Source organism: Pleurodeles waltl, chromosome 2_1, assembly GCF_031143425.1.
Source record: "Pleurodeles waltl isolate 20211129_DDA chromosome 2_1, aPleWal1.hap1.20221129, whole genome shotgun sequence".
Taxonomy (NCBI): Eukaryota; Metazoa; Chordata; class Amphibia; order Caudata; family Salamandridae; genus Pleurodeles; species Pleurodeles waltl.
The window spans coordinates 677305248-677593605 of NC_090438.1; positions in this window are offsets into that span (position 1 = coordinate 677305248).

A 288358-nucleotide genomic window follows, 5' to 3' on the forward strand; every position below is an offset into this window, starting at 1 on the left:
CTGCCAAGCCCACTGTCAGTTGGAAAGGACCGGTTGCCAGGAAATCGAGAGGGGGATTCCAGTGGGGTGATGGATAGCTGATATCAGGTCAGCATCCAATTGTGCACACAGCTCTGTGATTGTGGCCCTGTCCAGTCGATAGGTGAGTATAATGTGCCTCTCTTCCAGTGTAGCCAAGTCCACAAGAGGTCTGTACACAGGGGTTTGTCTCCTCCTCCTATTCATCTGCAGTTGTAGGTATCTAAGGGACACAAGGGTGAGTAGGACGTCATAATTTGAACAATGGAACTACCACCTCATTGTGCATACATCATTAATGTGATGGGACAGTGAGAATGGCAATGTATGTGCAATTTTCGGCAATTACACAGATATGGAAGATCTGTATGTAGTCCACCATCATGAAATGGCGACTGCCTGTCCTGTGTCTAGGGACAAGTTGAAGTGAGGTAACTCTGCCGACATTGGGCATCGTGGCGGAAGGCGGTCTTGCACCACCGTGCAATTCCTCATTGGCTAATATGGGGCTATATGGAGTACAATGGCCAATGGGGATCAGCGGTGGCGGTGACGGTGTACACCGCAGCAGATGTGACTGCCATTTTCAGTCTATAACCTCACTTGATTCCTGACTTTCCACAGGAGAACACCCACACTGTGTGTGCTGCAGTGACCTGTGTCTGGAACCTACCATGGCTGGTGCGACCGGGGAAAGGGCCTCTGCCTCCACTTTTGAGGAGTTGGAGCACTTGGCGGATGGGGTCCTACCCCAGCATGGACAGCTGTATGGACCTCCAGACCAACAGGTGAGTACACCTTGGGCACAATGCATGTGGGAAGGATGCATGGAGATGTGTGTGCAGACATTGTGTCATTTGGAGGGTTCTGTTGGTAGTGTACATGGTAGGCGCCGGGTAATGTGTGTGCCAATGGAGTTGGAAACGGTATTTGTGGGCCATATGTGTGACAGGCTGGATTGTATGTGTAATGGTATCCTCCTGTATGTATTACCTTTGCAGGACACCGCCCATCAAAAGAAGGTATTGTGGCATGCCATCGCCAAAGACATGCGGACCCTGGGGGTCCACAGCAGGCGGAACACCCACTGCAGTAAACGGTGGGAGGACCTGATGTGCTGGGCATGGAAGACCACTAAGGCCCAGCTGGGGATGGACTCCCAAAGAGGAAGGGGTGCCTGTTGGAACCTGACCTCCCTGATGGCCCGCATACTGGTGGTGGCCTACCCAGAGCTGGAAGGGCACTTGAGGGCATCACAGCAGCCTCAAGGGGTGAGTACAATAATTGGTAGGTGGCATGGGATCCGTGTTGTGGGTGTGAGTTAGTGGGTGCCCCTTAATACCAGGTCATAGTTTTCAGCGTGATCCAGCTCAAGGGTAATGTGTGTCTAGCAAATTCAGGTAACCTAGCTCGGTTGTATTCCATGTCAGTCAGGGCTTTGTCAGTCCCAGGAGAGGTGCAGTTAGAGGTGGTTGGCCCTCATCTTGCAGCGGCATTTAGCCAATTGAATGCCAGTGCAATGCATAGTGCTCCTTCCTGATCCCTGTGTGTGACTGTGCTGTGTATGCCAACTGTGCTGTTGGTGCTGTAATTTACCCAGTGCTCCCTTTCTCTCCCTCCCCCCCTTTCTCCTTCTGTCATCCTGTTCATGTGTGCATTAGCATCATCTGGCGGGGGAGCAGGGGCACCAGGACAGAGGAAGCTGCATCCTACTGGACCCTGGACGCAGAGTCCACTGACGCAGAGGGAACCAGTAGGACAGAGGGTGAGGGGAGCACCACAGCGGAGACAGGAAGTGCAACACAAGCTCTGATTCCTCCTCTGATGGAAGCTCCCTGGTGGTGGTGGACACCTCTGTGACCACCCCAGCTGCAGGTATAGCTGCCACCCCCCATACCAGCACCACCCTCCCAGTAGCTCCTCACGGAGTTGCCTGTGCCCATTCACCCAAGAGTGTGGGCATCTCCTTCGCCCCAGGCACCTCAGGTTCTGCCCCAGTGAGCCCTGCTGCCCTGAGTGAGGAGGCTATTTACCTCCTGAGATCGATCTTTGTTGGACAGTCAACCATTGTAAATGACATCCAGGGGCTGGCATCCCTGATGCAGTAATGCAATGCATTCCTGGAGGGCATCCACAGTGGATAGGCGGCCCAACAGAGATCGATTCAGGCTCTGGCCTCCTCTCTGATGGCAGCCATTGTCCCTGTTTCAACCGCCCCCCCTCCAACTACCACTTCCCAGTCTCCTCAACCCCAACCCATCCCATGCACACATACAGATGAGCATGCACACAAGACAACACACAAGAGTGGCACAGTCAAACACAGGCACCACACTTCAGTCCACAAGCACTCACACAAACAACAGACAGTAGCAAACACATCCACATCCCCTGCCTCCACTGTCTCCACCTCCTTTTCCTCCTCCACCTCCCTCAAAGTCACGTCCACGCTGACACCTGCATGCACTGCTTCAACAGCCACCACCAGTATCACCACACCAAGCAGCAGACACACCTCCCTAGCAGACACCGCCACAACATCCATCCACGCGTCCCCTGTGTCCTCTCCTACCCTGTCTACCCCCTTAAAGGACACATACGCAGGCACTCAGACACTCAACAGTCATACACCTCACATCAGCACACTGCCCATGGACCTGCACCCAAGTCCAGCAGACGTACTCCTCCAACAACCACTCTCTCAACCTCCACTCCCATTCCTCCTCCCTCATCCCGCCCCACCGTCCTTAAGAAGCTTTTCCTTGCCCAACTTGACCTCCTTCCTCACCAGGTCCTGCCCGTTAGAGCAGGGTCCCAACAGCCCAGCCCAGCACCTCAGCCAAACAGTCCACGGGGACAGTGGAGGCACCTCCTAGTCGTGGAGGCAAGATAGTGGAGGATCCCACTCCACCAGCCAGGAGGGGTAAGGTTCCCACTGAACCACCAATGCAAGAAAAGGTTCCCACTCAACCAACAATGCAAGAAAAGGTTCCCACTCAACCAACCAATGCAAGAAAATGTTCCCGCTCAACCACCAATGCAAGAAAAGATTCCCACTCAACCACCAATGCAAGAAAAGGTTCCCACTCAACCACCAATGACAGAAGAGGTTTGCACTCAACCACCAATGACCAGAAAAAAAGCCTTCACCTCCAGCTGGGACACAGCAGCCCTCACCTCCAGCAGAGGTTGCCCAGGAGACACCTCTCACAGCAGAGACAATGCAGCCCTCACCTCCAGAAGAAGCTGCCCAGGAGGTACCTTCCCCAGCTGAGACACAGCAGCCTTCACCTCAAGCAGAGGGCACGTTGGCACGTAGGCCACTCTCCAGGGACTTTTGTACAAGGAGCCCCCTCCAGAATCAGTGGGCAAGTTCCCCACCTCAGAGACTGTGACCTTTCACTCCCCAGCATTGGGAATTGGGCATGGAGCCCCCTCCAGGATCAGCGGGCAAGTTCTCCACCTCAGAGACTGTGACCTTGCACTCCCCAGCATTGGGAGTTGCGCATGGAGCACCCTTCAGGATCAGTGGGCAAGTTCCCCACCTCAGAGACTGTGACCTTGCACTCCCCAGCATTGGGAATTGGGCATGGAGCCCCCACCAGAACCAGTGGGCACGTTCCCCACCTCAGAGACTGTGACCTTACACTCCCCAGCATTATGAATTGGGCATGGATCCCCCTCCAGGCTCAGTGGGCAAGTTCCCCACTTCAGCTGAGGTGCCCCCCACCCCTGTTCCCCCTGAGGTGCCTGTCCACTTCAGTGATGTTGCCCCTGCACAGTTTTGTGCTTAGTTAGTCAAGATCAAGTTGGGGTTTGGACTGTGCCCTGTGGCCATGTGGGCCTTATGGACTTTATACTGGGCATTGACCCTTTCTGGACAATTGTTTATGTATCTCTGTTCTAAACTTGGTTCATATGGTGGCTTTTGTCTTTCAATTACAATTTCAGTACTGCCGACCTGTAGTCCTTATATTATTATGCCATGTGTCCTGTGCCATTGATTTACGTCTGCAGCTGGTTGTGTGTATGGTGTGTGTATGAATGCATGTGTCGTGCGTGTCACTCTCCTTTTCCTCCCTCCCTCCCTTGTGTGCTAGGCGGCTGTACTCCCGTCATTGTCTTCGTCGACGTTGGTGTTCCTGGTGGAGCATGGTGTAGAAGAGCTCCGGGAAGACTTGAAGTTCCGGTTCCATGGCGGCATGGATCTTCTCTGTGTCTCTGATGGTGAGTCTTTGGTCTTCTGTTATGTGTTTCTGCCAGGGTTTTGATGGCGTTGGTACCATCCCGGAAATCGTAGCGGATTGCAATGTCATGATATGGTTGGGGGGACTTTGTCTTCCACCTGGCTGTTGATGGCTACCGCCGGGGTGTGTGGTGTTAATGCCCTGCCGGATAGTGTGGTACATTTGCTGTCTATGGGAGTTATCACCACCATGGTCTTAATTTGGCGGTAATTACCACCAGCCTGTTGGCGGTATTACCACCACTTTAACAGTCACCGCCAATATCATAATGACCACCTTACCTTAAGGTACATTCTCTGCCAAATGATTCAGGAAAGCACTGGTGTCAACTTTTCAAGATGCTTTTGTTCTTGATGCTACAAGTAAATCATTTATGTATTGTACCAAAATTGAACTTCAGAGCAAACTCAATGTTTACAGATTCTCTTTCAAAATTTGATTAAAAATTGAGGGACTGTCAGTGTACCCTTGTGGGACATGACACCATGCTAACACTTTCTCTCGAAACACGAAGGAGAACATATACTGACTGTCTTTGTAAAATGGAATCAAGAAGAAAGGATGGCAGAAATCAATCACAAAAAACTGCTCAGCTGCACATGGAATTTGATAGAGTATGGTGGCTGGATTCGGTACCACAGGACAACATGGAATTACGATATTATTCACCTTCCTCATGCCTTGGACAATTCTAAATTTTCCATTTGGTTTTCATACTCCCATAATTAGTGAGGTGCATGGACTTCCAATTATTTCCCTCAAAGTGTCCTTTTCTAACATATCATTTATCAAGGTGGTGTTCTTGGGAAAACTGCATCTGGTTTTACATTTATTCTGACTGGCTCAACCCCTTTGATTAGTATGATATCCTTTCCTGTGATATCCCATAATTCTGCAGTCACTTTCTCAATTGTCTGCAAATAGCTCTTTTAGATCCCTACTGTCTCTCAATGAACAATTTTTAAATCTATGTCCTCATCAAGAGTCATCAGGAGTCTGAAATACTACTCCTTGTGGTGTACAGTAACTGGTGCAATTTAACATGCACAATAAATCTCTCCCTAGCAGGTTGACAGGACTTTACTCACAAACTTCAAATTAAGGACTCTCTTCAAAAATCCTATTTTACAGGTACCTCTTTTGAAATCAGATTAATAATGTGCCTATTTGTGACTCCCACAGCTTGGATCTCTTTTACCAAGAGACAGGTCAGGTACTTCTGCTGTTCTCACAGTGGAACGGGTAGTTCCTGTATCAACCAGAAATTACACTTGGTGGATATTTACCTCACCTTCTACAAATGATCCACTCTGGTCTACCTCTAAGACTGCACCAAGCGTGCAATCTATCTCCCTTCTCAGGCACTGTCATTGGACTTGCTTGGGTCTAGCATCTCAATGTTATCAAACATGGAAAATGGCTGGACTGCATTTTGATTTTGAACCTGCATCACATTTCGATTAATTTTAGGTAACTGGTTCTGATTTAATCTTGTATTGTTTATATTTGGCTGTGCCATAGGTGCTTGTGGCATGGGTACCACTTGAGTTTGATTCTGCATCCGCACTTGTATTTGTCTCATGGGAGCAATTGGAACTTGCATTTGATTTACTCCCTGCATCTGATTATTGATAGGTCTAGTTGGTTTGAGCCTAGTCTCACACTTCCAATGCCCTACTCTGTTGCACAGGTGAAAAGAAGCCATTTTCTTTAGTGTCGCAACATCAACACCTATACTCAGATTAATCAGAGCACCTCTTCTTCTTCCATGAGACACCTGCATTCCTCCCTGCACACCTTGCATTCCTGTTTGTAAACCACCTGCTTGCATTCAAATCACACCTTGAACTGCACCACGATTTCCAACAAATGGTTGATTCTGAAAACTTGGTGCCAATACTTATGACCTCATTATGACATTGGCGGCAAATGCCGCCTACCGCCACAGCAACGGCCGCCAACATACCATTGCAGTGGCTACCAGCCACCAACCGCATTATGACCGTAGTCAGAATTCTGCCAGGAGGCTGGCGTAATTCCGTTGACGGTCATGGAGGCAGACTGCGGTAAGGTGGCGCTGCTGCCAGCTGCAGCGCCATGCCAGCAAAACACCGCCTACTGTATCACATTCCATGATACAGCCTGGCGGTGTTTTGCTGGTGGACGCTGCTGCTGGCAGCAGCACCGCGCTCCGTCTCCTGCTGGAGGACCCCCTGAAAGCAGATAAGTTGGGTACTCCAACAGGAGGGGGGTGGGAGGTATTGTGTGAGTGTGTGGGGGTGTGTGTGACTGTTTTTGTATGCGTGCATGGGGGAATGCGTTAGTGTATGACTGAATGTGAGTGTTCATGTCTGTTGTGTGTTGTGAATGCGTGTGTGCGACAATGTATGTTCGTATGTTTTGCAGTGTGTGGGTATGTATGTGTGCAAGTGTGGGTGAATGTGGGTATGCATGTGTGTATGAGTGTGTATATGTGCGCGTATGGGTGGGTGGAGGAGGACTCTGGGGTGGGGAAGGAATTCCCTGGCACTGATAGTGCCTACCGCCATGGTTTTCGTGGCAGTAAAAAAGCCACGAAAACCATGGCGGTAGGCGGGGTCATAATCCCCAAGGTGGGATTGTGACGGCCGCCGGGCTGGAGACTGAAGTCTCCAGCCCAGCGGCTGTTAACACTCTGGCAGACAGAGCGGTACATTGGCAGTTTGGCTTGAGCCAAACCGCCAATGTCATAATTTGGGAAAAGGTACCCCCAGCCTGTTGGCAGTACCTGTCCCCAAATTACCGCTGTCCACCTGGGTCATAATGACCCCCTTAGTCTGTGCCAACATAACATTTTCCTTATTTCATCTCCTGCTCATCACTGCAATGCTGTGAATACTTCAAAATCTCATCCAAAGATTTTGCCTGACAACAAATCACATTCTGTTGCATGTTCTGGCAAATCCCAGGTTTCCACAAGTCACTCAGAACCACAATATCAAAGGATGTATTTAAGTCAACCCATAACAACTTTGAAATCTTAACGAACCTCGCAACTTGAGTATGCCACTGAATTGGACTTTCTCTTAACTTGGGAAAATGATTTGTAAATAATGCAAGGTCTCCTCTATTCCAAGGGACATGTACATACTCTTAACCTGGTATCTCCATTAAAGGATATGCTGCAGTTGACTCTTTCTTTTCTGCATGTAATGTATGTTTTCTTTCTTCCTTAGCCTCTTTAACCGGTTTCTTTTTCTTTTCATGTTTTTGTTACCATTCATTTTAAATTTGTCAAATCCACTCCTTTTGCATACGTGTGTATTAATTCAATGAGATGAATTTGTATTCCTGAGGAACTGAAGAACACATTTTTTCAATTGATTCACCATCTAATTGCACCCACAAACTTCCCTGTAATGGTACTCTTTTAGAAATATCAACATGATATTTATTTGCCAGTTTAGTTAATCTGTCAGGATCAGTTCCAGCTTTTCTTGTAATCACTTTGCACAAATAAATCAATTATTTTTCTTGATATTGATTTATATGATCAATATTCAAATATCCTGTAATAATTTCTTCTAATTCGACTTTCAATTTGGGCACATTTAAAGGTCTCTCCCTTTTAGGAGCTGGGCTGATTCATGAACTTGAACTAGTACTCAGTCTTTCTGCATCCTGAGCATTCACACAATTTCTAGCAGCTTTTTCAAACGAGGAAGGAAATAACCCACCTTCCAAATTACGTTCACCTGGTATAGTTTTTGTTGTAACCACAAATTGCCTTCCCTCTCCTAGTGCTTGAATGATCTGTTGTGGTGTCCCTACCGCAATTTGTGAATTCTGTGATTTTGGTATAAACACACTAATTGGTGTACCCTGAGTTGGTTGCTGAACCACTGTAGCTGGAGTATGAATAATCTGTGCAGGTACTAATTGTAGTGTCATCATATCAGTAACCTGAGCTGGAGTTGTACCCACAGTAACTGGAGCATATATTTGAGTTACCATCTGAGCTGTACTCATTGGTTCCTAAGCCCTTGAAACTGCTTGCTGAGTTACAGGCTGTGTAATAGGCTGTGCAACACTTGGCTGAGCTACAACTGGCTGTGGTACAATCGGCTGAGTCAATGCAGGTTGTATATTTGCAGGCTGTACTGCTGGCATCGGACTAGTTATTTGCGAAACACCTGGATCTGTTGGGGCTGTAGCCATAGTCACAATATTTAATAATTGAGCCTCATCATACAACAGGAGAACCACATATGGTGGCAGAAGTGTAGCTAGGAGTTCCTCTAAAATGTCATCACCCAAATCAGAATCTGAACACAAATTTGTTTCAGTTTTCATCAGTTATTCCCTTGAATCTTTTTTTTCCTTACAGGCTTTTCAAAATCTTTAGTTTTATTTCCTCTCTTCTTTTGTAAGTACGGTATATAATTTACTACTTTCCACTATATGCTTCCTTCATACCTGCGCTCGTTCATCCTAAACTGCATCTGCATAATTTCTCATTGCTCTCCTACTTCATTAAAAAAAAAATCCCTGTCCTTACTTTTTGCCATCTTCTCCCATGCACTAAGGCCCGTATTTATACTCCGTTTGCGCCGAATTAGCGTCGTTTTTTTCGACGCAAATTCGGCGCAAAACTAACGCCATATTTATACTTTGGCGTTAGACGCTTCTAGCGCCAAAGTATGGGCAAATAGCGTCATTTTTTTGCGTGAACGCCTTCCTTGCGTTAATGAGATGCAAGGAAGGCGTTCCCGTCTAAAAAAATGACGGCGACGCAAATGCGTCGTATTTATACTCCCGGGCAAAAATCACGCCCGGGAGTGGTCGGGTCAAAAAACCCCGCATTTGCGCCACTTTTTAACGCCTGGGTCAGGGTAGGCGTTAAGGGGCCTGTGGGCTCAAAATGAGCCCACAGGTGCCCTCCCATGCCCCCAGGGACCCCCCCTGCCACCCTTGCCCACCCCAGGAGGACACCCAAGGATGGAGGGACCCATCCCAGGGACATTCAGGTAAGTTCAGGTAAGTATAATTTTTAATTTTTTTTAATTTTTTTTGGTGGCATAGGGGGGCCTTATTTGTGCCCCCCTACATGCCACTATGCCCAATGACCATGCCCAGGGGACATAGGTCCCCTGGGCATGGCCATTGGGCAAGGGGGCATGACTCCTGTCTTTACTAAGACAGGAGTCATTTAAATGGCGTCTGGGCGTCGAAAAAAATGGCGCAAATCGGGTTGAGGCGATTTTTTTGCCTCAACCTGACTTGCCCCATTTTAAGACGCCCTAACGCCATTTTCCCCCTACGCCGGCGCTGCCTGGTCTACGTGGTTTTTTTCCACGCACACCAGGCAGCGCCGTTCTGCTAGCGCCGGCTAACGCCATTCCATAAATACGGCGCCCGCATGGCGCTTCAGAATGGCGTTAGACGGCGCTAAATTTTTTGACGCTAAACTGCGTTAGCGCAGTTTAGCGTCAAAAAGTATAAATATGGGCCTAAATGTGTAGGTCTAGGAGGGGACTTCATTTCATTTAATACTTTTCATAGTCTGCCAATAAATTCTAAATTAAGTGTTGCTCATATGTAACCCTTCTTCAATCATCATTTGATATGCTGATATATCCTCAGGAGGTGATTCTTCACCTTCCCTAACTGGAACCATTACCTCACCTCTTATAAGACTAATCAAATCGGTATTACAGGGTTTCAAATGTTTTGAAATGTTTCTGTAAATGTCAGACCACAGAACTCCTGTTATCAAATCACAATGCAGTTAGTAATTCAATCAATCAATGACTTTGCAACTCTTGCCAAGGTTCAACCAATCACAGCACAGCTTCACACTTACTGAACAATACCAGCGCAGCAAAATATGATGCAACAACTCACTCCTTGTAGCAGTTCACCCACTTTACAATTTTTCCCCTTTAAATGAATGAGAGACAAATCTAATGAATAAGCAACATAAAAAACATAAATCTTTCTCAACTTCTTCTAAATAAAAATTATAATACAAATCAACAATCAGAATAGGTTTCACACCTCCTGATTCTCAATCAAAAATAATTTCTGACTCACAATGATGAGTTCTCGACCAGTGGGATGTGTCACCTTTGTGCATCAGGTTTCACATGCACTAATCAAAATTAATACAGTCACAACAGCTAATTACGTCCCTATCTATGTGCAAATCGACAATGTCTCACGACATACACTTCTCCTAGCAGAGAATACTTTATGTTTCCCTACATAGCTTTATCTTTGTTCCAGGATCTTAGACTACTTCTTGGTCCGATAACATCTTTATCTCTTCGACAAAGCACATAAAACATAAATCATAGTAATTGCGAATAAAAACATCATATGAACATTTTCAATACAAATCACAAATCAGAATATGCATAATTTTGACGTATTAACCCTATTGATACTCAGACCTGTACATTCTACCAATTCTTCAACTGCAATCGACAACAGCTTCAGAAACAGCATATCATCAGTCCTCGCAGTCAGTTTCTGGACACCAAATCTAAAATTGGCCATCTTTTTATCATTGCAGCTTGTTTCCCTAACCATGCTAACCGTACCTCTAATACCAACTTTTTGGGAGAGCGGGGAATCTAAAATTATAAAAATAAAAACTCTGCACTAGGGCCCCAGGAGGGGGATATTGGGAATGGGCATTAGGTGCAAGCTGCAATTCTCATGAAGAATACATTTAATATGATTTCAGGAGTCAATAATTAAAGTTTTAGTTATAGTTTTGAAGTTTTATTTTATCACACATTAAGTTTCTCTTTATTAGGCAACTAGAGTTTACAGAACATTGCATTAAGCTCGTCTGCAATCTATCCCTATTCTAATATTCTAAATCAGTTAAAGTTAAAGGAAAGCATTTTAGCCAATGAATAATAGAAAAAGCACATTTAAAAGGCAGTCCAGTTTGCAAAGATATCAGTGTTCATAACGGGTACTGTAACAGACTTCTGATAGAGAATAGTCTAGGAAGAAAGACAATCTGTCTGTGTCAAAACCTCAGAGAGTCAGAGTCTGAGAGTGAGTCTCAAAGTCCTACAAAAGTTTGAGAGAGGTTTGTTCTTTCCCGCGGACAGTTTTTACAATGAAACCTGAATAATAGATTTGAGCAAATTAGTTTCATCCAAGATATTAGACAGCCAAACAGGAGCCGTGGTTTCTTGAGAATGGAACAGTTTCTGTCGAGATACTAGTTTTAACAAAGAGTAGTATAAAGGTGCAATACATTTTATTTCATTCCACATTAATCTGCAAACATTGGAATATTTTCCCAAGTGCTTCACTCTCTGAAAAACAAGAGACTTGTATATGTTTTATGCTTATTCTCATTCTCTCATTTCCACTCTCACACAACTTCACACCATAAGCCTATTCATAAAGAAGTAAGTTTCAGATTAGTTTAGCAAGTTTTGAAATTCCAATGCAGGTTAGACAGATAGAAAGAATAAAAATATAACTTTTTTTTCTTATAAGAGGAAGTTAACTTCATGCATAGGCCATTTAAAGGTTACAGTAGAAACATTTCTGTTGAATTAAAACATGCTGGAATTCTTCAACATTAGCAAGTCAAGCAAAAGGCAAGTCATGCAAAGTTTAGAAAGAAAAGTGCATGTTTAAATATGTCTTTTGGTTAGGCCTAGTTTTCAGTCTATTGTGTTATTTAATTAGTGGTTTTTCTTTTCTACTAAAATCTCTGGCACTATCAATACCTCTCCATGGGACTGGATTGGCCATTTGTGACACAAGGAAAACTCTTGGTTGGCTGTTGTGGGCTACTTTCAGAGGTGAATAAAAATGGCGAGTCTCAAATATCCAGCCTGATAAACAGTCCACAGGGAATACACACATTTTTCTTGTAAACATTTATACAATTTGACGACACGATTCCTCCTGGACAAGGCTGTGTGGGTATGTGGTGATTTCTGTGGGTGTGTGGCTTTAGGATGGGTGTATGACAATGACTATGCAGCTTTGTGATGGCGAGTGTGTGGGTGCATAACAGTGAGCTTGTGTTCATCTGATGGGTGATATGTTAGTGTTTAATGGTTGCTATATTGGTTTATAATGGTGGGTCTGTTACCATATGGTGCTGCATGTTTGGGTGTATTCAATGGGAGGGGGGGTCATATTATGGTGGGTATACTGGCAAATGTTTTAGGTGCTTTGGACTTATGATGGTGGATTCCTGGAATATAATGTCACACATAAAGGCTTAAAATGATGAGTGTGTGATGCTGGGTCTATGGCCATTTGAATTCGGATTGGTTGACATATTATTGGGTGTGTGTTTTTACATGATGACTGTTGTGTGGATTTATGATAAAGTGTGTGTGCTGTAGGAAATGACCATTTTTGTGTGGTCTATCCCAGATATTTACCCTATCTGTTTTTTGCTGGCTGTAGAACTCTGTGCACTTTCTATCACTATCATTCAAAGAAAAATTCTCCTTCACATTCCAAAATCCTTTCAAGTCCTCTCCATATGCGCTCTTTGCATCTATCCAGAATCTACTAAAGCTACAACCCTTTGTAGAGTCAGATCAAAATTCAGCTCTTTTAACCACTCATCTGCAAGTATAGCACCACATATTGCTTCACACACTTTCATTTCCTCACTGTAAAATTCACCATCAAAACATCATCAAGATCACGTAAGTCACCCTTACCGCACAATCTAGAAAAACAATCAGGCAATGTATTTTTCACACCAGGAACATAGGTCAGATTAAATTTAATTTCTTGAAGAGCTACAATTCACTTATAGATTCTACATTGGATAGATTCAATGCATTTGCTCATAAATATCTCCTTCAGAAGTTTGTGGTCCTTCTTAATTTCAAAAACATTTCCCCACAAAAAGTTCTTTAACTTATAAACAGACCAATGCAGAGCCAATGTCTCATTTTCAATGACTTAACAATTCATATTTGCACCCTTCAAACTTCTAGAAATGAATAAAAATACCTCTGACTCTCAATCACCTGCATAAAAACGGCTCCCAAGCCCTTATGAGCTGGGCTGGCACTTGTAAATAAAATGGCTCTTGACGAGGTTCAAAACAGCATAAACAAGGAGCATTTTTTAACTCAGATTTCAAATTATTGTACTCATCTTCACACTTATAGTCCAAATAAACTTTTTCCCTTTCTTCGGCAAAGCTCTCATATTTGTACTCTTCTTAGCAAAATTAGAAATAAATTTGCTATAGTACTCTTCCTTGTTAAAAGGTCATGGCATGTAACGTACAGCATACAATTGTCGGGTAGGCTCTCATTATTCTAATGAGACTACTGGATTTTGACTGGCAGAATCGCCTGCGGTGTGGGAGACTGAGTCTGACACACTACAGCTGACACCTGTAATTCCAATCTGGGTTCTGCTCTGGCTAACTAGCAGTGCCTCATCTCTACCCCGGGGCAGGGATGATTGGCCAGCTGAGCGCATGACATAACTGTTTTCTCAGGGAAGCCGTGGTCACTCAGATCTCATCCGTTTCTCTCAGTTACATTAGTCTCACATACACAATGACAGACAGAGGCAGTATGTATTTTAATAATGCTTTAATAAAGCGACTGCATCTTAGATAGCAAAGCGTGGACTGCAATAACCAGGACGATACAGCATGACAAGATTAAAATTGTGACAAGGAGGGTGAACCATAAAAATAATGCTATCATATTGTCACTAGAATCAACAGACTAATTCCTACCTAGGCTATGATAAAGCACAGCGTGTTAAGCTCTAATTCTGCCCTTCAGGTTCCCCTGGGAAGAAATCAACCCCCATACCTGTGCAAATTCCTGAAGTCTGCAAAACAGCTGTAGCGAAGCATTCAGCAATCAGCATACAGTTGTGGGTCTCTGGCTGGAATCTCCCTCTAACGTGTAAGGGACAGGGAAGTGTTTTTATAATAAAACAGCTGATGTTTTGAAAAAATGTCCCTACATAAGGATGTGTATTTTCTATGAATGTCAGAGACTAAACTTATCCCACGTTCACTGGCAACCTATATTACTGCAGCCTTGGAAGAAGCACAGAGTGAGCAAGAATGTCTTGTTTGAGAACAGAGTGCTGGCCTAGGCAAAAACAGTCAGATAGAGAGAAAATAAAACAAGACCGTAAAAGTGGCTACTGTAACAATAATAAAGCAAAGCTGAATAAAATATAGCTAGTTTAAAGTGCACAGCGGCAGGCCTAGTATGTTAAAATAACGTGCATGAAGCTATAACTAAAATGGCTACACAACACTCTAACTCCTCCTTAGACCATATGAAGAGCTATAATAGCTTCAATATTCAATATGCATTATTTTCATTTTGTATTTTCATAACATAAGGGTGAAACCATCAAACCTTTAAGGACTTCATGTAATCACACATCATGCTCTTCCACATTGCTAACAAAAAAACAGCGCATTGTACTGGTAGATTTATTATTCCGGGAACACCCTTTAAGACACTTTCAATTGCCCTCTGCCAAAAAAGAAACCTAAAGGGCATTCTGGCATATTTAAAGGTGCCAAACAGAGAGCTAAAAGATGTAAAATCTTGTGTTTAGGGGTGTAATCTAATCTGATCATATGCAGGTGTTAAAACTAGAGAAGAAAAATATTTCTCATTACCCAAAGAACTCAGCATTTCTGTTATATGTGGTAAGAGATAATGATGTACAGCTACATATTTGATTACCTCCCTAACGTCAATGCACAACCTCACCACACTGTTTGCCTTTCATGCCATTACTACTGGTGACAACAATTCAGCTTCTCCAATTTCTTCAAATATTCCATTTCTCTTCAGTTTATTTAAGTCTTGGGTTATGTCAATTTTTACCTACAACTGAACATTTCTCACTTTACTCACTTTCGATACTGAACCAGGCCTGATCTCAATGAAATAAAATTAATTTTTCAAACAACCTAACGCCTCCTTAGAACCAGTTGGGAAAGCTTTTTCATAAATAGTGTTTATAAGAGAAAACTGGACGATGTTCACTCTTTTCTTCAGTCTCACCAATGGACATTCATTCAACTCAAGGTAAACTATCAAATCCCTCAGATGGTACCAGCTTATAAGGGAATCTTTTTTCATTGCAAAAATATATCTTCCGAGCAGCAAACCTCCTGTGAAATTCCATATTACCATTGAAGTAACACAGTAAGTTAATGGTTTGACCTACATAGTCTTTGGTCTTACCTCAGGTTTGAAAATGTTTGACTTTGCCTTTTAAGTTAGAGCCATTGAAATTATTTGGTGTCAATATAATCTTGGCTCTTGAGTCAAATTACATTTTAACAGGGGCACCGTCAATGCGCACTTCATCAAAAGGACCCTATTTATCATTTAGCGGTACTTGCAAGACAATGTAATTGCAATCTTCCTCAGAAGCACAATTTACCTCCCTCACTTTCCCATTGTCAATTTTAAATTTACAATTACAAGTAAAATTGCTCTTTTTCCACATTTTTGCAAACAGCTCATCAAAATAGACAATCTTTATGATTAGCTATGTGATTGATACTATTACAACAAAAGCACCTGACCTGAGATTTTTTAGAATCTTTAGCTTCTTCTTTCTTAAATGTCATCATGTTTGCAATACAAATCCTGTCACCATCACCTGTGTTGTGCAAAACATTCTCCTTTTTGATAGTTTCAACACATCATGAAATGTTCAAGAGTTTTAACAATGGTTAAGACTTCTTTTAACAATTAATTATCTTTAAGCCACAATGACCCCCTAGCTTTTTCAATCACACAGCCCAACATGAATTGATCCTGAAAACGCTCTTCAAATGAAGAACCAAAATTCTAGAAATGAATAAAAATACCTCTGACTCTCAATCACCTGCATAAAAACGGCTCCCAAGCCCTTATGAGCTGGGCTGGCACTTGTAAATAAAATGGCTCTTGACGAGGTTCAAAACAGCATAAACAAGGAGCATTTTTTAACTCAGATTTCAAATTATTGTACTCATCTTCACACTTATAGTCCAAATAAACTTTTTCCCTTTCTTCGGCAAAGCTCTCATATTTGTACTCTTCTTAGCAAAATTAGAAATAAATTTGCTATAGTACTCTTCCTTGTTAAAAGGTCATGGCATGTAACGTACAGCATACAATTGTCGGGTAGGCTCTCATTATTCTAATGAGACTACTGGATTTTGACTGGCAGAATCGCCTGCGGTGTGGGAGACTGAGTCTGACACACTACAGCTGACACCTGTAATTCCAATCTGGGTTCTGCTCTGGCTAACTAGCAGTGCCTCATCTCTACCCCGGGGCAGGGATGATTGGCCAGCTGAGCGCATGACATAACTGTTTTCTCAGGGAAGCCGTGGTCACTCAGATCTCATCCGTTTCTCTCAGTTACATTAGTCTCACATACACAATGACAGACAGAGGCAGTATGTATTTTAATAATGCTTTAATAAAGCGACTGCATCTTAGATAGCAAAGCGTGGACTGCAATAACCAGGACGATACAGCATGACAAGATTAAAATTGTGACAAGGAGGGTGAACCATAAAAATAATGCTATCATATTGTCACTAGAATCAACAGACTAATTCCTACCTAGGCTATGATAAAGCACAGCGTGTTAAGCTCTAATTCTGCCCTTCAGGTTCACCTGGGAAGAAATCAACCCCCATACCTGAGCAAATTCCTGAAGTCTGCAAAACAGCTGTAGCGAAGCATTCAGCAATCAGCATACAGTTGTGGGTCTCTGGCTGGAATCTCCCTCTAACGTGTAAGGGACAGGGAAGTGTTTTTATAATAAAACAGCTGATGTTCTGAGAAAATGTCCCTACATAAGGATGTGTATTTTCTATGAATGTCAGAGACTAAACTTATCCCACGTTCACTGGCAACCTATATTACTGCAGCCTTGGAAGAAGCACCGAGTGAGCAAGAATGTCTTGTTTGAGAACAGAGTGCTGGCCTAGGCAAAAACAGTCAGATAGAGAGAAAATAAAACAAGACCGTAAAAGTGGCTACTGTAACAATAATAAAGCAAAGCTGAATAAAATATAGCTAGTTTAAAGTGCACAGCGGCAGGCCTAGTATGTTAAAATAACGTGCATGAAGCTATAACTAAAATGGCTACACAACACTCTAACTCCTCCTTAGACCATATGAAGAGCTATAATAGCTTCAATATTCAATATGCATTATTTTCATTTTGTATTTTCATAACATAACAGGTACCTATATAATTTAAAGCCCTGATGAAGTCATTGGGAAAATCCCGGATGAAACACGTGTTGGCTATCAATTTGGATGCGGCTGCTAAAATTTAAATAATAAGCTATATCATCCTTTGAAGAATATGATTGAACCTTGATTTGAGAAAATCTGGACTGGCTAGCAATTTGGATGCGGCTGCTAAAGTTTAAATAATAAGCTATATCATCTTTTGAAGAATATGATTGAACTTTGATTAGAGAAATCTGGACTTGGACTTTGCATCATAGCAATCTTGGAACAACAGATCAATTAATTCTACTATTTGGATTTGGACAGTGATACTGTAATTGGGGATTATGTTGGAAATAATCCTATTAATTTTCAGAAATATATGACAAAACATTACCTATGTATACTGACTTATGAGTACTATTATTTTTCATGTTATAATGAGTGCCTCTTGTACTTTATATTTGCAATAGTGCTTTTAGCATCTATCAAGACCTTTTGGGTGTGGTCTTTCAAGAGTACACCATTTCGAGATTCAACACTCTTCGTTGATATTCACCTCGCTACCCAGAGCGCCTAGTTTTCTCCCAGTACAATACACCCACACGTAGTTAGAGTATTTCCCATATATAACCATATCATAAATAGTACATAGGAAAAGGAACTACACTGGTATTCAAAACAGTATCCGAATCCACCCAATGACACAGGCATTAGCCTATGGTCCCGCCAACATCTAAATCGGGCACACGGATCGCCTAGTAGACGTCAGGTTTTCCATCAGAAAATCAACAGCAGAACCGTTATTGCCAATATCTAAGGGCCTGATTTAGATTTTGGTGATATTACTGCCAATCCGTCCTGGCGGTAGACTTGAAAACACTGTCAAGTTGACAGTGTTCTGCCACAGTTAGATGTATTGCAGTTGCGCTGAAGACCACCATGATGGAGTGCCCTACCTAGCCGACAGGCTGGCGGGGTCCCGCTGACCCTACTTAGATGTTACAGTTCTGAACGTAGTATACTGGTGGCAGATTACTGATAGAGGGAGACCATCTAGGGAGCCATTGGGCATTGTACAATGTAGTTGCATAGAAGCGAGAACACACACACACACTGTACCTTAGCCATATGTGTCAACGTACACAACACATCCCACAACACAAAACCCCGGACACACAACGGACATCAGACCCACATGCATATTGTACAAATATAGACACAACCACATCACCCACTTCAGCTCCCTCCACCTCGACCAGCCATTTCAATCACACACACACACATACATGTACTGACTCACATACAAAACTAGACTCACAACATCATTAGTACAGACTCACTTATAATGTGTACACATAGACATGGGGACAAGTGTGATGCCATTATTACTGTGATGCCAGCATCCATTTGAAAATAAATACTGACACCACATAACGAATTGTGTATGTGTGTGATGTGTGTCTTGTACCTGTGTGTCTCCATCAATCATTGACACAAATTTTCTCCCGACATATGCACATCAGAGGTATTTAAAAAAAATACCTATGACATGTATATTCCTGCAGACTTCCTGAGCTCATGTGCAGTGCCCACACAATGTACAGAATACATGCAGCAACCCTACCTTCAAGCCCGGGGTTGTGTGTCCTCTGTGGTCCAGTGGGAGCAATGGTTGCAGGTGATGTCCATTCAGGTCCAGTTGAAAATAGAAGTGGAAAAATGGAAAAAGGTAGGTTTTATGCCCCTTCCCCCTCCAATCAGCCAACTCAGGTGTGGAGGTTGGACAGCCACAATTGGCTTGGCGGTAAGACACATCCAAATCTGCCCAACTGTAAAGGTGGCTAGAGTCCCACTGTCAGCCCCTATTCGCAATGCCGCTGTCAAGGTGACTGAAGATTCTTGGTGGAGTGAACAGGACTCGGGAGCTCTTTCACCTATGGTCCCACCAAGATCTAAATCGGGTGGGTGCACCACCTAGTAGGTGGATGGATTTTCTGTTGACCACCAAGATCTAAATCAGGCCCTAAGTCAGGCCCTAAGTGTTCCACCAAATAAAGATTGCTGCCACAAAAAGGAGACAAGACAAGGTGATTCCCAGTAATACTCCCTAAGCAAAGATAGCCGGCAGTCAAAGAAAGTGGGAAAATGATTTACATAAATATCACCCAAACGAAAGTGGTGAGAGGAGCGCCAAGTGGAGTATATGACATTTATGACTTGATGAAGTGTCACGCTTGTGTCATAATGATGTGTGATGACTGGTGTTTGCATCCTTGGGGTGCCTGGCCGAACAGCACACGAAGGGCAGTGCAAAGGTGCTTTCACAGTGGGAGGAACTGCTCGAGAGGGGCACAGTAACAGCCCCAGGTGCCTCAAAACAGTAAGCAAATATTTTTTTTTCCCTTAGAAAATAAAAAAACTCAAAACATTTCTGCACCAACAAACTCCACAAACAGTGACCTTGTACAAAAGGACAAGGGTTCTTGCTTTGTAGGACGCTCCGACTGCCATAAATAAAGAAATTACACCAATCAAAAAATATAGAAGGTCAGTAATATCAGGATTAAAGCTGTACCTTTCGAGGTTTGATGATTATGAGTTCTTCCGTTCATCACAAATGATACTACACAGACTTTATTATTGATGAACCATGTAACGGCCTCAGTCAGAAATATATTCAACTTCTTCACAGTCAAATCACAACATTCTAAGGATGAACAGAGCAGAACATTGCTACCTTCATGGCTACTGAAGATAAGGTACTTTTAGAAAGTTACCCTTTCCTTTGAGTAAGACCTCTGGAGGCTAATTTGCTATAGCCTCCAGATTTTGCCCTCTGGGTACTTAACCCTGAATAAAGTGAGAAAACTGCACCTAGATTTGAGACAAAGGCTAGAATGCAGGAAGGTATTTCTGTTTGTCTGGCAGGATGACCATTTGGGCAGAGACCAGAAACTTAATTATCTTCAAAGGGACATCCCCTGTCACAGGCAGATGTCAGATGACACCTGCTTAGGTCCCTTCTTTCCTCCTCTAGTCAGCCAGGTTACAATCGCTGTAGGAAGGAGCTGCCTCTGAACTTGTTTGAAGTGATAGCAGCTAATGGGTTGCTTATTTCCCTGGTCATACCACTGGGGTGGGCACACAAACCCTGCACTATGAGTAAAGTGTTTCTTCATCTTGAATTTAGTCAGAGAGCGGTACTTTGGGAGTAATTGCAGTAAGGCGCACAGGAAATGCTGCAAAAGTGGGTAGGTTTTACCACTGAAAACTTTCACCCTATTGATTAGGGAGGGGCCAAGAGTCACAACACCCACAAGCTGGTGACAGACATAAATATGGCATCTCTAGTACCTCTTCAGAGCATTACTACCTAAGGGGTTGCATGCAAGGTGACCCCTCCATTTCATTTTCCTCTGTCTTGCTGGGTAGGAAGTTAGCCTATCAGGGATACGGAAGTGACCTTTGCCCACGGGAAGTGGTCACATAGTTGGTGTACCCACCCTAAGGTATATGACTCATTGGTCACTACTAGGTACTTCCCTAAATGCCCACTAAATGCAGTATTTAGTGGGCAACCCCAGACCTGCAGATCAGATTTCAAGGCCACAAAAAGGCCTGCATCAAAGAAGATCCAAGGCTCAAGAACTGCGTCCCTGCTGCACAAAGAAAAGGCACCAAACCCTACTTGCTGCACCCAGGACTCGACAATCGCCACAGAGGGGTTGGATGGACATCAGATACACTCTACAAAACCCCAGAAGACCTCCACCCTTCTGAAACTCACCAAAGATCTTTCTTCAAATTGAAGGCATAACTCCCTGCAAGAAAGACCAAAAGACCAGTGAAGTCCAGCTCACTGAGAGACTGCTGACCAAGGAACCTAGTGCCACAGCCAGACCAAATTTCCCCCAACAGACTCAGCGAACAAATCCTGAAAGTGTGCCACGATTGGTGGCACTGCAACCCCCAGTGGCTGAACTGTGCAATAACCTGGAGTACTGGTCGCTCAACATTGGAAACCAAGAAGAAAAGTCCACTCCGGACTCCAGAAGGATCAGGAGCAAGCTTCAGTCATGGGTCTTTAGGACGCATAAGAAACACCCCCCCTGTGTGGCCCTGCTGACCTGCAATCTCCCCTCAAAATGTCCTGCCTCCTGCTTTCAAGGGCGCCTTTGCTCAGAGCTCCTGGCTCATCTATCTGCTCTGCACCCAGCCTCCCTGGGCCTTGCACTGGAGAACCGCTGTGCTCTAATGGTCCCTCACCCCTTGCAACCTCTATGCTCCAAGGGGACCCACCGGACTCACCTTGAAGTACACCTATGCATTGTTTTTCCAAGTGGTCCCCCACAGTGGTCCTGCACCAGCTCCAAGAGCTTTTCGGAGCTCTTCTTGCCTAAACCGGGAACCGCCCAAACTCCTCCAGCTGGGCCACAGGACTTTTTGATAACCTTAACCTAAAAACAAAAGGAAACACTGGTAAATGCAATGTCTGATTTTATATGCATTTTTAAAGTTTTCTACCATTGATTCATATGGTGCATAATTATGCACAAAAATACTATTTTTGCTAAATTTTGAAAAACCATTACTTAAAAAGTGCTTACCTGATTTTGATGATGCTGGTTTAAAAAAATATATAAAAATATTAAGTATTTTTGCAAATGGGTCTCAAGTTATTTCTTTGAGTGTGTGTCTTCACTTATTGATATTGTAAGTCCAACAAATGTGTTGCACTTCTCCAGGATTCACCTAACTGCTCGACCAAGCTACCATAAAAATTAGAGCAGTAGAACATCTAGCTTTTACCTGCATAAACCAATGTGTGGTTGCCCAGAGTCTCTGCAAAGTGTGCCTGGTTTTGCAGACTACATAGAGAGCCAGCCTCCTGGAGAGAGGTTATAGAGGAAATTAAACTCTGGAATATAACCAGCATGCAGAGGTCAGAATTACATTCTTGCAGTAGTAGTTTTCTGCACCACACCTCTCTTGCAATGGCTTTTTTGCACTGCATGAGTGAAATGGTTGTGCAGAAGGGGAGATCAAGGACAGAGGTAGATAAGTCACATGTTGAGCATTGGGTGATGAAAGGGCTTTTTCTAACCAGTCCCAGAGTCCAATGGGAACCTCAATCATTAGTATTTTATTTAAATTTAATAAGAGGAGTGAAGGCCCTGCAGTCCACTGAGCCAAAGAGGCAAAGACTTTGAGGTAAGTACTATTAATAAGGAACTGCACATAAATAACTTGTGATTTTAAGCATTACTGCATTTGTATAGGAGTCAATAATGAGAGTTTGATTAGGTTTTTAAAGTTTCATTTCAATCTTTTAGTAATCTTTTAGTAATTGAGCTCTTTAATGGCAGATCATTAACATTTCAATACAATTACAGAACAAAGCATAAAGCGCCTTCCATTAAGTTTATCGTTAATCTAAGCAAAAATAAATTGGGGAAAAGCATCAATAGAACCCATAAAGAGCTCTAGTTTTGCGAGGTGAAAGCTTAAAGTATGTAACAGAACTTCCCATAAAGAGAGGTTCAAGAAACTCTGACAGTGTCTCAAAACAGTATGAATTCAAAAGTAAAATCAAACGTATCTCCCAGAATAAATCTGAGATGCATCAGCAAAGAGCCCGAATCAGAAAATATGTAAGTCGAAGGGCTCTCCAGGAAGTCTGCGAAACATACTCTCAAGCAGGATTAGAAAGAAGAACTCTCTTCACTAGTCTGGGAACATGCATTTGTACAACAACACATATCAGTAAAATGTAACAATTTGTAGCATGTTGTGATGATAGCTTGTTGTCTGGACCAATAGAAAAATGATGTCAACAGGAAGAGGACAGTCTAACAAAGAACATCGTAAACATCAACTACATTTGACTACAACTTGTAAAACGATTATCAATTTGGTTTGTTTTCTCAGTGCTTCTTTCTATAAGACAAAACAAGTCAAGGTAAGTACAGCAGACTACTCTGTGAGATCACTCCTGTTCTCATACGCTTCTACAGACAAAACCTATTTATAAAAAAATGATTTGAGAAGATTAAACTCACATTTAAATACATTATTATATCTTATGTAGGTCAAATGGGTAAGAAAGTAAAAGCTTAACGCATCCTCTGTTCATTCTGTTGTTTCAAAAAAGCATTTGCATCATAAAAAGATATACCCTTATGACATGACACAGGTCAGAGCAAAACAAAGAAGAGAGGAAATAAAGAGAAAAATGCATTTGCAGTGTTTTTAAGCTAAATATACGTTTTTATGAAATCTCAATGTGCAAAGCCTCACTTTACGGAACATTTAGTTGAAGCCTACACAACATATTATAAGTGTTAATTATTAGGCCTAGGTGGAGCTAGTTCAGCAGCGGTGCGCTGAATCCGCAAAGTCAGAAACAAATCAGTTGTGCTACGCAGAGTTCCACTAGTGGGTGGAGTTTCTTGCCACACCCATTCACGTGACATTTAACATCACTGGCAACGCGAAGTACGTCCTCGCGTTGGAACTCTTACACGAACAGCACCAAGCGGTTCACATGGGCGCGGCCATCTTAGGTTTTTTGCATGTTATTGTGCTGGGGTCTACTTTGCTATCCCTCTATATCTCTCCCAGCCCTCTGTGTTAAGATCTATTTTCTCCTAATTTCTTTTTATTATAATACCCTTTTTTTTCTCTTTTCATATTTTAACTTTTCTTATAATTTTTTGATTTTTTTTTTCAACTTTTTTACTTATTCATTTTTTTTTTTTTAACATCTTTTTATTTATATTTATTTAACATTACACACAGGGATAGGCAAAATAATAAGAAGAAAAACAAGCTCCGTTCACAATATGAGTACCTTTAAAGTTACACACTTATGTTTTGCACCAATGTTGTAGTCTCGCCCTCTGGTCTGCTATCTTATCCTTATGGCTTTTTTGGTGCGTACTGCTAGTATTCTTGGAGATAGTTTAGAGTAAAAAGAAGAAGATAGGAGCTGGAAAAAAGACATTAAGTACGATAGTGAGAGTAAGAAAATACAAGGAAGGGGGCGGGTACGAGGAGCCTAGTGGCTCAGCTCCGGTGGTATCAGCGGTGTCCTGTTGATTGCTTTCGGTTGATGGGTGTGTGGGGTATGTTTCGTGATTTGTGCAGGTTATGCACTGCTTACTGTTTTTGTTATTATTTACTTATTCAGTGTTTTTGTGCTCAGGGGGGCGCTTATCGTCTTTGCTTTCAAGTGTTGTGACAAAGGAGTTCCAGGTTACTGCGCCCTTTACTTTGACCCCTCTGTCCTGCAGCGACTGCAGTGTGTATGCCTCTGCTTTTGCCCAGCGCAATAGCTCCGTTCACCATAGTAATATCCCTGGTGCATTGGGGGCCTTCCAGTGCATAGCTACTAGTCGTCTGTACAAGACTAAAGCTAGATCTATGCATTTGTGTATTTACTTTCTGCCTTTAGGTCTTTCTCTTATTCCCAGCAAGCATAGTTCAGGGCTGGGAGATAATGGGGTATCTAGCAATTCGGTTATTTGAGATATTATGTTGCTCCAAGCATTCAAGATCGGGGGACATTCCCAGGTCACATGGAAGAAGGCGGCTTCAGAGGTTCCGCATCTGGGACATTTCTGAGATGATTGAGGGAACATACGTGCGAGTCGGTGTGGTGATAGATATGTCTGATGTAAATAGTTGAACTGTGTGTATCGAAGCCTGGGGTTGCGTGATACAGTGTGTGTCAATGTTACAGCCTGATTCCACTCGTGTTGTGAGAGAGTGTTAGCAAGTGTCTGGTCCCATCTGTTTTTAGCTTGTTCTTGGCCTTGTGTGAATTATGTGGTCAAGATTCTATATGTTCCCGAGATATTCGTTGGGTTTTGCGGGCTATTTAGTAGTTCGTGTAGGATTAGGGCCACGGTGGGCTCTTTGTTACCGCAGTTCCATGTAGCCCGTATTAATTGTCACACCGCACCATACGTGATGAAGTCACCGCGCCCCAGGTTGTGGGCGACAGCCAGTGCTTCGTAATTTATTATTTGGCTGTCGCTGAATAGGTCGCCCACTGTTTGTATGCCTTTCTCCGGACAAGCTGATAAGTCTAGTTTTGCAGTTATCCCTTCGACTTTGGGTATGTCTAGCAGTGGAATCTTGGGGGAGTATTGTGGTGTCTTGTCGCCGCCCAGCACAAAACGGTGCCATACCCGCCGTGCGTTGTGAAGTAGTATATTTTGCGTGTGCCGTGATTCGTCTCTGTCCATTAGGTGACATATTATATTAGTGTGTCCCAGTTCGCTGTGTATAATTTGTGCTTCTGTGTTGGCAGGATCGCGTATCCATTTAAGCACCCACTGTAGTTGGGCGGATGCATAGTATAGTTCGAGTCGCGGCACCCCCAACCCTCCCTGTGCGAGTGGGTGGTGTATTTTGGTTAGGGCCACTCTGCGGCGACCATTGCCCCAAATTAGATCTGTCAATATGCTGGACAGGGTTTTAAAGAAGGAAGCTGGCAGTGTCAGTGGTAGCGTGGAAACAAAATATAGTAGGCGTGGCAGAGCAACCATCTTTGCTATAGCCACTCTACCCAATGGGGAGAGTGGGAGCGAGCACCAAAAGGGTAGGGAGCCACGGAGGGCTCTGATCGCGCATCCTAGGTTGCCCTTCTTGAGATCCTGGGGGTCATAATAGATGTTTATACCCAGGTACTTAAAAGTGGTGTAACACCATTTCATCTCACTCGGAGAGTGGTCCATGCGGCATGAGTCTGGGATCGCACGTATTGGGAATAAACAGGATTTTGACCAATTCACCTTTAGGCCGGATATGGTGCCAAATTGATCTAGCAATTCAAGCATACCAGGAAGGGAGGTTGCATAGTTACGTACGAATATTAATGCATCATCCGCGTACAGGAAGACTATACGATACTGGGGACCGTCTTGAATGCCCCACTCGGGCGCGCATGCCCGCAGTCGGCGGCCAGGGGCTCAATGGCGAGAGCGAACAACAGTGGAGATAATGGGCAACCCTGTCTAGTGCCCCTTTCTATTCTAAACTTCTCCGATATGGTTTCACCTGTTTTGACTCTAGCTGTCGGTTCAGAGTATAAGGTCCTGATCCACCTGACGTATGTCTTGCCAAAACCCATTAGATCGAGTGCTTCTAGTAGGAAAGGCCAACCCAGCGTGTCGAACGCCTTTTCAATGTCCAGTGACACCGCCACTCGTCCGTTTTCATTCTCTGGGGTATTTGCCATTAAGCATATTAGGTTCTGTATATTGACAAATGTATTACGGCCGGGTATGAATCCCAACTGGTCGTGGTGCACCAGGTCTGGCAGTAGTGGGAGCAGGCGGTTTGCTAGTATTTTGCCAAGCAGTTTGCAATCTGAGTTTAATAGTGACAATGGCCGGTATGAGCGGACATCCATTGGGTCGCGACCTGGTTTAGGCAGCACCACTATTATCGCCTCGCGTTTTGATTCAGATAGCTGGCCTCGTTCTAAGGCCTCGCCCAACATTTCAAAGTATGGCGCTAGTGTTTGCGTCTGAAAGGTGTCATAATATTCTATGGGTAGACCGTCACTGCCCGGTTCCTTACCGTGTGTCAACTGTCGTAGCGCCTGTTGCACTTCCGCGATGTCTATTGGTCTGTCCAGTTCCTCGGCCTGTATTGGTGTGAGTTGAGTTATTTGTATCCCACTAAGGAACTTGCGCAGCTGTTCTTGTGAGGGAGGGAGGTTCGCTCTATACAATGTACTGTAATACTCTTTGAAAGCGTCGTTTATTTCAGCTTGAGTGTTTATGATTGCCCCCGTGCTTAGGCGTATGGTGCCGATGGGGGCATTGTGTCGCTCGCTCTTCAGGAGCCACACCAGAAGTCTGCCCGGCCTGTCGCCCTCTGAGTGCATACGGGCCATGTGGTATCTGTAGTCATATTGCCTCAGACGGTAGTCTGCATCATTCCACAGTGTTCGCATTGCTGTTAGGCCCGCATTATCTATTGTGCCCTCTGCAAATTTACATTCTGCGGATCTCACGTTTTGCTCGTGTACTCGGATTTCGTTTGTCAGTGTTTGTCGTACCCCCTTGGACATTGTCATGCATATGCCCCTCACTACCACCTTGTGTGCGTCCCATTCGTTTGCTCTGGATTTCGTGGTTCCGCTATTAAGTGCGAAGTATGTGGTAATTTGAGTGGCTATTTCCTTTCTGAAGGGGGGGTCCTGTAATGGTCGTGGTTGCAGGCGCCACGTCGGGATACGTGTACGCGGTCTGCTCCACTTAATATGTGCTATGAGAGGGCTGTGATCTGAGATCACTCTTGCGGAGTATTCTGCGTTGATGAATTTGTGTATCAATTCTTGTGAGCTAAGTACTAAGTCTATGCAGGTGTGTAGGAGGTGCACAGGTGAGTAGTAGGAGTATTCCCTGTCCAGTGGGTGGAGGTGTCTCCACACGTCTATTAGACGGCACTCCGACATCCCGGATTGCAAAGTTTGTGAGTTTTTCCTTACTGGGGCAGCCACTAGCGGGGGGTGTGATCTGTCCATGTCTACTTGTGGAACGCAGTTCATGTCCCCGCCCCAAATGTTAGGTAGATTTAAGGTGTTTGATAAATGAGATACAGTGGTTTGCAGGAATTCGCCCTGTTTAACGTTAGGGGTGTATAGCCCCGTAATTACCAGTGGCTCGCCATCTAGCAAGCCTACCAGCTGGATATATCTACCTTCCTTATCTGTTACATTATGTTTTGTAGTGTAGGGGACCCCAGGAGCTATCCAGATCAAAACCCCCCTCGCGTAAGATGATGTACCTGCTGCATATATCTGTCCCGCCCAGCTCTTTTCTACTGCTTTGGCGTCTGCTAGTGTGATGTGTGTTTCCTGTAATATTGCGATGTGTATGTGATGGCGTTTTAAATGTGCTCGTACCTTGTTACGTTTGGCTGCGCCAGTCATGCCTTTTACATTCCATGTTATTATGTTGTATGTTGTGTCCTTGTGTGCCATTTTACGCAATGTTATCTTTCGCCCGAAGGGCCCGCTTTAGAGACAGGGTTATCTCCGCGCAACGCACGGCGCAGATCCGGCGCAGCGCATTAGTCCCCCACTCAATTACCAACCCGCGTGTGTAGGATATTGATAGCCCCGGGAGATTGGTGTAAGCACCTGCGAAGAAGGGATGAAGAAAGGAAAGCAGCATAGAGCAATAAAAAGGATATACTGGGCAAGGCCCAACTTTGAACGCTATGGCACAACCGGTGCCTAAATCGTGTCCGATGAGGTACTGTTCCATTCAGGTACTGTACAGGTAATGGGGGGCGTGAGCTGGTAGAGGCCGAGCTCTCGTCCATGGCCCATATCAGTATAGTTTGTGTCCAGCACTGGCCTGTGGGTTTCCGTATAGTTTGGTGTTGGTATTTCCGCGTCAGCGTGCGACCGCACCGGGCCAGCACTTCACCAGCGTAGTATTAAATCACTCTTTCCCACGTTCGGTGTCCTCTGTCGAATTAGGGCAGATGTTGCTGGATTCCGCTACTTTGGAGGCCCTGTTGAGAGATTCTCATATTTCGTCAGCCGCGCGTGGGGTGAGGCTCGGTCCTCCAGCCAGCGGGGAGAGGGAGGGGCTGGTACCGCTGTTTTGCGAGCTGCTGTCATTGAAATCTGCTTCATTGTTGGTGCACAGCTTAGTGTGCTAATCTCTATTAAGGCTTGCGCCTGATCGTCTGCCATTTGTGTTTTGGTTGGTCACGCCAAAGTGTTTTTCTTTTTTTTCCCACTGCGGGGGTACGGTGTTATCCAGTCTTCCTTCAGCCTATCCTCTTTAGTTGGGTCTACTAAGCCTTTCGCATGTGCCCATGTCCAGGCGTCCTCCGGTGTTGGGAATATGAGTGTTCTTTCATCTGAAATTATCCGGAGGCGAGCTTGGAACATGAGTGAGTAAATGATTTTATTCTCTCGCAAGACTTGCTTGATTTTAAAGAACAATGCCCTCTTGTTTTGGACTTCCGCCGTATAGTCCGGGTAGGCAGTGATGATACAATTCTCCATGCTGGCCGTGCCGGAGGTTCTGAAGTGCTGTAAGACTAGGTCCCTATCTCTACAGTTTAGAAATCTCGCTATCAGTGGACGGGGCGGAGCTCCCGGAGGAGGAGGTCTGCCTGGGATTCTGTGTGCTATTTCTATGATTGGTACTTTTGTAGGGTCTTGTATTTTCATTGTGTCTTTAAGCCAGTTCTCCAGGAGTTCTTCAGCCTTGGGTGATTCTGCTCTTTCTGGGATACCCAGGAATCTGATATTATTGCGTCTAAAACGGCCCTCAGCATCCTCGGTTCTCCGCTGCAGCTGTGTGATTTCCGTTTCCAGCTGTTGTATTTTGTTTTTCATAATGTTTACCTCTGGCTGGACGTTTTCTAATGCTGTTTCTGTGAAGGCGACCCTATCTGTTAGTTTGCGGTGATCCGCACGAAGTATAGTGATTTCCGAGATTGCAGAATCAATTTTACTCTTGAGGGAAGTCTTAGTGTCCATGACTGCTTGCAGGAGTTTTTCAAATTGTAACGAGTGCGTGCGCAATGTCTCATTCACTTGTGATATTGTTGTCATTTGTAAGTCTGGTGGAGTACCGCGGTCCAAGCTGGGCCCCAGTTTGGGCTGTTTTGGTTTGACCATTATTTCCAGCTATAGTGTGCTATTGGATCATCCGCGGCTTCTGTGTGCTAACAGTTCTGTCCGGAGCCGCGGCGCGCTCCAGTGGGGTGCTATTATCTTCCTTTATGTTGTTTTTATGTGGTGGGCTATGTTTGAATGCGGCCGAGGCATCCTAGTTGGCTTTGATGGTGCCCGATCGAAGACTCACTAGTTGTGGTCAGACGGGGCCGGCAGGACTGTTGGTTTTATGCAAGGCGCTGTTCTGGGTCGACCTCTCCAGCCCACGGAGTAGTCGCGTTAGTGTCTAGACCAGCTGTTTGCGTAGGGCCCTTCACGGTTCAGCTGCCGGGAGGGGTTAGCATTGCTTATTGTGCCCTCCTGTACCGGCTCTGGCCCCACATGGCATTATGTTCAGTATCGAGCGCCCCCGGACGTGGGCCCTCAACGGCGCCGCGCCAATCGCCGGCCCCACTCTCACCTCGGGTCCAGCACCAGACGTCCACAGCCCTGGGCAAGCTGCGATCGCCCAGCGGAGGACGCCCTGCGGCCCGCAGGGCTTCTTTTGTTCCTCGTACTTCCGGCCGCTGCTTCGAAGTCTGCAACAGCTCGTCTCGGTTTTTGGTGGGCCGAGAGCGGAGCTCCTCGTTCAAGCGTCCGCTCCGGCCGCCATCTTGGCCACGCCCTTCCACTTATTCATTTTCTTGCTTTCCTTTTTTTCCCCTTCCTTTTTCCTTTTAATTCCTTATCTCTTCTGCCCTCTCATGTCCCCAGCATCATGACACAGCAGGGGAGTGGCAGCGCCAGGCCCCCAACCACAACTGTCATTCCCCTTTCTTGCGGGCAGCGGTGACGTCAAGGGATGCAGTCCTGTGCCATTTTTTCCAAAGTGGAAGTGGCTGCCTTGGTGTTCTATATGCAGCACCACCTCCCTTCCACCTTGGCAGCAGGTGGCAGGCCCAGGGCTGGGTACAGCCTCAGGAGCACCAGCAACACTCATAGAGGGTACACCAGGCTGTGCGCTTCAGCTCTAGGGTCCGGCGCACCCAGCAACAGCTGACGCACAGATGGGCTGACATCATAGATTGGGAGACAGACCTGCTAGGTGTCAAGGTTACAGGGCTCGGTGACTAATAATTAATTATTAGTTGTGTTCCATGCTAATAGTTTCTTCCCAAATAGCAAGCATGCCGCTCACATGCAGGTAAGTTAACTTTATTTTACAAACATATTATTATGTGATCGTCATCTAGACAGGTGCTCAGCGCTACCTAATTGTACTTGTTTTTGGTGTTTACTTGGGCTGATTAAGAAATAATGCAGAAATTCCTCTAGTGCCCTTTCTTAAGATATTCATTGTTAATATATTAATATTAGTGAGTTTGCATGTTCTCTCACTTCTCTGTGCCATTATTTTTTGTAGTTCATACAGTGCGAACTGCCAAGCAATTTCCCAGTGATATGTAGTAGTTTTTCCTGCATCCAATCTATGCATTGAGAGATTGAGAATGAGATGAGAACTGTAGAAATCATTCATTCCAATTCATTAGTAATTCCAAAATGTAGTTTGGAATAGGGTTAGGAAATTTGAAATAGGGTGAGCCATGATACTAGTATTATTATTATACAAGTACCTCTGATGTGAAAATGTTACTGGGTTTGTCTTTTCCTTTAAAAAAAATAATATTCTTGGAGAGATTATTCATTAACAGTACCACTAATCTATTCAAAAAAAATTCTTACGTCATCCAGCATCCAGGGGCAGGAACAGGGCTGGTGGGACAAGGCGGGCGAGGCAGCTGAAGGTGGCCCCTCCACAAGTGTCAGAGCAGATGGCTCTGCTGGCCCCAGTAAGTCCTCCTGGTTTTGTTAATATTAATATTTATTTCTATAACTTTTACTGCTCCACACTTAGAATTGTTTTCTACCTTTTTACTGTGCCTGTCTCCTAATTTTTTTAAACTCCACTTCGACTTATCTGTTTCATAAACTCTTCTCATCCTATTTACCTATTTCCTATATTTCAAGTTTCATTACTTTAAACTGTCTGGCTATCCTAGTCGGTCTATAGCATCCTTTCTTCTGCTTTGTCAGTGAGCTTTCCCTCTCCCCTTATGTATCTTATCTTGTGGAGTGGTGGTAAGACTCAGAGAACACATGTACTGAAGATTGCATGCCTATGTAAGGTATTCTACACATGTTTTGTGAGAAGGCTTTCTTTTTCTTGTACCAGGCTCCAGCTCAATCATTAAAAAAAAAGTTATTTTTGAACATGGTCATGTAATTGTTTGTACCTTCCAATGTTGTGTATACATTATTGGTATACATGTAGTTGATGCCCGTGCATCATGGCTGGAAGTATGAGGAGGATGGCCCCATTCTATTAGCCAACCAAGACCGTATGTCCTTCATTGACCAATTACTGCACCCTTTTATTTTTCTTGAAAAGCTCAGATTCATCAATAGGTGGTTCTTCCCCTCCATTACCAATCTTATTTTTACTTGACTATCTGGCTTTTAAAAAATTGCCATCCAACAAAATGCCCACCTGATATTTTGATAGAAGAGAATCTCTTACCGAACTGTAGTGATGTATTTGGGTTGTATTTTGCTATTACAAAAAAAAAAGTAGGGGGAGACATATGTGGCACCTAAATTGTGTAATGTTTGTTTCAAGCTGCACCAACTACCAGTGTCAGGGCGAGCAGTGACAGCACCAGTGCAGATGTGGGAGCAGATGAGGGGGGAGTCTCTTCAGTGGTAGTGGCGGTGGTAAGTCCTATTGCTTGCTTATTGACAATTAGCAATACAGTATAGTCACTACAAGGGTGTACTAGTGTTGTTGACTCACTCATCTACACCCTGCTTTTGCAGATGCAGCTAGAGTTAAGTAAGTATTGCCCTCTTCCATCTGTAACTCAGCAGACTGAAGTTTATAAATGAACTTGAACAATTATGTGTTTTGGAAAATTGAAAGAAGGATGGAAGGAAAATGGATGGGTGAAATATAATATGAGTGAAAGGTTGTGTCTGAGGATGAAAGGGTGCATAATAATAATCACATAGGTGGGTGATAAGGAAAATAATACGATGCATGGGTTAGTGAAGGATGGATGAAAGGGTATACGGGTGAAGGATGCGAGCCCAGGTAGGTGAACAGACTCCTCGGTGGGTTAGATCTCTTGGATGGGTGAATGGGTGAAATTATGCATGGGTGGTTATTGGGTAAATGGATGTTGGTGAAAGGTTAGAGCCATGTTTGGAATGTGGATGGTTTTAAATGGTGAAGGTCTGGATGAGAAAATGTAAATATTAACTTAAATGGTGTGTATCAAAGCCAAGGGTGAAGAATAAGAGTATAGGAGAACACATTTGCAATTATGAATAGATAAATGCTTGGAACGAAGAACCAAGGGAGCTCTTCTGGATAGGGGTGTTCTTCTCACCTACTTGACTTGCTTGGAATGGTTTTTATCAAAGGTTTGATGCAAAGGTTTGGATAGTATTTCAGAATATTCTCTTGACTCACAGTATTTTACAAGCAAGGCAGGTAATATGTATCCCAGCATCCATTTACCATTGCCTCCCTTCCTTGCTATGGCCTTTCACCCGTGCCACTCATGATAACCTAACAGCTGCATGGTTCAATTCGGCAGAATCTGCACTGCAATGGTGGCTGTGCAATGTGCTTCTGTGAGCTTAAGTTAATGTGTCAAACAATTTTCAATGCATGGCAATGAAAAAACAAGGTGTATTTCCCTTTCCTCCCAGTGCCCACTATGTCAGTCACTTACTTGTACTTCACTCCTTTAATCTTTCTTAAATTCTGTGCCAGACACTCCAATCTTTGCTTGCACTACATTTCTCAAGCCAAGGATAAAATTAATTCATTATGGCTTCCATAATTTATTTACTTCTCTTCTAAGTTTTCCCTTCATTTGCCAACTACAGTGAGTTGACAGTACTAGTCAAACCTTAGGCACATGATGATGAGGAATTGATTGATCTGTAGAGTGTGTACCCTACCTACCCATCCTAATCCCCTCTACGGCACCCCGCAGTTGAGTATGTTAAAAGGATTCCTTTCCTTACTGCAAAGCAAATGTTTTATTTTGGAAAACAGTAGTTAATACAAAGTTTGTAGGAGGAGGGACCTGAGGACAGTGAGTAAAGTGGTCTGTAACTAAGTGCCATGATTTTCCTGAATGGGATAGTCTGTGATGATGTGACTGCGCCAAATACTATCTATATCCCATTCCCTAATCCTTTCCCTCTACTGCAGTGCATTGCTTTTTCCCACCGACTACTCATGTCAGACAGGATGTCTGCATGATTGATTATATTATACTATGTGGCGTGTTTCATTCTTAGTATTCAATGGCCTTGTAGTCCAGGTACAAAGAAGAACAGGGTTACTGGAATAAAATAATTTTCAAGTACAGCTGCCCCAGCTACAGACAGTAACGAATACAACTAGGGGACCAGCTGAGCTAGCAATGCCACCATTAATTTAGCATAACAGGAGAGAGAGTAATACTTGTACTCCATAGTGTATATTGTAGATGTGACAGTTATCACCTTAAAATTGAATGTCTTGAGGTGACCACCAAATGTACTACTACTGTGCTACTACACCACATTATTTTAAACACGTGTTTTGCTCAGCACATTGTTTACAATATCGCTTTTTTCTTTCTTGATATAGCTATTCCTGCTGGTCCACCATCACGGCAGGAAATAGCAGCCCAGCTGTTGCAAGGAACCTGTAGGCCATATAGGCCGCGTACCAGTGGCTGGTAATCCTTTAAGAAGAAGAGGATGAGGAGGCAGCAGTTGCTGCCACTACTCAGGGTCCCAGTCAGGCCCCAGCACCTCCGGCCCAGCAACACCTCCGCTGCAGTGCCAAGGCAGCCATCCACCATCATATCATCCCTGCTGCCCCCCCCCCTCAGAGACCGTGTTCCAAAGCCACATCCTTCTGAGGCTGGTTCAGTTAGAGGCCCATCAGGCACGTGTGGAGGGGCTCCTCAGAAGAATCTTGGCCCACCTTTAGAGCCTTCCACTGCCCCTTTTTTAACCTTTTATTTTGGTGGTTGGAACTTGTTGTGGGTTGGAGAGGGTGGGAATAGGTATATGCAGGACTTTTATTTGTTTTGTTATTCTTCAAGTCAACATACACAAATGGACATTTTTTGTTTGGAACATTGGTTGGAGAAAGGGACATTTGTTTGGGGATAAGGGGGTGGGTATTTATTCTTTTTGTTAGGGAAGGGGTAAAATAAATAGTTCTTTACAGTTCTTTACGCCTAAAATCTTTTTTCTGGTGTTTTACTTCACACTGCTGCCTTTACGCAGCTTGTTTCCAAAATTTGCTGATAGTGTATTTCTTTTAGCGCAGTATGTTTTACAAATCTGGTGATAGTGTATAACAATTATTTAAGCAGTTAGGTAACCTTGTCCTAATACTCTTTTAGTCTCTGCAGTGCATTCTGCAAAATGTTACCCATTGGAGTGGGGAGGAGAGATTTGCCATTGCCACATATATTGCCTAAGCTAAAAGTACAACAGTGCTCCATAATTCTCTTCCCTGAATGGATGAATCGAGGGATGCATGGTTTCTCAAGATACCATGGTGGTGAAGTTGTAGCATGCCAGACCACTAATACTGAAGGCATCAGAATTGAGGTCCCATTCCACCTAGGTGAACTCAAATGAAGATCCTGCACACTGAGTTGAGGTTGCTTCTACCACATCCGCCCCACCAAGCGTGTGATTCTTCAGTGGTTTAAATTATTAAGTAAAACTTCAATCAATCACACAGCCTTAGGGAAGAGGGTTATGGAGTTGATGAATGGATGGGAAAGGGATTTGGGGAAAGGTGTGGCAAAAAGACAAACACTGCACAAACACAATATTCATCTGGGAAATGATCAGCAGCCTGTTGGGGGAGGAATAAAAAAACATGAATATGTATGGCACAGATAACTTTACATTCTGTCAGCTCCAGTGAGACCCAAGTTGTATATATCTAAAAATGGTTGGTCACCTAAGTTTGCAAAATAGTACATATAATTAGTCTTGGGGTGAAGTTAACACACACAGTTCTAAAAAAATGAATATTGAAAGAAAAATTATACTAGTCTGTACTGCCTAATTGGGTGGTGCATCTGCAATCTTCTTGGATTGCCCCAACAGTCTTCTTGGTGCAGGAGGAGAGAAGGCCTGAGCATTGTAAAATAGAAATGATTATCATGAGTTTGTAGAATCAAGAAGGATGGGCTGGAAGGTAAGCTTTATGAGGAGTAGTGTACCAAGAAGAATCAGAGGTGTCAGAGCAAGAGCAAAGACCTTTGCGATCATTCACCAACATTCACAGACAAGTGTCAGCTTGTATCGGGATGATCAAACTCACAACTGTCATGTTCATTATAACATTTAGCCTAGAGCACATGCATAATGTGACTCCATCATCAATCACATGTCTGTCTCCTTCAGTTTCCTACAACAGGCCCCCACCCAACCACAAAGTTTCAAGTTTGAGCCAGCCAGCAGACACACACAGCAGCATTGCATTTTGCAAATCAAGTAATTGCCGCACCTCTCACCACCAGTCCACATATTAGAGTAGGCATCTTAGTCTCATCCTCACAACATCCATATTGATTTCCATGAAGTTGATAACTTTCTTCTACGGGCAGTTGTTTAAGTTGTCAAAACACGCTCTGATTCCTTCCATCATCCTCCACACTCTGAGAAAAGATTATTAGGTCCAACTCCAAAATGAGCTGAACCCATACAGTCACAGTGTCTCAATCCAAATGAGAACTGTAACTGTTTAATAACAAAAGAAACATTGAGTAGTTTTTTTTTTACTAGAATTTTATTTGTTAGCTAAATGGACTGGTCGGGTCTTCTTTGATAAATGTGAACCAGTAACCAAAGCACCTGAAAACAAAGCAGTGTGAAAACACCGGCAAACAAATTTTGCTAAGTGTCAAGGGGGAAGGGAAAAACAATCACCTTCTGGAAACAAAATATCAGCAGTTATTATTTTTATGCCACCAACATTGTAAATCGATGATGACAGAAACACAAGCCAGTGTAATATATTTAAATAGTATAAACACCCACTCTCACTATCTGACACCACTAGACATGAGTCACATGAACCATCTCAATTCTCAACATTTAAACAAGTATCCCTCATATCAATCATTGGTGCATATAGCATTACTTACCTGTTCCAATCAAGCATAGTGGTACATTGCTGATCCACTTCAATTCAGGAAATGAAACACACATTGGCCAGTAAGATGTAAATTAAATATCTGGGACAGTCCTGCTAGTGGACAAAAAGGAAGGATAGGCATAGAATAGAGGCAGGCATTGTCTCTAGAATCTCCTTGAAGTGATTTTGGGGGTTTTGGGGGCTACTTCAATGCACACTGGTCCAACTCCAATTCGGCCATATATGTGCCTGAAACAGTTGAGGTTCATTTACACAGAAACAAACAAATAAAATAATAAGGTTTCCCCCGCTAGCTATTTTTTTTCTCAAAGAAGTTAATCAATAGTAGAAAGTAGAAAGTTCTATGGTATCCCAGGTCTAGTCAGGGAAGTACAGTTCATCCTCAAACTCAGGTGGTTCGCACAGGCATTGGTCAGCTAACACTCTACCGTGGCCTGAGCCCGACCAATCATCACCCTCATCCACCTCCTATTATACTCCAGGTATGCTGTCATTTGGTCGTATAAAGTGCTAATTCATTTTGATCATGGTCAATCTCTTGACGCTTGGGGATGAGAGACTGGTCCTTCTCCCTGTGACAACTGCACCAGCTGCACTGAACACAGGCTCAGTAGACACACTGACTACAGAGCAAGTCAGATACTTTATTGCCAGTCTGCTGAGCACTGGCCATTGGCACCTCTTCCCATACCAATACACCAATGGGTTTTGATCCAGATAGACCTCTGTTGGGTCATCCAGGTAGGCCTGGATCATCCTGTCAATAGTCATTTGTGTTCCACTTTGCTTGTGCTCTTTTGCCTTTGCCTCTGCAGTGGACTTTAACCGTATCTTCAGAAAACAATCAAATACAGATTTTGTGGCTGCTGCTCCTGTTCCTGTTGTTGTTGCTGGTGTTAATTGTGGCTGCTTTGAGCCAACAGCACTATCTGCAGGCTCTAGGGAAGTTGTAGGCTGCTTCTCCAGAAATTCTGCCCGTGAGTGGGCCTCTAATTTCCAGTCATTCTTTTCCTAGGTTTCTGCCTTGCTAAGCAATGCATATCTTGTAGGTTGAAACATCCCCATCAGAAAAATTAATGAAAGTGGGCAGTAATTGTTTGTACTGTGAGTCCAGAATTATGGAACAGATGTAATGTTTGGATGACACAATGGCCCTCATTCCGACCCTGGCGGTTTCAAACCGCCAGGGTGGAGGGCAGAGGAAGCACCGCCAACAGGCTGGCGGTGCTTCCCGGGCCATTCTGACCGCGGCGGTAAAGCTGCGGTCAGAAAAGGGGAACCGGCGGTTTCCCGCCGGTTTTCCCCTGGCCCAGGGAATCCTCCATGGCGGCGCTGCTTGCAGCGCCGCCATGGGGATTCCGACCCCCTTCCCGCCAGCCTCTTCCTGGCGGTTTACACCGCCAGGAAGAGGCTGGCGGGAACGGGTGTCGTGGGGCCCCTGGGGGCCCCTGCACTGCCCATGCCACTGGCACTGGCATGGGCAGTGCAGGGGCCCCCTAACAGGGCCCCACAAAGATTTTCACTGTCTGCTTAGCACACAGAGAAAATCGCGACGGGTGCCACTGCACCCGTCGCACCCCTGCAAATCCGCCGGCTTCATTCGGAGCCGGCTTCCTCTTTGCAGGGGCTTTCCCGTTGGGCCGGCGGGCGATCTTTTGGAGATCGCCCGCCGGCCCAGCGGGAAAGTTGGAATGCCCCCGCGGTCATTTGACCGCGGTGCGGTCTTTGGGCGTTTTCCGCCCGGCGGGCGGCGCCCGCCGCCCGCCGGGGTCGGAATGACCCCCAATGTCTCTTTGCAGCCATGTATTAACTGATAAGCGAAGGCTTAAGCTCTCCGCCAACTCCGCCAGCTCCTGCACATCTGTTTTTTCATCCACACCTGAATAGGTTTCAGACACCTCCGTTAGCTGTTTCTGCAGCAGAGGCACCAATGTTATAGCTTGGGCCATGGTACAGTCCTGCTTGCTGACTTCCTGAGTGAAAATTTCAAAAGGAGCAGTAACTCAGTCAGGCATTTGACCAGGCCACATTGGTCCATTTCAATGATCATGCCTTTCACAGTTGCATCCCCTCTTTGCCTGACATATTCATTGATCGGTCTTTACTGCTCAAACAGACGTTGTAACATGTAATAAGTAAAATTTCAACGTGTTGGCACCTCTTGTATGAGGGCTTTAACTGGCATTCTATTATCACGCAGGATAATCCTCAACAGTTTACACGCTTTAAAAGAATGGCTAAAATGAGTGCAGATTCTTCTGCAAGTGGACAGTAAGTTGCTGACTCTGGGTTCTTTTTTGAGGAAGTCCTGTACAATGATGTTTATGCAGTGCGCCAAACACAGGACCCTGAAATAGCCACCATCTGACATGGTCTTAACTATATTTCTGCCATTGTCCATGGCTACACATCCAATGTTAAACCCTCTGGGGCGCAGCCATTCAAAGACCTTGTTGTTAAAGTCATCCACGATGTTTGCAGCTGTACGGAATTTCTCCATGGTGAACATAGCTACTGTTGCATGCTTCCAAGCACCATTAAAAATGTTAGTGGTGTCAACACCTGCAGAAATCATTTCTCTAACTCCCACAAAAGAGATCCAGTGTGCAATGATACACATGTAATCAGTGGCTTGGCAACTAGTCCACATATCTGTCATCAGGTGGATTGTGTGGACAGCAAAGCTTGTCTAACCAACTGCAGCACATTGCGATATAGCGCTGGAACATCAACTCTGGTGAAATAGGTGCACTTGGGAGCCTTCCTTTTCGGGCAGATAGCCACCACAAATTCTAGAAAACCCACTCCTTCCTCAAAAGAAAAAGGGAGGAAGTCCCATGTTAATATTTTAGCCAGCTTCCTCTTGTACAAACGTGCCGCTGGGTGGTTGCATTCGTACTGCCCTTCCTGCCTAAATATGGCAGTAACAGTAGCCTGTCTTTTTCTTTGCTGGCGCCACTGATGCAGGCAACTTAGAAGGTGGTGGTAATCTCAACTTGCGTCTCAGGGGGGCAGCCACTGTATGTTCCTGCCTTGGTGTTTCGACCTGACTGTGAGTCTTTCTGTGCCATTGCAATGTTGCTGATGTGGGTGACAATACTACTGCACTGCTGGGGACAGGGCTGATTTGTGTAACAAAAATGTCAACCTCTTCTTCATCTTCACCTTCCACCATCATCGGATCAAATTCCCTGCTTTCAACACCTTCACTAACACCAATTGCAGGCTTTTGGCTGCAAAGCTGCACTTCCCAGCGGGTTGCGTGGTGTTTTCTTAAATGAGTTGTTTGGCCTGGTTCCATAGATTGTACCAAGCTTACCCCGACTAACACTTGCTCGGCAAATAGAGCACATGGCAATGTTTGGCTCCTTTTCACTAATGTTAAAGAAGTCCCAAACTGGGGAGGTCAACTTTCTAACTCTAGGGCCACTGCCAATGTCTGAAGAAGTGGCAGTAGGTGGATGTTATTTTGATGAGGTTTGCCTCTCTGCAGTGCCTTCTTCTAATGAAGTGGCTTGGATGTAGGTCGCATCTGGATCCTTGTAAAAATGGAAGCTGGTGGAATTGGCAGTGGTGGGATCTGTGCCACATCCCTCTGAGCAGGTTGAGAAGATAGGGTAATGTTTGACTCCACAGGGGCTGGGCTAACATCTATGATGACTGACTTGTACTCAGACTTGTTATCCTCCTCTTCTTCATCCATAACTCTAATGCATTCAGGAACATTCCTTTTCACTCTGTGCCTCTCCTGATGTGTTTCAGACTGAGGTTGCATCCAAGTGGAGTCTTGATTATCAGAAGAGGGGCTTGAAGAAGACGATGGCGGAGATCTGGAAGACAGTGGACCTTGTGAAAGAGGGGCTTCTTCGGCTTCCTCTACATGAAGCTCAACATCCTGATGCTCTCCTACTTTGGGAGGAATTGCTATTGCTGGTTGTGGCTGTTGTTGTACACTGGCCTGAGTTTTGGCAATGATTGGGTACTACATTGAAAAAGAGATTAGTCCAATTCAATGTCACTGCTCTTCGGCGTTCATGTGGTTAGAGAGGCTGTTAGACATGGGCTTGGGCCTAGTTTGTAATGGGGCCGCTGATGTGGGAGTGCTGCTCCCAACTTGCTCCACAGAGGCTGGTGCGGCAGGCACACGGTTTTGCCCAAAAAAGGTCTTTGGCGTCATACCAGTGGTGGGGAGCTCCTTCTTATCACGGGCCGCTTTCTTTGTAGCAGCTTTCTTTGTGGCCATCCTGCATATGTCAGTTGGCAGGAGCGCTTAGCTTCAAAAGCTGAAGATATATCTGTGTGGTAATGCATCACGTCGTGCACAGGCCTTCTGTCTGGCAGTGCTGTGGGTGATGTCTCTTTCTTTTTGTGCACCTAAAAGCAAACATGCAAGAAGGATCAGTGAAAAGTGGCATTGTTGCAGTTGCATTAGTAGTAGAAACAATATAATTTAATGGTTACTTAACTAAACTTATGAATAATTATGAAATACGGTGTATCCAGTGTATCCATTCGTAAAACCACATCAACATTAACTTTCATTATCATGTACTGTCATGAAGGATAAGAAAGACCAACAAATACAACATACAGAATGTAACTGTTAGCTTTATCTGTCTGCATCAAGTTGGCATGTGGAACTCAGGGAGGTACTGGTGCCAAATGGAATAATGATCCTTGAATAATGTAATGTATTGCAACTGTATGCCAATGGCAGACATGGGGCGAATGGGGAAAACATTTTTTTTTTAAATTCATTCATTTTTAAAAAATTCTAAAACCAAGAAAAATAATAAAAAATATTTAAATAATATTAATATTATTATACTGTTATTATAAAAACTAAAAAAAAAATAAAGTTTGCGAAACAACTTAGAAAAAATATATCTATTTAAAAAAAAAAGATTTCAATTGCTGATGTACTAGGGGAAGGGGACTACTATGAAAAACCACAGGGATTTGAGAGGCAAGGAGTGGTAAAGGTTGAAAAATGAAGAAAAAAAAAATACAATTTGTTTTTTAAAACTGCTCATACAATACATTCAGTGATAAGCATTGAGCGTCTCACACGCTAAAATGATAGTAAGCATGCGCCAATGGGGAAAAACAGGAAAAAAACTCTGCTATGTTGTGGAGTGTATCAGTAACTCTGCGTGCTCTGTGGAATGCGGAAATGCCCAATTCCACAAACTCCATGAGCAGAGTGGAGTTTTTCGCCCAGGCCTATTAATTATGTCAATATTTAATTAGTGATAACACCTCCGTAGTGATGTATTCACATATAAGTGACTAGAGATTCTACTCTGGTCTCAGGCGGAAGCGATCGTGGATGTACAGTGCTGGGAGGCCTTTGGGTAGCTATGCGCTCTAAAAAATTTCATAACATAACATAATATGTATACGGTATCGACCTTGCTGTGGAACTCTTGTGTGAAGAGTAGAAGAAGGGGTTAATATGCTTCCCAAACGACTGGTGTCAGAAGTGGATAGTTGAATGGAGGCTTTCTGAGAAGAGCAACTAGAACCAAGAACTGGGGCTGTGGACCTAGGTGTGCATACACATGCCTACAATCATGCAGCAGGTGCAAAAGGCCCAGGAGTATGATGCATCCTTTATACAGATGACTTGCACTACCTAGCTGGCGGCATGTGGGCCCATTTTCCTTCCTTTCAATAAGGCCCATTATACCTTTGCTATGCCACTAGGTGGCAGGAGCTTTTCAGGAGTTAAGAATTATGAACTTAATTTTAGCCCATCTGGGAGTAGTGCTTAATAAGGTAAAAGGTGAATATTGGTGAACAAAACACCTTTCATGGCTGTAACGGAGTGTAGTAACTGACTACATAGCAAAAGACATGGTAGAAGGCAAACGTTCTATATGCTACACATGCATTGTCAAGGCAATAGCTTTAGTGAGGAGCTGAGGGATGAGGACAAAGATGGGGAAAACCCTCATACAGTCAGTCTGCACACTTGTGCCATTGCACCAGGCAGCTTTTCCTTTTTGGGAATACAATTTAAGGAGAAATACTTTCTAGATAAGGCCGGTCCGAAAGGCTATTCAGTGGTCCCTATGGTAACAACATTAAACAAAAGAAAGTTCTTTCTTGAAAAAGTAATAATTACACTAAGGAATGTTTTAATCATAAATGATAAGAAACAAAACTAAAACACTAGTAGGGATCAGTGATATGAAGAGGGTGCTCAGTGGTAAAACGTTTTTTGATACAAGTGTACAAATTACAGACTACAATGTCTCATCATATGTACACCCAGCCCGTATATTAAAAATTAGCAAAGGTTGAATGGGTATTGTATTATTTGTTGACATCATGTTGATCCAGTGCTAATATTGGATCATCTTCAGGAATGTAGACGATATTGGGCCAAGATATTAACCCATTTTCCCCCTCAGGTGCCAGGCCTTTTTTTGCCCATTTGGGGCACTTTGCACTTAGGACCTCATAACATTTTGTCCGCATGAGCTGCTATACCAAATTTGCATCCTTTTTTCCCAACATCCTAGGGATTCTAGAGGTTCCCCTGGAGGAGACCAAGAAATTAGCCAAATACAGAGAAAATGTTGTTTTTGTGTTTTTTTAAATGGGAAACAATGGCTGCAGAAGAAGGCTTGTGTTTTTTTCCCCTAAAAATGGCATCAACACAAGGTTTATGGTGCTAGAATTACCATCTTCTCAGCTTTTAGGAACAGGCAGAATTGAATCAGTAAACCAAATTGTTCAACACAATTTTGGCCTTTTACTGGGATATACCCCATTTTTACTATTTTTTGTGCTTTTAGCCTCCTTCCAGTTAGTGACACAAATGCGTGTAAAACCAATGCTGGATCCCGGACAGCTAAACATTTCTGAAAAGTAGTCAAAATACTGAATTCAGCAAGGGGTCATTTGTATAGATCCTACAAGGTTTTCCAATGGAAAATAACAGCTGAAATAAAACAAATATTCAAATTGGGGTGAAAAAACAGCCATTTCTCTCCACATTTAACTCTGTAACTTTTTCCTGCAATATCAGATTTTCAAAAGCATAATACTGTTACGTCTGCTGGACTGTTTTGATAGCAGGGATATATAGGGCTTGTAGGTTCATCAAGACCCCTAGGAACCCAGAGCTAATAAAGGAGCAGCACCTTGCAATGGATTTTCATTGTGTAATGGGTACACAGCAATTCATTTGCTGAAATATAAAGAGCGAAAAACAGGTATCAAGGAACACTTTGTATTTCCAAAATGAGCACAAGATAAGGTGTTGAGAAGCAGTGGTTATTTGCACATCTCTTAATTCCGGGGTCCCCCATACTAGCATGTGAATTACAGGGCATTTCTCAAATAGACGTCTTTTTTACACACTCTCTTACATTTGGAAGGAAAAAATGTAGAGAAAGACAAGGGGCAATAACACTTGTTCTTCTATTCTGTATTCCCTCAAGTCTCCTGATAAAAATGGTATCCCACTTGTGTTGGTAGGCGTAATGCCCGCAACAGGAAACGCAACATGGACACATCACATTTTTACATTGAAATCTGACTGGTTTTTTAGAAAGTGCCTAGCTGTGGATTTTGGCCTCTAGCTCAGCCGGCACCTAGGAAAACCTAGCAAACCTGGACATTTCTGAAAACTAGACACCTAGGGAAACCCAGGATGGGGAAACTTGTGGTGCTGTCACCAAGTTCTGTTACCCAGAATCCTTAGCAAACCTCAAAATTTGGCAAAAAAACACTTTTTCCTCACATTTCGGTTCTGCAAAGTTCTGGATTCTAAGGATAGCCCCAAACTTCCTTCTACCCAGCGTTACCCCAGGTCTCCCGATAAAAATGGTACCTCACTTGTGTGGGTAGGCCTATGATGCGCGACAGGAAATGCCCCCAAACACTATGTGGACACATCAAAATGATCAAATACAAAACTACCTCTTTTTGCAGGGGGCACTTGTTTTTTTTGTCTTGGGCTCAGCAGCCATCTAGAGAAACCTACCAAACCGAGACATTTTTGAAAACTAGACACCGGAGGGAGGCCATGGAGGTGTGATTTGTGTGGATCCTCCACTGTTTTCTTGCCCAGAATCCTCAGCAAACCTCAAATTTAGCTAAAAATCATATTTTTCCCACATTTCTGTGTGGGATCACCGCACTGACAAAAATTTCCTACCACCCTCAGTCAAGAGCCAAAAACATGTTGAAAAGGAGGGGGAACCAAAGCGGGTCCAAAAGGGCAGTTTGGGAAAAAATATTTTTAGGCTGACAAGTGGGGCAGACTTTTTATCGGTGTAGATGCAACAATGCTGGGTGGTAGGAATTTTGTGGATTCCTGCAGATTCCAGAATGTTCCATCACAAAAATGTGGGACAAATGTGTGATTTCAAGCAAAGTTGGAGGTTTGCAGGGCATTGTGGGTAGGAAATTGGTGCACACCACCCTGGACTCACCCAGATGTTTCATTTTCAGATGTGTCTAGGTCTGGTAGAAGTTTCTACATGGCACTGTCCCAAATTCCAAGAGTGCAGCCCACACCATTCCAGGTGGGACGATTTTGAGAATTAGACAAGCTCTCATGGCCCAAATGTAAAATCAAACCACAAAATAATCAAATGTCCTCTTGCTTACCATGGGATAAGGTGTTTTAGTGTGCGGGAGAAGAGCTGAAAGGCCGTTACCCCTTCAGTTGGTGTGGGTGCATAACCATGCCCATACTGGTTGGTAGCCACCACTCCACAATGTTTTTTTTAATTCCCTGGCATCTAATAGGCTTCCTGCCCCCCACCTGGGGAGTGGATGGGGGTAATTGCCCCATCTGTCCACCGGTGGGCAGAACAAATTTGTGCCCATTTATTTGGGGTGGCGGAATGGACCCTCTTTTAAAAAAAAAAAAATCTTACCTGGACTCTGGTGGGCTTTTGCCCTCTTTGAGGGCAGATGGGCCTTACAAAAACTGTCCAATCTTCCCCCAAGGGGGGCAGAAATGGCCAACAGTAATGTGCCCCTATGAACAGCGACCCTTGCTGAAGGGGCTGCGCTCCCAAACAAAACACACACACCAATCCCTGGTGCCTAAGTGGTTTCTGCCCCCGATCTGATAGAAATAGGCCGATCTGCCCCCAAGGGGGGCAGAAATGTTGTAAAACAAATTTGCCCCTCAGGGGACCGACCCTTGCCTAAAAGGTCACTCCCATTGAGTGAAATTGGCACAAAAAAAGTCCCTGGTTTCCAGTGGTTTTTGCCCGTCTTGGGGGCAGATTGGCCTAATAAAAATAGGCCGATCTGCCCCCAAGGGGGGCAGAAATGGCCTAAATACAATTTTCCCCTCAGGGGAGTGACTCTTGCCTAAGGGGTTGCTCCCCACATGTATAAAAGTTTTAAAATAATTATCCCTGGTGACCACTGGGTTCTGCCCCCCATAGGGGCAGATCGGCCTAATTAAAATAGGCTGATCTGCCTCCAGGTGGGGAAGGAAAGGCCTTAAAAAATGCCCCCCAGGGGAGTGACCCTTGCTCAAGTGGTCGCTCCCCTTCATTGTTTATATTTCAAAACAGAACTCCCTGGTGTCTAGTGGGCATTTCTGCAGCACGCTTGCTTCATGATCGGACTGCAGAAATGCTCAAAGAGACATTAAAGGAAAGGAAAGGCCTTTCCTTTCTTTTGATGCCTCTGCCTGCCCTCTGCCCCTGATCGGAAGAGAAAGCATTTCTGTCCTGTTCCACTTTGGAAGCGGAGCTCCCTTCCATCCCTGCCCCTGGGAGGGGGTGGGAGGCCCTTGGGGGAGCGCCTGCAGAACGTAATGCTCTCGGCACCCGAGTGGTGCTGCCGAGGACATGACCGTTACGTCCGTGACACCCAAAGGGTTCAAAATGACAAAAAGCGAACACGCATAAGTATAAAGAAGAACTGACATCACATCAAAAAGGAAATGACTAGCTAGATAATGGCCAAATTAAACAATTACTACAATAGTTGTATAGTAAATTATAACCAGATATTAGTAGGATGTAGGCTAGTCCTTGGAGTGACACAAAAGATACCAATTCATCCGAATTTCCTACCCATTAAGATACATTCTCAATTGCCATCAGACAGACTGACAGCATTGAGAAGGCTGCTGCAGGAGGCGATCAGCAGGAAGAAATACAAACTGAGAAATTTCCAACAAATACTAGGTCACTTGAAATTTGTTTAAAAATCAGTGGGACGATGAATAGCCTTTTACAAATACATGGTTCTGCCCGTGAGCTTGGGGCAACCAGAGCTCACCATAAGAGAAGGATTCATGAGAACAGAAGGCATGGCATGTTGATGTGGCCGAGCTTTCTTGTCCAATATAGCCAAGGGACAATGTGGGTGAACATAGAACACACTTTGGCTGTCAAAATCTTTTTTGACCCATCTGGAGTTCGGGGCTTAGGCCTTTTCAGGATGGGATCATGGTATAATGAGATTTGACTGGAGGATTGGAAGGGACACAACCTTAACACTGACTTCCTGGAGTTTTTACGGTTTTATTGGCAGGGAAATTATGGATAGGTAACTGACTAATGGGACAATAACTTTCTTGATTGAAAATTAGGAAATGGAGGGTGGTGAATAAAACTATTGGTGAGTGACTGGTGGCTGAGACTGTTGAAAAAACTAGCTCTTAGATGTTTGCGATTGTGCCTGCTGCTCATACCTAGATACAAAGTGGGCATTGTCAAAATGCCAGCAGTTGCATTATCCCGTTTTCAGTGATCGAGGTTCTGCAGATTGACACCAGAGGTAACTCGTTACGGGGCAAGAGTACCCAAGAAATGATGGAGTTAGGGAGATCAGGGCACTGGCTTTACTGGAAAGTTCACTAGCTCTCTTGACAAGGATATAATATACACAAGACTGGATGGAATTTATTTGTATTGAAGTGAAAAGGAGTGGTAGAGACTGGTAAAATGTAAGTGACAGAAGGGAAAATTGAATCAATTTTTTATTGCCACTCATGAGGAAGGCGTTGTCACTTAGTGAGCTTATAAGGAAAATCCTGCTGATGATATGAGAAAAATGGTAGGAAATTTGTAAAGAGGGTGTTGGAAGGATGGAATAGAGAGAAAGGGAGGGCAGAGGACAGTAGGACTCCCATTAAAGTGACAATGCTGGAGGGTCTTATGTTCCAGGAGAGAGCTGCAGACACTTCTGCCCGAAATACTGCGAAGTTTAGAACCATATTTTCCATTATATTTTCAGACTGGTGAAGGTAGCGGGGACAAGGAATTACTAGGGACTTCGGGTATAGATGGCATAGACCAGAAGAGATGTGATGAAGCCAGTCACTGCCCATATTATGGCAGATGAGTCAGTGCAGACCATGGATGGACACGATTTTAATTCACTTAAGGGAGAACAATCTGGTGCAGCTTATATGTCTTGAAACATTGAAGATGATGAAAAAGGACCTGGTAAAAGTCCAGGAGAGATGGAATAGGACGGATGCCTACGAGGCTATGGAAGGGAGCCAGAGAGCTGGCTGCCATCCTTATGGCACAGAAAAAGCTACACTGGGAAGAGGCATGTTATTGCAAGGTGCGCAACACTGGGATTGTTTCCATTGCCTCAGGGAGGCCTGGTTTCCTTCAAAAGGACAGGGTACGACTGTCACTGTTGGGTGTTAGCATGCATCTAATGAAGTTGATAGAACTGCTGAAGGAATGGTGTGGGAGGAAAGGAAGACATTATGGAGGAAGTGGAAGAATGCCTGAAGGGAGGGGTTTTCTGGTGGTGGAAAGACAGAGCTCATGGTAAGACAAGGGAGAGATAAGAAGGTTAGAGGAAGAGGAAGACTGACAATGTCACACTGAAAAGACATGATTGAAGTTGGAGGAGGAAGCACCCTGGGTGGCAGAAAAGGAAGATGGACAGAGTCAGTGTTAAATAGGAGAAATAGGAGTTATTAGGATAGATTTTAAAGAGGGGCATTAAAAAAGAGGGATCTGTGGAGCCATTAGGTGTGTGGGAATAGGTGTAAGAGATAGATGTTAGAAATAATGTTATTTATTTAGAGTGTGCAATGAAGCCGAAGGCTGGCGAAAATGTGAGATTTTCTTGCTTCTAATAAATGGGCCTTTTCCACATAAAACTATGTCAGGAGAGGACCTCTCCAAATGGCAGAGTTTCAAACCAAAATAGTCAGGTCATTTGTGTCTTGATTAGAGTTTGAAGAATTTCTTATGACGTGACATTAGCAAAGAAGAAAACGTGTAATTTTACAGCCAGTAAAGGACAGCTTATATTGGTCACCCATTCCCTGAATTACTACCTCTCCTTTGTTGGCGAAATGATGCATACACTCACTGTAACATTATTAGAGTATTGCTCTTTATGGATCAATCGAACAAGATGTAATCTCTGACGAAGCAAGCAAGAGATTGTAAAAATTGTCATTGCTAAAACTCAGGAGATGCAAGGTACTTGTGAAAACATTTTATAGGAACATACCAGTGATTACGGTACAATACGACATGATAAAACACACAACAATCAAATGATTCTATACATCAGAAGAAGCAAAACAAAATATTGTGTAAATGCGCATTTCACCTAAGCCATTAGCACAGGTTTTACATACAATAATCGACAAGCACAGGAGAGATATTGTATACAGGGAGGAAACCTTAACCAATAACATTTATGCTAGTAAATGGAAACATGACATTCGTGTGATAGCTCACGCGGTTCCAGGGCATGCACATTTCCGTCAGGCACAGAGGCAAGAGCCAGACCAGATGCAATATTTAAGCTTGCCAGATTTTATAACATCAGCAGTAAACATACCAAACTAGGGGGGTGCACAGTTTAATTAATTTGTGTTTGTGTAATTTCACGGAATTAGGGCAAAAATACGCGAAATTACGTGTACATATGCAAAATGCAAGTCTGTCATTGTTCACTATATTTTGGTGCGGAATACATAGTCGTGTCAATTTTGGCAAAGTCAATAGGTCTCGCTTACAACATGAGCTCTATTGGCTTTCTCAATGCTTTTAGCCATTTTCTACAGCAGCCCGGCCACTGCGCAGCATGGCTGAAAGCAAAAAAAAGTGCTATGACGTCACTAGCATACCAATCTACAACTGCCTAGAAATACTGACAAAGTAAACAAGCATTTGCAATGCAATAGGTCTCACATTTGCTTGAGTTAGAGCTATTGGCATTGTAAATTCAGAACTGGGCTTCTCTAGCCGCATGAACTGGTCAACCTTGCCTCATAATGTTGTCTTTTCCTGCCATATAATTCCAGTGGCTATGCATATAACTAAAGCACTTCCATTTACCTTCTTCCTCTATCTGCAGCAAAAAAAAAAAAATGTTGCCATTTAGCATCCTAATTTAAATATTGAAATCTATATTTAAGCAATAGATGCACACAAAAAATGGACAATGTGAAAAAAAGTAAATCACAGTCAAGAAGATAAAAAACAGATTTAGACCCAGCAGTATTGTATAAAGAAGTAGGTGGTTTACTATAAATATATGCACACAAATGCGCATGTCTAAAATATATACACTCAAATCATATTAATTCATATACACACACAGGTGAATATGTGGTCACAGAAACTCCACCGACAATGAAGGTTCAAACAGATGTACAACCACACTTCCTCTAAATTCATTAGTTGCTCATATAAAAATATACTTAATCCATTTACGCAGAAAATACAGTGTTACAACGCCCACCAGAATTAACCCCTGAAAATGGGCTTCTACAGTAATAAGAGAGAAAAGATTAGCTGACATGTGAAACAGTGAAGACAGTGAGGTAACACAAGGCAATCTGAGCAGAATTACTGAAAATAAACAAACACAACTTAGCTTGCTCTCTGTGGAGATGTCGGGTGGGGCCCCGGAGAGACCACAGATGCCAGACTCTGCAAGTTTCACATAATTGCTTTTAGGTGTAGCTACATTCTATGAGAGGGCGCTGTGCAGTGATAAAACAGCATTTAAAAATCAAAGCCTAGGAGCTACCTTTTATTAAAGATTTAATGGTGAAGCAATTGTTCTAGGAGCTAGAAGAGGGCAGAACTGGAATAAGCCCAAAACAAATGTCAGCGACATGGGAGGAGGTGTGAGGAATGGAATGCTGCAAAAAACACAGGCAGCTACCAGCCTAAAACACCAACAGTGAAAAGGCAGCAACAAAGAAGTGCCAAAGTAGTCTGTCACAGCAATAGATAAATAAACCAAAGCGGAATAATACAGTAGTTAGTCACTGCTCTGAAATAGAAAAAGGTGGGAGAAAAAGGCAGAACTGAACACTAGCGAGCAAGAATTTTCAAAGGAAACTGCAACCAACAACTTACTTCTCGCTATGGCATTTCTGATTCGGCGTGCATCGTTGCAGATGCATTGATACGAAGATTGGCCCACATCCGGTTCACACCACACCAACTATACTTACTCTGTTATTCAATCTTTGATGACAAACATGGAAACTACACATACACAAGCCCTGAAGTAGTCCTGTGTTGAGGACGAAACACGTTGGCTGCTGTTTTTATGAATTTGTTCCAATGAGAAGTTGAATAAAAAGAAGAAATTTGAATGAACAAAAGTGGCACTATATGATTTCTGGACTCTTATGATATATTGGAACTAGTGGTGCACTATCAAAATATTTTAGAACTGAACACTAGCGAGCAAGAATTTTCAAAGGACACTGCAACCAACAAATTAAATCATTTTAAGCCATAAGAATTATACAAAAAGTATACACAAGGTTGACCGCTTACGCTCGACCTAAAAATAAAAATGTAGCTATGTCGCGGGCAGGACTGGCCGTGTCATATAACTTTTTATTCTGGGGGGACAGTAACATGAAAGGAGGGGATATGGGTACCAGTGCTGGCCATGGCAGAGTTCTTTTTTGGTTGTTAATTATGGGCTGGGGGCTAAAAGGATGAAGGGGTGGAGGGAGAGGAAGGCAACAAGATGGACACCTAGTTGAGCAGATGGAGAGCAAAAAAACAGACAGCGGATTGGGTCACAGGAAGTGTGAGGGACAGCAACAACACACAATGGGGGTTATTCCAACTTTGGAGGAGGTGGTAATCTGTCCCAAATGTGACGGATTTACCACCAGCCGTATTACGAGTTCCATAGGATATAATGGACTCGTAATACGGCTGGTGGTATATCCGTCACTTTACCGTCACTTTTGGGACGGATTACCACTTCCTCCAAAGTTGGAATAACCCCCAATGTGTGTTAGGGCAACCAATAAAATGGAGAAGTGGGCAGGGACAATCATGAACACATACAGTGGAAGGGGTAACAAATAACAGACAGCAGGTGGGCGGGGGTGGGCAAGCAACAACAAGGAAAGCAGGTGGGGTAAGATATAACAAAGAGAGCGGTGGGGAGAGCAATGTACAGTGAGACAGGCAAATAACAACAAGAACTGCAGGGGCAGGTAAAACAGAGGGTGAAGCAACATGGATGGAGTAGCATGGGGATCCAAAGTAACACAAATGATGAGTACACAAGGGAAACTGTTGGAAAAGAGATGCACGCTAGCTGAGTGTTTGGATAAAGAAAAAAGCAGAGTCCGATTAAGGGAGCAGTGGAAGGACACAAGTTCTTGCGACATGCTCATTGGCATTGACAGGTTAGAAGGAAGGAGACAACTCACTATTTCTGGAGAAATGGAGAAGAGATTATAGGAGAGTAGAAGAAAGGTGAAAATGGCAGGAGGCTAGAATAAACGAGGAGGAGAGAAGTTAAAAGAAAGGAGGAGAGCGGTCTGAAAAGGAGTAGACAGGGCAGAAGGCATTAGGAGAGAATGCAGGAATGTGGGGAATGAAGAAGTCAAGAAGAGCAGGACCGAAGGCTAAAAAAAGGGGAAAGTGGATTGAAGGCTGGATGAGCGAAGGTGACATGGACTGAGGCTAATAGCAAATGTGAGAGCCAGCGGATTTTCCAACGCTTGGAATGCACAATGAGAAGACACAGTTATGAAGCATATATAAAGTAAGGAGACTGTCCTGGAGATATAAAGAAGGGAGGGTCATGAGCTTGTAGAAAGAAGGAGAGAACAAGGTGTGCAAGAAATGCCTGGGGGCTGTGGAAGATGTTGGGGGAGTTTTGTAAGTAATCCAGTGACTGGTGGTTACCTTTTTGTCTGTGGTTACAAATGGACACCATGTTAGTCAGCGGCGTTACTGACTTTCCTCACTGGCACCCCCATGCTGTGGAGGCATGGTGGAGGAGGAGGAGCCTCTGCCTGCACCCCTGATGGTGCAGTCACCCATGCAGACACAAGGCCGGCTGATGCAGCATATCTGATTGAGCTTGCCATGGCAAGTAGTGGCAAGTCAGGGATTGTTTTTTAGGAAAACACCCTTTCAGCTCCTATCTATTGACAAGACATGGAGGCGACCAAGACTTCGAATGCTTTTGAGTTTTTGCCTGCTGTTTTCCGATGAAAATAGAAAATAGATGGTGCGTTCAGAGTAAAAATCACATAATTAAAAACGTACACATTTCAAAGACCTTTGACAGATCAACATGAATTCCCAGCTCTTCACGGGCCTAACAATGAAGGGTTAGTAACTGATACACTAGTGTTGTGACTGAAAGTTAAATACAACACTACACCTTCACCCACTGTCCCGCTTACTCAATCCAGAGACCTGTAATCACTGTTATGCTCTGTGCTAACCTCCCATGACAAGTACCTGTGCACCTTTTATATGCAGAGGGGGAATTAACCAAGACAGTCCATGCCCTACACTAGACACCTCTCTCAGGTACGGGCGGCACACCTCGCTCTTCTTGGTGCCCCTTTTCTGGCCTCTCACACACACTCCAGGCTTTCAGATGTCTCGCTCTAATCATGTCACAGTCGCGTGCACCAATATGCATTATGAGCCTGGCCAGTAGCACGGTAAAATGTTTTGTCTTGTAGCTTCCTCTAATGGAAAATACTGAAAGATGATAGGCTTTGGCACATATAATAGTCTTTATTGTGATAAGTGCCCCTCACAACACAAGACCATACATTTACAGATCATCAAGCACAGATTTACTGTTTAAAACAAATATGAGAAATGTGGCACATGTTAAGTATGACTGTTTATATTTCGTAAACGGTGTTTTAAATTAATATTATTATCAATATTGGGAACATAATAAAACTAACTGTAGCAATTTTCTCTGCGTATCGGCAGCACATAAGGAAATCAATGTAAACATACTTGTGGTCACGATTGTCTTTGCGCTGCGGTGGCAGGGGCAGAAATAGGTGTCCCCAGAACACAGCCTCTAACATTTGACCAGGGTCTTTGAATGCACAGCACATGTAACAAGAGAAGTACATGATTTACAGCCCTGTTTACAGAAACGGACTGGAGCAACTGAAAACTTACAGCACTCTGGTCAAATGCTCTTAGTATAGGAAAAAAGTACAACCTACGCAGATGCTACAGTGACACAAGTGGAAGGGTAGAAGTATTAGGGCGATGCTCCAGGGGATTGTCCATCTGACGAAAGGGAGAGACAAAGAGGAAGGATTGACCACTAGCAAGCAAGGATTGTTTAAGGACACTGAAAAAAGAAAATGTAAATGCAGAGAGCCCACAAATAAATATATACTAAAGTATATACACAAGATCTCAAATGCTCAACCTAAATTGGACCTTGAACAACAACTGCTCGTGTTTTGTTGTTTCTGCGTGTTCACAGTAAATTTTACTGTGGATGGAGCATAATCACACAAATTAGCATTATAGCATAATTCCAGGAATTTCACATAATAATTGTAATACAAAATTATCAAAATTACATGAATTATGTTGCCAGAATTTAAATTTCACCTAAGCTTAATCATAACCACTCAGTGACATCACAGAAATGTGTCCACAAAAGACAAAGCCAATAGGTCTGGGTTTAATCTATAAATGCATGTAGCCTTACTACATTAGAACGACACACAGAAGGGAGCTGTAGGAATGGACAAAGATGGCTATAGTTGTATAGCAGTCCCTCATGCAGTTCAATGCAAGTACTCAAATGAAGGTTGAAGGATACAAGTGGAGGTTGAAGGATATACCCAAACAGCCAATAGTGTTAAGTGCTAAATCAGTACTCTACTGGGCTCAGCTAAGGTGATTGATAGTGTTTCAGGCCAATAGCTGAAATATGCTGGTCAAAGAAAGTCAACAGTTAAAATGGGTGGAGACAAAGGCCACTATATAACCCAGATTTACAAATGATTTACATCCGATTTGCATTACTTTTCTAATGGAGACCCAAAACAAAGTGTTGATGTGGGATTTTCAGTCCAACACATCTCACAGGATTGTAACCCAAAGCATTGCAGAGTTGTGCAATGAGTTGCCTGGGTTACTGTTCATCAAGAGGCATTCCATGGGTGGTGCATGGGTATCCAACGCACAACCCATGAGTTTTGACGTAGTGCTATGCACAAATAATTGTAGGCAAGAATTAGCGCCTTTTCAAAGCAAGGGTAACAAATATTTTCATTTCTCCTTGATTTTCCCACTTGCAAAGTGGAAAAGCTTTAAAGCATTGTTTTATTATTTGTAAGGAACCCCTGGCACTACAATAAGTATGCTTCAGATAACACAGACACCTACACTATGGTGTAAGGGTGTATGCAATGGCGCAGGGCTGTCTAAATTGTGCCAGCGCAGGCAGAGAGCAGAACAGCACAACAATAAAGTAGATATGGTGCTGTTCTCCTTCATTCTGTTCATGCAATGTAGCGCAGTAACTTTACTTTCTGCCCTGTGTTGCATGACTTTCCTGTTATTCTGGGCCAAAGAACATTGCTAGCAATAGGCCTGTTTGCCAGCTGTGGAGTAAAAACCAAACATTAATAGGTTTAAAGGCTCTCTGAACTCAAAGTGGTTATCAAAGTTTGCAAAACACTGGTTGCAGTGTCAGGTACTATTGGCTGCACTCTAGCATAATGCATAGTGTTGGTCTTTTGCCACAGATATTTTCCTTCTGTGTATCTAGTGTTTTGCTTCAGGGAAGCAATTGATATAGAAAGAACCTGGTGTTTCTTTCTTCTTTTTTTTACAAATTCCTTTGATTCCCCTGTGCTCTGCCTGTAGAACATGCCTTTATGGGCAAAGTATTTGGAAACTTGAAACGCTCGGGGTGTATTTGTTTCTATGTCCAGCTGTGAAGATCACATCATATTCAACAGATTGGTTTATAAACTTTTACAGTCTCCATCCCTTGCTGGAGGGTGGGGGGGGTGTAATAAAGCAATTATTGCGTGTTCGCAGCTGAATTCTGATTCCCGTGCTTTTTGCACGGGGATCCGAGTCTTGAGTTGTGTGAAAATTATCACACCTTTGCAGTTTTTCCCTGATAAATTCTTACAGGTCAAACGTGCCAAAATGCATTTGGGGGAGGGGAAACAAAAGGAGAATCATGTGGGTTCTGGTGTGTTAAACCCGATTCTGCATATCATGCCTCATTTTCCCACTTGAAACTAGGAATAGGAGGTATTTACTGCATATGGTGCACACCTCACCCTGGGGTGATGGTATTTACCGCATATGGTAAATACCCTGCTCTAGTCCAACAAACTCCTAATGAGGGCCGACCTTAAATAGTAACGATGATACCCTTCCAAGGATTAATAAAACACCTGCAACGCCTAAGCCTATATTCAGAGGTGAATCCTGTGCCATAGGGTTAAACAGGATTAAAAGTACTTGCTCATCCTTACTGAGAAAGCGCTGCTTGATGTATTTTGTCATATAGGGGCTACTGACATAAAATACACCAGGCAATTAAAACAAGCCCCAGTGAAGGCAATATCGTTCCTTTATCTCGTGCTGTGATATATGTGCCCTCAAATAAGCTGCTGGCCCAAGTTCTGAAAAATTCTAGGAAAGGCTTTGATTTGCTCCTCATTATTTTTTGAAGCTATCTGCACCAGCTATCTTAGTCAAATTGTATCTGCTTCAGAAAGAGGCTCTCACTTCAAAGAGCACACCACCTCCTGAACCAGTAATTACAGAAATTGCTGCTCATCTGAGGCCTGTAAAAGATGCACCTGCTCGATAGCCCCGATACACCGCCCTCCACAAAACAAACACAACTGCGTCTCTGAACTCGGATAAATGAGCAGTTTTCAAACAGATTTTCTACTTTGATATTCTTAAAAAGTAGCTAAGCGTGGCTTTGATCCTCACAGCCCCTGCTAATGTGGGCAGAAGGGGTGGACACCTTTGCACACCTGTGTCAATGCCACTGGTACAAGTGAACTTCCTATGTCTTTCAGATTCACAAGGATGTGTTTGAGCGTGTGACCCGTTCCTTGTAACTTTCACGAAAGCAAACTTGTGGATTTATCAAGGTTGAATTCACTGAGCTCATCAATAAAGAAAATAATATTTCTGGTGTGCTCCTTTGGCCAGTAAAATTTTTTGCTCGCCGCCAATTTTTGAAAGTCTACTTTGCCCAGCACCTGGTTTAAAGTACTTTCAGACAATCAGCTAAATTACTGAGCAAAGATCTTGTAATTCGGCAAATTGTTCGGATTTTGCAAAGAGGTCAAGCTGCATGGCTTAGGCACAGATTCATGGGCTTTGTGGCACAGAGTCCTGCATCACAAGGGAAAGGTCAGGAATGTGCCGTATTTACCCACTAGGGAACATTCTTGTCCCTTCCTGTTATGCTGGAGCTCTTTTGGCTGCTTAGCACCAACGCAGACACCCTTGCACCATGGTGCAAGGGTGCTGCATTGCATGCCGGATTGCTTTACTGTAGAAAGAGTCACCTTTCCCACATAAACAATTCTGAGAGGCATTCTGCAGCTCACACAGAAAGAGGAAAAGACGAAGAGAAATAAAGATATTTCTCTTCATTACTCCTCACCTGGGAAGGCGTAACATTTTGGTGCTTTCCCAGGGTTCCCAGGGTTGGTACGTCAGGGAATGTGTCAAAAACCATGGAAGTTGTGTGGGAACACCCAAGCAACACCCATGGAACAACACCGTAGTGTAGAGTAAGCAACTCAGCGATTTGTGCTGCCTTGCCTTACTCCATATTTTTGTAGAAATTCAAAGCCACGCAAAGCGGATTTTCGTGGCCTTAAAAAGATGCCCTAGTGGTTTGCGTCACATATGTACCACGTTGCGTAGTGCAAGCAGGGTGCACACTCCTCATGAATATGCCCCTCAGTATTTAGAACTAATGTGGTGCAAGACAAAATATAATACTATAGAATACAGAAAAATATGAAATCGCAGAAAGCATTGTTTACAATAATTCAAAAGCACAAACCGTTATTGCCAGAGCTGAAAGTTTTAATTCAATTTTACCTTAAAAAAATAGTTTATAAGGCAAAAAATCCACATAATTCTGGACAACTATTTTCTTTAGATAGCCACAATGTGTCATAATCCCTTATTATTAAAATAAAATTCTCTTCAACCATCTTAAAACAGAATTAATATACAGAGACTTTGTGCTTCATCGAAGTGAGGATAGAGCACTAGCACCTATTTAAGCGAGTCCTTAGCATCAATATTTAACTGACATGGGCAGTTATTTTCATTAGGATCACCCATCCTTTCTGTTTTTTTCTGAAGCATTGGCTTCATACTAAATTAAGCTAAAAGGTGAATCATATGATGTAGGTGAAGGAGAACCATTTCAAACAAGCAATGGAAATGCCAATAGATTAGGCTTTAAAGGAATGCTGTATGGTAATGTGAAGCATTACAAATGAATATCTAGGGTACAGGTATTTATTTGTGTGGAAGCAAGGAAATGTAGAATATTATGGATGTAGGTTAAAAGGTCGGGCAGTTGCACTGTCATGCCAGATCTAAAGATCCATGTAGGATAAAGACTGCCCTCCTCCTATCTGTGCTGCTGCTACATAAAAACAACATAAATGATCTAGTTCAGTGGTTCCCAACTAGTGGTCCGGGGACCACTGGGGGTCCATGAAGCCTCCTCCGGGGGTCCGTGACTGCTTAGAAAATTGAATAATTCTAACTGATTAGGTACCTATCTTTCAATAATGACTCATGGGGGGGTCCCCGGATTCCAATAATGATCCAGTGGGGGTCCTCAGGTTCCAAGTGCTGATAAAGTGGGGGTCCACGGAGGTCAAAAGATTGGGAACCACTGACCCAGTTTTCTAAGACACTTTAATAGCATTCCAGTGTTGTGTGTGCCCCTGCAAGTTCAAGCTTAGGTAGCAGGATAAATAGGTAAAAGGATCACAGCTGCCAGAGGGCAAGCACTTTTTTGTGAAAGCGCACAACATTTGTCCAAACAAAACATGTACTCCTAGCTCCGAACATGTAGTTGGAGCCAAAGCCCCTCTCTAGGGATGATCATGTAATTGTCTGGCGACAGCTGTGATCTCACAATTGAATGCAACCTTAAACAGTGTTTTTGCTGAAATAAGGGGCATTTTAATTGCTCATATACTTCAGATTGACTAAGAGCCTATTTACAATTGGGTGGTGATACAAAATTCTCCTGATTTATTAGCAAGGTGGTAAATAAAGAGAATCCACATGGGCATTTTGGTAAGATGATGGTTGCTATTGATAGTTCCTCTGATTTATGGAGAGAATAAGAGAGAGCGACTGAGACAGCGCTCCTTTGAAGCTATAACAATATTTTACGGATACTTCAAAGGAGGTGAGAACCCATTTGCTAATAGCAGTGGGTCCCCAGGAGACCACTCCTACCTTTTTGTGTGGTCCAATAAACTTTTTCTAGCAGTTGCCAGTGGGCCATAGAACCAATACCTAATTTTTTTTAAATAGCTTTACAAACGTTACTCTTTTTTGTAAACACATCCCATTTTCCTTCAAGGAAAATGGTTTGCATTTGAAAAAATGATTGCTTCGATTTAAGAGCAATTACAGACATGGTGGTCTGTTGACCCCATCAGTCCATCATTTCTGTGAAGCCAGTGAATCATAGTGGATCTTATTTTTTAACCTATCTCTCTAATATTCATGAAGCAGGTCAATTTGCCACGCACTGCATTCAGTATTTAGTGAATCGACCTATTAGTACATAGTTCAGTTTGCAAAGTACTGTTGGAGTTCCTAAAACTCAGTGCCCAAAATTGTGACCTCTTTTAGTGAATCCAGAGTATGCACATCTGGCCCTTAGTCATTAATCAGAAAGCAGCTATTGTACTAGTCCCAGAAATGGAATTAAATCAAGATTTCTACTCAGTAATCTGTCTGGTCATAAAAGTTTCAGGATGGTTCAGGACTGTGATAGATTTAAAGTCACTAAACCAGTACACCCACAATCAGTTCCAGGTTCTTCCATTTAGGCTGAATTGGGCTCCTTGTATTTAAAAAACTGGTGGTTCCGTGAATGGCATCTCTTCATCCTCTACATCTGGACAAATGTATACTTCATGCCCCTTTCAAGAGGCTTTGAAACATTTGATTTGCTTGATTACTCATGGGCTTCTGCTCAACTCCACAATGATTCTGTTACAAGATTAACTTTTATTACAGCTCGTTTCAGGATAGACCTGCAAAAAGTCCGTCTTTCAGAGGACAGAACAATGAGACTATAGAGTCTGTTGGCAGAAGCTCTTGGAAAAAGAAGAGGCACCAGCAAGAACGTGCTTTAAGGTGGGGCAGGGGTGCATATGGTATCATGTATTTTCACAGTACCAATTGGCACACTTGTATTAGTACTCATTAGTGAACCACCTTCATACCCATTGGAAACCAGTATCTCAGGACTTTGAGGCCTTATTTCTAGAGATACAGGAGCACAGAAACTCTATTATGTGGTCGAATTACTGTCTCTTAGTAAAAGATCTCTCTCTTCAGTCAGAATTTCCAAATGTAATAACAAATGCCATATCTTTTTGTTAGGCAGTTACATTGAAAGTTTTGTTGACTCAGACTTGTTAAAATATTTTGGAGAGTTAGAGGGTCCAAGAGGTGCACACTAATGGCAGTGTTAAGAGCTATGACTTGTTTCCTCCACAGATTCAATCATCATGTTCTCATTATGTGAGACGACATGTGATTGTGTTTTTCATAAATCACCAAGGGAGAATCAGGTGGTCATTCTGAGTTTGGCGGTCACTGAACCGCCACGCCGGCGGCGGGCTTGTGACCACCGACAGGGTGGTGGTGCAGACCACCATATAAAGAGCAAGGCAGTGAACCCAACGCAACACAGACAACCCACCGCCAGCACCACCACCACCGACAGGCAGTATCCGGCGGCAGAAGCCAACTTCTTGCAGGTGGAAACCAATATCCCACCCTCTGTATTCCGAGTAACCACTCCGCCAGGATATCCTGTGCGGCATTGCCGCCATGAAAAACCTGGCAAAAACAATAAGTATAAAAGGAAACACCCACCTCCAGGCACAGAGATGCTTCTGCGGCTGCCATGGCAAACAAACTGCTAATCTTCCCAGTGTTGTATCTCGGCATACACCTTCAGGACTACCGACAACGATGAAGACCACAACCGTAAGTATACCTAGCACAGAGGACAGGAAATGACAGTGATACACTCCCACACAGAACACACAGACCTCACACAGACAGCGAAGGCCACACACAGGCACACACAATATACGTCTATGCCAAGTACCCAATACATGCACAAAGCCAAGCAGATATGTGCCAAACATACAGCACAACGCACACCAACACCACCAACACACCCCGTAACCACACAATGACAACTAGACCAGAAACACCTCAACGCTGGCAAAGACAAGCACATTGTGCAACACCACATACACATACACCATGAACTCCATGTAGAATTGACACTCAATCAATAGCTGTGAACACACATCCAAACAATGATACAGGTGACACAACACCAACATACAAGGAAATCCACACATGCAGCACTATACACAGGGACGCACACAACACCCCATACAATCACACAAGCAAGCAGTCACACACATCACAACATCCCCATGGCCCAAACCACCTACCCAGTGCATGCAACAACACAGACACAATCCACACACAGATCTCACACCCCTATGTACACAGATGTCACACCACCATGTAGAAGGAAACCAGGACAAGCATCTCATCTTGCCAGCCACAGCAATGTGGCAGTTGTATTCAACAACAAAAGAAAGAAACTATATAGAAAATGTGCAATGGCAAGTCCAATGTCCACAACTGCAGGACACATTGTCCATCAAACATGGGCCCAACTTGACTCCTGACTGCAAATAGGCCTCCATGTCATAGGGGCAGCAATGGGACAGGCAGGCACCTCAGGGGTATGGGGGTGGTGGGGGAGGCTTGAATGTGGTAGGGGCACGTTTCGGTTTAGGGTTGGGAGGGGCGATTTTAGCACTGGGAGGGCTGGAATTCTTGCTGGGTGGAGGAGCAGGGGAAACACCAGAGGGGGCACACAAGGAATGAGAGGTGGAAGGGCCTGAGAGGGGAAGGGGACACACCGTTTATGGGGAACATGGGGTGGGAGAGAAGTAGGGAAGAGGTCAAGGACAGCAAGCAAAACTTTTGTAGGTACACGGGGTCACATGATTGAGGGTTGGGAGTGGAGGTAGAGGTAGTGCTTGTCTGACGTGCCTGTGTGCTGTACGTGGATGCTGGTGTGTGCAATGTCTGTATGTGTGTGGTGGCTGAATGTTGGGTGGGTGAGTGAGTACCTATGCATTTTTTGGGAGGAGGGGGACAGAGATGCAGGGAGTGGAAATGGGAGATGTGTGAGTGAATGTTGTGGTGATGTGTGCAAGTTAGGTGGATGTACTGCAGGTGGCAGAGATGATAGAAGTGTTGAGTGCAGATGTGGTTTGTGGCGTGTGTGTCTGTGAGTCTGCTGGTGTGGTGATTGAGGGTATGACATGAATGGTAGTAGGACCTGTGTGTGATGATTCAGTGCTGGCAGGGATGAGTAGAGATGTGACTGCAAGGCTGGAGGTGGTGGGGCAGTGTCTGTTGTTGTGTCTGCAGATGTGTGCTGTATGTGTGCATGCCTGTGTGAACATTTGTGATGCCTATGACTGTCTTTGTGCACCTTGTCTGTTGTAGTTGGTGTATGCTGGTCTTTAGTTGTGCTTTGGATGGGTGTAGGGAGAGGGGTTGTGGATTGGGAACAGGTGGCTGGACGGGGGACGGAAGATGAAGGGACACTGGCTGCCGTCAACGAGGAGGCCAGAGCCTGAAATGATCTCTGGAGGTCAGACAAGGCACCGTGAATGCCTTCCAGGAACACATTTGACTGCTGCATCTGGGATGCCAGTCCCTGGATGGCATTCATGTTCGTTGTCTGCCCCACAGAGATGGACCTCAGGAGGACAATAGCCTCCTCATTAAGGGCAGCAGGGCTGACTGGGGCAGAGGTGCCTGCAGAGAAGGATGCGCCCACCCTCCTGGGAGAGTGGGCACAGGCAACTGGGTGGGGTGCTACAGGGAGGGCAGTGCTGGTAAGGGGGGTGGCAAACAAGGATGGTGTTGGTGTGGTCCCAGAAAGATCACCACTGCCAGGGAGCCACCTTCGGAGGAGGAATCTGTATCAGATGTGTTGGTAGCTCCAGTCTCCCCCAAGGTGCTCCCCTCGCCCTCCATCCCACTGGTCCCCACTGGTCCCCTCGGCATCCTCTTTTGCCAGATGATGCTAATGCACACATAGACAGAGGAGGAGAGAGAAAAGGAGGGTGGGAGAAAGGGAGGAAATGATGAGAACCTACACATCCACTTCACATACAAACAATGCAGATAACAGTCCCTGCCTGCGAAACATTTGAGACCATTTATCAATCCTTTCCAAAGAAAGTCATGCAAGTGATGTCCAAACTCATCTCAACCCTGTAGCCTAAACATCTGAATGAAGACAACTACATGCCTATCAACTGCCAAATTGACTAATCCAAAAATCCAGCCCAGGAACATACCCAAACACATGTCATCCATTACAGGATGATACAAATCTTAGCATAGAGGGACTGAGGACACTAACTAACTGACAGAAATGTGTAGAGTACATGTGGTACAGCGGTCCATTGATGTAGGAATTGAAGCAATTTTAATCTTCACGTAACTTGCCTGTCATTACCCGTATGCAGTGCCAATATGACCACCTATGCACTACTAAAGTACACGCAGAGATGGAGGATGCAGCCTGTGACATGATAGAATACTTGAGACACCCATACCTACGGGTGAACATGTGTCACAGTACCACCACTTCTTAGCCTGCATGGCTCCACATAGTGACCGTCACACACTCCTACTTGATGGGTGTGACAACCAGGACTGTACATTTCCTAAATCACACCTGAGTATGTTATTTCCAAGTCCAAGGAGGATGACAGTGCACAACCATGCAGTAGTCACCTGACAGTCAACACTTACTCCCTTGTGGCTGTTGTGCTGCCTTCAAGTGCCCATCCAAGTCAGGGTACACCACTGCCAGTATGTGGGCTATTAGAGGGGTCAGGGTCCAACATGCACCCCTCCCACATTGGGAGGCTGTCCCCAGCTGGGCCTCTGCAGTCTTCCCGGCCCAGCGTCACAGGTCCTCCCATCGCTTCCTGCAGTGGGTACTCTGCTGGCAATGGATGCCCAGGGTCTGCACTTCCTTGGCAATGGCTCGCCATGACCCTTTCTTCTGGTGGGCTCTGACCTGTCTGGGAAACATTGAGAAAAGGGGGGACATGATGTAAATAATACCAATACAGCAGTAAGCTTTGGTGACACACAGCAAACACGGACCATGCACACTGCCAATATCCCACACATTTCATGTGCACGCCACACACCTGATCAGTCATGACATGTCAATGTGCACACATAAACATTGTCATACACCACCCTGCATGTCTGACAAAGGACGTTGTACTGACCTGTTTCCCTGGAGCACTGTACAACCGCTCATAAAGGGGTAGGACCTCTTCCACCAGTGTCTCTAGTTCCTCCGTTGAGAAGGTTGGGGCCCTTACCCCTGCAGTGCGTGCCATCATTGCTCCAAGAGACAGGATACAGCAGCACACAAAGTGGAGGTCTGTCTTGCCCGAATGCCAGGAGTTAAGTGAGCTGGCCCACATAAAATGGCAGTTACGACCGAAGCAGTCATAACCGTCACCCCCGCGGTGATCGTCATTGGTCCCAGTCTCCCATTGACATCAATGCTAACCAATGAGGAGTTGCACTGCAGTTCAGACTGCCCTCTGCCATGACGACTTCCGCCGGCTGATCGAAGTCACTTCCAGCTGTCCCATGCATGCCGGACACGTGGATGCCATATTAGTCTGTGACATTACTGTCCTGAATTCACACAGCGTAACTACCTGCTTGTCGTCACAAATGCATACCTTAGGTCACACATTGTGGATATTGACACATGTAGAGTGTGTCTGGTGACATTACCACACTTGTCACAACATTTGCCAGCATATATGATCAGTATAGTGGAACACATGGAAGGTGTACATGTACAAGTCCTGTATATGTCCATTCCCACAGAAATTATGTGCCATCGTCTGGTTAGAAATGGAGGGTGGAGTAATGTGTATTCCCACAACATGACAGGCAACTTGCATTACTAAAACCTCATGACTGTTGTGTGTCATACTTGGTAGCCTACATCATGGGAGGTTCACAGAGTGTTTGTTCTGTCCCTGCACAGATATCTCCACAATGGAGTGATTAGGAATGCACTAATTTACCGCCCACTCGTAGATCTTGAAACCATTGGATAGCACCACATCATCATGACCTATCGACTAAACTCTTTGTGCATCAAGAAACTGGTCACCCAGTTGAAGCCAGACCTCCTGCCGGGTTTGAAGAATCCCCATGCATTCCTTCAACAGTCCAGGTGTTGTCAGTCCTGCATTTGCTGGCGAGTGGCTCTTTTGAGGTCACAGTGGGACTAACTACAGAGTTTTCACAACCCCAGTTCTGTAAGGCGTTGCAGGATGTTCCTCGATGCCCTACTCAAGCATGTGCACAGGTACATTAGGTTTCCACTACCTCCAGAATTTCCCACTGTAAAAGCAGCCTTTTACAACATATCAAATGTGCCACATGTATTTGGGGCCATTGATGGGACTCAAATTGCCTTGGTACCTCTGAGGATCAATGAACAGGTCAAGAAACCGGAAGAATACATATTCGCTCAATGTACAAGTGGTGTGTATTGCAGACGAATACATTACACATGTGAATGCTAATTTCCCTGGATCAGTACGTGATTCCTACATACTGTGGAACAGAAGTGTCCCTGCAGTGTTGTCACAGCTACAGGGGTAAAGGGCCTGGCTCATAGGTATGTGTACTGCTCTCCATGGCAGACATTTTTACCCCTCATAACACAGTCAGCACTCCGCCTAGCATTGTTACCTATGGTCATGTTCCCTTTTCCACACAGGTGACTCTGGCCCCTGACAACTGTGAGACATCCAACTACATTAGGGGAGAACAGGTAAAATGAGGCACATGGCCGGACAAGGAGTGTGATTGAGCGGACCTTCGGTCTCTTGAAAGCTAGATTTCATTGTCTTCAGGTGTCTGGTGGTGTCCTAAAGTACAAACCAGGGAAAGTCTGCAAGATCATTGTTGCATGCTCCATGCTCCATAATCGGGCCCTCAGAAGGCACATCCCACTGTTGGAGGAGGGGGACATTAATGCTGGAGCAGTATTTGTGGTTGGTGGCTCTGAGGCTGAGGGGGAGGCTGATGAGGATGAGGCACATGACAACAGGACTGACATGATTTGTCACTACTTTTATTGATGTACATGTATGTATGCATTGCATATCGTCTGCACATGGGAGATGTATTGCTGAAGCCAATTTGTAGCCAGTATTTGCATGCATCGAGGTATGTGTGGGGACTAGAGACTTAAATGTTGGTTAACAACCTTGAAGGGTAGGTGACTTACCATGACAGGTAGTGGAAATGCAGGAATCCCCAAGGTGTCTCCTGCGTTGTCTGTCAGCATCCCCAGGGATTAGGGTTAAATCATATCTCTGTTCTTGGTTAAACTGTCATGTTTCTAAGTAAACATAATGTGCTGTGTTACACAATTGGGTTTATCAATGCTTATTTTACCAATGCTTGTTTGCTAATGTGAGCAGGTGTAGACATGTGCTTCTAATTGGGTGTGGTGTAGGCATGTGCTTCTAATTGGGTGTGGTGACTCATCCACATGTGGAAACTCAACTGATTTCCTGATTGGCTATAAATAGCAGAGTGAAACATGCCTCCCTGCTTTGCTTTGTTTTGCTTTCTGATCTCAGCATCTGATTTGGCAGTCCAGCCCCTGCTGTCATCCTCGTATTCAAGACTTTTGAGGCAATTCTTTTCTTCATTTCTGTACTAGCTGACACCAGGCATTCCTCCAGCACTCCAGAAAGGACTGCGGATAAGTGACTAGTGTTCTCCAGGGAGTTTGTTCTTTGAGCACTGCGCTTTCCTAGAACAGATGGTTTATTTCAGACCTCGTATTTTGGCAGAGTGCTTATCTTGAAGAGCCAAATACAGTTCTGAACATTCTACATTATTATTGTAGTTACTTGCCTAAATGCTTTAAAAAATCTGCTTGAGCTCAAGTACTACAAAAAGCGACAGTGCATTTTTAAAAGAGCATTTACCTGACTTTTCATTCACTAATGGATTTAAATTGTGCCATTCATGCCTGTGTTTCAGGTTTGAGGAATTGGCTTTTGAAGGGTTTTTCACACACACAGTGAAACCAAACCAAACTGTGCCACCCTAACTGTTTAAACCCAGAGTGGACATTTGTATTTCTTGGATTGTTTTTGTTCCTTTTAGTTTAACTCCATGCATGCAGGAAAGTTATATGTGATATAATTAATGCCCTTGTTTGTCTTTCTTGTGCATAATAAGTTCAACCATAGTTCTAATTGTAGTGTGCAACAGTAAATCTGTGTGAGGCCAGCCCTAGTGTCACAGTAATTATTGTTATGGTACTCAGTTTGGGTTTTTGGTAATGCAGTGTTAGTAATTGTGCCATCAGTTATTATTATCCAAGAAAAGTGCAGGAGCATCCCGGTGTTCTTCTACCACTCCTGTGCCCATATTAGAAAGAGAGATTCAGTTTCAAGGAAGTTGAGTGCACTAACTCTACTATCACTCTGTCAACAACGACTTGCCCCCCGAAGATACAGGGTGCCTGGCTGGACCGGCAAGACATGGCAGTGTTTTGTCTCTTTCTCTTCCACTCCCCCTTTCCTTTTGGGACACCTACCAGGATTTCTGTGTCCACCAGAAAGCGCAGAGGTGTTCCAGGAGGTCAGGGGCATACCATCGCCCCTGCAGACATCCTACTTTCCAGGTAAGTGGCCCCGTCTCGACATAAAGTCAAGCCACAACATACAAGGCTGCCTGGGAGATGGATTCCTCAATGAGTACTTTCAAAGGTTTAGCACAGGCTTTACCAGCTGACCAGGATGCTCCATCTTTATTAGATTTCACTAGTGCCCTAGCGAGATTACAGAAGGAAGTTCTTTCTTTAAAGCAAGAGAACCTAGAGTTGCACACTAAACTCCAGTGGTATAAACCACAAGACACCCTCTGGAGAGGAGTCAAACTGAAACAAAGATCTCCAGTACTACAGGCCCCTCGGTTTGACCCGTCTAATCATGTCCCTAGACCCCATTTGGGCCATAACGACTTCCACCATCACAACACCAACCCCAGTGCCGTTATCTCCTCCAGAAAGGTTTTTTGGAGATAGTGCCAAGTTCAACATTTTTCTTAACGAGTGCCAGCTACAGTTTTTGTGTCGGGCAGCTGCGTTCCCCAACAGTGCTGCAAAGGTAGCTTTTATTATCTCTTATTTGGAAGGCAATGCAGCTAATTCCTCTATTCCACTAGTGGAGCGCAATGACCCTATACTGTATGATTTCAACCGGTTCAAGGAAGCCTTGAGGAAACCGTTCACCAAACATCTCTTCGTGCAAGCCTGTGACAATGAATTGCTGAATTTGCCCCAGGGAAACAAGGATCTACTGACCTATATCACCTCTTTCAATCGGTTGGTGGCAGAGACTGAGTGGCCCGAGGAGAAGAGGACCTCCCTCTTCTATCGTGGCCTTCAGTACGACCTCAAGGATGTTCTAGCCTAAATTGTGGAACCTCCTACGGAGTGTTCCGAGTTCACTGACCTGGTGGTACGATTGGATCACTGCTTGAGTGAACGTAAGGGAAAACAATGCCGGGGTGACACACACTTAGTGGTGCTCAAAACTGAGAAAAAGGAGTCCACCATTCCCCCTCATGATACACCTGAGCCCATGCAAATTGGCAGTGTGCGGGACCCACTATCTAAGGAAAAGAAAGAACATAGGGAAAAATTTAAACTGTGTTTATACTGCGGTAAGGCAGGGCATTTTGCTCAGTAATGTCCTAACAAGCCTACTGCTCCAAAGAAAGCCATTGGAGCGGTAACAGGGCCTGAATTCTCTCTTCCTGTCCAGGTGGAAAACTAACTGGCTCGATAACTTCTGAGACCATTTTATCAAGCGATTCTTTCAATGTGGTCTCACATTTTCTGGCTAATACCACCAGTCCCGTACCTCGACATCTAACTGTTATTGTGACGTCAGTGTTGTCCCCTCAGGTTCGTAAGGTCATACCCATATTGCTTGACTCTGGGGCTACCGGAAACTTTTTAGACTTGTGTATGGCTAAAGCCCTAAATATTACGACTGTCAGAAAAGACGGCCCTGAACCAGTCAGAGCCATGGATGGCTCAAAGTTGTCCTCTGGGCTTATCGTTTATCAAACAACACCCTTGTCCATGCTTTGGGCAAACAACCATACAGAACAAATTCAGTTTGACCTCATAGATACCCCAGTATTTGGAGCCATTTTTGGGATACCCTGGCTTCAGTTACACATTCCCAAAATTGACTGGGCAGCAAGTACTGTGACATTAGACTCTAAACATTGCTGGCAGTCCTGTTACCAAGACAAACCATTACTAGTGAGACCCTTGCATTGTGGGTCTACACATAGTACGGCTATCAAGCCGGATAATGCACTGGCCATTCCTGCACTTTATAAAGAATTCCATTATGTCTTCAGTGAACAGAAGGCCACCCAGCTGCCGCCACATAGGTCATACGATTGTCGTATAGACTTGATTCCAGGGGCAACGCTACCATGTAGTACGGTGTATGCTCTTTCTGAGCCTCAGAATCGATACGTGCAAGACTATCTGGATGATCTATTGGCTAAGGGTTTCATTCGTCATTCAAAGTCACCAGTATTGTCGTCTTTGTTCTTTGTGCCCAAGAAGAATCCCAAGCAGCGCACCTGTATAGATTATCGCACAGTGAACAAAGTAACCATAAAAAATCTGTATCCACTTCCGTTGATCCCGGTACTTTTAGATCAGGTACGTCAGTCGACCATTTATACTAAACTAGACCTCAGGGGAGCCTACCACTTGATCCCAGTGATGAAGGGGGATGAGTGGAAGACGGCGTTCCAAACTAAATTCAGACTCTTTGATTACACAATGATGCCCTTCAGGTTGTGTAATGCTCCTGCAGTGTTTCAATTTTTCAGCAATGAAGTGCTGCAGGAGTTTCTGGATATCTGTGTAGTGGTATACATAGACAACATTTTAATCTATTCGTCTTCCACTGAGGAACATATAGGGCATGTAGGAGCGGTTTTACAACAGCTTTGTGAGCATCATCTCTTCTCCAAGCTGGAAAAATGTGTTTTTCATGCTACAACTGTAGAATTCCTGGGATATGTGATCTCTCCAGATGGAATTTCCATAGATAGGTCCAAGGTACACGCTATTCTGAATTGGGTAGCCCCAAGATCCATCAAGGAAGTACACCAGTTTTTGGGATTTGCAAATTTTTATCGGAGATTTATACCGCACTTTTCTACTGTGGTATCTCCCATAACTTGCCTCCTACGAAAGGGGGTTAAGTTCCTCTGGGATGCAGAAGCTGAGAAAGCCTTCCAACATCTTAAAAACACATTCACTGAAGCACCCATTCTCCATCATACCGACCCGGCTTAGCCATTTTTTGTGGAAGCAGACACTTCCCAAATGGCAGTGGGTGGTGTCTTGTCCCAACGAGATCCTGAGTCTGGGCATTTCCACCTAGTAGCTTAATTCTCAAAGAAATTGCTACCTGCAGAGAAAAATCACACAATAGTAGCGGGAACTTCTGGCCATCAAGCTCACCTTCCAGGAATGGCGTCACCACCTTCTAGGAGCTAGACACACCATAACTATTTACACAGATCACTGTAATTTACAGTTTTTTCAAGCGACCAAGGCCCTGACACCTCATCAATTACGCTGGCTTCTATTCTTTAACAAGTTTGACTATGGAATCACCTATAGGCCTGCTACTACACAACAAAAGGCAGACATGTTGTCTAGGATGGGTTTCTCCTCTGATGTTGCGCTAGAATAGGTCAGAACCATTATACCCCCAGAGAAAATCATGGTTGGGTGCAGTTCCCAAGAGTTTCTTGAGAAAATATGGGTAGCCCAACACAAGGTTCCCTGTTCAACTGATGTGTATGAAAAAGAGGGTTTACTATACCATGCTGATCAGTTGTACGTCCCTACCAAAGAATTACTGAATACAGTGTTACATTGGGGACATGATTCTGCCCTCGCAGGTCACCCGGGTGAGAAAAAGATGTTAGATCTCTGTCAAAGATGGTTTTGGTGGGCCACACTTGAGCAGGATGTCAGAAGCTATGTCCAGACTTGTTCCACCTGTGTTCGGGCTAAAGCCCCACATATTCCAGCCACAGGATTGTTACTTCCCATGCCAATTCCGGTGGTCCCATGGCATACCATAAGTATGGATTTTATTTCTGATCTCCCAGCTTCCAATGGACACACTGTCATATGGGTGGTTGTAGATTACCTAACTAAAATGGCTCATTTTGTTCCATTAAAATGCCTCCCTACGGCTTCCAAGCCTCTGATTTGTTTGTCCAACACATTGTATGGCTTCCTGGGTTGCCCACCACAATTGTTTCCAGTCGTGAACCCCAATTTATATCACGGTTTTGGTGTAGCTTCTGTTCCTCTGTCGGTATGGACATCCGCTTGTCCTCAGAATATCATCCACAAACGAATGGGCAGACGGAACGTGCCAACCAATCGCTGGAACAAATCCTGAAATGTTACATTGACACATGGTCTACTGAGTGGGATAAGGCTTTACCTCCTGTTGAATTTGTATATAACAACAGAGTCCACATGGCTACAGGAGTATCCTCATTTTACTGTTTGTTTGGCCTGCACCCAAGAATGCTACCTATAACTGAGTCCCAAACATCCACAAGTGTCCCATCAGTACAGAAACACCATAAAGAGTTACAGGAGATTCAAAAACAAGTACAACACCATTTAAAACTCTGCCAAGCTCAAGTAAAAAAACAAGCAGACAAAAGGAGACCTGCTCCCTCTTATCAGATAGGAGATCAGGTGCGGCTCTCATCAAAAAATGTCCACCCTGCAGGATCCAGAAAATGAAACCCCTAATCTCTAGGCCCCTTTCCTATTGCCAAAATCATCAATCCTGTGTTAGTAGAACTTACATTGCCAGATGATTTAAAGGTACATCCCGTATTTCATGTCTCGTTACTCTGTCCCTATTCCCCTGATACTCACGATACCCCACCACCTCCCCCGGTAAAAGTACACGGGCAATGGGAATTTGAAGTGGCCAAAATTCTTGACTCCAGGCGTGTCCATGATGTTCTACATTATTTATTGGCTTTGAAAGGCTATGGGCCTGAGGACAATTCCTGGGAACCCGAGTCCACAGTTCATGCTCCACGTCTTACTAAAAAATTCCATCTCCTGCACCCTTCCAAGCCCCGCCCTTTGAGAGGGTCCTTGGTGGGGAGGACTGTCAGGAATCCCCAAGGTGCCTCCTGCGTTATCTGTCAGCATCCCCAGGGATTAGGGTTAAATCATGTCTCTGTTCTTGGTTAAACCTTCATATTTCTAAGTAAACATAATGTGCTGTGTTACACAATTGGTTTTTATCAATGCTTGTTTTACCAGTGCTTGTTTGCTAATGTGAGCAGGTGTAGACATGTGCTTCTAATTGGGTGTGGTGTAGACATGTGCTTCTACTTGGGTGTGGTGACTCATCCACACGTGGAAACTCAACTGCTTTCCTGATTGGCTATAAATTGCAGAGTGAAGCATGCCTCCCTGCTTGACTTTGTTTTGCTTCCTGATCTCAGCATCTGATTTGGCAGTCAAGCCCCTGCTGTCATCCTCGTATTCAGGACTTTTGAGGCAATCCTTTTCTTCCTTCCTGTACTAGCTGACACCAGGCATTTTTCCAGCACTCCAGAAAAGACTGCAGATAAGTGACTAGTATTCTCCAGGGAGTTTGTTCTTTGAGCGCTGCGCTTTCCTAGAACAGCTGGTGTATTTCAGACCTCGTATTTTGGCAGAGTGCTTATCTTGAAGAGACAAATGCATTTCTGAACATTCTACATTATTATTGTAGGTACTTGCCTAAATGAACTTCAGGAAATCTGCTTGAGCTCAAGTGGCGTGCCCCGAGTCAGAACGCGGAAGCGACCGCGGTTCATCTCTTAGGCAACCCGAGGCCCTAGGTTTTACATCGGGCCTCGGCGAGCTCGGGATACAGCATGGCCTGGGAATTAGTTATGGCCCCATTTCCCCAATATGGCACATACCTGTTTTTTTGTTTGTATCTGTTCTTTTCTCTTCTGTTTTTTGTTCTTCTTTTATGGTCTGTCTCTCTTTTGGGTGGAGCCATGTTTTTGCTTCTTTTCCCCAGCATATCTTTCTCTTCCTGGCATGCATCGGGATCCCTATCTAACATGGTGACCTCATCTATATTTCCTATGGTAGTTTTTCCCAAACTAACATGGCGTCTTTTCCCTTCCTGCATGTCACTTCCTGTTTTGGGGTATATAAGGACTTTGACACTTGATCTCCTTACGCTGCAACACTTCCTTTTGGTGGTGATCACGCTCCGGTTTTTTTCCAGTCTTTTCTGCCTTTTTCTGGCCTTCAAGTTATATTTTTGTGTTTGAAAACTTACATTTGCCTGTGCCTTTGTTGTTCCTGGGAGTTCCAGCCTTTGAGGTTTTTTCCCTTCGGGTTTTTCCTCAGGGACTCCTCTTGGAGGGCACGGACTGCCTTGACGTTTCCTTGTCAGCAGCACCGTGGCTACCAGAAATGGTCACCCATATCTTGGCCAAGGCAGGACCTACAAGCGTCAAGACCATCCTGCAGACAAATCTGGTAAGCGACGAGTCAACCGTGACAGTTGTATGTGATATAATTAATGCCCTTGTTTGTATTTTTTGTGCATGATAAGTACAACCACAGTTCTAATTGTAGTGTGCAACAGTGAATCTGTGTGAAGCCAGCCCTAGTGTCGCAGTACTTATTGTTATGGTACTCAGTTTGGGTTTTTGGTAATGCAGTGTTAGTAATTGTGGCAACAGTTATTATTATCCAAGAAAAGTGCTGGAGCATCCCGGGTTCTTCTACCGCTCCCGTGCCCATATCAGAAAGAGAGATTCAGTTTCAAGGAAGTTGAGTGCACTAACTCTACTATTACTCTGTCAACAACGACCTGCCCCCCGAAGATACAGGGTGCCTGGCTGGACCGGCAAGACGTGGCAGTGTTTTGTCTCTTTCTCTTCCACTCCCCCTTTCCTTTTGGGACACCTGCTGGGGTTTCTGTGTCCACCAGGAAGCGCTGAGAGGTGTTCCAGAAGGTCGGGGCATACCATCACCCCTGTGGACATCCTGCTTTTCAGGAGAGTAGCCCCGTCTCGACAATAGCTGCTGGGACACTCATCCTGTGTTTGTGTGCAATTGCTATTGATGTATGACTGTTTATTACATTCCTTACAACATTGTACCTCATTCCATTTATTTTCCCCTCTTCAGGTGACATCTCTGTTTGCAATCTGCTTGATGAGTTGCCACTCGGCATGGTTGACAGTGGATGTTACAACAATATGGATGAACTTACACACCTGCTGGAGTATCTCACGACATCTGAAATGCTTACATTATTGTTGTGTAGACATGTATTCTTTTGTTGTTCTCTAACAAAATTGCCAATATAAACAATGAAGAGACATGCATCATGACTTCTCATAATTGGTGTTTATTAAGTGTTGACTATCACACTCCTGAACAGTGGGGTAATGCTCTAGGTGATGATCAGAGTGGGCGGTACAGCTCTTTGGTTCACAGGTCCTTTATCCATTTGCCTCAGAAAGATGTGACCTTGATATTGGACAGCCAACAGGGTTTAACAGTGACACACAAGGGTGACAGTTCAGAAGGGGGATCACTTCCTGGTGGGGGGATTAGTCTTGGCCTGAGGTCCTGCAGGATGTCTGGATGGCTTTTTTGTTGGGGGGTTTGTCAGCTGCAGGGGTAGGGGTGCAGATGCCTTGTGGGTCCTCCTGCTGGGCCTCCATTCCAGTAGCAGGTGCTGATGTTGAGGCAGTGATATTGACTGACTACTGGATGGGGCCTTCTGTTTGGTGGAGAATGTCAGCAGGATGTTATTGAGTTCCTTGTACTCCCCTAATTTAGAGGCCACGGTGGCATTGTGTGCCTCCCCCTGCTGCCTGGCCTCATGGTGATATTCCCATGCAGCCTTTGGTGTCCTGCAAGGTTGTGAGTATCTGGCACATCTTGTTGTGGGTTTGCAGGTAGGCTCCCAGGACTCTGGAGAGAGTCTCCTGGCCAGTCGTGTCCTCTACCTGCCTTGTCCCTGGGCCCACGATTGGCCTCCCACTGGCCCTTGCCCCCTGTGCCTGTGCCCCTGGCGCAGTGTGCCCACTCAGACTGACACCACGACCGTAATTGTCTTGGGTTTGCACCGTTGACTCCTGCCAATGTCCTGTGGGGCACACTAATGATTGAAGCGACCTTGTAACACAGGTATGGGAAGGTGGACTTTGCTGTGCACTGGCTGCCACAGGGGAGGTGGTTTGATTTGTGGGCAGGGTGAGGCTGGTGGTGGTGGACTGACCACTCGTGCCTGATGGGCCAGGTTTGTCATCCGAATCCAGACTTCCAGGGGAGCCCTTCCCTATTGGACCTGCTTCCAGGCCTGGGCTTTCTGTCACTGGGCTCCTCTGCTGTGTGTCAGTACTTGGGAGACCTGTGGAAAGAGAAGTATTGTGTGAGATGATGGTATTGTAGCAGTGGCACACATGGTTGTATGCCGTCATTAACTGTATTTGCAGGGCAGTAATGGCATTGACAGTTACCAGTCCAAGGCTTGTGTTACCATCAGTGGAAAGTTGCAATGGGCCTATTTTGGAGTACATTTAGGGCCATATTTATACTTTTTGACGCAAAATTGCGCTAACGCAGTTTTGCGTAAAAAGAAATTGCGCCGTCTAACGCCATTTGGATGTGCCATGCAGGCGTCAAATTTATACTTTGACGTACGGCGGCGCAACCAACAGGTGGGAGTCATTATTTCGTGACGCAGACAGCGTCGGTCTGTCGTAAAGGAAACCAACGTAAATGCGACGCACATCACTGTGGGTCGATTTACGACAGCGCAATCGTGAAAACGCCGTTTTTTTTCACGCTATTGCGTCACATTTTTGCGCGAAAACTGCCCTTTCAGGAGAGGAGACCCAAAATGGATCCTAGATGCCCCAACAGACCCCAGGAGGAGGAGAGCAGACCAGGAACCAGCCAGGAGGAAGCATACAGGAACCAGGACATTTAAAAAAAAAAAAGAAAGTGTCGCTTCAGTGCAGAGGAGCAGGAAATCCTGGTGAAAGAGGTGACGGAACACCAGCACCAACTTTTCATCACCTCTAAATTGCCACTCAGTAGGAGAGAGGCCATCTGGAAACAAATTGTGGACAAGATTAACAGTGTGGCTGAAGAACGCCGGACAGTCACCGAGTGTAAGAAACGCTAGCATGACTGCAAACGTAGGACCAAAGAGAAAATGGCCAGGAACAGGAAGGCAGCAATGCAGACTGGAGGGGGGAGTCCAGCACAACAGGAGGCCCTGGACCACATGGAGGAGATGGTCGCAGCCATCATCCCGGAGGAGATCGTCACAGGGATTCAAGGACTGGACAGCGCAGACTACCACGACACTACGCACATGCAGGGTAAGTCGCATGGGGAATCATAATACAATAATGGGGACTGTAAGCAGGGGGGGGATACCTACTACACAATGCATGTAAGTCAGCACACATATGAAGTGGCATGGGGAAAGGGGCACGGCAGGGGGGCATGCCCAATACTGACCGATGCTGGGTCACGACAAAATACAGCAACAACAACAGTCCCACTGGGACATCCTGTAATTACAACAAGAGAGCCAAGGGAAAGCAGTGACAGGTGGGAAGGACACTACCTCAAATCCACATACAGGCACTTGTATTGCAAAATCTATTCCCCATCAACTAGGTCCCTACCTGTAATGCAGTAGCAAATACAACAACTGTAACTTAACTGCAACCACAGTTGACAATAACACCTCTCATCTCTGTGCAGCTATAGTACCAAATGGCAGGAACCCCACCCTGGAACATACATACCTAAATTAGGGGGTGAGGATGACATCTGCAATTACTCCTAGAAATAAGACAAAGGTACCAGTACACTCAAATGCCGAATGTCCATAACTGACACATACATAAGCCTAAGTAAACAGCAATAGGAGCCACACAGCACTAACGATACACACATGCTGCATACGTGAGGGTCCCTCACGTGCCTGGCTAACAAGGCTACATCACTAATGTCATACTGCTCAGACAACAACATTGAGGAGGGGACACAGGCAACTGGTCACTGAAACACACCTGCAAAGTCGGACAAACAAATAGGACATTCATACGATAAACAGGCCAATCCAATTAAATACACATCACCCAACATCATCTCAAAACATCAAGAATGTTTACATCCATACCACATCCTAACATTGACATGCATAGGTAATGCCACGTGACATGTACAGATCATGCAATGTGAATAAAAAGTGTATGGGGCAGGGCCTGAGAGGCAAGTGTGCTGCCAGGGCAGTCACAACACCCACAGTCAGTCAAAGTGTAGTGTTGTAAGTGTAACGTATACTTTGCGCATTAGCTTCAGGCTTTAGGCCTTTGTGCATCTTACCCTGATTGTACTCATACTCATTTGCTCACATCTAAGTGCCTCAGAGCAATTTGCACTAAATGATTCTCATTGCCCTTCCTATCAGTTAATGTAGCAAATAGTCAGTCCTAGGGTGTTTTTAATTAGTCAAATCACACTGTTTTGCCTACTTCTGCACTGGAGTTTGCCAGAACATATTCACTCTGTGCCCCAGTCAAGGATACCGTCTGGTACGTTGCTGATAGATGTGGTAGGGGTTAAGGTTTGGCATTCCTGCGTAGGGAAACTTTGTCATCACCATGACATATGTCTTTTACATTCACTTCCTTGTCCCAAGACACGCATGGGGGAGTTTCCAAACAGAAAATCACAACTAGATGCTGCCTGCCTTGCTGCTGATGCACAACCAGATCCCAGCCCATTCCTCTGATATGAGGGATGATGTCTCCCCTGTGATTCTGACAGGCAACCTCCAAACTTAACATGCTGTGCTACACATAGAACATGCAGAGGGAGAGTAGAAACTGTTAGGCACCATGAAAGCTGTGTACTAATGTATTACTCTCCTGCGGACTATTTCAATTCTAACAGTGTGTATTGTTTGTGTAATTGGGGCTCACACCTAAATTCCTACAAGTCAGTTGTACAATGAAACTTCATATCAAACTAATACTGTCTTTGTCATTTGTGTATGGGAACATACCGGAAAAGATAGAAATGTGTAGGATCTGAGTGACCACCACTTCCCTGAGAAGTTCCAAAGATGTCATGCGCTCGGATGTGTAAACATTCCTTTGATGTGGGAGACCAGAGGCACTGCTAGTTAGTCTTAGCTAAATTGAATATCTGGGTGACAGAGTTATTTACAAGTGGGTCAAACTTAGTCCCCCACACCATTAGCTATCCTGCTGCCTAGAAAGCCAAGAATCACATGTTGGATAATGAGAGCCCACCCTACAAAATGTCCCTCCATAACAATAGTGAAACACCGAGTGAGGAGTAGGAGAAAAAAACGCCTATTCCTAAATAATTACAAAGCAACAGCTAGAGGCGATCAGGCAGACATGTCTGATAGCTCCATATCAAACATGTGACACACAGGTGGGCCATAGGCCTACAACAATGCCCTATGACGGACAGCAGATACCTAGACAAACACAGAGTACAATGTTAAGGCATCCAAAGGCTTGTATCTTACTGCAAAATTGTCACAACACAGACACACTAATTGTACCCTGTTTCATTGCAGAGGAACACGGATCTCCTGCTGATCTGCCTGTCCATGAGTTCCCTGATGACATGGATGACGAGACCATCAACCTCCCACAAGAGACCATTGACATGGTCCTTGAAAGCCTCCAAACCCCACCTTCAGTCACAAGGAGGAGCACAGAAGAAGCAGCCACCACAGTAGAACCACCCGCCACCCCAATTGTAAGACCTGCCAGCTCCAACACAGCTGAGGACTCTGACGACACTGGCACCTGCTTCGAAAGAACTGTCGTTGGGGTCCAGCGGGAGCTGGCAAAGGAGGTGCGGGTGGGGATGCAAAATATGGCAGCCAGCCTTGAGGGGGTGCGTTCGTGCATGTTGTCAACTGCTGATCAGGCAGCTGCAATGCAAGCCAGAACTTTGCTCTTGGAGGACATTTCAAAAACACTGAAGGAAATTGGCACAGCTGTCATCCAGTTGACACAACAACTCCAACTGCAAGCCACTCAACGTGTGCACGAATGCAACATAGAACCCCTCAGGGCCGACCTGGCTGCCTACCATCGGGATGTGGCTGCCATTCTGAAAAACCAGCAGGCCCTCCTTGCTGCAGTACTGCCCTTCCTTACTCAACAGGGATCAGCCCCCGGGATGTCTGCCTCCATGTCTTCTAACACTGAGGTGTGTGTTGCCCTTTCACAACCAACAACAACAAGGACACACCAGGCAACACACACATCAGAAGAAGAAGACATGGAACAGATAACATTCACACGCAAGAGTACCCGGAAGCCCTAGTCCCTGCACCATGCCCTACTCTGACCAAGGTCCTACGTTTTGACACATGCCAGTCTCACTACAACTAACCTCAATGACTGTTCGGCAATCCACTGTATGACTTGTCCACCTTGCCAGTGAATGTTTCTCTCCTACCATTTGGCATTTCATGTTCCTCTGCACTGTCTGTGACATCACCCCAGCATGTCAGGAGCATCATCCACACCCCTTCTGTAGGATCACCATGTAATAATGCACCAGAAAGGAGTCAGCAAACATGGTGAATGGACATTTTGCACTACACCACCTATAAATAAATATCACTTGCACACCTATTGTGTCTCTGTGTCATTTCAAAATTCAACTGTGCAGTAGATAACTCCAAAGTGGCTGTGTGGCAACCATGTCGATTCTCTATACTACTGTCCTGATTTCATGTATACTGAAACATCTGTGCAGTGGCCAGGATTGCATCATAGCTTTACTATACTGAGGAAAGTAACTGATGAAGGGACTAAGCACACACAATCATGCTGTGTTGGACAGAATGAGGCACCATCTATAGCCATTCTACACAACTAATGGTGGCTGAGAAATGTAGGCACCATGCAATACTAAAATTTGAAATTATGCTGTAGAATGAAAGGAATGATAAACAAATTACACAGCATCAATCACCCTTACGGCGTATACTTCCATGAAGGAAATTAATGCTGAATCAGTACACACATGATGTAGGTCAGCAATGACAGCAACAAGACAAGAGTGTGAACAAATCATAATCTATAAAGCTCTCCCTGAACTTCACAATGCTGTCCGACCTATCTATTTACCTACAATAACAAGTCTGGAAGCACTCTTTGTGAAGTAGGATACATACCAACCCCAAACCTTGATGATCAATGCACACTACCAATGGTGGCTCTCCAAAATGGTGAATACTTACCAAGTTAGCACACGGGTAGCTGGCATGTTAAACCTCATAAGCCTGGGGATAGCGAGCATGGAACACAAATGTCATACTTAAACTTTCTGCTACACTGATGTCAAGGCCATGAAAAGGTAGCACCTAACGCATCAGGTAAAGGGTTAACAAAATTTTTATTTAAAAGTAGTAATAAAAGAGGCAACTAAGGGAAAGGTAAACCTACACTAATCTAACCTGACTACTACTAACCCACAACTGTCCCTAACTAACCTAAGCTAAACTTACTCTACACATGTAACGAAACGATCTAAACATCAACCCCCCACCCACCATTAAGAGACAAGACACATGCAGGACAACACTTACTAACCTACACACATACTATACTATCCTAAACAAACATATATATATATATATATATATATATATATATATATATATATATATTTTTTTTTTTTTATTAAACAGGAATCCCAACATTGCCAACACACAAATATTAGATAGAAAGAATAAGGACCCCCCACCCTCTTAGCTAACACTAACTAAGCTAATTTCCTATACTTATCCTATAACTAACCCCCCAAACCCAACTAACAGTATGAAAAAGGAAAGAGGTGAGAGGGGAGGGGTAAAAGTTCAGGAGGGCAAAATGACTAAAGATTTGCCCTCCGAAGTGTGCGCTGGATGGAGCGCACCTTCTTCTTCACCTCAGCCATGTCCTCCGTCAGGTTGTCCACCTTGCGAATTAACCTGTCCAATTTTGTAGACAATGCCTGGAAGGCTGCAGGGTCAATAGGAGGGTCAGTGCTGGTCTGCGTGCCGGTGGAGGTGGATGTTGGTGCTGGAGTGGAGTGGCCACGGGACAGCCCTGCTCCCAACACACGGCTGGGTCCAGGTCTTGATAAAGATGCCTGGTCCGTCGCTGGGTCCCCTTGGGCAGACCTGGTGGTTGTAGTGGCGGTGGTTGTAGGTGGCACCGTTGGGGGAGCCTGTGGTGTGGCATACCACGCCCCGGAGGCCCGATCCGAATTATATCTGCGGGCCATCCTCCGATACCCACACTGCACCTGCAGGATGTGCCTGTACCTCATTGCACGGCGCTCAAAATTGTTGCGCTCTGCGGCACTCAGGTTTGCAGCTGTGAAGAGAAAAGGGAAATATTGAGCATTGAATTTACAGTGGGTTGAATACCACAATGGGTCATTTGTCCATTACTAGAAATGTATTGTTTGCAGCAATTGTTACAACATAGTTCACGGAAAGGCTCAGAGGAAGTACATGTGAATCATGCATACCTAAGGTCATATCACACATAGCATATCCATGTCTCTACATGATGGATGACATCACCCTAAACTACTCATCCAAATCATACCTAAGGCATTTGACATTATGGCACCAGCTCTTCCGCATACTGACTTCAGTACATATGTCATTCTATGTGATAACACTCACACTCCTCACTCAATGGCATTTGGAATTAGTTGTGTGCTAAGATTGAACCCCTGGCCCAGAATCATATGTCCACACTAGGGGTCAGATGTAGGAATTTAGAAAAATCAACTAGCAATTTGCAAAGCAGAACGGTGTCTCTGACACCGTCTGCGAGTCGCTATGGGGTCCCTAAAACCCACCTCATGAACATCAATGATGTGGGTTCCAAGTTGCCCCACCTTAGCAACATGGGCACTCACGGGGATGGAGGCCTGCTGGGACCAGCAGAACTCCATAGACGTGACTGCTTTTAAATTAAGCAAGTTATTTTTCCCCAAATGTATGGCCGTTTACCGGAAAGGAAAATGAGCTGCAATTAGTTTTAAATCACAACAATTCAACTTGGACATTTTCACGGTAATTATTGGTCCCTTAGACCACTGGCTGTTTTGCGCAGGATTATTTTAGTCCACTCACAAAGGTGAAGCTTTACAATGAGGACCCCCTCCAGTCAGCAAGTTGGTTACCATCCACTTCAAGTGGATGATAACAGCTACTCACTTTGCAACCACGTACTCGGTTGCAAATGGGATTGCCTACCACTGTGATTTGCAAGTAGGTCTGGTAAAACCCTTTAATATTTCAATTTTGAAAAGCATTTTGCTAATATGTACATGACCACCAAATACATTTTGGAATAGGAAACAGACGTTTGCAAATCCCACACATATATTTATGCCATTTGCAACGTGTAGACATTTTTCTCACTCTGGCCCAAGGTACTAACTCAAGTCACAAAAGGTGTTAAGGACGTGTAACATACTGGTTGCTACAGTCCTAGGTACCCTGTTTCACAGTAAGATCCCAGTCTTTGTGGGTGGTGTGGGAAGAACAACCAACAATCCCATGTTCAATGCACACCCAGGAGTGTACAGAAAGTTCAACAAGTATGTGCCTTCACACACAACACCTATGAAGGGCTAGCAACACGTTGTAGTCAGCCCAACCTTGTCACATCCCAGGTCCACACATGTCAAACTCGTATGACTTAGCCCAACATAACATACTATTAGTGAGGCATGTTTAACAACACACACAGAGGAGGTAGTACACCCATTCACATGATTCAACTGAACACCTAGGGCATTGCACTCAAGTCACACACACTTCGAGTTCACCTTGTGGAAGTACATGCCCCGTAAGATCCAACCTACAGTGTACACAGTCCATCCTCAACTAGGAAGAAGCATTTGTCATCAAAGCCATGTGCCTAAGCTATCTGGGAGACTGTCAGTCTGATATGCAGACTCAGTTGATGGCAAGTCCCTGACCAAGTCTAACATTGACCAGTGTATTAAAAATGAGTCATACCATTCCCAATTGCCGGCCTAATTGAATGGGCTACAGCCCCTCAATCTGAGAGATGACTACGTATTGCTTTGCAGAAACATAATTCAAATTTGATATCACACTAAAAGAACAAAGCCAATGGACGGCCAGCACATCAAATCATGAATTCTCTTTAACACACAGTAATCCATCATGCGTCATTACCAAACAATGTAAATAGCACTCAGGCGACACTCACTGTAGGTATCGGGGTCGTCAAAATGGGCCACCTCTCCCACGGTGTACGGGGCTGGTCCACCTGTAAAGCATGAAACAAAGATTATACTCAGACTGGGTGAACGGACAAATGATTTCTGTTACAATGACACTGTGTGAATATGACATGGTAATGATAGACTTTCACACATGCTCATCCTGCATGGATAACTTTGTATTCAACATTATCATTGGATGAGTCTCCTGCTCCAGTGTCACACCCTACTACACTCATGCAGTGGCCAGGACAGTCATGTGTCGTCCAAGTTAATTCTCCATTAGTATGCCCCAACATTAATGTTAACCATACATCTCAGCATGTGCATCCCAGAGAGACATTCCAAAACTGGTTCCATGAGGACTGCATGACCACTCACAATCAAACAGGCTATGTGGACAGGTTCAACACACAGCAACCAGACACACATGTGACATGTGTGTGAACAACATGACTAACTTCATGTGACGTGAAGGCAACACACATGTATAGCATCATCATGTGTTTCCAATTTTCTGTCTAGCTATGGCGTCTGCATATGTAGGTATGTTGTTTCTACATGACGTACTCACTGGCCATTATGACCAGTGGAGTACAAATAGAGCAGTTCACGTGTTGCTTTTCTGACCCAAATGCAACACTACATTACATGCAGCTACAGGCATCTGGTATGTGTTGCAAAAATGAGCCATCGGACTGGTAGCATAGGTCTTCATACACATTCTGCAACAAATACACATTAGGACACATATGTATACCTTGGTAGCGCAGCATTTGCAACATTTTGTGACGCAGAGAGGGGGCGACTTAGCAAAATACAAAAAGATGTTGGATTTTAATGCTGTTATTGCGTGTACATGTGTTGCAAAATATGGGGATTTATGTGTATAACCATGGGCCTAGGTTTCCCTAGCATTACACACAGTCAGCTACTTATTTTGCAGATTGGCTAACAATCATCACATGTTCACACACAGATTTCTATCATTCCCATTTAATAGATTTTTACTCACCAACATGGCCACCAATCCGGAGTCCCAGGTGGTCCAGCAGGTCCTGTTCCCTGGTGACCAGATCTGCCCAGCGGTGCTTGAGTTGGTGTACATTTCTCAGACTCCGTAGACCCGGACCAGGTGATGGCGCACCTTCTCCCACCGGATTTTCCTCGCCTCCGTGTGATACCCCTGTATCACATGGCCCCCAGCTTCCAGCATTAGTGGCAGGAAATGGCTTACTAGCCATAGGAACCCCCCCAATTTGTCTTCACCCATCCTGGACAGGCGAGGCCTACCTGACATATTGAGAGGACTAATGCTGGACAAAATAAATATGAAAGTAAAAGTGGGAAATGGGGAAAGGTAGAGGTGTGAAAGAAAAAGAAGAAGGAGAAAAATAGCCCAAATAACCCCCCAAACTATGCTACCCACAACAGACTCCCACTGACAATACAAACTATCACAGGTATAGACAAAATAACACGAAACAGACTGAGACAATGTTATACAACAATAATAGATTGACACTAAGACAAAATACAAGGCACACAGGACACAAAAGCAGTAAAACACAGGACAACACCTTTCACACAACCACACAGTCTAGATAAATCTGAGACTGCAAAGTGAAAGTGAAAGTTAACTCACAGTACAGATTTTGTATCACTTCCTGCAGAAAATGGCCGCCGTTTTTATTTTCCCGTTTTGCGTCATATTTTCACGCATACACAGTTGTGCGTCATTTCTTTTTGACGCATTACAGTGCACATGATGCGGAGTGAAAAAATATGATATGAATATTAATATTTTATAATGTACATGAGATGACCAACATATTGTCCATGTAGCGTCAATTTTACCACGCATACAGCATGGGCGTCATTTTTTTTACACGTACAGTAGTGCACATGATGCGGAGTGAAAAAATATGATATGAATATTAATATTTTATAATGTACGAGATGACCAACATATTGTCCATGTAGCGTCAATTTTACCACGCATACAGCATGGGCGTCATTTTTTTTACACGTACAGTAGTGCACATGATGCAGAGTCAAAAATATGATATGAATATTAATATTTTATAATGTACATGAGATGACCAACATATTGTCCATGTAGCGTACATTTTACCACGCATACAGCATGGGCGTCATTTTTTTTACACGTACAGTAGTGCACATGATGCAGAGTCAAAAATATGATATGAATATTAATATTTTATAATGTACATGAGATTACCAACATATTGTCCATGTAGCGTACATTTTACCACGCATACAGCATGGGCGTCATTTTTTTTACACGTACAGTAGTGCACATGATGCAGAGTCAAAAATATGATATGAATATTAATATTTTATAATGTACATGAGATGACCAACATATTGTCCATGTAGCGTACATTTTACCACGCATACAGCCTGGGCGTCATTTTTTTTACACGTACAGTAGTGCACATGATGCGGAGTGAAAAAATATGATATGAATATTAATATTTTATAATGTACGAGATGACCAACATATTGTCCATGTAGCGTCAATTTTACCACGCATACAGCATGGGCGTCATTTTTTTTACACGTACAGTAGTGCACATGATGCAGAGTCAAAAATATGATATGAATATTAATATTTTATAATGTACATGAGATGACCAACATATTGTCCATGTAGCGTACATTTTACCACGCATACAGCATGGGCGTCATTTTTTTTACACGTACAGTAGTGCACATGATCCAGAGTCAAAAATATGATATGAATATTAATATTTTATAATGTACATGAGATGACCAACATATTGTCCATGTAGCGTACATTTTACCACGCATACAGCATGGGCGTCATTTTTTTTACACGTACAGTAGTGCACATGATGCAGAGTCAAAAATATTGTGGATGAAAATTATACTTTGAAGGCAAAATATTAAGACACTTTTGGATACATTTGTATTTGACTCTGCATTGTGTGCACACATGTACGTGAACAAATTATGACGGCCATGCTGTATGCGTCGAATATGGAGCAAATTTTTCCTTATGTCTTCATGTTTTTAGCTTTGGAAAGGGGATTTGTCATGGTCAAACGGTGCGATGTGATACACATATGTGTTTGTATATGACACATGTCCGTTGTTTTATGTATAGAAGGCATTCACACTGTAATGTTTGGGATACGTTAACTAATGTATTGACCATATTTGACGACATATTTGGTGTAATTGCTGATGGCTATTTTGAAATGATGGATGGGATACCATTATGTATTCCGTCTCCAAAATGTGTCCACATTTATGATGGTGATGCTTTTATCTGTAGTCCTAACAGGGAGTGGGAGAGTCACTTTCAGTTTTTATGGGGCTGAGCATGTCCCATTATGATTTTGTGTTTCAGATTTGTGTTGGACTTGTGACATGGAGGCCACACATGTGCCTTATGCATGTGTGTGGTTCACAAGTACATGATTCTTGTATGTTTTGGGGGCGGTAGAGGTGGACTTAGGCCACCAGCACCCTAGGATTTGACCATCCAGAATAGCTACTGTATCCATGGAGTATATTTATTATATCATGGCAAACCTGCAGCAGCGGGCTAATGTAAGGCCATATGGTATGAATGACTGTTGACCATTCATTCATCTCATTAGCCCATTTGACGTTTGCAGTAATGATGAATTGGAGCAAACTTGCATACCATTTTACTATGACTATGTTTGCAAGACTCTCAGCGTTCCCGATGTGATAATGAGAAGAATATTTTGGTTGTCTGTGTCCCTTTCTGCATAAACTGGTTTAGTGTCATGTTACAATCTTCCTGCTAGGTTCAGACTGGGACACAACTGTGATGGTCTACTTTCAAATATTAGATTGATTGTATGACATATGTGTACATGTGTGTTGGAATGTGGATCCACTATCACCTGTCTGGGTGTATGTTGTCACTGTAACTTCAAGGTCTCCTCCTGAGTTAGTGGCAGCTGATGTTGTAGCTATTGTGTATTGCTCATATCACACACTTGAGAGTAGCCATTGATGACATGGTCACGTACACATGGATGGTCCCACCCAGTCTCTGAACACGTGTAATGTGACTTTCAAATGATCTCCAATTTTGGGCTGGATGAGAGACTGTTTCAGTTGTTTGGATCCGGCATGTGTAATTGTCACATTTGTACTCTTGTTGGGCTCTGTGTATGGTAATGTATCATGTCACATCCTACCCTCTGTGCATACAGTTGTGATGTTTATTTTTGGTGTGATGAATTTTAATGGCATTCTTGATCAATGAGACGACATTCATCTTCAGCTATTTCAAACTAAAGGTGGTCAGAAATGAATAGGCCAAAGCATGATGTGGTGTTTGTTATCTGTGTTTATTTACAAGTGTGGAATACAAGTGATTATAATAACTTAAGTAAAAAAATTGTTCACAAGCTGTTGGCGCCTACGCACTCCTGCTGCCGTGTTAGGCTGTTCCCCCTCCTGTTGCAGGCCAGCATCCTCCTCATCATCATCCTCAGGCATGTCTGGGTCCGGTTCAAGGGGGGAATGTTCCTTTTTACACAAATATTGTGAAATATGGCACAAGTGAGTATGATCTTGCAGACCATCTCTGGGGAGTATAGTAGGCTTCCGCCAGTGATGTCAAGGCAGCGGAACCTTAACTTTAGGATCCCAAAGGTCCGCTCCACAATGCTGCGTGTCCTCTTGTGGGCGTCATTGTATGCCCGCTCAGCAGCAGTATTTGGGTTCCCATATGGTGTCATTAGCCAAGGCTGGATGCCATACCCCTGATCAGCTGAAAGAGAAACACAGAATGGTATCAATTAGATGTAGGAGGCACTGTTGTACGTATCTTTGATGGAAGTAGTTGTGTTGTGTTGTCTGTGACTATTTTGTGTACTAATGTGACAACCTATGGTTGTTGGTGGAAACTTTGGCATTGTTTTTTTTCCTTGGCTGAGCAAGTGTTTGTTGGCTAACTGTTTGTCAGCAGGATGTATCGGTTTCTCAAGTACAGTGTGCCCTCCCTTGCATTGTGACTTGTGACACAGGTGTCCGTGTGTCCTCACTGGGGGTGTGATGATAGTTCCATGCAGAGTTGAAACATGAAAGGGTATTAGAAACGTTCAATTGAACATACCCAGGCCATCCCATCCCTTAAAAGTTATGCATTGTATTAGTGTACAGGTTATTGTGAGACTTCCAATTTGCAAGGTGACATTTAGGCAACTACAGTCATGAATGTCTTCACACTAAGCTGTGGAGTAAATTCCAATGTGTGAGAGGTTCAATGGTGACTTGTGAAACATGGCTAGTGATGTGAGTACCTCAGTGTGTTCCTGTCTAGGTGTTGCTATTGTGGTGTATGGGTTGTTTATCCTAGAGGGTTTCTGTGCAGTGAGTATATAAGTAGATTTTTGTCCTTACCAACAAGTAGTCCATTGCCATACCGTCCATCCTGGAAGTGTTGGTTGATGGTGCAGTGACGGAAGATGAATGCGTCATGTACACTCCCAGGATATTTAGCCACAATGTTGCTGATCAGTCCTTGGTGATCGACTATGGCCTGCACGTTGATGGAATGTGTGTGCTTCCTGTTGCGGTAGAGGTGTTCACTCGCAGCAGGTGGCACAAGGCGTACGTGTGTGCAGTCGATTGCACCAAGGACGTGTGGGAAGCCACTGATGGCGTAGAACCCCTGTTTAGTTTCCTGCTGCTTCTGCACTGTGTTAGGGAAGCAGATGTGGCGGGGTGTCAGTCCAATGATGGCATCCAGTACTTTAGGCAGGAATGCAGAGAAAGATGGTTGTGAGATTCCACCAACCAGGGCACCAGTTGTCTGAAAGGAGCCACTTGCCAGCATGTGAAGTACGGCAAGCAGCTTTGTTTCTGTTGGGATAGTGCGTGGAGTCACTAAAGTGGGGGCCAATTGCTGTTCAATATTTGTCGGCAGCTGCTGAATGGCCTGCCAGTTCAACCGGTACCTCTGGATGATGTCTCGTTCCCTGAGGCCAAGCAGGGTTGTTCTTGGGCGGAATATCCTCTCCTGCCTTCTGCGCTGTCTTTGGGGTCCCTGCTGTTGTTGTTGTGGCTGCTGTTGTTGCTGCAGGGCTCTGCGTCTACGTGCACGTTGAAGAAAAATCATCTCCATGTCTCCCTGTTGCTGCTCTGCTGCTCTGCTGCTCTGTTGTTTGTTCTGTGTGTTCTGATTAATTACAGGTGTGTTTGCCCCATTTTAACGCCTGCCCTGACCCAGGCGTTAAAATTTCACAATATTCGTGCTTTGCGCCATTTTTTTGCGCCGCCTGCCGCGCGGGAGTGATTTTTGCCCTGAAGCATAAATACCACGCACCGCTATGTGCGTCTGTTTTTGGACGGGAACGCCTACCCTGCATGTCATTAACGCAGGGCGGGGTGCCGCTTCCAAAAACTGGCGCACATAGCGCCATTTTCCTGGTGCGCCGGATTGGGCGTCAGGGTTTAAATATGGGGCAACGTTTGCGCTGAAAGTGCGTCAACATTTTTGACGCACATTCGGCGCAAACAGAATATAAATATGCCCCTCAATATTTGTCTTGCTACTGTCATTGCATGTACCGATGTGCATTCCTACTACTTATTGATAATGGGGAGTGACATGATTTAACGTGCAACTGTAGAGATGTGATCTGGACATAGCAGTCAGCCAAGGGTAGGGAGTGTTGCATTGTGGTAGTTGTGGTACATGCTGCTGTGAGAGGCACACATGCACTAGGTGGGGCTGTGAGAGAATGGTGTCAGTGGGGAGCTGTGGCATGCAAGGGCGGGTATAGGGTCCACAGTGGTTTGTGCATGTTAGGGTGGTGTGAGGGGGTGAGAGGATGGTGGGAGTACATGCTGTGCACGGGGACATGTTGGCCCGTGAGTACAGCAGACTTACCAGTGTCCAGTCCATTTTCTATTTCTGTCAGCCCTTCCAGGTGTTGTATGGCCAGGACCATCTCCTGCCACTGTAACATTTCTGGGAGAGGTGGTGGGGGTCCTCTACCAGTTCTCATGATGGCTACTTGATGCTTGGAAGCCATGGCCCGTACCTTCCTCCTAAGATCGTTCCACCTCTTCCTTATGTCCTCCCATGTGCGTGGATGGTTCCCCACTGCATTCACCCTGGTGACTATCCTCTGCCATAAGTCATTCTTCTGGGCTATGGATGTCTGCTGGACCTCTGCTCCAAACAGTCGCAGCTATACTTTGACAATTTCTTCCACCATTACCCTGAGCTCCTCTTTTGTGATTTTTCTTTTTTTTTTGTGGTGCCATGGTGTTTGTGTTGTGGGTGGGAGAGTATGGTGTGCAGGGATTCTGGGTGTGCTGTTTGTAGTTGTGAATTTGTGTGGTGCTATGTGCGTGTGCTCTGTGGTATTTGAGTGCAGTGGTGTGTTGTGTGATGCGTGCTCAGTATGATGGTGCCTGTGGTATCTAGGTGCAGTGCCTCCTTTCAGTGCGCTCTTCTCTTGCTCTGTCACAGTTTCTAGTTGCAATGGCTTCTGGGTATGTGTGGGGGTGTGTTTTGTAGTGCTATGGACAGGTTTGTGTATGTGTCTCAGGTGTTGGGTATTGGTGTTGTCCAATCTGGTGCAGTGTTAATGCGGTGGTGCCTTTTTTTTTCCCGTGGCGGTTTGGGCTGCCAATGGATTGCTGCCGTGTTGGGATCCGCGATGCTGAATTGTGACTTGTTATTTGGCGGGCAGTATATTCTCAGCGTGGCAGTGGCGGTGGGGCAGCCGCCTCCTTCACACCGTCGTTTGGTCTGACGGTGTGTTTTTTTCGGTCTATTTTTGGCGGTGTTATGTGGGTTACTCGTAATGCGCCAGTCTTCACTCGCCATCGTTGGCGGTGTTTCAGCAGCCGTTTGCATGGCGGTCTTTGGTAATGACCACCAAACTCTGAATGACTACCTCAGTTTCCATCTGCAATGGCACTAGCAACTCGGCTGGGAGAATGGGCAGAAGCTCATCTACTATTGTTGCAGCATTCTCATATGAAAGGGAAGGTGAATCTTCAGGCAGTCCCCTTAAGCGTGGGATTTCTATCCTCCCAGGCACTTTCTCTAAGTCCTCAGATCTTTCAGGATTTATGCTAGAGATTCAGAACTCTGGGGGTCATTACAACCCTGGCGGACTGTGTTAAAGCTGCGGTAATACCGCAAACAGGCCGGCGGACAAAAAAAGGGAATTATGACCGTGGCGGAAACCGCCAACAAAGACAGCCACTTTAACACTCTGCCCGCCACGGCGGTACAGCCAAGCAGCGCGGCGGTCACTGCCAACAGACAGGCGGAAGACAATGTACTGCCCACAGTATCACAACCCGCCAATTCGCCACCTTTTCCGGGGCGGATTCACCGTGGATAAAAACACGGCGGAAACAGCTTTTGCAATGGGAAAACGCTCACCTTAACACATCCCACGAGGAAGGAGGACACCATGGAGCCGGAATTACAAATCCTACCTGCCCTTGTAATCCTACTCATCTACGAACACCAGCGTCTGCGGCGGCGAAGACAACGGTGAGTACTGCAGCTATGACACAGGGGAGGGGGGAGGCAAAAGTCAGCGGGACACACACAAAACACCCCCACCCCCACCCTCGCACATTACAACACACACACCAAGGCATCTCCAAACATTACATTAACAACCCACAACCCCCCCGGAAGAATGCAAACACAAAAGGAAATCAGTCCAAACATTGTAATGTATCAAAATACATGTGTCAAATATATACAGATATATATAAACTCATTCAAAAGTATATACATTACGAGAAGTAGTGCAGATATGCACATCTCAGTGTCCGTGCACCACTGGTCCAAAAATGCATGGGCGAGGCCCATACAAGATACCTGTCCACAAACGGAGAGAACACTGCCGGGGCATCAGAGAGAAATACAACAGGCACCACAGGGGGAAGGGAAGGGGGGGCACCTCAGCCGGATTACAGCACCACGCCAAATCCACGACGGGGCTCCATGCCCATTGATGTATCCTGGTGAGTGCAAAGCCACAGTCTCTCAAGTCTCCACAGTGGGTGGGTTGCCCACTGTACCATCCTGGGGAGTGCAAAGCCACAGTCTCTCAAGTCTCTACAGTGGGTGGGCTGCCCACTGCCATATCCTGGGGAGTGCAAAGCCACAGTCTCTCAAGTCTCTACAGTGGGTGGGTTGCCCACTGCCATATCCTGGGGAGTGCAAAGCCACAGTCTCTCAAGTCTCTACAGTGGGTGGGTTGCCACTGCCATATCCTGGGGAGTGCAAAGCCACAGTCTCTCAAGTCTCTACAGTGGGTGGGTTGCTCACTGTACCATCCTGGGTAGTGCAAAGCCACAGTCTCTCAAGTCTCTACAGTGGGTGGGTTGCCCACTGCCATATCCTGGGGAGTGCAAAGCCACAGTCTCTCAAGTGGATAACAGTCTCCACTGGTTCTGGAGGGGGACTGGTGCCCAAAGTGCTTCATCCTGTGCAGGACAGACAGAGTGGATGCCTTTCTCCACTGGTTCTGGAGGGGGACTGGTGCCCAGAGTGCTTCATCCTGTGCAGGATAGACAGAGTGGATGCTTTTCTCCACTGGTTCTGGAGGGGAACTGGTGCCCAGAGTGCTTCATCCTGTGCAGGACAGACAGAGTGGATGCCTTTATCCACTGGTTCTGGAGGGGGACTGGTGCCCAGAGTGCTTCATCCTGTGCAGGACAGACAGAGTGGATGCCTTTATCCACTGGTTCTGTAGGGGGACTGGTGCCCAGAGTGCATCACTCTCCCCGTGATGGTCCCAGTTGCGTCACTGCCCCTGCCGCTCATGGGCTAGCGGTGCTCGCCATGGCGGTCTTTGCCCTGCTCAGCGGTGCTTTGCCATGGCGGTCTCTGACCTGTTCACGGGTGCTTTGCCCTGTTCAGCGGTCTTCACCATGGCGGTGATTCCCTTGTTCAGCAGTGCTTTGCCATGGTGGTCTCTGACCTGTTCAGCGGTGCTTTGCCCTGTTCAGTGGTCTTCACCATGGCGGTGATTCCCTTGTTCAGCGGTGCTTTGCCATGGCGGTCTCTGACCTGTTCAGCGGTGCTTTGCCCTGTTCAGCGGTCTTCACCATGGCGGTGATTCCCTTGTTCAGCGGTGCTTTGGCATGGCGGTCTCTGACCTGTGCATTGGTGTGTGGCATGACGGTCCCTCATTGCCCAGCGAGGCTGTGACAGCCGGGGCCCTCCTAGGCACTGACTCCGGCGGTGGTCTCCTGACCAGTGACGATACTTGTGCCCTCCTGGGCAATGACTCTGGCGGTGGTCTCCTGACCAGTGACGATACTTGTGCCCTCCTGGGCAATGACTCTGGCGGTGGTCTCCTGACCAGTGACGATACTTGGGCCCTCCTGGACAATGACTCCGGCGGTGGTCTCCTGACCAGTGATGACGGTGCTGGTGGTGGCATCCCGCCCGCCGGGAAGGATGCCGCCCTTCTCCGCCGTGCTGCTCACACCAGTCTGTGCAGACTTCTCCTGGCCCTTTCCGACCTTTGGAGGAGTCACAGCTGACTCTGCAATCCCCCTGGGACCCTTGTGAGTAGTTTTTCCTCCAGGAGTCTTCACCCGGTCCCGTCGGCCACTTTCCAACTTTAGATGCTTTACAGGGGGTGGACTGGCAGTGCCATGGCTCCATGTCACACTGCCTGCCCTGGTGGCCGGTGCTCCCACACACCTTGAACACGCACCACTGGTACTGGAGTCTTTTTGGCTGAGGCGCTACGACGGGACTGATGACTTGGAGGGGTGGGGGGGCAAAGAGGTCAACGTTGCTGAGGGACAGTTTCTGACGAACACTGGGATGGGTAGCTGGCGGGGGTCTGGGAGTGGAGGAAGAGGAGGTGGTTGTAGGAGGTGTCACTTTAGGTTTTTTGGGTGCAGGTGCAGGTACTGGAGGCTGTCGTGAGGTGGATGGATGTTGGGTGTGTGGGTGCCCGCGTTTGTGTACTTTGGGAGGGGGCGTCACAGACACAATGGGAGAGGACACAGGGGACGTGTAGATGGGAGTGGGGGTGGTGAGTGCAGGTGAGCGGGGTGTGGTGCTGGGTGTTCTGGTGCGAGTCCTAGTGCCCGTAGATGTAGTGCATGCAGGTGAGAGTGTAGACGATACTGGGAGGGAGGAGGGAGACCACGAGGAGGGGGACACAGTGGAGGCAGTGGATGTTGGTGTGTCTGCATGTGGGTGATGCTTGTGTGTGTGCCTGTGGGTTGTGTGGTGCCTATGTTTGCCTGAGCTACTTTTGGGTGTTGAGGTGTATGCATGATTGTCTGATGGTGTGCTTGGGACAGGCTGGGATACAGGGGATTGGGTCTGGGTGGAGGAAGTTGGAAGGGGGAGGCTAGAGACAGGGACAATGGCTGCCATCAGTGCTGAGGCCAGAGATTGCAGGGTTCAATGATGGGCAGCCTGACCAGAATGAATGCCCTCAAAAATGCATTAGTGTGTTGCAACTGCCTTTCTACACCCTGGATGGCATTCACAATGGTAGACTGCCCAACAGTGATTGACCTGAGTAGGTCAATGGCCTCCTCACTGAGGGCAGCAGGGGTGACTGGGGCAGGGCCTGAGGTGCCTGGGGCGAAGGTGATGCCCACCCTCCTGGGTGAGCGGGCACAGGGCGAACGCTGAGGGGCTGCTGGGAGGGCGGTGCTGGTAGGGGAGGTGGCGGCTGTATCTGTAGAAGTGGGGGGCACAGATGGTGCCGCCACCACAAGGGAGCTCCCATCGGCGGACGAGTCCGTGTTGCTGGTTGGTGATCCGCTGACCGACGTGTAGCTCCACTCGCCCTCCGTCCCACTGGTGCATTCTGAGTCCGTGGTGTGGCCATCCATGGCCATGTGGGATGCAGCTCCCTCGTGCCCCGGTGCCACTGTACCTCCGCCTGATGATGCTGATGCACAAAAGAACAGGGAGAGCAGAAAAAGGGGGAGGGGACGACAGAAGAAAGACAGGTTGAGTGCATGGCTTACCGCTACCGTTGGCGGACAATACAGACACAGCAGCCCCCTGCACTACGCCGTGCTCTTGGCCTCTACTGATGCAATTGCTGGGATCTGGCCTACATGGCTATGGTGGGCATCTGCACACATGGATGCCACAGGGGCACCTATACCTGTACTTGGCCCACTACTGAGGTGGGGTGGAGTGCCACATGCCCTGCATTATGGAGGGGCCTAGCCTACGTATTTCTGCCTGGCCTAGGTACACCCACAGCCATCCTCCCCCACCCAGACCCCTCAACTGCGCGCCAAATCCCCAGAATGAGAGTGTACTCACCCCCTTGTGTCTGCTGTGATGCCCTCAAGTGCCCATCCAACTCTGGGTAGGCCACCGCCAGGATCCGGAACATCAGGGGGGTCATGGGGCGACGGGCACCCCTCCCACGTTGGGAGGCCATCCCCAGCTGGGCCTCCGCCTTCTTCTTGCTCCAGCGGCGAATGTCCTCCCATCTTTTCCGGCAGTGGGTGCCCCGTCTCTGGTGGACCCCCAGGGTCCGGATGTCCTTGGCGATGGCACGCCAAATGTCCTTTTTATGGTGGGCGCTGACCTACATGACATGCACAAGGGAAGAAGAGAAGTCATTAGCAACTGTACCGCCCATGTGAGTGGCCCCCATCCCTACCCTTGCCATGTGGCACATGCATTCACAATCCTTCATGTTCACTGCACTCTGCCCCCTTCCCTCAAACAACCAGCCCTCTCCACCCAGGCATAGCCCATACAACGTGCTCCCTGTGTACTTACCTGTTGGTCTGGAGGACCGTAGAGTAGCGTGTACTGGGGGAGGACCCCGTCGACTAGCTTCTCCAACTCCTGAGCAGTGAAGGCAGGGGCCCTTTCCCCAGACGCAGCAACCATTGTCTCTTCCAGACCGAGGTCACAGCAGCACATGCAGTGTAGGTCCTCTCCTGTCGAAGATCAGGTATTGAGTGATTGAACAGATAGAAAATGGCGGTGATGTCCGCGGCGGTGACGTCCGCGGCGGTGCGTATCATCACCGCCGGCGCACTTCGTCATTGGCTCCTGGGACCCATAGGGTCCAATGTTAACCAATGCAGCATTGCGCCGCGGTCTACGACCGCCTACCGCGACGGGGTACCACGCCAGCGCAGTGACCTCACATTCCCATTGTCCCAGTTTAGAGGTCAGGCAGCCGCCATTTCAGGGGCCCACATTGCTTCATTTACTACTGTGTCACACATAGATAGGCCTACACTCAACACACATACAGGAAGTGTTTTGTGTCGTGTTCTGTGTATCTGTGGGTACATACCTGGGAATTTGTTGACTCTGTGGTCGCTGTTGTCCTTCCTAGGCACCGTCAGCTGGGACATTTAAGAAGATGGCGGAATCTTCCGGTGTACCGACGGCTGGTGGACCTGTTGACAATGGAGGAGCGACATTTAATCGTCACCTACAGGTTTGACCGTGCCACTATCCAGGAACTATGTACCCAGTTGGAGCCAGACCTGATGTCACCAATCCGCCATCCCACTGGAATCCCCCCTGACGTGCAGGTGCTGTCAGTGCTCCATTTCCTTGCAAGTGGGTCTTTTCAGACAACAGTGGCCATGGCATCAGGAATGTCCCAGCCTATGTTTTCCAATGTGTTGTCCAGAGTGTTGGCTGCCCTTCTGAAACACGTAAGGAGATACATTGTTTTCCCTGAGGTGGAGGATTTGGCTACAGTGAAAGGTGACTTCCATGCCCTGGGACAAATCCCTAACATCATAGGTGCCATTGATGGGACCCATGGGAGTGAACAGGTGTACAGGAACAGGAAGAGTTATCATTCGATGAATGTACAGATGGTATGTTTGGCAGACCAGTACATCTCGCATGTAAATGCTATGTTCCCTGGCTCAGTGCATGACGCCTACATCCTGCGGAATAGCAGCATCCCTTATATGATGGGTCAACTCCAGAGGCACCGGGTGTGGCTATTAGGGGACTCTGGTTACCCCAACCTGTCATGGCTATTGACCCCAGTGAGGAATCCCAGGACCAGGGCAGAGGAACGCTACAATGAGGCCCATGGGCGGACTAGGAGGGTGATCGAACGCACCTTCGGCCTCCTGAAGGCCAGGTTCAGGTGCCTCCATATGACAGTTGGTTCCCTACTCTACTCACCGAAGAAGGTGTGCCAGATCATCATCGCCTGCTCGATGCTTCACAATCTTTCTTTGCGACGCCAGGTGCCTTTTCTGCAGGAGGATGGTCCAGATGACGGTGTTGTGGCAGCTGTGGAGCCTGTGGACAGTGATGAGGAGGAAGCTGAGGAAGAAGACATCGACAACAGGGAGTCAGTCATACAGCAATATTTCCAGTGACACACAGGTGAGAACATATTCATTTTTACCATTTAATTAACTTTCACACGTCTACCTCTATCCTGTATGTCATTTAATAGCAGTATTTGGTCACTGAGTTGTACCTTTCTATTACGGTTTCACAGGTGTGGTTACCAACGTGTGTCATCTGCTTGCATCCTTCAAGGACTTGTGATGTGTGACATAGGTATGTTGGCTTTACAATTGGAAACGCATTATGACACGGTCATTGATAATACATATTTTCCAAATCACAGACCGACTCCAGATTTTTTTGTGGTTCAAGGGTGTTTATTGAAGTGCTCAAAAATGGAGTGGGGTTGTAATATGGTGATGGGGGACGGTGGAGGAATGTCCATGGCAGAGTCCAGTCCATTGGTCACACAGGTGCACTGCCCATATGGGCATAGGAAGTGGAGATGGGGCAGTTTAAGTATAAACAGGGTAACAAAGTGGGACAGTGGGAGGACAATCAGGGTGGTCTCATTTCCTGGCGGGGGTCTTGCCATCTTGCTCTGTCCTGTTCCTGGATCTCAGGGACCGCTTGCGTGGTGGTTGTCCGTCTGCAGGGGGTGGGGTGCTGGTGTGGTGGTCCTGTGGCGGGGCGTCCTGTCCACTAGCGCCGGCGGAGGTGGTGGGCAGTTCATCATCCATGCTAGTGTCATGGGCCCCTTGGAGTGCCACGGTGTCCCTCATGGTGTTCTGTATGTCCTTCAGCACCCCTACGATGGTGCCCAGGGCGGAGCTGATGATCCTGAGTTCCTCCCTGAACCCCAAATACTGTTCCTCCTGCAGGCGCTGGGTCTCCTGAAACTTGGCCAGGACCGTGGCCATCGTCTCCTGGGAGTGGTTGTATGCCCCCATGATGGAGGAGAGGGCCTTGTGGAGAGTGGGTTCCCTTGGCCTGTCCGCCCCCTGTCGCACAGCAGCCCTCCCAATTCCCCTGTGTTCCTGTGCCTCCGTCCCCTGGACCGTGTGCCCACTACCACTGCCCCCAGGTCCCTGATTTTCTTGGGGTGGTGGGTTATCCTGGGTTCCTTGTAGTGGTGGACACACCGCTGATTGACGTGTCCTGGGTACGGAGGTATGGGCCCGCTGAGTGGGTGCTGTGCTGGTGTTACCAGAGGGTGGAAGGTCAGTGTTGGGCTGTGCCTATGCAAGGGGAACCGATTGTCCTGAGGCCCACGATGGTCCGGGCTGGTCATCAGGATCCAGTAGGGCAGAGCTGCTATCGTCACTGTGGGCCTGTTCTGTGGGTGGAGTGGAGTTGTCTGGACCCTCCGGTGTGGTGGCATTCCTTGGTGGTCCTGCAGGGACATAAGATCATGATTATTGCATGTGTGTGTAATGGTGTGCAATGGGTGGGTGGGTGTGTACCCCAGTGCAAGCATTCCTGTGTGGGGGTTTGTGTAATGATGGTTAGGGGGTTGTTATGGGTATGTGCAGTTGGCATGCTTTGGTGAGGGGTGACCATGCTTAGTTGTGTCATGCAGGGCTTGGTGTTGGGATGGGTGGTTTGTGTTATTGGTACATTAGTGAGGAGTTGTAGTGATAGGGGAGGGGGTGAGGGTGGGGGTGTGTGATAGCATGCAGGTAGGGTGGGGGATATGATAGTTAAGATTTGACTTACCAGTGTCCATTCCTCCACCGACTCCTCCGAGGCCCTCTGGATGCATGATGGTCAAGACTTGCTCCTCCCTTGTTGTTAGTTGTGGGGGAGGAGGTGGGGGTCCGCCACCAGTCCGCTGAACCGCAATGTTGTGCCTGGAGACCACTGAATGCACCTTCCCCCGTAGGTCATTCCACCTCTTCCTGATGTCCTCCCTATTTCTTGGATGCTGTCACACTGCGTTGACCCTGTCGACTATTCTGCGCCATAGCTCCATCTTCCCGGCTATGGATGTGTGCTGCACCTGTGAGCCAAATAGCTGTGGCTCTACCCGTAGGATTTCCTCCACCATGACCCTGAGCTCCTACTCGGAACACCGGGGGTGTCTTTGGCGTGACATGGGGTGGTGTGGGTGATGTGTGGGGTGGTGTCAGTGTTGATGTGTGTGGTAATGTGTAGTGGTGTGTGGTGTATTGTGCGTGTAATGTTGTATGTGTGATGGTGTTGTGTGCCTCTGTGTGGTGGGGTTCTCAGTTGCTGTGCTCTCTGTCTCTCTGGCCTTCGGTCGTGAATTGTGGTCATAGGGGTTTGTGGGTGATGTGGGTGTGTGTTTTATATTGTGTTGGGTATGTGGGAGTGGTATGTGTATGTGTATCAGGTGTATGTATTTGGAATTGTCCAATGTGGCGGTGTTTTGGAGATGTGTGTGTATTTTGAGCGCAGCGGTGTGTACCGCCAATGGAATACCGCGGTTGAAAGACCGCCGCATGGATTCGTGGGTCGTGATAGCATGGGTGTGTTTCTGTTGGCGTGGAGGTGGAGGTTTTGTTTTCGCCAGTTTTCCACTGACCTTTGGTGTGGCGGACTTGTGTGGGTGTCTGAATTTCGGCAGAATTCGAGATGTGTGTCATAATAGCTGTGGCGGAATTCCGCGGCCGCGGCAGTGTATTGGTGGTCTTCTGCACGGCGGTAAGCGGCTTTTACCGCCGATGTTGTAATGACCCCCTCTGTTTCAAGATTTATTTGCTTCTCCTTACCACAGTAAATTCCCCAAATGCTCTCAAACATTCAGGTGGAAGGATCATGATGGATAGATGCACTGACAGTATACTGGCCTGTAGAGCTCCTTTATGCCTTCCCTCTCTTTCCACTATGTCTAGTGGTCTCCACTCATCTGGAAAGGAGCAATAGGGTGATAATAACTGTGGTACCTTTTCACTGAGTGGCTTCATTTGACAACATACAAAAATTCCAATGAGTCCACCTCCTCTATATCATCCAGAGGGGTTGCCCTTGTTAACATTATCCCTATCAGTCTGAAAGTTGAGAGGCTGGGACTATAGAGTAAAGGGTTGCCTCTTTGTGTAGCAAAAGCCATTAAAAATTCTCATAAGCCCTCAACTTTGAAATTGTATTTTAGACATTTTTTTTTCAAAGATGGTGCACGGAACATTCTGCTTTTCCTTTGTTCTGTGAACTTTCTTCTACCTTGCAGGTTTTTTTGGGACGGGTTTGTAAATAATTTAGCAATTTCAAGATTAAGGATTCAGTTGGTGGCAGTTAAAGCTTTTGGGGAAACAATTAGTATTAAAGGAGAGATCTTGGACACGTACCTGTACCATAGGTCTCAGTCCTGGTTTTAGAGGCATTACAGGCTCATCCTTTTGAACCATTGGAATCTGCTGCCCTAAAATTCTTAGCAATTAAATGTTCCTCCCTAGTGGCAAACACTTCTGTCGGTAGAGCAGGAGAGTTGTGGTGCACCTTTGTCGTCCACCTTTTTTCCATTCGGGATGAGGGCTCGATTTTATGCAAAGATCGTAGTCTGTTATAAAATCAAGACAGGAAAGTATAATATTTTTTCATCCCTCTTTCTTCTCCGGAAGAAGACCTATGCCATTCACAGGACGTATGAGCTATTTTTGTTTATTAATGCAGATCTACATATTTTCGTACTTCATAACTTTTGTTTGTGATGTTAGGAGGAGGAAATCAATGTAGTCATGTTCCTTTGTCCCCGATAAGCAGAGGGATCTACAATAGCCCAGACTGCTCTCTAACAAAATACCCCCTTGTGTTTCAAAATCAGAGGAGTGTCACAAGAAGTTTGATTGCTTCATGGGCTGAAGTGCAAGGAATGTTTATCAAATTAAATCATTAACATTTATAAAGCGCGCTACTCACCCGTGCGGGTCTCAAGGCGCTAGGGGAAAGGGGGGGTTACTGCTGCTCGAAAAGCCAGGTTTTTAGGAGTCTCCGGAATGCGGAGTGGTCCTGGGTGGTCCTGAGGCTGGTGGGGAGGGAGTTCCAGGTCTTGGCTGCCAGGAAGGAGAAAGACCTCCCACCCGCCGTGGAGCGGCGGATGCGAGGGACGGCAGCGAGCGCGAGGCCAGAGGAACGGAGGAGGCGGGTGGGGACGTAGAAGCTGAGGCGTCGGTTGAGGTATTCCGGTCCCTTGTTGTGGAGGGCTTTGTGTGCGTGGGTGAGAAGTCGAAAGGTGATCCTTTTGCTGACTGGGAGCCAATGCAGGTGTCTCAGGTGTGCGGAGATGTGGCTGTTGCGGTGTACGTCGAGGATGAGGCGGGCCGAGGCGTTTTGAATGCGTTGGAGGCGATTTTGGAGTTTGGCGGTGGTCCCAGCGTAGAGGGTGTTGCCGTAGTCCAGGCGGCTCGTGACGAGGGCGTGGGTCACGGTTTTTCTAGTGTCAGCGGGGATCCAGCGGAAGATCTTGCAGAGCATGCGGAGGGTGAGGAAGCAGGCGGAGGACACGGCGTTGACTTGCTTGGTCATGATGAGAAGGGGGTCCAAGATGAAGCCGAGGTTGCGGGCGTGGTCTGTGGGGGTCGGTGCGGTGCCGAGGGCCGTGGGCCACCAGGAGTCGTCCCAGGCGGACGGGTTGTTGCCGAGGATGAGGACTTCCGTTTTGTCAGGTTTGCAGATTGGCAGCGTGGTCTTCCAGGAACAGTAATGCATTGAATGTTCATGGCAATTACTAACACAGGGCTTTCTTCTGAGCCATTTGCAAAGCCATGCCCAGATTGCAGAAAGTGTTGTGATGCCATGGCAGATCGTGCACTTTGTCAATGTCAAAATACACAATGACAACTACTTGGTGAAAAGTCAAAGGTATCAATTTGATGTTCTCACTTAGGTGAAAATAATACACACTGTGACAAAGGGCAATAGGTTAAAAAAGACTACCTCTGGTGTTCTAGGTACGGTGTGAAACAGTTTAAAAAAAAGATGCGTAATCAATAAAGGAAATGAGTGGTGGAGTCTAAAGTTTAAATTATTTAAGGGTTTTAAAAACGTGGCCGAATTGCAACTAAATAGCAAGAGGGTAATGTGCCCCAGTGCAAATAAGAGAAGTGGGTGGCCCTTCCTTTTTTGATAGAAACAAATCCATAATTCGGGTGCAGTTTGTTCCTCTATCTCCTAGGCCCAGATGTGTCACTTCATCAGTTGCACTATTGATAGTTAAGCCCCTGCAGAAATACAATTTGCTACGTAAAATTAAATAAATGGGCTCCTTTGTTCGATGATGGACCATTTACTTTAATTGAGAAAATTATGGGAACCTTTAAACTCCGTTTTCTTCAAATAGTGACTGTTTACTTTGAGCTTTAGACCAACAACTGAGAAGGTTCAATCAGACCACGCTGGCTAAAGATTAACTGAATTTTGACCACATTGAATGATTAGAATTCTTGGTCTGGCCATATTCAATGTGCAGGGTATATATTGACTTATCGTAGATCACAGCAGAGGACAGGTTTTGAGAATAGCCAAACTGCTCTAGTGCACAGCTTTGACTCCTTCTCTAAAGGTTAGAAATGTCAACCTGATCTGTTAGCTCCCTTCGGCGCCTTTGTTCACCCTATCAGTGGGACTCATTGAAGTTAGCACTTGAGCTTGCTTTACCAAGAGCAAACATATCCCTACCTGGCTGGGCGTACTCAGCTCATTCCACGCTAAACATCAAAGTCCTACTAGTGCAGAATCATTTATATTTTCAGGGTTAGAAGCAGTTGCCGGATTTTAGTACGATCAACCCTACATGAACTTTCAGTATTTCTCTCTTAGAACAATTAACTAGAGGGAGCACGTGTGCATGCTTAGGTTTCAATTGAAGTAATTTCAGAAGTGGGAACTTAAAAAGTCGTTTGTGCCTTTGCCCTTCTTGACACTTACAAGGCAGGTATGTGAGACTTCTGATAACACAAAAATGTGCAAATAGATTTTGCCTCTTAAAACAAACCTCACATGACATGAGCTTAGACTAGTGACACCAAAGCTGAGATATCGTTATGAAGAGTTTCTCCCCGTTTAAGATTTAGTGGATGGACAATTTGTCCTTGAAGATGATAGGTGTAAAGTGTATGTGTGGTGTGCTTTTAAAAAAACCGTACCTCTATGTGTGTCCCATCGCTAAACCCAATAGGACGCCATTTCAATTTGTTCAAGATGAAAGAAGTATGACTGGGTGAGGCTGCCACGCTCCTAAGTTCATAAGAGCAGAACTGTATCCGATATCCTTTCATGTTCAGTTTACCTCGTTTGTACTTGTACAAATGAAAGCCTAACTTAGGAAGGTCATATATGTGGTTTGGTGAGCGACATCTTGCTCCGCCCTGAAATTGCACATGTTGAACACCCATAAAATAAGAATATACAAGTTTACGAACCCCTTTGAAATCTGAACAGAGATAGAAATCTCTTTGCACCACAAATATATTACTTTTAGCATTACAGGATTAAAAGGATATGCAATCCCTCACTATATCTTGCATGAAGCTGACCGATTTTATATTGATGTTACAATGGCACCACACCGAAGCTCAGAAGACCGAAACCAAAAGCTAGACAAGCCTGGGTGATCTTTGTTACTTCTTTTCCTCAGACTACACCTGTAAAAGGTAGTTTGTTACATAGAATTATTATGAAACCTGTGTATAAAACTCACAGCTAATTATTCTGTCTTCAGCTCATGCTCCTACTGCTAGGCAACTATTTCTCCGGAAAAAAAACACGAGTCTATGACAAAGGACCCACACCGCATGAGACTCTGGTACATTACACACAATTTGCCCAATAATCTGCTATGTTTAACACTTTGTTAATTACAACTCGCTGCCACTTTTACAGGAACACGGACTTACCTTTCTGTGCAGAAATTCTTTAGGACATTTGTTTAACTAGGGACCATTACAATCGACTAGAGCAAAGAATGATTATATCTTTCACCTTTATCTAAAGTATCTAAATACACAGTTAGGTCTGTTCTTCCTAGGCATCGATAAATAATTGTTTATTAGTTTAAGTAGTACTAGTTTAAGTAGTCGTTTAAGTCAAGATAGAAGTGTCATCTGCAAAGTAACAACACTTTTAGAATTTTATGCAGAGTTACGTTGTTCATTTCTCCCCCAGTGGCAAGCAATTATTGCAGGAGCCTGGGCCCAACCCTCCATTTTTCCAAACCATGATAAATGCCTGTGAGGCCGAAGAAAGATCAGCCTGATGAACACTCCTAATTTTTTATTTTTTTTATTTTTAGTCCTCGTATCACCACCGACTAGCACCAGATGTAAGTCAGAGACATACTTGTTCAGTGTTGGGCTCACATTCAGACAAATCCACTGGGCAATAACTGTAGCACTTCGATTCCTCACTCCCCCTTATTTCATCAATTTTTTTAGAGACCAGTATATTCTGTGGCGAGTGAAGAAGTGATTTGGGAGAGAATGACAATACCACGAGATTCACATGTGTGCAAAAGGCCGCTTTATTGGAACAGGTGCCCTTGACAACTACACCCCTAGGCCTTTGCCTTACAAAACTAAAACCTCACTAGACAATAAAATAACCTGACCCCTGCCCCTCCCCCTCCCCTACCCCGCCCTACACTCGTTCTGTCTTTCCCTTCTCCTCTCATTTCCTTAATTTTCCCCGTCCTACCATCTACTTTTGAACCTGTCCGCTAATGAGCAGTCCCCTGCCTGTCATGTCTAAGTAATGCTCCTTCCCCCTCTAATACCTGAATTGCCCTGCGAACTCCGTCCTCCACCCGAGCTTTTAATAGCTGCCCTGCAGCTGTCACCACCGCTGCACGCACCTGTCCAAAGCGACAACCTACTAAGAACAGACACACCTGCTCCAACAAATATGCCTAGGAATGGGAGGGATGGAGGGGAAAAAGACACCGGACAAACTACCACCCCTGGCCACCAGGTCACCTTTCGTAAAATGGTGACCGTGGCCACAAAATGTCCGGCTTTATTGGTGGACCACCCACCCAGATTGACAACGCCGGGGCCCAACCGCGTCGCAGGGCAAACCATCTCTCACAAAGATCCCGGGGGGGAACTCCTCGTTCCTCCTCCTCCCCCCAGGACCCCCATTGGGAGAGAATGATGATACCACAACTCGATTCACATGTGTGCAAAAGGCCGCTTTATTGGAACAGGTGCCCCTGACAACTACCCCCCTAAGCCTTTGCCTTACAAAACTAAAACCTCACTAGACAATAAAATCACCTGACCCCTTCCCCTCCCCTTCCCCTCCCCCGCCCTCCCCCCTACACTCGTTCTGTCTTTCCCTTCTCCTCTCGTTTCCTTAATTTTCCCCGTCCTACCCTCTACTTTTGAACCTGTCCGGTAATGAGCAGTCCCCTGCCTGTCATGTCTAAGTAATGCTCCTTCCCCCTCCAATACCTGAATTGCCCTGCCAACTCCGTCCTCCACCCGAGCTTTTAATAGCTGCCCTGCAGCTGTCACCGCCACCAGGAAAAGTCCCCGACTTTTCCTGCTCCCCTACTTAGGGCTCCTTTAATAGCGCTTTGACCTGCTCCCTCAGATGCAGCACATACAGCTCCATCCCCACAAATGAGAGATGAACCCCATCGTCCCAAAAAAACTCAGAATCCTCGAAACGTAAGTCTGCGTGCTCCAAAAAAGTCAAACCCCTCTCCGCGCAAAAGCCTTTCATTTCCTTGTTCAATTTTCTCCTGGCCCCTTCTATAGCCCCCGGCTTCCTAGCCCCTCTCCAAACCTGATGCGGAACAAAGGCCGTGAAAATCACGTGACATCCCCCCCACTGTTCTAATAAGACCTGTAATTCCTTCTTCATAACCTTCAAGAGGTTAAGCCCTGTGTTTACCACTAGATCATTTTCCCCTAAATGAATACACAATACATCAGGACAATGGCCCTTCCCTTTTATCGCCTGCAAGCGCGGCAAAAGCTCGCTCCATTTCATTCCCCCTTTCCCAAACCAGCGGACACGGTATCTCTCAGGGTCCAGGCCCAGTTTGCCCCCAAGAGCAGTTCTCCGAGCTTGGCGCAGAGCCCATTTGATAAAGGAGTGGCCGAACACCCATATGGACAGGTACTCCGCTTCAGGACCCAGGACCACACCTGAGAAAGAAAAAAGAAGTGAAGCCACTTACCCAACTACAAACTAATCCCCTCCAACTCAACACCTCTCACATACCTCCGAAAACAATCAGAGCGGCACCTCCCTAAAGCCTTTAACTCCTCCCGTCCCCAACCTTTATTTCCTGCTTCTGTCGCAAACCCTATTCGAAATGAATGCGTGCCAAATCGGGCGGCATCCAACCCGAGGCGAGACAAACCCTTGCGCAATACGCCTAAAAGCTGAGAGGCTGAAACCCGCGTCCCGTCGGCATGACAGAAAATCCGCCCGTCCACAAGCCCTGACTCCTTACGCAATTGCCCTTCCAATAACCCCGGACAAATGGACCTGGCGGAGTAGCGTCGACGAAAAACCGTTGTCCCCACACCCTTTTGATCCGTCTTCGACCTTCTGATACCCAAAATCACACCGTCCGCAACCGGCCAAACTTCACACCACTGAATTCCCGCGCGCCCTGGGAGTCCCAGCAACTCCGAAACATGAAAGTCCCCAAAAAATAACCAGGACATCAATGTCCGGAAAATTAGCGCTTCCCGTGCGTCGTTGCATATGTCCCCCAAAACCGGGAACAGTCGCTTTAACAGCGCCACCGATATTGGACGCCTGACTCGCCCAGTAGCCCCTAATTCTCTCGCCCACCCGTCTAGGATCCTGTGCCCCAACTCCCTCGCAGATGGCGGGTACCCCCACAAAAGTTTATCCATAAACCCCAGCGCCGCTAACTTACCCGCTATCATAACTCTTGTTTGACCTTTTTCGATCAAAACCATAATAAATTGAACTACGTCCTCCATGACCTCTTCCTGCCTCACCCGTCGCCGTGCCCCGGATCCTAGGAACTCCTCCCAGGCTCTTGCATATGCCTTCCTTGTAGACGGTGCCAAGGAATTCATAACCAGTCATAGCATCCTGCCGTGCCTACTCCCCACATTGAATCGGGCATGCAAATCCTGCGCAGGGCCACACCCGTGGCTAATCCCTGCAACCGCTCCCACTGAGAACGAGACAAAGCATCAGCAATGTCATTGTTAACGCCCGGCACGTGTCTCGCTCTAAAATATATGTCATTCCGCAAACATTGCAGCACAAAAACGTGCATCAATTGTAAAACCCACGCCTCCTGTGCTGTTTGCCGATTGACCATCTGCACCACCGCTAAGTTGTCCACGCGAAAAAGAACCCTCGAGTGCCGAAGCTCATTGCCCCACAAGCATACTGCCACAATCAGACGAAAAAGCTCCAGGAAAGCAATACTGCGACCCCCGTTTTTCCATTCACCCGGCCACTCCTCCGCACACCAACGCCTGTCCCAATAAAGCCAAAATCCCGATGACCCCGCCGCATCGGAGAAAAGCTGCACATCCCATTCACAGTCTCTCCACACTCTCAAAGGAATGCCGTTGAATGATTCCAAAAACTTGGCCCACATTCGCAGATCTTCGCGGACCCCCACCTGTAACCGGACGTGATGATGGGGAAGCGCCCGTCCCTATAACGCCAGCGCTAATCTTCTGCAAAACGTCCGTCCCGCACTCACCACCCGACAGGCAAAATTCAGATGCCCCAACAACACTTGGACATCCCGCACCGTAACCTTACGCATGCTCAACATTTCGTTGATTCTGTGCACCATGTCTCGTTTCTTGTCCGATGGCAACCTGGCCATGCCTGCCACCGTATACAGTTCAATCCCCAAAAATGACAGTGCCGTACATGGCCCCACTGTCTTGTCGGGAGCCAAGGGCACACCTAGGTCTCCCATGATTACCACAAATTGGTCCAACACCTCTGCACAAAGTGGGCTGGCCGCCGGTGCCGCAAAAAATAAATCATCCAAATAGTGTGTCACCCATTGGTGACCCGTTACGCTCACAAAAATCCACTGTAAAGCCGTGCTGAAACATTCCAAAAGTGCACAGGAGCTGGAGCACCCCCTGGGAAGCACCTTATCGACGTACAATTCTCCTTGAAATTGGATGCCCAACAGCTCAAAATCTGCCGGATGGACTGGAAGCAGCCGAAAGGCAGACTTAATGTCCGTTTTTGCCATCAACGCCCCTTGGCCCAGCTGTTCCACCATAGCAACCGCTACATCCACGGATAAATAAGACACCTTAGTGTATGCTTCTGGTATGAAATCATTGACCAACGCCCCCTCCGGCCACGACAGGTGATGTATCAGCCTGAACTGGCCGCTCTCTTTTTTGGGCACTACTCCGATAGGTAACACAATGAGGTTCGGCATCGGCCAATCTGAGAAAGGGCCAGCCATGCGACCCTCCGTCACCTCCTTTACCAATTTCAGCCGAACCATCCACTCCTTACCGCGTACCGAACGCCGATTCTCAGCCCACTGACGCTCCCGAGGCCCTTCGTACCCCAGCCGAAAACCGTTGCGAAACCCCCGTAAGAGCAAATCCGCGTACCCAGATCTGTTATATTGCACCAAATACGACTTGAGCCGATCCACGTTAACCGGAGTACGAGCCCTTTCCCGCAACCCCTTGCCGCTGTCGCTGACCATCCCTGCCCCCGTAGTTTGGGGTTTGCCCGCCGCTGCCGTACTGACCTTGGGCCCCACCCGAGCTAGCGGCACTCTGCTGTCCACTACAGCTCGTAACCGGATGACGTCCTGTGCACTTCGAGCACTCATCCCGGAACTTACAATATTCCCTAGTGCACAGCCCCTTGTTGTAATCCCAACACGCCCCTGAGCGACCGGACCCTGAAGTGTTGGATCTCCCTGGGCTAGAGCCCCCGGACCCCACCCTTGGGTGGGGCGCTCTTGAAAAGGCCAGTAAGTTATAGACAAGCCACTAGCCGTGAAAACTGTTTTCGCAAATTTGGCCGGGGCCATGGTGTGTTGCCACAGATCCGAATCAATCTCACCCCACTGAACCTCGGGGTCCGCGGCCATGCGCGCCCAGAACTCCTCGTCGAATTGCCTCCACGCGTAACCCCCGTAATTGAGGTGAGCCTTCCTGATAATGTCCATATACTTAAACAAGGCCACCGCCCTCTCAGGAAAGCGCTCACTGTACACACTTTCAAAAATCAAAAAGGCGGCCGTCCAATTTTCGATATTCACCGGCACCTTAGGCCTTTTTGAAAGCTCCCACTCCTCTTCCTTGGAGCCCTCCTTCGCCCGTACCTCCCAGTGCAACAATTTTAGCACATCCACATATTCCCCTTTCCAAGTTTTTTCCTTCGTGGAGTGCATCAAATGCGCTCCTAACAGCTCCGCCGTGCCCATGTAAGGCAACTTAACTCTTTTGGGGGCCGGCTCACCATCCTTCTCTTCCTTCGCTCCCTTCGCCGCTTGACCCGTTTGCTGATTCTCGCTACCTGCCGTTCCGTCACAACTTCCCTTCCCCTGTTCTGCATCCTTCCCCGACTCCCCTTTTGCCCCGGCCTCGGTGATCACGCCCATGTCTTGCTCGTACACACCCTTCACCAAGCGCACTGAATCCTCCCTCGCTTCCGACGCCACTGAAACCATAGAACACGATAACTCCTTACCTGGAGAGAGCAGCGGTGGCCGCTCCTGACCCGACTGCACCTCCACTCCAGCACGATCCTTCCTACGTCCGCTCTTCTCCACCTGCAACGACTTATGGACCGGGTTAACATCCCCCCGCCCCTTCCTGCATTCCCACCACTCCGCCTCACTCTCGCTATCCACCAGCTCACACTCTTTAAAACTCGTGTCCGACTCCACCCCCTGCTTCGCAACCGCATTCTCGGCACCACCCCTACCACATCCACCGCAAACCTCACAGCCTGCCGCCACCACTCTCTTCTGCCCTCGCATACATGACGGGCCCAGACGTTGTTCACCCCGGGCAGTGGAGTTGGGGGGCTCAAAACCCACTCCGCCACACCACCCCGAAGGAACTTCCGCGGCCTCCTGCTGTTCTCCTCGCCATCCTGCAGACATTATCCGGCCGGCCGCTCCAGGCCTCACTTTCACTTCCTCCCAGGGTGACCGAGCCGCGCCGAGCTCGCCTGGGTCCTCTTCATCGAAATCCAATGTGTCCTGCCAGATAAGGTCCGGTGTGCCATAAGGTGAAAAAGCCTCCACTACCCCCTGCTCCAAAAACCCACCCTCCCCTGGGGGGGTGGCCGCCTCCCCCCGCCTTGCAAGTATCCACTGTCTCCTTTTTACCCAGGCCCCCATACACCTTCCTGGGGCCCTCAGGGGTCCTACCCACTAAATATTCTTCGCCCCCCGACGACCCCGCCTCCTCTGGCTCCTGACCCCCTTCATCGTCACTGCTGCTCCATTGCAGCATAGTTGGCCATTTCTTTGAGATGGGAACCCTTGGGTCCCTGGGGCCCTTTTTCTCTCCACCCAAACCTTGCCCCCCATCCCCTTCGGCCTCCCTTGCTCTTGCCCCCCACATTGCCCCAGCCCCCGGAGTTACAGAGGTGGAAGGCCCCCCACTGCCCTCCCCAACTCCCCCCCACTCCCAGTTCCCTCCAACGCCATGTAAATACCAGCCTTCCTGCTCCCCTTCACCGTTCTTGCTTTCTGGGCAGGAGGGCGCGCCGCAGCCGGGGAAACTCTCCCGCCGCGCGCTGATCCCAGCGCGTTCCTCGTCACACCAGGGCGCCCGCCCCCAGGGAAGCCCCTGAGCCTCGGGCTCCTCAGTTCTGCCCCCCGGCCCGCCCAGAACCCTCCCAGGCCGCACCCTCAAGACTCGGGCCTCCCGCCCCCTTACCGCCCCTCCTTACCTGAACACACGCCGCTCCAGCACGCGGAGGCGAACACGCCATAACCGCAGCTTCGATGCCGGCTAAGGCCCTGCGTGCCAGGCGCGAGGGCCTCGTCCCTAAGCAAATCCATACAGCCGGCCTGCCGAAGCAGCGCCAAGGCCACCCTCACTCTCTCGTCCTGGGACATCCTGCGGCACTCCGAAGGCGGCGCCGTAAGGCTGGATCCAAAACGTAAGCAAGCGCCGCGCCCCCACGAAACCTACACCTCCAACACTATCGACCCCCTTAACGTATCCTACTCCTAAACTCCCCTCTTATGTATTTATACTTTTAGATATAAGTTCTTTCTCTTTTTTTTTTTTTTATAAGCGCCAAAACCTACAAAAAGACACAGGATAAACTACCACCCAAGGCCACCAGGTCACCTTTCGTAAAATGGTGACCGTGGCCACAAAATGTCCGGTTTTATTGCCAGACCACCCACCCAGATTGACAACGCTGGGGCCCAACCGCGTCGCGGGGCAAACCATCTCTCCCAAAGATCCCTGGGGGGGAACTCCTCGTTCCTCCTCCTCCCCCCCCGGGCCCCCATTCTCCTTAGTGCAGCAGGTTTAACCACCGAGTAAAGTGTAGACAGAGAAACTTGCCATATCTTTTTCAGATTCGCACCCAGCAAGTCTTCATCCCATACGTGATGTAAAGGGTTCATTTTCTTCTCTGCTGCCCCCAACAGGTGCTGGTACCAGCATGCCACTTCCTTCTTCGCTACACAAGGATCTTAGACTTCTATTTCCATCTGTCCAGACTCAATATCAGACCAACCCTGACTCTTAAGCCATGCATTCACTTGATACATTTTAAATCTGGAGAGAGACCATTCATCTTACTATTCCAGTAATTCCAAGACAATCTTGACCCATCATTTACCTGCTGGCCCCAATTCTTTATGCCACTCTGTCTCAAAGGTTTCATTAGACTATCAAGCAGACACTTTGCTGTCCCGGAGAGTCCCATTTAGAGGACAGTTAGCTGCAGTAGCCAACGCCTAAAAGTGATCTAACTTCATACCAAGTTTTGGCTGCTGTCTGCAGGCATTTCAGCCTAACCTTTTCAAAGACTTTAGGCATCCCAAACGTGTATCAGAAGCCCTCTTCTGGAAACCCTAATCACATGGCACTTAACATTACCACCACTGCGGACTCATCTCTGGGAAGAAGAAGCATTCTTTTATTTTTTAATTGGAAAGCCCAGCAGTAAAGTTGTAAATCTGGGAACCCCAGTCCTCCAGTCCCAAGTCTCCTTCTCAGTTTTTTCCAGTAGAGTCGAATTCCCCTACTCGCCCAAATAACAGAGGTTATTTTCCCTTGCATTTTCCAGAGTGCTTTCTTGTCAAATTCTAATGGAATGTTATCAAACAAAAGGTGGCTTTGCATAGGATTGATATCTTCACTAAATTCATCCGGCCATTTATAATGATGGGGAAATGCAAAATGCAAGACCTTCGTCTTTTGCTTCAAAAGAACTCCCAAGAGGTGTCATGTTTGAAGAAAAAATAAAAAGTTCTGTCTGAGAGGCTTGAGAGATTAGAAAACAATGCTAAGAGGAATAACATTAAAACTTTGTGGGTGGCGGGGGTGACATTAAAGCCTTTGTGAACAGTCTCTTGGAAAATGCCTTCCAGAAGGACGCTAACCCTGTCAACCTTAGCTTAGAGATTTAGCGGGTTTACATAGATCCCTTCAAATGGAATCCAGGGAGGAAAAAACTGCTGAAAATTCTGGTGAACTTTCTGGCCTATACTGTGAAGGAGAAGTCATTTCAAGCAACGGGTGGTTACCTTCGGAGTTAGGTCAGATATCTTTAGGGAGACAGAAGATAGGCAATGGAAATTAGGGAGTGGAATGGAGGAGCTGAGGAAGATGGGTGCCACTATACAACTGAGATTTCTTGCCATCCTGATGGTCTTGTGGCAGAATAAAATGCACAATTTCTCAGACCCAGAGGAGGTCGACAACTTCATCACAGAAGTCGAGAAAAGGGGTGAATCCAGATAAAGATGGAGTATGAGAAGTATGGGGGGAGGCAGGAGAAGAAGTATTGCAACATTAGCCAACACTTCCAAGGGGGAATGAGCTTAAATCAGGCTTAAGATATGGCGATCCGGAGAGATGGGAGGGTTCCCACGGGAGGGAGCACAAAAGGTGAGGAGCATAGAGGAAAAAAGAAAAAAAATATAAAGTCCTCAATGTATAATGGAAGCACAAGCAAAGCACCAGATGACTATATCCAGTTTGCATCTTAGGAAAGTCTGCAGATGGGGGGGTGGAAGGTTCAACTATGGTGCAGGCTCTCTTTATTCTTTTCTGGAATGGAAATGGCTTTCGGGTGATAAAGAGGCAGCATCTAATCCTTTAATATTTGAAAGAGAATGAAGTTTAAATTATTATGCTTTAGAAAACTCATCTTTTAAGGCATTAGTGTAGGGACTCTTTCTTAAAGGAAAGATGGGCTGAAAAGGTGATAGCTACAGACCAGTTGCATTGTACTAAAGGTATTCAAGGTAAACTCTGGTGTGGAGCTTAGTTTATATAGAGGGGACGTGAAAGGAAGATGGAAAATTTCAGAGATAAAGATACAGAAAAAACTGTATACTTTAGTGAGTTTCTATGGCCGAACATTTGATGATGTTAATCCCTTGGCCCAACTTTTTGTAGTCTAGTGGATTTTGGGTCCCCCATCATTCTGGGTGGGGACTTCAATATCTCACTGGATAATAACATTGTCCTCAAATCAGATCCAGTGTAGTTCCCCAAAGATGAGGAAATATTTGTTGGACATGACAGAAAATGTTACCATTTGCAATGTGTGGCTCAAAGTGAGAGGGACGCATAGGGATTATACTTTTCATAGTAAAAAGCATGGACACTATTCCAGATTGGACTATTTTTATGGACAACAGAACTGAAAAAATGTAGTTGGGATAGAACACCTTCCCATTCACTTGTCAAACCACACTGCAATGCTGTAACAAATTGATTTGAGGAACTGGTATGAGATCAGGCTTTGGATGCTTAGCAGGAGGATCCTGCTACAGCTCAGGATAGTTGCTGCGGTGCTGCATGGAACAGATTAGTTTTGTCTTGGCACCCTATACATATAGTTTGGGATGCTTATAAGGCCTGGTTAAAAGTAGTTCCCTTAAAGGTTTATCAGTAAACTGGGTGAGGAGAGAGCGCAGCTTGGGCAATTAGAGAACGATATTGTAAAATCAGAAGAAATACTAAAGTCAAATTAATTGAGTAGGGAAGATAGAAAGAGGAGGTTAGAAATTCTAGAAGAGCCGCAATTAAAGTTCAGGGTTAAAGTACAGGAGAAAGTTCAACAGCAATGGCAAACTAGTAAAGACAAAGGCATTATACATGGGGAATGCTGTGGAGGAAGGCAGAACAAAGGATTTTCTCTGGGAGAGGGGTGTTACACCCCCTCCCATTAGAAATAGGTGTTACCGGTTTGGAAGAGTTAGCCTCCCCAAACCACTGGCAGTGCTTTGAAGGACACATTTGGTGCCTTCCTTGCATAAACCAGTCTACACTGATTCAGGAACCCCCAGTCCCTTCTCTGGTGTAAAACCGGACAACGGAAAGGAGAGTGACCACTCCCCTGTCCATCACCACCCAAAGGGTGGTGCTCAGAGCTCCTCCAGAGGGTCCCTTGGTTTGGCCATCTTGGTGCCAAGGTTGGCAGAGGACTCTGCGAACATCTGAGTGGCCAGTGCCAGCAGGTGATGTCAGAGCTCCCTCCTGATAGGTGGTCACCCAGCTGGGTGACCAATTGCCCTTTCAGGGCTATTTAGGGTCTCTCTCTTGGGTAGTTCCTCAGATTCAGATTTCAGGACTCCAGCAGGAATCCTCTGCACCCTCTACTTCAACTTCTGACCAAAGAAGCTTCATCTGGACTCTTCAGGGCCCTAAAAGCTGCAACAAAGAAGCAAGACGCCTCCTGCAATATTGTATCTCCGGCTCCTTCCAGCAACTGCAACATTTCCCCAGTCGTGCATCCTCTGAGGACAGCCCTTCTTCAGCCTACATCAGAAGGAAGAAGGAATCTCCCTTGGGGTGAAGGAGTCACTCCCCTGCTTCTGCAGGCACCAACTATGACGACGACCAGCTGCGTGGATCCCCTCTCCTGCTGAGTTGTATGGATCCTGCATCATGGGTGGTGGACTGAAGTGGTCCCGATGGTCCTGTCTTCCAGCTGTCCAACTTGGGTGGAGGTAAGCCCTTGACTGCCCACACAGGACAGGACCCTCATTCATCACGTCCTATGCAGCTGCCAAGTCTTGTTGGCATCCTTTCCACTGGACCTTCAGGCATCTTAAAGCTCCAGCCTCAGCACTCTTTTCCGTGATGCACAGCTCCCTGAGTGGTTCTCCGGCAGTGTGGGAGCCTTTCTCGTTGTGCTGTGTGGGCCTCTTCTGTGACTTTCTTGTCCCTGTCTTGTGGGTCTCCTGTGGCACTGCCTGGGCTTCTGTGGACTCTCTTTGTCTCTGAGGGCCCCCTCTGGTTCCCCCTCCTAGGTGGTCCCAGGCAGCTTCTCTTTCTGCTTACCGGGGAGATTTGCGTGTGCCAAGGTGTGTTGGCGGAACCCGAAGACACAAACCTAAACAGCAGTCCTCCTTCCGGTGTTGGAGATCACCTGCATCCTCTAGGAACCCTACTTCGTTATCTTGGTTGCAGTGCTGACTCTTCATGACTGGTGGGTCACTTCTTGCACCTTCATCCTGGTGGGTAAGGGCTCCAGCCCTTCCTGGACTCTGCTGTGGTTCTTGGACTTGGTCCCCTTATTCCACAGGTCCTTTTGTCCAGGAATACACTGTTGGTGTCTCTCAGTCTCTTCTGGGCTTTGCATAATTCTTCTTCTCTTCTCTGTGTGTGATCAGGGAAATTTACAGTCATTTACTCCTGCTTCTCTGGTCGCTGGTGTGGGTTGTGGTACTTACCTTTCGGTTTTCCTATTATACCCAGCTCCCCTCTACACACTACACTTACCTATGTGGGGGACCGACTTTCGCATTCCATTTCTTTAGTATATTGTTTGTGCTCCCCCAGGCCTATTTTTCTCTATTGTGATTTTCACTAATTGCACTGTTTTCTAACTGTTTTTATGCCTGTTTCTGCATACTAGTGTATAATTTGTGTATTACTAACCCACTGAGGGAGTATAGCCTCTATGGTATTTTTGGTATTTGTGTTACCAAAATAAAATACCTTTATTTTTGTAACACTTATTGTTTTCTTTCATGTGTGTAAGTAGTAAGTGTGACTACAGTGGTATTGCATGAGCTTTGCATGTCTCCTAGATAAGCCTTGGCTGCTTATCCAAAGCTACCTCTAGAGAGCCTGGCTTCTAGACACTGACTACACTACACCAGTAAGGGGTACCTGGACCTGGAATAAGGTGTAAGTACCATTGGTACCCACCACACACCAGGCCAGCTACCTACATTGGTGGTGCAGTGGTGGGATAAGTACTTGCACTTGCCGTATTACTCTGTCACCTGGTGCTTTCCACAGGAAAGACCACTCCTTACCTAGAGGTATACATAGTACCTACTGCAGGAAACTAGTCTCTAAAGTTTAGGTAAGCTAGGATGTAGGCATAGCCCTTGCTCTAAACTTCTTTCTGAGAGACTAGGAGTTAGGTAGGTTAGGTACACCCTACACTATCCTAACACACACCATGTCTGCAGCTGGACATACTCTGAGTTCATGGATTCTTCCTATGAGAACCTGACCTTCAAGGAACTGAAGGGGCTGTTTGCAGAGAGGAAATTAGGCAAAGGGGGAACCCTAATAAGAGTCTGCTCATAGGTCTCCTCCTACAGGATGATCAGGTCCAAGCTGGTGGCCAGGAGGAGGAGGAAAAATAAATATACCCTAACCCCAATGAGGAAGAAAATGACATTCTAGATCTGGGGAAGGGTACTTCAAGGGATCATCACATTCCTAGCAGAACAACTAGCATAGCTGGTAGAGAGAAGGGAAGTCACACTGGTAGGGCTCCTTTCACATCCAGAGGGCAAGTAGAAAGGGTCACAAAACCTAGGAATAGATCCACCTCTGCTCACTCTCACATCACATCAGTGTCTGAAGGATCCCACTACACAACTCCAGGGGATGACTCTATAGATAGAGAGCTCAGGAAACTGAGACTGGAGGAGGCCAGGCTGAGGCTGCAGCAGCAACAGCGAGCCCTTGATAGGGAGGCCTTGGCAGTGGAGAGAGAGAGAGACAGGAGTTAGGGTTAGCACCCTATGGTGACAGCAACAACTCAGGTTTCAGGGATTACAGAGTCAGGGAGGACTACTTGGATTCCAGAAACCTGCACAAAATTGTTCCCCCATACAAGGTTGGGGGTTATATTTACAAGTGGTTTGCTGCACTTGAGAGGGCCTGTAAAGTTCAGAAGGCCCCTCAAAGACAGTGGGCTGCTATTCTATGGTTGTCCTTCTCTGACAAGGAGAGGGATAGACTTCTCACTGTCAGGGAAAAAGATGCAGACAACTACACAATTCTAAAAACTGCACTTTTAGATGGTTTTGGTCTCACCACTGAACAATACAGAATTACGTTCAGGGAGACCAGAAAATAGGCCTCACAAGTTTGGGTTGACTTTGTGGACTGGTCTGTTAAAGCTTTAGAAGGCTGGTTACATGGCAGACAAGCGTCTGACTACGCAGGCTTGTTTAATCTGTTACTGAGAGAGCATATTTAAATAATTGTGTGTCTGATTTATTGCACCAATACTTGGTAGACTCAGATCCAACCTCTCCCCAAGAATTGGGAAAGAAGGCAGAATAATGGGTCAGAACAAGGGTGAGCATAAAAGCTCACACGGGGTGAAAAAGACAAGAAGAAGGAAAGTGGTAAGTCACATGACAAAGGGAGGGACAAAGATAAGAAAGAGTCCTCATCAGGCCCACAAAATTCTTCTGATGGTGGGTCTAAATCCTCTTCCTAAAACAATCAGAACAAAAAGCCTTGGTGCTATATTTGTAGAAACAAAGGCCATAGGGCAAGAGACAGCTCCTGTCCTAAGAAAAGCACCAAACCTCCAACCACTACTACCCCCACTCTTACAACTAGTGCCCCTAGCAATAGCAGTGGTGGTGGGAAGACTAATACTACCAATAGTCAATTCAAGGGTGTAGCAAGGCTCTCTCTGGGAAGTGTATTGGGGTCTGGTTTAGTTAGGGAAACCACTGAGGCTGTTCTAGTCTCTGATGGTGGCAATGACGTTGCCACCCTTGTTGCTTATCCCCTTAATACGTATAAGTGCAAGCAACAACCCCTAATAAATGGTGTTCAGGTTGAGGCCTACAGGGACACAGGTGCCAGTGTCATCATGGTGACTGAAAAACTGGTGTCCCCTAAGCAACACCTACTTGGTCATCAGTACCATGTGACTGACACCAACAACAATACTGCGAGCCACCCCATGGCAGTTGTTGATCTCAGCTGGGGGAGGGGGTGGTTACTGGTCCAAAAAAGGTTGTAGTGTTCATAGACCTACCTGTAGAGTGTCTACTAGTGAACGACTTGGAGACTTCAGCGTCGGCTAAAGTAGAGTTGGAGGCCCATGCAGCCATGCTGTACATTCCTGGGCCTATCTTTGCTTTGACTAGGGCTCAGGCCAAGAAGCAAAGAGAACAGGGATACTTGGATCCTGAATCTATAGCCCAAGAGCTTCCTTAAAGCAGAGGTAGAAAGGGGAAGATATTATCCCCTATCCCTCCCTCCACTGAGGACTCTTCCTTCGAGGAGGAGGAATCTACTCCTTGGACAGGACCTACACCTGAAGAACTTCAAGCTGACACAGCCAAACTCTTAGGTGCAGTTGGGGCCTACCAGGGAGGAGTTACGTGTGGCTCAACAGACTTGTCCCACACTTGAGGGTTTGAGACAGCAAGCTGTCAAACATGAAGCAGGGGATGTCAGTGGCACCCTCAGGGTGTACTGGGAAAACAACCTCCTCTATTCAGAACCAAGAGAACCGAAACCTGGTACCACCAAAAGATTAGTAATCCCTCTGCAATACAGGGAGTTTTTGTTGACCTTAGCCCATGACATTCCCCTTGCTGGTCACCTGGGGCAAAGTAAAACCTGGGACAGAGTGGTCCCTCACTTTCACTGGCCCCATATGTCAGAATACACAAAGGAGTTTTGCTTCTACTGTGTCACCTGTCAAGCCAGTGGCAAGACAGTTGGCACTCCAAAGGCCCCCTTAATTCCACTTACAGTGGTTGGGGTACCCTTTGAGAGGGTAGGGGTTGACATTGTTGGCCCCACAGCTTTTAGAAACAGATTTATTCCAGTGGTGGTGGACCATGCTACCAGGTATCCAGAAGCCATACCTCCTAGGACCACTACAGCTCCTGCAGTGGCCAAGGCCCTCCTGGGAATCTTTTCTAGGTTGGGTTTCCAAAAAGAAGTTGTATCAGACAGAGGTAGCAGCTTCATGTTTGCATACTTAAAAGCAATGTGGAAAAAGTGTGGTGTAACCTACAAATTCACCATACCTGACCACCCCCAAACAAATGGGTTGGTTGCGCGTTTTAACAAAACACTCAAAGACATGATTATGGGACTCTCTGAAAAACTCAGGAGGAGATGGGATGTCCTATTACCATGCCTCCTCTTTGCCTACATAGAGGTGCCCCAAAAAGGAGTGGGCTACAGCGCCTTTGAACTCCTCTTTGGTCACCCTATTAGGGGTCCACCGGCTCTTGTGAAGGAGGGTTGGGAGCAACCCCTGAAGCCCCCTAAACAAGATATAGTGGATTATGTACTTGGCCTCGGATCAAGGATAGCTGAGTACATGAAGAAGGCCAGTAAGAACCTTCAGGCAAGCCAAGAATTACAAAGGCAGTGGCATGTCCAGAAGTCTGTCCTGACTGTACCAACCAGGACAGAAAGTGTGGGTGCTGGAACCTGTGGTGCCCAGAGCACTCCAAGACAAGTGGAGTGGACCGCACATCATAGTGGAGAAAAAGGGTGAGATCACTTATTTAGTAGACCTTGGCACTTGAAAACATCCCCTCAGGGTACTTCATGTGAACTTCCTAAAGTCCTACTATGACAGGGCTGACTTAACCCTGCTCATGGTCACTGATGAGGGACAGGAAGAAGATAGTGACCCTCTTCCTGATCTCTTCTCAAATTCTGCAGCTGATGGCTCAGTTGACGGGGTAGTCTTAGCAGATTGCCTTTCTAAGTCCCAAAAAGAAGACTGCAGAAATCTCCTAGGTAGTTCTCTGAACTGTATTCCCTTACACCTGGACAAACCACATGGTGTGAACACACCATTGATACAGGGGACAGCCTACCTATTAAAAGTAAAATATACAGGCAGCCTGACCATGTAAGGGACTGCATCAAAGCAGAGGGGCAAAAGATGCTGGACCTAGGAGTCATTGAGCACTCTGATAGACCCTGGGCTAGCCCAGTGGTTCTTGTCCTGAAGCCTCAATCTCAGAATGGGAAAAGAGAGATGAGGTTTTGTGTTGACTATAGAGGGATCAAAACAGTAACCAAAACCGATGCTCATCCTATGCCCAGGGCGGATGAGCTCATAGATACACTGGCATCTGCCAAGTATTTTAGCACTTTTGACCTTACTGCTGGCTATTGGCAGATTCAATTGTCAGAAGATGCCAAACCAAAAACAGCATTCTCTACCATTGGAGGGCACTACCAATTTACAGTAATGCCCTTTGGCTTGCAGAATGGACCTGCCACTTTTCAGAGGCTGGACAAGACAGTCTTCCAAGCTTTTTGAAGCCTACAGTGCAGCATATTTAGATAACCTAGCTGTGTTTACCTCCACCAGGGATGATCACCTGGTACACCTCTGAAATGTTTTGGAGGCTCTGCAGAATGCAGGCCTCACTATCAAGCCTTCAAAGTGCCAGATAGGGCAGGGGAAGGTGGTTTATCTGAGACACCTAGTAGGTGGAGAACAGATTCAGCCACTACAGGGGAAGATCCAAACCCTTTTGGATTGGACTCCCCATACTAAACAAACCCAGGTCAGAGCCTTCATATGTCTCACTGAGTATTACATGAGGTTCATTAAGAACTATGGCTCCATTGTTGCCTCTCTTAATGGCCTCACCTCCAAGAAAATGCCTAAAAGGTATTATGTACAGGCAGCTGTGAAAAAACTTTTGAGGAACTCAAACAGGCCATGTGCTTTGCACCTGTTCTAAAGAGCCCAAACTACTCCAAGAAGTTCATATTTGAGACTGACGCTTCAGACGTAGGGGTTGGGACAGTCCTCTCACAACTTAATACAGAGGGCTGGGATCAACCAGTAGCTTACATTAGCAGAAGGTTGACCCCCAGAGAAAAGCGCTGGTCAGCCATAGAGAGGGAGGCCTTTGCTGTTGTCTGGGCATTGAAGAAGCTGAGACCATACCTTTTAGGTACTCACTTCCTTGTTCAGACAGACCACAAACCTCTCTTTCGGCTTAAACAGATGAAAGGAGAAAGCCCCATATTGTTGAGGTGGTCCATTTCCCTACATAGTATGCACTTTGCAGTGGAACATAGACATGGGAGTATCCATTTCAATGCAGATGGACTCTCCAGATATTTCCACTTAGACAAGGAAGACTCTTCTGGGCAAGGTTAGCCCTCTTGTCCCTCATTTGGAGGGTGTGTGTGTAGGAAAGTACCTTCTTTCTTGGCATGGTTACCCCCTTTTTCTGCCTGACGTCAGTGTGTTTGACTGTGTTCACTGGGATCCTGCTAACCAGGACCCCAGTGATTGTGTTCTTTCTCCCAATATTCAGTATTTCACCCACAATTGGCACACTGGTGCCCCAGTATAAGTCCCTAGTATATGGTACCTAGGTACCCAGGGCTATGGGGTTCAAGGGGATCCCTATGGGCTGCAGCATATATTTTGCCACCCATAGGGAGCCCAAGCAAATGTTCTGCAGGACTGCCATTGAAGCCTGCATGAAAAGGTGCAAACACCCTCTCACTGCCACTTTTTCACTGCACCAAGTTATTTATAAGTCACCCCTATGGCAGGCCTTCCAGCCCAGAGGGCAGGGTGCAAAGTACCTGTGTGTGAGGGCACCCCTGTACTAGCAGAGTTCCCGAACTTCGTGAGTGTGGGGACACCATTTTATGCGTGTACTGGTCATAGGTCAATACCTTTGTCCAGCTACATAATGGTAACTCCGAACATAGGCATGTTTTGTATCAAACATGTTGGAATCATTTCCCAGTGCTTTTGCAAGCATTGGTTCTACAATTTCATGTACTCTGGGGGCTCCTTAGAGGACCCCTGGTATTGCAATTAAAGCCTTCTGATGGTTTCCATGCTGCACAAGCTGCTGCCACCTCCCATACAGGTTTCTGCCTTCTTGTTGTTTGAGAAGCTCGAGCCCAGGAAGGCAGAACAAAGGATTTCCTTTGGGGGAGAGGTGTTACACCCTCTTCCTTTGGAAATAGCTGTTACAGGCTTGGGAGGGTAGCTTCCCCATGCCACTGGCAGTGTTTTGAAGGGCACATTTGATGCCCTTCTTGCATAAGCCAGTCTACACTGGCTCAGGGAACCCCCAGCTCTGGGGCAAAACTGGACAAAGGAAAGGGAAGTGACCACTCCTCTGTCCATCACCACCCAAGGGGTGGTGCTCAAAGCTCCTCCAGAGGGTCCCTGGGGTTTGTCATCTTGGATCTGAGGTTGGAAGGGAACTCTGGGAGCATCTGGGTGGCTAGTGCCAGCAGGTGACGTCAGAGACCCATCCTGATAGGTGGTCACCCAGCTAGGTGACCCATCCCCCTTTCAGGGCTATTTATGGTCTCTCTCTTGGGTGGTTCCTCGGGTTCGGATTGCAAGACTCCAGCAGGAATCCTCTGCAGCCTCCACATCGACTTCTGACCAACTTCTGACCGAAGAAGCTGCATCTGGACTCTTCAGGACCCTACAAGCTGCAACAAGGAAGCAAGACGCCTCCCACAACATTGTATCTCTGGCTCCTACCAGCAACTGCAACATTTTCCCGGTCGTGCATCCTATGAGGATAGCCCGTCTTCAGCCTGCATCAGAAAGAAGAAGGAATCTCCTTTGGGGCGAAGGAGTCACTCCCCTGCTTCTGCAGGCAACAACTACGACAACGACCGGCTGCTCTGTTGCCTAGTTGTGTGGGTCCTGCATTACAGGTGGTAGACTGAAGTGGTCCCGATGGTCCTCTCTTCCAGCTGTCCAACTTTGGGTAAAGGTAAGCCCTAACATACATATCTCCAGATACTGGAGATACACATCTCCAGAGCTGTTACCGCCATGGCGGTCGGTGTGGTACATTGGCGGTATGGCTTCAGCCATACCACCAATGTCATAGTATGACTGTAAGTACCACCAGCCTGTTGGCTGTACTACCGCCATAATAGAACTGACTGCCGGGGTCGTAATGACCCCATGAGTGTTTTCTTTCATGTGTGTAAGTAGTAAGTGTGACTACAATGGTATTTCATGAGCTTTGCATGTCTCCTAGATAAGTCTTGGCTGCTCATCCACAGCTACCTCTAGAGTGCCTGGCTTCTAGACACTGACTAACCTACAGAAAGTGGAGTTGGGAGCACACTGCCTCACATCCCAGCACAATTCCCCCTTTGCATCCTGGTGAATGCAGTTCACATTTAGCACTTACTTAAAAGTTATCCGTAGTGTTTCACCAAAGTTGGTGCAGACATTGCTGAATATCTCTACACGTGTTTCTGGGTTTAGCCCTTCATCAGTAGAGAGTAGAGAACAAAGAAAATTAATCTGGGGTTGCTGGAAATGCTGCCAAAATCCTGTCAGGTCAAGTACCACTCACAGGCACACAGATGCATCTCCAAAGCTCGTCAGCTCACTGGCTCAAGGGAACCTTTTAAAGAAGAAGGGGGGGTTGGGAGCACACTGCCTCACACCCCAGCACACTTTGCCCCTTTGCATCCTGGTAAATGCAGTTCACAGTTAGCGCTTACTTGAAAGTTTTCTGTAGTTTTTCACCATCAGTTTCTTTGGACAAGGAAACAGCAATACTGGAAAACATAAGTACAGGAACAGCTTTCCCTATTTTTAATCTGACTAATTTCCAACTGAAGAAAGCAACCTTGGAACTTTTAGATAAGGGTCTTTCCTTTGTCCCTAGTCAGAGGTTAAACAAATTTGAAATTAAGACAGACATACAGGCATTTTTTTTAGCAAAATCAGATAAAAAAAATTCTTCCAAAATAGAGAAAGTAATCCTGATCAAATTATTGAGGTTTCTAAGCCCCAATCTAGATTTATCCCAAATTTAAATACTTTGGGCACTGAAGTAGGGGTCTTTGAAAAAATAGTTTCTGACAAAATCAACAAAGTACTCAAATATGTCCCTTCCCCGACCCCAAAACTTACAGTACAACAGAGAGAAGCTATGAGAGATCTCTAATTCAACAAAGACATTACAGTGAAACCATGCAATAAAGGTGGAGGAACAGTCTTGATGAGTACAGAAGTTTACAAACAGAAAATGAAAGCAATGCTTTTGGTCACAGAACACTATCAAAAGGTGAGAGGTAGTCCTATAGTAAGTATTTGCTCAAAGATTCAGACAATCTGTGAGAGGGATATTCAAAGTGGTGCTATAACAAAGGCTGAAGTGTATTTTCTGATGATCAATAATCCTAAATAACCTGTAATTTATGGAGTGCCTACAATGCACAAACTGGTCAATGACCCTCCCCACCTTAGGCCTATAGTTTCAATGATTGGTTTAGCTACTGAACCATTGTCTAAATACATAGATTTTTTTTCTTCAACCCCTTATTTCCAGATTCCGTTCCTACATAAAAGATACGGGACAAATTATACTAAGGATGGAAAGACTTAGCTTTAATTCTGAGAAAGCTTTTTTTGTCGCATTGGACATTGAGGTGCTATATACTGACATACCACAAGAAGCAGCCTATAATGCGGTCCAACAGATGTTTGTAGAAGAAACTGCTGATGTTCCTGTAGATTTCATAATGAGTTGTCTTGATGTAGTGCTGACCAACAATGTCTTTGATTTCAATGGGGAAATATTTAGATAGATCAAGGGAGTCAGCATGGGAGCTACGTGTGCTCCAAGCGTGGTGAATATCTATATGGGTCTGTTTGAAAGAAGATATATATATATAATGAAATTGCCCCATTCTTTGAAAATATCTCCCATTGGGACCGGTGTATAGACGATATTTTCTTCATATGGGAAGTAGAGGAGAAATATCTATATGAATTTATAGACTGGCTCAACCTTTGCGGCGACAATCTTAAATTTACTTCTAACCATAGCAGGCATAAGATTGAGTTCCTAGACATCCTGATTTTTGAGGAAAAGGGACACCTCCAAGTTACTCTCTGCACTAAACCTACAGCAAGAAATACACTATTACACTTTAAAAGTTACCATCCTAGTAGTCAGATACAGAGTATTCCATTTAGCCAGTTGCCCAGAATTAGAAGGAACTGTAGCAGTGTATTGGAATATGACAAGAAGGCCATCAGAATGAAGGAGAACTTCATTCAGAGAGGATACCCATAAAGAGTAATACGAGATGCCTATAAAAGAGCAAAGTATTACAATCATGACGCTTTATTGGAACCACACAAGAAGATGGAACAGTCTAGAATGGTATGCGTTATCAGACATTACAACATCAACAACAAAATACAGGGCATCATTAACACCTTTTGGAATATTTTGAACACTAACAATGACTATATCGCTCTCCCAAGACCGATGTTTGCATTTAAAAGAAATCCCAATTTGAGATATAAATTGGTGCACCCACGTATTAGTAATAAAAACACATTTATTCAGAAAAGTATCACAGGGACTCAGCCTGTGCTAGGCAATCATCGATGTGGCATTTGCCATGCTTGTGTTCAAGCTTTAGTATCTGACACTTTCCATCTCAATAATAAAACTATGGGGGTCATTCCGACCCTGGCGGTCCATGACCGCCAGGGCCGGGGACCACGGAAGCACCGCCAACAGGCTGGCGGTGCTTCCAGGGCCATTCTGACTGCGGCGGTAAAGCCGCGGTCAGAAAAGGGGATCCGGCGGTTTCCCGCCGGTCGTCCCCTGGCCTGATGAATCCTCCATGGCGGCGCTGCTTGCAGCACCGCCATGGGGATTCTGACCCCCTTCCCGCCAGCCTGTTTCTGGAGGTTTACACTGCCAGAAACAGGATGGCGGGAACAGGTGTCGTGGGGCCCCCTAACAGGCCCCATAAAGATTTTCACTGTCTGCTTTGCAGACAGTGAAAATCGTGACGGGTGCAACTGCACCCGTCGCACACCTGCAACTCCGCCGGCTCCATTCGGAGCCGGCTTCCTTGTTGCAGGGTCTTTCCCGCTGGGCCGGCGGGCGCCCTTTTGGCGGTCGCCTGCCGGCCCAGCGGGAAAGCCAGAGCGGCCATTTGGCGGTTCCCGTTTGACTGGCGGCGCCCGCCGCCAGCCAACGTTGGAATGAGGCCCTATATGTCTTAAAATGATGACTAAATGCCATAGTGCTAATGTCATTTATTGCATTATATGCCCTTGCCATCTTGGATATTTAGGAGAAATGGGCTGTCAATTTAGACCTAGATTCAGTGAGCATAAGTCAGCAATCAGAAATAAGTGTCTTCAAGCTCCTCTAGTTGACCATTGCTTGGAAAAGCAACACCATGAAAATGAACTTAAATGGATTATTCTAGAAAAGACTTCCACACCATATGTGGACTATGATAAGTATAGGAAGAAAAGAGAAGTTTTCTGGATTTATTTTTTCAATACAGTTGATCAAGGACTGAATGACAGAATCTCTTGGGAAAAATGTTTCTTATGAAGTGACATATATTTGATGGCGATACGTTAGAATATTAGTTCTAAATATAATTTCTTTTATAAATATATGTTTTTCTAAATATACTTTTTTTTGTGTAAGGATGTCTTGCACATAATGTATATTCCTGTTAATAACAAGGCCAACATTAGTAATTTATTCATGTTTTACCTTATCATATCGAGGATTTTCTGTGTACTTTATTTGTATTCATTCAGTGCACTATGCTGGTTTCGTAACATCTCAAGATGGATACCATTTAGCTTCTTGTTTTCTTTCTTTTTCTTTAACAGATAGTCCTCTTTCCATGTTTATCACTAGTCTTTGTAACTCATTGGTAATGCAATTAGGGTATAATTTGTGGCAGGCTATTCTGTCGGCTGCTTTTCATCATATAATATTCTTTAAGCCCCCCTTATCATTTGGATTGGGACCACAGCCCTAGTGGAATAACGATTATTGCAGGAGAATTTGGCATCAGTGTTCGGTTCTGCCTTGCCATTCGGGGCAGCTCGCGCTGTGAAGAGACCACCCCGTGAATATAAAAAAAACTCTGGTTGTATTAAATCCCTGGACGTGATAGTACTTTTGATACATCAGGTAGGACACAAGTAATTTATCTGAATTCATTTCTACAGTACTAATGGGCGATGCTGAATTAAGAGAATAATTTACATTAAACGATCACACTAGCTTACATAGTTTTCAAGCATTGGTTTTTTTGCAATATAGGAACCCTGATAAATAGGGAGACGTTTCAGGAGATTTTGTATGGTCATATTTGAGCAGCAAAAAAATCTGACCTTTTGATAGTCTGCAAAGTAAGAAAGTAATTTCAATATAATTCGGGTGTTGGAAGGAAGTACTTTCACCTATTTAGTATCGCTATATGAATTCACTTTGCGTGACTATGGGGGTCATTACGACCTCGGCGGTCTTTTCAAAAGACCGCCGAGGCCGCAGGAGACAGAATACCGCCATTGCCGGCGGTATTTCTGTCTCCTTATTATGACATTTCCGCTGGCCCAGCGGAAATGTCACATCAACATTGCAGCCGGCTCGTAATAGAGCCGGCGGCAATGCTGATGTGCAGCGGGTGCAGTAGCACCCGTCGCGCATTTCACTGCCCGAAATTCGGGCAGTGAAATGCGCAACGGGGCTATGCCTGGGGGCCCCCAAAGCCCCCTTACCGCCGGCCTTTCCATGGCGGTGTTTACCGCCATGGACAGGCCGGCGGTCGGGGAGGGCAGCGGTGCTGGCACCGCTGCCCTGGGGATTATGACCGCCAGGCGGAATCCTGGCTGGAAAGTGGAGGGGCCGGCGGTATGACCGTGGCAATTCCGCCACGGTCATAATTGCTGGCGGAACACCGCCAGCCTGTTGGCGGTGTTACTGCCAACGTACCGCCGGCCCCCAGGGTCGTAATGACCTCCTATGTCTGTAAGTTCCTGCACATAAAGGAGTTATTAACATCTTCCTAGCTCCTTCCGATCTACCTTTCCAAATTATTGATTTTATTTCCATCTTCAGGAAGGTGACAGGGTGAGAAACCAAATAATGCACAATTTATGTGATTTTCTTTTATATCACTTGAGCAGCGATACAGGATATTTTCCCATGCCACTCTGCATGAGAATTACCCTTCTGGGTGACTTTGAAGTTGGATATCATTCTTTCTCCCCCTTTTTCTATTTTTTTGTTTTTGTCATCTTCTTCTGTTTTGTCTATGCTCTTCCTTTGTTGTTATGTGTGTCTTTATGTAGTTTGTTTTGATCTCAAGCTCGGAGTTGTAAGCATTTTATTTGTTTATGTTTCAGAAAGATAAAATGGAGGAATATCATGCATGTCCCTAGGAACATTTTTTAACACTCACATATTGTGCCCTGAGGAATGTGAGTTACCCAGAGGGGTCGTTATTCACCGAAACGTATGTCGGCACTGGCTCATACATCCAGGACATTGCATTGGATTCAGCCTGACACAGATACACAGGATAACAACACTGTATTGAGCAATACCCCCTCCTCTGTATATAAGGAGGTGAAGAAGGCCATATATGAAAGATTAAGATGGACACTCAAGGAGTATTGATGGAACCAACAATAAGATAGAAGACTTTAAAGATTTAAAGAACCTCTCTCAATAAATGGCAGTTTGAGGACTATAGAAGCTGGACATATGAGTTCATTGTAATATTGTCAATGCCTCATTTCTGAGGAGGATTGGTTTATTTGATACAATTTATTTAGCTGTGTGAGGGGTTATCCTTTGATGTTATTGAATGTTTTGTCCTTCATGTCTCTATTTTTAGGTCTTGTGTGAATGCAACTGAGTGATTGGGTATATTGTTTTCATTATATTGTTTTTTTCTAGGGATCTTCATTTATTATTATATTGCTTTTGTTGATTAGTCATAGAGTCATTTTGGTTATTATTTAACTTATGAACATATATTTGATTAAATAAACATCACACCTTTTAGTCTATATATAATTGTTGATGATCTTTGAGCATGGGATGTGCTTTGATTTGTGATGTTGGGATTCCGACTCTAGGAACCCTTTTTGATCCAGTATTTATTGCCTCCTTTTTTGCCATGAGGGATTTTTTGTGGTTTTATTTGTCCCCCTTGTCCCTTTTCTATAATAGATCATGGGGAGCCCTTTCTTTGCCATCACACCAGGCCAGCTTCCTACAAGAAATGTGGGAATAACCATGATCTTGTCAACGGGAAATCAAACAGGCGGGCATGTGAGAATATCATAATAACATTATACATATACATCAACAGAATTATATATACACATACATTTGATTTACCTGTGGGATAATCCTCGCCTCATGTCCTTAACAGAATTGAAAATTCTTGACCTGTTATCTAGAAATGTTTTTATTCTATGGTAGGACCAGAAGCTTTGGATTAGGCTGGTTTGAAGCTATTCCACCATCGTAGACATTACATCTACAATAGGTTTATGATAGAATACATTGAAAGTAGAGTGAGAAGACCAGTGTGCCGCAGCCATTACGTCCTCTAAATGTGAATATGCACGAAAAGCTTTAGATGCCATGGTCCCACGAACAGAATGTATTCCGAATTTAGTAATGTCTATCCCAGCTACCCCAGCAACCATCTGACACATCTAGCCAAAGTGATTGCAGAGACCAGTCCGAATGGACTCTGTACGGAAATGAACACTTGACCCTGGGAATCTCAAGGAATCTCACGAGTACAATCTTCATAAGCCTTTAGACGTTTCATCACACATAATTTGGTATTATGGGGAAAGGCTGGGTAGGAAATGCAAAGTGATGCAGTCTGTGTACATCGAGATAAAGAAAAAGAAACTCCAGCAGGACTAAATACTCTACCTGCCAAATCCAAAGCATGCACATCAGAAACACGTCAGAGTGAGGCTCGCCGACAATTGTTTGCATGAGAGATTCTCATTACATGTCCAGGCTCTCAAAAATAGCAACACGACCTCCACATACCACAAGATAGCATATTTCGGTTTAGTGGGTCTGACCATCCTGATACCCTTGAGAAGTTTACAAACCAAAGTGTTCACCCACAGATATGCCTTCTAGATGCAGGTGTCAAGCATAAACACCTGATCTAAAATTATTAATCCTGAGATGCCAAATCGGAAAATAAATTGACAATCACAGTGCTGTTTGCCTCCAAGGGATCAACAAACGTTCACCACACCAACAAACCCATCTTCTCCAGGAAGTCTTGCAGAGATTGTGAGTGGAGGGATCCCAAGATTAGGATAAGAACATTGCATCACCTGAAACTCCCAGGACTTGCCAACGTCATCTGAAAGTCTCCATGTTATGAGGGACACATGTCTGACATTATTATTGGATGAGGAAGCCCTGATGGATCCAAAAGTAGACAGGAACAGGATGGGATTTAAATCAGAAGAGCACATGACAGTGACGTTGCCCCTGGAAACCAAGACTGAGCTTGCCAGAGATGGGGGACGAGGATTATCTCTGTTAACTGTATCTCCACCTGACAATAATTCCAAAACTCCTTGGTAATCGCCACCAAGAACCACAATCTGGTTGCTCGCAGGCTGTTTATGTATTGTACTGCCAAGCTGTTGTACATTCAAAACAGAATACAGCAGTTCTCCTTGCAGGGGAGAGGGAAAGAATCGCAAAGGCCTCCACTCAGGAGCACCAGACAGTTGATGTGTAGACTCAATTCCTCCAAGGGCCATCTGCCTCCGGTCTCCACTCAGCCACACCAAGCCCCCTAACCCAATCAGCTGGCATCTGATTCTATCACTATCTTCAGAGAGGATGCCAAAATGGCCCTGTCATTCCACGCATCTATGTACTCTAGCTACCGATGTATTTCTGACCTGGCCTCCTCTTATAAAAGAATCTGCTTCGAATACAACAGTCCTTTCTGTAGATGTACGATTTTCAAACGTTGAAGGGCCTGGTCATCAAGGGGACACCGAAATATCGCCTGTATCGAGGAGGTAAACAGGCCCACCAGACGTGCAAGGGTCTGCAACAAAATAGTCTGAAAGGCAAGGGCTCTTCTCAACTCTTTTTTGATAGAGTTCCGTTTCGTTAGAGGTAACCTTAGGTGAGCTGTGATCGAATCTACCTGGAAGCCTAAGAATTCTGTGGACTGAGATGTAGTCATGATCGATTTGTCTGAGTTTATCACAAATCCCAGAAGTTGCAGAACCTGGATAGTCCATGATAGATGTAAAAGGACTGTGTCTACGCTTTGAGCCATGATCAAAATGTTGTTGAGATAGATGATGAGGCGCACACCCCTTTCCCTGAGGAATTGCACTACGGGTCGCAACAGCTTGGTGAAACACCAAGGGGCTGATGACAGGCCAAATGAAAGAATGGTGAACTTGTAGAACTGGTTTCACCAGCAAAACTGAAGATAACGTCGATGAGGAGCATAAATGGGGACAGTTAGATAAGCGTCTTAGAAATCTAGGTGCACAAGCCAATCTCCCAGTAGCAAAAGATCTCATAAAAGATGAAAACCCTCCATTGTGAAATGGCAGTATACTATCCTAGAATTGAAGACCTTAAGATTTAGGATCCTCAGCCCTTCTTTTGCGCTAGGAATATCGTACTGACAAACCCTAGGGGGTGCGGGCTCGACCTGATTATTGCCTGCTTGCCGAGGAGGGAACTGATTTTGCCTATGAAATTGCTCTCTGTAGGGGAAAAATGAATAGAATGGGGAAGACCCATCTGCTGTGGGATAGAGTAAAATTCTAGTTTGTATCCCTGCACTGTCTGCAAAATTCACTGATCCTGAGAACTACACTCCAAGGCCTGCAGGTGCCCCTTATCCTCCCCCCAGAACAACCTCTAAAAAGGGGATTACTCTCGGCTGATTGAGTAGCCTCTTCTGTGTTTAAACCTCCTCGGTTACCACCTCTGTAGGTACAACCACAACCTCTTCAGGGCCGGGTAGGGTAGAATCCAGAGGTGCGTAGTAAGTGCCTCGACCCCATTGGGGGTTTCCTCCTGAGGCCTGATAGAAACCACAGCCCAGCGCTTGGCCTCTGTAGCATCTGGCCGGGGCAAAAAGGCCTCCACCCAACATATTTTTCATGGATGTCTGTGCCTTGTCCAATGCGGAAAAAGTGGCAACATACTTTCCTAAATCTTTAACAAACTTGTCATTGAATAAAAGTCAGTTTTCCAGGGTACCGGCTTCTGACGGGCTAGTTTGGCTAGCTTTGGGTTTATATGCATCAGAAAAGACTTCCTACGTTCAGTGGACATAGCGCAATTGCCATTGCATAATAGACATATGGCCCTTAGCGCCCATTCTAAGATTGTCTCGGGTTCCAATGGGGGAGTTTGATTCCTTCGTTCGCACAGTGATCTCCAAGATTTTCATTATTGGGCCTCATATGTCTAGGAGTTTGTCTTGACATCCCTTCCATGCCCAATCCGGGCCCTTCTTTGGTCCTTAGCAAATGTTTAAAGAAATTTTGACATTTATGCACCCTGTTGGGTGTTCTGGGGAGCCAAATTGCTGTTGAAAGCATCAGTGCTGCATGCAGGGCCAATCCAAGAGAGCCCTCACTGATACCAGCATCGCAGGCATGCGCAACATTCAAAACAGAAAGAGGAGTTGTCCTCTGCAGTCAAGCACTCACACAACACGGTAAGCTAATTCTCTTTTTATATATTTTAGATAAATTCAGACATAACACCAAGTAGGTGTATGCTTTATTTACATTTGCATGCAGAGTGTGTGAAGGCATAATACTTTACAATTACATTCGTTCGAACTAGGAGTTGTCTTAAGGAGTGTAATTCCTTGATCTTGACAAAAGTCACAGGAAAAGGTGGCTTGAAACATATTGACTGATTAGAAAGTAGGGTGATTAAATCCAAGAACACTTCCTACTTTTTTCCTATGTTTAATCACATCACCTGGAGGACGGACTAAAATACAGTTTTCCTACCAGACAGGTATTTTTAACTTCACAAAAAAACCTCCAACTCCTACCCTCCATCATTTTCTGTATAATATACAGTGCTCTCATGTAACAAATGGGTAGCAGCATTGTCATGTTCCGAAATGAAATGGGAAGAACCCTATGATGAAGCATGCCACCAAGGGGTAACCCATGTGGGTGAGGATTATCCAACAAAAAGTCCTTTTCCACAAAGGAGGATTAACCCATGTTTGAGTAGGGTTCCTCTTTTGATGTACATCCCAACCCCCCCCCACTCACTGAGGCGACGCCCCTATTTGTCCCATCTCGGACTGGCAGCTCTCCCTGGGAACTCATTACTACAGTCATGTCCAACACAAATGCCAGGAGTCCGAGCCCTGGGATCACTTTTTTTAAATGTACTTTCCCTGCCTGCACTCCTCTTCGCCTCTTTTACAAGAAGCCTTTCTGGTAGAGTTGTCAAATGATTGCATGTGGGCAGGGCTCTGTTGTTTTTTTAGTCCTTAGTGACTGACTGCCCCATGTACTAAGACTGAGTCACAGATAGAGAAGGGCATGCAGGTAAATTAATTGAGTGAGTTGAGTCATCGCCCAGCCATGGGTCTGGTTTGGCTTTTTGAGTCGGTGTAGAAGCTGAGCCATGAAAATGTTTCCCATGTATATCATGCAATAAACATAATGTAAAAACATGATGCAATCGCTTTGAAATGGAAAAAGGTGTATTTCTTGCAGGTGCATTTCACCTTAGTACATCAGGTTATGTCACTGCAAAGACAGACATTTTTCAGAGATAAAGTTTTAGAAACATTCATAGCTCACCCCTTCCAACGACAATGCCATTAGTGAACTAAAAGGCAAGTCATTAGTCATGTAAACCCTAAACATTGCCTAGATTCCTATTATAGATGAAGCAACATTATAGTCTATGAAATAAAACATAAGATGTGCTTGTACAGTGCACATCCTGAATCAAGTATTCAAAAAGGAACTCACGTGTGGCAACAATGAAAAGGAAGGCTCTGTGAAATAAAATATTTGCCTACCATCGCAAAATTTGGACAAGCAGGTAAGCTGGTATTGATTCCATTATATCTTATTGCAAATCTGGGAACTCAGCCACCAGATGAGTATCCCTCACTCTTTCTCTTCCTAACCCATTTAGATAAAAGGTCACTGTTTTATCTTCATTCTTGGCTCATAATGGGAAAAACTGACACTCAGATAGCAGACCAAATTCAGGGCCAGGGTTTTGAAAGATGGGCTATCAATTGGTTAAACTAGTTGTCCTATGCTATTATTGCAGATCAGTGTTTTGGCTCACTCGGGTCAAACAAAGCCACTGCTATATCCAAATATAGACTTCAACATTATTGTGTTCTCTTTGACTTCTATGTGACTATTGTTAAAAGAGCACAACAGGACCTCTGCAAAAATGGTAAAATGGGGTGGTCCAAAAATTAAAGCAAGAAAAAGTCCATGCTTCAAGTCTCTAGAGGCTGACCACTTACATGTGCTTATGACATGCCCTCTTTTCAGACCTTTTTGGTATTTTGCTTTTCTGAAATATCCACTGCCCTTCAAATGAAAATTATTCTGGTACTCAGGATGGACTTAACTCATGAGCAGATCATGATTCACCCCAATATTAAGTCTTAGGTTTAGGAGATTATTGGTATCATCTTTCTTTTAGAAATGGATTTGTCCTATCCTTGAAAGTCTACTATTCCGTATGGGGGAGGATTTGCACTGCTCCATTTGCTAAATATGAATTTTTATTTCTAAGGTTGATGTATCATAATATACAATGCAACTTATCCTTTTTGTGCCTCTGCTTTCTGTTTTAGTGACCCATTTCATTCTATTTGCATTTATTGCTGATGATGGACTTTATTCACAAACTGCATTTTGTAGTACTTAAAGTAGTACATTGTAGTACTACTTACTTACTACAAAATGCACTTCAGAACCTTACAAGTGTAAATCTCTACCTTGGTTTCTCGTACCATTTCTTTTGGGAGATCCTCACACATGTAAGTTTATGACTTAGTAGTAAATGTGAGCGGGACGGGGAGGTGGCTAGAAAAGGGGTATACTAATTACTAAATGGGAACGCTATAGGGTGGAGTATTGTGGTGTTTAGAGAGAAATAGGGAGGGGTTGAGGGAAGGAACTGCACCCACCAACCAAAGAATAGGCCCATTCCTTCTCCTAATCTGCACTTCTAAAGTGACCACAGCCAAAACTACCAAATACAGACCATAGTAAGTGTACTCTAGCTCGAAAATGTAAATATAATTGAAATATAAATATTATTTTAATGATAGAATATTTTAATAACATTTTTAAATTCAAAAATACATATAGCTAATATTTATAAAAATTGTGAAATTAATTTAAATTAAATCTAAACTTAACAACTGGTAATTTTTAATGCATAATAAATACGTACAAATATTGTACTTTTTTTCAATAAACCTTCAAATTTGGTTATAAGTGTTGAAGCAGTTTTCTATTTTCCTACATTAAAATAAATATATGAAATTATTTTAAAATAATATTTGACATAGAAATAATACTAATTATTGTTTTTTTTTAACATTTTCCCTGCATTTAACCTTAGGGAGACCTCTCCTCTTATAAACTATTATTTAGAATTATTTACAGGTAAGTAAACTAAATTTTAATATAAATTAATGTTACGTTCACTTTTAGATTCCAAAATGATTATTACAATATTTTAAAATAGGATCATAAATATGTTTCATTTGTAGAAAAAATGTTAACATTCAATTAAATGTATTTATATATTTTTTGGCTCATGAAAATATTTTAATTTCCTGTATCATTATCAACAATGAATTTTAGCTCCCTAACACCATAGTTTTCTATAGGTGGTGTTTCAGTACCTGTGGTTAGTCATGTGTGGTGCTGCATAGTAACTTAAGCTTGTAAATTTGTCTCCAGCCCCAGTTTCAGGGGTGGAGACATGCAAGTCTGCACTTTTTAACAACTCTACACTCGCAAATGGTTAATAGCCAACAGTAGTAAAGATGCTCAAAGGCGTAAGAGTAGACTTACACAGAAGTGGACATTTGTGGAGAGCTTCAAGAATGTCTAGAATCCATATGGCCCTTCTACTATTGGCATACTTTTATGTTACATGCAGCTTCATCCTGAATACATAGGATACTGTCTAATTTGTGTCACTGTTTCTTCATATTATGTTTCTTTTAGCATATCTTGTTGGTAAATTGATGTATCATGCCTACTTTTGTGTACTTCCTTCTCTTCTTTTTATACTAAACTATAACATTTTTGGTTCAAATGAACATTATAGGCGCAGTTCACAAATGTAAACCTAGATCTGAAGTCTAAGGGGGTCATTACAACATTGACGGTAAAAGCCGCTTACCGCTGTGCAGAAGACCGCCAACACACCGCCGCGGAATTCCGCCACAGCTATTATGACCCACATCTCGAAATCCGACAAAATCCAGACATCCACACAAGACCGCCACACCAAAGGTCAGTGATAAACTGGCGAAAACAAAACCTCCACCGTCATGCCAACAGAAATACACCCACACTATCACGACCCACGAATCCACGCGGCGGTCTTTCAACCGCGGTGTTCCATTGACTGTACACACCGCTGCGCTCAAAATACACACACTCTTACAAAACACAGCCACATTGGATAATTCGAAATACACACACCTGATACACATACACACACCACTCCCACACACCCAATACAATATAAAACACACACCCACATCACCCACAAACCCCTACGACCACCATTACAGAGAGAAGGCCAGAGAGAGACACCACCATCCACAAACTAGCAGCCACAGGCACTCAACACCATCACCCACACTACTTCCACGCACAAAACACCACACACCACTACACATCACCACACTTATCACCACATACACCACCCCCCACATCACCTACACCACCCCATGGCACGGCAAAGACACCCCAGGTTCTCGGAGGAGGAGCTCAGGGTCGTGGTGGAGGAAATCGTCTGGGTAGAGCCACAGCTATTTGGAGCACAGGTGCAGCACACCTTAATTGCAAGGAAGATGGAGCTATGGAGAAGAATAGTTGACAGGGTCAACGCAGTGGGACAGCACCCAAGAAATCGGGACGACATCAGGAAGAGGTAGAACGACCTACGAGGGAAAGGTGCGTTCCGTGGTCTCAAGATACCACATCGCGGTACAGCGGACTGGCGACGGACCCCCACCTCCTCCCCCACAACTAACAACATGGGAGGAGCAGGTCTTGGAGATTCTGCATCCTGAGGGCCTCGCAGGAGTCGGTGGAGGAATGGACTCTGGTAAGTCAAATCTTAACTTTCATATCCCCCACCCTACCTGCATGCTATCACAGACCCCCACCCTTGCCCCCTCCCCTATCACTCCAACTCCTCACAAACGTCCCAACATCACAAACCACACATCCCAACACCAAGCCCTGCATGACACAACATGACACATATTTTGTATTTAAATAAACACCCTTGAATCACAAAACAATCTGGAGTCAGTCTGTGATTTCGAAAATGTGTATTAGCAATTACAGTGTCAAAACGCTCTTTCAAATGTAATGTCAACATACCTATGTCACACATCTCAAGTCCATGAGGAATCTAAGCAGATGACACACGTTGGAAACCACACCTGTGGAATCGTAAGGGAAATGTACCACTCAGTTACCATATACTGGTAAAAATCGACAGACAGGATAGAGGTAGAAGTGTGAAAGTACTTGTAGTAGGCAGGAATGTGTTCTCACCTGTGTGTCACTGGAAATATTGCTGGATAACTGAGTCCCTGTTGTCAATGTCTTCTTCCTCTGCTTCCTCCTCATCACTGTCCACAGGCTCCACAGCTGCCACAGCACCGTCATCTGGACCATCCTCCTGCAGAAAAGGCACCTGTCATCGCAAAGCCAAGTTTTGAAGCATACAGCAGGCCACGATGATCTGGCACACATTCTTTGGTGAGTAAAATATAGGGAACCACCTGTCATATGGAGGCACATGAACCTGGCCTTCAGGAGGCCGAAGGTCCGTTCGATCACCCTCTTAGTCCGCCCATGTGCCTCATTGTAGCGTTCCTCTGCCCTTGTCCTCGGATTCCTCACTGGGGTCAGTAGCCATGACAGGTTGGGGTAACCAGAGTCCCCTAATAGCCACACCCGGTACCTCTGGAGTTGACCCATCACATAAGGGATGCTGCTATTCCGCAGGATGTAGGCGTCATGCACTGAACCAGGGAACATAGCATTTACCTGGGAGATGTGCTGGTCTGCCAAACATACCATCTGTACATTCATTGAATGATAACTCTTCCGGTTCCTGTACACCTGTTCACTCCTGTGGGGGGGGACCAGAGCTACATGGGTCCCATCAATGGTACCGATGATGTTGGGGATATGTCCAAGGGCATTGAAGTCACCTTTAACTGTAGGCAAATCCTCCACCTGAGGGAAAACGATGTAGCTCCGCATGTGTTTCAGAAGGGCAGACAACACTCTGGACAACACGTTGGAAACATAGGCTGGGACATCCCTGATGTCATGGCCACTGTTGTTTGAAATGACCCACTTGCAAGGAAATGGAGCACTGATAGCACCTGCACTTGAGGGGGGATCCCTGTGGGATGGCGGATTGCTGACATCAGGTCAGGCTCCAACTGGGCACACAGTTCCTGGATTGTGGCACGGTCAAACCTTTAGGTGATGATCAAATGTCTTTCCTCCATTGTCGACAAGTCCACCAGCAGTCGGTACACTGGAGGATTCCGCCATCTCCTCACATGTCCCAGCAGATAGTGCCTAGGAATGACAACAGCGAACACAGAGTCAAACAACTCAGAGGTATGTACCCACAGTCTACACAGAACACCATTCATACACAAAATGTGCCCTGTATTTGTGTTGTGCGACAAGGCCTAGGTCTGTGTGACGCAGTTGGTAATTAGGGCATGTGGGCCCCTCTAATGGCGGCTGCCTGACCTCTAAAGTGGGACAATGGGATGTGAGGTAACTGCGCTGGCGTTGTACACGTCGCGGTAGGCGGTCAAAGACGGCGGCGCAATGCTGAATTGGTTAACATTGGACCCTATGGGTCCCAGGAGCCAATGACGACGTACGCCGGTGGTGATGTTACGCACCGCCGCTGACGTGACCGCCGTGGACGTGACCGCCTTTTTCTATCTGTTGAATCACTCAATACCTGATCTTCGACAGGAGAGGACCTACACTGCAAGTGCTGCTGTGACCTCGGTCTGGAAGAGACAATGGCTCGTGCGTCTGGGGAAAGGGCCCCTACCTTCACTGCAGAGGAGTTGGAGAAGCTTGTGGATGGGGTCCTCCCCCAGTACACGCTACTCTACAGTCCTCCAGACCAACAGGTAAGTACACAGGGAGGATGTTGTATGGGCTATGCCTGTGTGGAGAGGGCTGGTTGTAAGAATGAAGGGGGCACAGTTCTGCATGCATGATGGAATGTGAATGCATGTGCCACATGGCAAGGGTAGGGATGTGGGCCTCTCACTTAGACGATGCAGTTGTTAATGACTTCTCTTCTTCCCCTGTACATGTCATGTAGGTCAGCGCCCAACAGAAGAAGGATATTTGGTGTGCCATCGCCAAGGACGTCCGGACCCTGGTGGTCCACTACAGATGGAGCACCCACTGCCGGAAGAGATGGGAGGACATTCGCTGCTGGAGCAAGAAGACGGCGGAGGCTCAGCTGGGGATGGCCTCCCAACGTGGGAGGGGTGCTCGTCAAACCATGACCCCCCTGATGTTCCGGATCCTGGCGGTGGCCTACCCTGAGTTGGATGGGCGCTTGAGGGTATCACAGCAGACACAAGGGGGTGAGTACAACATCATTCAGCGGACTTTGCGCGCAATGAAGGTGTCTGGGTGGGGGACTCTGGGTTTCCCTAGGCTAGGGCGAGTTCCGTATGCTAGGCCCCTCCATAATGCAGGCCATGTGGCACCCCACCCTACCTCTGTAGAGTGCCAAGTACAGGTATTCATGCCCCTGTGTCATCTATGTGTGCAGATGTCGTCCATAGCCTTGTAGGCCATATCCCAGGAATTGCATCTGTAGAGCCCAACAGCACGACGTAGTGCAGGGGCTGCTGTGTCTGTATTGTCCGCCAACGGTAGCGGTAAGCCATGCACTCAACCTGTCTTTCTTCTGTCGTCCCCCCCCTTTTTGTGGTCTCCCTGTTCTTGTGTGCATCAGCATCATCAGGCGGAGGTACAGTGGCACCGGAGCAGGAGGGAGCTGCATCCCACATGGCCATGGAGGGCCACACCACGGACTCAGAGTACGCCAGTGGGACGGAGGGCGAGGGGAGCACCACAGCAGTCACAGGATCTGCAACCAGCGACACGGACTCGTCCTCCGATGGGAGCTCCCTTGTGGTGGCAGCAAAATCTGTGCCCCCCACTTCTACAGGTACAGCCGCCACCCCCCCTACCAGCACCGCCCTCCCAGCAGCCCCTCAGCCTTCGCCCTGTGCCCGCTCACCCAGCAGGGTGGGCATCACCTTCGCCCCAGGCACCTCAGCCCCTGCCCCAGTCACCTCTGCTCCCCTCAGTGAGGAGGCCATTGACCTCCTCAGGTCCCTCACTGTTGGGCAGTCTACCATTTTGAATGCCATCCAGGGTGTAGAAAGGGAATTGCAACACACTAATGCATTCCTGGAGGGCATTCATTCTGGTCAGGCTGCCCTTCATCGAACCCTGCAAACTCTGGCCTCAGCACTGATGGCAGCCATTGCCCTTTGTCTAGCCTCCCCCTCCAACTTATTCCACCCAGACCCAATCCCCTGTACCTCTGCCTATCCCAAGCACACCATCAGACCAGCCTGCACACACCTCACCACACAAGGGAAGCTCAGGCAAACATAAGCAACACACATCCCACAGGCACTCACACAAGCATCACACACATACAGACACACCAACATCCACTGCCTCCTCTGTGTCCCCCTCATCGTCGTCTCCCTCCTCCCACCCAGTCTCATCTACACTCTCACCTGCATGCACTACCACTACAGCCACTACGTCCCGCACCAGCACACCCACCACCACACCCCGCTCACGTGCACTCACCACCCCACTACCATTTACACGTCCCCTGTGTCCTCTCCCAGTGTGTCTGTGACGCCCCCTCCGAAGATACACAAACGCAGGCACATACCCACCCAACAGCCATCCACCTCACGACAGCCTCCAGCCCATGTACCTGCACCCAAATCCACTAAACCTACACCTCATACAACCACCACCTCTTCCTCCAATCCCAAACCCCCTCCATCTACCCGTCCCAGTGTCTCCCAAAAACTTTTCCTGGCCTCCCTTAACCTATTTCCCACCACCACCCCCCCCCCAACTCATAGGTCCCGTACTAGCACCTCAGCCCAAAAATCTCCGGGACCAGTGGTGCCTGTTGTTACAGGTATGTGGAGTGCACCGGCCACCAGGCCAGCCAGTGTGGCACGGAGCCACAGCACAGCCAGTCCCCCCCCCTGTGAAGCACCAGAAGTTGGACAGTGCCCGGCGGGAGAGGGGGAAGACTCCAGCCAGCAAAGCCGCTCACAAGGGTCCTGGGGGGAGTGTCGACTCAGCTGTGACTCCTCCCAAGGTGGGGAAGGGGCAGAAGAAATCTCCAAAGTCTGGGAGGAGCAGCACGGCGGAGAGTACCGCCATCATCCCTGCTGCCCAGGAGGCCACCGCCAGCCCCATCGTCACTGGCCAGGAGGCCACGGCCAGAGTCACTGCCCAGAAGGCCAGCCCCATCGTCACTGGCCAGGAGGCCACCGCCAGAGTCACTGCCCAGGAGGCCAGCCCCATCGTCACTGGCCAGGAGGCCACCGCCAGCCACAGCCTAGCTGGCCAGAAGGGCCCGCAAGCCACAGCCCAGCTGACACATGAAGGACCGCCAGCCCCAGCCCTGCTGGGCAATGAAGGACCGCCTTGGCAAGCACTGCTGAACAGGCCAGGGACCGCTGCACAGGGCAAAGACCGCCATGGAATGCACCGCTGAACAGGGCTGACACTGGCAACGCAAGCACCGCTGAACAGGCCAGGGACCGTTGAACAGGGCAAAGACCGCCATGGAATGCACCGAAAGCCCATTTGCGGCAGGGGCAGTGACGCAATTGGGACCGTCACGGGGTGTGTGCTGCACTCTGGACACCAGTCCCCCTCCAGCACCAGTGGAGACTGTTATCCACTTGAGAGATTGTGGCTTTGCACTCCCCAGGATAAAGCAGTGGGCGAACCACCCACTGTAGAGACTTGAGAGACTGTGGCTTTGCACTCCCCAGGATATGGCAGTGGGCAACCCACCCACTGTAGAGACTTGAGAGACTGTGGCTTTGCACTCCCCAGGATTGAACAGTGGGCAAACCACCCACTGTAGAGACTTGAGAGACTGTGGCTTTGCACTCCCCAGGATGGTACAGTGGGCAACCCACCCACTGTAGAGACTTGAGAGACTGTGGCTTTGCACTCCACAGGATTGAACAGTGGGCAAACCACCCACTGTAGAGACTTGAGAGACTGTGGCTTTTCACTCACCAGGATATGGCAGTGGGCAACCCACCCACTGTATAGACTTGAGAGACTGTGGCTTTGCACTCCCCAGGATTGAACAGTGGGCAAACCACCCACTGTAGAGACTTGAGAGACTGTGGCTTTGCACTCCCCAGGATACATAAATGGTCATGGAGCCCCCTCATGGATCTGGCGTGGTGCACTCATCCGGCTGAGGTGCCCCCCCTTCCCTTCCCCCTGAGGTGCCTGTTGTATTTCTATCTGATGCCCCAGCAGTGTTCTCTCCGTTTTGATCAGGTATCTTGTGTGGGCCTCGCCCATGCATTTTGGTCCCAGTGGTCCACGGACAATGAATGGTGCATTACCTGCACTACTGATCGTGGTGTATTTTTTGTTTAATGTGTATATATATCTGTATATATTTGCTTACTGTATTTTGATATATTACAATTGTTGAACTCATTTCCTTTTGTCTTTGCATTCTTCCGGGGGGTTTGGGGGGTGTTACTGTAATGTATAGATATGCATTGGTGTGTGTGTTGTAGTGGGTGAGGGTCGGGTGGGGGTTGGGATGTTGGTTGTGTGTGTCCCTGTGTTTTTGCCTCCCCCCTCCCCTATGTCGTAGGTGCAGTACTCACCGTGCTCTTCGCCGCCGGCGTTGATGATCCTCGTATAGGAGCAGGAAGACTATCGCTGGCAGAATATGGAGTTCTGGCTCCATAGTGTCCTGATTCCTCGTGGGATGTGTAGAGGTGAGCGTTTTCCCTTTGAAATGGCTGTTTCCGCCGTGTTTTTATCCGCGGTGAATCTGCCCCGGAAAAGGTGGCGGATTGGTAGGTTGTGACACTGTGGGCGGTACATTGTCTTCCGCATGTCTGTTGGCTGTGACCGCCGCGCTGTTTGTCTGTACCGCCGTGGCGGTCGAGTGTTAAAGTGACTGTCTTTGTTGGCGGCTTCCGCCACTGTCATAATTCCAAAATTTTTACCGCCGGCCTGTTGGCGGTCTTACCGCCGCTTTAACACCGTCTGCCAGGGTTGTAATGACCACCTAGGTGCCCAAATCACAAAAGTAGCTTTTGACTTCAGGTTTAAGTTTGTGAACTGGCCCCTTACTTTACAGCATTTTGGCATGCACCCATGGTGAGATTTGTAGAACTAACAGAAAAACTGATAAAAAAACATAAGCATGTCAGTCCCATATAAGGTGGAATAGATGTGTTGATTGGCAAAACAACATTATTCGTTTTGTATAACATGTGGGGGACTTTCCTCCACAGAAAGGGATAGAAAGGGACCAATATGAGGCTGACAATTTAAATGAAGAAGAAATGTCTAGATTAATGAGTACCATATGGATTGAGAAAAAGAATCACCTGTATTAACACATAATATTGCATTTTGTGGAAGAATATGTGCATATGGTTGTTCAAAATGCAAATTTTTAAATCTAAATTTGAAAAATAAACATCAGTACTGCATATGCACCAAACTGATCTGAATGCTGGGTAGTATGAAATAAATGGATAATCGATTGCTTTACTCTCACTACTAACTATGTTTGAAATTCTAGTGATACATGGATGCATTTAAAGAGTTGGTACAATACACAAGTTTGAATAGATGTTGAGGAACTTAATAAGTATTTAACTCACTTTGGAAGGATGGGAAACATTGGCTCAAGTTATGTACTCTGGAGGTATGATTGCTAGGCCTAGTGTCGCAGCCCTAAATTGAAAGATCAAATGCAGGTTCATAGACATAGCACTGTTGCTGGCAAGTGAATGATCATAATATACTGGCACTATTTCAGAAGAACTGATATTTCTATCGGGAAAAGAACTTATTAAAATGGGTTACAGCGGAAATGGAGATTGCCTAGGAAGGTAGGGGCACTGTGAGCTCATGGTACAGTCACAATTTTAATCTAATGACAGGATGCCTAGAACGTTTACCTTACAGATACATCTGCTCCAGATTTAGTAACCACCTGGTTGGCTATTTTATTCCTTGGATGTTTGCAGATCAAGGGGACTATTTACTAAGACAACTTTACATGTGAGTAAATCTACACATGCACATTGACTCTTATACATTGTAGTACATTTATTGCGTTTGGCTAGTAACCATTGTTGAGTGTTAATTTTCTACTACATATAAACTACATGTTTACATCCCCCCGCCTGAAGCAGGGCTGGAGCTAAACATATGAGACGAAAGTCACTACAGTCAAGAAATGACCTGGGCTAAATGCATGCATGGGCAGCCACTGGAACTGCAGCACCATCCCCGGGGGGCTAATAGGGGAGGGACCTAAAATAGTACCCCATAGCAAATAATGTTAACATTAATTCATTTATTTTGACTTCTCAAAAATATATATAAAGTTAATTTAATGTGAAAATGTATACAAATGAAAATGAAACATTATTTTATGATAAACTATTTTAATTACTTTTTTTAAATTTAAATTAAATCAACCTTACTTTAAAAAAAAAAAAATGAATTAATTTGAACATTATTTGCTATAGGGTACTATTTGAAGAACTGATTCTATGCATAACTTTATAAGTAAATGTAAACGTTTTACTTTCAAAAGATTTTTTTAAGAAATCCAAATTAGACTCGGAATAAATCCAGTACCACACATGGCCAATCATTTTTACTGCAACACCACGCCATGGAAAATATTGGAGACAAGAGCTTAAAATAGAACCCTTAGGGAATACCAGTGACCTGCAAGCTACGTACGCTAAGTTCCAGCCAACAGCAGTGAGGCGGGTACTCCTTTGGGACACTGACCAGTTGAAAACATGTCAGTTCTAAGAATGAAAATGAGCACATGAGGTGCCAGTGGGGGCGAAAAAGAGCTGAGGTAGAGCAGCATGGTATTGTCTCAAACATGTCATCAAAAGGAAGGGAACACGCACCAGACGGTTTCCCTCTATACTGTCTGAAGTGTGAATCAAAATCTGGTGTGAGGAACAAAAAGGAATATCAGAGAAAAAAAAGAGGAGCATTTCCAAAAGTTGCAGAAGTTAAAAAAAAGTTGAAAAGTCGCTCATTGACACTACCATAAAAAAAGTTAAAATGCAAAATCCCCCAAAAAGCACCTCCTAGAAAACAAACAGCTGCAAAAAAAATTCCCCCACAAAACCAAAACCCTATTAACACATAGCAGACTCGGCCTTGAGATTATTCTCTACTGCGCATATGAGCCTCAACTCACGCCAGGCCCTGCTGCGGCTTGGTGCACAAGTCAAGTCATTCATTAATTGCATTGCAGACCAGAACTTGCAAATTTCAGTGTTTTTGCACATTTGACCCGGAACCATAACTCAGTTCAATTTTGCAACTGTATATTAACTGTGTAAAAAATGTATATATATATATATATATACAGATATATATATATATATGTATATATATAGAGATATATATATAAATATAAATATATATATATATTTATATATATATATATATATATATATATATATATATATATATATATATATATATATATATATGTATTTACTAACTAAAAAAAACAAAGGTTACACGGCTTCAGAATTAGGTTCTGAATTTACTTGCACAAAACCTTAAAAATTCTACAGTTATAGTCATGGTTATTACATTTCATCAAAGCCCCTGGGAGGTGGTGGTCCCAGGGGCTGCGAGGGGTCATGTGGCCCCCAGCATCAAATAGTTTATTTGCCCAAGGGAAGTAGCCCTTCGCGGGGGGCCACCTGGTCCCCCACATTGTATTTCTTTGAAGCCCTGAGGAGATGGCAGTCCCCGGGCTGCGGGGTGCAGTGCAGCCCCCCGGATTCATTATAAATAAGCTCCTGGGAGGTGGAAGTCCTGGGCGTCAAACTGCCATAGGAGGGGGGCCCTTTGTGCCCGCTCCTTTTTTTTAAAATGTCCCCTAGACCTGGCCCACTGGGTGCTTCTCATAAACAAGTGAGGAGCCGGCACTTGTTTTTTTTGCCACTAATTTGCAAATCCACTGTGAATTTACAGCAACAATTTTAAAAAAATACTTATTTGCTGTGGAGTGATCCCTTTGGGACCCCTGCACCAGAGCTAAATGGTCAGGTTGTCCTTACCCTGCCCCTTTTCTTTTTTTAATATCTTTTTTGCAGGACTCGGTTGAAGTCGAGTCCCAAGATGGCTGCCAACACTTCCTGGTTGAAGTGTTGGCAGCCAATCAGAGCTCTGCATTTCCCTGTATGAGCTTGTTATTATTTGTGAACCCTTCATGCCTCTAGATAGCTATATTTAGCTTTCTGTTAATATTTAAAAAAAGTACAAAACAGATTTACACCAAATAACAAAAAAAAAGCACTCTTTCTGGACCAATAGTTACCTTTCTGTCAAATTTGGTGTATTTCCGTCCAGCGGTTCGGGGTGTAGTTGTGTCTAAAATGCCTATGGAAACAATAATGGGAAATGCATGTTGTTTGACCTCCCCCCTTTTTCTCAGCCCCGCTTGATGGATCACCCCGAACCTTCCCATGTACATGAAGATTCACTTGAAAACCTTTTTGGGAAAATTTTGTGAAATTTCTTCAAACGGCGGCAAACTTATAGGCAAGTCAAAAAATACTTTCAATGGATACATGGTCCTAACTATAACTGTCTACAGGCAACCATCAGTGGGATATATATACATATATCTCTCTCTATCTATCTATCTATATATATATATTTATATATATATACATATATATATACATGTGTATAGATATATATAGATATATATTATTTATTTTTTTCACTAAAAAAAAGCAAATGTTACAGGGGTGTTATAGTTAGGTATTGGACTATAAAAACATACAAATTCACTAAAAAACAAAGGTTACAGAGATGTTATAGTTAGAAATACATTTCAGACATACAAAACCACTAAAATTGCCCAGTTACAGGTACCTCAGCTAACTATAACTTGCGCCACGATAATGCACTGCTTATGACCTCACATATTATATCACTCATGACATGGTCAGTAACATCACTGATTTCTGGCTTGCTCTCCTTTTTCCAACATCATGGCAGCTTCACAGCAGGACCAAGAGGTGGAAGATCCAGTGCTTTTGGATGAAGAGGAGATATCACCAGAGAGGAAAGAGAGAATTGTGTGGCAAATTGTCACCATTCTTGTTGGTGAAAAAAAAAGTTGATGCCAGGAAAGTTACATGCAGCCTGTGCAAAAAAACCTAATCCAGGGGAAGTTACCGCAAGTAATCATGTGGAACCTCCAGCATGTACACACACTTAAGTACTATGCACTCACCCCAGTTGGCTGGTGCAGAAATGCAGAGGTTGGGAGCTGAAGGTAGTGCTAATACCTGTGGAGGACAGGTTGCACTAACATTTGTTTGAGACGTGGTATCAGATATTCCTACGAGCATGTCCAAATTGGAAGAAGTTGGAATTTTCTGCAAAAAATGCAAGAAAGGTTTAAGTGTTGGAGAGGAAGTTGTTTCAATTCTAAAAAACACAATCAATATGTACAACATTTCTTTTTTTGTTTTTCTTGTTTGGACCACATATTTCTTACTGGTTTGAACAGTGGCAGAGTGTGTGAGTGGCTGTATGGGTGAGTAACTAGATGCATGAGTGTCTGTATAGTTGAGTGATTGCATGTGCAACTGTATGTATTGGTGAGTGACTTGGTCTATGAGTGGCTTTATGGGTGAGAACTGAATGCATGAGTGGCTGAATGGGTGAGTGTCTAGGTGTGTGAGTGGCTGTACAGATGAGTGACTGAGTGTGTGAGTGGATGTACAGGTGAGTAACTGAGTGCATGGGTGGCTGAATGAATGAGTTACTAGATGTATCAGTGGCTGTATGGTTGAGTGACTAGGTGTATGCATGACTGTTTCGATGAGTATCTGCATTCGTGAGTACCTGAATGGTGAGTGTCTGGGTGCAGAAGTGTCTGCATGGGTAAGTGACTGGGTGTGTGAGTGCCTGCATGGGTGAGTGACTGGGTGTGTGAATGGCTGTTGAGTGAGTGGCTGGGTGCATAGGTTGCTGTATGGGTGAGTGGATGCATCAGTGGCTGTATGGGTGAGTGACTGGGTGCATGAGTGTCTACATGGTAGAATGACTGCATGTGTGAGTGACTGTATGGGTGATGGTGTGCACGAGTGGCTGTATGGGTGAGTGACAGAGTGTGTGAGTGGATGTATGGGTGAGTGACTGGGTGCATGAGTGTGTATGGCGAGTGACTGCATGTGCAAGTGAGTGTATGGGTGAGTGACGGTCTGTCAGTGGCTGTTTGTGTGAGTGACTCAGTGCATCAGTGTCTGCATGGGTGAATGACTGCATCTGTTAGTGGATGAATGATTAAGTGTGTGGGTGTATAGGTGGGTGTATGGGTGAGTCACTGGGTGCGTGAGTGAAAGAATGGGTGAGTGGATGGGTATGTGAGTGGTTGTTTATGTGAGTAACTGGCTTCTTGAGTGGCTCTACGGATGAGTTACTGGCTGTGTGTATAGCTGTATGGGTGAGTGACAGCATACATGAGTGTCTGTATTGGTGAGTGACTGCATGTGCAATAGATGTATAGGTCAGTGACATGGTCCATACGTGGCTGAATAGGTGAGTGAATGGGTGCATGAGTGGCTGAATGGGTGAGTGTCTGGGTGTGTGAGTGGCTGTACAGGTGAGTGACTCAGTGTGTGAGTGGCTGTATAGGTGAGTGAATGGATGCATCAGTGGCTATATGAATGAGTGACTAACTGTATGGGTGTCTTTATGGATAAGTAACTACAGGCATGATTGACAGGCTGCATGTATAGCTGTATGGGTAAGTGACAGTGTGCATGAGTGCTTGTATGGTTGAATGACTGGGTGGGTGCATGCTTGTCTGGGTGTCTGTCTGGGTGCATGATCAGCTGTATGGGTGACTCACTGGGTGCACAGATGGGAGAACAAGTGAGTGACTGGGTGCATAAGTGGCTGTATAGCTCAATGACTGTATGTGTGAGTTGCTGTATGGATGATTGTTTGGGTGTATGAGTGGCTGACTGTGTGAGTATCTGGGCGTGTGAGTGCCTGTAGTGAATGTAGTGAGTAGATGCATGAGTGACTATATGGGCGAGTGACTGCGGATGTGAGTGGTTGTATGAATGAGTGTCTGGGTGGTTGACTGGCTGTATTGGTGAGTGATAGTGTGGAACAGTGGCAGTATGGGTGAGTGACTGGGTGTAGAGTGAGTGTATGGGTGAGAGAATGGGTGCATGAGAGAGTATATGGACGGCTCACTGGGTGTAGGAGTGCCTATATAGATGAGTTACTGGGTACATTGGTAGCTCCTTGGGTGACTGAGCATGCGGGTACCTCTACAAGTAACTCAAGGATGTATGACTTGATTTATGGGAGAGTGAGTGGATGCATGAGTGCTTGAAAAGGCAACTGGCTGGGTGCATGACCTCTTGTATATATTAGTGTTAGGGTGTATGAGTGGATGTATACATCATTGACTGAGTGCATACAGATCTCAATGGCTGAGTGAATGGGTGGATAACTGCCTCTAAAGGTGAGTGACAGGGTGAATAAGTATATGTGTGGTTTATGTATTAATGAAGCAACAAGTAATTACTGACATGTATTAGTTTAATAAATTGTCTTGTATTAAAGAGAAAAATACAAACAATAGTTAAAGTTTGATATTATTATTATATCTATTGAAACATGCTAACCTTCAATATAAATTATATTATTATTAAGAAACCAAAAGCATCTTTTAATTTTTAATACAGCAATTACACACATTACATAGATGTTATTTTTCCTTGTCCACTGTTCTCAGCTGCTATACTTTTTCACCTGAAAAGAAGTGTGCATAGCTGCTCCTCACTGAACAGTGGGAGAAAAAAAAGTCATGCAGACTTGAAAAAACCTCATAAGCACATAGTACGTTACTAAAAATTAACAATACTATGAATAACAATTCCAAATGTTTAAAAATTTTCTTTAAATAACTATACTGTGCACTCAATATGATTTCTGATTAAAATTAATGTATCCTATAATTACTGCACTAAAATAAACTACAGATCCTACAAAAATGTTGATACTTATTATACCTGTATAGAATTTTCTTTTCATAGAAACCGTATCAACATCTTTATCCACAGTTGATTTTTCCATAGCTGTTCTTGACATTGTCCTTGATAGGCCGAGTGATATCTAAACCAGAGATGAACGATGAACAAAGACAAATGTGTACCTGTTTTTTTTCTGAAAAAGTATTAGGAAACCTTTCAAGCACACAACACTTTTTCACATGTTGTTTGAAGACATCACCCTTGTCAGGCCGAATGTAGTAGTAATGATCCAGATATAAAAAACATACTGTGTCTAATACTGTCCAACTGATCCACATTAGAAGTTTGGCTGAAGAAACAATAAATACAAGTCAGGAAGTTTGTAAGATAATTTGTGTTTAAATTGGAGTCTGCTAACATTGCATTCTGTCCATCCAGTTTGAGTATTCATATATACAGTATAATATCCAGAAGTAATATTTACTCCTTTATGGAAGATGATAGCCAAAGTACAATATGATCAACCAGAAATTGAAATTTGCCTAGCTTTAAAGTTGGTAATCTCTGTATCCAATTTTGTTATATCGGCTCTGCATTGTTGAAACATTGCTATAATATATTTACCACTCCTCTGGATAAGTAATATAGAGAATACATTTGATTTGCAAGTTGGACACATCATGTTTTGGTCACTCTTTTTTTATAAATTTTTCAATAGATACACTTTTAGAATCTGGCAGAGTTAAGTTAAAAAATCACTTAGATTTGATTTCAGTGGTAGATGAGAAAGAGCAATCTTCACACTCATGGTTCCATGAATAACTGAGTCCACATATATAATCAGTATTCACATTCTCTTCTTCTAAAATTTCAAGGATCATCATAGTAAACTCCTGTGCATCTTGTTGAGCATCATACAACGGATCCCCTATATTTGTCTACTAGTTCTCTAATTCCTGAAGCAGATTGTATTACAGTTCTCTTATGACATAAGCGTTGAAGGCAATTAAATAGTAATGTGTACAATGTGTTCCGTGGGTTTTCTTGGATTGCATTTACAACATGTGGTAGATGGAAGAGAACATTGTGAACAACATAAGCATAACAGTTCACACAAATTAGTATTATCCAACTGATATCCAACAATATCTCCATCTTTTTTCACTTTTTGTTTCTTGACACATTCTTCTTTACCCGTGCTTTTTGTCTTTTGGATAATGTTTTTTTCATTGTTTCGTCAATTTCCGCTTAGGACATAACATATTTTTTTCATAAACAGTATACTGTCTGATATGAGAAGCATATTTACTTCTTTGTCTGTTTTACTCTCTCACACAATTTGCATCTGCACTATGCTTGTTCTCCACAAAATCAACAAGAAACAAACCAGATAGCGTCCGAACTTGTGACAATGTTACATATGACATTCGCTCTTTAAAAACAGTACTTTCAATATTTATGAATGCAGCATCTACACTTAACCCTTGAGACTTATGGATCATTATAGCATATGCAGGACAAACTAGAAACTGTTTTCATTGCATATACAAATCTTTCACGAGCAAAGAGCATCCAACACATCATCCAGTTTGCTTCACGCAATCAACCTGATAAAACTTAATAGCTAAGAATTCAACCTGATCATGGTTAGGGAAATTAATGAAATCAAAAACTTTACCCATGGCGCCATTTACCAATCCTTCTTCCACATTTCTATTACATCTTAAATTTACTCTGCAGTTTCTAAAACACGTAAACGTTTCTCTAGTTCAGCAGACCTTGATACAGATTTTTCCAAAGAGTCTAATTTATCTTGCAATTTTTCACTCACAACTACAGTTACTCCTTGATGTTCCATTTTGTCAATTGCCGTAATCCTCAAAATGTCTACATTTTCAAGTTTTAGTAATTCCTCATTAAATGCAGCACACTCTTGAATGGTAGACATCAAAGAAACATTTTGTATCCCCTCTTTACAAAAGTTATACATTAACTCCGCTGCCGTCTCTTTATAGGAAAACAGTTTTTCAATAAGCTGACTTTCCATCATAAGTTTTCCCTCTTATGTCAGAACTCCTACGCTAATGTCCTTTAAAATGTTTCCATAACCATGTTAGAGACTTGACACATATTTTTCACACATATTTTTCACAAATTCTTTGTACTGAAAATATTGCCAAATGTTGACATTATCGCTACTTCCCAATGAGCTTTGAGTTTCTTCATTGAAAGAGTTTTGAAAACAGGCTATCCTTTTACTAGAGTAAGTTGTAATCGATCTCTATAAACAATCAAATGCTTTCCTCCGGACAAGACGTTGTATTAGGTTTTTTAACTCTCTTGCATTCAAAGGTGGACAAAAGCAGGCATTAAATTTGAAACCATGCTTACCTCATCAGTAATCAAAAATTTCATTTTCTTCAAAACTCTTGCTACTTCATGACAAGCTTCACCTGATAACTTCAAGTATTCCAGTTTATTGTTTTTTTCAACTGGTAGCATTAGTAGTCTATATAGAGTAATTCCTGTGATATTGTGTGCAGCTAGTCCAGTAGGTGCTGGTGCCACACACATTAAGTTAGAATCTGTAGTCTTATGTTGATAAGTTGAAATAATTTTAATTAAAAAACTTTTTCTGGTGCTAGCTTGACCGCTAATATATAATAATAATATTGGCTTGAAAGACAAGCAATTGAATTCCTTTTTCTCATGTTGTAATCCAGGCCCTATTTTACCTTTTACTTCAGTATAAATTTAATTCTGCTTGTTGTTCAGCTGGCCATCTAACTGTTCCAGATCTACTGATTCTTGTCTAGCATGTTCCATTGCAGTTTCTACTTCATTTGTAGCTATTGTAGCTTAATTTTCAATAATATGTATTCCACGAGGATGCAGACTTGAAGGTGTTGAGCTTTGGCCGCTTTGAGAGCTATCTTTAGCTACCTCAGCAACAATCATTTCTTGCTTTTGTATCTCATAATTTAAAATTTGTAAGTAGTTATTAAACATGAGGCCCTGAATACTATAGTTGGCAGCATTAAAACAATCTTCACAACAGTCGTAATCTCCAAGTAATTCCAATTCACTACGTCAAGGTTTGAACAATTGAAGGAGTGTTAATTAAAAAATTATCTTTTTTTATGAGCTTGACAGGTCAGTTTCCGATGGTTAATGAAAGTTTGTTTTTCATGTTTTTTGAAAGCATCCATCACATCCACAAACTGCATATTTTCCTTCTTCTATGTTTTCAGTTACATTATTTTTATATCTGTATTTTTGAAGAATTTCATAAAGACACATCCTGCAGATGTAGACTTCTTGGATTGTATGTATCCAACATATTTAATTTGACAATGTCTGTACTTTCTGGGTCAAACTCTGCCAGGCATTGAATTACAGGACAATAGTTTAATACTCTGTTTCTTGTAGTAGACAGACCAAAACTAAACCACACAGTTCTTTTTGGATTTTGAGAACAAAATTGCCGAACGTAGCCTGTCACAAGCCTCGTAACTTCCCATTTCCTGGCAAAGCTTTTCAAACTTGAACATTACACAATTTCCTGCAAAATGTCTTCTCTGCAAAAATCTCCTCCCACATCTCCTTCATCTTAGTTTTTTCAGATTTTGTGATGTATGATGTGATATACCAAGCCACAGCGATGGAGTTGTCTGCAACAAATTGAATGTCCATGTTAGCATTCCACATTTTTTATATCACAGGATTGTAGTTATTAATTTATTTGGAATCTTCACTTCTTTTTAAGTTATATGTGTTCTTTGATGAGTTTAATGTTAGTGTATGTCTCACTGAAGACAAGAAGCTGTTTACTCTTTTTTTTTAAATGACAGGTCGTGGAAATCCAAGTCAACATTTTGTATTAAATGTATCTTTGGATCTGTATCTACGACGACAGTACTTCCCACATCTATGTTTTTGAAAACGCAAAACGTGTTCTCTGAGACCTTTGTCATCAGACTGGTTTGGTATATAAATACTGCTCTATAAAACACAAGAAAAGCCAGAGTCATCACTTTCTACTCCAAATTTAGGTGTGTCTTTTATCTATAGTAGCATGTCAATGTGAGGAGCACCTCTTGCCTAGTAATCTTTCCACCAAAATAAATCACTTACTTTTCCAAGAGGAGGATTGATTTTGTTGCAGATAAAAGCAAGCATAGCTTGGAACCTGTGGTTGAAGTATCTACAAACATTAGCAGGATCCAATGAGCAGAGTTCTCCAGATGTCTTCAAATTGACATCTTTTAGATTAGAGTTTGCTTCTCTCAAAAAGTCAGTGAGATCATCCCATGCATACTCTGCACAACTCAATGTCATAAAGCAGGTTGGTAGTCCTAGGTTTCTCAGCATATATTTCAGCTCTCCATGATGACAAAACCAGTATTTATTGGTACCACTTTGGCACGCCAGTAAATTAATTAGGTTATATTTTAAGTTTTCACCCTTTTTTTGCAGACATAGTTTGAAGATTAACTCCGGTTTTTAAGATATGATTCACTGCATATGAGAGTCTAGACAAGTCACTCTCAAATAAAAGGTGAAATATGTATAGAATAGACTTTCTAAATATTGGATTCTCTGAGTATATTCTTGTTGATCAATATTCAACTGCTGATATTTGTATAGGTCGGTTAGGGAAGCAGAGAGCCTTTAACCTCTTTTCCCACACCTTCATGAGAGCTCCCTTCCCTTGCTTCATCTGGTAAAGGTCTATAGCAATACCCATGACTTCTTTGGAATGCAATGGATGGATGCTGTGGTGCTCATAGATTGTATCTGATTGGAATGAATCTACTTTTTCTGTTTGTCCCCTTGGAGGCAAACTCACATCATCATCATGAGCATTTTCTTTATCATTCTGAACATCAACATTTTTATAATAAACATTATTTTGTACCAGGTATAATATGGCTTATTTAACTTTATTAGTATCAACCAACTCTTGCCAAATTGTCTTATTCCTAGTAGGTATACCATTTATCAAAATATTAAGTTGTTATTCATTGTCTTTCTCTACTCCTATACTTCCAATATTCTTTTTAAGTCTAATGGCAAATACACTACTCTTCCTTCAAAGCCTTTCAATGACTCTATTAGATGCAATTTACCTGTTTTTGGTTCCAAACGTATAATTGTTTGAAATGGTTGTACAGATTGTATAAAGATAGATTGATACACATTTTAATCTTGTCTAGCCCATTATACGCTGCTGGTGTTCTCTAATCCTCTAACTTGTCATAGTAGCACTTCTAAATTTCCTGTCAAATTGGGAAATCAAAACGTTCTTCTATAAACAAATAAGCAGCAAGTTCTTGCCACTTTCCCTGTTTTTCCCTTCAGTTCTCAAAAATACATCTATATTTCATGTTTGTATCTCACAGTGAGTGCATCTACAGCAAATCCAAACATAGAGCCTCATTACGTGTTTGGAGGTCAGACTACCACACCGCCATAATGGTGGCTGCCAAAAGACCACCATGTTGGTGGTGAAGCAGACTACTGTATTACAAGTAGAATAGGCATAACCTTCAAAAGTCAGTCAAAAAAATGACCCTACCAGGACACTGGAGGGCGGGAAATTGGCAGTCCAGCCCCTGGCACCTCCAGCCCATCAACCAACCACCGACCATATTATGAGTCAAAATTTGCAACTGTGGTCCTGCCATGGCTGTCTACCAATCGCGGTCTGAACCTCACCGGTTGGCGGTCACCACAGTAATGCACTACACCACATGGGAATCCTTTGAAAACAACACAGCTGACACACATTCACACACTCGACACACCTGCAAAGCACACTATAAAACACACCCCTTCACACACCACACACAGAAAGAAAGAGCTTGCAAGAAGAAATTCCAAAAAACAGATTATACACCCCTCCAACTTTCAAAACCACACATCTCACATCCTCAACACACACCCATCAAATCCAGTTGCTCCTCCCAACTCTACACACTCCCCGACACCTGTTCAGCACCCAGCATCCATCAATATAGGTATTTGTCCAACACCACCATGTCACCCCAGAAAAATTCCTGTTTCACAGATGACAAGTCAAGAGTCATGATGGATGAAATCATTAAAGTAGAGCCACAATTATTCAGAGCTCAAGTCCAGCAAACTATTATAGAAAGGAAAATGGAAATGTGGCAAGGGATAGTCGACAGAGTGAATTTTGTAGGCTCCTTCCCGTCCACAAGGGATGACATCATGAAGAGGTGGAACGCCCTCAGGGGGAAAGTCAGTTCCATGGTATCCAGGCACCAGCTTGCGTTCCTGAAAGCTGGTGGTGGGCCGGCGCCTCCTCCCCTATATCTCACATCATGGGAGGAGAAGGTCTTGGCCATTCTGCATCCTAATGGCATGACAGGAGTACCTGGGGAAAGGGAGTCAGGTAAGTCACAACACTAAAATATCACTAAAGTGTTTTGTCATGTATGCTCACTGCTCACTTTTTGCCACCTTCACTGTCACCCCACTCACCAGCCCAGTCACCACCTGTCTAAAGACCACTGTCTGCCATCTCACATTGGAACTAGGCTTACCTTGGGAAACCACATCTCTGAGTACTGTGTGAAGCACAGGGAACGACAGCACCACAATCCCCAGCAGGTACTGTTCTACTGTTGCAAAAAACAAAACATTTTACCACACTCAAAATTACCTTGTTCTACAAATCCCTAGTGAACTGTACTCACCTGAGAGGAGAACAACTGTACAGTGTGTGGGAATAGGACAGGTACTGACAGGAATGCCAAGGACAGGGGACAATAGTAGTGTTACCCCCACGTCAGCCAACACAGTGTAACCAGATACAAAACACCCTTCTCCCTCTACTCACCAATGGAACTGTACTCACCTGAGAGGAGGACAACAGTATAGTGTGTGGGAGCAGGACAGGCACTGGCAGGAATGCAAAGGCCAGGTAGCAATGGTAGTGTTACCCCCAGCCAACACAGTGTACCCAGATACAAAACACCCTTCTCCATCTACTCACCCATGGAACTGTACTCACCTGAGAGGAGGACAACAGTATAGTGTGTGGGAGTAGGACAGGCACTGACAGGAATGCCAAGGACAGGGAGAAATAGTAGTGTTACTCCCAGCCAACACAGTGTACCCAGATACAAACACCCTTTTCCCTCTACTCACCCATGGAGATTTACTCACCTGAGAGAAAGACAACTATACAGTGTGTGGGATTAGGACAGGCACTGACAAGAATGCCAAGGCCATTTACTGAAATGGAAATGGTATGTAACATCAATGTCAGGGCTATACAAATTATGATATGTGTACCTGTCACATAAGGAAAATCTGGAAATCCAATGTGAACATGGCCCTAGCCTAATGTCAATGTCAACTATTGGAAGTAGATTTCAGAATACAACCTGCAACATTGCATCTCTCACATCAACCATTCGAGCTCCTATTGCAAATACCGAATCCACCAAAGAGACTCCCACTACACCCAGGGATGAAGCCCTCAGTGAGGACACCACTCATGGACCGGTGGAGGTTGAGGACAGTTGTGGCACATCCAGGTAACCTGGTCAGATGACACCAGTGAGCCTCAGCCTGATCACATCGACTACTCCCAGCCCCATTGCCTCTACATCTCAGGCAGCTAATCAGACCCAAGCCTGTGTCCTGAGGACAGTCCCAAACATCTTGTACCCCCCCCAGTCCTGAATCACAGCCAGTCAACTCTGACAATGAAAGACCTGGAAAAAGTGGAAGAGGGCATGCTGAACCAACGGTGAAGGCATATGGGGATTAAGTGCATGGGAGGGATGGTGTGGCTCAGTGGCAAGAGGCTGCTGGTGATTCCCCTGGCCAGGATACTATTAGCCAGGTCTTGGGAGCCTGACAACATTTCCAAGGCGTGATGGGACAGATACTAATTGAACTCAGGGAAAACAAGGAGCTGCAGAGGGACTTTAATTGGAAAATGCATGACCAGTGGGAGGCCCACAATAAAAACATGGCCTCCCTAACAGGGGTGCTGAGGGGCATCAACACTACCCTTAGCTGGGATCGACAACAACACTCCACCCCTTCCTTTGGTGAATCTACACCAGGCCCTTTATCGGTGCCAGCCACTGGAAGGGAGGCCCTGTCAGGGGAAGCATCCTCCTCAGACACATCTGTCTCTGTAGTTACTAAACTCCTCTGGAAGCGGGGACGTCCACCCAAGAGTCCAGGTGCTGCAGATGGTAAGACACCAACCACTGCCAGCAAGTGAACACTTACTGAAGTAACTCCTTTGTGTGCCAAAGATTCACTCTGTTGACTGTTCCCTAACCACTTTCCATTTTCCATGGTAGCAGGACACTGGAATTTAGACTTCAAAGTTATGGCCTCTGCTCCATTGATTACACATACCATTATACCATTGCTGATTCCTTCACCTTACTTCTTGTTTCACAGTACCACTATTATTTTATGTTTATATGTAAATTGACACACCTATCACAAAAACACTGCCTACTACCTTTTCTTTTAACTTTCTGAAATGTCGAATGGTAATCACATGTGAAGCACATGTGTAAGACAGAAGAAGGTAATGGAAGGAGGAAGAGGTCTCTGGTAGTGTCATGCTGAGGATGACTAGCAACACAAAGTCACAGGTGTCTGGCCACCTGAAATATTTTATTTTACTGTACTGCACATAGGCTGTTAAAATGTCTAGACAGTCATAGCCAAGAACGTCAGTGCCATATTGATTCAGACCAGATATCCCAAATGTACCGTCCTCCGGAGGACACAGGAAAGGGCTTTGTCAGGCCTTGCCCCAGAGATTAGGCTAACAGTAGTGGATGTACTCACCAGCTTGAGCCGTATCACATACCAAAACCAGGTCTGCCAACTTCACATGCACCATAGCAGAGGCAGGGGGTAGTTCAACATTCCCTGGTCCTAGGTCCTTCCCATTACAAAGAGAAAGCATCTGGTGGAATGTCACAGACCTTTGTCAGTGTTGTGCCACAGGCACACTGGCATGCAAATGGGGAAACACATCAATAGCCACAACAAGATCTTACAGGATCAATGTCAACACAGTGTGAAGGTAGAATGCATAGGATAACATGTTGCAAGACCACATGATCGCACACATAAGACCATTGGACCAATACGCCACAGCAAACAAGTGTACTATGTATTTCAGATTCCTACCCACCCACTCCCCAGGCTGCTTGGGCACAGGAGTCATATACCTCAAATCTGTGACCAACATTACATGGATCAATCTATGCCAAACTTCACATGTCAGACCAGCAATAGCTACCTGCCAATGACACAACTCTGAAATGCCCACATGAGGATGGTATGGTGAAGGAACCTTGAAGAAGGAATAGAATACAAGACGTTCAGGCAGGTAAAGGCATACATATGACCCAATCATAATTTCAAACTTCAGTTGATCCACTGACAATGCAATGAGACGGAGCCAAACAAAGCAGATCATCAAGCTAGTCACATGTTAAAGTCTGACTTAGCTAGCAAACATTGCTTGTGTAATTCATAGCATGAGGTGCCCTGTCTCTTAGAAAAAGAAATACCCTACTCAACACATCCTGATGCCTACAGTTTCCCATACAGTCACAGTAATCACATAACATCACATACTTATGTTCAAGTGAAGTAGTGATTGTTGAAATAAGAAAGCATGTCTCCACCTTAATCCTTATCACTGTCATCCTCACTTGGCATTTCAGGAGTCTCACCCGGTGGCACTGCTAGCTCCCCCTCATCTGGGATATATGGGATATTTCTCCACAGGGCAATGTTGTGGAGCGTGCAGCAGGCCACAATGAATCTTACACACTTTTCCGGGTGAGTAGAGAAGGGCTCCACCAGTCTTGTCCATACAACCAAATCTGGCTTTCAGGAGTCCAAAACCCACTTAACGACATGCATGTCTTTCCATGTGCCTTGTCGAAGCGGACTTCCCCTGGCGTAGTTGGGTTCCTCACCGGTGTTAACTACCATGGAGGGTTTGGATATGCAGAGTCACCTGTAAGGGAAAGGTACATATGTGAAAGCATGTGTCCCAAGCATCATCTCTCTAGCAGCAGAGATTGCATACAAACAAACAGGACATATGTGACTCACCATCCAGCGAGTCCCTTTCTGGGTACAGTCATGTAACCAGCTGTAGAAAGGTGCTGTTCTGCATGATAAAGACATCAAGGACTGATGACGGATAATGGGCACAGACCTGGAAAATGTAGCGGTCCGCCAAACAAACAACTTGCACATTGATGGAATGGAAGTTCTTCCTGTTCTGATAGACTTTACATGGCTATGCGATGGAACCAGGGCTACACGTGTTCCATCAGTGGCTCCCACCACATATGAGATGTGTGCCAAACCATAGAAGTCAGTCTTCACATTGGCAAAATTTTCACATTGAGGAAATCGGATGTAGCTGTCCAGGTATTTCAACATTGCTGTGAGTACATCCTTCAAGACCAGACTGAACGTAGGCTGGGGCATCCCACCAGATAGGGCCACTGAATTTTAGAAGCATCCTGTTGCCAGGAAATGCAACACTGCCATGACTTGAGTGATGGGTGGTATTCAATTTGGATGACAAATGGCAGGCATCAGATTTGGCTCTAACAGATGATAAAGATACATGATTGTCTGCATATCCAGGTGGTATATCTGGATGATGTGTCTGTCCTCCAATGCCTGAAGATCTACCAGCGGACGGTACAAAGGAGGTTGTCTGATCCTTCCCATCCCAGTGTAACTATGTAGGACAAAAGAAGTGTATAGCCGTCATTCAATGTGTCCCTTACAAGATACATAATACATGTCATAGATGAACAGGGACTTGGCATCCTAAGGTAGATACGTTCTCTACCAAATACACAGACACAAGCTCATGCACACATCTATTCTGCACTTACATGATGTACCAACAATATCAGAGATTGCAAAGGTTATGCAGCTGACACAGGTACAAATCTGCAAAACCCTGGGGTAGGTGATATGGAAACGCTTATGTCACTAAGGACACATCACAACAATGTACGAGTCCAAAAAGTGACACCTGTACAAAATGAGTCTAGGAGGTAGTAGTAAGTCACTCAGACATGCCCAAAATGTGGCATTGTAAGACATAACAATAAAGTGATGTTTAAAATATCAGTGATGTCTCCAGAATACATGCAAAAATGATCCTGTAAGGACCAGGATAGCCACCAATGTCTGACACCAACTACAATGTCCACATCTGAGTGTGTTCGTAGTGAACAACAGTATTGTGCAGGTTGGAGAGACACAGAACTTGCAATCACCAACAGAAGGACACCAACGTGTTGCCCAAAGAGAAGCTATATCACTACCCAGATCCCAGACATGGCGAGCATGGCATCTGTCTGTTAATGAATCGCCTGGACCATCATTGTAGATGTACCATTACACAACAGTTCCCCACACACATATATGTGAGAGCCTCCAGACATCATCCCATCAACATGGGTAGCACATGCATATGTCGAGTTCTACTTAGAAATTCCCAAACAAAAGTTCATAATAAATCAATAGACTGTTGCCAAATGGTACAAATACTTCTACAACTCCACTGGTAAACAGGGCCCTGTGTACGTCTTCCATGAACATCTTCAGCTATCAACTCTTTATCTCTAGGAATAATCTCCTCTTTTTCAATTGGACTCCCTTCCTTCATTTCATAACATCGACCAGTTGAATCTACTACATGTAATACTGTGATCTCTTGTAAATAAGCTTCTTTATTAAAGTTAGGTTCAGTGCTCAATGTATGCTTCTGCTAACCACTAAATATTATTAAAAAAAATACTTTTATTAACAAGTCTTTTCCTTTGGCTGCATCTTTTCATACTCAACACCATTTTATCCAAGGCTCTTATTCTATTGATAATCAAAATGAAAAATTTCCTCTTCATGACAAATACCTTATCAACTATATCCCAAACACATTTTTCGTTTCAATACTTTTGTTCTTTTTCTCTTTTTCTTCATATTTTTAATAAGATTCTGAATTACTATAGCACAAAACATTCTTGCTCTAATTTCCTTGAACTGTTGCTGTCTACTGATTGAGCTTTTGGCTTTCTTGTTTGACTTCTTCCCTCCATTCTCACTTTTTTTTTACTTTGTATGACTGTTTCCTGTTTCTTTTCTTCATCTTGCAAATGTTTTAGTTTCCCAAATACACTTTTATCAAAAAGATTTGTTGGCTTACCAGCTACTCCTTTGGCTTTACTGACACCGTCCACATGTTGTTTTTTGTTTTTCATTACGTGTAAGTGGATAATATAATTTCTGCACTTACTGTTTCCGTTGTGTTTTCGTTGGCATTTTTCAAACGTCTTTCAATGCAGAAACAGAACTCTTCAAATAAAAAAAATATCAGAATTGATTCTCTATAGTAATAGTCTAATTTCCTCCACAAAAATGTTTATTTGCACAACTAAACAAGCCATGCACCATGGTGAAAGATTCTCGGCATTAAAACTGCCCACAGATTTCTACATCGTCACAACAGCAAACACAAGAAATTCATTTTAATTTTTTAGATGCTCTAATTTATTTGTTTTTTAAATTAGAGTTGGACAACAATACACATCAATACCTACACATCTTTCCAGCACAGCCCTTAGAAATGTGCACCTATATGTCTTTTATCATAATCACATACTATTTCCCCATGAAAAGCACATTTCTATTTCCAAGCATTCACACAAAATGTCTATTACCATATCATAAACATTTTTATAAAATAATCATCTATGTCACTACACCTTACTTAAAATATATTTTTACATATTAGGCACATATTTTTTAATTTTCTATTAACAAACAGAGCTTGATACCTGTAAATAGCTTTTGATGATAGATAAAATATGTTTAAAACAACAGTTATTCTCTTTTTTTAGCTCAATAAAAACTAGAATAGGAATGGTAGTCCACTCTTACTCCAAGGAACCAGTAATGGCAACCTATTCACCTTTGCTCTCAGTGATACTGTCAAAATTATATAATCACAAGCTCCATTTAATCTTTTATTTATCTTAGCCTACTTCTCAACTATTACTGTGTGTTAACCCTATTTTGTGCTCCTTTTCAAAAGCCCAATTTCCTACTGTGTGCTCCAGGAGTCATTACTCCTTCGTATCCCCCAGCCCTGACCCCTGTGTAACTTTGCGATGGAGTCACAACTGCAGTCGGGGATAAAAAAATATATATTTCCCATTATTTTCTTGTATATTTTTCAATACAATATGAAAGAACAGATGATATTTCTCTGAGCAAAACATTTATTTCAAAATCCTAATCTACCAAGATCTTTCTTTTAGTGACAAATATTTGTCTCCTTTAAGAACTGCACTTCTTCCCACACTGAGGCCCTCATTATGATATTGGCGGTAAGTCCTGCTTATCGCCATGCTGACTGCCGCCAACATACCGCTTCCGCAGCGGTTTACCGCTACCCATATTGTGACCCACACATAGCAATCCGTCACTATACAGCCACACACACAAGTCCGCCAGCCCAAAGGTCGGTGATAAACTGGTGGTAGCAAAACCCACACCATTACACCAACAGAACTACGCCCACAGCATTATGACCCACGAATCACCACGGCAGACATTCAACTGCGGTAAACCATTGGCGGTACATACCACTCTGCTCAAAATACACACACACTAACAAAACAACACTACATTGGACAATTCAAACTACACACACCTGACACACATACACACACCACACCCACACACTGACAACACTATAAAACTCACACACACACTACCCACAACCATTTACGACTCAAATAAATTGACAACAGATAGAAACAGAGACACCAAGAGCACCCACAGAATCCGAGCCACAGAACACTATCACCCATACACCATCTACACACCTTACAGCACACACCCCAACACATGACCCCTCACACACTCACACACACCACACACACTACATCCATGGCACCACAAAGACACCCCAGGTTCTCAGAGGAGAAGCTAAGGGTCATGGTGGAGGAAATCCTCCAGGTAGAGATACAGCTATACGGATCACAGGTGCAGCAGACATCCATTGCTAGGAAGATGGAGCTATGGCGGAGAATCGTGGACAGGGTCAGCGCCGTGGGACAGCACCCAAGAACAATGGATGACATCAGGAAGAGGTGGAATGACCTACGGGGGAAGGTGCGTTCTGTGGTTGCAAGACACCAGATAGCTGTACAGAGGACTGGCGGTGGACCCCCACCTCAACCCCCACAACTAACAACATGGAGCAAGTCTTGGCAATACCGCATCCTGAGGGCCTGGCAGGAGTAGCAGGAGGACTGGACTCTAGTATTTCAAATCTCTATTACCATCACACCCCTACCTGCATGCGATCACATACCCCCACCCCTACCCTCACCCCCATCACCCCACCACCGCACACACACCCCACCATCACAACCCACCCTATCCAATACGAAGCCCTGCATGCAACACCAATGCATAGACATCACTCAAAGCCCTGCATGAACACCCATCACTAAAGCATGCACATTAGAGAGAATCACCTATCCCACAAAATCACCACTCATACAAGGCAAAGCTGACATGGCAATTTCAACCATACAGGGCAGCACTCCCACGCACAAGATGTCAAACGCAGAAATATAATACTGCATTTACATCCCCACAGGTCCCCCACACAACGTCACCGGAGAGGAGGTGCCAGCAACATCCAGTCCCCCCACAGAAGAGGCCCACAGTGATGACGGCAGCTCTGGACGACTGATCTGGATGACCAACCTGGCCCACCAGGGATCTCCGGACAGTCGGTTACCCAGGCACAGTCCCATACCACCACAGAGCCTCCCCCTCAGGAAACACCACCAGAGTACCCACCCAGTGGGTCCACACCTCTTTCCCCAAGATATGTCAATCAGCAGTGTGTCCACCACTACAGAGACCCCAGACAACCCCACAAACACAGGATGATCAGGAACCTGGGGTCAGTGGCAGTGGGCAGACGGTTCAGGGGAAAGAGGCACAGGACAACAGGGAAGCTGGGAGGACTGCTGTGTGACAGGGGAAGGACAGGCCCGGGGAACCGACTCTCCATGAGGCACTCACAAACATCCTGGGAGCATACCACCATTCCCAGGAGACGATGGGCCAGATACTGGCCAAGTTGCAGGAGACCCAGCGGCTGCAGGAGGGACAGTACCTGGGGATAAGGGAGGACCTGAGGGACATTAGCACCACCCTGGAAACCATTGCAGGGTTGCTGGCAGACATGGCCAACACCATGAGGGAGGCAGTGGCACACCACAGTGCCCCTGACACTAGCCACACCGAAGAACAGCCTCCACCTCCACTGCCACTGCCACTAGTGGACAGGAGGCCCCACCACAGGAACAACAGGCTACCAGCACCCCTCCCCCTGCAGAAGGAGAACCACCCCGCAAACAGTCCCTACAATCCAGGCAGAAGTCAGAGAACATTGCCAAGACCCCTGCCAGGAAATAAAACTCTCCTGATTGTCACCCTTGTGTCCCACTCTGTCACCCTGTCCACCTTGAACTGCCATTGTTACACTTCCTATGCCCCCTTGTACAATGCACCTGTGATACCAATAGACTGGACTCTATCCTGGACTTTCCTTTCCACTACCCCCTCTACTTCTTAGCACTTAAATAAACATAATTAAAAAAATACAACTATGGAGTCTGTCAAATGATTGAACAAAGTATTCACTTAACAAGCTTTGAAGCCTGCAATACAACTGTACAAGAATAAATACATAGGAATGACCTGTAGTAGGCTGCGGTCAACACACCAGGTGCCAGAGTGGGGTGCAGATATCTGAAAATAGCGATGCCAAAGGGTACAGTAAGTGGCCATAGAATTGAGAGAATCTGCCTGACATGTACAATGTCAAATACAAAACTGTCAATGCAAAGTGAAGTTACAGTGTCTTACCTGTGTGTCACTGGAAGTACTATCATATATCATCTTCACTGTCCACAGGGTCCACTTCTGCCACACGCCCATCTCCATCCTCATCCTCCTGAAGAAAAGGCACCTGACGTCTCAAGGCAAGATCATGCAACCTGATCTGGCACACCTTCTTGGGTGAATAGCACAGGGAACCACCTGTTAGATGGAGGCAACAAAATCTGGCCTTTAAGAGGCCGAATGCCCTCTATTATTTTTCTTGTTCACCCATTTGCCTCATTGTAACGTTCCACCTACTAGCCTCAGCCAGTGCCTCTGAAATTGTGCCATCACATATGGGATGATGCTATTCCTCAGGATATAGGCATCATGCACAGACCCAGGATACTTTGCATTGACATGGGAGATGTACTGGTCCGTCAGGCACACTATCTGCCCATTCATCGAGTGAAAGCTCTTTCGATTTCTGAACACCTGTTCATTTCTCCTGGGGGGGTGACAAATGCAATATGTGTACCATCAATAGCCCCAATAATGTTGGGGATATGTCCCATTGCATAGAATTCAGCTTTCACTGTGGCCAAATCCTCCCCATGGGGGAAAACAATGTAGCTGCGCATGTGTTTAATCAAGGCAGACAACACTCTGGTCAGCACTATTGAGAACATTGGCTGAGACATTCCTGCTGCCAAGCCCACTGTCACTTGGAAGGAGCCACTTGCCCAGAAATGGAGCACTGATAGGACTTGCACCAGAGGGGGGATCCCAGTGGGGTGACGTATAGCAGATATCTGGTTAGGCTCCAACTGGGCACATAGTTTTGTGATTGGGGCCCTGTCCAGTCTATAGGTGAGGATCATGTGCCTGTCCTCCATTGTTGCCAAGTCCACCAGGGGTCTGTACACAGGGGGATGTCTTCTTCTCCTATTCATCCGCAGCGATTGTAATCTAGGGGGCAATACCGTGAGCAGCTGGTCAGTATTCCACATTTCCCAACACTACACTGCTTTGTATGTTGTGACTGCAACAGTATGTCGTTGGATAGGCCTAAATGGTGCCTATGTGTACTGTGACACAGTTAGGTGCCATGGCATGCCCCCCCTGAAATGGCATCCGCCTGTCCTGTGTGGATGGACATATGGAAATGAGGTAATGCCGCTGACGTTGTGCGCCACTGCGGGAGGTGGTCGAGTACCGCCGTGCAACTCCTCATTGGTTGTCATTTGGCCCTATGGGTTACAGTGGCCAAAGGTGATGTACACCGGCAGTGACGGTAAGCACCACCACGGATGTGACTGCCATTTTCTATCTGAACACTCACTTGCTACCTGACCTTCAACAGGAGAGGACCTACACTGCAAGTGCTGCTATGACTTGTGTCTGGAACCGACCATGGCTCATGTCACTGGGGAAACGGCCCCTGCCTTCACCGCTGAAGAGTTGGAGAGACTGATGGATGGGGTCCTACCCCTGTACCAAATGCTGTATGGGCCTCCAGACCAACTGGTGAGTACACTGTGAGCACGATGCATGGGGCATGCATGCATGGAGTGTTGTGTGTGAGGGCCACGTGTAGGGGGGGTTGGTGGAAGGGTTCTGGGCAGTGTGATGCATGTATGGTGGGCAATGTCTGGGCATAAGGGGGATGTGAGGGCTATGGGTGGCCATGAGTTTAACAGGCCAGACGGTATGACTGATACCTTTTCTATGTTTCTTTTTCTGCAGGTCAGCACCCATCAGAAAAAGGGTATATGGCGTGCCATTGGCAAGGATGTTCGGACCCTGGGGGTCTACGGCAGGCGGAGCACCCACTGTCGCAAACAGTGGGATAACCTGAGACGCTGGGCAAGGAAGATGGTGGAGGCCCAGCTGGGGATGGCCTCCCAACGAGGAAGGGGTGCCCGTTGAACACTGACCCCCATGATGGCCTGCATACTGGTGATGGCTTATCCGGAGCTAGATGGGTGCTTGAGTGCATCACAGCAGCCACAAGGAGGTGAGTACAATTTCCCAATATACTACTTGCGCATGGTGGGTTGTTCACCGGGTGGGGTATGTGGGCCTGCAGGTGCCCTTAGGCCAGGCCAGACATTGCAGGCTAGGTCCCATGTTGGGCAGTGTTCTGATGTAAAATACCTCCAACCAAGCTAGTAGGCATCCACTACTGGGCAGGGGTCTGTGGGTTTCAGGTATGCTGGTGACTAGCATTGTGACTGTTAGTGCATTGCCTAGTGTGTAGGGCTGTTCCCTGTGTGTGTCTGTGTCGTGTACGTCAACAGTGGTGTTGTTGCTGCTATTGACCAAGTCTATCCTTTGTCGCTTCCTCCCCCTTTTTGTTTTGTCACCCTGTCCTTATGTGCATTTGCATCATCTGGTGGAGGAGCAGAGGCACCGGCGACGGAGGGAGCTGCATCCCACAGGACCCAGGAGGCCGAATCCACCAACGGTGAGGGCACCAGTGGGATGGAGGGGAGGGGAGCACCACGGCGGAGACAGGTGGGGACAGTTTGGAAAGTGATACCTCCTCCGCTGGAAGCGCCCTGGTGGTGGCATACACCTCTGTGCCCACCCCAACTACAGATACAGCCACCAGCACCTGTACCAGCACCGCCCTCCCAGCAGCCCCTCAGTGAGTTTCCTGTGCCCACTCAACCAGGAGGTTGGGCATCTCAGGTATCTCAGGTACCTCAGGCCCTGCCCCAGTTAGCCCTGCTGCCCTGATTGAGGAGGCTATTGACCTCCTGCAATCCATCTCTGTTGGGCATTCAACCATACTGAGTGCCATCCAGGTGCTGGCAGGCCATTTGCAACAAACAAATGCATTCCTGCAGGGCATTCACTCTGGCATGGCGGCCCAACAGAGATCAATCCAGGCTCTGTCCTCCTCCCTGATGGAAGCCATTGTCCCTGTCTCTAGCCTCCCCATCCAACTTCCTCTACCCAGTCCCGTTCCCCTCAACCCCAACCTATCCCAAGCACACATTCAGACCAGCATGCACCCAAGACAACACACAGGAGTGGCTCAGGCAAACAGATGCACCACACATCATCCCACAGGCACTCACACAAACACATCCAGATGCAGACATAACAACATCCACGGCCACGACTGTGTCCCTCTCCTCCTCGTCCTCCACCACCCTCCCAGTAGCATCTCCACTCAGACCTGCACACACTACATCCTCATCCACTACCCCCATCACCATCACTCCTATCACTACACACCCCTCACTGGCAGTCACCACCCCCACATCCATGCACACACACCCTGTGTCCTCTCCCACTGTGTTTGTTCCCCCTCCTCCCAAAGTACACAACTGCAAGCACTCAGACACCCAACAACCATCTACCTCACATCAGCATCCAGCCCATGCACCTGCCCCCAAACACAGCAGACACCTCCTACAAACACTCCCTCTTCCTTCACTCCCAAACCTTCACCCTCTTCCAGCCCCAGTGCCCCTAAGTAGCTTTTCCTCTCCACCATTGACCTCTTCCCTACCCCTTCCCCCATCCTTCACATCGGCCCAGGGTGGTCAGAACCCAGTAGTATCGGCAGCTACTGCAGGTGGGAGAGGCTCCAGGGTACCAGCCATCAGCACTGACAGTGTGCCTGTACCAGCTGCCTAAGAGAAGGGCAAGGAGGCACCACCAGCTGCCAAGGTGAAGGGCAAGGACGTACCACCAGCTGCCAAGGTGAAGGGCAAGGAGGCACCACCAGCTGCCAAGGGGAAGGAGGCACCACCAGCTGCCAAGGGGAAGGGCAAGGAGGCACTACCAGCTGCCAAGGGGAAGGGCAAGGAGGCACCACCAGCAGCGAAAGGGAAGGGCAAGGGGCCTACACCTGCAAGCAGGAAGGACAGGAGGCCTGGTGCTGGGACTGATTCTGAGCGCCCACCACCAACCATGGTGGTTCAGCCGTCTGAGGCTGCAGGGGAAGGGCTGGAGCATCCCCCCATGACTGCTTGCACTGCCACCAGCACTGCCACCAGCACCACCACCGGCACCACTGCCAGCAGCAGCAGCCCCAGTGGGCAGCTGACTGAGGCTGCAGGGAAGGGCTGGAGCATCCCCCCACCAATGCCTCACCACCAGCAGCAGCAGCCCCAGTGGGCAGCCATCCAAGGCTGCAGGGTAAAGGCTGGAGCCTCCGCCTCCACTGGCATGCCCAACACCAGCACCGTCACTGCCACCACTGAGCAGCCGTCACCTCCAGCGGGCAGTGTGTAGTCCTGCCTCCATAGGCTGTAGTGCGTCCTGGACCCTGCAAATTCTGTAGGTGTGACACCCAGGTGAGAGACTGTGACCTTGCACTCCCCAAGTGCTGCATCACAGGGCACAAGCCCCACTCCAGAACCAGTGGAAGAATCCATCCACTCACCCCCTCCTTGCCAGGATGAAGCACACTGGGCACAAGTCTCCCTCCAGAACCAGTGGAAGAAGCCATCCACTCACCCCATCCTTGCCAGGATGAAGCACACCAGGCACAAGGCCCCCTCCAGAACCAGTGGAAGAAGCCATCCACTCACCCCTTCCTTGCTAGGATGAAGCAAACTGGGCACAAGGCCCCCTCCAGAACCAGTGGGCAAACCACCCCTATGAGAGACTGGGGCTTTGCACTCCCCAGGACTAAGCAGTGGGCAAACCACCCACTTGAAAGACTGTGGCTTTGCACTCCTCAGGACCAAGCAGTAGGCAAACCACCCACTTGAGGGACTGTGGCCTTGCACTCCCCAGGACATCGCACAGGGCATGTTGCCCCCTCCAGGAGCAGTGGTGTTGTACCATCTTCCGGCTGACGTGCACCACCCCGTCCCGCTGAGGTGCCTGTGTATTTTCGACCTGATGCCCCTGCAGTGTTCTCCTTGTGTTGTCTCAGGAGTCAAGTGGGGCCTTGGCCTATGTGTAGTGCCCATTGTGGCCCACGGATATTGAAGACTAGGCAGTGTCCCTTCATTTGTATATATGTATATACTGTTTTGATCTTGAAGCACAAATTTCTACTATTTCATCTTATTACACTCACTTTAATCTATTCCTTTTGTCCTTGCATTATTCCTGAGGGGTACAGGTAATATATGTGATGCTATTGCATATGTTTGTGTGTATGCTGGTGGGGGTGGGGGTGTTGTGTGTGTGTGTCACTCTCTTTTTCCTCCCCCACCCTTGTGTGCTAGGCGGCAGTACTCACCGTGGTCGTCTTCACCGGCATTGCTGTTCGTAATGCATGAAGAGGTATACAATCATGGGAAATATGGGCAACTCGGGCTCCATGGCGTTGCGGTTGTTCCCTGAGTCTCCAGAGGTGAGTCCTTTGCCTTCTTTGTGCTGTTTCCACCGTGCTTTTGGTGTCGTTGGTACCGCCCCGGAAAAGGTGGCGGAAAGGCCTGTTATAATAGTGTAGGTGGTACATTGTATTCCGCCTGGCTGTTGGCGGTTACCGCCGCAGTGCTTGTTGCTACTGCTGTGGCGGTCGGTGTGTTAAGTTGGCTGTCTGTGTGGGTGGTTTCCGTCATGGTCATGATTCCATTTTTCTTACCGCCAGCCAGTTTGTGGTATTACTCCCGCTTTTATCACTGAAAGCCAGGGTTGTAATGAGGGCCTGAATGTCTACACATGCCATAGCAACCTCCTCCAGACTACTGTACTGTACCAGGAGTTCAAAGGTTCACTATATTTATTACTAGCAGCAGTCTAGCTTTACTGTGTGCTGTAGTAGGTGTCGTTTACAACTATTAAATGTAGTCATATTCAAAATGACATTACTGTTGTAAAAAAATAAGAACCAATCACAAATTGTTAAAGTTCTATTTGTTATTCACAACCTCCTTTTATCTATAACTCTTTTTACAACATCCAATCAAATGCATGCATTTTTTAAATGTGCAACTCGCTCCATTTTAAGCACCATTTACAAAAGTTCTTCATACAGCTGCACGTTTGTCCTGTGTGCTACTGCTCCTTCCCTTCAAAAAGGTCAGAGTCTGGATTATAGGTCACAGATGTGTTTATCTGGCTAGTGAATATGCTAGAAAAAGTGACATTGATAGGGACCTGGGTTTGCCAGTGGTTGAAAGCATTAGAGATAGTCAGACCCCTCACCACATCATTGTGCACTGTGGTGGTAATGACCTGGGGAGACAGACTGGGGTAGGACTGGAAATACTAATGAAGGATAAAGTTGTTCAGTTAATGCACCTTTTCTCTCACACTGCCCTTGTGTTCTCTTATATATGCCAGAGGCAAACCAGATTCTCAAACCAAAAGCACAATTCAATGTACAATACCCAACATATTTTTCATATATTTTTATTTTCAATCTATATGTAACAGGAATACCTCATAGGAAATTAAATTATTTTTTGTTACTCAATGGACAAGTGGAAAACTAGATCTTGGAGTGGGTCTATGACTGTCAGTGCATCTGTGACTGGGTGCATCTCTGTCTGACTGGGTGTGTGAGTGGCTGTGTAAATACCACTGTGTCTGTGAGTAGGAGTGTAAGTAACTGAGTGGGGCTGTAAGTATATGTATAAGTATCTATCTAGGTCTGTGCGTGGGGATTGGAATGTCTGACTGGGTCTGTTACTCAGTATGTAACTGAGTGGGTCTGTGAATGGGTATATGAGTGTCACTAGATATCTGAGTGAGTGCTTAAGGGTCTCAATGGGTCTGCAAGTCAGTGTATAGATGTACGTAGGTCTGTGACTGAGTGCCTGAGTGTATAATTGGGTCTGTGAATCGGTGTGTGAGAGTCTGAGTGGGTCAGTGAGTGGCTGTGTAAGTGTCTCAGTGAATCTGGAAGTGGGTGTATGAGTGTCAATGAGTCTGTGAGTGAATGCTAAAGGCTCTGACTGGATCTGTGAGTGAGTGAGTGCATTAGGGTCTCAGTGAGACTCTGAACGGGTGCATAAAGGCCTTAGTGGGTCTCTGAGTGGTTGTATAAGTGTCAGTGGTCCGGTGAGTGGGTGCATGAGTGTGTAACTCAGTCTATAAGGCGGTATCTGACTGTCTGAGTTGGTCTGTGAGTGGGTGCTTGTTGGTTTGAGTGAGTCTGGGAGTGGGTGCATGACTGTGTGACTGAGTCTGTCTGTAGTTGTGTGAGTGGCCAAGTGGGTCTCTGAGTGGGTGTGTGAGTACCTGAGGTGGTCTGGGATGGGTGCGTGAGGGTCTCAGTGGGGCTGTGAGTGGATGCACGAGTCTCTGAGTGGGTATGTGATTGGGTGTGTTAGTGTCTGAGTGGATCTCTGAGTGGATACATGAGTGTCTCAGTGGGTATGTGAGTGGGTGCATGTGTCTGAGTGTGTCTGTGAGTGGGTTCATGACTGTCTCAGAGGGTCTGTAAGAGAGTGCATGAGTCTCTGAGTGGGTCTGTGAGAGTGTGTGTGTGAGTGTCTGAGTATGTCTCTGAGTGAGTAGATGAGGCTCTGAATAGATTTGTGTGTGCATGAGGTTAGAGTAGGTCTGTAAGTGGGTGTATGAGTGCCTGAGTGCTTCTGTGAGTGGATAGGTGAGTATCTGAGTGGGCTGGTGAGTGGGTGTCAGTGTCTCAGTGGGTGTGTGAGGGGGTGTGTAAGGATCCGAGTGGGTCTATGAGTGGGTGCCTGAGGGTCTGAGTGGGTCTGTGAGTGGATGGAGGTGTTTCTGAGAATGCCTGTGAGTGGGTGCATGAGGGTTTCAGTGGGTCTGTGAGTGGGTGCATGAGTTTCTGAGTGGGTCTGTGAGTGGGTGCATCAGTCTATGAGTGGGTATATGATTGAATGTGTCAGTGCCTGAGTGGGTCTGTGAGTGGTTGCATCAGTGACTGTGTGGGTCTGTCAATGTGTGCATGTGTCCAAGTAGGTCTGTGAGGTCTGTGAGTGGCTAGTCTGTGAGTGGCAACATGTCTGAGTGGATCTGTGACTGGGTGTGTGACTGTCTGAGAGGGTGTGTGAGTGGGTGCATGAGTCTCTGAGTTGGTCTGTGAGTGGGTGTGTGGGTGTGTGAGTTTCTGAGTGGGTCTATGAGTAGGTGCATGAGAGTCTGAGTGGGTCTGTGAGTAGGTGCATGAGGGTCTGAGTGGATCTGTGTATGCATGAGGGCCTGAGAAGGTCTGTGAGTGGGTGCATGAGTGCGTGAGTGGGTCTGTGAGCAGATGGGTGAGTTTCTGAGTGGGTCTGTGAGTGGGTGCATTAGTCCCTGAGTGGGTTTGTGAGTAGGCACATCAGTGTCTGAGTGGGTCTGTGATTGGGTGTATGAGTGTCTGAGTGGGGCTGTGATTGGATACATGTGTCTGAGCGGGTGTCTGAGTGGGTGCATAAGTGTCTGAGTGGGTCTGTGAGTGAGTGTCTGAGTGGGTCTGGGAGTGGGTGCATGAGTCTATAGATGAGTATATGATTGGATGTGTCAGTATCTGAGTGGTGCTGTGAGTGGCTACATCAGTGACTGAGTGAGTCTGTGAGTGGGCACATGAGTAACCAAGTGGGTCTGTGAGTGACTACATGACTTTCTAAGTGGATCTGTGAGTGGGTGTGTGACTGTCTGAGAGGGTGTGTGAGTGGGTGCTTGAGTCTCCGAGTTGGTATGTAAGTGGGTGTGTGAGTGTCTGAGTGAGTCTACGAGTGGGTGCAAGAGGGTCTGGTTGGGTCTGTGAGTGGGTGCATGAGGGCCTGAGTGGATCTGTGTGTGCATGAGGGTCTGGGAAAGTCTGTGAGTGGATGCATGAGTGCGTGAGTGCGTTTGTGAGTGGGTGCATCTCTGAGTGGGTCTGTGAATGGGTGCATTAGAGGGTGCATCAGTGTCAGAGTGGGTCTGGGAGGGGTGCATAAGTGTCCGAGTGGGTCTGTGATTGGATACATGTGTCTGAGTGGGTGCATGAGGGTCTGAATGAATCTGTGTCTGAGTAGTTCTGTGAGTGGGTGGGAGAGTCTCTGAGTGGGTCTGTGAGTAGGTGCATCTGTGTCTCAGTATGTCTGTGAGCGAGTGTGTCTGTGTCTCAGTAGGTCCATGAGTGGTTGTGTAAGGGTCTGAGTGGTTCTCAGTGTGGGTGCCTGAGAGTCTGAATGGTTCTGTAAGTGGGTAAATTAGTGTCTGAGTGGGTCTGTGAGTGGGTGGTGGGTCTGTGAGTGGGTGCATAAGTGTATGAGTGGGTCTGAGAGAGGGTGTGTCAGTGGGTCTGAGAGTGTGTGTGTGTGTGTCTAACTGCGGCTGTAAGTGGGAGTGGGAGTGTCTGAGTGGGTCTCTGTGTGGGTGTGACAGTGTTTCCGACGGTATGTGTTTAAATATATATGTATTTTTTTACTTCCATTTGGCCGGGTTCATGACTCTGTCGCGAAATTACATGGAGGGCAGTGCTGAGCATAGCAACATTATCCCCTTGGGGTCAGAGTACCTTCCAGGACTGTTGCCGGTTGAGAAAATGACAGCCACAATTTTCTGAACATCTTGCACCCAGCCAATCACACTCCTCCATGTGGCTCGTGGATTTGTGGTAGTCCACATCAGATGCACAACGGATCCGCGTCCCTATATGTCCAATTTTTCCTCGTTAATTATTAAAAAAGCACTTAACACAATTCACAGCAAAACACAAAAAAATCACTTTCTGGACCATGACCCACCTTACTGCTAAATTGTATATGATTCCATCCAGTAGAAATCCCTATGTAAAAATGAATGTGGAAAAAGTATTTTGGGGCTCCCACTTTTTCTCTGCTCCCCCTCTACGGATCTGTAAGATAATATATATATAGAGAGGTTTTCAGAGTCCATCATGGCGCCTGTGTTCAGACTAATATCACACGTCATAATAGTCCTTCCTCAATGTTTTGTCCATTCACTGTTAGGGAGATTTAAAAAGGTTTGTGAGACACAGCCACCCCATGCTTGAACAAGGCTTAGGCACTCATACTGAACTTGGTGGCAATCACCGCCGACGGCCGACCTCCATGCTGACGGTGGACAAAAGACCGCCAGTGGCGGTGAACTGCATAGTGCCATATAATGATGGCAAAAAGACAAACCTCAAAAAATCCTGCAACCTCCACCACCAGGACCAACTACGACAGAAAGGCAGTACATCCCACCACGCCACCGCCATGCAGACAAATCCCCCGCCGACCAAATAATGATGCACAAATCAGCTCAGCAGACAGTGAATGTCAATTGACCATTGGCGGTATTGACCGCCAATGCCTGCAATGGGACCCGCCAACAACAAATGCACACATTGGCAAGTTCGAAAAGCACACCTGACACACATCCACAACACTTAAAACATACACATACCACAATCGTTTGCAACACCAATAGCATGACAGATATTGACAATACAACACGCATACATTGAACTCACCATCGCACAAGTCACTCACACAAATATACCACCAAAACACATACATAGCACAACCACCGTCACAAGCCACACACCCAAGCACACAACAGCACCCTCACCAACACACCTATAACACACCACCCACAACACACACCATGGCACCCCCTAAGCACCCCCGCTTCACAGACAGGGAGCTAAGGACCATGGTGGATGAAATACTCAGGGTCAAGCCACACCTATTCGGGGCACAGGTGCAGCAGACACAGGAAGATGGAGCTATGGCAGACGATAGTCAACAAGGTCAATGCAGTGGGAAGCCATCCAAGCTCAAGGGAGGAAGAGATGGAACGACCTGCGTGGAAAGGTTCAGTCCATGGCATCCAGGCACAACATCGCCGTACAAAAGACTGGTGGTGATCCCCCACCTCCTCCCCCTGAATACAATGACTCGGAGGAGAAGGTCCTTGCTGTGCTGCACCCGGAGGGCCTTATTGGACTCACTGGAGGACTGGACTCGGGTAAGTCAACTACAATACCTTAACAGTCACCACATCTACAATGCATGTATCATCCCATCCCTCTCACTACCACCAGGTCCCCATCCCCTACCTAGTCCACAACACCCACACACTCACATCCAAGTCACCTACATGCCCACAGTCCCCTATACAAATCACCATCCAGCCCCCTGTGTACAGTCACCAACCCATGCATGGAATCCCAGTGGCACTACAACACCCACAATGCACCACCACCCCCTCAATAAATGCATCTAAATGTACACAAAGGGACCTTGCATGCCACTACATGGTAATCCAACCACCAATTACTGCTGTCCAGTGCTGCAATTGACAAGAAAGTGCAGGACACTCACATCTCTATTCTTTCACACACAGGCACTACCACCCATGCCACCTGGACGGAGATGTCAAGGAGTGCCAGTCCTCCACCTGAAGACGGAAGCCCCACTCAGGAGAGTGCAGAGAGATGTCTTGACACGGAGGAAATCCCTGGCCCATCCCACACCCCTGGAATTTCACTCTCCAGAAGCTCGACCTAGGATACCACTGACACCCCTACCACTGAGCCACCACCATCAGCTCTGGCCAAATGACCCCACATTAGTGTAACCAGGCCATGGACTGGCTGCCACATGTACAGAGGTCTCCACCCACCATCAGGCAGGATGATGAAGGGCCAACTGCAGGTGGGACTGCCTGCACTGTGCAGGGGACACAGGCACAGGGGGCTAAGCCCAGTGGGAGGGCATCAGTGGCTTAATGGGGTGGCCCAAGGATGGATGCAGCAGCCCAGGAGGTGATTTCTGAAGTCCTGGGAGCATACCACCATTCCCAGGACAGGATGGGGCAGATCCTGGACACCTTGGAGCAGAATCAGAGGCTGCAGGTAGCACACCACCAGGAGGCCATGGAGCAATAGAAACAGCTCAATGCCATCATGGCCTCCCTTGCAGGGGTGCTGCAGTGCCAGACAAACATCCAGCCTGAGTCCTCCACCTACCTGCAGGCCCCTTACACTAGCCAGGATACTGCCCGGCCATCTACATCTGCAACATCCACTGGACTGGTGGCACTGCCAGAGGACTCAGAGGACATCAGCACCCCTACCCCAGCAGCCCAGCTGTACCTTCGCAAACGTGCCCTCAGACCCAGACATCCCACCGAAACACCAGCCAAGACCAAGCCCAGTGCCAGGAAGTGTGTCTGCCCTGAACTGTCTACCTTGTGTGCCACTGAGCTATCTAGTTGACATGCCACAGCCATCTCACCATCTTGCAATGGCCAAGTGGACGATACCCCTGTGCACCCAACAGCTGAGCATTTGTACCTGAGTATGTTGTTCACCATGTGCCCACTCCCTTCCACTGTCCAAACACTCATGGATGTTTTGACTTTGAATAAATACACTTGTGCATTAAAAATATCAGTCCTTCATAAATATGAGAGATCAATTGTGAATGTGAATGCATTAGCCAGTTACCATTATTATGCCACTTTTATTGCAGGAGGGGATCCAACGAACTGTAGTGTCTGAAATATGTCACACTGTACATCCCATTGCGTGCACTGGAATCTGCCACTTCAGTCATGAATTTGCATTTTCACTGGTAAAGGACACAACAGTACTTACTACATGAGTCAGACTAAACTAAAACAATGCAGTGAAGACATCAGCATCATAGAACAGCACCTGAGAGTCACTGGAAGATTAGGAGGATTAACTTGGTCCTGGAGTTGATATCTTTCCTCTCTTCTTCACCATCACTTTCATACGTCCTCTGAGGCGGCAGGGCTGGTTAGACAGCATCCTCCTCTCCAGAAGTGGGATAGCTTTTCTCCTAGCCAAGTTGTGCAGCATGCAGCAGGCCACCACTATCTTACACACCTTGTCAGGGACATAGCACAGGACTCATCCAGAGAGATGGAGGCAACAAAATCTTGCTTTCAGGAGTCCTATGGTGCACTCAATCACCCTCTTAGTATGACCATGGTCCTCATTATAATTCCTCTCTGCATCTGTCCTGGGATTCCTCACAGGTGTCAGGAGCCATTGCATGTTGGGGTAGCCAGAATCCCCTGCAAAAGTGGGTGAAATAGGGTTGAAACACACACATGTTACTTGTATACAGTCTGGCTGTCAGATATGTAACTAATCCAGTGTCATACACACTCACCTGTGAGCCAAGCTCTGTCCCCCTGTAGTTGTCCCATCATGTGTGGCACACTGCTGTTTCCCAGGACAAATGAATCATGGACTGATCCTGGGTACCTTGCATTGGCATGTGAAATGTACTAATCAGCAGTACACACCAATTGGACATTCATGGAGTGATAGTGTGTATGATTCCGATACACCTGTTCATTCACTCTTCGGAGTATGAGGGCTATGTGTGTTCAATCAATGGCACCTATCACATGAGGAATGTTAGCAAATGTATAGAATCCTGATTTGATTGCGGTGAGATCAGCCCTTTGGGGAAACTGGACATAACTTTGCAAGTGATGAACAAATGCATCCAGGAAATTGGACAGGATGTGGCTAAACATTGGCTGAGATACCCCAGCTGCCATGAGCACTGTCACTTGAAATGAGCCTGTGGCCAAAAAAATGGAGCACAGATAGTACCTGCAAAGTTATAGGTATGGCATGGTGATTCCTATTGCCTGGCTTCAGTACAGGATCCATTACTTCCCAGGGGTCAAGGATTGTAGCTCAAATAAGTTGGTAAGTTTTGATGATGTGACGTTCCTCCATGGTGGCCAGATCTACTAGGGGTCTGTAAACAGATGGGGCTCTCCCTCGCCACATGGGTCTGTAGCTTTGGGAGATGAAGGAACACATTTTGAGTTTGGGCATACACTTGCATCACATGGTGTCACAATACATTTCAACAATGCGACAAATATGTAACGTGCACACATACACACACACACACACACACAAAGAATAAGGTAGTCCATCAGGCTAATGTGTGGTGAGGTGTCTCAGTCATAATGGCATCACAGTACAGTATAGACATACTTCCAACCATGATTACATGTGGGGGACCAGTACTCATGTCAGTACTCGATGGAGGGAAGAGAGAATGGGGCCATGGGTGAGGCCTCCGGCGATGCTACGGAGACGTGGTGGAAGCTAAATGGCAGCCTCCTGCCATCCAGGTATTGTAGTGTGGAAGAGACTTCATTCCGCTGGCGTAAATCGTCATGGTGGTAGGCAGTGTTCACCGCCATTCACCTGATCATAGGATTACATGGTTATCAATGGGGAACCTGGGCAAATCATGATTGCCACTAGCGGTGACGGTACACACAGCCGCGGTATCTACCACCTTTTTGACAGACTCTTGACACTTGACTCCTACATTACGAGAAGGGAAGAGCTCCACTGCGTGTGCTGCTGTGGCCTGACTCTGGTCCCTGAGATGGTGCGTGTGACAGGGGAACGGGCCCCAGCCTTCACTGCGGAGGAGCATGAGAAGCTGGTGGATGTGGTCCTACCCTGGTATGCCATTTTGTATGGGCGACCAGAGGAGCAGGTGAGTTGCTATCTGTCCTCCTTAGAGGGGTGTGAATGTAGAGGATGCCTGCATGCATTTTTGTTCACTGTGTGACTGCTCACTTGTAGTGTGTCTGGCAGTTTCTGCTTGTAATTTGTTCATATGCATGTTTCCATGGGCCATGTCAGTATGAATGGACATGGCATTTGTGTACGGAGCACCCACACTGACGTCTGATTCTTTACTCGATGTGTCCCATGCAGGTCAGCACCCATCAGAAGAAGGGACTATGGCAAGCCATGTCCAAGGAAGGGCGTATCCAGGGGGTCTACAACCAGTGGAGCACCACTGCAGGAAGCGGTGGGAGGACCTGAGGCTCTGGGCCAGGACGGCTTGAGAGGCCCAGCTGGGGAAGGCCTCCCAACGAGGGAGCAGTGCCTGTCGGACCCTAACCCCCCCCACTGACCTGCATTCTGGTGGTGGCCTATTCGGATTTGGATGAGTGCTTGAAGGCAGCACAGCAGCCACAAGGGGGAGAGTGCTAACACTGTTGTGATGCCACTATGATGAGTGTAGTTAGATGCTAAGGGGTGCATGCATAGTATTGCTAGGCACATAGAGAGTTGTGTCCCTGCAGTCCTGCCCCCTCCACGTCTGTGGGATAGTGTCATAGCTAGTTTTGGCAGGGTCTGTAGGCCTGTGAGGGGGCCCCTGTTTGTACCATTGTATTCAATGTAGCATCATGAACTTGTAGATGTGTTGTCTTGCCATTGTCTCTCATTGGTTCACTTCACAAAGTGTATCGGAGTAGTGGTTCAGGATGTGAATGTAGTGTATTATGGGCTCATGCCTACCAGTCAGGGGCACATTCAAAACATGTGTTGTGTCTGCTGATGGTTTGTGCCTGAGCTGGGTGGAAGTGTATGTGTCCCAAAATGTACATATTTCCTGGAATTGACATACGTATTTCTTGTTTTGTTTCCCCACCCCTGTGCTCTTGTGTCCCTGTGTACATTAGCATCATCTGGCGAGGGAGTTGATTCACCGGCATGTTGGATGCTGCAGCCCACAGTTTCCAGGAGGCAGAGTCGACTGACGCCAAGGGGACCAGTGGGTTAAAGGATGAGGGGAGTACCACAGGGGAGGATACTACCACTGTAGTTGGTGACTCGGATACCTCCTCCGATGGCAGCTCCCTGGTGGTGGCGGACCCTACTGGGCCCACTCATTCTTTGTCATCTTCCACCACCCCCATACCATCACCGCCCTCCCAGTTGCTCCCCACTGAGTTGCCCGTGCTCGCTCACCCAGGAGGGTGGACATCTCCTTCAGCCCAGGGACCTCATCCCCTGCCCCAGTCAGCCCTGCAGCCCTCATGGAGGAGGGTATTGACCTCCTGAGAACCATCTCTGTAGGGAAGACAACCATCATGAATGCCATCCAGGGGCTAGCATCCCAGATGCAGCAATGCAATGCATTCCTGGAAGGCATTCACAGTGCCATGACTAGCCTACAGAGATCTTTTCAGGCTATGGCCTCCTCTTTGATGGCAGCCAGTGTCCCTGGTCTTTCCGGCCCCCTCACACCACCCGCACCCCTTCCAGCACCCCACTCCCTTCACCCTTCCCAAGCACACATACAGAGAGCCATGCACACAGATCAACACACAAGATGCACACAGAGAAACGCATGCACCACACTTCTCACCACAGGCAGGCACAAACCTAACATACCAAAGCACACACAACAACATCCACCTCCCCCATTTTGTCAGTCTCCCCCTCCTCCCTGTCTGGCACCTCACCATGAACACCCACATGATCTGCACCATCAGTCACAACTTCTTCCCCCATTCTTGCAGTCACCACAACAGCTGACATCCAGCCATGCACCCCAGACACTACACCTGCATTCACCACAACTACATTCACAGACACTTGCAGCACACTCACCAGACCTTCAGACACCCACACAACATCTTCACTGGCAGCCTGTCTTCTCCCACTGGGTCCACCCTCCCTCCCAAAACACTCAAACTCTCACACTCATCTACACCACATACTGTTTACGATTCCCAATGGGGTCGCAAATTGTCTACCTCATTAATGTTGATGAGGTAGGTTGAAATTTGCGACCCAATTGGGAATGGCTGCACTCACAGGGATGATGGCCTGCTGGGGACAGCTGACCACCAAGTCTGTGACTGCTTTTAAATAAAGCAGTTTTTTTTAAATGCATCCTGTTTTACTTAAAGAAAAATGGGATGCATTTCAAAAACAAAAATGAAAAGTTTTCTTTTCATTTTTTCAGAACAGGTAGTGGTCCGTGGAGCCAATCATACATTGCACTGCGACTTGCAATTAGGAAGGGAACGCCCCTTCCTAATTGCGACTCGCAAACCCTATGTTTTTTACTTATTTCAAATGACCCGATTCTGCAAATCGGGCCGTTTGTGATGAGAAAAAACCTTTGTACATGTGGCCCTGGTGCGAAAACAGCTGAAATGATGCACATAAAATTTGGCAGGATTAGACATTATGGTGTATAGCATAGCAGACAGTGAAAAGCTCCATGGGGCTGTGGCAGGGGGCCCGCGACTCCCCTTTCCGCAAGCCTTTTCATGGCGGTTCTTACCGCCATGAAAAGGCTGGCGGGAGGGGGACTCGTAATCCCCTGGGCAGCGCTGCCCTGGGGGATTTAAACTGCCCGGCCCGCCACATTGGTCATAATGCCCCTGGTAGCACCGCCAGCCTGTTGGAGGTCCTTCCTCCAAAACAGCCCTGGCGATCTGATATTTTTCCCCTACTTATTACCAGTTTATTAAAGTGGCATTAGGTAGGGGAAAATATTCTATATATTTAAAAAAAAAATGAATGGAGTACCATGGTACTGCCTTGGGAGTACTGCGGTACGAAAACTAAATTGAAAAAAATGTAAAAAAATAAAAATATGCTTTTGTACCTTATATTTTACAAATATTGCCCCTCATTATAAGATTGGCGGCAAATGCCGCCTATCGCAACGGTAACGGCCGCCAACATACCGTCACTGTGGTTACCGTCCACTGAATTATGACCGTAGCCAGAATTCCGCCAGAAGGCTGGCGGAACACCGGTTACGGTCATGGTGGCGGACGGCGGTACAGCAGCGCCACGCCAGCAGAATGCCGCCGACTGTATCATGAGCCATGATATAGCCTGGCGATGTTTTTCTGGCCGACGCTGCTGCTGCTAGCAGCGCCGCGTCCTGTCTTCTGCCAGAGGACTCAGTGCAAGCAGGTAAGTCGGGTTTTCCAACAGAAGAGGAGGGGTGTGCATGAATGGGTGTGTGTGTACATGCATGTTGTGTCATGTGATTGCGTGTGTGCCTGGATGTATGTTAGTGATTGTTGCTCTGAGTGTGTATGAATGCATGCATGCGTGTTTGAATGAGGGAATGCGTGTGTGTATGTATGTGCATGTATGTGTGTATATGTGGGGGGTCAGGAAGAGGAGGTTGGGGGAGGACTCTGGGGAAGGGGGAGGGGGCGGGGGAGACCCCTATCAGTGCTAGGGAAGGAAATCCCTGGCACTGATAGTGCCTACCTCCATGGCTTTCGTGGCGGTACAGAAACCACGGAAACCATGGTGGTGGGTGGGGTCAAAATGCCATGGGCGGCCTAGTGAAGGCAGCCGTAGCGGTCGGTGTGTTAACAATGTCATAATAGTGGCGGTATTACCGCCAGCCTGTTGGCAGCATTACTGCCACTCTTACACCGACCGCCAGGATCGTACTGTACCCCTTAATGTACCACAGTGTATTTTCCATGTTAACATATTTAAATATTCAGGAAAAAGTCTATGCAGTACTGCAGTGAAACCTAAAAATTCCAGTGTGACTTGAATTTTTCTTTTAAATTCCCAGTTCTCTGTACACTGCTGTAAAAATATATGGAAAATTATAAATGCATTTCTCTACCTATTAAAACTTTAATAAAAGAGGTAATAGGTAGAGAACAACAATAAAACCTATTACTTTCCTACCTCTAGGACCCTACCCACAATACAGTAAAAACACCAACCTGCCTTTTACCTTTGACAGCCATTTGCCATTCACATCCTGACATCGTGCACATCCTGCTATATTGCGCACACAATATATAACAAAGTATTTTAAAAACTACAACTTTAATACTACTTACACTATTCATACATACTACCCACATTTTGCATTTCCACAAAGATAACCTATTTCCTTGTCACATTACATCTACATCCATTAGCACATTTTCACGCTACATCTGTTTCAATTACTGCATTCCACTGTACACAACAACACTCTACAGTATGTCACTCCCCTCTACACTATTACATGGTACGCCTGTCTGCTCTATACCACTCCGCTATAAGCTACTCCAATCTATGTAATCCACTGTACACCACTCCAGTCTAACCCACTCCACTCTACACCATTCCACTCTACACCACTACACTGTACCCTATTACACTCTATGCCACTCAATTTTTTGGCACTCCGATGTATGCCAATATACTGTACACCCTCTACTGTATGCAAAATGACCCTGGGCACCCCAGCAGGGCACCTATGGGTGCACTACCTATGCTGGGGTCCCTAAACCTACATGCCATACCATATACTGGGGACTTATAGGTAGGTTGACATAGCCAATTATAATTAGCCTAATTCACATACTAATTTTACACAGAGCACATGCCCCGGGACTGGTTAGCAGTACCTAGGGCACCATCAGAGTCAGGAAAACACCAGCAAAAAGTGACAAATGGGGGCAAAAAGTTAGGGGGCCTCTGCAATCAGCCCTGTTTTCTCACACTACTCCACTGTATGCTATTCCACTGTACTCAACTCCAGTCTATGTCACTACACTCTGCACTATTCCACTCTATGCCACTTCAGAGTTACACCACCTCATTCTACGTTATTCCTCTGTACTTCACACCACTTACGCCACTCCATTATATGTCAATTCCCTTTACAACAATCCATTGTATGCTGTTATCACTCCATTCAACAGCGCTACACTCTACGCCACTCTCATGTATGCCAATCTACTCTAGCGTACGACACTCTATGCTATTCAACTGTAGGGCACTACACTTCACACCATTCTACTCTACGCTATTCCACTATATGCCACTCCACTCTACATTACTACACTGTATGCCAGTAACACTCAATGTTATTCCAGTCTACAGCACTCCACTATAAGTTACTGCACTGTAAACCAGTACACTACACTCTATGCTATTACACTATAAGCTACACCACTCTACGCAACTCCAGTCTATGCTATTCCATTGTGTACCACTACACTGTACTTCACTTCACTCTTCGCCACTCTACTCTATCCTACTCCACTCTGTTCTACTCCAGTGTACGCTATACTACTGTATATCACTCCAGTATACAGCATACCAATATACCTCACACCACTGTATGCCAGTTCACTCTACAACACTCCACTGCATCCCACTCCACTATAAGCGACTGTACTCTACGTCATTATACTGCACGCCACTCCACTCTAACACATTCCAGAGTACACCAAGGCACTGTACATCACCCCACTGTATGCCATTTCACTGCACAGCATTCCAGTGTACCCCACTTTACAGTACACTAACACACTATACACCAATACACTCTACACTGTATGCAACTCAATTGTATGACACTTCACTCTATGCCATTCCACCCTATGCCACTCCTCTGTATGTCATTCTGATAGATGCTATTCCACTGTACACCACTCCACTATATACCACTCCACCGTACGCCACTTTACTCTACCCAGCTTCACTCTGTGCCACGACACACTCTGCCACTCCACTCTGTGCGACTCCACTGTATGCCACTCCAATCTATAACACTGTACTGTGCACCACTTTACTATACATCACTCCCTTTTATACCACTTCACTGTCTGCCACTCCATTCTATGCCAATCCACTCTTCTACCCTCTGCCCTATCCCACTGTACGGCACCCCATTCTACGCCACTCTAGTGTATGCTATTCCAGTGTATGCCATTCCACTCTAGGTGACTACACAATGCACCAGTCACACTCAATGGTATTCCCCTCTACACTACTCCACTGTACGCTACTTCACTGTATGCCACTCCACTATATGCCACTAAACTCTATGCCACTATACTTTATGCTATTCCATTGTACACCATTCCACTGTACAACACTACACTCTATGCCACTCAACAATACTCTATTAGACTGTATGCCACCACACTCTACAACATGCCATTGTATGGTATTCCACTCAACATTACTGACCCCTACACCACTACATTGTTTGTCACTCCACTCTCAGCCACTCAAGTCTACACTATTCCACTGTACGGCACTACACTGTATCTCACTCCACTCCAGGCCAGTCTACTGTAGGCTAATCCATGTACAGAACTTCACTAAATGCCATACCACTCTCTTTCACTCCACTCTACATCACTTCAATGTACATTAATCCACTGTATGTCACTTCAGTGTATGCCACTCCACTCTACACCACTCTCTTCTATGCTATTACACTGTACACTACTACACTGTACTTCACTCCACGCCAATGAACTCTAGAACACTCCACTGTTTGCCAATCCACTCTCTACCACTCCATTGTAAGCTACTGCAACCTATACTATTCCATTGTACGTCACTGTACCCTAACACACTTCACTGTAATCCACTGCACTGTATGTCACTACACTGTATGCCAATCCAGTCTAAACTATTATACTTTCCGCAGCTCCACTGTATGGCACTCCACTCAATGCCATTGTACTCTATGCCACTTCACTGCACACCACCCTAATATACAGCATTTCACTGTGTGTTACTCTACTGTATGACACAGCATTGTATGTCACTACACTGTATGCCAATCCAGTCTAAACTATTATACTGTCCGCAGCTCCAATGTAAGGCACTCCACTCTATGCTATTGCACTCTATGCCACTTCACTGCACGCCACCCTAATATAAGGTATTTCACTGTGTGTTACACTCCTGTATGACACTGAACTCTAGTCTACCCCATGCCACTCTACGCCACTCCACTCAATGCCACTCCTATCTCTGCCACTGCACTGTATGATAGTCCTTTCTACACTACTCCACTGTACTCAATTTCACTGTACGCAACTCCACTCTTGGCACTACTCTCCATGATATTCTACCCCATGCCACTGCACTTTATGCCACTACACTGTGTGCCTACCACTATACAGTATTCCACTCTACACTACTACTCTCTCTGCCTCCACTGTCTGACACTATACTATTTACTGTTCCACTCTATGCCAGTCCACTCTATGCCCTCCACTCTAGGCGATTGTACTGTATGCCACTACACTGTACCTTACTCCATTGTGTGCCGTTCCACTCTTTAATTTCTACCAAACAACAAGTGCAGCCCCACTGTGGTTCTTATTGGATTATAAATGGATATACAATAGATATCAAACACAATCTTATTGATGTCGCAACAGTATGAAGTAGGGACCACCTCACTTATCAGAAAAATAATTTTAGACACTGAAAGCAATATCTGTGCAAGGCTCATGTATGATTGCCACAAACCCCGAAACAACAAACGTAGAACCTACACATAACAACAAGACACACATATTAACACATTACAACATGACAAGGTTTCCAAAATTTGGCCACAACAACCCACTTTAAAAAATAGTCCATGCTCATAGCCCAATTAAATTCAAAGGGTCACATTGTAATTGGGACACGTTGTAATGTGTTAATATCTGTCTTGTTGTAACCTATTGGTTCCATGTTTGTTGTTTCGGGGTTTGTAGCAATCATACATGAACCCTGCACAAATACATCTATGTCCATATTGATTTCAGTGTCTAAAATAATGTTTCTGGTAAGTGAGGTGGTCCTTACTTCCTATTGTTGAGATATCAATAAGATTGTGTTTGATATTTATTGTATATCCATTTATAATCCAATGAGAATCGCTGTGCTTTGAAGAACAGCTCACTCTATGACATTGCATTCTACTCCACTCCACTGTACAATATTACATTCTATCACACTACAATCTACCTCACTCCACTTGACAACAATTCACTACACTGTGTGCCACTCTGCTACCACACTACTCCAGTCTATGCTATTCCACTGTGCAGCACTACACTGTACCTCACTCTACTCTAAGCCAGTATACTGTACTCTACTCTACAGTATGCCATTCTGCTCTATGGTATTCCACTCTATGTCACTCTATTCTATGCCACTCCACTCTACCCCCACTCCAGTGTATGCTATTCTACTGTATGCCACCTCAGTATATGCCACTCTACACTACACTATTACACTGTAGACTACTACACTGTACCTGACTCCACTCTATACCAGTGAACTCTGGAATACTCCACTGTATGCTACTCAATTCTACAACACTCCACTTTATGCTAGTCCCCTCTGTGCCACTCGGCTAGTATTGCTAAAAGGATCGAAACATCATTGACTTTGACACCTTAACCCCATGTGAATTGCTCATTGCCTGTGTAAGAGCTATGTTGTGTCTTTGTTGAATTGTGAATTATCAGATGTATTTATTTTTGTCACAATTTTGCCTGAGTCTGTTCATTGAAGATGATTTTCCACCAAGTGCCCAAATGAAATCAGAACACTACTAGACTGCTGGAGTAAAAGACTAGTGTGCTGTAAGAACTATCACTCTGCCTGGACTAACTGTTCCAAGGAACTGCTTCTTTGCAGTGCTGAGCTTCCCTGCTGCCTGCTGATCTCTGCCCTGCTGAGGACAAGGACTGGACCCACCCTGCTGAACCAGAGCATCTCCAAGGGCTTGCTGGCTTGCACCTCTTCTTCCGCAGCCTCAGGGACATCAAAGACTGCTTGCATGGCTCCTGGTACTGCTGGACTCTGCCATCTGTGAGTCCTTCCCTTGCCTGAGGTGCCCGTCTCTAGTCCTGGGCCTCAGAAGAGGTTATTTTTTTAAAAAACTGTTTTTGACGATGTTGAGTGCGTGGCTTCTGACGATGGCGGCTAGTGGGGTCAGGTAGAGTTGAAGAGGGTGGGACTCAGAGAGGATCCTTGGGGGACGCTGCAGTTGAGCTCAGGGGCTTTCGAGAGAAAGGGGGGAGTCAGACCCTCCGTGTTCTGCCGGTGAGGAACAAGGAGAGCCACTGCAGTGCTGAGTCTCAAATGCCGCTGTCGTGGAGGTGGGTGCATAGTGTGTCGTGAGAGACTATGTCGAAGGTGGCAGACAGATCCAGGAGGATGAGGGCGACGGTTTCACCTCAGTCAAGGAGGGTGCAGATGTCATCTGTGGTGGAGAGGAGGGTGGTCTTGGTGCTACGGTTGCTTCTGAATCCTGACTGAGAGGGGTCAAGGATGCTGTTGGTTTCCAGGAAAGCAGTGAGTTGTTTGTTGACTGCCTTCTCAATGACTTTGGCCGGAAAGGCGAGCAGGGAGATGGGCCCGTAGTTCTTGAGGTCTGTCGGGTTGGCAGTGGGTTTCTTCAGTAGAAGTTTGATCTTGGCATGTTTCCAACTCTCTGGGAAGGTGGCCGATTTGAAGGAGCGGTTGATGGTACGCCGGAGTTTGGGTGCCATGATGTTTCTGGCTCTGTTGAAGATGTGGTGAGGGCAGGGTTCAGTGGGATCTCTTGAGTGGTTGGTTGCCATGATGTTGCAGGTCTCTGTGTCGGTGATGATGTTCCAGAGGAGGAGGGTGGGAGGGTGGTGGCACTTCGGTCGATGGGCTGGTGGTTAGAGTAGGGGGGGGCCCAGGGTGGTGAAGTTGTCGTAAATGTCTGCGATCTTGCAATGGAAGTATTTGGCAAGGTTTTTGCAGAGTTCTTACAAAGGGGGGATGTCGGTGGAGTTTTAGTTGGGGTTGGTGAACTCTTTGATGACAGAAAAAAAATCCTTGCTGTTTTGGGCATTTTTATTGATGTGTTGCTGTAGGGTGAGTCTCTTGGTGGTCCTAATGAGCTGGTGGTGATATTTGACAGCGTTTTTAAAGTTTTTGTGATTTGCAGACGTCTGCAGACCTGTTTTGATTCTTTGAGTGCGGGGGTGAACCAGTTCGCTTTCTTGGCTGTGCTTCTGTAATGGGGCGACTTAAGGGGAGTGAGGGTGTTGGCGCAGTCAGTGATCCATGCATGGAGGTTGTGTGCGGCGGTCTTGGCCTCGTCGGCGGCTTGAGGGGGTGTTGCGTTGAGGCTGGTGGTGAGCTGGGCTTCAGTAATTTGTTCCAATTTCTGCTGGGGAGTTGGACAGTGTGGTTTCTCCGATGGGTTTTTTGAAGGTGAAATGAATGCAGTGGTGGTCGGTCCATTGGAGTTCAGTGGTGTGGCTGATGGAGACGTGGTTGCTGGCAGAGAAAATGGGGTCCAGAGTGTGACCGGCAGAGTGGGTGGGTGTGGTGACGAGTTGCTCGAGTCCAAGGTTGGTGAGGTTTTCAATCAGGGTGGTGGAGTTGTTTGGGATTTCCAAGTGGAAGTTGAGGTCCCCCAGTAGGAGGTAGTCCTTAGATGTAAGGGCATGGGTGGAGGCTAGGTTGGCGATGGTGTCGCAGAATGGGGGGTGGTGGGTCCGGCAGCCTGTAGATGAGGGTGCCCTGCAGAATGGTGTTTGGGTTGGTTCCAATCTGGAAGTGGAGGAGTTCCATGTTGGTAGCAGAGTCTTTGGTGCTGGTGGATAGGCGTAGGGAATGTTCGTGGACGATATTGATGCCTCCCCCAGTGCAGTTCGTGTGGTCTCTGTGGATGATCTTGTAGCTGTCTGGGATGGCGATGGCGATGTCAGGAGCTGAGGAGGGGTTCAGCCATGTTTCCTTGAGGAAGGCGACGTCCAGGGATGTGGTGTCAATGAGGTTCCAGAGTTCGATGGCATGCCTGTGGTTGGAGCGAGTTTTGAGGAGGATGCATCCGAGGCTGTGATCTGCTTTGTGGGTCTTCGGGGGTGGGCTTGAGTGATGCAGGATGGTGAATCTGCAGTGGTGACAGGTGAAGGGTCCATTGGTGTTGCTTGGAGATACCTTCTTGCAGTTGCTGTTGTGTCCTGGGTTTAGTGCGATGAGTGCTGCTGGAGTGTAGTGGTGGTGGGTGGGAGGACCAGGGGTCCTGGCGCTGGTTGCAGAACACAGCCAGGCCATATTCCTGGTCAAAATACGTCTGGCGGCGTTCTACTGGCGGTGCGGTGCTGGTGTTACCAGCACCAGGTCACCACCATCCACCAGCATGAACACTGTGTGATTTCTGCCCTTATTTTGGAGAGAAGTCAGGAAGTGCTCATAATCTGGGGACGGATCATCGCCTTCGCGGCGGTACATTGGCGGCAGTCACCGCAGCGGTAAGCGGTGGTTACCACCATTGTCAAAATGACCCCCTATGTTGTCTAAACAATTGGGTGATTATTACATTTATAGCTGTAACATATTTTATTTTTATTTTGAAAAAGTGTAATTTAATAAACAACTCCAAAAAACAATAACATTGCATTTTCATGAACAGAATCATAAAATGTGCACAGTAGTCTAAAATTACACAGTAAAATAATTTATGTGTTAAGAGACATAAATAATCAAATAAGAAAGATTAAGTAATAGAAATAGAAGCAATAGAAAAATAATTTTATTTTTCACAAGGGAAGTTTACCTTCAAAGAATATAAATAGAAATATATGAGTTTTATGACATAATATTGACAAACACAATACTAAGTTACCACAGACATGGCAGAAGTGCTGATGTTTAGAAACAACACCTTAACATGGAACGATGCCTGGTGGCCTCCTGAACTAGGACCCTCACACATTCTGATTGACCACGCCCCTAACCTCAGTGTCATCCTGGAAGGCAAACTCACCATGTAAAGACAGATCAATGCAGCTTCCTCTGCTTGCTTCCTCAGCCTTCGCTTGCTACACAAGATCTTCAAGTAGTTTCCCAATAACACCAGACGGACTATCACCAGTGACTTGACTATGGCAATGCACTCCACAGTGGAATCACCTCACACTTCCTCAAGAGATTTCAAACTATCCAAACGCAGTGGCCAAACTCAACCTGGACCTCCCTAAACGGACCCACATCACTCCCCAACCCAAGAAACTCCACTGGCTCCCTATCCAGAAGAGATGCCAGTTTAAGATGATCTACACCTTCAAAGTCCTCCACCACCAGGGAGCTCATTACGTAAAACACTGACTGATATTCAGCCTCCCCTCCAGACCCCTGTGTTCCTCTTCATGCTGCCTCACACACACACCCCACATTTGCTGCAACAACAGTGGAGGATGATTCTACTCCTGCCTCGCTGCAAAGACCTGGAATGACCTTCCACTTCACCTACGGACCTCATACTCTGCTGGAATTCAGAAAATGACTCAAGACCTTGCTATGCGACTGAACCCACTCCTCAGCAGCACTCTCAGCACCTAATGGATGAGTAGCAGGGCTAGACAAATCCAGATTGATTGATTGATTGACAGTATCGCTCAAAACATATTGTTGACCAAAATATCTTCATCCAATACATAAACAAGAAAACCACAAATATCAATAACAAAAATATTGCTGTTGAAATGTCTAAAATAAATAATATTGATAACGGCAATGTCAAAAAACAAAATTATTGGCTACAATAATATAGCCACAAATATCAAAAAAGATATTATATAAAAAAAAAAAATATGACAAATAAATGATTTATAGTAAACCAAGAACATTACCACTAGAAAAATAAAATTACAGACTTTGCCACTTAAAATCTAATACAACCTACAATTAAATGAAAATACATAACATGATTGCAAATATTGCAAAAAATAAGGATAAACATTGAAACATAAAAAACATTAATACTTATTTTAAAAAATAGATATTATAAACATAAATATACTATTTATATCTATCTATCTATTGATCTATCTATCTATTTATCTATCTATATATTGATCTATCTATCTATCTGTCTATCTATCTATCTATCTATTTATCTATCTATCTATTCATGATAAAAACCAAAGGTTAGAGGGACATTATAGTTAGGTTCAGATTTTACATGCACAAAACAATAGAAATTCAACAGTTATAGCTCTACTTATCTCAATACACTATAAGTCATGCTCAAAGGTAGGATAACTTGCACCCCCACGGGAAAGAGAACAGATGAAAAGTCAGCTCCCAGCAAGCGGAAGCAGTTTTCCTACTCCCGCATACTGGAAGCAGATTTACTGTTTGCTCTCGCTTGGTGGGAGCTGCAATAGCTCCAGCTAAAAGACACCAAACTACTAAGACCCGATGGAGCCCCCTTCCTTGGTTTTTTGAGGGACAGCCCTGGGGAGGTGTTGGCCCCTTGGGCCGAATATGGTCTGAGAGGATCTTAAGAGCTTTGGAAGGGGGGCCATGCAGACTCCTCAAATGATGTTGGCCTGCCCCAGGAAGGTGATGGTTTCTATGGCCAAGATCAGCCATGGGGCAGGGAGCTGCGTGCGTCCTCCTCCTCAAAATATATATTTATATATGCCCTCAGGAACTGACCCACTGGGGGCTCAACTTTAAATATGTGTGTGAGACAGCGCTTGTTTTTTTCTTTAAGTTTAACAGGGATCTGGGGATCTGCTGTGGTTTTGCTGGATTTTTTTAAAGAATATTTGTCATGCAGGCAGGGTCCCCAGGGGACCCAACTTCCAGGCATAGGGGTTCAGGGTATTCCTACAGTGCTACCTTGTCTTTTTTTAAACTTTTTTTTTTAGATTCAGCTGCATTTGAGTCCCAAAGGGGCTGCCAATACTTCTGGTTAAAGTGTTGGCAGCCAATCAGATCTCAGCATGAGATCTGTCAGATCTGTGGAGGGTCCACGTCCCTAGGTATACAATTTAGTTTTTTTCTTTAAGTACTTGAAAACTACTGAATGGATTCACACCAACTCACAAAAGGGCTCTTTCTGGACCAAGGGCTAGCTTTGTGCCAAATTTGGTGTAATTCCGTCCAGCAGTTCAGGCTATAGTCATGTCTAAATTCCCTATAGGATATTGCAGGGGTTAAATACTTTTTGAAATACCCCCTTTTTCATGGTCCCCACTTGACGAATCACCTCTAAACTTTCAAGACAACAGCTGAAGTGAGTGGCTCTCTAGTTTTGAAAATTTTGTGAAGCTTCATGAAGCTGGCAAAAAAAACTATGGAACTAGGTCCTAACTGTAATTACCTACTGGCAACTTGTATATATATTATTTTATATATATATATATATATATATATATATATATATATATATATATATATATATATATATATGTATATATATATATGTATATTACCTAGTGGCTGTTGCAACTAGGTAGTTATAGTTAGGACCTACTTTCCTAGACAGAACTTTTTTTGTTTTGCCAATAGCTTTGGCACAACTTGATGAATCTTCCCAAAAGTTTCAAAACATATACTTTGGTCAGTTCAACTGCTGTCGTGAAAGTTTCAGGGTGATCTATCATGCGGGGGCTGAGAAAAAGGTGCGAGGTCCCAAAACACGTTTTCCCTATTCATTTTCATAGGGTCTTTAGTCACGCCGAAAGCCCAAACAGCTGAAAGGAATTACACCAAATTTGGCAGGAAGCTAGATCCTGTATTGCAGATTACCCTTTTGTGGTTTGGTGTAAATCTATTTAGTAGTTTTGGAGAAATTAGAGGTTGAAAAATATAGATATCTAGGGATGCGGATACTCCCCAGATCCAACTGTCCCTGTGCTGATATCTGTTTGACTGCCAACACTTCAACAAGGAAGCTGAAGCTGAGTCCCAGAAAAAAAGTAAAAAATAATAAGAAAGGGGCTAGTGTAGAGTCACCCTGACCCCTTATCTCTGGTGCTGGGGTCCCCGACGGCCCTCGTCAGGACTAAAAAGCATATTTAAAAAAAAAAAACAATCTCAGAGAAATCCATGGATCTGGATCCATGATCTTTCTGAGATTTGTTTTGTATTAGCCCCTAGGTGTGCCATGTCCCGTGGGCATTGGGGACTTTCTAAATGAGGGGGGTGCATGGGGCACACAGGGCACATGGGGCCCCACTCAGAGGTTTCTATTAGCCACAGTGCCACCACCTCCTGGGGGTAAATTCTATTGTTTGTGTGGGGGACCACCACTTCCCCGGGCGATTAGTAAAATATGTGTGGGTGTTTTGCTGCCCCCATGCCCTGGGGATAACCACCTGGGGCACTTCTTACACTGAATGCAGGGGGGCCACGTGGCCCATTCACAGCCCTGGGACTGTCACCTCCCCAGGGCACTTTTGAAAATGTAATGCAGTGGCCCCCCACGCAGCCCCGGGGACCACTACCTCCCTGGGGCAATGCTTGCTGGAGGGGGTCACGCAGCCCCACCTCCTGGAGCCAATGATGGCCCTGGGGACCACGACAGGCAGGCAGGGACACTGAGGAAACAAATGCTCTCACAGAGAGGGAGCTGCTTTAGCAGCTCCCTCTCTGTGACAGCGATGCTGGCTCCTGCAGGAGGCAAGGAGCAAGGAGCCAGCTGTGACCGTGGGGGCCTTCAGACTCCCCCCATGGTCCCCATCATTGTTAGTGGGTGCTGTGGGGGCACCCAGGTCACAAGGCCAGGCCCCAGGGGATGGGGTCCCTGGGCTGAGATCAACCTGGGGAGGGGGGCCTCGTGGCCTCCCTCCCCTCAAAAACATAAATCATTAGGCTGTGCCCCAGGGTATGGGGTCTCAGGGGCTGAGATTGACATGAAGATGGGGTCGCGAGCCCTCTCCCCAAAAAATATAATATTTAGGTCAGGCACCAGGGAATTGGGGTCCCTGGGGCCAAGATGAACCTGGGTTTCCCCTAAAAAATAATATATTAGGCCAGGGGATGGGGTCCCCGGGGCCGAGATCAATCTGGGAAGGATGGCCATGTGGGGTTTGGCGGGTATAGGGGTTGGCCGCAGAGACTGGCCAACACCCACTGCACATGGCCAAGGGCCATGCGCAGTGTAGGGTTGGGTGGTTACAGGGGTTGACTTCACAACCAACCCTTGCTGCATTGGGTTGGGTTGCTATAGGGGTTGGCCACAGGCCCAGTTCTGTTGCCAACTGCCACCACGCACGGCCAAAGGCAGAGTGCAGTGGTGATTGGATTAAAGTATAGTAATACAATTACTTTACATTAGAAATTCACCTGTTCAATGATACTATCAAAGATGTCATGAGTGCTGTAATTTGTCGGGTAATTAGCAGTGCATGGTGAGGACGTGAGTTATAGTTAACTGGTGAATTTCCATGGTTTCATATGTTTAAAATGTGAGCCTAACTATAACGTCTCTGTAACCTTTGTTTTTTTCAGTGAATTTCTATGATTTTTTTTAATGTATAGTAAATGTCAAAATCCAACCACCATCGCACATGGCCTTCGGCCGTGAGCACCCATGGTTGGACACAGGGCCTTGTCTGCAGCCAGGTCTTGAGCCAACCCCCTATAAGCACCCAACCTTGTACCGTGCATGGCCTTTGCCCATGCTGCGGAGGTTGCCTGCAAGTCCTGGCCTGAAATCAGACCCTGTGGCTAAACCACCTAACCACCCAACCCCATGCTGTGCACAGCCCTTTGGGCATGTGCAGCAGAAGTTGGACCCAGCTTCTCTCGATGTCAGAATAGGTGTGAGAGTATGTATCTGGTGATGAGAGTAGCCGTGAGACTGTCTGTCTGGGTGTGAGAGTGCATACACCAGTATTTTAGTGGGTGCATCAGTGTGTGCGTAGGCCTGTGAGTTGGTGAGGAGTTGGACACTCAGAGGGTCTGTGAGTGAGTGTGTGAGAGTCTGAGTGGGTCTGTGAGTGGGCACGCAACTGTCTGAGTGGGTCTGTTTGGGGCTGTGAGTGGGTGCAGGAGGCTCTGAGTGGATCTGTGAGTGGGTGCCTGAGTGTCTGAGTGGGTCTGTGAGTGGGTACGTAAGCGTCTGAGTGGGTGTGTGAGTTGGAGAAATTAATTGAAAGAGAGACAGAGAGAGAGAGAAAGTGAGAGGGAGAATGATAGAGAGTTTTCTAGGCTTTGATGTATGATATACTTAAAATGAGATACTTCTGTACAATTTAAAAAAAGATGTATCTATAATTTTTTTTAATTAAAATAATTTGTACTTTAAAAAAAAAGATACCAAAGCGAGTCCAGCTGGAGTCAAACTCTGAGTGCTCAGTGTGAAGGTCTGCTGGCTTTTTTTTTTTCAAGGGCTTCCCGCCCAGTCCCTACATATTTAATAATTTTTATTTTTTTTAATTATTGAAAATGCCCTTTATGGGCTGCCTGACACTGCGGGTGGAGCTTAAGGTTTTCCTCGCTGTACCATTGCTTCAGCAAGCAGGAAGCTGCTATAACAGTAGCTCCCTGCTTGCTGAAGCATTTAATCTCTGTTCCCTGCACACGTGCACACAGCAAACCAAGCTCGTGATCCCCGGGCACAGGGGGGCTGAGCTCCCCCTAAACATAATTTCCATTTGGTCCCGGGAGGTGGTTGTCCCTTAGAGCAGCGGGAGGGGGGCAGGAGGCCCCCCTCACATTATTGTACAAATGACACCAGGACTTGGCACAACAGGGGGCTAAATAAACAGAAAGAGCGGTATAGGTTCCTTTTCTTACAGGATAACATAAGGGCACCTGATGCTGAAAGTACCTTGGCACCGTTACACTTCAGTGCTTCCCAAGGTGACCAGTTGATCCTGCCTTGGACCCTTCCCCATACTCGCCTTAAGTCCTGAACATTGGTCCTGTAAGTCTCTGTAAAGTACCTGTATGCAGTGTATGCCTTTCCTCTGTAGGATAACATTACCACTTCAGAAATGGGACTGTGTTGATTTTTCAAATGTGTAAAAAATAATAATTCAACATGTACTTACCTGATCGTGCTGATCTTGGTGCCTAAAATTCTATAAAGACAAATGTTATTTTTAGCTTGTGCCTAGGCAGCGCGCAAGCACTGTCTGATCATGTAATCTATATCTATGGGCTTGCACCTCGCCCATCACTTTCATTCGTTCCTTGGCCTGCCTTTTAAAATTCCCTTGATTTCGTAGGTAAAGGCTTTACGTTTGCTCAGCATTGAGGCTGCTCTGTTTCTGCCTTGGAGACTGACCCTATTACATGGATTATTGCACAATCTGCCATATACCTTAGTGTGGCACACTACTTTTTTCTTTTGCCTTGCTGTTTGGTGCTGCTTGGCCGTATGTTGTTTCTTTCTTGTTTTTTTGGGCATGCAGCTGATTCTTTGTGGTGTGTGTGCCCGCAGGTTCAAGCTGGAGGGGGGTTGTTTTTTATTTATTTAATATTTTTTTTAAAAGGTTCATATAGTGAAAACTCGATCGGAGGCGCTCTTTACATGAGGAGGTGAAGTTTCATATAGAGCAACCTTGATCTGAGGAGCGCTTCACATGAGTACCACTTAACAAGTTTGGCAGTTGAAAGATATACAAACTGGAGCATTTAAACAGAAATCCTCAAAGCAGTTCTCCCAGCCCAGCGGGAAGCAGATACTACAACATTCACTGCACTTGGAAAACTCGTCCCATAATGCTTTGCGGGACATCATCAATAACTCTCTAGCTACAGAAACTTTTCCTGAAGACCTGAAAAAGGCATACATATGTCTGTTACTAAAGAAAACAAACCTAGACCTGCATGATCCCAACAACTACAGACCAACTACAAATGGACCTTACCTGGGCCAACTGGTAGAAAGAGCAGAATTCAACCAGATCTCACAGTTCATTTAAGACAACTTCATACTTTCAGACTACTAAACTGGATTCCACCCAGGAAGAGGCACTGAGTCGGCACTCACAGCAATCTGGGATGATGTTAAAAACACAGTTGACTGCAATAGAGTGGCTGCACCACTTCTTTTGGACCGCTCAGCTGCCGTTGATACTGTTGGCCATGACACCCTAATTCAAAGACTCCACAAAGCCGGCATAAAAGGGACTGCTCTTGATTGAATTACATCCTACCTTCAAAACATAACTAATATTATCTATTCTCCCCCCTTCTCATCCAAACCCTACCTCACTAAAGCAGGGGTTCCCCCAAAGATCAATCATCTCACCTATGATTTTCAACATCAATATGATGTCATTACCAGAATTGATCAATGATTTTCAAGTCACAAGCTACAACTATACAGATGACACACAATTAAGACTAAAATTGGAATGCCCCAAAGACATTGAAAATTCACAAATCTTCAGCTGTCTCAGAGCCGTTGATCAGTGGATGACTTGGAGTCATTTCAAACTGAATGCTTCCAAAACAGAAATACTCACATGTGGCGATTGGAAAAATTATGACCCACTGTGTGCCTGGCCTGACGATCTGGGACCACCTCCTCAAGTATCCAAGGAAGTTAAAAACCTTGGAATTATCATGGACTCCAAGTTAACAATGAATGCCCAAGTGCACAAATTAGCACAATCAAGCTTCATTACCTTGAAGACTCTGCAACACATCTTCCCCCACCTCGGAATTCCACACAAGGTGCATACTACTATCTCTCTTGTAGTATCTAAACTCGATTATGCCAATGGCCTCTACCATGGATCATCTCTATCTAATATGAAAAAAACTGCAACATATTCATCTCCCCTACCTTGAGAGCACTACACTGGTTGCTGGGTACCAGAAGATCCACCTTCCAGCTGCTTTGTATCACCATCAAAGCTATACATGGAACAGGACCACTTTTCATCAGAAACAAAATAATCAAATACGTTCAACAAAGAATCCTCTGCTCAAGATTTACACCCCGCCTTAAAACACCACTATACAAGAAAAAGACAATAGGTGGTACATCCTTCTTTGTTCAAGCAGCCAAACTATGGAATTCATTACCCACAAATATAAGATCCACTGATAAGTATCTTGCTTTCAAAAGACTACTCAGTAGTTGGCTCTTTCCTTCATAACCACCATATCCAAACAGCAATGGACTGCGTATGCCTGTGTTGATAAATATTTATAATCTGATTATGTGTATGTTCTAGATATGTATAGTTCTTTAAGAAATATGTATAGTTACTATTTCCTAATAATAAATTATATGCATACTCTTTAAGCATGTTTTACAAATGTACATTTACTCATTGTTGAATATATATATGTATATGTGTGTGTATGCTTGTGTGTGCATGTGGGTATATATATGTGTGTGTGTGTGTGTGTCTACACACATATACATGTGTTTTTATTTTATGCCTTACTTGTTCATAGGTCATTGCATAGATCCTATATAAGGTTTAATGTTAGATACTTATAAATCCCTGATTTCATTTTTTACATCAAAATGAGCAAATGCTATCTTAACTATTTAGCAGCAAACATTGAGGAAAGATAACTGAAGTACACTTGTTAATTAATATCAAATATTACAAAGCTTGAAAGTCTGTGTTTATACAATACAACTTTACTTCTCATATTATTTTACCCATTACTAAACTCCTTGCACACATAGGGGCATATTTATACTCCGTCTGCACCGAATGTGCGTCAAACATTTTGACGCACATTCGGCGCAAACCTTGCCCCATATTTAAACTGTGACGCCCGAGCCCACGGATGTCAAAATCCCGCTATGTGTGTCATTTTCTGGATGTGGGAAACCGCCTTGCGTTAATCATATGCAAGGTAGGTGTTCCCGTCCCAAAAATGACTTAAACGAGCGTGCGTGTTATTTATGCTACCAGACAAAAATCCCGCAGAGCCGGTAGGCGGAGGCGGAAAATGACGCATAGGCGGATTTGCGTCCAAAATTAACGCCTGGGTCATGCCAGGCGTTAAAATGTGGCAAACACACCTGTATTTAATCAGAACACACAGAAGCAACAGCAGAGGGGCAAAAGGGAGCTACATGGAGGTGCTTCTCATCCAGCGTGCAGGCAGACGCAGAGCACAGCAACAACAACAGCAGCTACCACAACACCAGCAGGGACCCCAAAGGCAACGCAGAAGGCAGGAGAGGATATTCCGCACCAGGACAACACTTCATGGCCTCAGAGAACATGACATCATCCAGAGGTACAGGTTGAACTGGCAAGCCATTCAGCAGCTGCTGCACAACATTGAGAATCAGTTAGCACCCAGCTTTCTGACACCCGGCAGCATCCCAACAGAAACCAAGCTGCTATCTGTACTACACATGTTGACAAGTGGCTCCTTTCAAACCACTGGCGCCCTGGTTGCTGGGATATCACAGCCATCGTTCTCCACTTTCTTGCCCAAGGTACTGGATGCCATCATCAGACTCACACCCGCCACATCTGCCTCCCAAACACACAGCAGAAGCAGTAGGAGACAAAACAGGAGTTTTACCTCATTAATGGATTCCCACACATCCTTGGTGCCATTGACTGCACACATGTACGCCTTGTGCCACCTGCTGCAGCTGAACACCTATACCGCAACAGGAAGCACACACATTCCATCAATGAGCAGGCCATTGTGGATCACCAAGGATTGATCACCAACATCGTGGCAAAGTATCCTGGGAGTGCCCACGACTCATTCATCTTACGTCACTGTACCATCAATCAACTCTTCCAGGATGGACCATATGGCAATGGACTACTTGTTGGTAAGTACAGAAACCTATTTATATACACACTGCACAGCAACCCTCTAGGACAAACAACACATACACCACAACAGGAACACACTGCGGTCGTGACACCGCTAGGCATGTTTGATAGGTCTGCAGTGAACCTGTCACACATCTGAAATTAGTGTACAGTCTAATGTTAAGACGTCAATGATCACAACGTATGGAGAGGTTTGGCTAATTGTCACCTTGCAAAATTTAAGCGTCTCACTGATGTTTAAATTAATCCATTGCATATGTCTAAAAGTATGAGATGTCCAGGGAATATAGATGATCACGTTACCACCACTGTCAAAATTAATTTGTGTATGGAACTATCATCTCACCCCCAGTGAAGACACAGGAACACCTGTATCACAAGTCACAATGCTAGGGAGTGCACACTTTACTGCAAATCCCAAAACATACTGCTGACAACCGGTCAGCAGGCAAACACTTGTTCAGCCAAGGAAACAACCCAATGCAGAAGGTACATCTTAGAAGCCTAGGAATCAACAGAATAACACAAAAGAGTCACAGACAACACAAGACAACTGCTGCCATGCAAGGTGATATTAATGGGGCAAGCTACATCAACATGATCCCAATCATTTTCTCTTTCAGCTGATTAGGGGAATGGGATCCAGCCATGGATTATGACACCATTTGGCAGCCCAAGCACTGCAGCAGAGCGTGCCTACAATGAGGCACATAGGAGGGCACGCACCATAGTCGAGAGGACCTTTGGCATCCTCAAGTCGAGATTCAGGTGCCTTGACATCACTGGTGGCATCCTCCTATGCTCACCAGAAATGGTCTGCAAGATCATTTTAACATGTGCCATCCTGCACAACATTTGTGTACGAAGGAGCATTCCCCTATTAGAACCAGAGCCACAAATGCCTGAAGAGGAGGAAGTGGAGGATGCTGGCCTGCAACATGAGGGGGACCAACAAAACACAGCTGCTGGATTGCGTAGGCGCCAACATATTGTGAACAATTTCTTTTGAAACAACTCACCATCACCACTGTATCAACATATGTAAATAAACACATATAATCATCACCATATCATGGCCTGGGTAATCATTTTTGCTCACCTTCATCTCTAACTATCAGAATAAGAGTGTAGCCTCATGGAGCATTGCTGACATACCGATCAGGACACAGAAATTTCCAAAGCAATTGTGATGCGTATTATACAACAGTCACATTCACACACACACTGTAAATGACATATATCCTGTACATTTCACCTTTCAAGGGCAATAGCAGAGGACCACACCTATTTCACACATACATGTTGGCAACATGGTTCATCGCAGCATTTGGCACACAAATAAGACACCATCAGTCAATAAGGAAAAGAAAATCCTCATACATGAGGCAGTGGATGTGCTATTGCATTTGTAACAGGAATGTATGACCGGACCCTTGACAGCAGTAAGTCGTATAGCACCTACCTTTGCAAGGACTATCTGTGACTAGAATTCCATATAAGCAGAACTTAGAAAGCACAAGTGCCACACCTATGACAAGCATTGCACACATGACATTCCATGTACAGGTCAGTCCATGTCCGAAGTCCTGACACACCCATGCTCCTGGTCGCACCCCACCTGTCTTATGAGGTCCCTGGAATTGTAATATGTGTACCCAGATATTCCCTCCTCTACACACACACAGACTAACAATAGTAATCCAGTGTGCTTCACCCTTTCGTATGGTATGTCATAGTCATAGTACATCTGTCTGCATGGACCTCAGGTTAAATATTGCACAGGCTTGTAGTCTCTAAGCCCTGTTCTCACCTGTAGTTTGCTTCCGATGTGAAAGGTACTGTTGGCCATTTGAACTCAAATCTCACCTACAGGACTTGTGAGAAACTGATGCAGCACACACCTGTGAGCACCTCCATGCAGACCACCCATTTGAACATGCACTGCCCTTGCAGATACTTGGAACAGCATAGAAGCTGCCATTTTGTCGATTACACTGTTATGCAGTGCTAGAAAAATAAGCTGTGTAACACAGCCCTTGGGTTTATGTGTCAACTTCCAAAACACAGAACAAACACAGTTTTCCATGTCAACTGTCTTGTTCCTCCTCCGACCAGTCTTAGTCAGACCACTGAGTATGTACCTTGTGAAATTGCTAGATCCTGATTGACCCTGCATCCTGACAGCCTGACTGGCACCTGTCTGTGCGTTACCCTAAAGGTTCCTTATGGCTACATATATATCATACTTGATTTCCCAACCCTCATATTCCTCCGGGGGTATTTTGTCAGGTGGTTTATCAATCCATACTCAAATAAGTTACTTAGCATAATCTGTTTATTTATCGTACCATAATTGGGAACTTGTCTCCAGATACCCAAATCATGGCCTATGCCTTGTCTGGGTCTCATGTATGCATGAGCGACAAAGTGTGACAGTGTACCATGGCCGTATGCAGGGATTGGGTATGGTGCCTCCAGCAGAACCAGCAACGTCAGATAATGTGCATGAAAAGTCCACACATGTTAGGACCCTGACAGTTCACACGCTGAATCACATTGCTCACAACATACTGATGGGCTGTGCATGCTGAATAGCTGCAAGATTAATCAACACAGAGGCTATGATGTTCCCACATGCAGTGGGAACTTTACAGGCCAACCTGTGTACAAATGTTGTAATGACACCTGCTGGAACATGACTCCTGAGATATGATCTCATTCAGCACACCAAGGTTGCCCTGTTGACAGTCTCATAACACGTCTACAGTGACAGGGTGGGACCATCCCCATGCAGGTTCTTATGTCTTCATTGGCTTTACTTCCATTGATCTCCGAAGGATACTCAGTAGATACAGGAATAGCCGCCACTGACTCATGAGGAGACCTGGACATAACTGTGACAACATAGACCCCTAGAAATATAGAGGATCAACATTGGACCACACACATGAACCAGACACCTCTGTGCAATTGATCACTGGAAATATGTGGCCACGTGCTGCCTCGTCTGCTGGTCCACCACTGCCACAGGAGAGTTGTGGCTCAGTCATATGACCACAACTGTGGCGTGATATTAACTTTGTGGTTCACCTTTGGCTTTCCGTGTCAATAACATGGTACCCACTTAGTCTGTACATGTGCCTGACTCACGGTGGGTTCACCAACAAGTGCCTAGGAAGCAGTATCCAAATTTCCAGGACATGTGATGGGCAAGTTTTGGACCATTGACATGAACAAGCATCTGCCATCTATCTGGTGCATGCTTTGTCATTTGTGGTGTTTACGTTACCCAAAAACTAGGAAGTGTACACAACAGATGTTGCTACATATATGACTAACACATGTCCTCTCTCATTTCCACACTGACTTGCATCTGAGGGTTGGACACATTGACTTCACATTCATACAAGCATATTTGCAATGATGCATCTTGTGATGCACACACAGTGGGTCAACAACTACATTAGTAGCCAATGCACACACATTGAGCCATAGGCATTGAGGTATTGTACTTATGTGCGTCACCTTGCTATCCCCTCCTGACGGCAAACATGCCCAATTTGTGCTATACAGATATGTAGGCCACACTTTTGGCCATCTAGTGCGTCAGTCAAGAGTGAAAATCCTGTAAATGAAGTAGCGGATCATGGTCCGCAGTAGTATGATGTCTCACATGTGCCCATACACCGTCATGATCAAAGTGGGTGCAATCAGCCTATCTCAGTTTTGTCACAAATGTAATATAACATTAAAATGGTAAAATGACCCAAACCCAGTTAATGCCTGAAATTTTGCTGCATACGCGTAAAAAAATGACGCTTATGCCTGAAAAACGACGCATAATGCCCTGAAAAAACCATTGCTCCTGAGCTATATCTTCCACACTGTACCTCAGAAAATTGGTTAAGTGTAAAACTATTTCCAAACATATGGATGCGGGCTCATTTCTACCCCTGTGTGTCAAAAAAAATGACGCGCAAACTGTACGCGTCAAAATGTTTTGACGCATAACGATAAAAACGCCCGCCATTTTAGGCAGGAAGTGATGTAATAGGATATCCTGTTTACAGATTATGTACAGTGGGTGTACTTTCACTTTCACTTTGCAGTCTGTGATACTTCCTGACTGTGTGGCTGTGATGAGAGTTTTGTCTGGTCAAATTGTGCTTTTGACTCCTGTGTGGTCTATTTATTGTCTTTTTGTGAATAAAAACTTGTTGTTGTATCCTGTCTGAGTTTTTTTTTGTGTACAATTGTGTTGTAAAGTATTGTCTTTGTTTTGTTGGGAGTCTGTTGTGGGTAGTGTTAGCTTGGGCATAGTTGGTTTGTGTTAGTTGTTTAGATTAGGTTTTTCCTATTCTACTTTCCCCCTATTCTCTTTTGTTCCCCTTAATCCCCTATTTATCTTTTGCTGCTAAGATGGTGGGTAGGCCTCGTCTTGGCAAGATGGAGATGGTGGGTAGGCCTTGTCTTGGCAAGATGGGTGAGGAGGAGCTGGGTGGTTTTATATGGCTAGTGTGCCATTTCCTACTCCTTATGATTGAGGCAAGTGGGCGGGTGATACAGGGGTATCACACTGAGGCACAGAGGCTCCGGTGGGCAAAGGTCTTGCATCACCCGCAACAGATTTATCAGACACCAAGGAATGACCACCAGCTGAAGCACCGCTGGGCTGACCTTATCTCCAGGGAGCAAGATCTGCTGGACCACTTGGGGATTGTGATTGGTGACCCTGTTGGTGAGTAAAAATCATGTAACTGTGCACGGTTAAATGCTCTATAGTGACATCAGATGATTTTTCATATATCTGCCGGCAATGTTGTTGAGTGTGTGGAATGCTTCTGAAACATACAGGGTCATATATCTACTTTGTTAAGGACCACAATTGCTAGCTGTTAGGAAGCAAGAGCTTTGCAAACTTACTGAATACTTTTGCATTATGTAAGTTAGTGATGCCTTTGTGTCAAACAGCAACACAAATCAGGAGCCAATTATGTATAGATGTAGGTCGCATTTGCCTGTGAGGTATAGAAATTTCCAATTCATTACCAACATTTGTTGATGCAACAGCTAGACTGACTCTTGAAACACTACATGAGGCTGAAAATGAGTACAGGCTTCACGTCACTTGATGATAACAATGTGGCCCAAACATATGTCTCATATGTGTCTGGTGAGTGTGTAAGGAAACCAATCACAGAAATTCCCAAAATCTTAGGGATTATTGTGCCCCTCCTTCATTTTGGATACATATCAGATCTGGATTTGGACACATAGGGAACAAGTTCTAGCTGCGCTCAGCTAACATCTTAGACTGGTATTTGGAGTTTGTTGTTACACCTTTCGTTTAGGGATGGCTGGCCAAAGGTATGCACATGGGTTCATATCTCTATGGTTGGTGCAACTCATCATAGCTGGGCCACATCAAATGAAGACACTGTAACAACATGAGGGCTAACAACTGTCCCTGCCCCTCTGTACATTGTACCTGTGTGTCATAAATTTGTCATGGTCACAATGGCTGGTTGACTGGTAATGCAGTCCACACGGAAAGTGGCTTTGGATGTCTCTCTTGGATACACATTATAATGTCTGCTCAATAATGTGCAGCATGTTTGCCACCACATGATAGTTAGGGCCACTGCATGTGTGCAGATATGTGTGTAACTCTCACTGGAGACCCATGGTATGTACATGTTAGCCGTGCTATATCGGATGCAGTATCATCATGTCTGAGCGGCTTTACTTACTTATGTAATCTTACACATAGGCCCTCATTACAACGTTGGCGGTAAAAGCCGCTTACCGCCGTGCAGAAGACCGCCAACATACCGCTGTGGCTGTGGAATTCCGCCACAGCTATTATGACCCACATCTCGACATCCGACAAAATTCAGACACCCACACAAGTCCCCCACACCAAAGGTCAGTGATAAACTGGCGAAAACAAAACCTCCACCGTCACGCCAACAGAAATATGCCCACACTATCACGACCCACGAATCCACGCAGCAGTCTTTCAACCGCGGTATTCCATTGGCGGTACACACCGCCGCGCTCAAAATACACACACACATACAAAACACAGCCACATTGGACAATTCGAAATACACACACCTGATACACATACACACACCACTCCCACACACCCATTACAATATAAAACACACACCAACATCACCCACAAACCCCTACGACCACTATTACAGAGAGAAGGCCAGAGAGAGACACCACCATCCACAAACTAGCAGCCACAGGCACTCAACACCATCACCCACACAACTTCCATGCACAAAACACCACACACCACTACATATCACCACACTTATCACCACACACACCACCCCACACATCACCTACACCACCCCATGGCACGGCAAAGGCACCCCAGGTTCTCAGAGGAGGAGCTCAGGGTCATGGTGGAGAAAATCGTCCGGGTAGAGCCACAGCTATTTGGAGCACAGGTGCAGCACACCTCAATTGCAAGGAAGATGGAGCTATGGAGAAGAATAGTCGACAGGGTAAACGCAGTGGGACAACACCCAAGAAATCGGGACGACATCAGGAAGAGGTGGAACGACCTACGGGGGAAGGTGCGTTCCGTGGTCTCAAGATACCACCTGGCGGTTCAGCGGACTGGCGGCGGACCCCCACCTCCTCCCCCACAACTAACAACATGGGAGGAGCAGGTCTTGGCGATTCTGCATCCTGAGGTCCTCGCAGGAGTCGGTGCAGGAATGGACTCTGGTAAGTCAAAGCTTTACTAATATACCCCCCACCCTTCCTGCATGCCATCACACACTCCTACCCGTACCCTCACCCTCAGCACTCCACCAACTCACAAATACCCCACTATCACAAACCACCCATCCCAACACCAAGCCCTGCATGCAACCTCAATGCATGGACACCCATCACTAAAGCATGCCCACTGCACATACCCATACAACCCCCTAAACCATCATCACACAAGTCCCCACATAGGAATGCAAGCACTGAGGTACACTGGTCACCCACCCATTGCCCACCATGACACACACAGATGCAATAATTAAGCTTTTACACCCCTGCAGGACCACTACCCAACGTCACCAGACAGGAGGGTCCAGACATCTCCACCCCACCCACTGAAGAGGCCCACAGTGATGACAGCAGCTCTGTCCAACTGGATCCAGATGACCAGCCCGGACCATCGTGGGCCTCGGGACAGTTGGTTCCCCTCGCACAGGCACAGGCCACCACAGACCTTCCACCCTCTGGTAACACCAGCACAGACCCACCCAGCGGGCCCATACCTCCGTCCCCGGGACACGTCAATCAGCAGTGTGTCCACCACTACAGGGAACCCAGGATAACCCACCACCCCAACAACAACAGGGACCTGGGGGCAGTGGCAGTGGGCACACGGTCCAGGGGACGGAGGCCCAGGAACACAGGGGAACTGGGAGGGCTGCTGTGCAACAGGGGGCGGACAGGCCAAGGGAACCCACTCTCCACGAGGTCCTCTCGTCCATCATGGGACCATACCACCACTCCCAGGAGACGATGGCAATGGTCCTGGCCAAGTTTCAGGAGACCCAGTGCATGCAGGAGGAACAGTATCTGGGGTTCAGGGAGGAACTCAGAACCATCAGCTACGTCCTGGGCACCATCGTAGGGGTGCTGAAGGAAATACTAAACACCAGGAGGGACACTGTGGCACTCCAAGGGGCCCCTGACACTAGCATGGACGATGAACTGCCAACCACCTCCACCGGCGCTAGTGAACAGGAGGCACCGCCACAGGACCACAACACCAGCACCCCACCCCCTGCAGATGGAGAACCACCCCGCAAGCGGTCCCTGAGATCCAGGAACAAGACAGAGCACGATGCCAAGACCCCCGCCAAGAAAGGAGACCACCCTGATTGTCAACCCACTGTCCCACTTTGTCACTCTGTCCATATTGGAACTGCCCCAGCTCCACTTCCTATGCCCATATGGGCAATGCACCTATGAGACAAATAGACTGGACTCTGCCATGGACACTCCTCCACCATCACCCCTCACCATTTAACTTCCCCCTCCAATATTTTGCATTTAAATAAACACACCTAAAGCACCAAGATTTGGAGTCTGTCTGTGATTTTGAAATAGTGTATTTGCAATTACAGTGTCAAAATTTCCAGGAATTAGTAATGTCAACATACCTATGTCACACAGCTCTAGTCCATGAGGAACCTAAGCAGATGACACACGTTGGGACCCACACCTGTGAAACCGTAAGGGAAAGTGACAACTCAGTGACCATACACTGGGTGAAATCGACAGACAGGATAGAGGTAGAAGTGTAAAAGTACATGTAGTAGGCAGGAATGTATTCTCACCTGTGTTTCACTGGAAATATTGCTGGATGACTGAGTCCCTGTTGTCAATGTCTTCTTCCGCTGCTTCCTCCTCATCACTGTCCACAGGCTCCACAGCTGCCACAACACCGCCATCTGGACCATCCTCCTGCAGAAAAGGCACCTGTTGTCGCAAATCCAAATTATGAAGCATACAGCAGGCCACAATGATCTGACACACCTTCTTTGGTGAGTAGAATAGGGATCCACCTGTCATATGGAGGCACCTGAACCTCGCCTTCAGGAGGCCGAAGGTGCATTCGATCACCCTCCTAGTCCGCCCATGGGCCTCATTGTAGCGTTCCTCTGCCCTGGTCCTGGGATTCCTCACTGGGGTCAGTAGCCATGACAGGTTGGGGTAACCAGAGTCCCCTAATAGCCACACCCGGTGCCTCTGTAGTAGACCCATCACATAAGGGATGCTGCTATTCCGCAGGATGTAGGCGTCATGCACTGAGCCAGGGAACATGGCATTCACATGGGAGATGTACTGGTCTGCCAAACATACCATCTGTACATTCATGGAATGATAACTCTTACGGTTTCTGTACACCTGTTCACTCCTGTGGGGGGGACCAAAGCCACATGGGTCCCATCAGTGGCACCTATGATGTTGGGGATATGTCCAAGGGCATAAAAGTCACCTTTCACTGTAGGCAAATCCTCCACCTGAGGGAAAACGATGTAGCTCCGCATGTGTTTCAGAAGGGCAGACAACACTCTGGACAACACGTTGGAAAACATATGCTGGGACATCCCTGATGCTATGGCCACTGTTGTTTGAAAAGACCCACTTGCAAGGAAATGGAGCACTGATAGCACCTGCACTTGAGGGGGGATTCCTGTGGGATGGCGGATTGCTGACATCAGGTTTGGCTCCAACTGGCTACACAGTTCCTGGATTGTGGCATGGTCAAACCTGTAGGTGATGATCAAATGTCTTTCCTCCATTGTCAACAGGTCCACCAGCGGTCGGTACACCGGAGGATTCCGCCATCTCCTCACATGTCCCAGCGGACGGTGCCTATGAAGGACAACAGCGAGCACAGATTCAAACAACTCAGAGGTATGTACCCACAGTCTACACAGAACACCAATCATACACAAAATGTGGCCTGTATGTGTGTTGAGAGTAGGCCTAGGTATGTGTGACGCAGTTTGTAATTAGGCCATGTGGGCCCCTGAAATGGCGGCTGCCTGACCTCTAAAGCAGGACAATGGGATGTGAGGTAACTGCGCTGGCGTTGTACACCGTCGCGGTAGGCGGGCGAAGACCGCGGCGCAATGCTGCATTGGTTAACATTGGACCTTATGGGTCCCAGGAGCCAATGACGATGTACGCTGGCAATGATGGTACGCACCGCCGCGGACATGACCGCCATTTTCTAACTGTTTAATCACTCAATACCTGATCTTCGACAGGAGAGGACCTACACTGCAAGTGGTGCTGTGACCTTGGTCTGGAAGAGACAATGGCTTGTGCGTCTGGGGAAAGGACCCTGCCTTCACTGCAGAGGAGTTGGAGAAGCTCATCGAGGGGGTCCTCCCCCAGTACACGCTACTCTACGGTCCTCCAGACCAACAGGTAAGTACACAGGGAGCATGTTGTATGGGCTATGCCTGTGTGGAGAGGGCTGGTTGTAAGAAGGAAGGGGGCAGAGTTCGGAGTGCATGAAAGATGGTGAATGTATGTGCCACATGGCAAGGGTAGGGATGGGGGCCACTCACTTTGACGGTGCTGTTGTTAATGACTTATCTTCTTCCCCTGTACATTTCATGTAGGTCAGCGCCCACCAGAAGAAGGATATTTGGCGTGCCATCGCCAAGGACGTCCGGATCTTGGGGGTCCACCACAGACGGAGCACCCACTGCCGGAAGAGATGGGAGGACATTCGCCGCTGGAGCAAGAAGACGTGGAGGCTCAGCTGGGGATGGCCTCCCAACGTGGGAGGGGTGCCCCTCGAACCATGACCCCCCTGATGTTCCGCATCCTGGCGGTGGCCTACCCTGAGTTGGATGGGCGCTTGAGGGCAACACAGCAGACACAAGGGGGTGAGTACACTATCATTCAGCTGACTTTGCGAGCAGTGAAGGTGTCTGGGTGGGGGAGGAGGGCTGTGGGTTCCCCTAGGCCAGGGCGAGTTCCGTAGGCTAGGCCCATTCATAAGGCATGGCCCTGTGGCCCCCCACCCCACCTCTGTAGAGTGCCAAGTACTGCTATTCATGCCCCAGGGTCATCTATGTGTGCAGATGTTGTCCATAGCCTTGTAGGCCATTTCCCAGGAATTGCACTGTAGTGGCCAACAGCGCGACGTAGTGCAGAGGGCTGCTGTGTCTGTATTGTCTGCCAACTGTAGCAGTAAGCCATGCACTCAACCTGCCTTTCTACTGTTCCCCCCCCCCTTTTTTTGCGGTCTCCCTGTTCTTGTGTTCATTAGCATCATCAGGCGGAGATAGAGTGGCACCGGAGCACAAGGGAGCTGCATCCCACATGGGCATGGAGGCCCACACTACAGACTCAGAATACACCAGTGGGACGGAGGGCGAGGGGAACACCACGGCGGTCACAGGATCTGCAACCAGTGACACGGACTCGTCCTCCGATGGGAGCTCCCTTGTGGTGGCGGCAACATCTGTGCCCCCCACTACTACAGGTACAGCCGCCACCCCCCCTACCAGCACCGCCCTCCCAGCAGCCCCTCAGCCGTCGCCCCGTGCCCGCTCACCCAGGAGGGTGTGCATCACCTTCGCCCCAGGCACCTCAGCCCCTGTCACAGCCCCTCACTGTTGGGCAGTCTACCATTTTGAATGCCATCTAGGGTGTAGAAAGGGAGTTGCAACACACAAATGCATTCCTGGAGGGCATTCATTCTGGTCAGGCTGCCCGTCATCGAACCCTTCAAACTCTGGCCTCAGCATTGATGGCAGCCATTGTCCCTGTGTCTAGCCTCCCCCCTCCAAATTCCTCCACCCAGACCCAATCCCCTGTACCTCTGCCTATCCCAAGCACACCATCAGATCAGCATGCACACACCTCACCACACAAGGGAAGCTCAGGCAAACATAAGCACCACACATCACACAGGCACTCACGCAAGCATCACACACATACAGACACACCAACATCCATTGCCTCCACTGTATCCCCCTCCTCCTCGTCTCCCTCCTTCCTCCTAGCCTCATCTACACACACACCTGCATGCATTACCACTACAGCCACTACGTCCCGCACCAGCACACCCACCACCACACCCCGCTCACGTGCACTCACCACCCCCACTACCATTTCCACGTCCCCTGTGTCCTCTCCCAGTGTGTCTGTGACGCTCCCTCCGAAGATACACAAACGCAGGCACACACCCACCCAACAGCCATCCATCTCACGACAGCCTCCTGCACATGCACCTGCACCCAAATCCACAAAACTTACACCTCCTACAACCACCACCTCTTCCTCCACTCCCAAACCCCCTCCAGTTACCCGTCCCAGTGTGTCCAATAAACTTTTCCTGTCCAACCTTAACCTATCCCCCCCCTCCATCTCATAGGTCTTGTACTAGCACCTCAGCCAAAAAATCTCCGGGACCAGTGGTGCCTGTTGTTACAGGTATGTGGAGTGCACCGGCCACCAGGGCAGCCAGTGTGGCACGGAGCCACAGCACAGCCAGTCCCCCCCCTGTAAAGCACCAGAAGTTGGACAGTGCCCCGCGGGAGAGGGGGAAGACTCCAGCCAGCCAAGCCGCTCAAAGGAGTCCCGGGGGGAGTGTGGACTCAGCTGTGACTCCTCCCAAGGTGGGGAAAGGGGCAGAGGAAACCTGCAAAGTCTGGGAGGAGCAGCATGGCGGAGAAGACCGCCATCATCCCCGCCGGCCAGGAGGCCACCACCAGCCCCATCGTCACTGCCCAGGAGGCCACCGCCAGCCCCATCGTCACTGCCCAAGAAAAGGCCACCGCCAGCCCCATCGTCACTGCCCAGGAGGGCCCCGCAAGCCACAGCCCAGCTGACCCATTAAGGACCGCCAGCCACAGGCTAGCTGGGCAATGACGGACCGCCATGGCAAGCACCGCTGAACAGGGCAAGGACTGCTGAACAGGTCAGAAACTGCCAACTCAAGCACCGCTGAACAGGGCAAGCACCGCTGAACAGGGTAAGGACCGCTGAACAGGGCAAAGAATGCCATGGCAAGCACCGCTGAACAGGGCAAGCACCGCTGAACAGGGCAAGGACCGCCATGACAAGCACCGCTGAATAGGGCAAGCACTGCTGAACAGGGCAAAGACCGCCATGGCAAGCACCGCTGAACAGGGCAAGCACCGCTGAACAGGTCAGAAACTGCCAACTCAAGCACCGATGAACAGGGCACGCACCGCTGAACAGGGCAAGGACCACTGAACAGGGCAAAGACCGCCATGGCAAGCACCGCTGAACAGGGCAAGGACCGCTGAAGAGGGCAAAGACCACCATGGCAAGCACCGCTGAACAGGTCAGAAACTGCCAACTCAAGCACCGCTGAACAGGTCAGACACTGCCAACTCAAGCACCGCTGGACAGGTCAGAAACTGCCAACTCAAGCACCGCTGAACAGGGCAAGCACCGCTGAACAGGGCAAGGACGCTGAACAGGGCAAAGACCGCCATGGCAAGCACCGCTGAACAGGGTAAGCACCGCTGAATAGGGCAAAGACCGCCATGGCAAGCACCGCTGAACAGGGCAAGCACCGCTGAACAGGTCAGAAACTGCCAACTCAAGCACCGCTGAACAGGGCAAGCACCGCTGAACAGGGCAAAGACCGCCATGGAAAACACCTCTAGCCCATTTGCGGCAGGGGCAGTGACGCAACTGGGATCGTCACAGGGTGAGTGCTGCCCTCTGGGCACCAGTCCCCCTCCAGAACCAGTGGAGACATGCATTCACTCCGTCTGTCCTGCACAGGATGAAGCACTCTGGGCACCAGTCCCCCTCCAGAACCAGTGGAAACATGCATCCACTTGAGAGACTGTGGGGGTCATTCTGACCTCGGCGGTAAAAGGCTCTTACCGCCGGTCAGAAGACCGCCATTCTACCGCCGCGGCCGCGGTAAACCGCCACGGTCATTCTGACCCACAACTGCCAAGCCGCCAAAAACCCGACATCCACGGAAGGCCGCCTCATCAGCGGGCAGCGATAAACTGGAGATGACCAAACCTCCACCGCCACGCCAACACAAACACGCCCATGCCATTACGACCCACGAATCCACGCGGCGGTCATTCAACCGCGGTATTCCATTGGCGGTACACACCGCCGCGGTCAAAATACACACCCAGCTCCAAAACACAGCCACATTGGACAATTTGAAATACACACACCTGATACACATACAAACACCACCCCCACACATCCAAGCAACTATAAAACACACACCCACATCACCCACAAACCCCCACTAGTTGGAAATCGGAGAGAAGGCGATAGAGAGAGAGAGAGCGAGCACAGCAATCGAAAACCCCAACACACACAGGAACCCAACATCATCAACCACACCACATCTACGCACACATCACCACACACCACCACTCACATCACCACAAACACCACCCCACACCTCATCCACACCACCCCATGGCACCCCAAAGACACCCCAGGTTTTCGGACCAAGAACTCAGGGTCATGGTGGAGGAAATTATAAGGGTAGAGCCCCAGCTCTTCGGCACACAGGTGCAACACACCACAATAGCCAGGAAGGCGGAGCTATGGCAGAGGATCGTCGACAGGGTCAACGCTGTGGGACAGCATCCCAGAAACCGGGAAGACATCCGAAAGCGCTGGAACGACCTACGGGGGAAGGTACGGTCGATGGTCTCAAGACACAACATCGCTGTGCAGAAGACTGGCGGCGGACCACCACCCACTCCTCCCGAATTCACAGCATGGGAGCAAGAGGTCTTTAACATCCTGCATCCTGCGGGCCTCGCTGGAGTGGGCGGAGGAATGGACTCTGGTAAGTCTAGTCTCAACTACTCCCCCCCAACCACCAGCATGCCAACCCACACCCCCGCCCTCACCCCCAACCCCCCAGCACACATCCTCCCTGCCAAAGTCTCACCAGCACAACCCACCCAACCCAAAACCAAACCCTGAATGCCAACACAAACCATGGACACCCATCACCTATGCATGACCACTGCAAATACCCATCCCCCCCACAAACCACCCTCACAACTCCTGCCACAAGGGAATGCCAGCACTGGGGGACAAGGGCACCCACAAATCGCACGCCATGGAACACACAGAAGCAATAACCATACTCTTTCACCCCTGCAGGGCCCGAATGCCAACACACCGGCCAGGAGGGTCCAGATATGTCCATCCCACCCCCAGAACAGGCCCCCAGTGAGGACAGCAGCTCTGTCGACCTAGAACCTGATGACCAGCACGGACCATCGGGGACCTCTGGACAGTCGGTTCCCCACACACAGACACAGGCCACAGCAGACCTAACCCCCTCTGGGAATACCAGCACACCTCCCACCCAGCGGGCCCATGCCTCTGTCTCCAGGACAGGTCAATCAGCAGTGTGTCCGCCACTACAGGGCACCCAGGCTGACCCAACACCCCAACAACAACAAGGACCTGGGGGCAGTGGTAGTGGGCACACCGTCCAGGGGACAGAGGCCCGGGGAAACAGGGCAACTGGGAGGGCTGCAGTGCGACAGGGGGGTGAGGACAGGCCCAGGGAACCGACTCTCCAAGAGGCCCTCACCACCATCATGGGAGCATACCACCGCTCCCAGGAGACGATGGCGACGGTACTGGCCAGGTTCCAGGAGATCCAGGCACAGCAGGAGGAACGGTACATGGGGTACAGAGAGGAGCTCAGGAACATCGTCCTGGCCCTGAACCTAATAGTCACCACATTGCGGGACCATGTGGCACCCCAAAGGGCCCCTGTCACCAGCCCGGACCAGGAACAGCTTACCACCTCCGCCGGCGCTAGTGGACAGGAGGCCCCCACATAACGACGGGCCACCAGAACTCCACCTCCTGCTGAAGATCAACCACCCCGCAAGAGGAGCCTGAGATCACAAAGGAAGACAGAGTAGGATGCCAAGACCCCCGCCAGCATAAGATACCCCCGGATGTCATTCCACTGTCCCACATTGTCACCCTGTCCAACCTTGAACTGCCCCTGCTCCATCCTTCCACAGGCATATGAACAATGCACCTGTGCGACCGAGAACTGGACTCTGCCATGGACATCACTCCACCCCCACCCATCACCGTTTTACTATCATTGACCTATATGTAGCACTTTAAATAAATCACTAATTGCACTTAAAACACTCAGGAGTCTGCTTGTATTCTTAACAAATGTATTACACATAACGGTTCAAAAATGTTCAGTTACATTGTGATGACAACATACCAATGTCAATGTGCTTTACTCCATGGGCGAACAAACCAGAAGTCACGCAGTGGGTCATACAGCTCTGAAAAGGGAAGGGAAAGTCACAATTCAGTTGAAAGGAACTGGGGGGAAACACAGAAAGTAGAGATGCAGGAGGCCAGAGGTAAATGTAAAATGGCGTGGGGGATTCTTACCTGGGTGCTACTGAAAATACTGTTGTATGACTGTGTCCCTGTTGTCCGTGTCGTCCCCGTCGTCTTCCTCCTCTTCACTCTCCACAGGCTCCACAGCTGCTACAACACCACCATCTGGACCATCCTCCTGCAGAAAAGGCACCTGGTGCCGCAATGCAAGATTGTGAAGCATACAGCAGGCCACGATGATCTGGCACACCTTCTTGGGTGAGTACATTAGGGATCCCCCTGTCATATGCAGGCACCTAAACCTGGCCTTCAGGAGGCCGAAGGTCCTTTCTATGATCCTCCTAGATCGCCCATGGGCCTCATTGTACCGTTCCTCTGCCCTGGTCCGGGGATTCCTCACTGGGGTCAGTAGCCACGGCAGGTTGGGGTAACCAGAGTCACCTATTAGCCACACACGGTGTCTCTGTAGCTGTTCCATCACATAAGGGATGCTGCTATTTCGCATAACATACGCGTCATGCACTGACCCAGGGAACTTGGCATTTACATGGGAGATGTACTGGTCAGCCAAACAGACCACCTAGACATTCATCGAATGGTAACTTTTCCTGTTTCTGTACACCTGCTCATCGTCTTTTGGGGGTACTAAGGCCACATGAGTCCCATCAATGGCACCAATGATGTTGGGGATATGTCCAAGGGCATAGAAGTCACCCTTCACAGTGGCCAAATCACCCTCCTCAGGGAAAATAATGTAGCTCCGCATGTATATCGTCAGGGCAGACAACACTCTGGACAAAATCTTGGAAAACATAGGCTGAGACATCTCTGATGACATGGCCACTGTTGTCTGAAAAGACCCACTTGCAAAAAATGGAGGACTGACAGAACCTGCACCAGAGGGGGAATTCCTGTGGGTTGGCGGATGGGGGACATCAGTGCTGGCTCCAGCTGGGCACACAGTTCATGTAAAGTGGCTCGGTCAAGTCGGTATCGAAGTATTATATGACGTTCCTCCATTGTCGACAGGTCCACCAGCGGTCGGTACACAGGAGGATTCATCCTTCTCCTCGCAAGTCCCAGCGGACGGTGCCTAGGAAGGACAACATGGAGTACAGAGTCAAGCAACCCACAGGTACGTAACTACAGCTTGCACAGTACACGATTCTCAATGCATTGAATGGCTTGTATGAGTGGCAATGCAAGGCCTAGGCCTGTGTGACGCAGTAGAAATTAAGCCATGTGGGCCCTTGAAATGGCGGCTGCCTGACCTGAGAAGTGTGACAGTGGGATGTGAGGTCAATGCGCTGGCGTGACACACCGTGGAGGTAGGCGGTCGAAGACCGCGGCACCAAGCTGCATTGGTTAACATCGAACCCTATGGGTTTCACGAGCCAATGACTAGGTGCGCCGGCGGTCGCGGAACGCACCGCGGCGGTACGCACCGCCGCGGGCGTGACCGCCATTTTCTATCTGGTTAATCACTCGAGACCTGATCATCCACAGGAGAGGACCTATACTGCAAGTGCTGCTGTGACCTCGGTCTGGGAGATACAATGGCTGCTGCGACTGGGGAAAGGGCTCCTGCCTTCACTACAGAAGAGTTGGAGAAACTTGTCGATGGGGTCCTGTCCCAGTATGCGCGACTCTACAGTCCTCCAGACCAACAGGTAAGTACACTGTGTGCACGTTGAATGGGCTATGCCTAGGTTGTGTATGGTGGATGTAAGATGGTGGGGTGGGGAGACAATGACGAGTGCAAGGCATGACAGATGAGAGCATGTGCCACATGGCAAGGTTGGGGAGGGGGGCCAATCGCATCTATCATGCGGAAAATTGATGATATTTCAATTTCCACCCTGTACATGTCAAATAGGTCAGCGCCCATCAGAAAGTCGACATTTGGCGTGCCATCGCCAAGGAAGTCCGGAACCTGGGGGTCCACAACAGACGGGGCACCCACTGCCGCAAGAGGAGGGAGGACATCCGCCGCAGGACCAGGAAGACCGCCGAGTCACTGCTGGGGATGGCCTCCCAACCTAGGAGGGGTGCCAGTCGTAGACCTGACCCCCCTGATGTCCCGGATCCTGGAGGTGGCCTACCCCGATTTGGATGGGCGCGTGAGGACATCACAGCAGACACAAGGGGGTGAGTACCAGCACATTCAGCTATCTTTACGCGCAGTGGAGGTGCCTGGGTGGGGGAAGAGGGCTGTGGGTGACATTAGGCCAGGGCGCTTTCTGTAGTGTAGTCCTCTCCTTTAGCCATGTCCCTGTGCCCCCGCCCCCCACCTCTGTAGGGTGACAAGTACAGCTATCCATGGTCCTGCATCACCCATGTGCGAGTTTGTTGTCCCTAGACCTGTTGGCCTAGTCACAAGTACTGAGTAGTGTACCCCGATTGCGCGGCTTAGTGCATGAGGCTCCTGTGTCTGTCCTCTCCGCCAACGGTGTTGACAATGCATGCACTCAACCTGTTTGTATGTCTCCCCCCACCCTTTTTCTTTATCTTCTTGTGCATGTGTGCATTAGCATCATCAGGTGGAGGAGAATTGGCACCGGAGCACGAGGGAGCTGCAACTCACAAGGCCCCGGTGGGCCATGGCACAGACACCGAGGCCACCAGTGATACGGAGGGCGAGGGGAGCTTCACAACGGGGAGCCGTGGTGACACCAGCGACACCGACACGTCCTCGGATGGGAGCTCCCTAGCGGTGGCGGCAACATCCGTGCCCCCCGTCTCTACAGGTACAGCCGCCACCCAGCGCACCAGCTCCGCCCTCCCAGCAGCCCCTCCGCCTTCGCTCCGTGCCCGCTCGCCCAAGAAGGCGGGCGTCTCCTTCGCCCCAGGCACCTCAGGCCCTGCCCCTGTTACCCCTGCTGCCCTCAGTGAGGAGGTCATTGACCTCCTACAGACCATCATTGTTGGGCAGTCTACCCTTTTGAATGCCATCCAGGGGGTAGAGAGGGAGGTGCATCGTAGCAATGCATACCTGAAGGGCATTCATTCGGGTCAGGCTGCCCATCAACGATCGTTCAATGCTCTGGCCTCAGCACTGACGGCAGCCATTGTCCCTGTTTCCAGCCTCCCTCTTCTAACTGCCTCCAGCCTGTCTCTGTCTCCTGTTCCTCTGCCTATCCCACCCACACCATCAGACCAGCCTGCACACACCTCAACACCCAAGGGCAGCTCATCCAGACATAAGCACCACAGATCACACAAACATTCACCCAAGCAACACCCAGATGCAGACATGCCAACAGCCACTACCACCTCTGTGTCCCCCACCTCCTTGTCTCCCTCCTCCCTCCCTGTGACGTCTCTACTCACACCTGCATGCACACCACCAACAGCCAGTACTTCCATCACCAGCATACCCTCCAGTACAGTCCGCACACGTGCAGTCACCACCCCCACTGCCATTTACACGTCCCCTGTGTCCTCTCCCACTGTGTCTGTCACCCCCTCTTCCAAGACACACAAATGCAGGCTGCCACCCACCCAACAGCCAACCACCTCACGACAGCCTCCAGCCCATGCACCTTCACCCAAGGACAGCACACCTGACTCTCCTACAACCACCTCCTCTTCCTCCACTCCCATAACCACTACACCTACCTTTTACCCTGGTCCTAAAAAACTTTACCTCTCCACTCTTGACCTCTTTCCCTCACCTAACCCCCCCCTCCATCTGCTAAGAGTCCCAAGAGCGCCTCAGCCACCACCAGCCCGGCTTCAAGGGTCACCGTAGTGCATGGATTTTGGAGTCCCCCCTTTGCCAGCAGTGATACATCGGTCAGCAGCAAGGGGACAGCCAGCCCCCCCCTGGAAAGAGGACCCGTAAAGTAAGGGGCCGCCGCGGGACGACTGACACGGCTGCCCCCAAGGACCAAAGTTCTGCCACTTCACCTGCCACAACATCCAGGGGAGGCAAGGCCCAGAGAGCCACATCGAAGGAGGGCAAGGGCAGCAGGGCGGAGAAGTCAGCCAGCAGGAGCGCGGACCAGGAGGGCCCTACAAGCCCCATCCCGGGTGTGAGGGTGGACACCCAAGGGCCCAGGACACCGTCACCGAAGGGTCCAGCAACTGCACGGTCGGAGGGCGACTGAGCAGGGAGTCGTGGCCAGGTCTGACTCCCTTGACTTACAGAACAAGCACCGCTGAACAGGGCCCCGCCGTGCAGAAAGGCACCGCTGAACAGGGCCCCGCCGTCCAGAAAGGCACCGCTGAACAGGGCCCCGCCGTCCAGAAAGGCACCGCTGAACAGGGCCCCGCCGTCCAGAAAGGCACCGCTGAACAGGGCCCCGCCGTCCAGAAAGGCACCGCTGAACAGGGCCCCGCCGTCCAGGAAGGCACCGCTGAACAGGGCCCCGCCGTGCAGAAAGGCACTGCTGAACAGGGCCCCGCCGGGAGGAGCACCGCTGAACAGGGCACCGCCGGGAGGAGCACCGCTGAACAGGGGCCCTTCATCTCAAGCACCGCTCCGCTGGGCCCTTCATCTCAAGCACCGCTCCGCTGGGCCCCGCCGTCTCAAGCACCGCTCCGCTGGGCCCCGCCGTCTCAAGCACCGCTCCGCTGGGCCCCGCCGTCTCAAGCACCGCTCCGCTGGGCCCTTCATCTCAAGCACCGCTCCGCTGGGCCCCGCCGTCTCAAGCACCGCTCCGCTGGGCCCTTCATCTCAAGCACCGCTCTGCTGGGCCCTTCATCTCAAGCACCGGTCCGCTGCGCCCCGCCGTCTCAAGCACCGCTCCGCTGGGCCCTTCATCTCAAGCATCGCTCCGCTGGGCCCCGCCGTCTCAAGCACCGCTCCCCTGGGCCCTTCATCTCAAGCACCGCTCCGCTGGGCCCTTCATCTCAAGCACCGCTCCGCTGGGCCCCGCCGTCTCAAGCACCGCTCCGCTGGGCCCTTCATCTCAAGCACCGCTCCGCTGGGCCCCGCCGTCTCAAGCTCCGCTCCGCTGGGCCCTTCATCTCAAGCACCGCTCCGCTGGGCCCCGCCGTCTCAAGCACCGCTGGCCCAATGACAGTGCCGTTTCTGTGTCGTGCTACTGTTCACGCTGCACTCGGGCCACCCTGCCTCCTCCATTGCCTGTGGAGACTGTTATCCACTTGATAGACTGTGGCTTTGCACTCCCCAGGATATGACAGTGGGCAAGCCACCCACTGTAGAGACTTGAGAGACTGAGGCTTTGCACTCCCCAGGATTGAACAGTGGGCATGGTGGCCCCTTCTTGGATCTGGAGTCGTGGACTCATGTGGCTGTGGTGCCCCCCCTTCCCTTCCCCCTGAGGTGCCTGTAGTTTTATCATCTGATACCCCTGCAGTGTTCTCTCCAACGGACTCAGGTCTCCTGTGTGGGCTTTGCCCATGTGTTGATACACTTTGGCCCACGGACAGTTGAAATTTCAGTGACTGTGCTGGACTTATTGCCTCTATTTATCGGTTACGCAATGTTTACACTTGGATTTTTTTGTTTAATTTTCCTATTTTACCATGACTTCAATGAACCTATTTTATACATAAATTTATTTTCGCACTTTAATTATATCTTTTCGTTATTCCGGGGGGTTTGGGTGGGGTCACTTTGACTTGGTGCTCTGCATTGGTGGGTAGATAGTCGGGGGGTGGGTGTGATGCGTATGTGTGTGCCCGTAACCCTTCCTCCTCCATCCCTCCCCTGTGTCGTAGGTGCGGTACTCACTGTTGTCGTCCGCGCCGGAGTTCGTACTCGTGGTAGATGAGCAGGTAGACGAGAGCAGGTAGGATGTTCAATTCGGGCTCCATGCTGTCGTCCGTCCTCGTGGAGTGTATAGAGGTGAGCGTTTTCCCGTTCGTAGTCTGTTTCCGCCGTGTTTTTATCGGTGGTGCTCCCGCCCCAGAAAAGCTGGCGGATTGGTGAGTTGTGATAGGGTGGGCGGTACATTGTCTGCCGCCTGCCTGTTGGCGGTGACCGCCGCGCTGTTTGTGTGTCCCGCCGTGGCGGTCGGAGTGTTAAAGTGGCGGGCTCTGTTGGCGGTTCCCGCCAGGGTCAGGATTCCATTTTTTGGACCGCCAGCCTGTTGGCGGGTTGGCCGCCGCTTTATCACCGACCGCCAGGGTCAGAATGACCCCCTGTGTCTTTGCACTCCCCAGGATGGTACAGTGGGCAAACCACCCACTGTAGAGACTTGAGAGACTGTGGCTTTGCACTCCCCAGGATGCAGCAGTGGGCAAACCACCCACTATAGAGACTTGTGAGACTGTGGCTTTGCACTCCCCAGGATGGTACAGTGGGCAAACCACCCACTGTAGAGACTTGAGAGACTGTGGGTTTGCACTCCCCAGGATGGAACAGTGGGCAAACCAACCACTGTAGAGACTTGAGAGACTGTGGCTTAGCACTCCTCAGGATGGTACAGTGGACAACCCACCCACTGTAGAGACTTGAGAGACTGTGGGTTTGCACTCCCCAGGATGGAACTGTGGGCAAACCAACCACTGTAGAGACTTGAGAGACTGTGGCTTTGCACTCCCCAGGATGGTACAGTGGGCACCCCACCCACTGTAGAGACTTGAGAGACTGTGGCTTTGCACTCCCCAGGATGGTACAGTGGGCAAACCACCCACTGTAGAGACTTGAGAGACTGTGGCTTTGCACTCCCCAGGATGGTACAGTGGGCAAACCAACCACTGGAGAGACTTGAGAGACTGTGGCTTAGCACTCCCCAGGATGGTACAGTGGGCAAACCACCCACTGTCGAGACTTGAGAGACTGTGGCTTTGCACTCCCCAGGATGGTACAGTGGGCAAACCAACCACTGGAGAGACTTGAGAGACTGTGGGGGTGATTCTCACCCTGGCGGGCGGCGGAGGCCGCCCGCCAGAGTTCCCCCCTCCAAAATACCGCTCCGCGGTCGAAAGACCGCTGAGGGTATTTTGGGATTTGCAGTGGCACCCGTCGCGTATTTCAGTGTCTGCAAGGCAGACACTGAAATACAAAGTGGGGCCCTCTTAGGGGGCCCCTGCAGTGCCCATGCCATTGGCATGGGCACTGCAGGGGCCCCCAGGGGCCCCACAACACCCCATACCGCCATCCTGTTCCTGGCGGGCGAACCGCCAGGAACAGGATGGCGGTATGGGGTGTCAGAATCCCCCATGGCGGCGCAGCAAGCTGCGCCGCCATGGGGGATTCCCAGGGCAGCGGAAAACCGGCGGGAGACCGCCGGTTTTCCCTTTCTGGCCGCGGCTGAACCGCTGCGGTCAGAATACCCTGTGGAGCACCGCCAGCCTGTTGGCGGTGCTCCCTCCAACCCTGGCCCGCCGGGGTCAGAATGACCCCCTGTGGCTTTGCACTCCCCAGGATGGTACAGTGGGCAACCCACCGACTGTAGAGACTTGAGAGACTGTGGCTTTGCACTCCCCAGGATTGATCAATGGGCATGGAGCCCCCTCGTGGATCTGGCATCGTGCACTTATCCGGCTGAGGTGCCCCCCCTTCCCTTCCACCTGAGGTGCCCCCCCTTCCCTTCCACCTGAGGTGCCTGTTGTATTTCTATCTGATGCCCCAGCAGTGTTCTCTCCGTCATGTTAAGGTATCTTGTGTGGGCCTCGCCGATGCATTTTGGGCCCAGTGGTCCACGGACTATGAATGATGCAAAACCTGCACTAATAATCGTGGTGTATATTTTGTTTATAGTGTAAATATATATATATATATATATATATATATATATATATATATATATATATATATATATATATATATATATATATATATATATGTATATTTTTGCTTACTGATTTTTGATATATTACAATAGTTACACTAATTTCCTTTTGTCTTTGCATTCTTCCAGGGGGGTTTGGGGGTGTTACTGTAATGTATAGATAAGCATTGGTGTGTGTGTTGTAGTGAGTGAGGGTCGGGGTGGGGGTTGGGGTGTTGAGTGTGTGTGTCCCTGTTTTTTGCCTCCCCCCCCTCCCCTATGTCGTAGGTGCAGTACTCACCGTGCTCTTCGCCGCCAACGTTGGTGATCCTTGTAGAAGAGCAGGAAGACTAGCGCTGTAAGAATTTGAAGTTCCAGCTCCATGCTGTCCTCCTTCCTCGTGGGGTGTGTAGAGGTGAGCGTTTTTCATTCGAAATGCCTGTTTCCACCGTGTTTTTATCCACGTTGTATCCGCCCCAGAAAAGGTGGCGGATTGGCCTGTCATAATAGTGTGGGTGGTACATTGTCTCCCGCCTGTCTGTTGGCGGTGACCGCCAAGCTGTTGGTCTGTACCGCCGTGGCGGTCTGAGTGTTAAAGTGGCTGTCTTTGTTGGCGGTTTCCGCCACGGTCGTAATTGCAAACATTTTACCGCCGGCCTGTTGGCGGTCTTACCGCCACTTTAACACCGTCCACCAGGGTTGTAAATGACCCCCATAGTATTTGTCTTTGGAATTGTTCTACAGTGCACATAAATTGAGCACATGTCTCCCTTCCATGCCTTACAGGTGGACCGGCACCCTACACTGTTGGCGAGGTGGCCAGATTCGAGGACCCAGACAACTCCAGTAAGTGTTGATATGTCTGTTATGTGTTGTGTTTGCTGGTGATGTGTGATGGACTCCTGTGTGTTGGACACATAGCAAGGTGTGATGTGCTGGCCAATCTTTTGTTTTGTTCCATGAGTGGAATTTCATTTTATCACCATCTTTGAGTTGGCCAATCCTTATCCTATTGTCTTATTTAGGGATTCTAGGTCAGTCCTGTAGGCCCCGCAATATGAATAGGGATGGGTCATGTGGATAACACTTGAATCAGAAAGAATCACACTGGACCTAATTTGTGATTTAGTCAGCCAGTCAGACCCAAATTCTCCCAGAATGGGGCTGCAAAATGCTTACCCACAGACTTCTGCTTCCCAATTCACTAATGTACTGATTAAACTGTAGGTTGAATTTCCTAGCAGCATGTAGCTCCATATGTAGTGCTACAAGTATGTGGCACTTGAGTGCAATGTCCTAGGTGTGCATGCAACTCATGGCCAGGGGTGTTCTTGCATCTCTGTGTTTGTTGTAAGTCATGGCTTACTGGTAGTAAATGATGTGGACAAAGGTCTGCATTTCCAAACATGTGTGGCGCTGGGATTGGTCAAGGGTTTGCTGTCTCCTATTTGGAGATACTCCTTACCTGTCGTGTGTGTGTTGAGCCAAACACATGTCCAGCTTTCCTAAACTTCCTGGGTGTCCTTGTTGTTTGAAATTGTTAGTTGTTAGTCCACCCCCCACCCTCAAACACAGGCATGGGTTTGTGAATAGTGTACCTCGGACTGATGATACAGGTTTGGTACACAGACATGTAAATCAGTGAATCTTTTGTCTGAACGTAGTATACACACTCATGTTTCGCACATGAGTACTATACTAGCAAGTCCATTTACAACTTGCAGATAACGTGGCCCTAGATTTCCATCCCGTAGAATGACATTTGTAGCCCTGGCATTGGCGGAGGATGTGCAGCATGATTGTTTGCTGACAACTGGCAGAACATAGCTGCCAAAATAATGCCAGTGATTACCCATCTTGTAGGGTTTGGATGTGCTATGTGTGATAGAACCTTTGTAGGCTGGCTTACCATGTACTTTCTCAGGGACAATCAATGATCTGTATGATGATATGAGCTGTTATAAGTACAATTGATGTATTGTCTGATTTATTTCTTGTGCCATTTCACACAATGCAGTTCCTAATGTTAGATTTTCTATTTGTCTTCACAGCTGCAAATACGACACCCATCCAGGTCAGAGAGTTTCAATGGCGGGCAATGAGGTATCAGCACATACTTCAAGTAGAGTCTGGGTACTGAAAAATGGCCTGCAGATACCGACACGAACGGGCCTCCAGAGCCTGGAGGGCATTTCCACAAGGTGGCCCTTCTTTGCTCACCACCACCACTACCACGCAGGTGGCACCACCAGCAGCTGGGACCGTTGCGGCAACATCCCCAGCAAGTGCTCCAGGCCCAAGCACAGCACCACCTGCAGGGCATTACACGGCCCCACACTTCCTCGGCTGGCACCCAGACCACCCCGGCTGCAGCCATTGACCCTACTGCTTTTGGACATATGCAGCGTAAATGGGACCGTGTCCTGCGGAAGATGAGTCGACTGCGGCAGGAGGTGCGACATGTCAACCGGCAGGTGCGGTCAATCAAGAGGACCCTCCGGAAGGCCAACCTGTAGCAGTTTTGACGGACATGATTCCCTCCCCTCCCTCCTCTTTCCTGATTCTTATACTTTGTGGATTTAGGGGGCTTAGTGTTAGGTTAGTATAGGATGTTAGTTTAGTTAGTGTTAGTGGGTGGGGGGGTGGTGGTCCTGAATATTTCTACTGTTTCTTTTTGAGTGTGTGGGCGGGTGGGTGGGGGTCAATGTTGGGGTTCTTGTGTGTTTAAAAAAAAATATATATATATATATATATATATATATATATATATATATATATATATATATATTTGTTTAGTATAGGATAGTATGTGTTTAGGTTAGTATCTGTTGTCCTACATGTGTCCCGTCTCATAAGGGGTGTGGGGGTTGATGTTTAGAACATTTTGTTAAATGTGATAAGTAAGTTTAGCTTAGGTTAGTTAGGGACAGTTGTGGGTAATGAGTAGGTAGAGTAGATTAGGGTAGGTAAGGCTTTTCCCCGAGTTTTCACTTCTGTTTTTACTGTTTAATAAATATGTAGTAAACCCTTTACAGTATGTGTTACATGCTTGTAGATCAGGGCCTTGGCATGAATGTACAGTTTTTCTTTTGTATTACATGTTGTGTCCTATGCTGCTAACAAATCCCAACTGAGCTGTAACATTGGCAGCTACCCCAAAGCTACCTTGCAAAGAGTAGACCATTCATTGCAAACACCAATCACAGTTACTATGGATCCCAACCTGTTTTTTTCATAATGTATGTTTTCAATGTCACATGCAGTGCTTCCAGATTTATGATTGGGGACACTGTGTTATGTCTGACTGCAGTCTGATGTCCAAGGAAACCCTTATAAGGCGAGTGGTAGTAAGCTCTCTTGTAGTATAGTGTACATAACTCGCAAAGATCATTTGTTACACTGTTCAGCATGATTACTTATTTGGATGTAAACTCATACACCTCTATTCATGCAGTTTGGTGACTGCTCGCTTATATTTGTGGGCAATGTTACATGTGTTAGTTTTGCATTGAAGCAACATTTTGAAGGCACTATTTTATGGTTTAGGTATCCCTTGAGGAAGCATTATTCTGTCCAACACAGCATTATGGTGTATAGTTTCCCTTTTCCTCAGATATTACCCTCAGGAAGGGCAGAGTATGGTAGAATCCAGGCCACTGTGCATAGTTATCAGCCTACATTATTTCAGGACAGTTGTATTGACAAGCTATGTTATTTGACAGGAGGCAAAATCCAGTGGTCTACTGCACGGTTAATCTGTCACATTAAACAGACACAAAGTGGTTGTGTAAGTACTATTTATTGAAAAGTGCTGTAGTGCTATATGTACATTGTCGATGGTTGTGAGTCCATTATAGTGACATCTTCCATAGTGATCCTACACAAGTGCAAAAGGACATTTCATTGGACATGCTGGGGTGAAGTGTCAGACAGTGCAGAGGGACAAGATTTGCCAATGAGTTAGTGAGAGAAAATCACAGGGCAGGCTGACAAGATAGACAGTGGTTTGCAGAACAGTGCTTGAGTACAGTTGTTGCAAGACTGGCATGTTACGAAGCACAGCACCTTGGTAATAGGTGGCCATGTGTCAGGGACTAGTGCTTCCAGGTACTTTTACGTGTGAAGGTGATCTGTTGCTGGTCTTCACCTTCTGATGTGTGTGTTGCCTCCTCTGCCCTTGGTGGTGGTGGTTATGAAGGGGCAACACACACCTCATTGTGTGTAGACGAAGAGTCAGACATCCCGCTAGCTGCTACCTGTGGGGGTCTTAAGGGCAGTACTGCTGCAAGGAGGATCTGCTGGTTCTTAAGAATAGCAGCCACATCACGATGGTAGGCAACCAGGTCGGCCCTGAGGGGGTCATGATTGCATTCGTGCATGCAGTTGAAGGTTTGGGGTGCGAGGTGTTGTGGCAACTCCCTTACTGCAGTGGTGAATTCCTTTACAGTTTGTTGTAGTCCAGGATGGATGTTAGCGCTTGCATGGCTGCTGCCTGATCTGCAGATGACATCATGCACAAATGCATCCCCTTAAGGGTGGCTGCCATTTTTTGCATCCCCACCCGCACCTCCTTGGCCAGCTCCTGCTGTACTCCCACGACAGTTCTCTCAAAGCTGGTGCCTGTGTTGTCTGAGTCCTCAGCTGTATTGGAGCTGGCAGGTTGTGCAATTGGGGTTGTGGGTGGGTCCTCTGTGATGGTTGCTTGATCTGTGCTCCTCCTTGTGACTGAAGGTGGGGTTTGTAGGGTTCCAAGGACATCTTGGAGTGTCTGCTTACTGATGTTTGTTAGCTCGTCATCCATGTCATCAGGGTAGTCTTGGACAGGCATATCCGCAGGAGATCCATTGTCCTCTGCAATGAAACAGGGTACAATTATTGCGTCTGTGTTGTGGCATTTGTAATGTGACATGCCTGCCTTGTGATGATTTCACATTGTGATATTGGTTCCTGTTCATTGATCCAGACTTTCAGATCGGCATTCTCCCAGGCCTATGCCCCACCTGCATGTCACATGTATTGTGGTCAGTTAGTAGACTTGTCAGCATCACATCCTCTAGGTGTTGGTTTTGGCCAAATAGTGAATTGCCACCTTCTTGTCCTACTCAACCCTCCCCTACTTCCATTCTCATGGTGAGACCTTTCACTGGCTGTGGGTGCTCTGATGGCACGAGCAGCACACTTAAAAATCTGGACCTGTCCCATTCTCTGATCTTTCACATCTACTTATATGTAGTTGAAATGTAGCGTATGCTATGCATAGCATTGTTATGGCACGATATGGATGTCAACATTGGTAATGTGTACAGCTGATGTTAAGGAATGTGTGGTACATTGGGTTGCCCTGATTGTCGTAGCAGTGCCCTATTTCCTCCTCTGACTGTGCAGGTGTATTTCAGTGACCAGTTACGTGTGTCCTCTCCCTCAATGCTGTTGTCTGAGCAGTTTGACATTTGGGATGTTGCATTGTGACCCAGGCACAAGATGGACCCTGACATATGTAGCATGGGTGTGACATTAGTGTTGTGTACCTCCTAATGTTGATGACATTGGCTGATGTTTGCGCCAACTATGGGCATTCACATTTGACAGGACTGGAACATTTGTCTTGTTTCAGGGGATTGTTAAACGTTGTCATCCTAAACCCTCTAATTTAGGTTTGTATGATCCATGGGGACGTTATTGCCATTGGCCACTTGACCAGCACACACAGCTGAGGTGGTAGTGGCAACTGTTGTCAATGTTACATTCCGGTTGTCGGTATGGCTAGAGGTTGTTAATTGGGCCTTAGTTAATGTAGGGGGTATAGTGGCTGACGTGTGACGGGATGTCAGTTTGACGTTGTGCCCTTCCCTCCTGGCGTGGCTTTACCTTTGCAACATCGTTGGCATGGCAGCATACCCCCATGGAAATGTTGGTGTTGTGTTATGGTGTGCCCCAGCTTTTCTCTGTACGGGCCATGCCCCCGTGCCGTACCCCTTTACCCATGCCACTCCATGTATATGATGACTTACATGCATTGTGTAGTAGGTATTCCCCCCACAGTTGCAGTTAACATTAGTGCATTTTAGTTTCCCATGCGACTTACCCTGCATCTGTGTTGTCTCCTGGTAGTCTGCGCTGTCCTGTCCTTGAATCCCTGTGACGATCTCCTTAGGGATGACGGCTGCGACCATCTCCTGCATGTGGTCCAGGAGCTCCTGGTGTGCTGGTCTCCCACCTCCAGTCAGCAGTAGTGACTTCCTGTTCCTGGCCATCTTTTCCTTGGTCCTGCGCTTGCAGTCATGCCAGCGTTTCTTGCACTTGATGACTGTTCTGCGTACTTCTGCCACACTGTTAATCTTGTGAACAATTTGTTGCCATATTGCCTCTCTCCTACTGATTGGCAACTTTGACCTGACAAACACTTGGTGCTGGTGTTCCGTCACCTCTTTTACCAGAATTTCCTGCTCCTCTGCACTGAAGCAACACTTTCTTTTCTTCTTCTCCCTGTCCTGGTTCTTGTGTGGGTCCTCCTGGCTGGTTTCTGGACTGTTGTCATCTTCTTGGGGTCTGTACAGGCATCTGGAATCCATTTTGGCTCTCCTCTGCTGAAATGGCTGTGTTTGCGGGGAATTTTGAAGCTATTGTGTCAAAAAACACCGCATATCGGGTTTGCGGTGTCGTAAATCAGCTCACAGTCATTTCCGCTGCGTTAACGTAGTTTTCCTTTAAGACATGATGCTGCGGTGTGTGTAAAAAAAATGACTTACACCTGTGGTTTGCACCGCTGTGCGTCAAAGTATAAATTTGACACCCGCACGGCGCACAGAAATGGTGTTAGCCGGCGGTAGTATTTTTGACGCAAAACTGCATCGGCACAGTTTTGCGTCAAAAAGTATAAATATGGCCCATAGTCCCTTACTGTATTTACATATCTATCTATTTATTACTATAGTCCCACTGTACTAGAGAAAAAATAAATAAAAATAAATGCAATTAAATCTATATTTAAATTAAAAAAACAATTAATTAAATTAAAACAATAAATAAATAAATAAAAAATCATATAAATTTTACTCTCTCATAAGCTTTACTCTGTCTCCCATCACCCTATGTCTCCATCAATCTATCTTCCATCCCCACTCTGACTCTTCCCAAACCCATTCTACTACTTCAATCTCCAAAATGATCCTGGCTAAGCTCTTCCCTCCTCTACTGCATCTAGCTCACCCCAAACCTCAGTTTACTACTATGATTTCCCAAACAACCCTACTAAATTCTGCCTCATTTATCTCACCTTTGGCTCATCCAAAACCCCTTCTGCTACTATGATCTCCCTAACCCCATTCCACAGGCCCGTCCTTCCTCCATCTCTCCTTTACTCATCCCAAGCCTCATCCTATTACTATAAACTCCCAATTAACACTTCTGGATTCTTCCCTCCTCTATCCCTCCATTACTCTAGTCAATCTAACTAACAAACTCACATATCCTCTGCTCAAATTAACTCATACTATTACTAATACTGTACTCATATTCTCCTATATTAATCCACCACTAACATTCCTTTTAGCTTCTGAAGTAGCGTGCTACACGCCGAAAATCTCTTTGATGCTTCGTCAGGGGTAGTAAACATTATATAAATAAAATTACAATAAGGCTCAGGCTGCTGACATCAACTACTTCAATGTTTGCCTATTCTGCAGGACAATGTCTGACAAATGCCTTCCTTCCACGGTTTGAGGGCCTGTACCTTGAAATATGTACATTGACTCAGTATGAGTCACTCATTTTTGTTTTTAAAAGTCCAGATATATTGACAGCCTATCTGCAAATTTTTGGTTTAACCAGACACTTGTACTAATGTGTTGGTATGTAATGGTTGTAATCATGAGCTAGCCATGGTGTACCTGTAACATGTTCCTCCTTGCACACATAGCTTGTGTCTTCATCATAGGGTTCACATGATCTTATATCTCTACATAGTAAATGTGAAAATTAAGCAAGCAATGAGTATGTGATGGGTGAATTTATTACAATCCTAATATAGAAAATACATTTTGGACAGAAAGAAACAAAAGATGTAAAGTGAAGGCATCAGTCATGGTGAATGGAATCATTGGAGAAGTTGCCACACCACTGGAAGTCCAAAGTCCAGAGTACTCATCCCATTGGAACTGGTAGGTTGTTCAGGATCAGTCAACACAGTGAATGTGTGGCACACAAAGGGGTCCTTTAGGAAGAGGTCACTTGCTGGCAGTGGTGGGCGTCTTGACATCTGCACCTCCTGTATTCTTTGCTGGACATCCCCGCTTGCGTGGGTGGGGGAGATCTGCTGCTTCAGAGGCAGGGGTGTCTGGGGCTGGTTCTTTCTCTGGCAGTGCCTCCCTTCCAGTAGCTGGCACTGATGTTGATGTGCCTGGTATTGATAAGCCAAAGGAAGGGGTAGTCTGTTGACAAAAAATCCTGTTTAGGGTGCTATGAATGCCCCTCAGCACCCCTGATAGAGAGGCAATGTTGGTATTCTGGGCCTCCATTTGTTCCTACTTGTCTCTGTGCATGTCCCTCTGTAGCTGCTTGATTTTCCGGAGTACAGTCAACACCTGACCCATCACACCTTGGGACTCATGATAGACCCCCTATACATGGCTGATGGTGTCCTGGCCGACAGCAGCTCCGGTGGCCTTACTCTGTTGGCCCACAGCATCCCACCTGTCAACACCAGGGCAGTGCACGCTCTATTGGCGACTAGAATGCAAAAACCCAGCACTCTCAAAACAATGTAATTTATGCATTGTGCTGATATGTTGTTGTTTAACCTTTTGCATTGCAAAGTTTAATCCTGAAGACTTATTTTTTATGTGTTTACAAATACTGTTAATTTGCAATGTATTGCTGCAGGCTTTCAGAGTGTGTTAGGGTGTGGTCCCTTTCCAGGGCCTTCCAGAGACTGCAGCATGCCTGGGTGTGGTTGTGGGCTGGGACAAGACTATATAAAAGGGAGCCAGCCCAGCTCCAAGTGCTCACTATTCAGAGGTCCCGGTGCAGAGCAGCAGCTACTTCCTGAGCTCCTGTCCCGGTGGCCTATTTGATCTTCCAGGCCTCTGCCCTTCATTCTTCATTGGTGATCCTTGTTCTGGGCGGTAAGACGGTGGTTGGGCTGACCTCCCGACGCCGTTATCGAGAACTTTCATATTCTTGGCCTAATTCTTTAATGATTAACAGATTACTTTGCGCGCTACCATTTCTTAACATTTGCATGGAGGCTTGCGAATCTGCAAGACGCGCGATTCGTTTCATGCTGATTTGATCTTGTTATTCATTGCGCGTTACCATTTCTTGACATTTGCATGGTGGCTTGCGAATCGGCAAGACGCGCAATTCGTTTCATGCTGATTTGATCTTGTGATTCATTGCGTGCTATCATTTCTTGACATTTGTATGGTGGCTTGCGAATCGGCAAGACGCGCGATTCGTTTTATGATGATTTGACTTTGTTATTCATTGCGCGCTACCATTTATTGACATTTACATGGTGGCTTAAGAATCAGCAAAAGACGCGCGATTCGTTTCATGGTGCTTTAATCTTGTTATTCATTGCGCGCTGTTATTTTTTGTCATATACATCGTGGTTTACGAATCTGCAAGACGCGCAATTTGTTTAATGGTGATTTAACCTTGATATTCATTGCGTGCTACCATTTCTTGACATTTTACATGGTGGCACTCGAATCAGCAAGACGCACGATTCTCTCTTCAAGCTTAATTCATGTTGTTCATTGTATGTCATTTATTCTAAGACATTTATTAGGTAATATTCGAGTTGACAAGTTGTGTTATTTGTTTCCTGAATCCATATTGTGTTATTCATGGTGCACAATCCTTTTATGGTGTTTACTATATATATATGAAAATCTGCAATGTGCGCAATTCGTGTTGAAACATTTCAAGAGAACACAGAAGACCAGAGTTTCTAGATGCAATATTGCATAGTCCTTGTATGCATTCTCAAAAAAGAATTCATATGACTGATTTAGAACTTATTCAGAATGTTTTTTCCTGATTCTCATGTAAAGGAAAGTACTTGAATTTGAAAGTTTCATTTAACCCATCTTGATTCCCTTACAGGTATCCGGCCATCTTGAAACTTAGTTATTTTAAGCCTAATTCTTAGGTTGTTCATGTTTTCAGAATGACTAGGCTTAGAGTCATAGTCTAGTATTGATTTCATGAGATGTAATTTTCATATTGTGTGTTTTAACCTTTTTTTTACTACAGGTCTCCTTCCCAGCTGTTCCCTTCCTAATTCCCTCTTCCCCTCTTGAACTATCTTAGCCTCTGTGATTTATCTATCAGAGTCTTGGAGCTGTTCAGTGGTGGACGTGTTGGGAACGTGCGCAGACCCCGAGGATCTGGTGACTCTGACACCACCCATGCACCTTACCCCCATTGGCCTGTGCCCTTGCCACAGGGGTTCCTCTCCAACTTCTGCCTGGACCCTCATTGCCGGAAGTGCAGCGCTGAAACTCAGGATCCTGGACTGGGGGGCATGAGATGGTAGACACTGTACTGGGGACACAAATTGGGGGCTGAATGGTTGCTTGTGATATTGCGGCAACTGGGCTTGAAGGTGTTGAGGTGAGGACAGTGAGACTCACTGTTGCCATCGGACCAGGTTGCAAGGTCCTCCATGTCCAAAAGTCCAGGAGTGTCTTCTTCACTGAGGGCTTCATCCAGGGGGGTATTGGCAGTCTCCTCTGTGGCCTATGAGTACCCGATGGCAGCTCCACCTGTTGATACCAAACATACAATGTTACTGGTTGTACTGTGAAATCGACCTCCAATGGTTTAGTGTTACAGTAAGCAGAGACCTTGTACAAAGTTAAATTTCAGTTAATCCAATTGTGGCAAGTAACCATGGTATTGGGTGTATTGACATAACGTGTGAAGCATTCCAATTCAGTTTGACCCAAGCAGCTGCTAAAATGTGTAGCTCATTAGCACTAGGGAGGATGGCCTGAAAATGGCATCTTGCCACCTGTGCAGCCAAAACAGTGGCTAGGCAAGATATGACTTTGCCCATTAGGAGACCTAGTTGAGTGTGATGCGGGACTTTGTTGTATGTGTGACTGGCGTTATCATGAGCACAGTGCATTGTGAATGTGTCTGCTGCCAATAACAATCTCGTGAGGCATCTTAAGGCCTTATGAATACCTGTTACATACACTGTCTAAGGTGCCATTCCTATCCTGCAATATTTCATCTTGGGTTAGGAAGTCAAGATGGAGCTATATTGACATACAAGTCTGTGATTTGGGCATGATCTGTGTTTGATCATTCCCAAGTGAGTATACTTCATTTGAGAGTTGACAAACAAGGGTATTTGAACGAGTGGCCACTGTGCTGGTGGTTGGAGTTAGAATTACCGGGCTTATTGGGCTTTGCAGTCATGTCACTACCTCTACTTTCCAACACTTGCAAATGGTATCCTCCCAGGTGAGTACACTTCAATTGAGAGTTGTCAAACAGGGGCCTTTAGACAAGTGAACATCGGTCTGGTGGTTGGGGTTAAAGAAACAGTGCCTCCTGGAAGTTGCAGTCAGGTTATTCCCTCTACTTCACTCACTTGACAAACAGCATGGGAATTGCCAAACATGGGTCTTTGGCAAGTGAACACTGGTCTGGTGTTTGGAATTAGAGACACAAGGCCTCCTTGACGTTGCAGTCATCTCATTGTCTCTGCTACACACAATATACACATGGTATCCTCCCATGTGAGTGGTCTTCAATTGAGAGTTGAGGACCAGGAGTATTTGGACAATAGAACACTGGGCTGGTGAGTGGAGTAACAGAGCCTCCTGGCCACAGAAGCCACGTCACTTTCTCTACCTTTCTCTACTACACACACTATACAACTGTCATCTCCCCAGGTGAGTACACTTCATTTGTGAGTTACCAAACAAGGGTATTTGGACAGGAGAACACTGGGCTAGTGAGTGGAGTAACAATAACAGAGCCTCCTGGCTTCAGCAGCCATCTCGCTCTCTTTACTACACACACTATACAAATGTGATCTCCCCAGGTGAGTACACTTTTTTTGTGGGTTACCAAACAATGGTACTTGGACAAGAGAGCACTGGGCTGGCGAGAGGAGTAACACTAACAGAGCCTCCTACCCTCAGCAGTCATGTCACTCCCTGTACTACACACACTATAGAAATGTGATCTCCCCAAGTGAGTACACTTCATTTGTGAGTTACCAAAAAGGAATATTCAGACAATTGAACTGGTCTGGTGTTTGGAGTTAGATATACAGTCCCTCCTGGAAGTTGTAGTCAGGTCACTCTCTCGTATACACACTATACAAATGCTTTCCTCTCAGCTGAGTACACTTTATTTGAGAGTTAACAAACTAGGGAATTTGAGCAAGTGTACACTGGGCTTGTGGTTGGATTTACAGACACATGGCCTCCTGGCCTTAGCAGTCCAGTCACTCCCTCTACTTCCCACACTTGACAAATAGTATCCTCCCAGGTGAGTAAGCGTAAATTTAGATTTACCAAACACGTGTATGTGTACAAGTGAACACTGGTCTTGTGTTTGGAGTTGCTGAAACAGTGCCTCCTGGGAGTTCCAGTCAGGTTATTCCCTCCACTTCACACACTTAACAAATAATATCCTCCCAGATGAGTGAACTTCAATTGGGAGTTACCAAACAGGGGTCTTTAGACAAGGTGACACTGGTCTGGTGTTTGGAGTGATAGAAACAGTGCCTCCTTGGAGTTGCAGCCAGGTAACTCTCTCTACTACACACACTATACAAATGTTGTGTATTACAAATCTGTATGAAGACTGCATTTAGGTTTGGGCATGCATTCACCTGTTGAGACATGCCATGAGTCCAGTTATTATTATTGTATATTGAAAGACTTACAGGCCCCATTTGAATATGTAGCATGTGATGGACCTTAGTAGCTGTGCTGTTGGATCCTACAATACAGATTGACAGTGTTAACACTCAGATACTCTAGGCATTGAATGTTGGTGGGGAACATGAACAAGGCAGTGGCAAAAGGTAAGATGTGAGCATGCATGACAAGGCATTTTCATGACTTTTGGTTTGAATTTTGACTTACCAGACTCCACTCCCCCAAATATTCCTGTCAAACCCTCAGGATGCAGGATGGCTAAGACCTTCTCCTCCCAGGGAAAAAGATGTAATGTGGCACTGGGAGAGCCACTGCCAGTCTGCTTGGTGCCTGGAGACCAGGGAACAGACCTTGCCCCTGAGGTCATTCCACCTATTCCTAATGTCCTACTTTTGTACACAGGGTGGTGCTAGTATTCTCTCTGTCGACTATCCTGTCCCATATTTAATTTTTCCTACTGAAAGGAGTATGCTGGACTTGTGCTCCAGACAATTGTGGCTCTACTCTTATGATTTCATCCACCATGATTCTGAACTCATCTTCATAAAAATGGAAATTTGTAGAACATGAAAAAAGGGGTGTCTAATCTATGAAGTGTATGGGAATTAAGGTGCTCTGGCTTCTGAGTTTTGCATTGGAAATGCAAAGGATTGTGGTCTGTGAAGAGGTGTGTTTTATAGTGTCCTTTGCAGGTGTGTTCACTGTGGCAATGTGTGTCAGCTGTGTTGTTTTCAAATTCATCTAATGTGCAGTTGTCTATTACTTTGCTGACCGAAAACCGCTGTGGTTCAGACTGCCATTGACTGACCACCATGAAGGGTCCACCACAGCAATTATGTGCTTGTAATATGCTCAGTGGTTAGCCGGTGTACTGTTGCCGTTGGAGGTTGGACCGCCTATTTCCAGGCCATGGCCCTGGGTCTTTAACATAATGTTTTGTTTGTGCACCAGGTGGGCACCCAGATAAGGTCCGAGGGGATGGGGTTCTTGGGGCCACTATTGGCACAGGGAAGGGGACAGCATATCCCTTTCCTTGTTTTAAAAAACAGCTCCAGGAAATCAGGTCCTTTGGGCCCTAAAGGCTTAGGGTGCCACATGCCCCCTCTCCATAAAAAGAGCACTGTCCCAGGTTTTAGGGTCCCTTGGGCACAGGGAGGGGGGGCTGCATTCCCCCTCCCAAATAATTATAACTAAAGGGTGCCCCAGAGGGACACCCAAAAAATAATTGAAAAACCAGGAATAATAAATGAGCGGCAGTAGTCGCTCATTTATTATTCACTGCTTCTTGAAAGGGGCGCCCCATAATGCTCTGCAAGTACTTTTTAAACGTTTCTTTTTCAGCTTGTTAGTGCTGCTAGAAAGAGCAGGGCCACTGGCAAGTATTTTTGTGCAGCAGCGCCCCAGCAACAATAAAAAAACAGTATTTCTCCTGGGTCACCGAATCCAAGACGCCATGAGAACTTGCCATAGTTTTTTATAGCCCTTCTAGTTGGAGTTCTATGCCTGGGGGCCCTCTTGTTATTGCTTTCAGTATTGCTGAATAATGTTAAAAGAAAGTTTTAGAGGCATCCTGATTTGATTAATATATATATATATATATATATATATATATATATATATATATATATATATATATATATATATATATATATATATATATACATATATATATATATGTCTCTGAATCTTTCTTTTATCATTTTTCAGACCACAAATTGCAATAATAACAAATTGTTAAAAAAAGACTCACCAACATGTTGATTTATTTTATTTAAACTTAGCATTAAACATGTTGTAGTAATCGCCATCATTAAACATTGCCTTGTGTGAATTACTGAAATATACATTTGATTAAAACTATTTATGATTTTTGGAGAAAGATGAAAGATCTGCTTTATATATCTTGATAAATTCACTCCTTGATAAAGCCAAAGGGCCCATTTGTTATATTTCGGTTTTCTATCTCTTTAACAAAGTCAATAAGTTTGCCTGAGCTCAGCCAGGACCTGTCAGACCAACACTATGTTGCGCATGCCAGTAGGCCGTGCTTCCAGGGGGTTGGCTGCTCGCAAGGGTTTGGAAGAGACATTTCCTCTAAAAAACAGTTCTACCTTAACATTGACAAGAGCATAGTTATCGACCTCCCAGTGGACTCCAAAACCTGATTCATGGATAGCGAAAGTTGATCATATTGATCCTCAAAGTTATTCAGAAATTTCTTTAGCTCTTGAAACAAATTCAACAATTGATTCTGAACTAATTGAGAAACTTAACACATTCCCCTTTTTATCCCCCTTATCCAGAATAACAATTCTCTTGCTAATTCTAATTTAACATTTTTATGATAAGATGGCTTTAAAAACTGCTGGAATACGAGTCTTGGTATTTGCATCATCTAAGCAACTTCTATAAGAGAAAACGGTTAATTGAAGACTTTTATAGCTTGACAACTAAGTTTATTACTTCTAGTATCATCAGCTAAACCTTTCCCAATCTGTTTCAGACCAAAGACAGTATATTATGTTATAACATTTGGAAAATTAACAATCTTATTTAACATGGGTGCACTATACTCTTCTACAACTAAGCTAGCTTACTTCCATATAAAATAGATACAAATATTATTATTCATAGACAATGATTGGAGAATTCACTGGGTAACATAGATGAAGAAAAATCAACATTTGAAAGAATCATGATCATTATTGCACCTAACCTGCCCAATATACACAATCTTTAGAGACATGTCCTAATACTAGAAATAATATTGTCCTTCTTTAATTTTATTGATCCCTGAATGTAACTGGAGAGTAGTATTCTTACATATTTAATTTTAGTATAAGTCCACATGAACTCAAAAAGATTGAAATATTCGCTTGTGGCAAAATCTTTGTTCGAGTAACTATTCAGATTTGTCAGCGTCTAATTTGCAGTTGAAGGCTTTGAAAAATGCATATAGTGCCCTAAAGAAACCAGGCAATGTAGCCTCTGGTTAATAAATACATAACAAAATGTCATCAGTTTACTCTGAAAATGTAAGCGCAGTCTCTGCACTGCTGGAATCTAGTATAGACGCAGAAATGCAAGGTTTCTGAGAATGATTCCAGGGTAAAATAAGTAATGGGGGAAATGGGACCTGCCTTTCTCCTCTGGTAAAAATTATAGTGACTGAATTCCATTAACCAAAATAGACATTCTGAGATAACTGTAGAATAATGCAATGAGTTGTGCCATTTTGAACCAAAAACCTAAAAATGCCTTTAACATAAAAGTCTACCCTGCTTGGTCAGGCCTTTTCATCATTCAATAGTGTTTCTTCTGTAGGGGCCTTAAGTCTAAAGCCCCATGTGAAAAAGCATGTGGTCCTCGGTAAGGTTAAAGAAATCTTCTTTATTCTATTAAAACAGTACAACAGAAACGTCTCATCCATGTCAGCAGCAGGGGCCATCTGGCACCAACATTCCAGTGTTGGTAACTCCATTATACATTCTAAGTTCTCTATAGACTATTAAAATACATTGGCATGGCTACAACTAGAGGCAGATACCAAACAGACAGGATACCACACCCCATTAAAAGCATTTAGGAATGTTCCATGTGGATAATTCATCAGTTTCAAGCAAACTGTTTTGTAAAACTGCATGTTAGAGTTATTCGGACCATAAATATTCAGCAAACCGATTGAAATCCTGTCTACATAAAGGTCTAAGAAAACCCTTTCACCCTTCAAATCAACTTCATCATTCACTATTTTCACATTAAAAGACTTTTAACAAAGTACCACAACTCCATTCTTAATATTAATATTATCTGTTGATTCCTACATTTTACTTACCAAAGACAACTGCAGTTTGCAAAAATCCTTCCTAGGTAAGTAAGTATCTTGTAAAAAAAACGATTTACATTCTTTTTAGCTAAATGTGTTAATACCCTCTAAAGCTACACTAAATTTCCTAGAGCCTTCATGTGCAAAGTAATCTATGCAGTCTTTGCATAAATATAAGACCAACAAGGACAAAAACTCTTGCAGCATTACACGAAGAAAACAGAGACATATAAAATGCAAAGAATTGAACAGTATGGAAAAGATGTAAGTTGAAATGCAAGAGAAAGGAGAGAGAAACACAAAATGTGTGAATTACAACAATTTCCCAACAATTAAGGTACAAAATACAATAGGAGGTCTAGACTGACAAGTTAAAAAAGAGGTTGTGAGAAGCCAAAACAGCAATATAGCCACACTCCCCCTCCAGCAATAAACCATACTGCAATGACTCATTAGAGCAGACTAACCAAGGAGCCCAGTAAGTAAGAAACAATTAATCCATAACTTTAAAGTAAAGGAAAACAATAGAAGAGTTTACAAATCATGGAAAAGGACATGTTAGTGGAAAGATATCTCAATTCAACCAGTTGCAGACCAAAGAAAACAACTACAACAAATTGCACATTTCTTGTATGACAATATGACAACAAAATGTCTGAAAAATCAAGTAATCTGGAAAGAAAGATAAGAAAAATATGAACACATAGGTCGAAATGTTGGTTATACCATAAAAAAGGAATTGTAAACAGAAAATATAAAAACAAGTTAAATTCATAGATAGCAGCACCCATTAAACCTGAACATTATAAGATACATCACTTCTTACATTCATTTCCTGTTTTTTGGGGTAAATGAATTCATTTTTTTAACTCTGAACACTGGCGAATGTGAACATTTTCTATTTATATCTTTAATTTGACTAAGTAATCCAAACAGTATTTACTATAAGTGGTGTAATATTAATGCTCTAGTTTTGCAATACTTTGAAATGTAACATTAAATTCCTTTTCTGCTTCCCTTTGTAAAAGAAGACACATGGGTAATTTAAACACCCTTGCGGTAGCCTTATAAAATCCCAGATGAAACTCATTGATGTATCTTGTAGTATATAAGGCTCAAACATTCATTGGTGACATCTCAAGCTTTTCAACAAAAAAAACTCCTCTTTTTGCAATAAATTATGGAATCACCATTTTTTACGTTGTGTGTACCTCAGAGCAATATCAAGATCAACTATCACTGGGGCATAGTCAGAAACTAAATTAACCTAACTTCAAGTGAGGCCCTGAGACAAGACAATCTAATCTATTCTAAACTGATAGTTGTGAATGAAAGAGCAAAAGGACATTTCCCTAACATCCTGTTGGTAAATTGTCTGCAACTCAATTTGTGCTCTTTGGTCTCTCTTTTTTAAATGCAAAGAATTGAACAGTATGGGATAGATGTAAGTTGAAATAAAAGAGAAAGGAGGGAGAAACACAAAATGTGTGAATTATAAACATTTCCCAACAATTAAGGTACAAAATACAGTAGGAGGTGTAAAAGGTCTAGACTGTATAGTTAAAAGACATGAAAAAGAGTTAAAAAAGGTTGTGAGAAGCCAGAACAGCAAGTTAGACACACTCCCTCTCCAGCAATAAACCATACTCCAATGACTCATTAGAGCAGACTAACCAAGGAGCCCAGTAACTAAGAAACAATTAATCCATAACTTTAAAGTAAAGGAAAACAATAGAAGAACAATAGAAGAGTTTACAAATCATGGAAAGGGACATGTTAGTGGGAAGATACATCAAATTGCACACTTCTTGGGTGACAATATGACAACAGAATGTCTGAAAAATCAAGTTATCTGGAAAGAAAGATAAGAAAAAAATGAACACATAGGTCAAAATGTTGGTTATACCATAACAAAGGAATTGTAAACAGAAAATATAAAAACAAGTTAAATTCGTAGATAGCAGCACCCATTAAACCTGAACATTCTAAGAAACATCACTTCCTACATTCATTTCCTGTTTTTTTGGGAAAGTGAATTCATTTTTTTAACTCTGAACACTGGCGAATGTGGACATTTTCTCTTTATATTTCACCTTAAGTAGGAATGAATCAACCCATATCTGGCATTCAGGTATCATTGTGGTAGATAAAAATCAAAGAAAGCCTTCCTTCTAGCACCACAGCAGCAGTCACTTTGGAGATATCGTGCTTGAGGTACATTTTAATTTCTTAAAACAATATTTGTTTATTGTGTGGTTGCAGAAATAAAATGCCATCACATCTGTATACTGAAGGAAGAACAACATTATTCTACTAGACATGAAGCTTTTATTTGATTAATCTTTCCTCTGACTAAACTTTTTTGTCTGTTTAATTAAGGGGTCCAGATCATTTTAGGGAGATCAGGTTTTACGAAAGCAATTATTTGTTGACCCCCTGCTCTTTCCAGAACACGATACAACCTCAGGTTATTCTTTCTGTTGCTGGTTTCCAAAAATGTCAGTCAATCAATCTACCTATTCAACCTTTTAACTGCCTCCACCATATCTTGTGCATCATGCCTTCTTGGCTCAATTTCCAACAGTCTATTATTCAGAGCAGACCGTTTCTCTTCTATTCTTTGCAGAGTAGTGTTACTATCAACAACAAATGGTTTCAAAGTCTTGACTCCATTGAGAAAAGACATCATGCAGATGACTTAGGTGGTGAAATTTAATCTTTTTTTGTGTCTCTTGTTTGAGCTGATTGTCACATCCTTATGTGACACTGCATTCACAGAAAGAGAAACACAAGACCTAGGGACACTTGTGCACTACACCTTTGATCTAGAGAATGATAGCACAGGATCATCCATTTCAACAACTCCAGCTACCTCTTTTTTCAATGTACCTAGAGCAGGAGACTTAAAGCAAAATAATACTTTTTGATAATCGTTTTGGCTTTTTTAGCTCTTCCTATCTCATGATTGTAGAGGATATACCCAAACAGCACAGTTCAGGGATAAATTACCATGCACAAATAACAATAGGAAACAAACCCTGACCAAATATCTCAGAAGAGTCCAGTGGCATATACATTTTCTCTGTTTCTCTCCTTGATAAAGTGTCTTGAGTAGCCTTCATTCGAGAGAAAAGTAAAGGTCATCCATCTAACAGTTGTGACTGTAGTGTCTTAGGACTGTGAGCATTAGGGCCCCCCAGCCCAGGGTGCACTTGTGAAGGGATTACGCAATCATTCTGGGAGGTGTTAAGGTGTGGTCATTAACCCCTCGGGTGCCATGGACATAACGGTTATGTCCTGGACAGCACCGCTCTGGTGCCCAGGACGTAATCGTAACGTCGAGACAAGGGCCCACGGCGGAAGCGCAAGCACTCCCCTGAGGGGCCTAGCACCCCCTCCCCTGGGCAGGGGTGGAAGGAGAATCGCTTCCCCTTCCACCCCTTCCCCCCGCCCCCCTGTGGCAGCTGATGAAGTCAGCACGCGATTGTGCGCTGACCTCATCAGGGGCCTGCCCCCAGCGCAGATCGGAGGAGAAATGCAAAAGCATTTCTCCTCCGATCAAGTGGCGGGGGTAGAGAGGCATGAAAGGAAAGGCGATGCGGTTTGGCAGCAGAAATGCCACTAGACACCAGGGATTTTTTTTTTTCTTTAGTGGCATAAGGGGAGCCCCCCCTTGAGCAAGGGCCGCTCCCCAGGGGGGCACTTTATTTATAGGCCATTTCTGCCCACCTGGGGGCAGATCAGCCTATTGTAATTAGGCCGATCTGCCCCCAGGGAGTACAGAAACCGCTAGACACCAGAGATAAAAAAATGTATGTATGTGGGGAGCGACCACTTAGGCAAGAGTCGCTCCCCTGGGGGAAATTTTACATCTAGGCCATTTCTGCCCCCCTTAGGGGCAGATTGGCCTATTTTTATTAGGCCAATCTGCCCCCAAGGGGGGAGGAAACCACTAGACACCAGGGATTTATAATTTTTGCATCAATTTCACGCAAGGAGGGCGACCACTTAAGCAAGGGTCGTTACTCTGGGGGCAAATTTATTTCAGGCCAGTTCTGCTCCCCTTAGGGGCAGATCGGCCTATTTCTATTAGGCCGATCTGCCCCCGGGGGGCAGAAACCACTTTGACACCAGGGATTGGTATGTGTGTCTGTGTGTTTTGTTTGGGGGGGCAGCCCCTTGGGCAAGGGTCACTTCCCATGGGGGGCACATTACTGTTGGCCATATCTGCCCCCCCTGGGGGCAGATTGGCCTATTTTTGGAAGGCCCATCTGCCCCCAAGGGGGCAGAAACCACTAGACACCAGGGATTTATAATTTTTACATCAATTTCGCGCAAGGGGGGTGACCACTTAGGCAGGGTCGTTCCCACGGGGGGCAAATTTATTTTAGGCCATTTCTGCTCCCCTTGGGGGAAGATCGACCTCTCTTTATTAGGCCGATCTGCCCCCAAGGGAGGCAAAAAACACTAGACACCAGGGATTTTTTTTTTGCGCCAATTTCACGCATGGGGAGCGACCCCTTAGGCAAGGGTCGCTCCCGGGGGGAGAATTTATTTTAGGCCATTTCTGCTCCCCTTGGCGGCAGATCGGCCTATTTCTATTAGGCTGGTCTGACCCCGGGGGGGGGACAGAAACCACTTTGGCACCAGGGATTGGTGTGTGTGTATGTGTGTTTTGTTTGGGGGAGCAGCCCCTTGGGCAAGGGTCACTTCCCATGGGGGGCACATTTGGGCCATGAGATCTTAGCTAACTCTCAATATCGTCCCACTTGGAATGGTGAGGGCTGCACTTTTTGGACTTTGGGACGCTGCCATGTAGAAAAATCCACAAGACCTAGACACATCTGAAAACTAAACATCTGGGTGATTCCAGAGTGGTGTGCTTCACATGCACCCCACACTATTTTCTTACCCACAATGGCCTGCAAACCTCCAACTTTGCTGGAAATCATACATTTTTCCCACATTTTTTTGATGGAACCTTCCGGAATCTGCAGGAATCCAAAAAATTACTACCACCCAGCATTGTCGCATCTATACTGATAAACATTCTGAAGTAATTGTCAGCCTAAAAATGTTTTTTTCCAAATTGCCCTTTTGGACCCACTTTGGTCCCCACTCAATTGCTCAATGTTTTTGGCTCTTCCCTGCCATAGGCACCTGGCCCACCTAAACAAGTGAGGTATCATTTTTACCAGGAGACTGAGGGGAACGTTGGGTGGTAGGAAATTTGTCCCGATGCAATGATCCCACACAGAAATGTGGGGAAAATGTGATTTTTTAGCTAAATGTGAGGTTTGCTGAGTATTCCCGGTAACAAAACATTGGGGAATCAACGCAAGTCACACCTCCCTAGACTCCCTCAGGTGTCTAGTTTTCAGAAACGTCTGAGTTTGGTAGGTTTCCGTAGATGGCTGATGAGCCCAGGACCAAAAATGCAGGTGCCACCCCCGCAAAAACAGGTAGTTTTGTATTTAATAATTTTGATGTGTCCACATAGTGTTTTGGGGCATTCCCTTTCGTGGGCACTAGGTCTACACACACAAGTGAGGTACCATTTTTATCGGGAGACTTGGGGAAATGCTGGGTTGATGGAAATTTGTGGCTCCTCTCAGATTCCAGAACTTTGTGTCATCGAAATGTGAAGAAGAAGTGTTTTTTGGGCCAAATTTTGAGGTTTGCAAAGGTTTCTGATTAACAGAACCTGGTGAGAGCCCCACAAGTCCAAGTCACCCCATCTTGGTTTCCCCTAGGTGTCTAGTTTTCAAATATGTGCAGGTTTGGCAGGTTTCCCCAGGTGCCGGTTGAGCTCAAATCAAATCAAATCATTAATATTTATAAATCACGCTACTCACCCGTGCGGGTCTCAAGGCGCTAGGGGGAAGGGGTTACTGCTGCTCGAAGAGCCAGGTCTTGAGGAGTCTCCGGAATGCGGAGTGGTCCTGGGTGGTCCCGAGGATGGTGGGGAGGGTGTTCCATGTCTTGGCCGCCAGGTAGGAGAAGGACCTCCCACCAGCCGTGGAGCGGCGGATGCGAGGGACAGCGGCGAGAGCGAGGCTGGTGGAGCGGAGAAGATGGGTGGGAGCGTAGAAGCTGAGGCGACGGTTGAGGTATTATGGTCCCTTGTTGTGGAGGGCTTTGTGTGCGTGGGTGAGGAGACGGAAGGTGATCCTTTTGCTGACGGGAAGCCAGTGCAGGTGTCTCAGGTGGGCAGTGATGTGGCTGTTGCGGGGTATGTCGAGGATGAGGCGGGCGGAGGCGTTTTGAATTCGTTGCAGACGTTTCTGGAGTTTTGCGGTGGTCCCAGCGTAAAGGGTGTTGCCGTAGTCCAGGCGGCTTGTGACGAGGGCGTGGGTCACGGTCTTTCTGGTGTCGGCGGGGATCCAGCGGAAGATCTTCCAGAGCATGCGGAGGGTGAGGAAGCAGGAGGAGGATACGGCGTTGACTTGTTTGGTCATGGTGAGAAGTGGATCCAAGATGAAGCCGAGGTTGCGTGCGTGATCTGAGGGGGTTGGTGCGGTGCCAAGGGCCGTGGGCCACCAGGAGTCGTCCCAGGCGGTCGGGGTGTTACCGAGGATGAGGACTTCCGTTTTATCTGAGTTCAGTTTCAGACGGCTGAGTTTCATCCAATCTGCGACGTCCTTCATTCCATCTTGCAGGTTGGTCTTTGCGCTGGTGGGGTCCTTGGTGAGGGAGAGTATCAGTTGAGTGTCGTCGGCGTAGGAGGTGATGATGATGCTGTGTTTGCATACGATGTCGGCGAGGGGGCTCATGTAGACATTGAAGAGTGTCGGGCTGAGCGAGGAGCCTTGTGGGACGCCGCAAATGATCTCGGTGGGGTCTGAGCGAAAAGGAGGGAGGTAGACTCTTTGAGAGCGGTTGGAGAGGAAGGAGGCGATCCAGTCCAGGGCCTGGCCTTGGATCCCGGTGGAGCGGAGGCGGGTTATTAGGGTGCGGTGACAGACGGTGTCGAAGGCAGCCGAGAGGTCGAGGAGGATGAGGGCGACTGTTTCACCGTTGTCCATCAGGGTTCTGATGTCGTCTGTGACTGAGATGAGGGCGGTTTCAGTGCTGTGGTTGGCTCGGAATCCGGATTGAGAGGGGTCGAGAAGGTTGTTGTCTTCAAGGAAGTTGGTAAGCTGCTTGTTGACGGTCTTCTCTATGACTTTGGCAGGGAAGGGGAGGAGCGAGATGGGGCGGAAGTTCTTCAGGTCGCTTGGGTCAGCCGTAGGTTTCTTCAGTAGGGCGTTGACTTCAGCGTGTTTCCAGCTCTCGGGGAAGGTGGCAGAAGAAAACGAGGAGTTGATGATGGTCTAGAGGTGCGGGCGATGATGTCGTCGGCTTTATTGAAGATGAAGTGTGGGCAGGGGTCCGAAGGGGCACCGGAGTGGATTGAGTTCATGGTGGTTTTGGTCTCTTCTGTGTTGATGTGGGTCCAGGCATTGAGGGTGATGGCTGGGGGTGTGGGTTCAGTGGTGGTCGGCTGGGTCTGGTGTCCGAAGCTGTCGTGTAGGTCGGTGATCTTACGATGGAAGAAGGTGGCGAGGGAGTTGCACATGTCTTGTGAGGGCGTGATGGCGTTGGCGTTGGGGTTGGAGAGCTCTTTTATGATGTTGAAGAGTTCTCTGCTGTTGTGGCTGTTTTTGTCCAGTCTGTCTGTGAAGAAATTCCTTTTGGCTGCGCGGATCAGGTGGTGGTGTTCGCAGGTAGCGTTCTTGAGGGCAGTCATGTTGTCTGCAGTGTGGTCCTTACGCCAGGCTTTCTCAAGGGTACGACAAGTTTTCTTTGATTCCTTAAGGGTGTCAGAGAACCAGAGAGGTTTTTTGGTGTTGGACTGTCTTGGAAGGCGTCTGAGGGGAGCGAGGTTGTCTGCGCAGTTGGTGATTCAGTTCGTGAGGCTGAGGGCTGTGTCGTTGGGGTCGGCGGAGAAGGTGGGTTGGTTGTCGATGAGCGTGGAGAAAAGCTGTTCTTCGGGGATTTTGTTCCACTGTCGACGAGGGATGGGTTGAGTGCGGAGGTGGCGAGTCTCGCGTCGGAAGGTGAAGTGGACACAACTGTGGTCGGTCCAGTGTAGAGCGGAGGCGCGGCTGAAGGAAACGTGTGGAGAAGATGGGGTCGAGCGTGTGTCCGGCGATGTGGGTGGGGGTGTTCATCAGTTGCTTGAGGCCGAGGTTGGCGAGGTTGGCGAGTAGGGCGGTGGTGTTGGGGTCGTTGTTCCGTTCTAGATGGAAGTTGAGTTCGCCAAGGAGGATGTAGTCTGGCGAGGCGAGGGCGTGCGGGGAGATGAAGTCGGTGATGGAGTCGCTGAAGAGGGCGCGCGGTCCGGGGGGACGGTAGATGAGGGATCCTCTGAGGGTGGTCCTGGGGTCTGTGCGGATCTGGAAGTGCAGGTGTTCGGCGGCAAGCGGGGTGTCTTCGGTGGAGGTGGTGACGCTGATGGAGTCTTTGAAGACGATGGCGATTCCTCCTCCTACTTGGTTGGTGCGGTCTTTCCTGGAAATCTTGTAGCCTTCGGGGATGGCTATGGCGATGTCGGGGGCCGAAGAGGCGTTCATCCAGGTCTCAGTGATGAAGGCGACATCTGGTGCGGTGGAGTCCAGGAGGTCCCAGAGTTCAACGGCGTGCTTGTGGACGGATCGAGCGTTGATCAGGATGCATTTGAGGTGGTTGATGGCGCGTGGGCTGGTGGTTGTTTCGTGGTGGAGGGTAAGTTTGCAGGTGTGACATGCGAAGGGTCCGTGGGTACATTTCGGGTTGGCTTGGAAGCAGGTACTGGAGCGCCCTGGGTTGAGGGCGTGGAGGGTGATGGGGTCGTATCGGTGCAGAGGGGTTTGTGAGTGCTGAGGGCCAGGGGTCGTGGCGCTGGGCGCGGGCCAGGTGCAGACAGGCACAGACGGGCTTGCCTTTGGTGCGCCTTCGGCACGCCAGCGCCGCGGTCGCGCAACGGCCGCCATCAGAGGGAGGAGGGGGGGAGGGGTCAGCTGGGGGCGGGGGACAGGAGGGGGGCTACGAATGGGAGCTGGGGGGGCGAGGGTGTGCAGGAGGTGGCGGCGGGAAAGCGGAGGGAGGGGGGACAGGTAGAGGGGAGAAAAGATGGGGGAGGGGGGTTAAGGGTGGCGGGCAGTTTAGGAAGAAAGTTAGGAGGAAAGTTAGGAAGATAGGGGAGGGGGGGTTATAGAGGTGGAGGTGGGTGAGGGTGAGAGGTAGAAGATAGATTAGGGTGAGAGATAGAGTGAAAGGATAGGAAGATAGGGTGGTTACAGAGGAGGTGGCGAGTGAGGGGGAAAGATAGAGAGATAGGTAGATAGAGCGATAGGTAGATGGGGGCGTTACAGAGGGGGTGGCGAGTGAGGGAGGTCAGGTAGACGAGACAGGAACAGGAGGGCAGACGCGGGAAGAACCAAGCAGAAGGTAAAAGAAGAAGAGGAGCAGAAGAGGGAAGAGCAGAAGACAGAAGATCACAGAAGAAGGTAAGGAAGAAGAGGAGCACAAGATCAGAAGACAGAAGAACACAGAAGAAGGTAAAGAAGAAGAGGAGCGGAAGAGCAGAAGAGAGAAGAACACAGAAGAAGGTAAAGAAGAAGAGGAGCGACGAGCAGCAGAGGGAAGAGCCAAGAAGAGGGACACAGAAGAAGAAAGCACACCCAGGTCGCAGTGCAAAGGAGAGAGAAAGAAGCACACAGAAGAAGAACACAGCTGAAGACAGAAGACGGGGAGCAGGAAAGCAAGAAGAGTACAGATGAAGAATACAGAAGAGGAGCACAGAGGAAGAACAGAGATGAAGAAAAGAAGCAGGAGAGGAGGTGAGTAGCGCGTGGCAGGGCGAGGGGCTGGGCAGTGGGGGGGTACTTACTGTGAATTTGCTGGGCTTTCTAGGAGGTCTCAGGAGCCTGGGCTGGTGGAGCTGCTGCGGCAGTGGGAGCGACCTGCCCTTGGGTCGCTAGAGGCCAAAGTCCACAGCTAGGCACTTTGAAAAAAACATGTCAGATTTCAATGTAAAAATGTGATGTGTCCATGTTGCGTTTCCTGTCGCGATCATTAGGCCTACCCATACAAGTGGGGTACCATTTTTGTCAGGAGACTTGGGGGAACACAGAATAGCAAAATAAGTGTTATTGCCCCTTGACTTTCTCTAGATTTTTTCCTTCCAAATGTAAGACAGTGTGCAAAAAAGACGTCTATTAGAGAAATTCCCTGTAATTCACATGCTAGTATGGGCACCCCGGAATTCAGAGATGTGCAAATAACCACTGCTTCTCAACACCTTATCTTGTGCCCATTTTGGAAACACAAACTTTTTCTTGATACCTATTTTTCACTCTTTATATTTCAGCAAATGAATTGCTGTATACCCTGTATAGAATGAAAACCTGTTGCAAGGTGCAGCTCATTTATTGCCTCTGGGTGCCTAGGGTTCTTGATGAACCTACAAGCCCCACAACCAGAAGATTCCAGCAGACGTAACGGTATATTGCTTTAAATAATCTGACATCGCAGGAAAAAGTTACACAGTAAAACATGGAGAAAAATGGCTGTTTTTTTATCTCAATTTCAATATTTTTTTTATTTCAGCTGTTATTTTCTGGGATCCAGCATTGGTTTCATACCCATTTCTGTCACTAACTGGAAGGAGGCTGAAAGCACAAAAAATAGTAAAAATGGGGTATGTCCCAGTAAAATGCCAAAATTGTCTGCCTGTTCCTGAAAGCTGGGAAGATGGTGATTTTAGCCCCACAAACCCTTTGTTGATGCCATTTTCAGGGAAAAAAACACAAGCCTTCTTCTGCAGCCCTTTTTTACCATTATTTTTAAAAAATTGACATTTTCACTGTATTTTGGCTAATTTCTTGATCTCCTTCAGGGGAACCCACAAAGTCTATGTACCTCTAGAATCCATAGGATGTTGGAAAAAAGGACGCAAATTTGGCGTGGGTAGCTTATGTGGACAAGAAGTTATGAGGGCCTAAGCGCGAACTGCCCCATATAGCCAAAAAAAGGCCTGCCACCTCAGGGGAAAAGGCCTGGCAGCGATGGGGTTAATGGTTATGAGATAATGAGAAGTCAGTTGAATGTTGTACACTGATGAATAAAGATGTTGACTACAAGCACAGTGTATGGTTTGTTCCTCTGCATGCTCCCAGGCTGGGAAGGACGCAACAGTGATTAATAGTAAATCAGGTTAATCCATGGCCTGCGTAAGCAAAAAATGGCAAAGCAGAGGAGAAATGACACTTGGTCCAAAGGAATGACAGAGACATAAAAACAAAAAATAAAAGAGTGCCAGCTGCCACCCCTGCTATTCAGCTACCACTAACATACCTCAACTAACTTTCAGTGCATATTTTTCGCAACATTCTAGCTGTGTAAGCAACCGTCATGGAGGTGCTATATTAGGCACCCTTCTTCTCTTGCCTTCAAGCCAGATACTAGCTGAAACACGTGCAACACACACAATGAAGAATATAAGACTTAGGCCCTCATTACAACCTTGGCGGTCGGTGATAAAGTGGCAGTAATACCGCCAACAGGCCGGCAGTAAAAAAATTTAATTTTGACCACGGAGGAAACCGCCAATACAGACAGCCACATTAACACACCGACCGCCATGGCGGCAGCAACAAGCAATGTGGCGGTAACCGCCAACAGCCAGGCAGAAGACAATGTACCACCCGCTGTATTATGAGAGTCCAATCCGCCGCCTTTTCCGGGGCAGTACCAACGCCATCAAAAGCATGGCGGAAACAGTACACAGAAGGGAAACGACTCACCTCTCGACACTCAAGGAAGGACCACGACGCCATGGAGCCCGAGTTGCACATATTTCCCATGCTGGTCTACCGCCTCCTACACCAGGAACACGAACTGCAGCAAAGACGACCACAGTGAGTACCGCACCTAGCACACAAGGGTGGGGGTGGGAAAAAGAGAGTGACACACTAACGCAACACGCAACACGCAACACGCAACACCCCCACTCCCACCCCCAACACCATACACACAAACAGATGCAACAACATTACGGCCCATATTTATACTTTTTGACGCTAAACTGCGCTAACGCAGTTTAGCGTCAAAAAGTTTTGCGCCGGCTAACGCCATTCTGAAGCGCCATGCGGGCGCCGTATTTATTGAATGGCGTTAGCCGGCGCAAGCAGACCGGCGCTGCCTGGTGTGCGCGAGAAAAACCACGTACACCAGGCAGCGCCGGCGTAGGGGGAAAATGGCGCATGGGCGTCTTAAAATGGGGCAAGTCAGGTTACGTCGAAAAAATCGTCGTAACCCGACTTGCGCCATTTATTTTCGACGCCCATCCCCCATCAACATGACTCCTATCATTGTAAAGATAGGAGTCATGCCCCCTTGCCCAATGGCCATGCCCAGGGGACTTCTGTCCCCTGGGCATGGTCATTGGGCATAGTGGCATGTAGGGGGGCACAAATCAGGCCCCCCTATGCCAAAAAAAAATATTAAAAAAAAATAAAAAAATACTTACCTGAATGTCCCTGGGGTGGGTCCCTCCAGCCTTGGGTGTCCTCCTGGGGTGGGAAGGGTGGCAGGGGGGGTCCCTGGGGGCAGGGGAGGGCACTCTGGGCTCATTTTGAGCCCACTTGTCCCTTAACGCCATGCCTGACCCAGGCGTTAAAAAGCGGCGCAAATGCGCCGTTTTTAGCCACGCCCACTCCCGGGCGTCTCTTTTGCCCGGGAGTATAAATACCACGTAAAGGCCTGGGAGTCATTTTTTAGACGGGAACGCCTCCCTTGCATATCATTAACGCAAGGAAGGGGTTCACGCTAAAAAATGACGCACATTCCGGGAACTTTGGCGCTATTCGCCTCTAACGCCATAGTATAAATATGGCGTTAGTTGGCGTTAGTTTAGCGTCGAATTTGCGTCGAAAAAAACGACGCAAATTCGGCGCAAACGGAGTATAAATACGGCCCTACATATCCACACTGTACCACTCAGGAATAATGCAAGGACAAAAGAATGTGAGTAAAGCCAGTGTAATAATAAAAATGTAGATAAATACGTCCTTAAAGCACAAAACAGTATCTACAATATATACAAATGGAGGGGCAATGCCCAGCCCAAAATGTCTGTGGCCCACAGTGCCATATCACATAGGCAAAGGCCACACTTGACTCCTGCCTCAATACTGAGAGAACACTGCTTGGGCATCAGGTCGAAAATACACAGGCACCTCAGGGGCAGGGGGAGGGGGGCACCTCAGCCGGAAGGTGGTACAACACCACGGCTCCTGGAGGGGGCTACATGCCCTCTGCGTTGTCCTGGGGAGTGCAAAGCCACAGTCCATCTAGTGGGTGTTTGCCCACTGCTCGGTCCTAGGGAGTGCAAAAGTCTCTCAAGTGAGTGGTTTGCCCACTGCTTGGTCCTGGGGAGTGCAACGCCACAGTTTCTCAAGTGGGTGGTTTTGCCCACTGCTCGGTCCTGGGGAGTGCAACGCCACAGTCTCTCAAGTGGGTGGTTTGTCCACTGCTTGGTCCTGGGGAGTGCAAAGCCACAGTCTCCCAAGTGGGTGGTTTGCCCACTGCTTGGTCCTGGGGAGTGCAAAGCCACAGTCTCTCAAGTGGATGCCTTCTTCCACTGGTTGTGGAGGGGGCCTTGTGCCCAGTGTGCTTCATCCTGGCAAGGAGGGGGTGAGTGAATGCCTTCTTCCACTGGTTCTGGAGGGGGCCTTGTGCCCAGTGTGCTTCATCCTGGCAAGAAGGGGGTGAGTGGATGGCTTCTTCCGCTGGTTCTGGAGGGGGCCTTGTGCCCAGAGTGCTTCATCCTGGCAAGGATGGGGTGAGTGGATGGCTTCTTCCACTGGTTCTGGAGGGGGCCTTGTGCCCAGTGTGCTTCATCCTGGCAAGGATGGGGTGAGTGGATGGCTTCTTCTACTGGTTCTGGAGGGGGCTTTGTGCCCAGATTGCTTCATCCTGGCAAGGATGGGGTGAGTGGATGCCTTCTTCCACTGGTTCTGGAGGGGGCTTCGTGCCAGTGTGCTTCATCCTGTCAAGGAGGGGGTGAGTGGATGCCTTCTTCCATTGGTTCTGGAGGGGGCTTTGTGCCCTGTGATGCAGATCCTGGATGGTGCAAGGTCACAGTCTCTCACCTGGGTGTCACACCTACAGTTGTTGCAGGGGCCAGGACGTACTACAGTCCATGTAGTCACGACTACACACTGCACGCTGGCGGTGACAGCTGCTCAGTGGTGGCAGTTGTGGGGCTGGCGGCGGTGCTGTCAGTGGAGGGCGAGGCTCCAGCCCTCCCTCTGCAACCTCGGACAGCTGAAGTGCCATAGCTGATGTTGTTTGCCCAGATGCTGCTCCAGCCCAGGCACCAGATTTATCCTGCCTGTGGCGTCTGTTCCTTTTATTTTAGCCTTGGCAGCTGTTGTTCCCTTCCTGCCCTTGGCAGCTTGTGGTGCCTCCTTGCTTCTGCTAGCTGGTGTTCCCTTCCTGCCCTTGCTAGCTGGTGGTGCCTTGTTGCTTCTGCCAGCTGGTGGTGCCTCCTTGCCCTTGCTAGCTGGTGGTGTCTCCTTGCCCTTGCTAGCTGGTGGTGCCTCCTTGCTAGCTGGTGGGGCCTCCTTGCCCATGCTGGCTGGTCTTCCCTTCCTGCACTTGCGAGCTGGCGGCCCCTTTTTGCTCTTTGCAGGTGGTGCAGGGACACTGGCAGTCCTGACGGGTGTCTCCTTGGAGCCTCTCACACCTACAGTAGCTGCAGAAACTACAGTGGCCGTGGACTGGGTGGCTGAGGTGCTGGCCCTGGCCCAAAGTGAAGGACGGGGGGAGGGTCAGGGCCTGGGATAGGCTGGGGTTGAGGGGAATGGGAATGGATAGAGGAAGTTGGAGGTGGGAGGCTAGAGACAGGGACAATGACTGCCATTATTGAGTTGGCCAGAGCCTGGAATCATCTCTGTTGGGACGCCAGAGTTAATGCCCTCCAGGAATGCTTTTGTTTGTTGCAAATGCTCTGCTAGACCCTGGATGGCATTCAGTATGGTTGACTGCCCAACAGAGAATGATCTCAGGAGGTCAATAGCCTCCTCACTGAGGGCAGCAGGGCTGACTGGGGCAGGGCCTGAGGTGCCTGGGAAAAGGAGATGCCCACCCTCCTGGGTGAGCGGGCACGGGAAACTCGCTGAGGGGCTGCTGGGAGGGCAGTGCTTGTACAGAGTGGCGGCTGTACCTATAGTTGGGGTGGCCACAGAGGTGTCGGCCACTGCCAGGTAGCTTCCATCAGAGGAAGTATCACTGTCAGAACTGTCCCTTCGTGTCTCTGCCGTGGTGCTCCCCTCGCCCTCTGTCCCACTGGTGCCCTCACCATTGGTGGATTCAGCCTCCAGGCCCATGTGGGATGCAGCTCCCTCCATCGCTGGTGCCTCTGCTCCTTCGCCAGATTATGCTAATGCACACAAGGACAGGGTGACAAAACAAAAAGGGGGGGAGAGACAGAGGATACACTTGGTCAATGCCACCAACAACACCACCCTTGGTGTACACAACTCACAGGGAACAGCCATATGCACTAGGCCATGCAATACCAGTTACAATGCTAGTCATCAGGCCATGGGGTACAATGCCTAACACCATTAGCAGCACACCTGAAACCCACAGGACCCTGCCCAGTAGTAGATGCCAACTAGCATTATTGGGGTTGGAGTACATCTGAGCCTGCCCGTCATGGAACCTACCCTGCCATGTTCGCCCTGGCCTAGGGGTACCCACAGACCCATATCCCCCACCCAGGTAACACCTCAACGCGCGCAACTTCATGATTCTGAATCTGTACTCACCCCCTTGTGGCTGCTGTGATGCCTTCAAGCACCCATCCAACTCTGGATAGGCCACCGCTGGGATGCGGAACACCAGGGTGGTCAGGGTACGACGAGCACCCCTTCCTCGTTGGGAGGCCATCCCCAGCTGGGCCTCTGCCGTCTTCCTTGCCCAGCGGCACAGGTCCTCCCACCGTTAGCGACAGTGGGTGCTCTGCCTGTCAAAGACACCCAGGGTCCGCACCTCCTTGGCGATGGCACACCAAATACCCTTTTTCTGATGGGTGCTGACCTGCAGAAAAAGATACATAAGAAAAGGTATTACTCGTGGCCCACCATATCCCTCCCATCCCCTTACGCACAGACATTTCCCACCAAACATGCAGCACTCTGCCCAGGACCCCTCCGCCCCCTCCCACACGAGGCTTACACACACAGCACGCATCGTGCTCATAGTGTACTTACCTGTTTGTCTGGAGGACCATAAAGTAAAGGGTACTTGGGTAGGACCCCATTCACTAGTCTCTCCAACTCCACCAAAGTGAAGGCAGGGTTCCTTTCCCAAGACACTCAAGCCATGGTAGCTTCCAGACACAGGTCACAGCAGCACTTGCAGTGTAGGTCCTCTCCTGTTGAAGGTCAGGTAGCAAGTGAGTGAACAGATAGAAAATGGAGGTCACGTCCGCGGCGGTGCATTCCGTCACCGCCGGCGTACATCACCATTGCCTCCTGGAACCCTTAGGCCCCAATGATAACCAATGATGTGTTGCACGGCGGTTGTCGACCGCCTTTTGTAATGGCGCACAACGTCAGCAAAATTATCTCATTTCCACTTGTCCCTCCTCACAGGCCAGGCAGCTGCCATTTCAGGGAGGAACAGGCCATGGCACCTAACTGCATCACAGCAGACATAGGCACATCAACGGACCTACATGTTCACATAATGTTTCTGTAAAAAAATGCAAGGCATATTAATCTGAGAATATCTTTGAATATGACCATCTGCTCACCATTTTTCACCCTAGAGTTCAACCGGTGAGGATGATTAGGAGATGGAGACATATCCCCGTGTACAGACCCCTGGTGGACCTGGTGACAATGGAGGACAGGCACATTATCCTAACCTACAGACTTGATAGGGCCACAATCCATGAGCTGTGTGCACAATTGGAGCCAGACCTGATCTCAGCTATCCGCCACCCCACTGGTTCCCCCCTCTTGTGCAGGTCCTGTCAGTGCTCCATTTCTTGGCAAGTGGATCCTTCCAAGCGACAGTGGCCATGGCAGCAGGGATGTCACAGCCTATGTTCTCAAACGTGCTGACCAGAGTGTTGTCTGCCCTGATGAAACACATGCACAGCAACATCGTATTCCCCCAGGTGGAGGATTTGGCCACAGTGAAGGCTGACTTCTATGCAATGGGACATATCCCCAACATCATTGGTGCTATTGATGGTACACATATTGCATTTGTTCCCCCCCGGAGAAATAAACAGGTGTTCAGTGTTCAGAAATCGAAAGAGCTTTCACTCTTTGAATGTGCAGATAGTGTGCCTGGCAGACCAGTACATCTCCCATGTCAATGCAAAGTATCCTGGGTCTGTGCATAATGCCTTTATTGTGAGGAATAGCAGCATTCCATATGTGATGTCTCAACTCCAGAGGCACAAGGTGTGGCTAATAGGTGAGCCCATGGTCCCCACCCAGTGTCTGTTGGTATATAGGTGCAGGTTTGGACCTAAGGGTGAGTGTCTGGCTAACAGGTATCCCTCGATATTTACAGGTGACTCTGGTTACCCCAACCTTTCATGGCTACTGCCCCAGTGAGGAATGCCAGGACAAGGGCAGAGGAATGTTACAATTAGGCACATGGGCGAACAAGGAGGATCATTGAGCGCACCTTTGGCCTCCTGAAGGCCAGATTCCGGTGCCTCCATCTGACTGGTGGATCCCTGTGCTACTCACCAAAGAAGGTCTGCCAGATCATCATTGCATGTTGCATGTTGCACAACCTGGCCTTGAGACGCCAGGTGCCTTTTCTGCTGGAGGATGAGGCTGGAGATGGTTGTGTGGCAATGGTGGGGCCTGTGAACAGTGACGAAGAGGAGACAGAGGAAGAGGATGTGGACAACAGAACAACTATAATTCAACAGTACTTCCAGTGACACACAGGTAAGATACTGTAACTTCACCTTCCATTGCAGTTTTGTGTTAGACATTGTACATGGCAGCCTGATTTTCCAAATTCTATGGCCACTTACTGTATCCTTTGGCATCTCTATTTTCAGATATCTGTGCCCCACTGTGGCTCCTGGTATGCTTACTGCTGCCCACTACAGGTCATACCTATGTATACATAACTGTACATTTGAATTGCAATGTTTACAGCTTGTTAAACTAACACATATTTCAAACAATTGACAGACTCCATACTTGTATTAGTTCCAAGGGTTTTTATTTATGTGATAATAAGTGTAGGGGGTATTGCAATGGGCTGGGTTGATGGTGGAGGAAAGTCCATGATAGAGTCCAGTCTATGTGAATCACGGGTGCATTGGGAGTGAGGCAATGACAGTTCAAGGTGGACAGGGTAACAGAGTGGGACACAAGGGTTACATTCAGGGGAGTCTTATTTCTTTGTGGGGGTCTTGGCAATGTTCTCTGACTTCTGCTTGGATCACAGGGACCTTTTGTGAGATGGTCCTCCTTCTGCATGGGGTGGGGTGCTGGTGGCCTGTTGTTCCTGTGGCGGGCCTTCTGCCCGCTAGCGTCAGCGGAGGTGGAGGGATGTTCATCGGTGTGGCTAGTGTCAGGGACCCGGTGGTGTGCCACTGCCTCCCTCATGGTGTTGGCCATGTCTGCCAGCACCCCTGCAATGGTGACCAGGGTGATGTGGATGTCCTTCAGGTCCGCCCTGATGCCCAGGTACTGTCCCTCCTGCAGCTGCTGGGTCTCCTGCAACTTGGCCAGTATCTGGCCCATCGTCTCCTGGGAATGGTGGTATGCTCCCAGGATTTTGGTGAGTGCCTCATGGAGAGTCGGTTCCCTGGGCCTGTCCCCCCCTGTTGCATAGCAGTCCTCTCAGCTTCCCTGTTGTCCTGTGCCTCTGTCTCCTGAACCGTGTGCCCACTGACCAAAGGGATGGGCCCGCTGGTTGGGTGCTGTGCTGGTGTTTCCTGTGGGGAGAGGCTCTGTGGTGGTATGGGACTGTGCCTCGGTCACCGACTGTCCAGAGGTCCCTGATGGGCCAGGTTGGTCATCCGGATCCAGGCGTGCAGAGCTGCTGTCATCACTGTGGGCCTTTTCGGGGGCGGGACTGGATGTTGCTGGCACCTCCTCTCCGGTGACGTTGTGTGGGGGTCCTGTGGGAATGTAAATGTAGTGTTATTGTTACTGCGTGTGACATCTTGTGCATGGGTATGTTTCCCCCTTATGGTTGCTAATATCAAGGCAGCTTTGGCTTGTGTGAGTTGTGATTTGGCTGGCTAAGTGATTGTCACTAGTGTGCATGCTGTGGTGATGGGTGTCCATGCAGGGCTGTGAGTGGTGTCCATGCATTGGTGGTGCATGCAGTGCTGATTACTGGTATGGGTGGGTTGTGATGGTGGGGTGTATGTGTGGTGGTGGGGTGATGGGGGTGAGGGTAGGGGTATGTGATGGCATTCAGGTAAGGGGGTGATAGTAGTAAAGAGTTGACTTACCAGAGTCCAGTCCTCCTCCTACTCCTGCCAGGCCCTCAGGATGCATGATCACCAAGACTTGCTCCTCCCATGTTGTTAGTTGTGGGGGAGGAGGTGGGGGTCCACCGTCAGTCCTCTGTGCGGCTATCTGGTGTCTTGCAACCACAGAACGCACATTCCCCGATAGGTCATTCCACCACTTCCTAATGTCATCCCTTGTTCTGGAGTGCTGTCCCACGGCGTTGAGCCTGTCCACGACTCTACGCCATAGCTCCATCTTCCTTGCAATGGATGTCTGCTGCACCTGTGATCTGAATAGCTGTGGCTCTACCCGGATGATTTCCTCCACCATGACCCTTAGCTCCTCCTCTGAGAACCTGGGGTGTCTTTGTGGTACCATGGGTGTAGTGTGAGTGGTGTGTGTCAGTGTGTGTGGGGTAATGTGTTGGGGTGTGTGATGTGAGGTGCGTGGATGGTGTATGAGTGAAGGTGTTCTGTGGCTCTAGTTCTGTGGGTGCTCTTGGCGTGTCTCTCTCTCAGTTGTAAATTGTTTCTAGTGGGAAAGGGTTGTGGGTAGTGTGGGTGTGTGTTTTATAGTGTTGTGGGTGTGTGGGTGTGGTATGTGTATGTATGTCAGGTGTGTGTAGTTTGAATTGTCCAATGTGGTGTTGTCTTGTTAAGGTTGTGTGTATTTTGAGCAATGATTTACAGTGGTTGAATGTCCGCCGCTGTGATTCATGGGTCATAATGCTCTGGGCGTATTTCTGTTGGCGGAACGGTGTGGGTTTGGATACCCCCAGTTTATCGCTGACTTTTGGTGTGACGGACTTGTGTGTGTGTCTGTATGGTGGTGGATTTCTATGTGTGGGTCATAATATGCATAGCGGTATAGCGCCACAGTCGCAGTATGTTGGCGGCAGTCAGCATGGCGGTAAGCGGCACTTACCACCAATGTCATAATGAGGGCCTTAATTTTCTTATTGTACGCAACACGGGTATACATCGCTCAAATGAAAATGTTGATTAAAATTTTAAAAAGTAGGAGTACCAAAGAGTATGTTAGGGAAGAGGCCAGGAGGTAGTACCTGCTTGAATATTCACAAATGGAAAACTATGCTCTTTCAGCACTTTCCTACGAGCTTAGTTTACACTCAATTTGATACAGTGTATGTTTTGCAGAAAAGTGTGGGAAATCGCAAATTTTGCGTCTAAAAAAGCATAATTTATAAATGTCTTTATCCATACATAATGTGCGCACTGCGCACATTATACACATGAGGTGGGTTGAGAAATAAATACAATTTATACCCACATGTGCATAATAATCAGAATCAATACTGTAAATTAGATAGCAGGGCAGCACTGGAAACACATTATAACTTGTATCCATAAATGTGTGTTGTGACCACCCTTGAACAAACCAGCATCAATAACTACCTGGTGTGTACCTCTGCTTTCGTAATCCTTTCTCTTTTTCTGGTCTACAATACTTTGTGAACGTTGCAGTTGTGGATTTCACTGTTCTGATTTGTTTAATTGTGACTTGTGCTTATACAATTCGCAAAGAGCTGAGCAAATGAATGATATTTAATTAGGGGCGCAAAATGTTTTTGTAAATGAAATCATTAGTGGAGCATAAGGTAGATTTTGTCCCTCATTCTGAGTTTCTGTGTAACCCTGTTTCAAGCGCAAACAGCAGTTTCTGCCTGAATCAAAATTACAGCTTGTGAGAAATTAGCACACAAACCTAGCACTCCTCCCAGCACAGATATGGCTGGTAAAGATTTGTGTGTGGAAAAATGTTATACTCTCAGTTTTGCAGATTAGAAAAAGGGTAGTCATGTGTTATCACCGTACTATATGCCATTATGATTCGTGGTACTCGAATTAATGCGGTAATACACTAACCAATATATAAAACGAACTCCACGGTGTTGGTAATTCAATATGCGGTCTCATGGCAGCATTTTACCAGAGTTTTTAGAATGTAGCTCTTTATTGAGTATGTTCAGCAAATCATGAACACAGAATTATATCGTTGGAGGTGCTCTAGCCTTGTGCGCTGATGTTAAATCTCTTCTATCCTCGCACGAGATCATTGCGGCACACTTCTAGAGGAGCCGCTAACTATTACCGTAATCATGTCTCTTTTGATCCTGCTCGGAATTCGAAGTTTGCAGCAGAGGAAGTGACATCTCGGGAAATTAGCTTTCCTGTAATTTGAGACTGTCCTTGATGAAATCCAGCTCATATCCTTGAATCTTAAACACATTAAAAGTGACTGATAGAGACCAGGCATGTGCTAAACGTCTGCAGCAATTTCTTCAAAGGTTTGCAAAGATTTAGCTACCTGATTCAAAAAAAGACGTTGTGTGTTGGGGTAGTAAACTGGAGTGAGCATTACAAGATGTCCTACTTTTCATTGTGCGTAGATTCATGTTTTCCTAGTTGGTTTATGCTCCCTTGGTACATAAGTAGCACTTAGGTAACTTGTTATAAAATGTACTCATTAGCTTTAGGCACTTAAGAACATGAGTGAATTTATTTTTCACTTCGGAGAGGACCTTTACATGCAGGTATCTCTATCCAGGGCCGGCGTTAGCCTGGTGGCGCCCTGCTCGATGGTCTTTTTGGCTCCCCCCACCCCATGACACCTCCTCGGATTCTCTCACTAACACCCAGCAAATTTGCCCCTCATCTTTCCATAGCCCCCCTTTCACATATTCATTTGTTTTAAAAGACTGGCTTTAGTAATCCACTCAGCTTTTCACATAAAATATGGTTCTGTTCTTTGAAACAAGCATATTAACCCTCTGCATGTTAACCTTCTACTACTTTATGACTGGCCACTGAACAAAGTTCCCATCTCTCTCCCTAGCAGGAACATTAATCACAAGAGGTATCTTGATATTTTAATTGCTTCCTGAAGGCTGGACGCACAAGAAACTTTTCAAGAGGTGCTTTTAAACCGCAAGCTTCTAAGTTATTGCTGAAGACAGCGCCCCCCTGAGGTCAGCACCCGGTGTGGTCCCAGTGCTCGCACCGCCCTAAAGCTGGCCCTGTCTCGATCCCTTCTGTCACCTAGAGCGCCGGGGACTGAATTTCTCCTTAGGTTCCAGGCACAGACGGTATTTTTAGGTCACGTTCATAGACAGCAAAAGCTGTCTATAAGCAGACCTTTTGTTTTCAATACACAACTTTTACTTAGAGTTGCCTTTGAGTGAGCCCCATGCTCATGATTGGATGGCTCTGTTACACATTTACCTGGCTTCTCCTCATTCGGTAGCTTTCCTCCCTAGTCTTGTGTTTGTTCTGCTCAGGAGCATTCTGGTCTCACTGTTTTCTGATTGGATGAGGTGTATCCTTTCATTGTATACTTGAAGGCACTCTGTTATTTTGGTTTAAGCACTCCCTGGATGTGCAGGTGCTTCCTCTTTTCCTATTTCCTTTGTGCTTCTTCTTCACTCCCTCACTGTCAAATGCCCCAAATGTCTGATGCTCGTTCCTGGTGTTTGTTACTTTTTTAAACATTTTTCCCAAGGTGGCCTAGTAGCTGCAAAGTGCTGCCAGGCTATTCGCTCATTCATTAGCCCCCTCTGCTCCACCCCACCCTTTCTTCTCCTTCCTCCTCTGTCCTCCATGTAATCCCCTGACCCCACAGTGCTCCTAGCCATGCTGCTCCCCTGCATGCCCCTGGCAAGGCAAGCCAATGTCTTAAGTGATTTATCTTGTTTTCCGGTTATATCTAATTTTCAGTATGAAAAGCAAGGGGCGCTCCCACCTCTCCTAAGCAGGAATTCTAGCTACGTATACAGAAAAAAACTTCACAGAAGCAGCAGTTCTATTCACTTAGGGAGTCAGCTGTGCACAGTTTGAGCAGCTGTTGGAATTGCACTTACTATTGACACGATTTAAAAAACATTTTTTAGATATATCTCACTTACCCCACCTAAATATACATGAATATCCATGCAATATAACCTAAAGGTGGAATTGAACACATACAGGACCCCATTAAGACTGACGGTCGGACCATTGGACCGCATTTACGACGGTGGGGAGACGGCCTAAAAGGCGGTGGCCTCCCCGCTGCTGTATTATGAGTTCACCCCCGGGCTGGCCGGCTCAGACAGTGCAGCAGCATTGGCTTTGGCTATCAGTGAGAGACGAGGTCAATGCTACCGCACTGTCTGCGCCAGCAGCATACTCAGAATACTCACTGTCTGCCATGACAAAATATATTCAAAATAAAAATATACATATATAATAAAAAGTTTAATTTAAATAAAGCTTTAATAATCAAAAATAAAAATATAAAACAATGAATTACTTTAGAAAAATACACTTCCCTCCCTAATGCCCAAACATATCTACAATCCCCACTAAAAAAACTAATGAAAAAAGCAATAAAAACATCAAAATAGTTGTATCTCCTTACACCAACCATCCAGTAACCCTTGCTCCCCAGGACTCAAGCTCACACATCCCACGCATGCCCAGACGCATATGAGGAGGATGAGTGTTCTCTTACATTGCACCTAAATTGTGTAACCGCCTCCAACTCCACATCCTATCCCTCTCGTCTCTTCTTGAAATCTGCTAGATAAGCTGAAGATCTGCCTTTCCAGTTCATCAACTTACCTTAGGCATGGCTAGGCACACACACTGGCTCAGTGCCAAGATACCGTCGCTGGTGATACTGCTCTTTAAACATCATATAACATAACAAGGCTACATTCAGCAATTTACTGTGCACACAGTGATATTGTAATCTCTATAACCAGTTTAGGAAGAAGAACAATTCTAAGGGTCTTCAACTGTTTTTAACTTCAAAGCTGTATTTTCCTTCATTATTCATTGACAATTGAACATCCATAGTCTTGCATTTGGTCCACAAAGGGCTTCCACAAGGTTGCAAATAATGCAAACATATACATAATTATTTTCATAAAATGATTAACACCTTTAAAAAAATATCTTTAATACACGATTCTACAACTGGGACCACAACCTGGATTATGATTAGAAAGAAAATATCAGCCTATGTTTACATTTCAGTGTTCAAAAGTGTGTTGAATTCTAAAATATATACTACTTATGACAGAAACCAGAAACCTATAATGCAGTCACAGTAATGATGATCATATAGCTACTACTGTGGTGGGAGCAAATCAAGCTCTGCAAATTTATCCAACCACATAACATTGTGTATTGTGAGTAGTCACATTATTCTGGTGGTTAGTGGGAGAGCTAAACTAAACATGATATATCACTAATAATTTCTTCTTGTCAACCGCAAATGGAATGAGTTCTTACCAATGAGTGTACAGCTCCTGATGCTTAACACGTTTCATGCTGACATTGGCTCAGAGCCATCCTCAACCATGGTGGGCATGTGCTGAGGACTGCTCCGAGCTGTCCTTGCACCCACACACATTAGGAGCCCCTCCACCAGAAGGCCCCTCTGCAATAGGGATCTATTTGGGATCTGCACCTGCCACCCCCAATTCCCCATCCCCTCTGCAATCTGATGACGTTGGCGGACACACAGCGGGCCATCATCAAATGCTGCAGGGGATGTGCTGGAAGCTATTTTCTTCCAACGCATCGGAAGAAAGGCACTTTACACAGTGACTCCTTACCCAAGTTTTTTTTAATTTTTTTTAGAAAAACATACAGAGGGGAAAAGAAAAGAGTTTTCCTTTCTCCCTGTGTGTGTTTCTAGTGTATTTCTTCTCCACAGTCGTGGATGGGGCTGCGATCGTGGAGCAGGAATACACTCCACTAAACCGCTGGGGGATATTTGTTGTTGGGTGAGCAGCCCCTTGGGCAATTGTCACTCCCCATCTATTATGTTCTATTATGCCCCCCACTTCTCCTTGGGGCTAGTTGAGCTGTTTTTTTTCAGCCGATCTACCCTCCAGGGAGGGTCGAAACCCACTAGATGTCACAGATTTTATTGTTGTGATAATTATGGAGAGCAACCACCTGGGCAAGTGTCGCTCCCTTTGTTTTTGTTTTTTTGTATTCTGCCTCCCCTCCGACACCTGAGGGCACTTCAACTATTTTTTAGGTTGATCATCCTTTCGGGGGAGGGGGGAAGCTCACTAGTCACAGAGGTCAGATCAGCTATTTTTAGTCCAATCAGCACTCTGGGAGGGCGGAAGCCTACTAGACATCAGGGATTTGTGTGCAGAAGGAGAGGGACCACTTGGGCAAGAGTCACTCGCCTTGGGGGATAATCTTTTTTGTATTGTGCACCCCAGAGGGCAGATCATTTTTTTTTACGCCAATCAACCCTATGGGAGTGGCAGAAGCCCACCAGAAACCAGAGAATAATGTTTTGAAGGGGAGCGACCACCTAGGCAGCTGTTGTTCCCCTTGTAGGGCAATTATTTTTGCCTCCCCCCTACCAGAGGGCAGATCAGTTGCTCTCCTTTGATGCCATATAATGTTTGCCCCTTGATGGCAGATTTGTGGTCTTTTTAGAGTGGGTTGGGTCTCAGGGTGGGTGGTAACAATCGAGTGCATTGGGAACAAGATTCTGTATGTGGTGGGAGATCTGTTTCTGGGGTAAAGATTACTTCCATGTGTTGGTGTCTTTTTTTACCTTTTTCATGCCAAAATGTTATGTGTCCATGTTGTGTTTCGGGCCATTTCTTGTCTCTGGCATTAATCCTACCTACACAAGGGAGCTACCATTTTAATCAGAAGATTTGGGGTAATGCTGGGTGGAGGGACATTTGTGGCTCCCCACAGATTCCAAAACTTTCCATCACAGAAATGTGATGAAAATGTATTTGTTAGTCACATTTTGTGTTTGCAAAGGTATTACAACCTAGTAAGGGCCACACAAGTCACCCCATCCTAATTTTCTCTAGATTTCTAGTTTATAAAAATGTGTGGGTCTACTAGGGCCGGCTGAGCTAAGGTCCAAAATTCACAGCTAGGCACATTGCAAAAAATTGTCAGTTTTCAGTAGAAAAATGTGATGTGTCCACTTTGATTTTTGGGGTGTTTCTTGTTGCGGGCAGTAAGCTTACCCACACAAGTGAGTTACCATTGTTATCAGAACTCTTGGGGTTTTCCCAGCTGCTGTTGTGCTACTTCCCAACAACCACAACTAGACACATTGCAAAAAAGGATCATTTGTCAGTGGAAACATTTGATGTGTCCATGTTGGTTTTGGGGAAATTCCTGTCACAGGCAGTAAGCCTACCCACACAAGTGAGATACTTTTTTTATCAGGAGACTTGGGGAAATGCTGAGTGGAAGGAACTTTGTGGCTCCCTGCAGATTTCACTACTTTCCATCTCAGAAATGTGAGGAAAATGTATTTTTTGCCAAATTATGAGGTTTGCAAAGATTTACCATTTATATTGGGACAATTTGAGGTTCACAGAATAGTAGAACAAGTGTTATTACCAATTGTATTTCTCTGTATTTGCACCTTTAAAATGTAAAACAATGTGTAAGAAAGAAGTCACTTTGAGAAATGTCTTCTAATTCACATTCTAGTACAAGTACCCACAAATTCAGAGATGCTCAAATAACCACTGCTTCCAAACTCCACATCTTGTGTACATTTTGGAAATACATAGGTTTACTTGCTACCTATTTTTCACTATTTATATTTTACCAAATGAATTGCTATATACCAAATACACAATGAAAAACCATTGCAAGGTAAAGCTCAACTATTGGCCCTAGGCACCCCGAGTTCTTGGAAAAATCCACAACCCTATATATCCCCACAAGCAGAAGGGTCTAGCAGATGTAGTGGTATATTGCTTCTATAAATCAGCCATTGTGATGGGAAGTTACAAATGAAAATGTTGTCACAAATGTCTATTTCTTCCTACTAATTTCCAATGTATTTTTATTTCAAATCATGGAGGACGGGGTTACTCTGTCACAGCTATGACGCATATCTCATCCGCTGTATTATAGCTCTATTATATCCTATGGAAATTGTAATATGGACCACTGAATAACCATCACATTTATGACAAAGTAACCCGTATGTCAAGATCTAATCAGGCCCTTGGTTTATTTGGGAAAACCTTGAAGTAGCTACACAAATGAGCCCTTGCTGAATTTAGAAGTCTGTCTAGTTTTCAGAAATGCATAGCTTTCCAGGATCCACCATGGGATTCACACCAGTTTCCACTACAAACTGAAAGGAGGTTTAAAGCACAAAAAATAGGAAAATGGGCCATCTCCCAGTAAAATGCCAAAACTGTAGTAAAAAATTAGGGACATGTTTATGAGAGGCTTGCACTGCAATCGCGCCAACAATTTTGATGCCACGGTGGCACAAGCACTACTGTATATCAATGAGATGACTCATGTGCCCAAATGCGTTGTTCTTGAAGGCTTGCGTCAGGCAAAAGCTATGCCTAAACCAGCGGTGCCACACACAAATTAAAATATGCAAGGTAGGCATTCCCCCGTAAAATATCATGCCAAACGAATGCAGTGATATTTATGAGTTTGGCAATGTGTGATGCATCATTTGGATGCAACACACAAAGCCTGAAATGCTCAAAACAATCTGTGCATCAGTAACCCAGGTGAAGGAAATGACACAGTGGCAGTGGTACAAAAACCTGAACATCACAAAACACTTTGGAAAGTTCAACTACGCCATGGAGGTTGTGATCCTTTAGCTCGTGTTGCAAGGAGACTGCCACAGCAGTGAAGGAGGAGGGAGCATGTGTTCTAGCACAGCATCTCCCTCATCAACCTCAGTGAGGATGAGGTGATAAAAGTCTATAGATTTGCTCCAGAAGATTAGGCCAAGTCTGCAGCCACCAATAGCCAGGTCTACTAAAATCCCTACCCAGGTGGAGTTGATGGCTGTGCTCCACATGCTGGCCTCTGGTTCATTCCAGGTCACAACAGCAAGAGTGACAGGAATATCCCAGGCATCATTTTCTGCCTTCTTATCCACTGTCCTGAATGCTACCATTAGCTACACACCCCAATACCTCCTTTTCTCCAAGACCCACCAACATCAGCAGGAGACCAAGCAAGGCTTCAATGCCGTTGCGGGATTTTCACATGTCTTGGGTGCTATGGATTGCACACGTGCAATTAGTTCCCCCAGCAGAAACAGCACACCTGTTTCGATTCACAAACATACTTACTCAATCAACGTGTAGGCCATTGTGGACCATTGGTGGATGTTCACCAATGTGCTGGTCAAATACCTTGGAAGTGCTCATGGTCATACATTTTCCAGCACAGTATTATCAACAATCACTTCCAGAATGGCCAATATGGGTATGGCCTACTTGTTGGTAAGTAAATCTAAGTGTGCCTCATACCAACAAAGATGTTGAAACACTTGTTATAATAGCCATCTCTGAGTCTGTTGATAGAGCTTGGGGCATATGTAAGAGTGGTGTGCCTCACATTTGCACTATGCATTGTGGTACATCTGTGATGTAGACTCAAAATCAGATATTTGAAGAGATACCGAGCCACATTGTGTGGTTTGGAATGTCGTACAAAATCTGTAGTTATGCAACATAGCGACAAATGCTGCGTAAGGGAGGTGTTCCATTTGCGTTGTGTGCGTGTATCCATGCAACTCCCATGTTTGATTATACATGTCATGTATACCAAACATGGCAACCTGGGAATGTGTAAAATAAATATCCCTTTTCAGGTGTTGTGTAACAAGGATAAATGATGTTAAGTTGTCCAAGTCACTTCTGCTTATGTGTGCTGCATCATGTGGCACACATAGTTTGAGGAATATGCTTCAAATAATTGTTTATGTGCTAGAAGGTATCCCTTCCTGCACTAAAACAATCATGCATGCAATGCAGGCACACATGCACCCTAGTGCAAGGGTGCCTGTGTTTGTGCTAGGCAGCCCATTGTGTGCCACTGCAGGATGAAAGGACAGAATTGTACCATATGGCTTAAATTCTGTGCATTCCTACCCTTTCCTAATGATGCAGTGCAGCACAGCAAGTTCACTTGCTGTGGTGCACTGTGCCACTGTGTGAAATATCTAGCCCCTAGTTTAATGTGCACATAGTCGGAACAACTTACAGCAATGGGTAGACGATTTCCCATTCTGTCATACCCTCACTAATCCTGTAATGACAGTAGCAACATAACATCTATGCTTAGTATTGTCTGATCTCACATTGTCTGAATAGACTGAACCACATCATCTGAACTTGTTAACATATCAAGGTAATGATCATGAGTTACACAAGACAACTTAATATAAGTACAAGCTGCACATTATGTGTAAGTGAAGGATGAGAGTTTGTTATGTGGTGCACCTTGTTTCGGTATCAGTTATTCAATTAACTAATCCTAAACTAAGTAAGTGTGTCACACATGGCTGAAGACTTGTATCTTGACCATAGTTCCTGGTGCAACTCTGGAAGAACTAGATGTAAATTCCATTTGTGTCATTCAATCAAAGTCTAGGCCACAGTCAAAAGTGTAAAAGTCAATTCAGTGTACCAATGTGAGATTCAACATTTCAAAATGCATGTCTTTGCCATACTGACAGTCTAGGTATACACACATACATATGCATCAAGTCACATTAACACATGTAACCAATGTAATATATCACCGATGTTTTTCGTAACTAGGCCAAACTCCGAGCATATGAAGCCTTCTATGTTCAGCTCACAAACTCAACCACAATCATGTCAAACAGCACATACACCAGCAACTAACAGAAAAATGAAAGCAACCATGGCAAGGTATCCCAACGTTCTCAGCATCCCAATCTCAACATTCTAAAGCCACATCAATCATGACAGAATCAAGGCACAGATGTGCCCAATTCCCTACAAGCTACAATTAAGTTCATACATGTAAACAAAAAAGTATAGTGTCCTGGTCTGTAGTACAAAAGCTACTTGAATCTACATCAGTGTGTTTAGGAGGCTGGCTCTATATATAGTGTACAAACATGATGTGCAGAGAGTCCAAGCAACCCTGCCTTAGTTTACAGAGGAAAAAGCTAGATCACCTACTATTCTAATTTTTATGGTAGCTTGGTCAAGCAGTTAGGGCAATCTGGAGAAGTGCTAAGCATTTGTTGTACTCACAGTATCAATAATGCATAACCCCTAAAGCTAGAATTAAGTACATACATGTAAACAAAAAAGTATTGTGCCCTGGTCTGTAGTAGAAAGCAACTTGTATCTACATCAGTGTATGCAGGAGGCTGGCTCTATATATAGTGTACAAAGATGATGTGCAGAGAGTCCAAACAACCCCGCCTTTGTTTACAGAGGTAAAAACTAGACCACCTAATGCTCCAATTTTAATGGTAGCTTGTTCGAGCAGTTAGGGCAAATGGAGAAATGCTACGCACTTGTTGAACTCACAGTATAAATTCATATGTATCAATACACACTCAGAATAACTTGAGACCAATTTACAAAAATACTCCAAATTTATATACATTTTTTAAGACCAAGATCATCAAAATCGGGTAAGTACTTTTTAAGTTATGATTTTCAAAGCTTTGCACAAATAGTATTTTTGAGCATAATTATGCACCATAGGAATCAATGGGAGAAAAATTAAGAAATTCATATAAAATCAGGCAATGTGTTTGCCAATGTCTCCTTGAGTTTTTAGGTCGAGGTCATCAAGATGTCCTGTGGACCAGCTGGGAAAAGTGTGCGGCTCCTGGTTTTGGTAGGTGATGATGCTGAAATGTCTGTGGAGCTGGTGCCAGACCACTGCCTTGGACCAGTAGGAAAGCAAAGCACAGGCGGACTTCAAGGTGGGTCTGGTGGGTCTCCTTGGAGTGTAGAGGTTGCAAGTGGTAGGGAGAGCACAACTGGTGTTCCGGTCCAGGGCCTAGGGAGGACGGGTGCAGAGCAGATAGGTGAGCCAAAAGCTGTGTGCAAAGGTGCCCATGGAACCAGGAGTCAGGTAACTTTGAGGGTGGATTGCAGGTCAGCAGGAACTCTCTGAGGGTTGGTTCCTATGTGTCCTGAAGTCCCTTTACTGGAGCTTACTTCTGGTCCTTGGAGAGTCCAGAGTGGCCGTTTCTTCTGGGTGTCTGACGTTGAGGGTCCAGATCACAAGCTATTTCACAGTTAATCTACTGGAGGTCGCAGTGCCAACAAACATGTCACACTTACAGGATTTGTCCTCTGGGTCCATCAGTTTCTGTGCCTGGTTCCTCGGTCAGTAGCTGGTCAGTGAATTGAACTTCGCTGGTCTTTTGCTTTTTTGTTGCAGAGTAATGCCTTCACCCTGGAGGGAGATCTTTGGTGATTTTCAGAAGGGTGGAGGTCCTTTGGGGTTTTGTTGAGTCCATCTGATTTCCATGTAACCCCTCAGTGGCAATGTTGAGTCATGGGTGCAGCAGGCAGGGTTTGTCACCTTTTTCTTTGTGCAGCAGGATTGGTTCTCTAGCGTTGGGTCTTCTTTGTTGCTGGCCTTCTTGTGTCCTCTGAATCTGACCTGAAGGGTCTAGGGGTGCCCACTAAATACTGCATTTAATGGGCATTTAGGGTCCCTAGTAGTGACCAATGGGTCATCTAACCTAGGGTGGCTACACCCACTATGTGACCCCTTCCTGTGGGCAGAGGTAACTTCCCTATCCCTGATTGGCTATTTTCCTAGCATTCAAGATGGAGGAAAATTAAACTGAGGTGTCACCTTGGGGTGGTGCAGGCTGGGGGTGGCCATGCCTCCTTTCCTTTGTACATTTTCCCACCATTGCTCCAGCTGAAAGTGGGGGTTTGCAATGGGGGCGGCCATCTGTTGCTAGGAGCAGGCAACGTTTCAAAGGAGTCACGTTTCAAAGGCGGCGAACTCTGTGAAGCTCACTATCAGGGCAGTCCACATTCCTGGAGGAGGAAGTGTAACACCTGTGCCCAAGAAGGACTTGGTTTTCTGAATGCAAAGAGCAAGGGCTCTCGCCCCAGGGTTCCAGAATCTTGTCTGGTAGTAGCAGGCTGGTTGTGACCGGCCAGCAACCATGCCAGGGTTAGTTTTCTTTTGCAGGGGTCACTCTAAGATGGGCCTTGCCACATTTTGCAATAAATCCAATACTGTTATCAGTTTAGATTTATTGTTCTGAGCTGTTTGAGACCAAAAAACCCAGGATTCAGAGTGGCCATCTTGTAGTTGTGAAACTCATACTGAGCAGTGTCCAGCACATGCACTAAAATGGCTGCCCTGTTCACTTACTATGCCCCAGGTTTGGCAAGGACACAGTAAGGTCACATTGTTCATGCATCTATGCTCACACGTGCATTATAGCGTACCCTGCCTAAGGGCTGGAAGGCCTGACAGAGTGGTGGCTTACTTATATTGCATGCAGTGTGTAGTGGACAGGTCACATGGGCTGTGTGCCACGTCAGTTTTGCGTTTTAGGATTGCATCAGGACACTCAGCCTGCAATGGCAGTGCTGGGTGTACTTGCATGTATGATCCCTGAGGGTGGCACACTCTGTGCTGCTGCCCTCAGGGGATTATCCTTAGTACCTCATGCCCTGGGTACCTAATTACCATTTATGTGGGACCTATAGTGGCAGTTTAAGGTGTTTGCCAATTGTGTTAATGCATTACAACAGCTTTGGGAAAGAGATCTAGCCCAGGGAACCTGGTTAGCAGGGGCCCTGGGCACCAACAACTTTGAAACAGCATTAAGTACTCAGCAAAAATTGGTGGCTAACCATGTCACGAAACAGGCACGTTCTCACACTATGTTCTGCATACTAATGGCCCACTTTGCCAGACCTATGTGTTTATCTAAGTTCAACATTACTTGTCTCACAAGAGGCATTAGCAGAAGGCTGGCAACAAAATGTATAACTAACCATGTCACATTGCAAATTCAAAATATGTTGTCTGCAATTTTCAGCATTAAAGTAAGTGAACAAATGAAAGGCTGGGTCAAAGTCATACAGTATGTCATGTGTATGTGTGAGAGTCAAAAAGGTTGCCACTGTCCAAACCCATCTAGTGCTGCATATGTGATACAAAATTGTTCTCTGTGCACATGTAGTGAATATGCAGACCAGGGTACTGCCTGTACATGAAAGTCAGCATGTGGAAGTGCCCAAAGTATTAGGACATAAACAACATTAGCATTTGCACAGATAACTGGAAGAGAAGTGCTAAACCGTCGTCAATTGTATTTATAACCCAAAGAGTTCTATATTGTAAGAAATATTCATGAGTTAGTATACATAAGTAACATGGACAGATATATCTCTGTAACATTGAGCATAATAATTAACATTTTTTCTCTTCTACTTTCAGCTTAACAAGGATATTGACTGCAGCTGCGGGTCATGATCCCATTCCCCCATCCCCAAATGAAGGCCGAAAAAAAGTACAACTAGGCGCTAACAAGAACTCAGAACATTATGGAATAGACATTCAACGTTTTGAAGATCAGGTTTTAGTGTTTGGTTATGTCTGGGGTGAAGATTGCTCTACTCACCCTATAAGGTGTACAAGATCATCTTGGTATGTGCCATTTTACACAACATTTGCATTCGGACAAATGTGCCATGGGACGTTGAGCCAAAGGTGGGTGAGCCAATGGAGGAGGAGGAGGACAATATTGGAGACTTCCAATACATGATGGCATGACGTCATCAATGCAATGTAACTGTGTCTAATTTATTTTCCTAATTAATTTCCACAATGGACAAAATGTCCGAAAAAAATATTTTATGAAAATAAATGTTTGAACTCATTCAATGTGTTGTCTGTATGTCACAGTCAATGTTAACATCAAGTCTATCACATTTTCTCAACTAAAGGTATTCCTACACATGTATGACTCATGTTGACCGACACATTGAGCAACATGGAGCCATGGCTCTAAATATTTAGTCAACCACGCAGTAATGCAAAGTGATGCAGTGTACTGCATGCAAGCGACAGGCCAGGCTTGCTACATATCCACATCTAAATAGTACATTTCTGTTCTCACGCTCTTGAGTAGAGTAATGCTGCACAGCAACAGTCTTGCTGTGTTCTGCAACAGCAAAGTGTGTTACTTATGCTACTCAGTGAGTGTTACATCACAAATCACTCAATATGTCCATAACTGAGACAATACACTCAATGTAAGGTGTCTCCCCATTGAGGAAGCCTGTAGAATAACAGTGTTTTGCTAGAACAAATGTAGTAGCACATACCTTCACAGACCATGAGTGATGGTTTTCATGGACAAAGGTCAAGTTTGATTTGTACATGTTCAAATATTGTTTGTACAGAATACATACATGCATGTCTGTTGATCCTCAAAATACTACACATGTGAGACAGTTCTTGGCCATATTGTCTTATCTACCACTTCAGGACACAGTTGTCAAAATACACATTTCACAGGCATTGCACAGCAATGTGAGGAGACCTAAAGCTCTATAACACAACAATGTGAGCAGATGAGGTTGCAATGTGAGTAAGTTCTCAGAGCATTATGACAATGGAGATGTTTTTGCAAACATCACAACACCTGAAGAATACAGAGAAGTCAAAAGTGTGAAGTGTTCATAACCGACATCAGATAAAACTGTATGTGTACACACATTAGTGCTTTGAAAATGGTGTGATTTAGGAATTTGGATATGAAGTTACTTCTGCATGGCAAGAGTATTTTACCCCTGACATGAGAGTACAAGTGCATAGTTGAGGGGATCACAACATTTTGATTCATCCCATAGGGGAAATGGGAATTGACTGTGTGCCATTACATATGCTTGTGTCAAGGAATGCAGTCTCCTTGGACCAGCATGGCCACACAAAGACCTGCCCTCAGAGTAGAGGTACTGTTACTAACTTTGACATGCAAGAATAAGACAGAGATCATGTGTGTTGGTCATCATTATGTTCATTGAACAGCAGTAGTGAAAATGACTGTTTGACTCTGGTTCACTGCAGTGAGGCATAATGGCTCATATTTATTCCAGAGGTCTGTTGCTGTGTTTTATACTCACCCCTGCCCAACATCATGTGGATAGAAATATGTGTTTATGATAATACCATGTGCAGTACACATATGCCTATGCAAGATATGCACAACAGAAAGGTTGCAATGTAGAACAGTGTGCACACGCTGAGAGTGTGTGTGCTGCAAGAGTGTGTTCACCTTCAGGCACTCTAACACAGTCGAAAGGGAGTGTAGATCCAAACAGTGTGCATTGACTCAGTGTGTGTGTGCTGCATGTCATGATGTTTGCTTCTGTCTGACATACATGGATCACAGTATAGTTTCCCTAACATCCTGTGACTGTAAACAGAGGGGCATATCATGAGAATGGCCACACAGTGCAGCAAAGACAGTCTCCCTACTGCCCGGTTATGTGTGAAAGTAATGTTTAGCATCTAACGTATTACAAAACTACCATCCATTTTCCCCATGTGCCGGTGATGTTTTGGCTGCTTAGGGCCTACGCAGGCACACTTGAACCATGGTGCAAGGATGCATCTATCGCATGCAGGAAGGTATGTGTGCATGAAGGTGCATCTTCCTGCTAACCAATATATCATGTGAGCCATATTTCACCACCTATGTGTGCTGCAGAACACATAGAAAAATGAAGTAAGAAGGAAAATTGAGGTCTAACTTTATGTAATGCCATTCCTGGGAAGGTTGTACTTACTGGTGCATTTCCATGTTTACCTAGTGTTGTATATTTGGTAATGCATATATGACCATCAGATGTGGATGGCTACTCACATGCAGAGGTCAAGGAGCCTCCCTCTGGTGCAGTTAATGCAATGATTTGCAATATATTGTGCCACTCGTGATTAATGACACTTGTCTCGGCCACTCAAGCTAACCTTGTTAGGCTCAAACAATAGATCAATATTGCATTTATCATGGTGCATTGTACAAGTACTACACATATGGGTTCAGATATGCAGCCCTTAGTACAGACGTGTCTTTACTACCACATTACATGGTGTAACTTGCCAGGCTTTTGTGTGCAAATACATGGCTGCCTGACAAACACATGTGACATATTAGAATTACACCATATCTTTCTGAAAAATCCATTAATTTGGTAAGCTGGCTGGCACATACACTGTAGAACTGGTGATACAGCCTGTCTTTGGAGTTCCCTAAGTGTTTCGCATTCATAACACATCTTATGGCAAGAATACTGACAGATTGACTGAATAAAGATATTGTGGAGAATAGGGAATATAATATTGTTGCACAAAGGCAGAGCAATGCAAATTTATGACATAATTCCTGCAGCTACCTATGTCCACCCAGCCTACTACAAACCACAAAATTCTCAACACATTACAATATTTACTTTGTCTCACAATAAATAGTCACGCAATATGATACACCTAAGAAGGTAAAATATCACACACTATGGCCACTGAAAGTCACACATAAGCAAAATTTAAACTTTTCTGGTAAAAATCAGGACCAATAAAAGTTTACCCAAGGTGAGTTTTCCTGCATCGCACAATCCTCTACAGTGGATCCTACACATTAAGGCAGTTGTGTGAGTCAGACTCCGTGCATCAACCCAGTTGTGAGGTGAATTGCACTACTTGTGCCATTTGTAACTGGCACATCAACGCCAATTCATGGAAGTGACTGCAGAAGTGCTCTGATGTGCTGTGAGGTCATTAAGCATTGGGCATATCAGTAGCCATGCATCATAAAAATGATTCAAATGTTGGAAATGGGCGGGATACACTCAGGAAATGACACAGTGGTTGTAGCAGGCTGCGTAGTAGGGCGTGCAAACTTACTTTCACTTTCTCTTACTCTCTGTTAGTCTGTGCTGGGTGTAGGATGTGTTTATAGAGAATCTTAGTTGTTTTTTGTACAAATGTTGTCATTATTGGTGAGTGGTCTGTCCCTGTATAATGCAATGTGTGTGTCTTTTGTGCCTTTTTGTTGTTAATTGTATCTGCCTTGTCATTGTTTTGTCTGGTGTCTGTCAATTTAGGGGCTTAATATTTCAGTGGTAGTGTTTAGGTTAAGGGTTGTTTGTTTGGGTTACAGATAGTCTTGTTTCATTTGCTATGTCCGGAAAAGGTACCGCCAATAATTTGTCAGATGGGGGCCTGCTATGGCTCCTGACCCATCACCTTCCAAACATGCTGGCATCATTGGGCAGGGTCAGCCAGGCCTATCTTCAAAAAGGAACGGAAGGAGCGCTGCAAGAGGGTGCAATGGCACATGGCAACAGGGTTTCGGACAGAGTACACCGTCTACCAGCTAAAACACCACTGAGCTGATGTAGTGTCCCAAGAGGGTGATCTGGTCAACCACATTGTATTGAATATTGGAGGACCTAAAGGTGTTAATGTATGCATGTACCATCTAGATGTGTAGAAATGTTAATATCACATTTTAAACAGTGTAAGCATGTAGGGAGCGATCATTTAATGTACTGGTTACAATATTCCCCAGGGGGCTGTTCAATGGGTTCTGTATGTGTTTCGTGGATTAAACATGCCATGTCTTTGGAAACATTACTTGATTTCACATTCAAGCTTGTGCAGGGTATGACCCAAACATTTTGTAACTCAAAACAGGTAATGTGAAATGAGAAATGTCATCTTCATTCTCCTCTAATGTGAACCTTTTTTATTTTTCCTGCATTGTTCAGCACACGTAAACAGATGAAAATGCCTCTGGCAATTGTATTTTTCATGTAGGTGGGCCTTTCATGAGAAAACATTTAAACGTTCTTCCAAGGCATGCAGCCCTGAACCATGTTGCAAGGTAGCATGGTTTTCTGCTAGTGTTCTCTCTGTGCACCAGGGCCATTAATAGCCATATAGGTGCATGATTTTCTGCTAGTTTTCACTCTGTGCACCAGGGCCATGAACAGTCTGATATGGTCCTTACAATGTTTATACGGTGGAAACCTATCCTTTTCCATTGCTGCACTACTTTGGCCTGCCTAGAGCGAATAGTTTCCTAATCTGTCATAGTGCAAGGGGACCTGAGGTGATGCTGCCCACTGGTACACATAACAACACATGCCTAAGACATGTTTCAGGCATGTGATGCTAACTATATCTGAACCTCAACATCCAGCCACATGTGCCATGTAAGGTAACTAGCTGCAACCCCTATTCAGACATATACATATGTGTGTCCAATGTTGTCCAATCTTCCAAATCAGTGGGATGTCATAGTACTGTTAATGGAATTAAGGCTCTGTGTATTGGCACTATTTACAAAGCAATATTCATTTTTTGTCCTCTAGGTGGACCTGCCCCATAGACTAGGGATGAGGTAGACACCTTGTGGGATACCAACACTACCAATAAGTGTGATAACTACATATTTGCAGTTCAGTAAGGTTTATTTGTGATCCATTATAATGGTAAGATTGTGATGTGGATGAAGCAATCACCAGTCAACAAATTACGCTATTTACACCAACACAACTGAACTTGTACCCAGAATAATGCTAAAAGGCCAAGGAAATATGCAAATGTGCATGTAGGGCCAATGTATGCAGGCACGCAGGTAGCATGCATCATTAACAGCTGTGGTGATGTTTGGTCAACTACTGTTTTGATGCTTATGGCACATGTCCCATCATCTGGCGCTTAATCTGCAGATGGTCAACACAAGCTACATTTAACATCAAACACATTGCACAGGCATTACATACAATGTTTCAATAGATGTTGAATAAAAGTGGAATGAGCTGGGCTAAGCTTGCCTGAGCATGGTTTGGTTGCCTACGATCATGTTTGAGTATGACACTGGTGCTGATGAGATGGAACACATTACTTAGACAATGTTACCAAGTTTAAAAGACGCTTGTCTAGTGATATATGATTTAGAGTGTGTGTCCAAATGCCACATATATTGCATCATTTTGCATAAGACTATGCACATACATGTTGCATACATTAAATCTATCCTGCATTGTGGATAAATATATGTGTGGTCAGACATTCATGCAGAAAAACATTGAAAATGTCTGGTGACTCATACCTGTTTGTGTATCAAATTACAGTTTGTTAAATCTTCTATGATGGTGTCAGCAGGTTAGCCATCACCACCAACCCATCATTCCTATATGAGATGCTGTAACTATTGTTGTGGCAGGTCAAAAGTGTTCATAATCATGGATTTGAATCATAATAGGAGACATATCACATTTCAAAATGTGTGTCTACAAGGGTGTGAGTACATTATCAGTAGTACTTAACTTAACCTGAGGTATGGCTGCTGTAATCCAGCCGCAGGGAACTTGAGCATCCCTCAGAGTCAAACATGTCATTGTTCTGTGAGTAGGAGTGACAGAAGAACATTAACACAGATGTCCTGGAGTTTCTAAGGATGTAGGCCCGCGACTATTATTAACCATGGTGTTGGAAAAAACATTACTACACTGCCTGACTGATGCACATTGTGAGGGTAGATGTCCAGAGGACAGGGTTATGGACAAATGTCTTGGCAGGTCATATAAGGATGTCAGGGCTCCTAGCTCAGTGCAACCAGAACAATATGGAACACATTAGACAAAGGACACTGGTCTGTGCATTAACTTCCATTGAAATGCTAAACTCATTACCTTATATACCCTATGTAACATTTCTCGGAGGCATTCATCCAATGTAAGGTTTGTAGTGATGTTGCTGCACTGTGTAAAAATTCACATGCAGGGATGCACTGCACCAGCAGCATACAGCTCACTACACTGCTCACCTACTGGTGGGGTTACCTGTACTGGCTAGCAACAACAATCACCCTTGCCTCATGGTGCACGGTTCCCTGCATCATGCCCCACATAGGTTTTGTAGAGATGAGTACTCCAGCATACATACACACACTCTTGAGATGCATTGGAAAACTAAAAATGTGTGGGATGGAAATGTTTGGCTCATCATAGTATTGCTACAACTGTATACCAGAAACTATTTGTCTGATTCTCTGGAATTTGCCTGAGGCTAAATTGTTATGATATACTACAGTTATGTCTTGCAGGAAGGAGCCAACCTTCCTTCATCTAAGTATTCACTATCTTGCACTGAGTAAATTAACTCAGCAATGTCTGTTGCCTTTTGTTACTGTAGAAGAGTAAAGGAATGCAGAAGCAAACTACCTGGACTTGCCTAACAACACATTTCACAAATGTTAATGAGCAAAAACATACCCTCTTGCTAGATGCAATACTAGCAGCACAGTTTCCAGATTTGGACCATGTGTCCTATTCCCTATGTAGACATCATCATCATTGCAGACCACTGCAATTAATGATGCGCTATTGGTAAATTTTGAGACTACATTTCAATATCATATACCTACACTGTGCTGTTTGATTTGGAGATGTATTTTTTCAGACAATATAATGTTCACATCCCTTTCACCATATTTAAGGTTGGTTTGGACCGCTACATATATTTGTATGATAGTGTAAGCGTAGTGTAAACTGAGCTAATGTGTTATTTCCTTCCCTCCCTAGATAACATGATAGTTTAGAAGGAACAACAGTACTCATTGTGACTGGAGCTCTTCAGCCACATCAGGCATGTAGGCAAAGCTTTACACAAGATGGGTAAGTGATACGAGAAGGCGAAGTCGGCGGGTACCTGTCAAACAGGAAGGTTGCATGACAGAACCACGACTGCCTTAACAATTCATTACTTTACAATTACGTCGATACAACAAATGCATCTTTACAATGAAAGTCTTTATAAACCATTTTATTATCATGCCTATGCCTTTACCACCAAAATGTAAGAGTTTTACAGGTTAAGTATAAACAATTTTTTCATATATATGTAAAATAGGTTTAAACTTAACTGTAAAATACTTATATTTTTGTGGTAAAGGAATGGATGGTAAAGGCATATTTGTGGTAAAAAGTCTTCAGGTAAGTAGAAACCCTATATATATATATATATATATATATATATATATATATATATATATATATATATATATATATGTACATATGCAAACACACACACACAGATGCTAACATATATATATATATATGTAAAAATACAGATATGTACAAATACATATATATTACCTTATTAACCAACAACCCTAATCCGATACCCACCCTAAACCCTAAAAACGGCCTTGACACCCAAAAAACCATACCCACTTTAAACCATAAAATGCCCTTACCACTTAAAACCCATATCCATCCTAAACCCTATTAAATGCCCGTGCCACCCAACAACTTATACCCTGCCTAAACCTAAACATGCCCTTGCACCCAAAAACCTTTAGCCACCCTAAACTAAAATATCCTTTTCACCCAAAAATGCATACCCATCCTAAACCCTAAAAATACTCTTGCCACCCAAAAATCCACACTCACCCTAAAACCTTTTTATATATAAAAATATTCTCTATATATGTGATACTCCTACCTGCAAAATACTTACATTTTCATTGTTTTTTGTGGCAAAGGCATATTCATTGTAAAAAAGTAATTGGAAAGACTTTCATTGTAAAGACACATTTGTTGTTTGTACAGTCATTGTTGTAAAGGTATGTTATTGTTCCGGAGTTGTGGTAAATGCTGTTTCCCACGCAGGAAGACAGGCACACCCAGGCCGATCCAGTGGCCTGACACAACAGGGGGAAGCCCAACTGCAGGTGGACAATAACCAATTAATTCCAGGCTCATATACTGGCTCTCATTTGCCAGGCCGTCAGCCCATACAGACAACATCTGCAAGTGCCCAGGTCCTCAAGGACTTAAATGAACTGGAGTCCCCTATAAAGGCCACCAAATATGTACAGGCAAGCCTGATTGCCATGATGATACAATTGCAAAAATAGCGCGGATCGCATAACTGCCCAAATTTGAACTCTGCCATTGTCCAATTCCCTTTCCCTGTTGTTTAACTGTTGTTTTCATAGTTGCATTGTTATAGGCATAGTGGTAGTTAGGATTTAGCATAGGTTTAGTGTAGTATAGTGATAGTTTTAAACATATTTTACTAGGTAGTTACATTCAAGAGTGTGCTTTTATAGTGTTTGTTTTTTAAGTCGGTGGGGGGTTAATGAAAAGTGTGTGTTATAAAAGAAGCAAAAATATATATATATATATATATATATATATATATATATTTATTTAGGATTACATGTTTAGTTAGTGTATGTGTGTATTAAGGGGCGAGGGGGTTGATATTTGGCTTGTCATTTGTGTATAGTAGGTAGCGTAGTTTCAGATATGCTTAGGTACTGTAGGCTAGAGGTATGGCTAGTTAGAACAGGTTAGATAGGTGTAGGTAGTGTAGGATTAGTTAAGTTAGTGTAAGGTGGTTTTAAGGTGAGGAAGCTGGGCTCGGTAGGTGTAATTAGATTAGATAGTTTGTATAGATTACATTTCTTATACATTTAACTACTTTGTTACCCTTTCAATTATTATGAATTGGTAGCATGGAATGAGTTGAGAACATGATGTAGCTATTGTACTGAATCTTTGTAGGTAACTATTGCTTTGTCAGAGGCCTATGGAGAGATGTTCTTCTATCTTACATCTGAGTCAAGTGTGGTGATGTTCCAACTTTAGGCACTGTAAGTGGGCCACATTTTGAATTGTTACTCATAGCACATCACAGGTAGCATACTACTATTGCATGCAGTGTGAACGTGATAGGGGAGGTATATTTGGAATATGTTTGTACAGATTACAGATTATTTGTGGCTGTGCAGGGACACCCATTGGTGGCTGCCACTACCCCACTCACCCTTGTATCATTGTGCAAGTGGGTCATTGTTGTTGTCTGGTTAAAATCCATGAATGTGTCCACACCTGTAGGAGGCTGACTTGTCTTCTAGTGGGTACCAATGGTACTTACACCTTGTGCCAGGTCCAGTTATCCCTTATTAGTAGAGTAGTAGTGTTCTAGCAGCTTCTGCTGATAGAGGTAGCTATAGCAGAGCAGCCAAGGCTGAACTAGGAGACATGCAAAGCTCATGCAATACCACTTGTATCATATGGGTACTATA